This window comes from Corapipo altera, unplaced genomic scaffold (genome assembly GCF_003945725.1).
Source record: "Corapipo altera isolate COAL_440 unplaced genomic scaffold, ASM394572v1 RXGC01000072.1, whole genome shotgun sequence".
NCBI classification, from domain to species: Eukaryota; Metazoa; Chordata; class Aves; order Passeriformes; family Pipridae; genus Corapipo; species Corapipo altera.
Genome location: NW_020884943.1, coordinates 1,728,598 through 2,016,045, shown reverse-complemented (window position 1 = coordinate 2,016,045; position 287,448 = coordinate 1,728,598). Strand labels below are relative to the sequence as shown.

Genomic DNA, 287,448 nt, shown 5'->3' with positions numbered 1-287,448 from the left:
CTTTCCCTTTCCCTTTCCCTTTCCCTTTCCCTTTCCCTTTCCCTTTCTTTTTCTTTTTTTCCCCCCTTCTTTTTAAGGTATCTGTTCAGGGTTTGGTTTTTTTCTTATTCTTTTTGTTGCTTGGTCAGGGTTCTTTTGTTTGTTTTGGGTTTATTTGTTGTAGTGTGTGATTGTGTTGTGGTTTTGTGTTTGGGTTGTTCTGGTTTTTTGTTTGTTTGATGTTTTGGATGGAAAGTAACTGCTAAGAGCTTTTGGATTGCTCTGGCAACATGGATTTTGGGCTCCATTCTGTGTGTGCTCTTTGGAGCTCAAGAAACTGGCTCAGTGCATCAATCAGTGATTGTTTTCATTAAACATTATTAATAATATAATTGAAATGTTGTATTTTCTTTTAAAGATAGGGAAGCTGCTGATTGACCTGTCTTACTCTATGTAGGCTTCAAGTTCTCCAATTGTCTTTTGTTTCTAATGAAAAATGTGGCACTTTGATATTGGATCATTGTAAGACAAGTAAAAATAGGGCTATCCTACATAGCAGTTTGGTTTGTTTTTTGTTGTTTGGGTTTTTTTTATATTGCTTTTTAAATTGAAAAAAACTACTTAGAATATGTGCTTTCTCCCTGTGCATAATGAAATAAATTACTGGACCACTCATGATAAGAAAGTAAAAATACAAACCCCTTTGCCTGTTAAATGAATTACAATATCTGAACAAAGTAAGAGTGAGTGTGCTAGTAACCATATTTCAAGCTGAAAACTCTTACATGAAATTACTTTGGGATTGTAAGATCCATAAACATTAATATACCTTGCATGTTTGGAAAAATCTGCAATGCAAGCAGGTGAATTAGGAATTTTGGAGAAGTTTCAGTAAACTGACTTAACTTTTTAGGTGAACCATATTGGATTAGGATAACAAAGTTTATGATAAACTGACATTAGTGTCCTGTTGTCTTAAAATGTTATTGAAGAGCAGCTGATGGAGAGATCCTCATAGTCACCTAATCTTTATTCATGTTTCTTTTGAAACACACTCTGCTGAGCATAAATGTCAGATTTATCTACTTGGAAATGACTGAAATTCAATTAAATATGCTGTTACAGTCAGAAAAGAAACAAGATGTACTTTCATCTTTTGGAACCCTATCCTGTTTCTAAAAAAAGAGCGCAGTTGGGAGCAGATATAATTGAATGCTACTGTCTCCCGTCATTTTTAATTAAAATTCTTAACACAATGATTAAGAAGTTTTAACTTCTGAGACTTGCATAACAAATATAAATGGGCCCACAGCAATGGAGATAGCTGGACAAGTCCCCTTGTACTGTACAGCTGGGATGAGCTGTCTTGGCTTCTAACCAAACTTTTTCATCCCACAATTCTTTCTGCTGTTACTGTCAGAGAAAATAGTCGTAAGCAAACTGAAGCAGTTCAACAGAGACAGTGTCATGATGGCAAAAACCTCTGTGAAACAAATAGTTCAGAACAGGTTTATAATATTTTCTGTCTCAAAGGAGTGTTTTAGGGATAAAAGAGATGCTTTTCTGTGAGAAATTGTGAACACCTGGCATTTTTAAGAACCAAATAGGTATTTTCAAGATTAGATTTCTGTCTCAGCACTATCTAAATGGATTCATATTTCTGTAATTTTGCTGACATTTTAAATATTAATTAGGCACAAATGATTTGCTTAGAAACTCTTGGCACACTGAACCACAGAAAAGCGAAACATTTCGTGAATCGGAGCACTCAGATAAATAGAGACAAGTTAAGGTCTGTTTCTGGCAAAATGTTGCAAAAGTGTTTATGAATACTCAAAAATCACATAACTTTAGTAATACTGGTGACTTTTCCATATTCCATCTCAAATGTTCTTTTACCTCGTCACTCTCTGTGTTCTTATTTCAAGTTAAACTTATGATGATGAGATAAAATTGGTTATAGAAAAAGAGGCTGGAGCTGTTAATACTGGAAAGCTACAAGCTCGTGGAGAAAGAGTCCTTGTATTTCCAGATAGTACCTTCCCTGGAATGCAATAGCTTTGAAATTACCCCACAGTAAAGAATACCATCTAGAATCCCAAGCACAAGCACAATTTTTTCAGTCCAATATCTGGATTCAGGAAAAGAGGTGGAAGTAGCAACAGATGTGTAGTGACAATATCCTTCTATGTGCATAAAAATTACTATCTGGAACAAGGCAGAAACTCCAAGATGCTTTATGGTGTCTAGTCCAATTGTAAAGACAAAAACACAAAAAGCTTTTTATAACACAGAAATAAAGATGAATTTCAAGAGATTTTTACTGAGGAAGAGAAGTAATACATCATGTTTTCTTTTATTCCCTTGGTCATTAAGTGGGTTAATTTATTTTTTTACACGCAAATATGTGTTCCTTATAAATGAAGTAACGCTGCTTAAAATTAAAATATAAATTAAAAAGTGCTCAGTTTAACTAAGTATGGAGAAGAAATCTAACTTAGAGCATATGCAAAATATGCAGTGATCAGAGTTCTTTTTTACTCTGGCAACAAAAGAAAATGAACATAATTTGTGCCTGGATTAAAAAAAAGAAAAAAAACATTTGAGAACTGTGGACCAACTCAAGCAAAACGACATTTCTTCTTGTCTTGAGACTTTTTTTAATCTTCAAACACTTTGGCTCGAAATAAATTTTTCCCTTGTGAGGAGCAGGCACAGAGAACAGGAGCAACAGCTGGGCTGGCCTAATAAAAGCTGAAGTGCAGTTTCATTACCTGGAGAACAGCTGAGAAATTAATACAAAGATTGCAAAGGGCATTGCTAAACACAGCAGCGAGGCTCTCGAGGGAGCTGTAATCAGCTGCTCGGCGTTAACTCCTCTGCTGAAGGAGATGCCAAAGCGTTCTGCCTTTCAAGAGCTGATGTTTATCTGGGTGCTCTGGTTTGAAAGCTGAGAGGCGGGGAAAAACTGTGGATTTGGGATCACTGCCTTGTCCCCACTGCAGCAGTGAGGTGAAGTGCAGAATCTGAAGGAGAAAGGAAAGCCCACCCCAAAAGTTGCAAAGCAGCCTTTGGTGTCCCTGTAGCCCTTATCCGGGGGGAATGTGGGATGGAGGCGGGGTGCACTTGTACTGCACTGTGCCAGTTCTGGACCAAAGTCCATGAAGTCAGAGACCAAATTTTTCCAGTGATCCCTGTGCCAACCTTGGTACAATTGTATGTCTGTGGGCTGATACAATTCCATACCTGCAGTAGTTGGAGCAAATTGGAAATTTCACTTGAGACAGTCAGTGAACATTTCAAACTTGAATAAATATTGGATCCTTTATAGAAAATAATTCAGCTATGCAGATTTTGAAATGAAAGTGTTCTATAAGTTGGAAATAATGGGACAAGCAAGATGTATCAGAGTACTTGTAACACTTTCTCAAATTTGGCATTAGTATCTTGACAACAAGAATTTGGGACTACTGGTTATGAATAACCAGCATCTGAAACACTTGTCTGAATGGGTTGGCATCTTCAGAAAAACATTTATACTTCAGTAATCACTCAGACATGGAAGACATGAACACTTTAATTTTCTCTGTATCTCTTGCATTCATCTATCAGAAGAAAACCGCCTCCCATCCACTTCCAATGTCTGCTTTGGATTGTAAAAAACTCAGTCATGCACCTCAGACCTGGATCTGTGCTTTTCTGACAACTTTGCAAATAGTTTGTGTTCTCTGGGGGAGCTGGAAAATGACTGGAGCAGCATTTAGCTGGTGAGAAGAGCGAGGCAGGGACAGGTGAAGCATCCTACATGGGGTGATGCATGGGAGGTCTCTGGCAGAACCTGGAATAAAATGTGTCTGCCTTCACTGGCAGATCTCTGTGGTGTTTGAAACATTAAAGGTTAACGTGACTGACAGTTAAAATAATCACAACCTTTTAAATGTTTCTTCATATATGAATTCCATGGACAGTATTTCTGACTATACTTCCTGAAAAAGGACATGACATGTTTGATTAAAGTTTATGAGGGAATTACAAAATACCTGCAGTGATATATTTCTTCCCCCCCCAAAAAAAAAAAAAAAAAGGCAAATCAGAGTGCAGGAGACTGAGTGGGATAAATTATTGACTGCCTGAAATGGATTGAAGAAAAAAAAAAGTGGGAATGGGTGCTGAAGATGAGCAGTTTCTGGTTTGAGGAGTTTTTCTTTCTATTTCCTCAAGTTTTGGGACCCCTGAAGTGTCTTTCAGACTATACAGAGCATGACTGATGCACAGTTGCCCTGTTGAATGGACTTTTCTTTAGGTTTCTCTCACTGGTTCCCAGATAAAAATCCATTGAATTACAAAAGCCAGATGACATTGTGTTTTAACTGTGAGCTTCACCTGACCCCAGGAATCATTCTCCAGGCTTTTGGCATGATGGGTTAATGAATATGACAAGGACTGTGGCAGAAGCATTGGTAATTCTGATAATCATGTGTCATGATTTAGGAATGGTACTCCCCAGTTCAGTACCCCTAATCTGCTCCCTCTCCCCTCTCCAGTTGGAGGCACAAAAAAGGAATTATAGAGGTATGATTAAACCCCTTCGTCCCGCAGTTTTAATGATGGCAAAACAGAAAGATTCATATAAATGAATTATTTATGATGACAAATTAGCAAACAGGTGAACAGACGAAAGATCCTAATCAGAATTATTTACTACACAGTGTAAAAGCAAAAAAATCCACAACAGAGTATTACATAACAAAGTAGTATAGTGCACCGTAACAAAGCAATTATATTAAAGCAACTGTATCAAAGCTAGCAAAAGAAACAATCATTAAGTAGAGATTGATACAACTCACCATATGAGACAGTGGGCAGATCTCTCTCTTTCTCTTAACCACTGGGGAATATCCATGAAGAGATGTCCCTGCTTCACAGGAGAACCTCCACACTTCAAGGAAGCACATGGAAGAATCTGCCATATGGAGGTTTGGACTGGGCTTTTATAGTTATGAAGTGATGGACTGGCAGTCACAGATTTACAAGCTCACAGACTCACTCATCTGTGTTCAAAGTCTGGGGAACCAGGATGGTCTGAGCATAATTTAACACCAAGACAGCAACCTGGGCCAGCAGCTGAACTTACCTGATGGCTTGCATAGTGTGCACTATTGGATTTTAGGTCTGGTCAGGGTGGACTATCCTGCCACAGCACCCCTGTCACAAATGGGCCATCTGTTGAAGGTTCCCGGCTGGGGCTCTGTTGAGGTAACTCCCTAAAATGTGGATGTTGTGACCAGCAGTCCTCTCAGCAGCCTGCGATCTCTTAGCATGCAGTCACAGACTTGACTGGCCGAAGGAGAGTGATGTGGCTCCACCAGAAAATACAGTGCATGGGAAAGAAATCCATGCCTGATCCCTTCTGTAGATTATGCCTTTTATAAGGAAAAGGAATGGTCTATACTAGTCTGACACAACATGTGATGCTTCTGCTTTCATGGAAATAAAATACAAGTATAGACATCCTTTATCAGTGGAAAATGGAAAACAACCTCTTTCTAAAAGCAAAAATTTTGGAGTTAGAGTTTCCGATAAATTGTGAAAATCACATACTTCAAACAAACAAACAAAAACCCAAAACAATCCCCCCCAAAGTAAGAATTTACCACAGCAGGGAAGTTTTGATTTGTGGGGGGTTTATGTTGGTTTTTTGTTTGGGTCTTAGTTTGGTTTGTTTTTTTTTTCCATTCTGCAGGACAAAACTGCATTAATGTGCTTAACACAAAAAATAAAAAAATATCTGGCAGTTTTAATTACCCTCAGTAAAACTAAGGAGTAGATAAATGCTTTAAAATAGTAAATGAAACAATTTTCTTGTTTTAAGATGGATTAGATAGTTAAAGATATGTAAAGTCTTCTCTAGGAGTTCTGCATCTGCTTAACTTCAGAGAATTAAGGGAATTAACTTAAGTGGAATGAGTCCTTAATCAGCAATGCAAGGAGTCTAAGTTAATCATAAGGCAACTACTTCAGGTTTTAAATTCCTACTTGCTGATGCTTTGATCTGCAGTAAATGTTGATGCAGATGCTCGTTGTCCAATCTCAAGAAGAAGATTAAGTAGCTTAACTGTATGATAGCAAAGCTACAATAATGACTTCACTGATTTAAGGAAATAAAAAGATCAAAGTGATGTCTAGAAATAGGAAAAGTATAAATGGGCAGTGCACCCACCATAACAGAACCCTTTTCTCCTTTATATCACCCCGAAACACCCCTGTAATAGAAACTAACTTACTAATGGGACTGGCATTCCATAAGGTAACTTGAGAAATTTTGTCATACGAGGGGTGGCTGAGGGAGTTGGGGGTGTTTAGCCTGTAGAAAAGGAGGCTCAGGAGGAACCTTATCACTCCCTACCTCTCCCTGAAAGGAGGTTTTAGGCAGGTAGGGGTCAGTCGTTTCTACCAAGTAGCAAGTGATAAGGCAAGAGAAAGTTGCTCCAGGGGACGTCCAGGTATTCTTAAAAATTTGTTCACAGAAAAGGTGGTCAGGTGTTGGAACCGGGGAAGTGGTGGAATCACCATCTCTGCAACTGTTCAAAAAACTTGTAGATGTGCTGCTTATGGATCTAGTTTAGTGGTGTTGTTTGGAATGGGTGATCTTAGAGGTCTTTTCCAACCTTAATGATTCTATGATTCTATCATGTTTAGAAAGGGAGTTTATTGTATTTACCTGCCTCCTGTGTCTGGATAAGCAGATTTATTTACAGATAATTTCCAAGCTGTTTGTAAAGATCTAACTTGCTGTTGTAGATTGTATTCAATTCCTGCCACATGTCATGCTTTACTGGCGAGTCCAGGTTTCTTGTGTTTTGTGTCCTAGCAGCAATTACCCTCAAAGTGAAGGAGTCACTATTACAGAAGATGTTACAGCAGCACACCTGGCATCTCATTCCAAAGGCATATCTGGGTCAGCCAGTTCTTTATTTTGCCACTCAAGATGAAAAAATGTAAAAGGCTTGAAAAGGTCTCTGTGGCTGAGATAAAGTCTGTCAGGTAATGGAAATACTCTGCTTAAGAAATGGTGATGTAGTTCAGCAAAGGGCTTCTCTTATTCTCAGAAAAGATGCAATGTGACATTGCCACGAGGAGCAGATCAGATGGGATTCAAGCAGTGGAGGAAGTCAGTTTGGTATATGATGCTGTCCTGCATAGCACCTCTGACAGTTAAAATCCTTTTTTATTTAAGCATCTAAATCTGGATTATGCTTCTTATTTCTGGGAAGCATGTCTCAAGATCTTTGCTATCGTGACTAACTTAAAGGCATGTAAGCTGCTTTTTCTTTCATGCTGCCAACTCTGAAATTCTGCTTTTAAAATCTCTTCTTTTTTACCAAAGGGTAGCAACAGTAGTGGGGGAGAAACCTTTACAAAGCAAAGTTACTTTTTAAAATTATAGGAATTAAAAATGTACTAATTAATTGGCATAAGAGAAATGCTGACACAAAAAAAAAGACAAACTAAATGTGTGGCATAGAACTAATGGTCTTTGCATAAGAAATTTTAGACATTTTTATTCATTTCATAAGGATCAAGAGAATAGTGAAACTTCCACGTCTGTGAAGAATTTCCATAATAAATTGAAGAACATACTGCTGCTCAGAAGGACTCTCCCCTTTGCCCATTTGAGGAACTTGCCTCTTGCTTATTAAAATTCCTTTGAGTTTCAAAATCCCACCGAGTCTTGGAAAAAATATTTGTCCTTGTCACCACCTGCAGAGATAGTTCCCATGGTAAGAACATTGCTTTTTATTCAAGACATTAACTAGACTATTTAAAAAAATAATTTTTACTAATACAAGTGTCGATTACCTTGGTAAACAGGCTGGTAAAATGAAGCCTGTGAATTAGACAGGTTCTGTGACGTGTTTAGTCCCTTTACTCATGTGCCTCATTGAGACAGCAGACTTGAGTATTTGCCACTTTGGGTTGTTATTTGTGGGTTGACACAGAACCACCAGGAGTTTCCTTAAGGGAGAGACATTCGGGATTTTCAAAATTGAAAGAAAGTCCTGTGAAATGAAGCAACTCTGATTTGATCCATACCATTTCCTCCCCTGTCTTGGTGTTTGGGAAGGTCAACCAGAGAAAAAGGTAATAGCAAAACCACCGTAAAATTCCTCTGGAGATAAATCTCTCTGCATACATTCACAGGCACATAGTTTACAGTCGTCCTAAGACTCTGTATTCCCCTCTTTTTTCCAGATATGTGTGGATAATTGTCTTCCTATCTTTATTTTTGGCCTGCTGGGCAACTCTATGGAAACCACAACTGTGTTCATGCTCTTCCTCTGTACAATCTTACAGTGGTTTGGCTTGGAAGGGACCTTAAAGACATTTAATTCCAATCCCCCAGCCATGGACAGGGACACTTTCCTCCAGACCAGATTGCTCAATACCCCATCCAACCTGCCCTTGAACACTTCCAGGGACACCAAACCCAAAACTTCTCTGAGCAACCTGTGCCAGCGTCAGTGACAATCATGGGACTCTTTCTCTCTTTGCCTTGTACCCCGTGTGTGGTGATGTATCTGAGCATAAGTGGTGCAGGATTCCTGTGAATGACAAGATGCTTCAAGAAATGGTGCTGTGGCTGCAGTAAATGAAATGCAAAGCGTGGAGATGGTAGAGGAGGCTTTCTTGGGAGCCCTGAGGTTACCACTGAGACTTTGAAGTTGAGGTTAAACATCTACAGGGAAATCTGTAACATATTCACGAACTTTTCAGCCAGTGGATTGTATTGGAGAGAAGGTAGCAGGAATATGAAGAGAATTGGAGCTTTACAGATGTTAGGCCAGTGCTGTGTAAACTTGAGTGATGTATGGAAGAATCCTTCACTTTTCATAGTCTTAATACTTGTTAAAAAAAAAAAAAAAGCTTGCTTGTAAAGCTCTCTGCTTTGACTGTTTGAGCCTCAGCATATATCAGCAGAAACTTTCGAGGTAATTAAATTTCATGTTAAGGACATTTTATTTAGAAATAAAACCCATCTATTCCCTTACAAAAATATAAATGTATGCTGAAGAGTTCAATTTGCTTGTTTTTATATCAGATGGACACTGTTTCAAAAGAGGTGAAAAGTTTTCCATATTAGTACTGTATAAGTGGGAATTGTTGGAGAATACATGCCAGAGCTCACCCTCCACCTGCCCACACACGACAAGGTATTTTCAAGCTGTGTCTGAATCCCTTCCAGCTGACTTCAATGGCAAAACTTCTGTCGACTTGAGATGGGTGAAGGATGAGCCTCAGCAATACCCAGTGCAGCTGTGAATGATGAGCACAGAAATGCAGCCTTGCTACAGGGTATGAAATTATTTTTGTGGATTTTCAGAATCAGCAGGGATGAAAATGTGATAGATACTTTTGCAGGTCATATGTTTCTCCTTGCTTTGGTAAAGTTGCCTTTAGCAGAGGAACCACTTATCCCACAAAGTGCTGAGTAAGAAGGGAGAGTCCAGGTCGCAGACTCTCAGAAGGGTGTTAAGATGAACACATTTTTAATGAGCTATCAAGCAGCATAAAAGCTGTGGACGTCTGTAGCAGCAAATCAAACACACAGCTTGCTGTCACTATAGAGGACCTTACCTGTGACAGAAACCACTGGTTTGAGGGGATTTAAATTTGGGGAACTTGAGGTGTTTGGAAACTGCCTTAAGGTAGAGGGAGCTGTGATAATTATGCTCTTGCTTTTATCCTGGGAGACAGGGACTCAGTACTGCAAACTGCAAACTTCCAGCTCCTGGCTGAAACTTTTTTTCTGAAGCTGAAACTTTCTGAAAAGAAAAATTTAATTAGGGTTGAGTTACCTTCAGTGATTTTTTTTTTTTAATGTTAAAGCAATAATTTAAGATATATTTAATACTTTTATTAAGTATTTGAGACTTAAAATCTAGGGTTTTTTCATGTGGAATAAAGACATGTAAGAGATGCTGAAAGCCCATTGAAGTGTATTATTCTGATTCACGTGTATATCAAATATAGCCATATTTGTCACTATGTTTCACCTTGGGATTTAAAGGTCTTTCTAATATCCAGATTATCTGTATCATGTGGAAAACTCATTAAATCCTCATAAATTTCAGACTTATGGTAAGAATTTAAGTGATATTACTGTGTAATGTGGTTGACGAGAAGAGAAAATTACTATTTTTAGAGTTCTGTGATTACAGGTTTAGGAAAGGAGGATAAGCAGAAGAAAAAATAAGTCCAGTTAAAGAAGCATGCTTGACATTGACTGGATATTGTTTCCCTACGGAAAATTTAGTTCAGAAACATTATTTTGGAAGTTGAAATTAAATTTACTTATTTGTTCTGATTCCTGTTTTTATTAGATGAGACAGGTTTTTTTTTAGTTTTGAATATAATGAAACCTTCTTGGTGCCCAAAGCTATAGAAAAGGAATATTGGTAGAAAGGCCATTTCTGGTTGGTTAGAAGTTTTTATGGGTATATAGTCAGCTGTGAAAGCTTCTTTTAACCTTACACATCAAGTGTGATAAGTGTGTCTACTGCCATACTTACCAGAACACAGCAAAATGTCTAAACATAGAATGATAGAATGGCTTAGGTTGGAAAGGACCTTTAAAGGTCATTTAGTCCAACCCCCCCAGCCATGAGCAGGAAGATCTTCAACTAAATCAGGTTGCTCAGAAGTCCATCCAACCTGACCTTGAATGTATCCAGGGAAGGGGCATCTACCGCATCTCTGGACAACCTGCATCAGTATTTCACCTCCCTTACTGCAAAAATTTTCTTTCTTATATCCGGTCGGAAGCTATCCTCTTTTAGTTTAAACCATTGCCATTCTTCTTATCACTACAGGCCCTCCAAAAGCTGAGTGAAAACTGCTGCTGATGTCAGTGGGAGAGAAGCTGATACTCGACATGATGATTTCTGATACTGTTAAGAGCATGGGACCTGGTGCTTTGTTCTCCATTCATATGGGCAAATTTTCCTCTTAAAGTAATCCCATACAACAGGGAGACACCCAAGGCTAAAATCTGAGATAGAAGGTACATCTCATGACAGATGGATACAACCTTGTTAAGGGTGCTCAGGGACCAGTCAGTCCAGCCAGGTTTGTTGGCTTTCATTCGCAGCATCTGCCTTGGTGTAGGATGTGGTGAGGAAAGACAAGAGAATAATCAGGATTAAAAAGGAAAGATGGAACCATTTCTTTTTGTCCAATTACTTTGATTTCGTAACATTCCCTTAGAGGATGCTGTTTAGGCGTTTCATTGGTGTTGTAAATGTTCCAGAAAATACCATTTTGTGCAGACATTAATTATCAGGACTTGTCAGCTAGGAATTTGGAATGAATTGGAATGAATTAATTTCTTCCAGTTTTGCATGATTTCAAGATTTCTTTCTGAGATACACAAAGTTGATTTTGAAATTGAGATTCTGAATTTAGCTTTTACCTGCAAAGTTTATAATTATACAGGCCAATGACTTAATGATGCTGCATCAAATCCTTTGACAGAGTTAGGAAATGCAAGAGCCCATGGCACTGTCTGTCACCTGCAAAGTGGATTTGATTGCTTTTCTTCATTTTGCTGGATTAAGCAAGTATTGACAGGTATTGACCCAGGAAAATGTTTTTTAATAAAAGTATGATGTGAGTTTAATGTATATTTCTCTTCCTTTGTAATCTATTGGAAAAAAAAAGTAGAAAAGATTTTTTAAAATTATTATGGCAGATTTCAGATTTGATTTCATTACTTTGTCATAATGAAGGCAACAGAGACTGGAATGAAATTATAACAGAACCACAAGACGGATCTGCTACACTGTCTACAATTCCTGTATACTATACCTCAAAGCAGAACTTCCAAGATAAAACAGCCCGGAAATGCAAAGAAAATTCCAGGTTATATTTGTTCAGAAATCTTGGTGGTAGGAGGGAAAATTGAAGTTCATTTATTGATTTTTCAAGGCTTAAAGGGAGAGATGAATGAATGCCTACTTAGCCATTTAATATTTCTCTGCAGTAAGTGTGCTGATATTTCAACATCTTGAATCAAAAGATTGATTTTATTGCTTAAAATATTTTAATTAATAATTGATTTGATAATTAATTGATAATTAATTTAATTAATGAAATTTTATTTATTTATTTATTTTTAATTAGGAGCAGGCTTGAGTGACCCTGTGTAGTAACTATAATTAGCTGGGATTTACCACCAGATCTGGCCTTTCAGTCCCTTTTCAAAGACTAGCTCTGGACAACTGCTTCTCTTTCCTTTCCCTAAAGGGATTTTCCTAGGGATCGCTTTGAGGAGAAGTCAACAAAACTTACAGGGATGTTGGGTTGTTGCCTTCCAAAAAAAATCAGGATTCAATCAGCAGTATAGGGATCATTTTGATCGCAGTTTCAAGAAAAAAGAAATGGGGAAAAATGAGTTTTGCATTTACCACATGCAGCTATTCTGAAAGGTATTTGTCATTAAGATTTTAGAAAAAAAAAACCTACTAGTTCAAGGAAATATTTTGTTGAACTCCAAAATATTTTTTCATTCTATTTGTATATTACAAACAAAATTTGAGGTTTTTTTTCCGAAACTAAAACCAGACTTGAATTTTCATAACAAAAATGTAAAAGTGCTGAAAGTTCTGTGTCTTGTAGGGAATATAGTTTGTTCTTCAAAGATACACAGTCAGCTGAGTTAAATCCCACACAAAATCCAAAATGCTGCAGACCCAACCCTGAATACTTCAGTGACAAATTACATTCAGCTTTAATTTGCATCAAGTGCAGCAGTGAGTTATGCATATACTGTTATGCATAAATTTCAAGTATAAAGTAGTGTCCTGAATGGGATTTAGATTTCACTTGCATGTGAGTGAGGTTTCACTTGCCTCTATATGTAATCTCTCCAGTATTTAACATCCTGCTCGAAAGAGCCCTGGAAGCTGCAGGATACAACTGAAAAGTTGTTCTTTGTGTAGCTAACAGGGTTATATATCTCGGTGCATCAGGTCATTGAAATTTGTGGTGCATATGCCAAAAATACCTCTTTATGGAAGGGAAAACAGTCTTCCAAAACTTCCCAAACAGTCTGGACTTTTTTTATGGGACAGACACGTAGTGGTGACCAACACGCACAGAACAGATTTCACTGGAAAGAATCAACAGCAGATTGTTACTTGGGTTAGAAGTGGCAAGAGTGCAAGGCCATCACAATATTATGCTTATTGTTTTAAAGAAGTGTCCTAGACAGTGACTCCAAAGATGCATGGAGCTGGATTTCTGTGGGTCCCTGGAGGCACTGCTTCTGGGATGATGAACAGTGTACAAGGAGAACAAAGGAGTACACTTCTTTTTTCTTTAACTTGGAGCTCATTAACATTTTTACTGCTGGAGGTCAGTAAGCAAACTGCTTACTTATTTCTTCCTACTTAAACTGATGAAACAGTCCTGTTGACAGCAATGGATTAAGGAATAAACAGAATATAAGAAGGGAAAACAAGTTGTTCACAGTTATCTTTTGGAGAGCTGTGGAGGCAGCAGAAGAGATTGCTGGGAGCTAATCAGCACTGTGAGAGCTGTGCCAATCTGATCTGCTCGTGTCTCATCAGAAGGGGGAAGGAAAAGGGGATTATTGATATTGCTTTTTTGGGAGTTTGGGATTTGAATTCTGAGAAGTTTACAAAAAAGCAGAAGTGCAGCTCCTGGTGCTGTGGAGTCCTGTATCACCGGTTCCATCTTTCTCAAGGGACAGTCAGACAGATGGGGCACAGGCATGATGTCCTCCTCCTTCTCCGACAGTTAACAGGAAGTTTTCACCTCTAACATATGGTTTTCACCATTCTGGGGTTTTGTTTGTTTGGGTTTGTTTTTTTATTTTGTGTGTCAGTTATGTCCCACAGCACAAAACCAAGAGGGTGGGAGAGAATTTCCCTTAGTGCCAGGAGGAACAGAAGAACAGAGTGAGTGACAAGTAAGTCCCCAGCTCTGTTGCAAGCTTTGGTGCAGCAACCTTGTTGCCATATAAATCCAACTGCTGCAAAGCTGTGAAAGTTGTTGCTTTGTCCTTAAAAATACTGATTGAACCAAGACCTCTTTTCCATATGAGTCTGAATTTATTACCTTCATTATTCTCTTCATTATTATTGTTTGCACACAGAGTAGTGGAAAAGAAAGCATGCCCAATATTTATTTTTTCTCCTTAAAAGAAGTGAGATATAAAATGCTGTTGCCATTTCCTCAGACATTCAGCTACAAAACATTTACATAAAGCTGCTGTGCTTTATGCTGTTACATTAGCTCAGCTCTCCCCAGGATCAAGACCCTGTTTTAAAATCAAAATTTCAAATATAAAGTCATATTCTTTCTCATTAATTTTTGCATTTTTACATGTGTTTTTATTCTATGAGAGTCTTGCTTTTATTGTGTTTTATGCGAGTCTTAAGCTTTAGGGTCTTTAGGTGCTACAGCCTTTTCCCTCTGACTGCTGAGAGAGTGTTAAATTAAATTGAGGATTTTCTTTTGTAGGTGATTGTGACATTTATATTTTTGCATTTTACAGCCTATTAAGTGTGAGAATGAAAGCTACAGTTCACAAATATATTTCAACCGTATAAATGAGGATGTGCATTAAAGTGCAGGGCTTAGAAAACAAAAGTAATGAGCATCATTTATAGTTTGACAAAGCAAAAAGGCATGATTAAGCATAATTGGAGGTGACTGTCACCACCAGAGAAATGTTTGTGCAGTCAGAATTACAAAACAGCATTTAAACAGTTTTTCTAAAGAGAGCTGTAGGGAACTAATGGATGCCAGTACAAGCCTTGAAAAACAATTTGACTTAGGTTTTCAGCTTTTTTCCCCTTCTTTATGAATTTAGATAAATAGTGACTGTTGTTTGTAATGCAGACTCAGAAATCATCATTTTTACCTGAGTTATCACAAAGCTTCTTTTGTTTGAAAAGCAAAATTAGAAAAATATTTCCTCATGAGGTTCCTGATGCTGCCTTTTCTGATCAGGGCAGCAATCCATCTTACTGAAATACAAATGAGGTTTGTGGCTAATTTGGTTTCCATAACAGGGACATTTCTGCTCATATTGGTGCCAGACAGGAGCCTAACAATTAAATTCACCTTAATTTTTTTTCTTTTTTCCCTGAGAGAAATATTCTGCTTGTGTCTGTGTGTGTCCCACACTCCTCAACACCAAGGCAGCAGGTAATGAAGCAGGAATTCTTTACTCAGTCTGGATGCACAAGGGGATATTTCCTCTGAGATGCATAATGAGTATAGGAAAGCTGCTGTTTATATGCCATATATTACATACATATTCATTGGTTTCCCCAGAATAAACATACATATGATAATCGTGCCCCTGAAGTCGTTAACAGTGTTCCCTCCCCTTTGCACATGTGTTCTGCCCCAGAGATCCCTCCGGTGGTCTCTGCTGGTTATCACCCCTGAAGTCACACCTGACTGCACAGTGAACTCGATGTTACCTTCCCAAATATGGAGCTGAGTTGGCACAACTAATCCAGTTATTCTCCTGCTCCTCTCTTGGCTAATGTTTAGCATGATCCCCGTTATGCAGTCCCATAGGCCATGGGATTTTACAGAATAATATTTACAGAATAATCATTATCTTTTCCCTGCCAGCTGAATGAATGGTTCCTCATCTGGCAACATCTGTATGTTAAAAAGCAAAGTGTGCTAAGCAATAAGTATAATTTGGGGGGAAGCTTCTTAATGCTTTCACATTATGGGCATTGGTCATACCGCAGACTCATTCACAGGAGAGATAGGAAATGTCTGGGTAATACAGGAAGCAAAATCTTTGAGGCGTAACTCTGCATTTTTTAGGGTTGGAATAGGGCAGGAATTTTTTTGCAATTTTCTTCTCAAAGGAGTAAAATGGCAGTCTCAGGTTCTTGTGTTAGTTCCTCCAAGGAAACATATTGGAACCTGCCAAGTGCAGAATTCTCCCAGGAACGGGATGTCCAGTGGTGATTGAATTCATCCTCTCTAGGTCCAAGAAATGAATTATTTTCAACATCTTGTTTGGAACAGAACTAGATTATGCCTTCTGTTTTATTCATAAGAAAGGCCTAGAAAATGATGATGCATATTCTGAACTGTTTGTGTAGACCAGTACTTTCTGTAAAGAGATTGGATGGTTTGTGATCAAATTTCTCTGGAAGGCTTTGGTCCTAGATGCAAGCTCTGGAATGCCTCTTTTTGGTGTTCCTGGAGGATTCTCTGGAATTCTAAAAGCCTGAAGGAAAAACCTGAGGAAAAGAAAAACTACTTTTTAATCTTACTTTCCCCTAATGCCTTGTCAGTGATAATTAGTTTGTATTCAGGAGTATTTCTGCAGCTACTTATGGCCATAGAGTCCACTGAAACAGAGAAAAATGGATTTGTGAGTCATGAGAAGTGAGGATTCAGTCGGTGGCTCCAAACAGTCATTGTGTAGTATGATTTTTATTTTGAATTATGTATTTATTTGCATTTCTGGTTAGGAATTTCTCTAGATTTGTCAGCACTTAGATTTTCATGATGACTTACAGAAAATAAGATACCTTAACAGCACTTACAGTTGTGTCACTCTGCAGGCATATTGCAGGATTCTGACAGCAATCATCATTTTCAATATTTCAGCAGTAGAGAATAGCACAATCCTGCTACCTTTCTGTGTGAAAACTGCTCATGTCATACACAGTAGGTCCTGAAAAAAATACCCCAAACTACCAGAAAGGCCTATAGACAAGAAGTAAGACAAGGGAAAATAAAAATCTAAAGCTCTTTGCCATCTGTTCTTTCTGCTGCCTTCCACAGCCTGGCTTGGCATGATAAACTGTGCATTAAAGCCAGACAGGTGCATCCCAGATAACTTTGAAAAGCATTCCCTTCAGAGCAATTCTTTCAACATTCTTACTATGTTTTTCTCATTTCTGTATTTCTCATTTTTCACAGTTTTTTGAAGAATATTACAAGCATTCTGCTACCTGCTCTTTTTCACCTTGAACTTTTAATCCTGAACTTGCAATATCCTATTTAATTGCTGACTACCAATCACTGCAGAGTCACATTCAAAGCCATATTCTCAAAAGGCTATTTTCATATACAAATCATAGAATGATTTGGGTTGGAAGGATGAGTTGTACTAGAGACAGTTTTTCATTAGTTGGTGAGTGGAACTAGACTTTTATGTCAGGCCCTGACTTTTATGGTGAGATCACTAAACTGAGATCACTAAACTGAGATAAACTGAGATTTCCCATGTCAATATATGTCAGTATGTGAAAATAAGTATTCTTTTAAAATTAACAGTCTATTCCCAACCCATAAAAATATTACAGTACACAGCTGTGATAAGTGTTTTCTTGACCTCAGAGGGAAAAAAAAAAAAAAAAACAGGGGTCTTATTTTGCATTGGGAATAACCAAACATATAAAGCTAATGCATTAATGAGAAGGAAAAAAAAAAAGGTATTCATTCTGCATGTGCAGAGTATTTTTTAACAATTCAGAAAATATGAAATATCATCAGTCAGCTTGCTAAATAGAGCATTTCTTTGACATTTCCAGAGTGTTTCATCAACTTTCTAAAGAAGATAAATAAGCCAGTACATATTTATGACCTATACTTCATTCATGGATAAGACAAGATGTAAAGTAATTGATAAAGGATCAGTGTTAAAGTGAGATCACACTCAGCAGATGTAAAATCAGACATCATCAAAAGGACCAGGAGAAACAATTTGCATTAAAGAATACAGTAAAAAGAGAAACAGTGGGAAACAGATATTGAACTAAATCTCATTCTCCTATCAAAACAACAAAGTATACATCGAATTCAGAACTTTCAGCCTTTAATTCCTACTCTTGGACCATGGATACCATTCAGTGCTTTGTTTTTTGTCCTCAGTAACAAAGTCTACCAAATCTCATTCCCCCCCCCCCCACAAAACCCAGAACAAAAAAACACACCAAAGCTGATATGTATATATATATATATAGTGAGAGACTTTGTGTGTGTGTGTGTATATATATATATACACACACACACACACACACACAAAGTGTATATATATATATACACACACATACACACACACACAAAGTCTCTCACTTTGTTTCATAATGTATGTTTGAGTGTTTTTTCATAGCCAGAATGAGTTTGCAACTCTTATTCCAGGAATTTTTATTTAGAAAGTGATTTTATTTCAAATGGCTTTTTTTCATCATGTGAACGTACTGTGAGGTAAGAAGGAGACTGTTGCATGAAAAGAAGCTAAAATTATTTTAAATGTCAGAACTAAGGGTAAATTAATTACAGAAGACTTTCATTGCAGTATCAGAAAATAAAAAATTTACATTTTTTAGCATTACGGGCAAAATTAAATTTTGAAACCCACTCCCCTGCCATCTGTCTGGAAGTTACTTTAGGAAAAGAAAGACTTAAAGAAGAGAGTAGACCACAGCAAAGGAAGTAAACCAAGAGATTAGCTTCTATGTGAGCTTCTGAGTGCTCCAATGCTGATGTAAGTTTATTATGCCTATGTAGCTATTTCTGCTTAAAAAGAGATGAAATTTCCTGTGCACACTGCATAAAGATCTGAATAAGAGTCTGATGCTTGGTTAGTCAGAAGGGGAACAGCTTTTCAAAAAGAAAGCAAATGTGGCTGAGTCATCACCTCTGGGAGCAGAAGGATTTAGTGAAGCAGTAGCAAGGGATAAAGCATGGAGTAATGTGTAAGGTTAATGGAGACCATTGCTAAGTTTCACTTCCATGACTTCAGCAGAAGTTTAAAAAACTGCTAAGATAATTTTTAGTTGATTCAAACTTTTAAGAAGAAGGAGGAAATCCAAATCTGTAGTTATGCTAGCAAACTCCTTACCCGTGGGTTGGGATAAAGACAGACTAATAGGGAAAGCAAAAGCTGCACACACAGGCAAAGCAAAACAAGGTGATAACTCACTGCATCCCAGAGGCAGGCAGGTGTTCAGCCATCTCCAGGAGAGCAGGGCCCCATCAGGCACAAGGGTTACTTGGGAAGACAAACTCCATCACCCCAAACACCTCCTTCTTCCCCCTGCTGTATACTGAGCATGGCCTCATATGGTCTGGAACATCCCTTTGGGCACTTTTTATGTTGGAGACATTTTCAGGTTTTGAGCTCAGCTCCATGTTTTGGATGTAGAGTCCAGAATGTGGGAAGTATAGGATGCAGCAGCATCATTAAGGTCATAGAAAGGAAAAAAAAGAAGAAAAAGAAAATCAGAAATATAAGAGCAGTCTCTGCAAGAAGGCGTTGGTGTACCTTCAAAAAGAACCTGCTCTTTCTTATCAGACACCTTGTTAATGAACTGGAGGTGAAAGGAAAGCAAGACATTTTGCAATATGAGAGCTGCCTAAAGGTTTTTAATCTGTGTTTAGATACTGCGTGGGGTGAGGCAGGAATCCAACCTCCTGCTCCTAAACCCACACTGTATCCTGAGGCAGGAAATCTTTCCCCGCTCAGGTTATTCTGGGGGAGGAGAGGAACTGAGGAACAAATGGAAGCAAACTGGGAAAAATGCTGATTGCTCACCACATTCCAGATGCTCTCAGACACTAGTTCATCCAGTGGGTGCTGAGTAAGAAAACAGATATATACTGATTCATTGCTTTTCTGCAGTCTGTCCCTCTATGGACTTACCAGAGGCAGGTTTAAGTGTAGGATCAATCAGGACTTAAAACAGACACAACACAACACAAAAATACCCATTCTGTCGTGTGCAAAATGGATGAATTAACAGACAATCTGTCTGAAAGGAAAATTTACTTGATACTTGGGACCCAAAGTCAAGGAGACCTTTCTTAACTCCTAAATTTTTGGGGAACATTTATATTCTTTCTCTTTATGTGGTGGGTAGTAAAGGCTTTTGCTAGAAATTAAGTAAAATATTTCAGGAAATCTATAACTTTTTATAAAAGTCTGATTGTTTTCCTTTAGAGAGAAAAGAGGAAAAGGAATGGGTCTACTTTTATCATCTCCAAGTGGTCACACATCTGGATGCCCAATTTAAAAAAACGAAAAAAATCAGCAGGGGCATACAATGACAAATCAAGAATGACATAGTAGAAAGAGCTTTAAATTTTGTATTACTTTAGGCTATTTTGGTACCTCAGAAACTGATGTTCAGCTGGCACAACTCCCCTAATTACCTTCAGTGGGGCATACTTTGGATTATGAAACAGCTTGGAATCTCAAAAGCAGTTTTTACACCAGACAGAAATACTTCAGTGGGTCAAATTGAAATAGTTATTTTATTTGGGTTTTAATGTTTTTTACCACTGAAAAATCCCTTATTTCAACAAGGACATTGTACAGTGAGAGTCAGAATAGGAGTGGAAACAAATGGTGCTAAGTAAATCTGCAAAGGATGTCTTAGTGCCAGAAATGGTCTTTCAAATTAGTAACCTGTCAACTGTTTAGCCATAATTATCTTATCTATTTTGTTCTTACTTGGGAATTTGCTTCTTTTTTTTAATTTCTAATTTCCCAGGAGCTCTCATTAATGATTGATACCATTTGCTTGAGTTCCCTTTATTAAATATACCCAAAAGTCATCTGTCTTTACAATAAAATGCAATTTTTTAATTAGGAATACTTGCTTATTCTCTGTGCTTAGTTTCTGCTTTATTTTGATTTCAATATCTTCCCCGAAAGTAAAAATTTAGGAGGGATAAGTAAAGTTGAAAAGAAACAAAACTTGTTCCAGATTTGTCTCCCAATTGTTTTATTCTCTATTTTGTAGCTTGTATTTTCTTTTGAATTATTGCTAAAATTTGTCAGATAATGAAGTACAGATTTAAAGTGAGAACTTTCCATAAGTACCTCCTTTCTTCCACTAGTAAAGATAGAGCAGAGCAATAGTGAAACTGAGCTTGAGACATTTTTGACGTGTATCTTTATTCTTTCCATTAACACTTTGTATAGTTTGAATGTTCTATCTCCTCTGATATTATTACCACTTATTATTTATATTCTGGTGTCATCTGCAAACCCCAGCATAGCCTCTCTGTTCTCCTGTGCTAACACTGTGGATGGAAATAAGCAACATGTAGAAATTACAGTACTGAGAAGTGATGTCACTTACCAAGGGTTATAAATATAGGGCAAATATTAATCTTTTTAATTACACATTCATTATGCAATTCTTCAAAGTGCATTGCCTCCATTGCTAAACATGGTGTTCTTACTCTAAAGTTGTCTTTTTCCTCCCTAATAAAGTACTTGCCTTTAAATCCAAACTCAAGTTCTGTAGTTGCCTGTCACCAGAATGATTAATTTTAATGATTTTCATGTCCTACTTCCCGTTCCCTGTTGCTGCTTTGTGACTTTTCTTATGCAGATTTGTGTCCTTTCAGCACTTAAAAATATCTGCTGATTTATTCATTGATTGATTCAGTAATGCAAAGGGGGATTTGCAGTTATGGACACTTGTGATGTGAAAATGGGTGAGAACAGAGACCAGATATATTGAGGACAGATTCTTAGTTTCCTTTGTGTTCTTCTTTAGACTTTGGCACTTAGCATGCTTGGACAGTCATGAAGGCAAAGGGAGTGGAATGACCAAAAACACAAGAAAAAAAATCTCTAGTGTATCAACCTAGAGGTCAGTGTTTTGGGGTTTTTTCCTAACAAGCCATAACAGGTCAGTACGAGACCTGCATTCAGTATTATCTTCTGCTTTGTGAAATTTTCAGCACAAAATTCTTCATCACAGAAGACTTTCTTTGTGTTTGAAGTGCCAAATCCTTTTGTAGCATACAAACATTTCAGCTGCCACGTTTCCCGGGAACACGTTGTGTGGGATGTGCTGTATCTCTTTTTCTGCACCGTAATACCTTTATGGAAACTGTCTTAAGAAAAGCTTCAGGAACATTTTCTTGATGTTGCTCCATCAAGAAAACTGGATTAACTTTCTGTTTCTCTTTGGAGCTTCCCACTTGGCCTGTGGTTGTGAACAACAGCAATGGTGAGAACCAGGGAGGGAAAACTTTAGGGTGCAGGTTATTAAGAGAAAGAGCAGTTGGAGCCTTTTTTGCTGTCACTGCCTGAAGGTGCTGTCACAGCTGGAGCAGGGAGCTCTGATCGATCTACTGGAGGCAGTTTGAGGAAGTGCTTGTGAATTAATTACTCTCTCTCTGGTTTCCCTTGGGTCTTGCTCGCAGCGCTGAGTTTTTGCCAGTGACATGTGTGGGTAGTCCCAGAATGAATGGTATGTCAGGAGAAAAGATTGCTGACACTTTATGCAGTCAGTGGATAGAGATACTTCATGCAAACAGTGGATAGATTCCCGTAGACTTTCTCACCTGTTTTTTACATCAGGAAAAGTCTCTTTAAAGGCACGTATAAATAGTGAAGCTGCTTTATCCTTTCCTTTTAACACTCTCCATACCCACATGATACTCTTTGCATGTGAGACTTGGCGTAGCTTTCTTTTGCTGAAGCTATTTAAGCCCTGGATGTGAATGTTTTTCTCCTGTGTGAAACTACTCCCTGTGGGGTTCAGAGCACTCTGCAATCTATTACAAAGATTTTATTTTAGTTATTATACCAGTGATCTATGTAGGGTAACCGAAGCATAAAATTTAAATATACATACATGGAGGCCAAGAAGGGCTGTAAATTATTCAGATTGCTTGGGAAGGTACCTTGAGCTGCTGACAAACAGACTTAGGCGAGTAAGGATTGCCTGCTGTGATGGCTGCATTTTAGATGTTTGACTATAGAGTAGACTCTAGACCTATGACTGAGGGGCCTGAGTCCCTTTACAAAGCCAAAAAGCAAAAAAAAAAAGGCAATAAAAAAGAAGAAAGACTAGAGAATAATTTAAAAATACGGTGTTATGAGACTCCTGCTGTTGCCCAGATTTTCTTTTTCTGCGGAGTTTGGGATCTATACCTTTAGGTTCTCTACCTCTTTAAAGTTGGAGCCTGGAGTTTTTAAGGGAGGTTAGGTGTCCGTGGGGTTCCTTCTAAAGATGAGTAGAAGAAACTCTTGCCACCTACTCCACTTGCATGTTTTAAACCAAAAAGGACCATCCTCTGCCCTCCCCATCCCTAGCTTCCCCTTCCCAGGCGTTGCAGTGTAAGAAGTGGCTTTACACTAACAGAAGCTGACTGCAGGATTTGCAGGTCTCTACAGTTCAATTAAACTGCTTTCTGTAGTGTGGCCAGTATTCAGATTCAGCTGAAATCTTTCTATAAAGTGCCTTTTAGAGGTAGGTGCCTTGTGTTCCCTTTCTGCAGGGTAAATTAGGCAGCCTTGTCACTGCTTGGGACACCTCCCTGTGGCAGTTCTGAGTTTCAAAACACAACAGAGACTCTCACTGGCCATAAGTAGCACAGTTGTCTTCATTTGTTAAGCCCTCTGATGGTATCCTACATCCTGATTCCCAAAATGGAAGAATGCCTGTATCCTATTTCTTTGTGTGTTCCTTTTTTTTCCATTAAGTTTAATCGTGAATTTAGTTTTAACCGCTTCAGCTTTCCTGTTACAGAGTTATCTCACAAGTTTGTAGATCCCACATGAAGACCCTGCAAAGGCTAATTTTGGTCAAGAGACCTTGCAGTCATTCTTATGCTGCTTGCCTTAAGATTGCTGAGTGATGACTGTTAGTCAGTGGCTTTGGCTAAGTGCTAAAGTTAGGTGCTACTGCTTGGATATTTCTTTTCATCAGCACTTCCAGTAAAACCTATGCAATTAACCTCCTGTGTAGCTAAAAGTGGCATAGATATGTAGTAGAGAAAATATCTGTATGCCTGCAGTGACAGTCTATTTGCTGTATATACTAAGAGAATAATTAAGTGATAATCATAGAGTCATAGAATCAGATGGGTTGGAAAGGACCTCTGAGATCATCAAGTCCAACCCTTGATCCACTACCACCACAGTTGCTAGACCATGGCACTAATAATGAAGCATATCGCTCACTTGCAATGGTAGGAGAGAAATCAGTGTCATGAGAATCAGAAGCTTTTCCATATTACAACTGAAAAATGGGAAAAGTAACGAAAATGGAAATGTTTTAACAGAGTCTTTTGGCTTTGGATGTGAAAATCAGATTCTGATGTGCAGTAGACTTGTGTGAATCAGTGCAGAGATTATCAAAACCAGAAAGAAGTATGAGAAGGATTCTTTCTGATTCAGATGTGGTTACCAACAGCTTCCCACTCCCCTTATTAATGAGGAGAGTATATTTGGCTTTGTAAATTATGTGTTAGAGAATATACCTACATTCTGCCGCATTTTGAAAAATAATAAACGGGTGCTTGTATGAGTTTTTTAGAGAGTGTTATTAACAAACAGTAGTTGAACTGGGAAAGCTGGGCTGCCAAGGCTCCTCAGGCTCAGATTTAATTCTTACATGTATATCTCAGAGAAAGAGAGTTCACACATCTGGGAGTAAAGCTAAAATGAAAACACTGATGTACCTGTGGGTGAGAGAAGAACCTGTTAGAGCCATGTTCTGTTACTGACTGGCAACAAGCAGCACTGAATTGCATGAGCACTAAAATTCTACTTAAGCCAGGAAAATTTCAAGGGTTTTCCACTGCCTTTGAAAGGAACATCAAGAGTAGTTTATTTGTGATGGAGCACGGTGGATGCTTATATTGCAGACATTAAAATCTCTGGTATCTTCGTTTTTAGTGTATTCTCTTGTGATGCTTTGTATACATGTGCTTGTAACCATGTCCTTCAAATAGCCATATGTAGAACTAAAAGTAAATGTCTTTTCTTGTCAGGTGCATGATAAGATAGAGCCACTGAGAACTGGAAAAAAAACCCCTCTGTAACTTATGCTAAGAATTGTTTGGAAACGTTTTAAGGAATAGATATTTATAAGCACTCTTTGAAATGGAAGTGAATGGTAAAGTGCAAGCTAAAACTGAATATACGAAATATTAAGACATTGGACATTGATAAATTCAGGAGTAAAGCTAGCTGATAACTGAAAAACTGTTTACTGCTAGACATGTTCCAATACAATGACCATTACTCTTGAAAAGAGAAAACAATACAACGAGCTCCTTATTTTTTCTCATGAGGTTTAGCAAGTGCTGTATTTCTATTTTCTCAGGATATCCAGTGACTTAATTTGGGGGAATAAAAAAGATGAATGTGTTGTGTCTCTGTACTCTGCACAAAATCCTACAGCAACTGAATCTATTTAGATGAACTGCACAGTGTCCAGCTCAGTATGGAGTATGTATGCCATGAAAAGTAAATCCAAACTAACAAAAACCATCTGGAACTTTTGCTTAGTTCACTTCCATCATTTCAAGCAATGAGGAACGAGGGGATTTCGAGGGGACAGCTACAAAGTACACAGCAGCAATAGTGCTTTATAAAGGTAAGGCAGTGATACTAGTGGAGAAGTGCTTCAAGGAGCTCCTCCTCACAGATCTGGAGCTGCTATAGATGGTTGATACTGTCCCCAGTCAATGCATTAGTCTATCTAAAGCTTCCAGCAACAAATGCACATCTTTAGGTTCTTCCTCTAAGCATTAATACTAATTCTTGGGCTAGGTCACATGGTTTTCTTCTGCCAGTGGTACCTGCTTCATGTCCCCAGAGAAATAAAACGTCAAGGGATGAGTTACTGAGACCTTTTTGGTACTGGGCATTTGTGCAGATTTTCTACCTTAAATATGCCTTTAATACTCTTCATCTTCCATTGAGTGAGCAGTGCAGAAATTCCAAATACAAGCATATAGCATCCATTTATCCCAGTCATGTTTTAATGTTGTATATGTGTATCTCAGTGTAAAAGGGTTGGACAGTCCATGACTCCAGACCATTGCATCTGTCACAGTTCAGTTGTGGAATCTCTAAAATGACCTTTTGCAATTTCATATTGCTTGCTTCTAACTTCAATTAGTTCAATTACTATATCACATAGTAATTTATATTAGACTTTTACTTTCATCTCTTAACCTTAATGATGCATTTTGATCCATTCTGATTCTGAGCAAGCTAAAACTGTATGAAACATCACAGTGTTTGCTAAAACAAGTTTCGTGGATTATGCTCATTATTCATAATAATCTCTTTATAACAAGCCACCTGACTGACATGTTGTTTTTTTTATCCAGTTTGGAGACTAGAACTGCAAGATAATATGGATTGATAAGTATTAACCAGAGGAATTACAATTCCCCCAAAGAAAGTAAAATAAGGGCATGGAATCCATTTATCACATTAATGTTTGGGGATTATAATTACTCTTTCTCTTTTTGAATACAGCCTCATGCAAAAAACCAAGCAACCAACAACAAAACAAAAAAAAAATCCAAACCAACCAAACAAAAAATCACTATTAAAATAATAGAGGGAGTTAATTAGAATTCAAGCTTAATTTCCTGTATGCTTCTGTATGAACAAAATTTATCCAAGTGTTAATATAAAGCAGAGGGAAAAAGGATGTAACAGTGTGATAAATCTGATTTTCAAATTAATCTAAATGTTGAGAAAAATATTTCTGCATTAGAGACTCAACTGCTGTTAATAGCACAGAATAATGATGTTTCAGTCCATGAAGAAGAATTTTCTCTTATTTAAAAAACAGCAGGTCTTTTTGGAAAAAAACTCAAATAAGAAGTCAAACATGAAGAAATCTGCATAAACTAGGAAATATAAGTACAGATATGATCTTTTCCACCACAGAAGCATTTTCTGTTTAGGGGTTCTTTCACATTCGCTCCTGCAACTCTCCACATTTTTTGGTCTAATATTTCTTGTTTCATGGCACTGAAGAGACAAACCTGGAAGCAAAAGTATTAATGGAGAATTCACAGCAACAGCAATAACAGGTATTAATTCTGAAGTTATACTATTTGACTTCACAATGAACACTGGCCAGCATTATTACCTCTGTCATGATCGTGGTGACTGTCTCTTTTCTTTTTCTTTTTTTTTTTTTAATTTGAAGAACTCTTTTGGACAGTGGAAGAAAGTGGCTATTATTTCTCACACAGAAACAATTTGGACTTCAGCTGTGAAAAAATATTTCAGTAAAATAGCATCATAACAGAGGAAAGACATGAGGAAGAATGGAAATCTCAACAAAAAATAGAAAGCCAGCAGGCTGAGGAAAATGTGTGGTGGCAATTATACATAATGTTCAATGTGCTCTGTAACAATAAGCAAATAATTTGCAATGAATAATTCAGTTTACTAATGTGGCTGTTTATCACTCTGTGGAATATTTGCAAGCAGACAGCAACGTCCTCAAATTTTAACTGAATAGGATTAAAGTTTCAAAGGCAAAAAAGAAATCAAGTTCTGCATTCACTGATTAAACAATGAAAAGTATGTTTCTGTGGGCTTCCTCAGTGAGAGCAACACATACTCTTATTGAGCTTGTTTGAATTTATCTTTCAGTAAGGAGAGACTGAAGAAAATATGGGAAAATAACACCTGGAATTGGAGTTTTTATTAAAAAGAAACAAAACCCAGACATATTGAGAGGATCTTCCAGATTCTAGAGTTTTAACTTTGTATGTTAAAATAAAAAGGGAAAATAAATTGTGGGAGATGGAACAAAGAACTCCTTTAATTAGAACTCTGCTTTGTCCCATCTCTAGCTTTGCTAATTAGCAGAGATAATATATAAATAACCATGTCTTTATTTCAAAAGTAATCGTATGCTAAAAGATACTTTGTATATAAACAGGTAATTAATATATAAAATAAATTATTATATTACATTTAAAGGAGTAATTAAATCCGAAGTCTTAACTGTCTTATGAAAACTTCTTCAAGAAAAGATTCCATTTTTGGAGCCAACAGGCACAGTGAGTCTCATCATGCATCTGTTCAAGCTCATTTGTAACTGGTAGTTTTCATCTTTTGGCATGATGATCAGTCAATACTTTTAATATTTGCCCGTGTTTGCCAGGAATGTTTTATTTGAATGCTCATAATTCTGGTTGGGAAGTGTTTGGGGTTTTATTGCCATAATTTTCTGTCACCCTTGAAGGGATTGGTCTTTCCTTGCCTGTTACTATGGATCGATCTAAAACAAAAAGTCACTTTTAAAGGTCAGTGAGAATTCTATGTGAGGCTTTTGGTAGTGTAAGGCTTTACTTTATTAAGACAGAAAAGAGAGCTTTGATCTGTAAGATATTTAGGTACCCAATGTCAGTTAGATCAATCATAATTAGAAACACGAAGTTGACTTAGACTACTTGCAGTACTGAGGTGTTTGTGAGCTTTTGGTTTAATAATCTTTGGATATCCCTGGGCAATTTAGTTCAATAGATTTTATTTTTTTTCCCTGAATACCTTTGAGCCTCAGAAACATTATTCTCTCTTGAAATCATTCTCTGATAGAGAAATAAATGAAATGTACCTTCTTTTTCTCTCTTTAAATCTTTACTATAAGGATGAGTTATTACACAATTTAAAATGCTATTTTACTGTGTAAGTTATGGGATTGAATGGCATGTATTTGTAGAGTATTCTGTTCATTTTTTGGCAAATATCTACAGGAAAATAATGGGGAACTACAGGAAAGAAATAGTTTAAGCTGAGAGGCAAATAAAATGGAAAAGGCCTCATATGATCATATATTATCTTTTGAAAATAATTATGTTTTAGGTAAACAGGCCACATATTAAGTGGAGCTTTGGAAAAGTACAGTTTCTTCTTGATTAATACCTACCATGTATATCCTATTAAGCATTCATGAGACACAAGTCATCTAAGGCAGAAAATCCCTATTGAAGTTTTCCCTATGTCTCAAACTGACACAGTAATAGGTGTTCCTCTCTCATTTCTGTATTTTTGTCATAATAAGCTCTTCATATGACTGAATTAAAGTTAAGCCAAAGATCTGCATAACCTACTTATTCAACTTCTATCCGAAATAACTATGCTGCATTGGACTGGGTCCTCCAAGAGGAGTAACAACACTAAAAAGAAATTACTCCACTGTAAAGTTGTGACTCTTTCATTGTTCACATTTCCTACTGGAAATTATGCTGGATCCAGTCCCAGAGTCTCTATAAATTGGATGAAAAAATACTAAAACTTTTTTTGTATCATTGCTTTTGGAGGAGAAAAAAAAATTTTGACCAGCTAATTAAAGCTTCACCCTTTAATTCAGGACTCTATAAAAGTAGTGATGCCAACAGCATTGCTGCTGCTTAAACAAGATCCTAGCTCAAATATAGGACCCCTCAAACTGCAGCTAGAGCCTGGAAATCTTCAAAAGGCTTTGGTGGTGACAATATGGTTGTTACAAATGAGTGATGGTTCCTACAAGCACGTACTTTGGCTGCAGTGCTTGTGCAAAAAAAAACACCTAGAAGGTCAACTTAGTTTCATAAGATGTTATACACAACCTCAAAGTTTGCTCTCTCAGCTCCATGGCTTGTATATCATTTTAATAGACTCCAGCTTCTACAATAAATAAGATGAAAAGGCTTTGGGTGAATAAATGTGTTTGAGAGACTGAAAAATAGAGGTGAGGAAATGTGGTAAAACCTGTCCCAGGGGCAGGGGAAGTGACTAACTTGTTCTTTTTCTAAAAGCAAAAGGAAAATACCACCAACTGAGGGAGCTGGGAGGGATCTCCTTTTTATTTTAAGGTACATTTTGACATGAAAAAAAACTCTGGGCAGAGTCAGTAAATCTCAGTACAGATATTCCAAATAATCAATGCAGAATTGAACTGCAGGTGAACTTCTGTGGAACGAGAGCTTGCTAATCTCGTATTGCTGGGTTGTTCTTGGCACAGCCTTGTTTTCCAAGGATGCCAGTTTGATCTCTGACTGACCTCATTTTCTTGATCTGGCTTTGAAATAAAGATTTGAGTTTTTAGCAATGTGCCAAAATAGAGAATTCTATACTGCTGTGATTGAACTTAGAGTGGACTAAAAGTTTAACATATAACTTTACTTTGATCTGACCAGTGAAGTTCTGGGATGACCTTTAATAACACTTCTGCCAAGAAGCTCCCTGGGAAACTGAATTACCAACAGAACACCTCAGCACACTGTGACAAACTAAACACAATAAAAAATAATTGTCAGCTGTAACTGGGGAGCTGTCAGCTAAATTCAGTGCAATACTATCTACCTCTGCATTGCTCTATACTTGGGACAGCAACTTTAGCAAATGTTCTGGTGTTTTACTGCTAGAAGAACTTCTGTTGCCCTGTGGCAATCCAAGGAGATTCCAAGTGCTTAGATTTTAGGATTAACAGTGAAATGCATCATTTTTTTATCTACCCCACTTTCAGAAGAGTAGGAGAACAGCTCCATTCCACAGGTCTGAGTGCTATCATCAATTTATTTCCCTAATACTTTAAGGGAAGGTTTGATTTATGGAGTCTTGATTCCATGAAGGAATAAATATGTCTAATTTTATGCACTGGAGTAGTCCTACTAATTTCCTCAAAACTATTGCATGTGGCATAAAATAATAAAGTCATAATTTCTTAACACATTTATTTATGCATTACTTATTTACCACTGAAACAGGGTAAAACTCAAGCTTTAGTTTTTCTTAGTCTGACCCACAACACTCACTGATCTCAGTGTTGCACTGGTGACGCCCTGATATCCTGCTACAGTAACAGCATGTTGGACAAAATTGTTTTGTTTTCATCTTAAATGCTTCGTGTTCCAAGCTAGGTACAGAAAACACATGATTAGTCCATTCCTCCCACTGCCTTTTTCATGTTTTCTTCTGCTTTCCAAAGCTTTCTCTCAGTTTCAGGTTGTCACGCTGAAGCTCTCCCCTACCTTTCTTTCTTGGCTGAGTCATTTAGCTTTTCTCGAATTTATATATCCTCTTATATTTTCTTTATCTCTTTCTATATTTGTGTAATGCTCTTTTAAATCACAGAAACGCTGTTTACTTCCATGGGCTTTGGATGAAGTTTGGAGCACTGCTTCTCCCATTAAAATGGGTACTGTACTTTCTGGATTAAAGTATATCTGCACTGCTTCTGGCATCTCTCCATCAGAAGCAGTACAGGGGAAACCTGGGTGACTGGAACCTTCCTCAGGGCAGAGTTTGTCTACAAGGACTTAAATATAAATTATTGAGCCAGAGGTTTGGCATCAAATATTCATCATATCTATCCAGACTTCACACTGGATGAGTCTCTAGTTCTGGCAGGACAGCAGGTGATGCTCTGATATTACCAACATGCTTCTGCTCCCCTTCTGTCCCCATTTTAAAATGCTAGTAGGCTTTCCAGTCATCTTTTAAAAATAAACAAGATGAATTAGTTGCAAAACCAGGTGAGTTTTTTTAGTGAATTGCCTTTCTATGTTGTTGCAGAGTGAACTCCCAGGTAGTGTGGGACAGGTGTTTTCTAGTACCCCTGGCTCTTTGCTTTGCCTGCCATTAAGTTCAGGGTGGAGAGAGGTGGCAGGAGCTGTCATGGTTTAGGAATGATATTCCCCAATTTACTATTCCCACTGCAAACTGGGAGAGGGGAATTGGAGGCACAGGAGGTAAAAATGACGAGTTAAGAACAATTTACTAGAAACAGCAGTGAGATAAGAAATGAACAGTAGCAACAACAATATTATTAACAGGGTGTACAAGAGAGGTGAACAATTCCTGTGCCAGGGCTCATCCCCAGAACCGGTGCTACCCCACCAGGGGTAGATCAACCTCCAGGTCCTGGCCATGCCCCTCCTGGCTACTGCAAAAATTAACCCTGTCGTGGCCAGAACCAGAACAGGAGCCTAACTTTGTGCCCAGCAAAAGCAGCGTTGTTATCACAAGCTTCTATTCTTCGGACTAAAAAGTGTTTCCCTTAAATCCTTACTTTTTTGTAGCTGTGTAATCTCTAAAAGCAGCTGTGGATTCTTCCCTCAGCTCTAGCGAGCATGGAGCTTTAAACTCTTTCTTATCTTCATGTTTCATCTTATATATAGTTGTCCTGGAAGAGTGCCAGCCCAGTCAGAGATGCTTTCTTTTCTCTCCCACTTAAAGAATTTAAGGAAAAACTGGTAAACCCATGCAGAAACACTGGTGGATTAATCACAGTTTTCTTGCAGTAGTGGGGAAAATTTCTGCAGTTTTAAGGATATGTCACCTTTACTTATATAGTTCATGATTTTCTTGTACTTTATTCATTGTAGTACAGTGCTGGTAGCTCTTTTTAAATAGAAACAGTGACAGAAGATCTGAAAGGTAATTTGGATTGCTAAATGCACCCAAATTAGTCAGAATCTGTGTGCCTGGCAAACAGCTGCCCGAAACCTCAGAAAACAGGAGAAGAGATGGGGAAAAAAAACCCCAACCATCCACAGGATGAGATAAAGTAGTCATGTCTAAGGAGAGAACCTGGTGGAGGCTACCAAGGAGCCTAATAGAAGCCATTTATCTGCACAGTGGATTTATTAGCATTCAGCATGTACTACCTCCTGTAAAGTTCTGATGTTCCACTGGGGTTATCAGGGTAAATAGCTGAGAGTTTTAAACTGGATAGGTGATCGAGTGAATGAAGCTTTGGAATATTCTGACCCTACAGTGGGTTTGTTTCTGTTATTCATGGCAGTCTGCTTTCACTACACCTCCACTGCAGACATCTCTATTTTTTGTTCCTTTGGCTTTTCTACTACACTGCTCTTTGATAGTGACACTGTCCAGAGAGAGAGCACAGACTATGATTCAAAGTTTTGATATGTGTGGGACTGCCAAAAAAATCAACCGTATCTGGAATGATTTTCAGTCTTTATTTCTGAAGGATTATGTTGTTCTAAAATAATTTAGGAAACATTATCAGAATGTGACTTAAACTTTCACTTTTTGATGCTTTGTGCTGGGTGCAGTATGATATTACCACAACCATCACTTTTGCACCTTGAAGGCAATCTCTTTTTTCAACTGTGATGGAATACAGTGTTAACTGAATAGAAGTCACAATTATAATGTATCAGTAAGCTAATAAAATTAATAAACAAAGCAATAACCCTTTTGGCAATATAACTATTACCAAACACACTTCACTAAGTACTTTTTATTATTCTGATTAAAATTTGATAACAAATTTTTGTGCCTGTATACCCTTCAATATTTTGTTTCACTACTCTGTTACTTGAGAAAAGCCTAGAAAATTAAGATTGGACCTTATTTTAGTAGCTACTTAATACTGTGTTTTCTCTAAAGAAACTCTTGCCTAGTAGTTCATTATTTCTTCTAAATATGAATCAAGCTGTTAGACTAAAATTAAAAGAATACATTTATAAACTAGTATAATTTTTCAGAAACAAACGTAAGAGTGCCTGGCACAACTAATGAACAAAACCTGAAGCTTGCAAACTATTAGCCTAAAATCACAGAACCATAGAATCAGCCAGGTTGGAAGGGACCTCTGAGATCATCAAGTCCAACCCTTGATCCAATGCTGACGTGGTTCCCAGACCATGGCACTGATGCCACATCCAGTCTCATCTTAAAAACCTCCAGGGACAGAGAATCCACCCCTCCATGGGCAGCCCATTCCAATGCCTGATTACCCTCTCTGTAAAGAATTTCTTCCTAATATCTGACCTGAACCTGCCCTGCTAGAGTGGCAGAGCTTAAGACTGTTCCCTCTTGTCTTACTGATCGCTGCCTGGGAGAAGAGACAAACCCCCACCTGGCTACAACCTCCTGTCAGGGAGTTGTAGAGAACGATGAGGTCTCCCCTGAGCCTCCTCTTCTCCAGGCTGAACAACCCCAGCTCCCTCAGCCTCTCCTCACAGGACTTGTGTTCAAGTCCCTTCACCAGCCTCGTTGCTCTTCTCTGGACCTGCTCCAGCTCCTCAATGTCCTTCCTGAAATACCCAATAAAAACTGAGTTTCAGTATTTCATATATTTTGCATATCAAAATTATTAATGAGGTCAATACCAGGACAAAGCACTGCCAGTGCAGGGAGTTTTGGTTCCAAGGTCCACCTGGGTCTTTCAGGTGTGACAAGAGGCCATTCGTGCTGCCAATGGGCTTTTTGGGCTGAAAGAAGTCGCTGTAATTCTGGGTGATAAACTAGGTCTGATTGACACCAATAAGAACAGCTCCATAGCTGTTTAAAACTAAGGGAATTGCTTAGGACCTGGGTGGGAATTACCTAAATGTGGGCTTCAGTGTCTGATAAAAGGTGACTGTGCAAAGGACGGCGTGTGGGTTCGTGGGGCTGTTAAAGCTCTGGGACACCTGACCCAGCCACTTCCATTCCCTTGCTGAACACGTGACAAACTTGCAAAAGCCTAATCCTGCAAGGCTGTTACTGTGGACATCTGATGTAAATCCACTCAAGGGGATGAAAGGCTTTCGGTGTCGAGGTCTGAGAGGAAGGTTGAGCGCTGTGTGTCGCATTTCTGCTTCACAAAGCTTATTTCATTTGGTTGTCTGATCTCACTAAAGAGTTGAACCAGGCAGTAGGCAAGTTTATCATTGGGCAAGCCATATTGTTAAAGTGGAAAGATTTTATCTCCGATTCAGTGTACCCTGGTATTGCAGTTTCAGAGAAAAATAATAAGAAAAAAATCTACAATTCTGGAAAACTATTATTTCATGCTAAAAGACGTTTATCGGGTGCAGTAGATCTTAAGAACTTTTATAGCAGCTATAAATTAGGAATTTATCTTTTTCATGTACTCGCATAACATCTCTAAAACTGCAAAAGAGAAATGTAGTAAAGTTGAAAAAATACATGTGTTTGTAACTAACCTTTCCTTTCAGCTATCCATGCACTGATTTTCTTCCTGAGATTTGTGAAAACCTCCACTCAAGCATGTGTGTTTCACCGAGAGCTCATCTGGTTCTAAACAGGGGATTTTGATGTATTTTCTCTTTTTCTCCTTTTTCCTGCCTGTAATGCAATCAATTTGTCTACACAGGTTCTCTTTAAATTGCCTCTGAGATAATACAGAAGTTAAACCCAGGCTATAAGAATTCTGAAGCTTCCTGGTGCCAGCATTACACCAAACAGCTTGAGAGGCACTTTTGACCAATGTAGAAACAGAGACAGAAAGAGCTGAGGCTCATATGAGAGAGAGGAGAGTCAAAAGTAGTAACAGAAGTAAATTTCCACATCTTTCTATCTATGATAAGCAAGAAAATAAAGCAATCAAATATTTATGTTCTAAATTTATATGTATGTGTGTATGTGTTTGTGTGTGTGTATTTTAATGTTGGTTATTTTTCTCTTAGAATTATGTGGAGACATAATTCCGTATTTTTCCAGTGGATGGTTTGAGTTAGTTGCACATTTCTTTGTTCTTTAAAGCTGACACAGTCTCCTAATAGGATGCATACTAACAATGGAGATTTGAAGCATATTTCTTTTAAAGTTTCTGCGTATTAACTCGATATTGCTGCTAAGTACTGACAGCGAGGAAAAATAAATGCCTTTTATTATTAGGTTTTTCCTAGGTACAAATTTTAAAGGGGAAGCCAGCTGCATAAAAAATAAAAAATAAAAAAAATAAGCATGTTGATCAGCTCTTGGGGTCTGTATTGCACATGCAGATGTTAGTCTGAGACATTTCGTTCCAAAGCAAATCTCCACTCATTTGTATGGATGAGCTCTGAGAATTGACAAGGCACTTGCTTGGAGCTGGTAAGGTTATGAACACTTTCCTTTTACTGGAGAAAAGCTCCTTGCACAAGTAATTCCTCTAATCAGAACTACTTGGATATGGAAGTCATTCACAGTCGAATTATTAGTTGCACGGATGCAAGATGAATGTCTCTGCTGTTACTCTTGTAGAGTTCATCTTGAGAGCTCAAAACTCCATCAGATCAGCATGTTGTTGGTGCTCAGCTCAACTCTCTCTAAATGTATCTACTGACACTGGTTTTGACATTTTTAGAGGACCATCAGCTTTTGAGAAGGTGATTTTGTTCTGTTCAGTTGAGCCCCTGAACAGAAGGAAGCATTCCTGATTATAACAGTGGTCCCCTGTTTTGTAAATGGTTTTAATGTGGGGTTTTTTTCCCTGATGAGAATATAAATGTGCTGTGTTATTTGGCTGAAGGACAGATGATCTTGTAGCTTCTGAAAGAACTGACCCTAGGAAGTCTTTGTGTGGCTGTAATGAAACAATGGTGCCCACTTAAGAATTCTCTCTGAGAGGCTGCTGCTCAACCACCAGTGTTATACTGCTTTCCATTAAATAGTGTCTTTTACAAATTAAATAATGAGCATGAGATTATCAATTAAAAAAACTGTACTGCCAACTTAATTTAAAAACTGTACCTAACACGTGCTGTAGAATGCTGACAAAGTAATCCTCTTTCTTAAATCCTCTTTATTGATTTGTCAACAAGTTTCTTGTCATCAGTCTCATAGCCAAAGTGAACTCCTACTTCAAAGGTTATTTTTTCTTTTTTTTTTCTTTTTTTTAAACAACTTTTTTTCTTTATTTTTTACTTTTCCCCTCCTAGATTTGAGTAAAGTCAGTGAAGGCATGAATGTGGGACACAGGGAAAAACTTGACCTCATATTTCTTGTATTACTTGTTATATGTCATAGTAATGATGATTGAGTAGACAAAAATAAAATTGCAGACAAAAACTAAATTTCAATTTATTTTTCAAACCCTTCAAGTCTACCTTATTGCTTTAGAAAGGTTAATGCTACTTGAGAGAAGAAAAGAAAAATCTAGTATGAAATGAATATAATTTAAAAACTTTGAACCTTCCCCCCACCTTTTGTCCTTGTCTCCTACTCTAATTTCCTGAACTCTGAAAGCATTTATTTATCAAAATACTGACTTGTGCTCTAAATCTTTGTGTTGAATACAAGTGTTTTGGGGGTTTTTTTTTGCATACTTACAAATTAAACTTTGTCTTTTTTGCTTATGTACTTTATGATGCACACAGGCCTTGTGAGCTGTTTATTATATTCCATGTCTAAGGGTATTGGATTTCTTCCCATGAAAAATATGTAGTTTTGAATTTGAATGTGTGTTTAGATCAGAGTAATAAGTCATTCTTTGCTTAATTTTCTTTGGTTCCACTCTCCTGGTGTGGGGATCATTTAATTTAGAATATTTCTAGAGACAGAGGTTTCAGGAGATACCTCCTTTCAGGTGGTTGCAGGGAGTGATCATGACCCCTCCAAGCCTCCTTTTCTCCAGAAATATCTCCCCCAGCTGCCCTTCATCACACTTGTGTCTCAGTAGTAATGAGCAGTCTAAGTCAGCTTCTATAACAGATTTACAAAAAAGAAAAAGTTGTTTTCTTTTCAGGCCAAATAAACACTTTATCTGTAAAGAGATTTATCTCTAAAGTCTAGCATCAAAGATACACAAAGGAATTTAAAAGAATGAATCACAAAAGCACTAAGAGTATCAGAGCCAAGCTTTTCTGTGCTGACCTCTATTTCTATGCCTTTGAGAATTTGCTTTTTTAATGTATTCATTGAAAAACTTAGTTTCAGTCTGTAATAGTCTGTTTTCTGTCTGTAATACTGAAACTTTTGTTCTACATTCCTTTTTAGTTTCAGCTTCCTCTGTACCTAAATTAAAGAGGAAAATGTATGTCATGGCCATATTTGCAGCAAATAAGTGAAAGTTCCCTGTGGTGGTAGTCCAGTTGTGGATCTGATTGAATTAGAAAACAGATCTAGAAGCTTTTTATTCAGAGAAATGCAAATCTTGACTAATCAAAAGCGAGAAAAATTTGTGAAATCCGTATTTCTGTGAAAGTTCAGTGTTGGAAGTAATAGCCATGACAGAACTACACTAATGATGCTTTGGCAAATAGATGTTACCTTTTAAATTTTCAACTTTTAATTAAAATGTTTAAGAAGTGAGGAGTAAAAATTAAAAAGTTTGAAAGGTGGGGTTTTGTCCATCTTAAAAAATGATAATATAGGTCCCTGCAGGGAAATCTCTGGCATTGGGAGTGTGGCTGCCAGAGAACGTCGGGAATGGCCACACAGGGAAATTTCCTTAACATTAACAAATCAAGAGCTAGTAAAATAAATGTTTTTGTTTGTCTGATGTGCATTATTGTTTAACTGCACAGAATTTATCATTTCATTTCTTCAAAAGGAAGAACCTGTACTATTTAATGGAAGATCTGTATATACTGTTTAAAACTGTAGGCTGTTTTCATGCTCTAGCACTTGATGAAGTTAACAATTTGGTCTAGGAGAATCAGTCTTACACAGACCTATGGAGACAGGTTGTACTCCATGTTTTCTACTTTATAAAGAACATATGCAGGAGGTGAGGAAAGATTTGCCAAGGATTTGGTAACTGGAAGTGAATTGGTTTTATAGCACTGAAATATAATTTTTATTATATTATCACTAGAACAGGCATAGAAACTAAGCTTAATGCAATCTGAATGTATGAATTAATGTATGAATGTATGAATTAACTAAGCTTAATGCAATCTGAATGGTGCAAACAGTGACTAGTCTCACTTATTTCAATGAGAGTTGCTTCCACCTGCATCAGTAATAAAAATAATAAAGAGTTGGGTTTGTATTATTGACATTTACCTTCTTTGATGTCATTTCTCGTGGCAGAGAAACCCACAGCTGTAGGGGAGAGCACACTTCCTATTTCTAAACTTTTTCATTTTGCTAATGCTTGGGAAAAAAAGAGGCAATAAAAAAAGACTTTCTTTTTTTTTTCTAAGGTTTTGTTTATTTTTAGTTTATCTCACTTGGGCCTGATGTGTTGCTTAGGGCCACCTAGACTGCAGTTTTCCTTTGATCTGTGTTCTGGAGCAGAGGGGCACAGGCAAGCCTTATCTCTGTGGAACACTAATTTACAGACTTGAATAACTTAAAGGAAGATCACAGAGCAGAGAACATATGGGAAAGGAAAAGGACAGCTTGAATTCTGCCTAGAGAACAGTAGAATGTGTTTGAAGCAGCTTATTGCAAGTAGTAAATCCCTCACTGTCATCCATGGTGAATCAGCCCCTGATAAAGGGTTAAATTAATAAGCAGCAGAACTAGGACAATCATGAAATTTCAGAATTCTTACAGTTGCTGTCCTTGTTTTTAGAAAAAAAATTGAAGCATCTTTAACAGACCCATTTCCAATTATTATGGAATCACAGAATGGTTTGGGTTGGAAAGGGACTTCAAAAATCATCCAGTCCCACCCCCTGCCATGGGCAGGGACACCTTCCACAATCCAAGGTTGCTCCAAGCCCCATCCAACCTGGCCTTGGACACTTCCAGGGATGGGGCATCCACAGCTTCTCTGGGCAACCTGTTCCAGTGCCTCACCACCCTCACAGTAAAGAATTTGTTCCTAATATCCAACCTAAACCTGCTCTCTTTCAACATGAACCCATTCCCTCTTGTCTTTTCACTGCATGCTCTTGTAGATAGTCTCGCCCTGTCTTTCCTGTGAGTTCCCTCCAAGTACTGGAAGGCAGAAATTATTTTTTTTTCCTAAATTTTTAAATTTTAAATTTTACCCTTGGGACTGTGGTCAGTCAATCCTATGCCTAGCAAATTCATGCCTTAATGAAAAGAAAAAAAACCCACCAAAATAAACCAGGTCAGGTGTGATTATAAGCAGTAGTATGTTTAATAAATCAATACAAACAGTACCATGTTTAATAAATCAATCCAGTGGCACAACAATATAAAGATAAAAAGGTTTTTTCTTCTGTAAAGTATTCACTTCACAACACATGACTTCTTACACAAAAGCAGATCTGTGGACTGCCTCATTCAGACCTGTGCATGCTGGTTGGGGGAAGTGGTATTCAGATTTCTTCTGCCTTTAAATGCTGTTCCTATATAGAGCAATCCATTAGCACTATCACTTTGCATAACATTTTCTTGCATTTATAATTTTGGAGGTGGTTTCTCGAATTTGTACCCTGCTTTGAAATGTTGTTTCCCAAAATTTTTACCCTCCTGGATAAAAAGAAGGATGAAAACTTTTCTGTAAGTGACTGTAGAACACATTGCTCGAATGCTTCTATTTTTCCGTTCTTTCTTTCTATAAGAACTTTCTTATGTCTTTCTTTCTGATAGTTTCAGAGCAGGGTACAAAATTCACATAGATGAAATGAGAAGAATTTCACAAGAAACCTTCCTGTAAGGTTTAAACTTGTAAGCTGTTTAAACTTGGTGCAATGAACTGTTACATACAAGCAGTTTCAATAATTCTGGATGTGCATGGCTTTTGCAAGTGGGCATTGCTAAAAGCAGAGCAATTCCCAGCTGTAGGCTGAGGTATTAGAAAAATAACAATTTAGAGGCATCAGTTGTGCATAGGTGGAACAATCTGAGGAAGAGAAAGCTCTGAAACCCCCTTCTTCTTACACACAGTGTAACCAAAGACTGCATTCAAAGATGTAACATTTGAGGAGAAGGTATGATTTGACCGTAATACTTATCTATCTTTTCTTTACACTTTTGAAGAATTCCCATAAATGACTTCAAGCATTTCCTTTCCTTTTCCACCCTTTCCCCACATATTTGGGACTGGCTGCCTCTCTGGTTAAGATCAGTGTCATACACTTCCCATGAGTGGACTAAAAGAAACGCTCTTATAGGAACTGAAAGAATGTATAATATAATTGAAGACAGACCTAATACAATCCTCTACTGTCAAAAAATTGGTTTCTTCTTCTCTATCTTGAGTTATTTCTGGATGACTTGTTCCTACAGCTTATGGAAAAAGCTGATTTGCTAGGCAAGCCCAGGGGGAACGGGATCAGAAGGGAAAAGATGCAATTTGATATTGTTATTTCTGTAGATAGCATATGTGGTAAAACAGGATACTTTCACAGTTGTCATTGGAACCTGTGAAATTTCCCACTGGAAATGACTAGTCTCTACTTTAGTGAGAAGAGGTTTACATAAAAATCAACTGTGAAGATGACAAGATCTCATAACAGAATATACTGTTTCACAGTTACAACCTAATCTGTAAATCCATCATTTTGGACATGTTGCACTCAGACACACATTACATATGGCAGCTATGAGAATGAAGTCATTTGGGGTCATTTTTCTGATTCAGTCCTAATTCTTTTCTTTGTTTCAGGCCTTTCAAGACTGGGTACTTACATAAGAGCTCCTTCCTGTTGAGTAGTGCACGAAGGAAATCAATCCCCATTATTCCTAGATTCTTGCCAACATTAGCAATAATTAATCACATTAAAATACTGATACAAAAATAGATGTTGTGTGAAAAATAACTTCTTGACTTTCCTGCAGGCCCATCTCTACTTCTCATGGAATTTAACTTAATTTTCTATCAGAGGAAATTTCCTTTAATATCTGGTGTGGTCACTTCCCCCACAATAACATCGAAGAGACTTTGATGAATTTAATACCTTTTTCTGAGCATTCTTTCCTGTGAAGTACTTGCTATCTTTTATTTCTCCAGAGATGCACTCAGCCTCTTCTAAGACCCAATCCATTCCTCCTCGCTGATGCAAATTGCTCATTTCATAAGGATTTTAGAAATCATCTCACCCAGATCTTTAGATTATGTTCTTGACCACAGTGAAATTTCAAATGTTACTGCATTTGTTTCTCACTTTAACCTAGTATTAAAATAGGTGCCTTTTCATAATTCTCATTCAGAATCACAACATTTAATCATTTTTACAACTGGATATTTCAGCCTCTGGTCACCTGATTTGATCGTGTTTTTCCACAATTATTTTTATGCAATAAGCAAGTAATACTTATTAATTATTTTAAGTAATAAGACTGTATTATTTATGCTTCAGAAGTGTGAATTTTCTTCTCATTTCAATGACTGAAACACCATTTCAGTATTCCATAGCAGGTGATAAAAGCAACACACAGCTCTCTCTTTTTTCACAAGCTGTACATTATAGGATGATTCCAGGAAACCCATCATCTCTCTTTCTTAATTTTATCTCATTTGTATTTCCATCAAGTTGGTAGAGTAGTTTTTGGAGTAGTCACACATTATCAGGCATTACCAGCACTCTTCAGAAGACAAAGACTTCTACTAGATGTTGTTTATTTTGTTGGGTGCATAGGCATATTTATATATTTATATATGTATATATATATGTAGGCATATGTATATATTTATATGTATCAGTATCTACACACAGGGACGAACATTATTAACTTCATGTAACATTTAATTTCAGACTCATCATTTATAACAGTCTTTGAGTCTATAATTTAATTTAATTCTGGACAAAGGTGTTTTTTTTCTCCTCTCCAAATCCTCTGGGGTATTTTTTTCCTAAGGATTACGACTGCTTCTTAGGCTATAACTTATATGTTTTTGAAAATTTGTATGAATTTGGTATGTCCATGGGTTGATTATCACAGATGTGATAATCTTTGGAAGCCCAACTATGTAATAATCACATTAGATCTGTTAGGTTTTGTCCTAAATGTAAAACAAAGTCTGCAGTAGGTCTGGCCTTATTATATAGTGTAGCTTTTGGTCATGCTCTGATTCTGTATGTTGAATCACAATTTTTTCATTTTTGCATTGACAGGGGGTTTTTTTATTATTTTTTTGGCTTGTTTGTTTCGTTTTGCCTTATTTTTTTAATTGTAGAAAATATTTCAATAAAAAAGCTATCGTTTAACACTTTCTACTTTTTTGTCTATGCAAAATGGGGTTTATTCATTGGTATAATGGTGCCATAAACTAACTAGTGGAACAGCTAGGCTGAATCAAAGTTTAATAGTTTTTATTTACCTCATTTGTTTAAATGATCTCACCAATAGAAGGGGTTTTTTTGTTAACAGTAAACATGACATATATTGAAATACTATCATGGGAGACACTCACTTTATTTTCTACATAAAAGTGAAAACACCACTGGCTACAAAATGCCATGCTGAAACTGCAAATCAGTTCTATTCTTCCTCATAATAACACTAAGTTGAGGCTACACCAAGATTTTCTCTAAAGGCTTAAGTATGAAATTCCATTTCTCTTCCGTGTTTTCAGCTTTGTAAGGAGCAGACAGATTTCAATATTGAAACACTGGAGCATTTGAGTAACAACAGGAAAAAATTTCATGGGGGTTACTTCCAAGTGTCAAACCACTCTTTGCAGACAAGAAGTGCAGGTCTGATTTGAACCCACTCTTCAACTTCCTTTAGTGCACAGTGATCCCCCGCTGGTTTTCTTCTGTTTCTGCATTCTGTTAGAAGTCACTAAAAAGCTTCTGCCATGTAGTATATGAGAAGATAGAATATATATATATAATTCATCATATCATCCCTTCTGAAAATGAATAAAACATACGCACCCGAGTGTGCTTCAAAAAGCTTCCTACCTGTGTAAAGTCAACAATTACTGACTCTAAAGAGTTCTGTGTAGCACTGTTGGATGGTGAAATTCTTATTTTGTATGATTTTTTTTTTCAGCTAGAAATCAAAGAGCTCTCTCCTTCCACCTCTCCGTAGTGAGATGTTGAAGAATTCCATAAAAGGAATCCCTTCCTGTGAAGGTTCTCTTCACAGAACAGCCAAATAGAAAATACAGTGTCCTCTGCAGAAATGCATTACAAGGACATTTTGTAAGGTAAATGAACACTACTGATTTTCCTAGAGTGCCTCTAATAAAGATATTCCAGATAGAGGAGTCCATCAAATGCTGAATTGAATAGAAAAGTTTAAAGCTGTTATTTAAATTGGAGTGTTTAACAGGAAATGCACTGGGAAAGCAGGATTTACCATATCGCCTCATAGCTACAAAGATTGATACAGATGGCTTAGAAAAGACAAGAAATGTGAAGAATTTCTGTAGACAATCAAGAGAGCTGATTGATAAGTCAGCAAGTGAAGCAATGAAGTCCCCAGTGGCCTTAAAAAGCTCCAAGGACATTTTATTCAGGTTCAAGGTACAAGAGAAATACTGAGAGTAATATTTATTTCTTAAACTGAGAGAGTGTTTTCACGTGTTCCATTGTGAAGAGATGAGAAAGATGATTGTAGGAAACAGGAGCATAATTCAAGCAAAGATACGTATTTTCAGTCTATCCAAACTGTCACAGAGAGAAACAGCAAATACCACCAGACTTTGTGCACTATTGCTGCTGTAATTATTCTAAATTAATACTTGCTAAGATTTTGCAGGAAAATTTACAGGGCTGGGAAGTATTTATTAATTTCACAAAGTGGATTCTATAGTGGCTCTCTGAGTTGGTGTTAAGTAGTGCTTTATGCTGAGTTGCAATGGCTAAGCCATTTAAGAGATTCCTTTGCATTTTCACAAATGAATTAAATGCTACCAAGTCTGGGATTCATTTCATTTAGGATTTTGCTTAAGTGACTTTTAAGACACACAGGTTAGTATTCATCCTACCTAGTCTGACTAATGGAAAAGTACTAAAGATCTAGTCTAACTTTGTTTTTAGGCCAATTCTGTAATGAATAGAGAGAGACACACAGAGAGGAGCCTTTTTATCTCAATTGTTATATGATCCATCCATGCCTGAGATGTACTGAGATGTTTCTTTCTGCTCTAATAGGGTTATTATTTCTGTAATGTTTTATATTAGTTGTATAATAATGCTTTGTATGTCAGTTCAGCAGTATGCTTTGAGTGGTTTGCATTTTATGGGGTGATCAAGGCTCTGAAATCATGAAGATTTGCTAAGGATTGCAGCACTTGTGGACTCTGGTGAAAACTGCAGACATTTACAGTATTTTTTTATATTTAGAAAATGAGAGTGAAATGCATCCCTGCTTCTGCACTTACATTAACTTCAAGAAATGCATATGAACCACTAATTGATGGGGCTTAGCAAAGACCTTATCCTTGTGAGAGAAGTTTCCAATGTTCACAACTTCTTACCTTTTTGGCATATTCACCTAACATACTTGATTGAAGAAACCTCAGAAGAGGCTTTCATCTAGCCTGGTACATATGGCAATGCCCATACCTCCAAATTAGAATTTGTAGCTTACCACCAAGGTTTTCATGTACTTTACATAACCCTTACCTGTTAATCTCTTCTTAGGAGGGGATCCCATCAATATTTCTAACCTTCTCACAAATAATTACATTTTTCTTTCTTTCAGTATATAATGTTTCGCTAGTTTGAAAGTGTACTTCATTTGTTAAATGCTAGTGCTCCAACTCTGATTAAAGGTTTCAAGGAGGCATTTTGGAAATGTGAGCTTTCCTTCCATTTCCTTATAAAGTTACTTAAGTTACATGTATTGAGTAATGCTCTGGATTCAGTCAGATTATGCACCAGAAAGGGAGATGGTCTTGTTTCTTTAGAATTTCCATTTAGATTGCTTTCTGATTGTAAACAATTCCTGTAAGACTGTGTGCACCATACTATCACTTCTTCATACATCTTAAGAAAGGTCCATTTAAGTAACACTAAGATTTACACAGACAATACCGAGAGGTTACTGAGAACAAAACAGTTCTCCAAATCTCAGAACTGTGTTTCTCAAAGGAAGTGCTTTTCTACATTATTAGATGGTTTGTCAGCCTGGAAAATGTGAGAGGACAATTGCCTTTTCTCCTTAGAGTTGGTGAAAGGGATAAGTATATATGATTTGATTTGCTATTCCTATTCTATATTAAAAAAATTAATTTATAAAATCACCTATTTTTTACCTTAAGTGACTTGTAAGAATTTCTGTTTCAAACATTTTTTGGACAAAATTTGATGTTGTGTGCTCTGGTGTTTTACTTATGAATCTATAATATGAAGGCAAGGGGAATACTTATGTGGCAGCAAATATTACCCTCCATTATTCATATAGCCCACATTTTGCTAAGCAAAGCACATTCTTCACAATCTTCATGTGCCTGTTTTCCATTTGTTTTTTCTGGCACAATGCAATTATAAGAGGAGGAACGGAGTCTCAAGGGGACTACTTCCCAGGAGACTGTAGTGAAGTGGGTATCAGTCTTTTCTCCCCAGTAACAAGAAATAGGATGAGAGGAAATGGCCTCAAGTTGTGACAGGGGAGGTTTAGAATGGATTTTAGGAAAGGGTGGTCAGGCATTTTAACAGGCTGCCCAGGGAGGTGGTGGAATCACCATCCTGGAAGTGTTCAAAAAATGTCTAGATGCAGCACCTGGGGACATGGTTTAGTGATGCACTTGGCAGTGTTGGGTTAACTCGATGATCTCAGAGGTCTTTCCCAAGCCTAATGATTCTATGGTTTATAACAGTTGAGTATCTTGCCTTTTCCTTTCAGCCATCATTCACAGCAATCAATACTTACAGTAGGGCAATTCCAACAGGATCAGAGCTCCACTGAATCAACAGGACTGTGCCTTGATGCTGTACTTTCTTGGAAGAAGGGCATCAGTTGCTGTTACCAGTGAATAGTATGCTTGTTTTTTCAGGGAGCAGAAACGAGATGTTTTTTCTTGGATAAAAAGCACATCTATTTCTTCCTAGTGTCAGTTTGCAATTGTTCAGTCACCTTGATCATAGCTGTATTATGTAGTCTGCACTGGTAATTATCAGAAGATATTAAGAGTTCACAGATCATATAATGACATTTAGAGGAACGTGAGATTTTTGCCTATGCTGATATTGCTACTGTTTCTACCTAAGGCAAGATAGATGTAGGTAGTGCTACTCCAGTTTTGTTTCTACAAGTTCTCACTGAACCCCATTTTACATGATAGGAATTTAGCTGTACATTCTAGTTAGTTTTGTCAGCTACAGAGGGTGCCAGAGATATGCAGGATAACATGGCAAAACATCTGGGAACTGCTGTGTCTGCCCAAAGACCTCAACAGGGAAGGTTAGTCTGCATGTGCACTGTTTTCAAAGATGCTTTCTATCTCTAATTAAAGTGTGTTCTCCTATTTCTTTTACTTTTTTAATGTATTATGAACAGCAACCTCTCATAACTTCCCATCATACAAGAAGAGTTTGTACAGAGTTTGTGTATTTGTTTTTAAATATCAAGGAGTTTAGTTGTTTTGAAGGGCATTAGTCTTGTCCATTGGGAACAACAACACTGTTCTCCTACATTGTGTATCTTAGCCAGCAGAACTAATTCTAGGGGCAAGGTTTAGGTCCAGCCATTCAGATTTTGTACCTTTTTTTCCCTTGGCTTATGGATCCCTTAGGGATCAGTCCTGTAAAGACACGAAACCTTTGTGTTTCTACAATACAAACTTCATTTTTATTCCAGAGCAACACAGAAAATACTACAAAACCCATAACACATACTTGTAGTTTTGTACATAATGGCAAAAGCAAATATTCATTAATGGAACACAAAGAAAACTTCGTAAACAGAGCATTTTATGTAAATTATTGCTCTCAAGCACTTTGGTTATTCAAAAATGTATAGCATTTTCTTCTTTTAAATGCAGCCTATATAGTAAGACTAAGAATTAAATTAATCTATAACTATAGATTGTATAACATATTTTTCTTTTGCACTGACTTTTGGCTCATTATCTTCTTGACCTTTTAAATATTTATTTAAATGAAGAATATAGCTGTACAAGGCCAATGACATGACTTGACAGCTGCTTTTTCCAAAAGGTATGGAAGAAAGAAAATCATAGTAGTAATGTATGAACATTTAAAGTTTATTTAGTATTTAAAAATATTTAAGAATTTTGCCCCAGTATCCTACTTCTAGAGATGAATGACTGTTTTCTTATGAAACAAGTTAATAAACTGTCCACTTTTTGTGGATAGAAATTCATGGCATTTAAATTAGGGGCAGTTTGAACTGTCTAGGCAGTTTTAATTAGAATACACCAGATGGCATAGGAAAAGGAACTTCATTAACAGAACCTGGTGAATGGTGGTATTTTTGTCTTGTTGGCTTATGTGGTCAAAAACTCTTGTTCTGAGGCGGGGGGGAGGAAGTCTTCCTTGTGATGTTAAGAAGTTTAAAAATCAGTTAAGCCTTTTGCCAATCCTGGGTGTCTCTGAGAGGCAAATTGCTGGGTGGGGGAGGAGGGGAGGTGGAGGTGGTGGGGATGAAATAAGAAGTGTCCCCAAAAATTGTGTCTCTTGCTTTGTCCTCTGTCAAAATGTCTTGCAGTAATGATTTAAAGGAATTTTTTGCCACCAGTGTAATCCTGACCAAACACAGCACTTAGGTTTAAAGTACTGAGTACCTCTAGTGTGAAGGGGATGGTTAAGAGCACTGTTGAACTGTGCACCCAAATGATAAATTCTATGGAGCCAGCCTCTTCTCTTAGGTCTAAATCATAGATGTTCAGAAAAGGGCTTATGGCACGCTCTGCACTCTTGAGATGATTATATTAGCATCAAGACAGGTGTAGAGTATTAATATTGAACTGGCATCCTTCCAACGTGACTATGGAAAAGTCTTAACAAAATTGTCTCTAAAAACACACATGTTGATCTTCCATCACTGTATCCTATAAGTTCAGGAAGGAGTGCAAGTGAGTAAAATTCCTAGCCTTTTTTTTCCTTCACTTTTAATAACTCCTTTAACAAGTTGGTGGGATGGGGATTTTTTTGGTTGGAGCTAAGAAAGGCTTATGACATTGAATAGCAGTGAGCTAAGTAGGTACAGTAGCCTGAGGAAGATATTAATTTATAATATTAATTTTTAGTCCTGCCATAGCAGTCAAATTTAATTGCTTTCAAGTTCACACCTCATTTTTATTGAAGCAAAAGTCAGGTCAAGATTTAATTGGAACGCTTCAGGTTCATCTGTAATTAACCCAGAATACTATACTTATGACCACATCTTGGAGTCATTACTCAAAGCTTCATCTTTCTAATCCTAAAGTCAAGCTAAACCTCCTGTTGAGATTACATGAAATATTATCAAACGTCAATGGTTAGACAAAATTTCTTTGAATTCAACAGGGTAGTATTGGCTGTTCAGTCCATGTCTATGTAGAGGAGCACAATAGCAGGACATCTGCAGAGCAAAGCTGGTGCTGATGACTCAAAATCAACTAACTCCTTATTTTGGGACTTTTCTGTAGAGTAGCCCTAGCTTGGTTCAATGGGGCATCCTCTGCTTCAGTTCAATTTTCAGTGAATTTCAACACGTTCAGAATTGTTGATCCTAAAAAGTTGTTAACAATACCAAACAAAACCCCTACAACTCAAAGCAACCCCACCACCCCAAAGAAACAGTGCCTACACTTTGATTCTTGGTTCTCAGTTCTTATTCATGGTGGTTTGAATTTTCAGGTATCTTTCCCAAAAATTCATTAGAAAGTCAAAAGTTTCTCACCCATAAAATGCTTCAAAAAATTAAAAATTGGCATGTTCCATCATTAACAACCTTTATAGAATCAGAGAATCACAGAATCACAGAATGGATAAGGTTGGAAGGGACCACACTGGGCCATCTGGTCCAACCTCCCTGCTCAAGCAGGGCCATCCCAGAGCACATGGCACAGGATTGCATCCAGAGGGTTCTTGAATATCTCTGGTGAGGGAAACTCCACACCCTCTCTGGGCATCTGTTCCAATGCTCAGTCAGTGCACAGGAAATAAGTTTTTCCTCATGTTCAGGTGGAACTTCCTGGGCATCAGTTTCTGCCTGTTGCCTCTTGTTTTATTGCTTGGAGCCACCAGAGAGAGTCTGGCTCCATCCTCTTGACACTCTCCCTTCAGATACTTATACATGAGGTCCCCTCTCAGACATCTCTTCTCAAGGCTTAATAGCCCCAGCTCCCTCAGTATAGCTCCAGATGCTCCAGTCCCCTCATCATCTTCATAACCCTCTGCTGGACCCACTCCAGGAGCTCCATGTCTCTCTTGTCCTGAGCAGCCCAGAACTGGACACAGCACTCCAGATATGTCCTCACCAGGGCCGAGCAGAGGGGCAGGATCACCCCTATGACCTGCTGGCAAAGCTTTTCCCAATGCATCCCAGGACACCCTTGGCCTTCTTGGCCACTGCTGGCTCAGGGACAGGTCACTGTCCATGGGGACCCTCAGGTCCTTCTCCACAGGTCAGTCCTCAGCCTGTGCTGGTGCAGGAGGTGCATTTGCCTTTGTTGTACTTCAGGCAGTTCTCTGTCCATCTGTCCAACCCGCCAAGGTCCTTCTGAAGGGCTCACAGCACTCTGGGGGATCCACCACTCCTCCCAGATTTGTGTTGTCAGCAAAACTGCTGAGGGGGCTTCTTCCCCTTCATGCAAGTCATTGATGGATAAGTTAAACAATCCTGGGCTCAGTATTGAACCTTGGGGGACACCACCAGTGACAGGCTTTCAACCAGACTCTACGCCACTGATCACAGCCGTCTGGGATCACTAACACCACATTTCAACATCATTTATCTACAGATAAATAAGGAGAAATCCATCATGTTGAAAGCTGACATGACAAATAACTCTTTGCTTTTGGTTTCTAGCAAATAAAAACAATGAAAGAATAATGTATAATGTCTGAACTGTCTCCCTCCCAACAGGTTTTGAAGCATCAAACAGATTTCTTCAAAATCGTATGACTGGCTAATAGCCAGGTCCTACAAAGCAACTCTCTTTTCTGGGACAAACCTTTATTTATGTTACTTGCTCCAAAAAATACAATAAGAACTTCCTTTTTTTGACCTATGTCTACCTACTACCATTAGGAAAAATCGATTTTCTTCTACTGGGACTGGGTTTTTTTCTGAGGCAACAGAGTGATTCATGTTTGGGTTTGGCTCATAATTATGATAAGAATATTGCTGAAATTTTACTTAAAGTCATGGCATAAATAATTGGAATAGATTTTTTTCTTCCAGTTTTGCTAGAGAAAATGAATTCTGATACTGATTCTTTGGAAAAAGAAAAGTTACTAGCCTTAAGATGCCATTTAACAAAGATCATTGACCAAGTTCTGCTTTCCTTTTACCTTGCTATTTTTCTGTAATTCAGAATACTTCCTATCTTAATTTCAAAACTTGATTTTTAAAATGCAGTTATAAGAAAATAAGGCAAATTATTAAAAAAGTTAAAATCCTTCATTAAAAGAAGGTTGCAGTCATTTTTTTTAACTTAATTAGTTTAGTATTCACCTCAGATATTGTTTCATAGTGCATATCTTTGTTATTTTAAAGAAATATTTTCAGGAGTCTACTCCAAGTTGTGAACACCTGTGAAAAACTATGATTATCTCCTTTCTTACGTAAACATGTTTCTTCAGTCTTTCACTTCAAAGGATAATGTCCCAAATGGATTGTAATTTCTGTAGTTCTTTTCAACTCTTTCCATAAGATTATTGTTTATACTGAAAAAAGGTGAACCTCTCTATGAATACAATCACAACAGTTTTGCATTAGTATAGTATAGTATACTATATTAGTATAGTATGGTAAAGACAATTCAACAGAGTTAGGAAAGTAAATGTCTTTTTCCTTATATGCATTGATTTTTATTCTGTGAGTTCTTTAAAAAACTTGTAAGAATACTGTTCTAAAAAAAAAGTCACCTGTTATATTATTTCTTCTGTCATCAAACATTTGCTGACTGCCAGAGGACTTGAAAATCACATTTATAACTTTCTAATTCTTTGTATTTCTTTGTTTGCATCCTATCGTTTATGACCATTTATAGTTTTTAGCATGTACCCACTAAAGTGTTCTTCAAGAAGAACTACTCTGATAGTGCTGGTAAAATACACGTGTTTTTATCTATCTTCAGCCAAAATATGTCACAGTGTAGGGGCCAGCACAATGTCCTGGATGTTTTTCAGGAAATGAGTTCACGCTCCTCTTGAGAATCAGAACTCTTTAATTTCCTTCAGGCTTCTGCTACACTGCACCATGTCAGGGGTCACTGGTTTCTTGTCATCAGTAAAAGGACAACAATAAGCCGAGAGGAAAAGCTCATCATACCTCTGGAATATGTGGGAAGCCTAAATATGTCATCCTGTTCTCACATCTCCAGCAATGAATGTATGACTAGAGGTGCCCCTTTCAGACAAGGAGATCTCCATATTCCCAGAGGTGGTACAGTTTCACATTGTCTATCCTGCAAATCCTGCAGGCTTGGCACGAATTTATAATGTTATGCCAAGTGGTTTTGAGGAGCTTCTTTTGCTCCATTACATTTCCCTCCACTTACTTTCAAGTTAGGGAAATCAGCCTGGTGTGTTTTGACCCTTGGGAACAGCAATAAGGTTTCCCCACCTCTCACTTTAGGTCCTTAAATTCTTAAATTTAGGACTCTAAATTCTTCTTAAGTCCTTAAATTTTTAAAATACTAGCCTTAGGCTTTTAAGAAAGTCGTGGCACTGGGAGCTGACCTTATAATGTACTGATTCTGTCTGGTTTAGTTATTGCAGCAATAGTAGCAGCACTGGATTGGAAATCATGTTAGAGAAACTCTGCAGAGGTGGCATTTCAACTCAGGGTGGTATAATTGTACTTATGGTTGGGGAAAAAAGAAAGAAAAAACAGCATAGATTTAAGTTATTATATAATCAAATATTAATTTATTATATGATCAAGTATATCTAATTAAATTAACGCAACTGCATTTTTATTAGCAAATATATATCTGACTTCTGTAGGATCAAATCCAGGTGCTTCTGAAATCAAAGGTATTTTTTCTCTTGATTCAAGTAGGAAGTGCATTTACTCCAAAACATGTTTACTTCATCACATAACTAAAATCTTGAAATTGGTTTACTGTAACACATCTCCGTGTCCTACGGAAATGTTTTCTTCTGGCAAATTTTCACCCCTGTTCTTACACAGGTGCACAGGAGAAAAGTTTCTTCTGCAGCAACAGCGAATTTGGTCCCCAGAAAGTAAAGATTTTGACCTGAGAGTACATCCTCATTGAGAAAATGTTAATCTCTAAATATCTAAGACTTTCCTTGTTTTCTTTGAGGTCAAGATATAACTCAACTGGATGAAGTTGAGTTATAATATGTATATATAATATGAGTTATAATATGTAATATGTATGTAATATGTATAATATGTAATATGTAAAAGCCTACAGGCTTTTACCTACATATTATGGTTTGCTTTTAGACAGAATACAGTTCAGCAGTCATAGCCTGAATTAACCTATACCTGTGCATTGTGTGAACGTTACAGTAGGTCATCCTGTTTCTTAATTTGTAAACAAACCATGAGATTTGGCCGCCCTTGTGGGACTCAGTACTTTGTTACAGACAGCACACCAGCAGTGCAAACTGCAACTTCTCCCATGTACAGAGCTCTGAAAGCCTGTAAAAGGATGTGAAGTCTGTGAAAGGATGTGAAGCCTGATCCCACCGGGAGTGGAGGAGTTCAGCTCTGGGTGACGCACGATGAGTGTCGTCACCTTCTTTCACATCAGGAGGTCTGAATAAGCTGCTGTGAGTCTTCGTGTGTTTAAAGACAAATACGTGTTAAGTACTTTGTTGCATCAGGACTAAAGAGCTAATCGAGCCCCTAATCCTTCTGCAGATCCCAGCGCTGGAAACTCTGTGTGTTCGAAAGGGTTCATCCAGACCTGGAGGTTTAAGTGATACAGCAAAGTCAGTCGAGGGATCATCCCTCCTTGCATTCATGTAAATTTTGTTCCTGGTTTCAGTATAACAATAAATTGGAAAGAGGGATGTGCCTTCTAGAGCCTGACTTAATGAAGTGATGTACTTATTAAGGAAAGGCAGGCAAGGAAGGGGATGAGCATCCCCTGCATCTCCCGTGACCATTTCTGCTGCTGCTTTATTGATTCCGTTCGTCTCTGCTGCATCTGCTCCCCTGGAAGAGACGTTTTGTGTCTCTGGTGACGGGAAATGTCACCTCTGAGAGGCTGAGGCCAGAAAACCAGTGCTAAGTAGGTGGCAATGGTGTCACATATGAGTCAGGCTGATGGAAAAAAACAGCCCTTATTGTACTACTTGAATAAGGATATTGGGCAGTGGATGCGAACTGATACTGTCATGGCTGTATAAACTCTCAGGGTCTTTTAAAACATATTTTTATTTGCTAAAATATGACCCCAGCATGCTCCTGGGTGAGGCCTGCTGAGCTGCCAGTCAGGGTGCTGAGGGGACCATGGGCCATTTGGGTGTAGATAGGGAACAATTTGGTGGTAGATAGGGAACAGTACTGAACAGAATAAAATGCTTGTGACTAGGATAACACATACACACTTGTGCTGACTTTCTTTCTGCTTTCTTATTCACCATTCCATATTAAATGGGTGAAATTAGGCTGCTGTTTAAATATGAAAAGAGTTTCATACGTTTATAGCAAAAGCAATGAGTGCTTGAGCTATGTGGCGAAGCATAATTTACAAATAGCATATGCTTTCCCATCAGCAGCTGTCTTCAGTGTCAAAAACATCAGCAAGACCTGAACAATAACAGCAGGTCTTAAACTGTGGCAAAATAACTGGCATTTAAGTAACTTTTCAGATCTGAGCATCTTTAATACTGGATGGGAACTGAAGGGCTCACACAATATATTCATAGTGAACAGAAGCTGGATTCAGCCCTCTAAGCCCAGATATTCAGTCAAGTTTTATCTTTGGCAGGGAAAAGATTAGAAAATGTAGCTAACGCAGAGGTAAACCTGGAGGAAAATTGGCCAGCCTAGTCACTGTTGCCAGGGTACAAACACCAAGCTTCCAAAGTATTTGAAGCAGGCTAAGAGTAGACCACTCCCATAGCTCGCTGTCAGGAGAACAGAGTTAGCAAGCATAAAAATCTGGGTCAATTTGTAATGCACTGCTGTAATTCCATCTAGGATTAAGGAATCCCCTTTATTTATATCAGCTGCAAGAGTGAAGTTGAAGTTTTGCTGGAGTGCTTGCTGCAGTTTTCCTCCAGATTTTTCTTCTTGTGCTTTGCAGAATGTATCATCACAACATACTGCAGGCTAGCCTGACTTAAAAGAGAGTAAGTGAAGTAGATGGTTCAAGACTGAAAATCTCTTTTTTTACAGTTCTTTTGCCTCAGCCTGCTAAAAAGACATAGTTGTAGTGGAGAATATAGACCTGTATGCTCTATTGTCACAAATTATTGCAATTTCCTGTGTTTGTCCATTGTTTAATGTTGTTTTGACATTCTAATATCTAACAAAAAGAAAAAAACCCAACTATGCACATGAAAAGACCATAATTAACTTATACAAACATCGGAGTAAAATTTTACTTTTGAGCCAAAAAAATGTATTTTAAACTTCATTACACTTGTGCTTAAATAAATAAGCTTGTTTTTATAAACAGGTAATTGCAGAATTCTTCAAGAAAAGGATACTGTATTTTGCTAGTGCACTCCTGAAGTTATTGCTGTGGTCCTGTCTTTAACATCTGCAGCTCAAATTTTGAGAGCTATCTCTCCAGGATTCAACTGGGTCAATCACTCTCAGTTGTTCTCTCTGCAAGCAGAGTGTAGCACAGAATACCAAAGTTTGCTGCAGTAAAAGAAAAAGTAATATAAAAAAAATTGTATGTGATCTTTTCTCTAAGTGAGCTACACAAACAACATATGCTCTGTATGTTCCTTGCTGCAATTACTATGCATTTATTTGGTATTTGCACCTAAATTTCCAAGTTTTGAATAATAGAGAAGAAAAAGTCTTAGTGCAGTGTAACAGCTAAAGTAATAATACCAACAAAGAAATGGTTTTATCAACTACTCCTATACACAAAAAATAGACTTTGAAAGCAAACAAGTGTGTAAAGAAGTCCTTGTTGAGTAGGCTACTGCCTCTCTTACAGACACCCCACAGACAGATTTGCTTGTACACCATGCCCTAAGAAAAGCTTAATTACTTCAGTTAAGAGTTCTTATTTTAGATGGAAACTCTTGTTTTAGGTGGAAAACACCTGACATACCTACCTGACATACCCCACCTAGTGTGGATTGCTTATTAGCTTAATGGATGTTTGGGAAGGGAAGAAGTGGCTGTTTTGCCCCTTTCCTTCTGCTAAGCTACAGTCACTTGCTCTGATGTCTGTTATTTGCTTCTCTACTTTCAGTTTGCTTTTATAGACAGATTTTCTGTTAATAAAGAGTGACTGCAGGCTTCTTGTGTCTTTCTTTGTGTTTTAAATAAGATTTTTGCCCCTATCTTTTTAGATTTGTCAGCAGTACTGGAAGACTTGAGCAAAAAAAGAGCAGAAGCTGGGGCAGGAGGGAATGAAAGAATTGCTGCTTCAGTTATCTACAAAAGGGCAACAGAACAGCAGTTATTTTTGCCTCCTAAGGGGAAAGAAATGTGTTAAATATGCTTTTTTTGTTAAAGTTATGCCCTAAGATGGTTATTATCTGTAACTGTGGTAACCTAAAGCAGTGTGAGGAAGGCAGGATTCAATGGTTTGCATGAATATTTCAATCCTCAGTGTTTTGCTAGGGTTATTTTTTAAAGAGCATAAGTCGCAGAATGTGGTAAGCATGAAACAAAATATGCTCATGAAGACAGTCCTAAATGCTTAAATCTAATGCTTGTCCATAAGAGTGCCCTCTGGAAGGAGCTATGTGTGATAATGCCATGGTAGATGGCTGTCACTAATTAGTGAAGCCTTATGAGGAGCAGCTGAGGTCACTTGGTTTGTTCAGCCAGAAGAGGAGACTCAGGGGAGACCTCGTTGTGGTCTTCAGCATCCTCATGAGGGGAAGCAGAGGGGCAGGTACTGACCTCTTCACTCTTGTGATCAGCAACAGGACTTGAGGAAATGGCCTGAAGCTGAGTCAGGGGAGGTTTAGGTTGGATTTTAGGAAAAGGTTCTTCACCCAGAGGGTGGTTGAGCACTGGAACAGGCTCCCCAAGGAAGTGGTGGCAGAGCTGAAGAAGAGTTTGGACAATGCTCTCAGGTACATGGTGTGATTCTTGGGGTATCCTGTGCAGTGATCCTAATGGGTCCCTTCCAGCTCAGCACATTCTATAGTTCTCTGATTCTGCATCTATGAGGGAACATCAAAGTGTTTCTTGCAGCTTTCAAGGTCTTTATGGAGCAGACATGAATTTTCAGGCAGCCTGTTCAGTTTAATAATCCCAGCACATCTTTCACTTAATCATTCTGGCTCTTAGCTCTGCTCTGCTAATTTAAACTTCTACAGTTTAAGGGCACAGCCTTGTAGTCTCCATTAAATAAGAAGGCTGCTAGCTGAGGATCTGGAGCTAGCAGATACATTATCCTAATTAGAAAGTGAGAAAATTTACAAAATCTATTCAACTCTGCTATATCCACTATTGCAGAGGATCAACTCACTGAAAACAAATCAGGTTTTGGGAAATTGCTGTAGGCAGGAAAGGTATCAGTATGTTGGGGGGAGGGGGTGTGCATATTCATAATATTTTGGGGAGAGGGTTGTGAACTGTGTGCTGATTCCACTTACTCTGTGGGTAGCTAGTTGAAACTTGTATTTTACCTTGTAGGTAAATTAAAGCTTTAAAGTCGAGTCTTGGGCTTCAGAATAATTTCATTCCTTTATAAGGAAATTTGCACATGAAACACAGACATGCCTGTAAACTGCATCTTATACTGGAATCCAAATGGACTGCTTTACAGTCCCATTCTGCTGCTTCTTTCTGAATGTTCTATTTTTTACTAATCTTCTTGTGTGTATTTTTTTTGTTGGTTTTTTGCTCTATTTTGACAAATAAAAACCCTTCCTTAGAGTAGTTGAGTGTTAAGTCTTACAGTTAAGATTGTTCTTAAACTGTTCTGGATTTTTTAGGAACACTGCTGCGTGTGCACCATTAACAAGAAGGAAAAGCTTCAATATCTAATTAGGCATCACTAAAAATTTCCTGTTATTTATTCAAACCAAAATATATTAGAAGTCATCAACAGTGGCAAAAATTGTTCCAGTCAGCATAGGGAAGGAACTGGCAGAAGAAGTAGCAAAAGGACCTAATCCTTTAACAGAGAAGGAGACCATGCAGCCTTGTATATTTAACCAAGTGAATGTTGTGATGCAAATATTTTAAATCCTCAGTATTTCCCTTTGCTATTTTAAAATGTATATATTTCCCCCATCTGTCTCTGTAGTAAGTGAACCATGTTCATAAAATACTATTCTATTTTTACAGAAGTGGTCTGGGAAGATAGTGATATATTGAATGGTCTTCTATATAGACTGGTCTCACAGTGGGCTGTACATGCTGATATTGAGACCAAATTAGGGAGAAATTGGTGTTTCTCCAGTGTTTTTCAATTTTCTTAAATTACACTGCGTTGTGATTGCTTCAAACTATCTGTCATCAAAATCCACTAATCAAAGTGGCCAAAACTTTTTTTTTTTAAATGTCTTTACCAGTAGCACAATAGTCATCCTCTAGATCACTGGTTAGTGAGTCTCAAAGAGAAGCAGAGTGAGACTTCTCTGAAATACAAAATGCAATGTAAACTTTGAAATTTTCAGGATGAGCCTTACTTTGAGAGAATGTGGCAGAGTTATACTGTTGCTGTATAGTTGCAGCTGATTCTGATGCATTTTTTTCTGTCCAAGATGTCTGTGAAGCTTTCCCAATACATGGAATACCTTTTCCCCAGCCCACAAGAACAGTTGTCAGCAGAACATATGAAACAAATAAAAGGATATTTTTTTAAAGACATTTTTGGGGAAATAAATTATTTCATGTCTTCTGTGAAATTTAATTTTGTAGAACAATGAACAGGAGCAAGTGCGTTTTTCATGAAAGAATTAACTTCTGTGTTAGATAGAACATCATATATAGAATAGCATTACAATAGAATTTATTTGAACTCGCCCCACAGTGTGGAATTGGAGTTACTAATATCTTGGTCATGGTGCTCATTCAGTGACAAGGTCTGCAGGACACTGATATTTGCTTCCTGAATGTACAAGATTTTTTTTCAGCAAGCTAAAATACAAGAGGTTGAAAGTAAGTCTTGCACCACAAAAAAGAACACAATCAGATGATCTAATAACCAAGTGTACCTTAATGCAAAGGACAACGTGCTTCCTTTTTCCATGTTAAATATGTAGATCGAAAGACATTTTTCTGATGAAAGTATAATTTTAAAACTCCTAAATTATATGTTCCTAGTGAGGAAGTGTTGAAAATTCTCTTTTTAGAAACGGCTCTTTCACTTTAAAACTCTTTCTTTCTTTACTCCTTTCTTCTTCTCTCTTTTCTTCCTCTTGTGGGTAACTCAAAACCCTTGGAGGGTGTGAGAAATACCCAGAACTAAGACTCTGCAAAAGTTTCATGTGGGAACTATTGGGAGTCTAAATGAAAGTAAAACTCCTGGTAAATCTTGAGGCTTTGGGACTGGGGCATTCCATACATGTGTATTACTTCTGGCTGATACATATTTATATACAAGGATCTAAAAATCAGCCATTGAAGGGCATGTGGACACTGCCTTAGTTTTTAAATGCTCTGTTTCAATACCTGGGATAGTTTTTCCAAGCCAGGGTCACTGAGCAGTGGATCTGAAGGGTTAATAGAGTTTCCTACCTAAGAAAATTTTCCTCTTGCATATTTTTCCTATTGTTTTATGGCTTTCCTTCAGGGGATTGTTTTACATCCGTGTCAGTCGTTACTCTCTGCTCAGTGCTCAAAATTTAATTTTGGATCTGAGTCTGAAACAGGTCAAATGACGTGTCATGACTGTTTTAAATGAATAATGACTGCCACTTGTTGTTATTATTATTATTATGCTTGAGGTAAATCTCAGATTATCCATATTTTAACAGTAGCAAATAATTAAGCAAGCCAGAAACTCCATTGCTAAACCATGGGAAAAAAAATATTATGAGCTGTATGGTGAAATCCCATATCTGAATCAGTTTGTGCCAGCTAAAGGTCTTTATCATTAACGTATTGATTGTGGAAAGGTAGCTGTAAGATGTATTTCCTCTGTTTTATGCTTATGCCAATACATTTAGGAAAGAATGATGAATTTGTATAAATTGTTTGTATTAGTTGACCATCAACGCATAGTTCTCTGTGATCATTGCTTTCACTGGGCCTTGGCAAAACAATTGACAGCTCCACTATAGCAATCCTTTTTGTGTCACCCAGGCCAGTTTTATTGTGAATATGACAGTCTATGAGCCCTGCTTTTTTCCTCCTTTTAGAGCATGTCTAAAAAAGATCTAATGGCCAAGCTGAGAAATATAGCAAACCTCATTCTTTCAACATTATCTCCCAAGATCAAAAGGCAAACGATGTTCTGTTTGGGGATTAAAAGAGGACATGAGATATTAGAGCATGAAGTTTTAAAGATTAAACAAATCCTTCTAACAGAAGGACTTTATATACTACTTTTATGTATTTTACTAATTGTCGTCTAATTTTTCCTGGACACTCTTATGCAATGCATCTGTTAATGTTACTGGAGGTAGCAATGTTGCTTTGCAGCCACGTGTGGTGTGGTTTTAGGATTAGTTCCTGCTTCCTCAAATGTAGAAGGACTGGATGGTTGTGTGCACGGTGTGTCTTTATTGCTATGCTCAAACCTGAGTTATGTCCTAAATATATACTGGCATGGTAAAATGAGTTATAGTTCTGACATGATGTGTGTGCCCTGTGGTACTTGGTTTATTTGGATCTTCTGGGTAAAATCATGTGCTTCACTGAAACATATTAAAAAAGTTTTCTTTACTTCTCCAAGTGAAGGAAGTGACTGTTGACTCCCCTGTGAGGAAAAGCCAAGAGAGTTGGGACTGTTCAGCCTGGAAAAGACAAAGCTCCAGGGAGATCTTGTAGCAGCCTTCCAGTGCCTAAAGGGGCTGCAAGAGGGCTGGAGAGGGACCTTTTACAAGGCATATAGTGATAGATTAAGAGAGTTTAAACTGAATGAGGGCAGATTTAGACTATAAATAAAGAAAACAAAAATTTATTACTGTGAGGGTTGGCTCAGAGAAGCTGTGGCTGCCCCATCCCTGGAAGTGTTCGAGGTCAGGTTGGATGGGGCTTGGAGCAACCTGGGATAGTGGAAGGTGTCCCTGCCCGTATCCCTTTAAGGTCCCTTTAAGGTCCCTTCAAACACATACCATTATATAAAATATTGAGCTAAATACTTTCCCACTGCTTACTGACAAATGGACACTACTACTTATAACGCAGCATCTGTCTATCCCAGTTTGGGCTGGAATTTAGCAGTTATCCTTCTATTACTATCAATTCTGCTGTAAATCAAAGGTGCAGGGGTTTTTGTGGGGTTCGTTTTTTCTGCTGACTTCAGAAGGCAGATTCTTAAACATCAAAATACCAGCATACATCACCAAAATTGTCATGAAAAATCTTTGTACTTCCTATAATAAGGTTCTGCAATGAAAAAATTACTATTTGTGGAACGTACCTTATGTTTAAATATCAAAACAGACATTTTCTGAGCTTAAGTAAGAAAAAATATTTTTGAAGAATACCATATTCAGATCATGCTTCCTTGAAAACTCTTATGAGAAGAAAACACAAACAAAACCAAAAAGTCCCATCAGCATCTGATTTCTTGTTGGATGTAAATCCCTTAGATGGGTTTTTGGGGTCAGGAAGTTAGACTGTTTCATGCCACCTAAAATAGCAGCTAAAAATCCCATCAAAATAACATTTCATTTTGGCACCTAAATGAAATTTGCTGGTTATAGTGGACTTATCTTTATAAGCATATTCTATAATTTGCACTTTCTGCACGTATCTGCAGGTCTCATATCTGAAAGCTGTGTTTGCCTGTGGCACGTTTGGGCAAGCAGCAGTTTCAGTATGCCTCTGGAGCTGCAGCCAGGTGTGGAGTTCTCCCTCATTTCTTTTCCTGTAGGCATTTGACAGTACACAACAGCACTACTGGTGCCTGCTTGAAGAAAGCTCTGCTGGGGGTTGTGGATGTAAATTCCACAGTAACAGATATGAAGATATTTTTGTGGTATTTTAATATTGAATGTGCCTTGCAAGTTGTGAGAATTTATTTATTATTTATTGTTTATTATTATTAGCAGTTTGTTATGGTCAGTAAAATGAAGTGATATAATGAGAATGCTAACAGATATGATATAAGCCGTGAAGTAGAAATCTTTCCTTGTGTTTTCGACCTCTCAAATTTTAATGGTTTTTGGCAGTAAACAATTTTTCATTCCATGGAGATAGCGAAATTCTGCAGAAAAAAGAAAAAAATTAAAATAGAGTGATCAAAAATGAGCTATCCAACTTCAATTTTAAATGGTTTTTGTGCATCTCTTGCCTGGGAGGCAGCTTAGGTTACTACAGAGAGTAAAATCTTTAGTTGGGAAGGAATTCCACAGTAGGGAAAGGGCACATTGGTTGATAAGTTCATATCACCCACAAAGTTTATGATGTAATTATTCACATGACCACATACCCATATTAGATGGATGATGATGGCTGCTAGAACTGTTGATATCAAGGAATAACTGAGCACAAGTGGAGTGGCTCAGGAAGGAAAGTGGAGGCAATGAGAGGCAGAACTGGGGGGAAAACCTACTGCAGTTGGAGGATATACACTGAGAAACATCCCAGAAAGCTGGAAAGATTAGATAACTTTTCCTGTACACTGAATATGCATCACTTGAGCTATGAACCTATTGGTGTTTGTAAACAAAACACAGTTCTAAGTGATGTTTTTCTTTAGTAGGAGGTGGTGAAGGAATATATAACACTTGCTTAGCAGGAAATAGAAGCAGTATTTTTCTAAGTGGTGCTCCTTGACTTTGCTTTCTGTTATATAAAAGCCCCAAAAGGGTACTAGTGAGAACTCTGACATGGGAGAAAGCATCTGACTGTCCTTAATCAGAGACAAGATTTTTTTTTTTTCCACCTCTGCTTTACGTTGTCCAAACCAGGTACAAATATGTGACATGTAATTAAGATATAAGAAGGATGAGTTTTACAGGGGCAAAAATGGTTGTTTAGGTTTGAACAGCGGGGAGCTGAATCAGAATTGTAACATGCTAATTGGACAAGCTGGAAACCCCTGAGATTTGCAAGTAGATCATTTGAAAATGCATGGAGTGATAATTGAAGGCAAATTAGCAATTTGGGCACCAGGTGTTCTGGATTTGATCAACAAAGGAGAGCAGACAAATATCCTCCCGTTCAGAAGAAAAGTAATTGGAAGTGCCAGGTTACAGAAGTCTAACACAGATGAAATTTATTTGTGATCTCTCTTAAATTAATCAAGAAAACTTGTTCACTGGGTAGAATAGTACCTGATGTTTGTATTTTAACAACAGTTCTAAAAGATTCTGTTGTTAAACCTTTGTGATAGCTGCATCCATAAATACTGGGTTATTAACAATATAAACTGCTTTTGGTGTTGGACTATCTGCTGAAGAAATGCAATAAATGTGCTTTTTTTTCCCCCTCACTGTTCACATGGCTGAATACAAGGTTTGGTACAAAAGAACCTACTGAGTTGAAGCTTTTATTTTATTCACAAGGTTTCTTTCTTATTTCTAAAATCACAACAGAACTGTTCTTTGCAGAACAATGTAGCAAACAATACAATAATATAGTTTTAAGACCCTTGGGGTCTTAACTTCTGAAGGGTCTGTGGCTTTATTCTAGTGTCTTTTGTACGTATTTGTTCAGAATAGGTATAACGTTTGGCATTTTATTTTTGCAAAAAAAGTAATGTTTTAGTGAAGAACAAGGGAAAGAGAAGGAATAGATCATAGACCATGATTTACTTCTCTGTGGATTTTGATTGTATACAAGATGCTTCAATTTAGTTGTGCTTTAGATCTAGAAAATGTCAAGAAACGTCTCATTTTATAACAAAAATGTTCCATTTCTTTCTGATCAAGACCACAAATCCTAAAATTTAACGTTCTAAATATGTTTCCATCTGTATAATGTTGAGCACCATTTGGCATGCTTATGAGGAATACAATAGGAGTTTGAATAATACAAATATTTTGGTTTTATTTGTGCCTTTATTTCCCTTCTGTATAGATCAAAATTAGGTTAGTGATTTTCACAAGTAAGTCTGGTGAATCTGATTTGGGGACTTTTGCTTAAATGTTGATTGGAGAAACTAAGAGACATGCTGTTGGTTGTAAACTGTTTCATGATGAGCCAGATGATTCCTACAGCACTGCTTTACATTTAATTGTGAATTAGGGCAAAGCATAAATCTGCTAATGCGCCTTTAATCCCAAAACAATGTGTTCTATGTGTGGACTGTGTTCTATAATGTTGATGTTCTGGTGCTCACTGAATACAAATGAAATAGAAGAAGCTCCTCTGGTTCTGATTAATCTGAAACCTTAATTGTTGCATAGTGGCTGTTCATCCTCTGACTGGTTCAACGCTCAGAATTCTGTTCTTCTGCTGTTATATTTATTAATGGCATTCCATTATCAGGTTATTATTATACCTGACTATATAAATCATCCACAGTTTCTTTTATAATATCTCAACATTTTTCTCATAATCTCTTTTTAAGTGGGCAATGTCAAGGACTGCATGTTAAAATAGAACTGGCATTGCTGCTGAGTATTCTTTTGCAGAGCTGGGTCTGTTTCTGAGCCATCTGTGAAGCAATTTTATTCAGGTTCATTTTTAATTTTTATCTTTTTCAGACTTCAGTATTGCCTTTTTTTCCCCATTTTTCATCCTTTTTCCTCCTCTTGCTTTTAATATATCCTTGCTTTACTGCCAATACTCTTAGGAATGTGCTCTCTGCTTTCCTAAGCCTGGCAATACTCTTGCAGACTGGTGTGTTTCCACATATGTCTCCTTTACGCACCTTTATGCCCTGTGCATCCTATTCATTCCATGAATGTATATTTCTGAACCCCCTTTATCAGGATTTTTCAATTTCCAAAAAGTTTTATTAAAAGTTGTCTGTTTTTCCTTGGTTGTCTTCAAGTTATATTTCACATTAGATAAGAATTTTTCCTGTCTGGAACTTGTCAACTTAGACAAATCTTGCCAGATCTGGATAATTTTCAGGCTTATATTATCCATTATCTTGCTCAGTGAGCATAATAGCTGTGCCAATTTGTTTGGAGTAACATGGCAGTTCATAGTTTTGAATTGTCTATTCAGTAAGTTATTGGACATTTTTAATGATAATTTTCACTTGCAAAAAATGAAACTCCAAGAAATTAAACTCTCCTTCATTTTTAGAAAGGCTTACATTATGAACGAGATGCAGCTTATATTACCATGGATAATAAATAATAGCTGGAGGGAAAATAAAGTTGATATTTTAAAAGCAACATTTCAAAACTAAAGGTAAATTAGCTTTCTTTGGGTGAAAAGATTCACATGAATTCTTACTGATTTTTTTTTGGGGGGGGGAATATTTTTATATTTTGATTTTCTAGCTTATTACAATGAAGTCTTCTACCTGTTTTGCATTGGTTTTGCCCAAGATGATACAATTTTTCTACAATTCTGTCATGAGCTAATACAGAGATGCTGTGAGGTGCAGAGCTTGGAGGTAATTGTTTCTGAGGCTCAGCATGCACTGTGGTGCTCATTGGCTCTTGTGTTTTTAGCATGCTGAAAACTTACTATGCTGAAATAGGTATTCCTTCCAGTTTCTGCTTGATTTCCAGCAGGTATTTGGCTTGTAGAGATGCAAGGTGTACAAATAGGAGAGAGGAAAAAGGTGAGTGAAGAGATGGCATAGTATGAATCAGATTTTTCACCTGCTTTTTTGACAATGAGAGAGGAAGAAAAGACTGAGATGAGGCACTGACAGGACAAACTAACCCAGCTCTATAGACTGCCACCATTTATTTGTAAACTGAAATAAAGACACTCTGACCTGTTCTTCAAATGTTAATTTAGCCCATTGTTACTGAACTATCTGAGAGCTGGTTGATAGTCAAGGATCACCTCCTCCAGGCTGAAGGAGGTGTGACTGGGGAAAAGACCTGTATGGATGAACAAGGAACTCCTGTCATTATTCAAGCATAAGGAGGAAATACCTGGGAGACTGAAACAGAGTCAGGCCACTTTGAATGAACATAGAGAGGCTGTCACAGTAAGGAGAAATGAGACAAGGAAGGCCAAGGCCTGTCTGGAATTAAATCTGGCCATGGATGTCAAGGACAACAAAAAGGGCTTATCAAATGCATCAGTAACAAAAGGAAAACTAAGGATAATGTGGGCCCATTACTAAATGGAGGGAGGACCTTGGTAACAGGGAATCAGAGTTACTGAATGCCCTCTTTGCATTGGTCCTCAGGGACAAGGCTCAGGAATGACTGACCCAGCAGACCAGGGTAAAGAAATGTTGGAAGAGCCTTTTCCTTGGTCAAGGAGAATTGAGTTAGGGAACACTTAGACAAACTTGACATCCCCAAGTCTGTGGGCCGTGACGGAGTGCATTCATGAGTGCTGAGGGAGCTGGCAGACACCATATCTGGGCTGTTCACAACCATCTTTGAAAGGTCATGGCGATCAGGAGAGGTGCCTGAGGACTGGAAATGTCACCCCAGCCTTCAAAAAGGGTAGGAAAGAGGACCCAGGGACCTACTGAGCAGTCAGTCTTACCTCAATACCTGGAAAGGTGACAGAGTGCCTTGTCTGCAGGCCGTGTCTGTCTACACGGATGACAAGAAGGAGATCGGGAGCAAACAGCGTAGACTCGCTAAAGGCAAATCATGCTAGACCATCCTGATTGCTTCTGTGATGAAGCAACTGCCTGGATGGATGAGGGGGAAGCAGTGGATATTGTCTACCTTGACTTCAGCGAGGCTTTCAACACTGTCTCACAACATCCTCATAGGCAAATTCAGGAAGTGTGCACTGGATGAGTGGATAGTGAGGTGGATTGAGAACTGGCTGAGCAGCAGATCCCAGAGGGTCATAATCAGTGGCACAGGGAGGCCTGTCACTAGTGGTTCAATACTGAGCCCAGGAGTGTTTAACTTATCCATCAATGACTCGGATGAAGGGGCAGAAGCCTCCTCAGCAGGTTTGCTGACAACACAAATCCGGGAGGAGTGACCGATCCCCCAGAGTATTGTGAGCCCTTCAGAAGGACCTCAGCACAAACATTCAAGCTTAATAATTGTGTTCAGCAGTAAAAGACTGAGCTGGTTATAAATGCAGAACATAATTTTAATTTTAGAGGTCGTGATTCCAGCTTGTCCTTTAATGGCAAAACTGTTTTGAATTCCTGCTCTTCTAGTCTGTGTTTTGTCTTCTGTATAGATATCAGTCAAAATTATCTTGATTTCTCTGAAGTGGTTTAGCAGAACTGCCAGAACTACTTTCTTGAATTACTCTATAGCCATAACCTTCAGGGCAAGAAAAAGGATTTTTCTTAGCTCTGCTATCAAATAAATTGTTATGTATCTGCTGTAGTAGGTACCTCTTAGTAGTTTACAAACTATTGCTACATCATCATTAGACCTGGGAGTGAATCTATATCCATGCCCAGCTGCAAAACAAACTGGATAAATTTGACAGTTCTTATTGTCAAGAGATTTCATACCAACGGAGTGTCTTTTATTACTGTGCAAAGGGAAATGTTTTTGTACCTAGATGACAACCTGGTTAACAGATGCAATTTAAATGTCATTTGCAGCCACTAATAAGATCATCTAAATTGCACTCATGTATATAAATTGCTCCTGTGTCTATGGGGAAAGGGCAGAAATCACAAGCAAAGCTAACTAAAAGGCAATTTTTTTCCCCTTAAGAAACTTTAGTGTTTTAGTTAAGAAGCTACCACTTTATTCATAAAGGATGCAAAATCTAAAATAACACGGGGAAAAAAACACAAAGTACTATTTACAGGGGACGGTGGAAGAGTCGGAAGTGCCAAACCATTTTGAGAAACGCTGTAGCTGCCTTTCCTAAGAGACAAGGAACAGCTATGGAGTGAAGTCTGCCAGGGTGGAATGGAGGCACGAAATGCCAGAAATAGACTTTCCAACTCTTTCCCCTCCTCAAATGCAAAAGCTAATATAAAGCTTTTAATCTCTTTCGTTAGTGTTTTGGTTGTTTGAACTTTGGGGGGGGGGGGGGGGGGCGGTGGCGGGGGGCAGGGGTGATGGTGGTGTTTGTTTTCTTCTCTTTTTAAATCTGTTGTGAAAGCCACTAAAGATCGTTTCCACTGCACATACATTTGGATTGGAGACTGTATGAGCTATGTAAGAGATGTTAGACCAAGTTTGATGTCAAATATCAAAACAATGACCACTTTACCTTTTCACAGATTTAGTATGAAGGACATTTTTTTTTAGTGAATGGAAATGAATACCTGCAATCTCTCTTCTAAGAGCAGAAATGTGCATCAGATTTGCTGCTGCTATTGCTGAGTGTTCAGACAAGGGCCTAAAATGCTTTTTTTCTGCTGTACTCACCTTTCCAGACCTGTTCTGTGAAATGGTCCTCTCTGTCATGCAGAGAAGCAGAAGTGTTTCTATTCCTTTCCCCACTCTCCCTTCCTTTTATTGCTGGAGTGGAGGAATTATTCCACACTCAATAAGTTATTAGCTGATTCTCTGAAATCATACTTGAGTAACTGGGGGGTATCCCATTCTTCTAAACAGAATGATTATTCTTTATTACATAAAGAATTAAGTAGCATGAAAGCAACCAGCTCTTGTAAACTCACTAAAGAATTGTTGTTAGATTATAGGAAACTGTGTGAATGGCTGGTTAAATCAATATTTACACCAGGTTTTACTGCTGTTGAAGTCAGCGGCTGTTTGCCAAGTATAGTGGGCTTTCTTGTTTTCCAAAACAGAAAATTGAACTAACTGGAAGCTCCTGCCAGATGTCTTGGTTTACTCCATCTGTCTTCAGAGGAAAATATGAGGTGTGTGTAATCTCGCTCAACCTGTCTTTATTTTGAAGCTACACACCTGCAATATACTGTTTTAAAGTCAGTGCACAAGCAATTCTGTAGTACAGTAGTCTGCTTTTTGAGCATGCTTTACACTGACAGCAAATATCACCAGTTATGTTAAATGTAAAGTGTTTCTGGAGTGGCAGCCTAAATACCTTTACCTTATTTCAGGATTTGACTGCATTGTAAACCAGAGAGTGCTCAGGTTGGTTTATTTGCTGGATACTTTTTCAGTAATAAACAGTGGGGCAGTTTTGCAGAAATGTGGGAGGCTGAGGGGATTAGGAAGAGAAGTGAGAAAACAGGAGTATTTGAATTGTGGCACTTGGCATTTTCTTTTATTTGTCAGAACTGGTAGTTTAAGGTCAAAAATAAGTTGCAAAACACATCTTCCTCCTTTTCCCTTTTTCAGTGCTGGCTGAAGCTCCCCTTCTGACTCTCAACACATACAAATTTGATACCTGGATTATCTCACAGTTGTGGTAATAACACTTATGACCCTTCTCCTTTTTGGAATACTAGGGAATTTTATAGCTGCCATGACATTATTGCTAAATTAGAAACAAACACTTGAATTGAAAGTGGTGTGAGAAACTTTTTTCAGTTTAAAGACACGGGTGGTTGTGTTTTGGGTGTTTTGACCATGACGTAAATATTTTTTTGTTCTTCCCTTCTACTAATAACAGAGAGCAAAAAAGGTACAGTGCCTGTATCTCTGCTTTGCTTTTGCTTTAGAGGTCTTCTTACTTCATAGAAGAGTTTGTAGGGAAGGAAGGAAGGAAGGGGTAGCAGACAGGATTTCGCTGGTTTCTCTTTTTTCTTTTTTTTTTTTTTCTTCAGGTTCTGTTTTCAGTTAAAAAGTTAAATATACATTTTCCAGTGATGCAAAAAGAATTAGCTGTAGACAGCCCATTTCCACTGTTAAGCACTCTATAACACGATGATGATTTATGTCTTATATCTCAATTACTCAGGTAGAGCCAAATCTCGTGCTGCAGCTGCTGATGTGTGGCAGAGGTTGTGGAAGTAGAGCTGCAAGTTCTGAGTCCCTGATACTAGACATCTCTAGGAACTTTTTTCCCTAGGCTCCTGCACAACTTATGCATGTATTAGGGGCTAATGTGGAATGCTAAAAAGCAAGTAACAATTGAGAATTGGCAGAGAACTTTAACTCCCTGAAAAAAGGTTCCCATCTGTGGGTTTTTCAGCAGAGATTTAGGTTTCCTTTGTAGGCATCACACACATCTACAGTCAGGGATCCGTCAAGGGTGTTGCCCAAAAGGACTTGAAATACTATTAGTTCAGCTAAGTTAGAGTTTTACATCTGCTCTGTACTTTACAGATGACTGATCATCAATGACTCTCGCTTCTCAGAGGAATGGCAGAATGGAGAACAAATTTCCTTCACTGTCACAAATAAATAGAGCAAACTGTAATATTGACTTCTTCTGTAGTTTGATTACAGTTCGTCATTGTAACATAAACCTGTCTGTGCTAGAGCATCAGCTGAAAGTAAAGCCCCCCTTAAAAATACAAAAAGTGAAAATTCACTGTTGGTCAATGAAAGACACAAGGTGTCATATATATATATTAACTTCTAGAGTCTGTTTATGCTGACTTGTCAAGCTAATAGTAATCTGCTTGAGTACTCAGAAGACCTAGCCATGTTGTACCAAAATATATCATGTAAAATTTCAGCACAGCAAGATGTGTGTTGTCTGCAATGTCTTACCAAAAGTAGTTTGCAAGTAAATGTAGAAACCCTGCATTATATTATCAATTTTATAAATAGTTTTTCATTCTTTTTTATGTATTCAGTTGTAGCACTGTGCCATAAGTTGCTTTCACTGAATGTCAGATTTAGTCTTCCTATATGTAGAAGTATAAGTTAGTAGTTACACACCTGTTTAAGTCACCTAAGATACAGGATCCACCTATTAAGAACTTCGGAGTCTTTGTTAGAAGTAGGACTAAGGTAAAATAAAATGTCAAATTTAATTACCTGCCCAAGCTATTCATGCAGTGAGGAGACTCACATGAAGTTAATGAGCTTTTTTTATAGGTGTCCATTATTTTAGAGGGAGTATAAATATCTACCCTGACTAGTCTAGAGAATTTGTGGATTAGAATGCTGTCCAATAAAACTTCACCTATTTGCTGCATCTTTCCAGCATAATAAGTTTTTTTAACCCTATCATCTGTTTAGAAAAAAAAAAAAAGTACTTTTGTTACTTATTAGATGAGGTATTAGCAAAAGAAAGTAAGGCTCTTGTATGTATTTATTGAACCAGAGGTACAACAGTGACAAAGATGGATGGAAAAAAAGCAGTTCAGCAAAACCAAGCAATGGACAGAATTAGCCAATGTCTGGCCTCAGTTTCAAATAGAAAATTTAAAACAAGAAACCTGAGGTTACATGATTACTGCAGTATGCCATGGAAAAGTCAAAACAGAGTCTGGTCTATCAATATGCAGCAGACTTCAAGATGCTTTGTATAATTTTCTTTTTTTGGTCACCGGGAATTAAGATGAATAGTTCTAGGGACTGTTAGTGTGCCTGTAGTTTTAAAACATTTATTTATAATAGAAAAATCTACACGTCTGAAAGAGCACTTCTGCTATAAATGAGTTGGCAGAACATTATACCTCCTGTATAAACTGCAAAAATGCCTAATTCACCACCCTCTCCCCATCTTAAAGGTCTATAGTTAGAATTAATTTTGAGTGAGTGATTCTTGATTGCTTCACAGGTAGGGAAAAAATCCTGGTTTCCAGGCATCACATACCTTTATTTTTTATGACCTTGTGATACTGTAGAATGTAGTTAATCTAGTTACTACTTGTGATTGAGGTATTTGGCTAGAAGCAAAATATATACCTACTGAATAAAAAAATATTATCTCTATTTATTGTATGGCAACAGTAGAGAGCATGTTAATACTTAGATGAGTTTTAGAATGTAGCCTATTGCATAAAAATAAGTAAAGAGTTTCCATTTCTGTCCAAAAGAATTCACAAGGGGAAGGAGAGGAAAGAAAAGCCATCTAAGGCTAAGCAAATGAAAACAATTTGTTGAAGATCAAAGTCTGCAATCAGAGCAGGAATTGAACCTTAACCCAAGGTTATAATTTTATTGTCAGAGCATCTGCTTTCTTAGTTCCAGATAGCTATTATCTTAGATGTTTTTTTCTTGGATTATTTAGTGAATTTCCTTGAAAATCTTTACTATTTGTTACTTTGAAGAGACTTCAGGAAACTTTGTTGAAGGCAAACTTGAATTACTATTCAACTGAGTATAGCAATGACCAACTGAACAGGCTGTATCTAAATGTACACAGCAGGTACAGTCCCATTTTCAGTGATTTGTACAGGGGGAATGAGTTGGAATAGATGACATCTACTAATCTTTGCATTATTCTTTGAGACTCTTTTGGCTAATATTGAAAGTATTACTTGAAAAACTTGAGTAATCATGCCATAACTTTTTTGGGTTTTGTGGTTTTTATGTTTGGTTTGTTTTTTTTTTAATATATTGTTGATTAACAAATGCCTGTATCTGTCTTTGGGAGAAACTCTCAAACTGCACATGTATTGTACAATATGAAATTTGCATAATTGGTTGGCTAATTTATTCATTTTCTAATCTAATTTGGACTAGATTGCTTTATCGTCTATTAATCTTTTTAAATTTGCTTTGAAAGACCTGAAGGTCCAACCATACTGGGGTAGTTTCAGAAAACAATTGACATTTTTGGCAGGAAGTTACATAGTTTGGAGGAAAATTTGAAGACTAGGCGTAAGCATGCTACACTTCCCTGTTGGAATTACAGGCCACTGAGTTAAGAGTTGGACTCAATTATTCTTGTGGGTCCCTTCCAACTCAGAATATTCTGTGAATTATCTTGGTACCTAGCTCAGAAGAAAGAGTGAACCAGTTAGGACTGGTTCTCAGGAGAGTGAGAGAAGCAGAGCATCCTTAGGATTGAGGATTTGACAGATACAGGTTTTTAAATCTTAAAGATTCATTTAAAATACTTTGCCTTTTTTTTTATTGTAAGCCTTGTCTTCTAAGCCTTTGCAGTATATCTGACAAATGAATAATGAGTTCTCATTGCAACTAGTAGGTGGAAAATTTTGTATGCTTGCTCTGGAAATTCAGTTTGTGATGAAGACCAGTCTAAGGCAGTTTTAGGCCTGTGGCACTGAATGCTGTGTATCATGAAAGTTCTGCCTTTTGATGTCAGAATGTGACTTTAGCACCATTTGGAAGTCGCTTCCTGAGAACCTGACATGGGTAGAGGTTGTTATGTATTTCTTCAGCCTCTAGGAGTTTAGCTAACATGGAAGAACATGTGAATACATATTAAAATACTCTTACACTATCCTTGTTTAGTTTGCAAAATGCTTCATGATCTTCTGGTAACAAGTTCAGCTCTTGGCTGCCAGTTCAGTAGGAAATTGCTTTTGTGACTACGAAGGAATGCAGACAGTTGATGAGCTAATTAAGTTGGCTACTTCCATATTGACCCACCTTTCAAGTATAATGTAAAGAAAGAATGATGGCGCAAGATATAATCAAAAATCCATAAAATGGGTAGGAGTTGAAGTGATCAATCCTCTTCATCAAAAAAAGAAAAAAAGAAGGTGCCTGTTGTGATCCTGCTTATATACAGCACTTCATTTGCATCAGAAGAGTGTTTGGTTTGACTTTCCTCAGCACTCTCCACTTCTCCACCAGCAATTTGAGGAGCTGAACTTAAAATCTCTGTTGATAGAAGGAAAAGTGCCAGCAAAATATTAACTCTGGACATGAGGAGAGCAGATTTCAGGCTGCTTCAGGAATTAATTAGATTCCCCTGGGAAAATATTTTTGCAGGTGCTGGGGCCAATCAGTGCTGGTCACTTTGCAAACATCACCTCCTAAGGGCACAGAAGCAGCAATTGCCAAATGTTAGAAGTCAAGCAGGAGAGGCAGAAGTCCAGCTTGGCTGAGCAGGGATCTTCTCTTGGAAATAGGGCCAAAAAGGGTGGTGTATGCCCAGTCAGGAAGCAAGGTCAGGTGACATGGGAAGAATATAGAGATGCTGCTTGGTGCTGTAGGGTGAAAATTCGTGTGGCCAAAGCTCCACTGGAGTTCAAGCTGCCAGAAATGTGGGGGACAGTAAAAAGGTTTCTCAAATATATTAATGGCAATAGGCAGTGTAGGAATAACATTGACCTGTTACAGGATGAGGATGGTCACTCCCCAAACAGACAGAGACAAGGCAGAGGTGTTTAATGCTTTCTTTGCCTCTGTCTTCAACACAGATCAAGGGGGTCTCAGTGCCCTGAGCTGGAGGACCATGACTGTGAGAATGATCAACTCCCAGTCAACCCTGAAATTGTGCAGCATCTGCTGCTCCAGCTGGATCCCTGCAAATCTACAGGGCTTGATGGGATTCATCCAAAATCCTCAAAGAGCTGCTGATATGTCATCACAAAAACTCTCTCGATGACTTTTGAGTGCTCTTGGGAGTCCGGAGAGGTCCCAGCTGACTGGAAGCTGGCAAACATCTCTATTTTCAAGAAGGGCAAGGAACAGGACCCTGGAAACTACAGACCTGTCAGTCTCACTTTAGTGCCTGGTAAAGTTATGGAGAAGACTATTCTAGGAAGTGAGGAAAAACACCTGAAAGACAGCACAGTTATTGGTCCCAGCCAGCAGGGCTTCATCAGACAAAATCCTGCTTACCAAACCTGATTCCCTTTAATGACAAGGTAACCCACCTAGCTGATCAAGGGAAGCCAGCTTTTTGGATTTCAGTAAAGTTTTCTATACTGTCTCTCATGGTGGTCATTGCACCAATCCTGACAGAGTTGGAGAAGTGTTTGGACAATGTTTTCAGGCACATGGCATTGACTCTTGGGGATGTCCTGTGTGCAGGGCTAAGAGCTGGACACAATGATCCTTGTGAGTCCCTTGCAACTCAGCATGTTCTGTGGTCTTCATTCATGTACTTCTTCATAATTACAGTGTCTGAGAGAAGCCAGCTGCTTGCTTCTCATCCATTTTTCCATTTCTGTCACAAAGCTCTGGATGGCTTTGCCAGCCTAAAAAAAACTACCTCACACAGTGAAGGTGAAGTTGAGGGTCAGAGCTGAAATCCATCTCACTGTCTCTGAGTCTGTGGGATTTCGAGAGCATGCTACACTAAAGAAAAGATTCCTTTATTTAAAGGATTTCACTGCATACACCTTGCTGCCTTTATCATCCCAATTAATTCAAAATTCAAGCATTAGGACCTGTCCCATAAAGTTGTCATTTAGGTTTTTTAGGAATCTTCTGGCCTGGTTTGTACCAGCTGTGTGGTGTTCTCAGTTAATTTCTGGGAAGTTGAAGTCCCCCATAAGGACAAGGGAAGTTGACTTGGAAGTGTCCCTTAGTTTTCCAAAGATTAATTAATTGGCATATCATCATATTTGCAAAAAAAAATCACATAATACACATAAATAGTATATACTATCTGCAGGTATATATGGCATTACAGAAAGGAAGAAATACAAAATTCCCAGTTTAATATTTTTGCAGTCATTCAAACAGTCATCATCTCTGTAGTAACTGAAGATATGCTTTCTGGAATTCGTGATTCTTGTTAGGGCAGCTACATGAGAGACAAAGAAAAAGAAATGTAGTTTTATCTTTTGGGGGGAGTGGAGGAGTAGCTGCTTTATTTCAACTTAAAAGTAATCTTACTGCCATTATGGTAATACACAGCACAATGCTAAATTACAGCTTTATTAATTTTCTCTGAAATATTTTTGGTGTTACTGAAGTCCTTAATATATATAAACAAGGTCAGGGAAAGTACCCATCCTGCTTCTTAAAGTCTTAACACAGGTTATTGTGTTTAATTATGCTAGATGTAAAAATGGCCTATTCTGCTTATGCTAGTTATCTGAGACTGTATTCAATTCACCTGCTGCCTCTTGTAAGTACTGAACTTAAAGCAGAAGTGCAGCAGAGCAAAAGGTGGAAGTTCTGGTGGAAAGTTTCTGACATGTCTCGCTCAGTGGGTAGCTCTTATTCAGGTGGATTGTATAAAGGTGTATCCACATAAATTGTGTAATTTTATGTATTTGTCCTACCTGGTTGTGTGGTCGTTTGGGTCTTTTATCTTTTCTGTGAAAACACAAGTTTCTAAATAAGCATAAAACTGATGGTCTTGCCTATATGTGCAAGTGCTCATTTTTTGGCTAACCAGTTCTTTTCTCTTTATGACCACAACTATGAAAGCTTTGATGTCAGTCAGTGCTCACAAGTTGGATCCTCTCTATATGGGGTTTATGAACTTTTATTATCTTTTACTGTTGTTTTTAAAGAATGGGCAAGGTTGGTGGCAAAGTTTTCTTTTAGGAAAAGGGTGGTGGATGGGAAGACTGATCCTACCTATCCTCAGGGACCCTCAGTTCTGTTGGATTGCAGTTGAAAAAAAGGTTCTGTAACAATTTTTGGGCCTTTCTGTCTTCTAACAGCTGACACTGGAAAAATTCTGATGCTTAGAATCAGAATTCAGGGTATAGCTGATCTGTATGCAAGACAAGTCCTGAATATAACAGGGCCTAAAATTGAAAAATAAAAAAGCGAACAGCGGAACTAACACATGCAATCAGCACTGAGAGAAGTGTGTGTCAATAAAACAGGGCTATAAGAGCAGATTTATCTCTGAATTGTGTTGTGGAGGAGATCAAATAGGACATAAAGATACACTGGTATGGAAAGAAGGAATAACCGTAGAAGAAATTAATTTTGCAGCATCATGTTTTTTATGACAGAATTCAAATAACACAAGACAAATAACAATTCAAATAACACTTTTACCAGCGAATGAGAGAAGAGTTTTATATTGTAAAGGTTGCTGTAGATCTATACAGCTCAGGATCAGTCTGGCTGTGGTAGCTGTATATTATTATTTTGAATAATACCATTGACTCAGTATGTCATTGAATTTCAACTTACATATAAAACTGGAATGTTTCTTCCTTTTGACCACAGTTCAAGGCACTAAAATAGCCTGGAGTGTGCTGTGTTGGGATACAACAGAATTTTTGGATATAAAAGCACTGACCAGAAAAAAATTTCAATTATGATTAAAACATATTTTGCCCTTTCATCTTGATCAGTATATTGCCATGGTCTCAGGTTTCAGATTGAGCTGAGCAAGTAATAAGTTATAAATGTATGTGCATGTATCTAAAAAAACCCTAAAAAACCCAAATGGATAGCAAAAAAGAACAAGTAAAGAGGATTTAATATTGCAGACTCAGAAGACTCAAAGGGAGAGTAAAAATCACAAAGCAAAGGTGAAAGATGAAAGGAAGATTTCAGAAAGGGTTGTGGTAAAAAATAAGAAATTTATAAGCAATGAAGAGTCAGTGAAAGAGACAGCCAAGCACCTGTCCGACAGAAGCAGTAATTTACTGACAAAAGAAATTGGAGTGCTAAGAAACTAAATGAATTCTGTTTCAGTGCTTGCAAAGGACAGAGTGAGGTGCCAGAACCAGTCATAAATTCCCTCTGAGTGAAGAACAGTACTGAATAAAACACGGGCTGTGCTGAAAGAAGTGCCCTAGAAATCAGGAACTCTGAACCCGAGAGCAGGCTGGATTGAGGAGCTGCAGCTTGTGAGCCCACCTCAGAGCTGGGCCCATTTCTTGATAACTTTTCTTTTTCTCCCTCCTGGAGGCAATGTCACTGTGGTAATTTAGAGGAAGTTTTGAAGGGTCCCCTCTATCTCTTCGAGCACTTTTATCTTCACCTGGTTTTTTTGTATTTTATGTAAAGGTTGTTATGACTACTTTTTTTTCTAGTACAGTAGTTGTGACAAAAACGTTATTGCTGTAAATATGTCACACTTGTTGGGTGCTTTGGACTTTGTGATCTTGATGGCAAATGCCTCCAAGGAAGTAAAGGAAATGTGGTGTGCTCTGTCTGAGAGAGAAATAGGGCACTTGAAGACGAATAACCAAGTGGGCAGTGTGAGTGTGTGTTGAATACTTGAAAAAGGAAAGCTTGAATCAAAATGAAGTAGAAATTCAGACAGGTAGAAAATGCATTGACAAGTTAGGGAAAAGGTAAAAATGCTTGACAAGATAAGTGGCTTCCTTAAGAGGGAGGAAGTGGTAGGAACAGATGAAGCATGGAACACTTTGGGAACACATTGCAGGCTGCCTACTGGAGCTCAGAGTCAGGCTCTTTACTTCCAGTGGTTTTCACCCTTGTTCTTGAAGAACTAAATTAGAGCTGCTCTGGCGTGGGAGAGATCCTGAAGCTGGTCATCAGCAGCCTTCCATGTGTTTTGCTTTTCGTGACTGGTTGTGGAGAAGTGCAATAAAGCTTGCAGCATTAGCTTTAAAAGTGGTTCACTGCCAACTGTGGTGGAGAGGACTTACCAAAGGACTAGTTTTATGAATGAAGCCATCTAATTCATACTGTGTTCTTTTCTGTAAAGATTTTGTAAGTTGTCTGTAAAAGAAAATGTAAAATACGTTCATTTTAATTTGTTTCCCACGAGGGACAATATATAAATTTGCTAATAAAACTTGTGATCAAATATGATTAGCTTTGAAAAAATGTTCATAGTTTTGTCTCTGGAGAAGAGGCAGCTTCATCTAAGGAAGTTTATCCATACTTTGATGAGACATTTAGAGCCTGCACTCGGAAACTTCCAAAACTTTTCTTCTGAAATTTCAGTTTGCAGTCTGCTGTATATGGAATTAAAAATCTCCATACATCTTTCAGACAGTCTGGAATTACTGCATGGATCCTGATGTCTGATAACTCTATTCAGTTAGGGTACTCCAAAGGGAAACATATTTGTCTCTTTGGCTGTGTGAGTGTGTGGGTGGGAGGGGAAAGGAGGTGTCACCTTTGTGGTTTTTTGCAAGAGACCTCTGAATTCTTTGCAACATTGGCCAGACAAAACCTTTACCCACAGAATATTAATTAAAACATATTAAAATGTATGGACCTTCACTATAAGTTTTTTGATAGTGGATTGATTAAACACCCTGGGCAATGTTGGTTCTTATTACATATTATTTTGTTAGGTGATAAAAACACTGCTCTTTAGTGAATGAAAACTGACCTTGAGTTGGAAAACTGAACATGATGGGAACACAGTGTTCTGTTCTGCTAATGCTGAACTGCTTTTTAAAGAAAAAAAATCATTGAAGTTTAAACTTGTGACTCTTGGAATGTAGAGAACTCTGTGCCACTCAACTCAGAGTGGTGTTTATCCTTGATGAAGGGCTAGGGGCACTCTAGAAAATGAAACATCTTGTCCCGAGTCAGTCTAGTGTGTGTTAAATGAGTTATCCCCTGTTGATGCATATTTTCATTGCCTGTATTAATTACAATGAGGGTTTAGACTCTCCTTTAGGTGTTTATAATATAGGTGTCTCCACTGAGCTAAGATGAATCTCTCAATAATAGCTTTGAAATAAGAGAAACAGAGCAGACCTTGCCATTATAACTGAGGCTTTCCTAATGGCTACCTCACTTCATACTGGTAGTCTCTGGTGGTTGCTAAATAGATATGGAGGGCTCCACCAGATGAGGATTAGTTAACAGGTATTTTTTTCTTTATTAGCAGTTGCACTAAAAACTAATTTTTCCTCTAATTCTGAAAGAAAATTTTTTCTTCCTCCACTTTTGCCTTTTTTTTCTTTGAGTTTGTTTTTTTCTTTCCCCCCATTTCTGTTGATTTTCCTCCCTCATGGTTCTTTTCTGCCTCTGTCCTTCCTTTTGCTTCCTGGTTGGAACATGCAAATTGGTGTTTTAATCAGTGAAGAACTGCAAAGCAAAACACAGGCTTTCATCTGCAGAATTACAGATGCATGTGTGTGTCTGTGCCATGAAGGAGAATGCTAAGAGGACTGTGGATGCTGTTTCAGATGCTGTTCAAATAATGTGATTATGTGTGCAGCTAACAAATGCTTGGGTGTCCTTCTGGGCATCAAGAAGAGAAGGAGTTCATTGTGCAGGGTTTCTTTCCCCGAGAGGAGCTGGAAGATTTAATATTTCAATTTTCCCAGCACAGATGCATAAAAACTCTTATATTGGCGTTATGTTATTTTGGGCATTGTTTTCTATGTTAGAAAGATTTATTCCATCTCAGTTTAGTTCTGGCAACTGAGCTTATAACTTCAGTTTTCTTCACACAGCATTATCTGGGGAACTGCTGCCCCGACACACACTGATGTCTGTCAAACACTTGATTCATTCCGCAGTCTGAAAAACTTTGAGGTCCACAATCTGCCAGCATCACCAGAGTGCTGTGGACTCCTCTTCCAAGGAACTGTCACACTGTATATCACTCACAGCTCTCACACAACCCAGCCACTTCCCACTCGATCCTCTCCTTGGAGAGAGCTTCCAGTTGGCAGCACCTGGTCCTTAGCGCCGGAGAGTCCGGTGAAAGAAAGAGGGCGGTGAAACATTTGCCAAAAGCTTGAAATAAAGAAACCAGAGCTGAAGTGAACAGCAAAGATATGCTTGGGCAATGAATAAACTGCAACTGCTTCATTCAAATGTAAAATTTGTTGCCTCACTCTGTTATTGAAGTTGATCGGTGCTGCCTAACCCGTTTGAAATGAAGTGTGGTACATGTCAACAGAGACATAATTTTGCAGAGTTATATGTTATATTTGATATTCAACCAGAGTACTCACGTGAGGGGGCTGAGTAATGAAAAAGAAGAAATGTCTTCTGTGGCCAAAATCTGTGCTATTGTGATGTAAACATCTCGTCAGCAGAAAAAGCACTGGTTCACCCAGAGGTGCTAATGTTGGTATATTTTAAACTGTCCTAGTACAGGGTATTGTTCAGGTAGTGCATTGTTTCTGTCTTTCCAAGCTTTTTCAGAGTCCGTGACATTCACTGGTGAATAAATTGTTCACCTCTACCATTTTAATCTTAGAAGCATTTTTTGTGAGGCTTAATTATTTTAAGGCCTGATCGGTACAATAAATGGCATTTTGCTGATTTAGATTTTGAGCATATTAGTGGGTGACTTCCTTAGACTTTGTCAAGATTATCTCAACTTTCTTCTGAGTAAAGTCATTGCAGAAGTGTTAAAAATGCTGTGCATAATAATAAAAACATTGTGAAAAGTTAATCCTATATTTGAGGTCTTTTTCAGTAATGTTATTTTCTGCTTCTGTTATAAGGGTCTTTCAAGTCCATTTATCTCTACAACTTGCATTTTAATGACAGATGGGTAGGGAAGCAGTAGGTAAGGAAAAATCCCAGCTTGGGACAACATATCCAATGAAAGAGTTTTTTAAAACTGGTAATAGTTACTTTTTTTAATCAATGATGCCAACAAGACAGAAAACCCAAGAAAACAAGAAAATTAAAATACTGATTAACGATTTGGCAAGGTTCTGTTGAGTAATGCACTGTGCTGGAACTTGGTATGCATAACAGCTTCTTTTTGGACCTGGTTAAAGAACAAGCCCTGATTAATGAATTTTTTTTGTAATTATTTTATTAATTAATTATTGTTCTTCCCCTTTATAGTCTACCCTTAGTAGTCACTGGTCTTAGTTATCCCTTGGTATTTTGTGCTCTGATAGCACTGAGTGAGTACAGAAGAGAACTTGGCAGAAGCCATACATCAAAATTGTCAAGTGTTTCTAGATAATCCTTAGGGGGACTTTTTTTTCCCCAAATTATTTTCAGTAATGAAGAGGGGTATCTTTTCTTTCCCAGAATTGATTCTCCTACTATAATTACTTCAATAAGCTACACATTTCAAAATAAACAGGGCCAAGCTGTCTAGCATGAACTGGTTGTATATTTCTTTCAAAGGACTTGAAATGTGACATTTTTATTTGTTGATGCTTTTGATAAAATAACATTTATGCTGCCAGATTATGTCTGGAAGGACATTGCTTAGTTTAAATAAAGAAAAGAAAAAGTTTCCAGGGGTGTGATTGTGTTGTGATAAATTCACTGTGAGAAGAATTGAAGAAGAACTTAATAGATAAAAGGGAGACATTTCAATGTCGTTGTGACAGTGGGGATTTTGCCTCTGTATGAAGATTTAAAGGAATAATGTGTTCTGGGAGTCCATTTGTGCTTAGAGTATGCTCAGCTTCTGCATGTGGATGTCGCAAAAAGTACATATTTGGTGTTTATAGCATGTAAGATTCTAAACATAAATATAGTAAACATCAAATTCTGACTATTATTGAGTGAAGTGCCAGACTGGCTGAGATCAAGATTTGAGTGGTCTAATTTTAAACTAACCTTACTGTTCTCTTTCTAACTAATAAGGCCTACTGATTTTTGTAAATAGGTTTTGAACTACTCCAAGCAACTCTGAGAACATCAGTTAAATTAGAGAGCTTTCTTCAACTAATAATATTCAAAATGAAACTTTATCAATATGCATGTGGTTGAGTGGCTTGCTTAGTTGTGTGTCTCAAGCTCTTCCACTGTCAGTAAATTCTCTGAACTGTGCAATACAGAAAGATTGCACTGCTTTTCATCCTACACAGTAAAAAAACGGTATCTAAGAGTTGTCACAACATCTTTGTGTTTTATAGTATTTTCTCAGCAGGCTTATCCCAAGTGGGCTAGAACTAGGAATATACCAGTATGCTTAGGAGGTATTGTTTGATTAATGAACACCTATTCTGAGCTATGCATTAAGCTTCTTCCTGCCTTTGAGACTGTGTTAATTAGCTAAATGCAAGGGCTCTCCTATCAGTACACAGACAGATTGTGATGTTTTGAAAACAAAAATAGGATAAAAATAATGTTAAACATGTCCAAATAACTAGCGAAAGTACGGCAGATTGTTCAGGGCGTTATTCCTCGGGGACATTTTGTTCCAGATAGCTCTGCTGTTTTGCATAGCTTATGTATGAGAGGACTCAGATGCAGTAGAGTGTTTGATGTATTTGAAGCATGTCCTGGAAGGCTGGTGGGAAAAACTGGGGGTATTTGAAATTCATGGGAGTTTCCCAAAGGAAGAATCAAATCTTAATGTAAGGACAGACATGTGACTGTGGCAGCGAGTACTTATTTGCTAAAATTGGTGCAAGATATGAATATTCCTCTTTACTCACAGAAGTTTTCTGTTGTGAATGTAAGCATGCCAGAAACTTGAATAATGCTTCTGGTAAGCTTACAGTTCAACTGCAGTTGATCACTTTTCTGAAATGAAAGACTCTGAAATCATTTTCATCAGAGTTGAGGGTGAAGCACTTGCTGCTTTCCTCTTCACTAGAGTGAAGAAGCTGATCTCCTTTTAATGACTCATCTCCTTGGTTTGATCTCTGTTTGAAGCTGGGAGAAAGCTAAGCTGATTTTTGAGGTGTTAGGCACCATGCAACATTACTATGTTGCAAAAATAGTTTGGTTCTTGGCTGCACTAAATACGGCTAGAAGAAGAGTAGGAAACTTCCATTTCATCTTTTTTTTTATATTACTTGTATTGAAGTGCTAAACATATATATTCTAGAAATATTTTAACAGTCTCTAAAACAGCCAAGAAACATAGGGGTGAAGGACAAGCTGTGAGGCATTAAAAATCAGTGTTCGGCTCTCCATTATAAATAATAAAAAAGCCTATTGAAACCAGCCATAATCTGGACTGGTAAAATATTACAACTCACAGAAATGTGTTCCTAGTTGTAAGTATGCCCTGATAAGGTCTTGCATCTTCAGTATTGGTGGTTTTGGTTTTTTTTGTTGTTCCTGTTTGTTTGTTAGTTGGTTTTTTTTTTTTTACTCCGATGTATTCTTAATGAGAGTAACAACATTACTTATAATCTGAGAAGTTTCTGATTCAATATTTCCATTTTTATAGAGGAAGTATTGAGTTCTCACCCTGATGAATGTCTCTGCTCAGTTTGCCCAAACCTGCCTTCCTCAATTGCTTCTTACTCATGGATGTGTGTCTGCTTTTTCCATGACTTTTAGGTTAGGTGCTATCTCAGTGTACGCTCTGTGCTGAAGTGTAAACTCAAAAAGAATCAAGAAACTCATGTCAAACCTTCATAAAAATTTTCTCTGTCTTGTCCTGTACTGTACAGGAACACTCCAATACTACTCAGCATCCTATAAACCGGAGAGTGCCAGGTTGTGGAAAATAGGTTTCTGAGGCATGGAAGGACTTGGACAGTGCCACTGCCTGGTACTCTTTGCCATTCTATAAGAAAAGATTAACCCTGTTTGGGCTCATTTCCATAGCCAAGTTGTGAACTTTCTTAAATGGACAGTGGTGCATCTTTGCAGGCTGAAAAACTAGGAAACATTTTGTACCTTTCTGCTATTTAAGTTGTAAAGAATGCGATATTTTTCAGTTCGTGAGTCTCCTGGGCTATGACTTTGAGGAACATATGATTTTTTTCTTATTAGTTACTGCTTGTTCTTTTAGGTTTGGCTGCCTTTTTCAGGAGTATGGCAAATACATAAGAGTAGCTACAATGTGCAATAGGTATATTGTGCAATAGGTATGTGCAATAGGTATATTCCAGGGCCAATTATCGGAATTTGAAGTCTTGCCTATACTGGATTTTTGGGTTATCTAAATGAAAAAAATTCTTAACTGGCATCTCTTTACCTTGCTGTTCCATCAGTTCTTCAGTGTTCTGAAGAAACCCAACCCACCTCTAACCTCAGCACGCTTTTGCAGACATTTTGGTTAGCACTAATGATGTGGTGCTGACAGCTGCCCGTGGTGACCGCAGTGACTGCCAGGCAAAGTGGTTTCTATTTTCCAAGTAAAGTGGTTTCTGTTTTCCAAGTCTCTCCCTGCGTGAGGAAATATGACATGAATAATGAACTGAATTGCACCTTTCCTCCCCCCCCCCCTTTTTTTTTTTCTTTTTGTAGCATGGGTTTTGATCTGCTGTACTTAAGAATGTGAGGAGTCTGCGTGACATGTTAACATCTAAATCCAGGAACCCTTTAGGTGAACAACAGCACAGCTTTCTTTCTCTTTTAAAGGAGCAAACACATGCAAAAAAACCCTGTAAATTGTTTGTGTCGCTCTTATAACACGCGAGGGAAATAAATAATTTGGGTGTGATGCTGAATTTATTTCCCGTTAAAACTCTTGATTGCTAATAGTTTATACTGTTCTGGCTGTTAGAGAGGTGGAAGAAAACCTTCCATTTGTCAGATTCATGGTGTATTTACCATCTTGGTTAATAATTTCACACTGTTCCTAACTCGGGTAACCATGACAGTTGCTCACCAGTCTTCATACATTTTAGATTATAATGAGTCTGTTACCCTCAAGTATTAATTTGCATTCAGAAACCTGACTACATTTGATTTTCATTTTCCTTTGATGCAGTGCATTGCTAAATGAAAATCAGATCATTAGTTGGATTTATGGACCAACAGCTCTATCTCTTACGGGCAGAAAATAAATCTTTTCACTTACTCTTTTGAAACTGGTTCTCTTTGATGAATTTGAGTGTGCTCAACTGACACAAACCATGGAGATGAATGGTCATCAAGCTTCTGGCTTAATCTTGCAGTTTGTTACTGAAAGAGTTAAACCAGACTGATACCTGAGAAAGCATTTCATTGTTCAAAATTCTGAATGTTCTGAATTTTTTTAAATTACTGAGCGTTGAATTTCAACATTCTGAATTCTTAAATTCAAAAAAGAATTTCAGAATTGCAAGTATTTGCTAATACAGCAGATATTTAAGTAAAATTTCATGGTGGTAGCTTTCTAAAAATGAATGATTCCTGCACCTATATTCATTTTAAATGAGTTTAAGCTCTTGTCCAGAGCACCAAAAAAAAAAAAAAAAGATAAAGAAAAAGATGCTTATTTTCCCCATCTGTAGTCAGTTCTCAGCACAGCATGAGCAATAAACCAAGATTTGTTGCTGTACAGAATTGGTGCAAATGGGTGCAAAAACAGGAAATTCAACCTACTGGGTTATATTAAATACGTAGGATTGCTGTATAACACTTCCTTTTTTTTCTTTTTATGGAGGTAAAATGCTGTAAAATATTTTACACACTTAATTTTCTTTTTATGCTGAAACAGCATAAAATAAGGAACAAAGAATGGACAGTCCAAGCAGTTTTAATGACATTTTTGAGAACAATTGTTTTGTGGTGCATCCTAGACATGTCAATGCTATGAACCATGTCAATAATTGTTTGGGTTTTTTCCCCCTGTAGCTGCTACACTAGGAATCTGGTATAGTGTAGAAGCTGTAGATCATATTATATTTATGTGGTATGCATCGATTTGTTGTCATGTACTGTTCGTAATATTTGTTATCGACCACGAAATTGTTATCTGTTTAATATAGAGACAATTAAAATCCAAGTGTAGTAAAACCTGTCAAACTAAAAATTCCTTTTTCATGACTGAAATACTTTATCACATTATCTGTAAGGGGAATAAGTGTCATTTTGTTGTTGCTGCTCTGTGTGGTGTGGGAGGAATGACCGAAATTGGGAATGTCTAGGGGTGGTTTTACCAGCACAAAGGACTCATTTATCGTTAGGGTGGCTGCTGTATTCAGTGCCAGGTGCTTAAAAGAATCAGTAAATCTTGTGTTGAATAAGAAATGAAAGCAAAACCCAGCCCCCAGTTACTGGATTGCGCTGCTCAGGAGTAAAACTATCTTTGGACTTAAACCAATGTTTTTTCATTCAGAAAGTGTGATGAAGTTATTATTGGTGGCAATTTTGGAAGAATTAATACTTGTTATCTACTTTGTGGCGCACTAAGGTTATTTCTTTTTTTAAATGAGTAGTAAATAAACATTATATTTAACTATAACCTAATCATATATATTTAACTTGATTTACACTTTAAACACTTCTTAAAAACACGCCAGAAGTAGTTGTACTCTATTGTTACAAAAGTTTCTTTCATTTGTGTTTGGCTTTATCAAAGCAAAAGTCTCTATACGTTTCTTTGATTGACCCAATTTACCAAGTTCTGATCTTAATTTACACCATTTGTAAATCAGACATTTCTCTATAGTGAAAAACAATTTAGGTTTTCTAATGACAGAAAAAAAAACTTCCTCTGAATTGCAGAAAAAGCCATTAATGCATTAATGTATCTGTGCACTGTAGAATCATCTAAAAACACAAATTTGATCTATGTACTCTATGATCAAATAACACAGAGTACAGCAGATGAGTTGATTAATGTTACAGGGATTGATTGTTCTTTGTGGGATTGTTTTGGTTTGAACTTTTTCTTTTCATATGACTGAATATATGTTTCTCTTGTATTCTGTAGGGTTTTTAACTAAGTCTGATTTAATTAGCTTTGAATAAAAGATAAAAATGAAGTAGTCACCCTTTTTGAAGAATTGTCAATGGAAATTGTTTCTGGTTTAGTGGAAAATTTTTATCAAGGACTGAAATAGTGACTTAAAGACATTTAAAATCTTACTATCATATTAAGGATGGGAAATTTGTTTTCAAGCCATCCACACTGAAGTATGCTGTAATAATATTTCTCAGAAGTATGAATAAAAAAGGATGATTGAAGTGGCAAAGCTGTAGCAATTCTAACACATAGGTCTCAATGTCCTATGAAGAAATCTGCTTTGAAAGAAATTACATGGAAAGCAAAGCTTGCTCAAAGATGTACAGGAAGAAAATTGTCAGTCTCGAGAAATCATATTTATGCCATTGAATTAACTCTCTGAAGGATTTAATTCTGCACAGGCTGTAACTGCACCAAGGTACTGCCCAGTAATTTGAATTAAGTCTGATTGCTGTTCTGTGTAATTTAGCCACTTATGCACCTGATGACTCACCTACACTGTGTGGAGTGATGCCTCTGGTGACTCAGTCATGTCATTTGAGTGTCTCCAGAATTTATGTGAATGCTTCCAGCTGTAGGATTTTTGAGTTCCAAATTCCCTGAGCATCCTGATGATGATTCATGCAGATAATATTTTTACCCTCTTATAGAAATTAATTTCTAGTGTCTAGCTGACTAATATATTTATGACTTGGAATAGAGGCAGAGGAGGGGGGATAAATTTGCAACACCTTCTTTTATATCAAGTATCCAAACATCAAGAACTGTCCCTTTCCCAGAAAACATGACATATATGAAGGGAAAGTCAAGATGTTTTATATCAACCTCAGTTCAAGCTCATCTTGTTTATTTGTAGGTTAGTCAGTAGGGATTTTTAGTCAAGATGTGCTACCTAGCTATACGAAATAAAAAAAATATAAAGTGCCATACCTGAAGAAAAAATGTTCCACTTTTTCCTTCCTTCTCTGCAGAAATAGTAAAAGGATTAAGGGTATGAGGTAAAGAGAACACATTGGAACTAGATTAATTTATTTTTCCTTTTTTTTTTTCTGTGGAAAAGCTGACTGTTATACCTTTAAATTGCAGTTCACAGAGTTCCAAGTTGTAGAAAGATGAGATTTGGACAGGAATGCCCTTTCCATAGGCTCCAGAGATTTTTTTTATTAATGTTTATTTATTTTTAATTTGTTTTTTACCTGGTGACTGGGATTGTTCCCCAGAAGAGGGATACAGAGAGGGTGAAAGAGCTTAGTCAGAACAAAGAAATCTCTCTGGTGTTTTAGAATACATGATAATTGAACCAGCAATGTGTATTTATTTCCAGGATAGTAATTCAGGTGTAATTGTTCTTCCAAATATTCATCCTGAGTATTGGAGAACATTTACAAGCTGGTAGTTCTTTCTGGGAACTTAATCAGCTTCTGTGTTAGCTGTTTGCAGAAGACTGACAACTGCTGGGTCAGTAAAGAGCCTGAATTTGTCTAGACTGCACAACAGAAAAATTCATCACTGATTTAAACAAACTGGTTTTGGAAGAGAAGCTGCTTATCATGACTTGTTGTGCAACAGCACAGCAGCACTAAGAGTAATCAATAGTGAAATCCACTGTTAAATATAGCAAATTAGAACCCATTAAGACATCATTTTACAAGGAAAATCCTATCACTGTCTTTCTTAATTGGAGGTTTCTTTCTTAACTGGAGCGTTATTATTCAGAAAGAACAGAAATGCATGAACACAGAAATGCAGGCACATGGAAAACATTTGGAAGCACGGCTTGCTTGCACAGACTGCTCTGTGGGTGGATCTGACAGGACACTGAAAATTGAACCTGGATAAAGGTGAAGTCTTGGGGAGACTGTGGAACGTGTGAGTGGATACATTTGTGTGTGTTCTAGAAGTCAAACTTCCCACAAGCATTTGAAAAATCTGTTTTTGGGGTGCAGAGCCTCTGCTGTGGTCTGGACCTAAATGGTCTTGCCTGTCCATGCCTCAATAATATATCACTGGGATTATTTCAGTTGCAGACAGCATGTATTTAGTCTTCTATTCACTCTTCTTCATGGGGAGATAAGCAATGAGATCACATGGAATATTCTAATAATTGCAGAGAAGGACAGTGTTTTAGCCAATGAGTATTGCTTGAGGTGCATGCACTTTCCTCCTGTGGATATAATTTAGCTAGTGGTTTTGAGGTGCTGTGGCTTTGTTCTGTCCCACTGCTGAATAAATTGTACCTTTACAGTTGGAAAATAGCATACCCTTTCTTCCAAATATTAGTGATTCCATAGGACAGATATAAATACCCTATGTAAAGAACAAAAATCTTTAAATAAATGAATAAATTATTCAGCCTCATAATGAGAGGAAGTAATTACTTTGTGGCTTACTTTTCCTTTGTTTTTGTTTTTCTTGATTTGTGGTTGATTGGAAGTGTAATACTTTTACCTTTTCCTTCCTCAAATGGTGAAAGATGAGAAATGAGAATGTGCTTTTGCTCTTGTGTGTGGAGAACAAATAGAGGTGACACAAAATACAGTGCACTGTGTGACTACCACTCTGATATGACAAAGCAGTAATCCCTGAAATGAAACTTGGACCTATAACATATAAAATCTTGTAGACCAACACTAGAAACTATCAAAAACATAAGACATGATTGCTTATAATAATAGGACAACTGTTCTCTTTTTACAGTGAAAAGAAGCCTCATGCTAAGTTTTTTTGCCTTTGCCAAAACGATGTCTTGATTATTTTGTCAGTTTACTCTTAGCAAGAGTTTAATTCTAGCAAAAATTTAATTTTAGCTTAATTTTAGCCAGATAGCTGCCAATTCTCCTCCAGAACTTCCCGTCAGCTTCACCAGTAAGTAACTGTGCAAGTGCTTAGTCGACCTTGTGATGGCCTTTCTAGGCACAACAACTTTATTTATTCAGAGAAATCTGTTGAAAACAAAACTTTTTTTCCTTCTCCTCGAAGGAATGCCAGTTAGACTTAGTCACAGTGACAATATATGCAAGCACAACATTAAAAAAAAATAAAAAGGTCTGTTTTTTTAAAGGAAGAACTGACATGAGGAAAAAGTCGGCACATACAGTAAGTGAGAATGAGGAATGAAAGTAGAGGGAGGAGGGGATGGTGAGAGAGAATTGAAGATTTTTAAAAGTTGATATGCTTTTAAAAACAGAGCCAAGCCCCTTTTGTTAGAATGGAATCAAGTTATGTGTAACTTTGAATTTCTAACTCGGAGTAGAAATATTACGTTGGGGGTATTTGAAGGTGAGGGCTGAATTGTCTTGCAAAAATGACTCAAGGATAAAATACACTTTACATACATCTCTCCTTGTCAGACAATGAGAGTCCAGATGTACTTGATTACAGGCAGAGTATAAGGTCCTTCTTTTTCCTTTACAACCCACAAACCATGAGCAATAGCTTCTCTGTCTCATTTCTGTGCAGTCATTTCTATCTAGAGATAAAAATATAGAGACATTAAGTAAAAATTTGGAGATTTCACCTAACCTTTCAAAAAGAAATCCATTTTCTTAGGGTCAGCAGGCAGATACTGCAACACCTAAAAGTAAAATACAAGCTAGAAAATGGTTTCATATACCTATAACAAACAGATCAGTAAGATTTTGAATTAAAGTATACTTGCAGCAGAAAGTACTTTAATAATCAGAGCAACTGTTGTTATTGATCTATCTCATAACTTCAATTTCATAAGACTACTTGTTAAAGATTTTTTGAATCATTATAAATTCAAGAGACTAGATAGACTGTTGGTCTTGGTTAAATAAAGAGTTTGGAAATAATTAGCCTTTTTTTTACATAAGATGTTGGCAATCAATAAAGTACAAAGGAAAAAATATATCTGTAGGTGTCAAGGACTTGAAAATTAATGGAGATGAAACAAAAAATACAAACACGATAATGTACTGAAAATGAAGCACGACAGCAAACCCGTGAAGTTTACGGAGCCATGAAAGAAATACACTGTCAGAATCCCCATTTGTTTTGGAAAAGAAATGTGATATGAAATAGATAAATCACTAATAAGCTAGGAACTTTGCACTTCACACACCTACCTGTGTGAAGCACAGTTGATTTCCATATAGGAATTTAGAGGGAAAAATACATCAGAAAGCTAAGTTTTAGAGGTTCTTTGTTTAATGGACATTTGAAATTTCAGTTATTTCCGCTGTAGAATGGCTCTTTATTCTTTTTACCTCTGTGAGTAATACAGACTAAATCAATACTAATATTTACATTTGTTATGAATCTTGCTCACAGTAGCTTTTCTCCTTGGGGTGTCAGAGAAAGCCAACGCAATGCACCTACAGGGCCTGTCAATCCTGCAAGAAAATCCGAATCAAGGATGAAGTAAATTGGTGGAGTGGTATTGATGAACTTATTCTGATGTTCTCTATGCTCGACCTGATCAATAGGTTGCAGAAATTATTTTTTCAGAGCAAGGGCAAGTCCTTGAAAACTAGAGATCAATTTTCTGTGGACACTTTTTCACTCTCGCAAGTTCCCTTTGGCTTTTGAGCACAAAGTTTTCATAAATTTTCAGTAGGCTTAACTTCTTAATTAAGCTGCCTTCTCCCTTGGGTTCCATTTTAGTAGCTTCCTGGCTAAAAAATACAAGACTGTTTGTTTGTTGTTGTGAGTAACATAGCTCATATGAAGTGAGGCTGCCTGCCTAGGTTTCTAACCAGCACGTGAGAGTGATTTTTTTGTTTGTTTGTTTGTTTGGGTGGGGTTGTTTGTGGCTTTGGTTCTTGTTTTTTTATTTGTTTGTTTTGTTTTGTGGTTGTTTTTTCACCCCCCTCTCCTGCTTTCTGGCAAAATCATGGGAAAAATTCCCCAGAGCTCCTCTTTGCAATAGATATATGCAAGACCCATCAAATGGTCATGGAATTGTTCTCTGAATACATTGTCTGAATACACTGAATAACATTCTCTGCAGTTTGTCAGCCTGTGGTTGAAAAACATGTCTAATCATTAAATCTAATAAAATACGTAATGGTTATGTTTGTATTGTGTGACAAGGATCAAACTAGCCTATGAATGTGTGTGCTTGTCAGAAAGAATAAGGGACTACCTGAAATAATAACCAATTAAATTCTCTATAACATCTTGTAGATGAAGCATGTTGAACTAATAATACAATTGAGTTAATAAAAGAAGCCTGTCTAGTTAAAAGATGCTGGATATCTTTCTCTGCAAGCATAAGTCATATCAACCTTGCAGTTCACATGCTGTGAGTTCCTTGTATCTAAGAATGGGAACATTTTTTTTTTATTGGGTTTAAGAATTCCTAGGATAAACAAGAAAATAGCTTTTCCCATCTCTTGGTGACTTATGGTGGACTAAGAATCAAGGTTACGGAAATGTCAGGGGCAAACACATTCTGCTCTTCTTCCACTGAATAGCTTTGGCTCATGAATACAGACATGACCTGTGCTACTGGAATTTGCTGTCTTGTGAAGCTAAATATCCAGCCCTGCTGCTAGTCACCAGGAAATCCTGATGTGTGCTCCTACAAAGAAGAATCCCCTTAAGTTCCAAAGCTGTGTTTTGAATTAATTTGGGGGGGGATGAGAGGGAGGTGTTCTGTGCTGGAAAGTTAGGGATGTTTTGTTGCAGGAAAGAAATTCATGCTGGGATACAAGGGTGGGATTTTGTAGAGTAGTCAGGCTGGGGATTTTAAGTTATGTCACCTTTGGGGGCTCTCTTTTGGGTGACTGAAGGACCCAGATCCTTGAGGTTCCAATACAAAGGATGATCACTCCCATGAGGAGCACATAGCAGGCAGAGACAGATTTCTATCTGGGAAAGGAAAGGAAACTGGCTGTTGACTGAAATGAACCCGCTTAGTAATCCTGCATGATTCCTGATTGTTCTTCTGAAATTATGCAAACAAGCAACTATCCAAAGGTTATTCTATACAAGTCATGCCTAAATGATATTTTTATGTTTCTGTTTATTGTCTTTTAGGTTCTGGCTTTGGGAATATGTATGAAAGGCAGGGCTCTGGACGGAAAGGAATTGCCCTCAGCACTAGTTTGTATTTGAGGCCAAACGTTTCTAAACATATGCTGCAGTGAGATATATATGTTTTTAAGCTCTGTAATGATGGATTATGCTCTACCACAGCTTCAAGCTTGCAAAATACATATATGGAAATGTCACTAATGGTTACTTTCTATGTTGTCCTAAAATAATCAAGAAAATGTGTCCTTGGCAAAAATATTCCAGAAAATTACTTCTGTAATGGGAAAAGGGTGGGCAGTGGAACAGGACACGCATGGACAGAATGAATGGAAGAGGAGGAGGAGAGAATTGACAGGCAATTACATTGATGCTTGATGGAGATATATTTGTGTTAGTACAGACTAAAAGAGCTAAATGGGGGGGTGGGGGTGGAAGAAAACCTGCCTTCTACCCTGATAGCCTAGTTACACTAAAACATCTGTTGCTTACTCAGATGATATTTATGATGAGACTTCTGTGCAGATGACTAGGATAGAGCTATGCGTCTTCCAAGGAAGTAACACAGCAGTGTTATTCATCACCACCTGCTGCCTTGTGAGCAGCAACATACAGCTGGTACATGGCTGAGGAGAAAAAATGTCCAAAATAAAGAAAGGCTAAAGAAGGTGGGGGAGGGGAAAAGCATAAATCACATACACAGAATTACCTTCTGTCATCATTAACTTGTCAGTGGGATTTGAAAGGTATGCTAAGAGGCTTTAAGGAAAGTATAAGCATTATCACCTTGTTCAAAATCAAGTTATGTTAACTTCTGCAATCTGCATTTCTATAAAGAGCTTAATAAGTTCAGGCAAAAAGTACCAAGGTTTTAATACATAATTTAACAATGGTTACATATGGGGACCCCTGGGCTTCTGCATAGGTTGTTTGGTCTTTTTAGCTTTTTTTTTTTTTGTAAACCTTACTTCAAAATTTATCCCTTTCTTCAACTCTCGTTTTGTCCCTTTACCTGTTCCCCATAAACCCCCCCATCCTCCCTTACATAGCTTCTGATCTTCGCAAGAGTTGATGCACTCTTGTTGCAAGAGAGAGACTGTGAAAATTTTTCATGAGTCTGGTGTGTGACATAATCCCACTGATTGTTTTTTGGGGGATTGGGGCTGCTAGTTCAATGGACACTGTAGGGTACTGTGAAGAACATGTAGGGATGCAGCAACTCAAGCACGAGTGAGACTTTGGATATTGCTCAACCCTGCCTGCTTCCAGCAGGGGCTGCAGGGTGAAATGCAGTGCTGAAGTCCAACAAGGTACTGTTTTGTGCAGGAAGGAAAGCGAGGTTTAAAAAAACCCCTCAGTTTGTAGAAACCCGAGCAAAGTGGATAGATGATTTGACAAAGGACTTTCACACCTGATAAAAGCATGCAGGGACATTAAATCTAGATTACAAACATTGGTGCTATAAGCAATGCTCATCTCTGTGTTCTGTATATGACCTCATTTGAAAGAGGACTAGATAACATGTCACTGTAGATAGGCTTTGAAGTTACAAATAGTCAAATCCCTCAGGAGATCAAACAGCTATCCAATGGAGCTTAGTTTATTACATTCTTACATTAATAATACACAAAAGGACACTTTTTATTGCAGTGGAATTAAGCACTCTGCTGAAGTAGAATAGCATAGTAGCTGGGTTGGGCTGTTTTGTTTTTAAGACATTGTAATTACCCTGAGTGGGAGAATATTTAAATCAATAAAATGGAAAAATGGAGTGAGTACACTAGTTCTGTGTCCTGTTATATATAAAAGCCACCTGAGCTATCCAACGTTTATTTGCCTCAGAGCATTTCTACAATCAGGCTCAATGAAGCCTGTTGAAGTTACAGTTCTGAAGGTTTGCCCAAGGTTTCAGAGAAGTAGTGACATAGTATTGCATATGGAAGATAATGTGTAACTTGAAAAATATAAAGCATATATATTTTAATAAATATAATCATTTTAAATAAATATAATAATAAATGTAATATTTTAATAAATATAATTTATTTACATAATAATACTGTGTTCAGTATTATTAAATGATTCTCAAGAAGGTTCAAGTTCCTTGTGTTGGAGGTAGTTCCTTGTGTGGAGGGATATGCAAAATAGGGAGAAGTCCATGAGAGCTTTGAAGAGTTTAAAGGTCAGCACACTGATATTTGGTAAAGGAAGACAGTTTTCCCAGAGGACAGCAAACAACAGAACAAAAGCTGACTGCCCTAGATTCTATGTATTATGGTTCTCAATCATGTAGCTGTTATAAAATTAACTTTTTTGGGGGCTTCACCTTGTCACTTACAGTGCTATATACCAGATTGTGTAATTAGAAATTTCTGTGACAGGCAGTTGCAAGGCAGCTGGGGGTGGTAGGGAAAAGCATACAATTATAAACCTGACAGTGTGATGATCTAATTAATTATTTTTATAAAATAAATTATTTTTTTAAATTATCAGTTATTATTGGGGTTTTTTTCCTCTTTTCCTTACTTTTTAATTCAGATGCCTTCATATAGGGCAGCCTTGCACTGGTATCTTGGCTACAACAAAAATGAGCTGCATTTGAACTATGCCTCTTGTGTTTCCAGTCTTTCAACAGCTTATTTTAAAACATGAAACAATATGCCAGCTTAAATTCAGAGTAATCTACTCTCTGAGAAAGGTGCAGAATACAACTTCAGAAAGATGGAGCTAGAAATGTCAGAAAAGCTTGTTTCGTTTTGGTGTCTTTTTAGTGAAGGTGACGTTAGAAAGTGAATATAAGCACAAATTTAAACAAAAATACAGGAGCAGGTGGTTCCAAATACATGATTTCATAAGTCTATATTATGTATTAAAAACATACACTATGTATTTAACAGGTGCAGAAGTTGAAATCTGTCTTTAAGCATATTTTAGGAAGCTCAGTATCAGAGGGTTTAGCAAGTTAACACCTTTGAAGTTCTGCCTGAATGTGTTTGGTCCCTATTTTAAATAGAGGTGGATTAAAGCCTCAAGCGTCCTAAATGTATAGGATAGCACGATATAGAAGTATTCACTATTCAATGTAGGGCAGAATGAAGACTCAGTTTTTCTAGTGACTTACACTGTAAAGCCCTTTTTCTAGAGAGTTTTATTGGAATGTCAGTGCACTTTGGGCCAAATCATCCTGTCTCAAGCAGAGTTCAAATAAATTACCTTTCCACAGAACCCTATTGTGGTTAAAGAATGGGATTGGAAAGCTGCATAGTTATGTGTGTAGATGCCATGTCATGTGCTGTGCTTTGATGCTGAACTTCTTTGTATGAGTGTTTTTGTGACCCAGTTCATTACCATGACCAAAAAAAAAATCATAACCCTTCTCCAATCTTCTAGCCAGTGTATCTCCACAAGAATAGTTTTTAGATATTAGATTCCCTTATGTTGCTGCTTATTTCTGTAGTTCAGCTTTCCAGCCATTAGTACTGGTACATTGTCCTTTCACTTCTAGTAGAAAACTAGATCAGAGAGGAGAGACAGGAATGGACAAAAGATCTGTAGAAATCGGTGTTACTGTGTTACTGGTCAGTGATTCACATGCAACTCTTTTGGATAGATATTTCTCCTAAAATCTGAAAGGACAGCTCATGAATGAGTGGAAACATATATATATGAGTTAAAGTAATAAAAGCAAAATGTTTCTGCAGAAAGAAAATGTGTTTATCTAGAAGAAAAAAAAATAAATGTACATATCTAATTGGTTATCACAGGATTTAGGTTGCATTCATTTCAGCACAGGAATTCCAACTGGGCTTTGGAAATTATATTTCAACTCTACCTTTTTGATATCTTGCTAACTTTACTTCTGTAAGTTTTCAAAAAATAAGCATACATGGGTTAGTGCCTTTCACACTTGAGTGTCTTTCCCATCAGTCCTGAAGCAGCTTCCATGAGGCAAGAGAGGGCTCTTTGCTTATTTCCCTGAGTTGGAAAGGGACCCACAAGGATCATTGAGGTCCAGTTCCTGCCCCTGCACAGGACCATCCCCAAGAGTGACAGCATGTGCTTGAGATTATAATTCAAATGCTTTTGAGCTCTATCAGCCCTAGTACTGTGCTCACTGCCCTGGGGAGCCTGTTCAGTGCCCAACCACCCTCTGGATGAAGAACCTTTTTTTAGTATCCAACCTAAATGTTTCCTGACACAACTTCAGGCCATTCCCTGGGGTCCTGTCACTGGTCACCACAGAGATCAGTGCCTGCCCCTCCTCTTCTCCTCACAAGGAAGTTGTAACTGCAATGAGGTTTCCCCTCAGTCTTCTCTTCTCTAGCTGAACACACCAAATGCCCTCAGTGTCCTCACATGGCTTCAAATCAAGGCCTTTCACCATCTTTGTTGCCCTCCTCTGGACGCTCTCTAGTGGCTTAATATCTCTTTAATGTTGTGGTGCCCCAAACTGCCACAATATCCAAGGTGAGGCCACCCCAGTGCAGAGCAGAGTAGGACAATTCCCTCCCTCTCCCGCTGGCGATGCTTTGCCTGATGCCCCCCAGGACAGGGTTGGCCCTCCTGGCTGCCAGGGCACTGCTGGCTCAGATTCAACTTGCCATCAACCAGGACTCCCAGGTCCCTTTCCGTGGCACTGCTTTCCAGCATCTCATTCCCCAGTCTGTATGAACATCCAGAGTTGCCCTGTGCTCATCCACATTAGCCTTTGAGGTTCTTCAGCTATCTCAAAAGCAGCCTTGCAAAAATCTTCTTTTTAAATTATTTTTTTTTTTACATTTATAACATTTATATACATATATAACATTTATATACATATATAACATTTATAGCTTTTATATTTACATCAACATAGTTTACATTCTACTCTATCTAAAGAAAAGAAATTGTTTGGAATGGAAGATGGTTTGGAAGTACGTTCAAAACTTCCTCATGACTTGGTGGCAAGTAAACTGGAAAAACAGGGCTTAAGGATTGCAGTTTTAACCCGTGGGCTCTGCTGAAATCCCTTCATTAAGTGAAGTTCTATTTGATACTAGACCTCACAGGTGACATACAGCACACCCTACCCTTGACCAGATTCCTGATAGTGATGATAAAATGGTTCATTCCACGAAATCTTATATTATGTCACTGCCTGGACATTCTGGTTGATTTCTTTTGGTATAAGATGGAGAAGAAACTCTTGTAAGGTAAATAACAAATTTGGACTACTATAACTTTTTTCATTTTACTATTTTTGGTAGCTGCTGGAGTAAATGTGAAAGTCATATGGTTATTCAATGCCATTGTAAAACTAGGTTCGTTTCTCTTCCCACCCCTTGAAACAGTACTGAGAGATGAAAACAAGGAGTTTTCTGAAGTTTTCAGGTAAACACAACAAAAGTGTCCTGCTCATGGTTGTTTACTCTGCTTGACTGACACTTTAATTTGTTCCTTACCATGCATTTGTGTTTTAGACCATTAATGAGACATGCACAAAATCAATATGAAAAACAAATGTAGAGACATGGCAGTCTGACATGAGTGCTTCAGAGAGTTTTTAAACTTGTGTTTTTAAAAAACTGAAATTGTTCCATTATAACGCAGAGATTGGCAACATTTTTTTTAACTATGCAATTAAAACATTAGTGTGACAATCTCACTATTGATATAATGTAGCAATTTTCCCTGAGTTCCCATTTACTCTGTATTAATGATATTTTGATATGAGCTTGATAGTATAATCTTAATGCATGTCATATCTAACAAATTTTGATCTAGAGCTGCACTTCTAGCTTTTCAAAAATCAGGTTTTTACTAGGGTATAACAGAAAATTGGTCAAAATATTAGGAAATCCTTATTATTTCATCAAGGAAAGTCAATAATCACTAAAAGTTCAACTTTTTTAAGAGAAGTTATACAGGCTTCTTTATGCGGAGTGGAAGGCACATATCACTGGTGTGAGTAAGAGCACATGACATGTTCTATTTGTAGTTCTGCAAAAAAACTGTGGAACATTCTCTTTTTCTCACAGTCTCTCATGGTAATCTCTACTGGGCCATAAGAACAATATGACAACTTGTATATTATGAAGCAACACAGTAAAGCAAACAAGTAGAGAATGAAACAGAAAACATCATAAATAGCTGTAGCAGTTTTGGAATGACACAGTATAGGTGTGTTTATCTGTGTATCTTCTACACTCCTAGTCACTATACTGCATGTTCTCTGACTCTCCATTTATACTTTTGACAGACTACTTCTGATATTATTTAACGTGAATTCAGAAATACTTATTACAATGCAGGATTCCTTGTGATAAACTTATCGACTGTAGCTTCTCTGTGTGATTTCCACACACCCTCAGCTCCCTGAGTGTCTCAAATAGTTTCACACCACAGGTTCCCCACGAGTAAATGTTACTAAATTATATATGGATTTATAAAAAAATGTATAAGTACTTTGGGTATGAGAGTCTGAGTAGTACAGGTGGCAACTGTGATATTTGGATCGTTTGGATTGTGACATTTATAAAGTTCAAGGCTGAAGTATCCTGATGGCTTTGCTGCAATGATTCTCTTGGATCACACTCAATCTCATTAGAGGTGCAGAAGACCAAATGCTTCACAACTGGTTTAATTGGATTTAATTTCTTTCCACATATGGCTCTCCCTCTGTTGTTGGTGGTGTTGGTGATCGGTTGGTTGGTTTGGTTTGGTTTTAAAACTGGTGGTCAATTAGGATCCAAATACACTGCGAGGCATCATCTGCCCTACATCTCAGCATAGGAACCAGCCTAGCAATACTCTTTTGAATTAAGGAGAGGGGCAGGAAAGCAGAGAGCAGAGGTTTTAAATTACTATGAATTATTAAAAAAAAAAAAAAAGTTCAGATTTTAAAGTGTCTCCATTTCCAACTGAAAATTTTTTGATGTTTTATTGAATTGTTACTAAAAGAATTGTTGCTAAATAAGTATATTCTGACTAAGAGAGGACAATTCTTTAAAGTTTTTTTTCCACAAGAAAAAATTTTGCTATCAGGCAACTACCACTTTATTTGATATACCAAAAATACCATTAGAAAAGTCCTCTTGACCTCCAAACCGATTTTAATATTAAAAAAATAAAGAAAAAAAAAAAAGAAAAAGAAAAAGCAACAAGTCCTTAAAGCAATTGTAAGCATACTCTGAAGTCTGTTGAGCCCAGTACTCAGAATTAGTCCATCCACTGTGAAACCAATAAGAATGATTCTTGACCTCTCCAGGGCTACTCAGATATGATTGAAATTCTTTCCTTTTTTTATTAAAAAGTGTTCTTAATATATCGTTGCTCACCCTTTTCAGTTTTTAAACCAATTAGTCTCCGAGCAATTGAAACTGATTTGTCTGGGAGGATTGTCAAGTAGTTTTTGATTCCTAGAAGTCAAACTTCTCCAACTTAACACAATACTACATTAAACATGAAATTATTTCAGATTTATACAACAAATGATTCCTTAATGGACCTCTATGCAGGTGTAAATCACCTTGGAATATATGTGCATTTTTTCTACCTTCTGTTTGGAATGAGTGCTGACTTAACAGAGTTGAGCTTGGGTATGAGAAGGCAGATTTGCCCTGGTGGATATAAGCAAACCACAGCTCCGAAACGCCGAGAAAGGAGTTTCAATAACTTCAATGACTGCTGACTGAAACACTGTTTCCAGTGAGGTCTTAACTTACTGACCTTGGTGATTCTGGTGGTGTGTTTGATTTACCTTCCAGTTCCTGCAGCTGCAAAATGAAAGAGGCCTTCCCTGAAACCTTGGCCGTGAAGTGTTTGGCACAGCGGAATCCACACAAGCGCTGCTGTCACACTGAGGTGACACCATCCACCAGTTATGAGGGATGACTTGCTTTAGATGCGCAGAGAGAGGCATTTGTAACAGCTTCTGAAACAGAAGATTTCACACATAAAAAAGCTGTTTCAGGTTTCCTAATAACCAGTAACACCCAGCAGGTGATTTGCACACGTTGAGGGTTGATCCCAGTTCTGGCACTTGCACAGTTCATGCAGCAAGAAATAGAGAATTGGATTTCCCTTGTACCTCTTGTTCCTCTTCTCCTCTCTTTCCTTTACCACATACAAGCTTCAGTGTAAATCTATGGATGAAGAGATTCAGCACTGCTGACTCTGTAGCCAACACAGGGAAGTCCAGAAATTCTTGAGTGGGTTGGTTTTTGCCCTTCTGTTCCCTGAGATCCTAGAACTGCTTATCATGTACATAGTGATTGGATCAAATCTTGTTACCAGAATTACTGCAGCTGTAATATTCCATAAAATGTAGGCCTTCAGTGTGGAATGTTAAATATTAAGCACATAAACATGCTAGTTTGGACACTGGAAAGAGACGTGCTTTGTAGAATGAAATACAACTTTTTTTTTTCCTGTAGTCACATGTTCATTAAATTACTCTGTGCTTTAACAGTAAATCTATGTGGGCTGCATATATTTGCTAAGAGTTCAACAACAATTTGAATTGGAAGTCTAACCTGATAAAAGCAGGGTTAACAATGAGGTTAAATTTACTTAAATTTACTTCTTTATTATTTTAATGAACTTGATTCTGAATTGTCTGGTTCTCAGATTTAAAAGGGATTAATTTGAAAAATCTCTTCCGAAGTTTAAATGACCTTCAAAGGGATCTTTGTAGAAACTTAACTCTGGTTAAACTCTAATTCCAGCATTGTAGTAGCCAGGATTTTTTTTTTCTCCTTTTTTGATACTGAAGTTAGTTAGGTTATTAAGTTATCCTTCAGCAACCGCATAACTTCCTTTTTAGCCAAATACAAATGAAGATGATGTTTCAATTGTTATGAGCTAGTATTTCAACACTGTTTTGTTATGGGACATGGTATTTAAAATTACTGCTAGAAATTTTTTTTTTTAATATATAAAAACTTGAGACAGATTTCAATTAAGAGCAGTAGCAAGCCACACACATTGATTCCATGTCTGGGTTTGTGTTGGGTTTTTTGTGTGTATGTGAACATAAAATATTAGGTCTGGTGTACTGAAATTCTTCACCCCGAGGTTTATGCTTTGCCCTCCTATTTTGGCAAGAACATTTTGTCCTTTGGTAGCCTGACAGATTTGATCAGAACTGAGTTAAATCAAGGAGCTCTTCTTGAGGCAGAGAATCTTTCTGTTTGGGGGAAAGGAACAAGAAGATGGATTGGTAAACACCAGGGAAAAATTGGGAAAAGAGGTGCCAAATCTATTTTCAAAGTTACTGTGAAATCTTTGTTCGAAGGGAGAGAGAAACGTGCAAAAAGAGCTGGAGCAGTGTCTCTTACAAGCCACTTGTCCCTTCTGCTCCTACTCATCCAGTACTGTTGACTCAGAAGGCTGCTTGCATCACTAGTTGACAACAATTATCCTTAAGGAGAGTATTGATGTCTGTGGTTTTCTGCTTCTTCCACTATTTAAGATGCTATTTATCATACAGTTTTTCAGAGGTTGTATTATTACCTGGGAATTCAAGTGTGCCTGGCTGGTCTTTTTAAGGCATAGAAATGCAGTGTGTTGTGTAGAGTGTAAAATGTACAGAATTACTGTTATAGTTATCTAAAATGGTACTTCAGTACAGCAATATACATATATATATGTGCATTTGTATGTGTATGGATATGTGTATGCATGCACAGATATAAAAGTACATAAGAAAGTGGCACTCTCTGCACTGCAGTGCATTGTAATATACTCTGCTTCACAGAGCACTGGACATGAAACTGGAATAGTTGAGTCCTACCCGTAGCTTTGCCTTAGTTGTGGGGGGTTTTCCCAAATAAAAACTTAAAAATTGCATTTGTAAATTACTCTAAAATAAAATACATTCTATTTTATCCAGTGGTTGTGCCCTTATTCTTCTGAAAGGCATTTGTGCAAGGTCTTGGAATTTAGAATTTCAGTGTTCAACAGCAAGATATGCTAATGGTCCTCTCTGTTAAGTATATTTATAGAAATCTAACACATACATTCAAAGTAACTGAACATAGCATATGTCATCATTTCATGATTCCTTTTTTCATTACTATCATTTCCAAATAATGAAAATAAAATTAGGACCCCTGCTACAGTAGTTACTACAGAAATAGAGGCTTAAGTGGATATCTTTCTGCTCTGGCAAGCATAAGCTTGTGCTGTATTTTGCAAAGGGAGACAGTTGATTCATTTTCCTCGCTAAAGTGGGAAATAATATTCCTACACTATGAGTGTATTTAGCTAAACTTGCAAGAACCTGTGTGACGAGTGGTTGAAATGTCTTGCAATAATATTTCCGTTGTTTTCTTATTTGTATTTTCTGTGTAAGGTTTTTGTGAAATGGCATATATAACCAACTTTTTCTATCTAAGCTGGAAGTAATTATTTATTTAGTAAGACTTTCAATTAATTGGAGCCAAGAAATGGAAAGCCTTCAATTACAAGAGTGAAAATACGGTATTTCCAAAGAGTTCTGCATGTCTAATATATTTATATGGAATATTTCTATCCAGCATCTTTGAAGTTGTTCTACATTAATATTTGATCTCTCTTTAAGTGTACACAGCACTGAATAAATTGACTTCAGTCTATGTTTAAGAAAAATCTGCAAACAATTGTCTCCTGGTTTTTTGGTATAGATATATAATCGTTGGGATGCACATCACTCCTCTAAAAAACCAGCTGACCAACCAAAACCCAAAAAACCCTCAGACACTTCAAGATCAAGGTAATTTATTTGAATATGAGTGGGGAATGACCATGTGATGTCTGGGTGAGGTAGCACTACGGCAGCTGCAGGCTACCTGTACTGGAGTCACTCAACTGGGAGATGCTCTCCCATGCAAATATGGTAAAACCTCTTGAGATGAAACCAAGGCACAGCAGTAGGCCTTTGCATTCCACCCCCACCCCCCAAAAAAGAGGCAGGGCAGCAATAGAATTAAAAAATAATTCCTCAGATTGCAAAATTTCACAAGTTTTCTTAAGATCATTCAACATTGTCAGGCGTAATTAGCTGCCTCGATGCACCAGTATCTTCCCCTCCATCCCACCCTGTATGTGTGCACATAAAAGGAAGATGAAACAAGTATTAGCTGCTGATACAAGACTATGAGGTGCCTTGTAGCCTGGGAAGGTTGGCTTTTTCTGGAAGAGAAAATGACAAACTAACTGCTCTTTTTATGACCTTTTCACTATTCTATAATAAGTATCCATGGTAACATGACTGTTCTTTCATGCTGGTATGTAGCATCAAAATAACAATAAATACTGATTTAAAATAATCTGAATGAATATAACTTGCTGCCAGGTGTGCTGAAAAAAGATACTAGCGCTAGGACACAGGAAGAGGAGTCAGAAATTAATTATTTTATTCTTTTTTTGGCCATGTATCTTGCCTTTTCTTCTTTTCTTTTATCTCCCTTCCCCCTCAGTTTGTTATTGAAGCATATAACCAATAAGGTAATTTATTAATTCTATTTGTCTGCCCTGTGAATATCTTGTTAGAGGACAATGCTAATTTTAAAGTCTTCCATTCATTTCAAACAGTGAGTTTCTGGTTGCTTTGATGGAATCAAAAATTACTCCTCAATAAGTAGCTGAATGCAATGGCACACCAGGTTAAACTATGGAAATTTTTATTTTATGCTTGTGATGTATAGTATAGTTTCTGGATGCGTTTCATACAACCAGACAAGCACTTAGGTGACCAAAACTCTTTCTTGTAATGACCACACTTCATTCACTTGCAGACAAGTTTGTTTGATGGGGCTTTTTTGGGTATTGCATAGCCAGGTGATTCTTGTTTAATTATTTTACTTTCATGTGGTTTGCCATCAGATGAACTTCACTTGTGTCAGGGTAGGGAATACCTACGTCCTGAAAGCATCTTTAACCAATGCAGATTCACTTAACTAATGATTGAGATCAGGTGAATACAAACACAGGAAGCAGGAAAGGGGTATTTATTTCTCTGAAGGTCCAACTGGTTGTTTCAGGTGATGAAGGGCTTTTAGAGATGACATTAACGTTTCAAAGTCCTATTTTGGAAGCTATTTCCGTTGTTACCTTCGATTTGCTATGAAGGTGAATGAACACCTGATTGAAATAGTAGCTTGTGTGTTCCTGCTTTGCAGAAATGATACCTGGGCTGGGTGCAGTGACAGGCTGCTCAGGGGCTTGACACCTACTAGGAACAGCTCCCTTTCTCTGTATCACCTGTCTCGTTTATATTCACATCACACAAAGGCGCTAGCCGCAAAATACCGGCGGATTTTTCGTTGCAGGTTTCTCTTTATTTATTTTATTTATTTTTTTATTTTTATTTTTTTTTTTTTGACTTCCAGGAGGTATTTCTCGGCCGCGCCCCGCGGTGCCCTCGGAGCGGAGGCCCCGGGCATCCCCGTTCTAATCCCTGCCCGGCCGCCCCCAAGGGGCGCGTCCTGGCGCATCCCGGCGCATCCCGTGCTGGAGCCGCCGCCCGCCGGCAGCTCTGCTCCGCCTCGTGATCCCACTCCCGGCGCTCAAATCCCGCTCGGCGCTCCCGGCTGGCGCTGGGTTTGCGCTGGCGGAGGCAGGACCCTCCCGCAGCGGGAGGGGCGGCTCCCCCGGCGAGGCGAAGTGCGGGAGGAGGAGACGCGGACAGAGCCGGAGCGAGGACCAGTGCGAGGAAGGGAACAAACGGGGGAGCGCCAGTATGAAATTCATCTCTGCCTATTATTTGCTGCCTCTCTTTGCTGCGCTGGTCTTCGGCACTAGGTGAGTACCGAGGGATATTTTCCTTAAGGTGCTCCGCTTTGTTTGCCTTTTTTTTCAGATTTAGTGCTTCGAAGAGAAATAACACGGGTTTCTGCTTTTACTGGGATGTTAAGTTTAGAGCAGAGATCATCTGATTCTCATCTGTCCCATTCCCCCTCCCGATCCTCTGAAAGATAGTGAGTGTTCTCTTGGTGGTTTTAGGCTTTTTTTTTTTCTTAATGACAAGAAAGAGATGCTCCCGTGTAAGTTGACCCACAGCTTGTGGGATGTAACAAGACAGCGACAAACATAAGCTTTATATATAGAACAGTAAAACCAGATAGACTCTCTTTCGTTGGAAAGAAAGGCAGACAGCTGAAACTGAGAACATGCTAACGTTTTCCCTTACAGGGAGCAAAAAAATTAGAAACACTTGAACAATCTTGTCTCAGTTTAGGATTCTCTATCTGAACATAGACCTCGGGATTTTGTTTGGGATTTTTTTTACTGTGAAATGCAGGTGAGGTGTTGCAGTGTTATCTTAATGCCAGTAAACGTGTAAAAAGTTGCTGCAATCTAGAATTCCTTTCTGTACAAGTATAACAAATACATGAAAATGCGAACAAAATCTATTTCAGCTTAAAAATAACACCTGCTCTGGCCATGCAGTGTTCTGATAAGATAGTGTGTTCTGCTCAGCTGCTGAGAGATAATATATTGTCCATCTTGTAGGTACAATATGTTCAGCAAAGAAAAGATAAAGCTGAGACACTCTATCCCATTGTCTTGATGTACACAGATGGGAAGTTAATGTTGGGTGCAGAGCAGATCTATTATGACACTGCTCTCAGTTCAGACTTCTCAACTTCTAGCTCCTTATAAGTAAATCAAGCCCAAATTTTGACTGTGGTATTGTTCTGCAGTGTTAGAATAATAAGGCAGTAATTAAGTCCATAATAAATAGCAGTAAGTCCAATGAATATGTTCTCAGAGGATAGATGCATGTACATTTTTCAGGGAAATGCAGGGGTTTTTCCCTTATTCTTGGTCTCTTCATGTAAATTCAGCATCAAAGCAGCTTCATGTTTTAAGGCTTAATTGTTCACTGAGATGTAAAAGAAAAAAAGGGAAAAATGTGTGCCTGCTACATACTAGTAAGGGACAGCAGGAGCTCATCTCTCTATATACACAGCAAATAATAACTGAAAATCTCTGAGTGGGAAAAAGTCCAAATGCAGGGAGAAATCCTGAAATCACAGAGAGTTGGAAGGGACCCACAAGGATCATTGAAGTCCAGCTCCTGGCCCTGCACAGGACAGACCCAGGAATCCCACCATGTACCTGACAGCCTTGTCCAAACACTTTTTGAGCTCTGTCAGGTTTCATGCTGTGACCACTTCCCAGGGGAACCTGTTCCAGTGCCCAAACACCCTCTGGGTGAACAACCTTTTCCTAATATCCAACCTAAACCTCTCCTGGCTCAGCTTCAGGCCATTTCCTCAGGTCAGGAAATCATTTCAATTATTCAGTTACTTCCCTCCTTTAGAGTGGGTAGTTATTGGCACAGGAGAGGTACTTTTTTTGGTAAAAATCCCTTCTGATTAGGGATTCTACAGTGCTGGTCCATATGAACCACGCTGATGCGCTTTGGAGTATAAAACTCAGAGGGAAATTGTGATATATTGTGCTTCAGTTCTTCTGATTTAATGAGATGTCTGAAGGAACCTTCACTAGCAATCAAGTGTGAATTAATTCAGATTAATAATTTTATTATGCTCATTAAAGAGTGATGCATCCTTGGAAGAAAAGTGAAGATGGAGAGGAAGCTCCAAACCAGCTTTTGCAGATGTAGGTTTGTGTCTTGTATGAGCTAGTGGAGATTAACCTGCACTGAAACAAGCTATGGAAAACTTAAAAAAACTGCTTGAACATTCATGGTATCTATTGTAGAGCCCTAAGAGTGGATCCTTAACTTCATGAGCAAATATTAGTGGTCTGAAAAATGAAATGTAGCTCATTCTGTAAAAAAAAAAAATAAAAAAAATTCAAGTCCCTCCTCACCTTTTAAAAAATAGTTGGAAAGAATATCAAGAAGTTGAAGTTGGTATGTGAATACTATTTATGAAAATTATGATTCTGAGGAGTGGAAACACTTTGATAATAGTACAGTTTTGTGGCCCGTGATGATTTATGTTCTTATGTAATTGAGGGATGAAAATGATCAATGTGAGAGAAATTCCAGTTAGAATTCCACCCAAGTGGAATATGTGTTGCAAAGTGAAGTTTTGGTTTTGGTGCCAGATTGGTTATCCTGTTAAAAAGGAGACTGAAACTGTACTGTACAGTTGAAGACTTACAAAAGTCCAGGATTACTTTCTTCAGCAGTTGTTTGATTTGTAACTGGCTGTGTAGAACATAGAGTAATTTTTCACCAGCACATGCTTTAAGTTTAAAAAATGATACAGTGCTATCAATATGCCATCTACTGGATTATTATCTCCTTCAGCAGAAGACACTTCTGTCTGTGGTAGTTAGTACTTGTAAACACATGACTATTTCACTGGTTGGACCTAACAGAGTAGATTTGCAGGACTAGTTGTGTTTGCAAAAAGCAAAGTCCGACGTCCTGCTGTGTGAAATTGCTTAGCTAAGGCAAAGCGTCAGCCTTGCAAGATGGAAAGTTTTCCACAGTAAGTATTTATTTTTATAATAGTTTTTGCTCTGTTTCACACACTGGTGCTGAAATCAGTGAGCACAGGACTTGCTGCAGAGGTGGACAGCTGATGTTTTTTGTCCCTTGTCATGGGGTGATGCCATCTTCTTTGCATTATGTCATGGTGATGGTTTTGGAAGATCTCACGTGGTGGTGCACATCCTCAGGCCTAATTGCAAACAAATATGAACTGATGAGTTCAATTACGTTAACACAGCCTGTCACCTTTTCTTATTTGACAGTATTGTTAAAAAGAGGAAAATGCAGAGCTGTCACCATTAGTTCATAACTGTGTGTAACTTCTAAGCTTGGTATAAAATTATATGCATGAATCAATGCCTATAAAATTACAGAAAGTTCATGGTTTTGAAATAAACCATCTTTTCTGCATTACCTAAGCTGGACTTTGGTGTGGCTTTGAGACACAATGATAACTCTTACTCATATTTCCAGTTGGTTATAGTGCAAAAGAGGTACTAATACTGAGGTGTATTTGTCTGTCCAGTTAACTATGTATGTTTTGATGGAATAAGTAAAAATTACTGCCCTGAAATCAGTGTCTCAAAATGTAAAGGGGAATATTTTTGAAGGTGAATTTAGCTTCGTGAAACTATTCTGAAGTTTGTGGTTTCCTGTGCACTTTTATATTTCCTTTGACATTTCGGTGTTGGCAGATCTAATGTGATAGTTGTATATATGTTAATTTTTTTCAAACAATGCTGGAGACAGCATAGGTTTTTCATACAGCATCAGAAATTAGTCTCAGTGAATGAGTTTAGGGAGTGGACACAGGGTACAACAGGCTCAGGGCGTGATTCTGTGACCACTTGTGTGCTTTTGTGGCCCCTGACACCTGAACAATCTGTCTGGAAAGCTGTTTGTAGAGGGAATGCTTACATGAAGTCAGGCATTGGGATCAGAAACTAAAATTGGTGGTCCACATTATTTTGTCTAATGAGGCTTCCCTAGCTTTAGCTAAAATGATAGTTTTCTGAGTGTTACTTGAATGTTACTATTGAAAGGCTGTATACCAAAATTTTTTGTTTAAATGACAAAAACATGACTCCTTAGAAGAAGCTTGATGTGAACAAACTTTTCCTTTTTTTTTTTTTTTTTTTTTTTTTGTGACATTGCATTTCTTTCTAGCCACATGTGAAATAGGACAAAGATACAAGACACTGAATAATTTGATTGAAGTAAAATGCTTAATAGCAGAGAACAGGACCATAAACCCAACAGGATGCACTTTAATAACAATAATAATATTTCCATTACAGCAACTCATTAAATGGATGTACAAACAACAGGGCTGTAAAAGGCAGAACTTTTTTTAATGGTAGAGAAGTAGCTGCTGGTCTTTTTTCCACTGTCAGTCTTAGTACCCCTGATGTTACAAAGCAATCTCTAATTCCCAGGCTTCAGAAGAATGCTTCTTCCGTGGTTTGTATCCAGGACAAAACTACTGTGCTCATTTCAAGTTGCTTAATGAGGGTATGGGTGCTACCTTCAGCAGATATCTGGTGTATGTCTATTGTTGGAAGTGATGGAAGTATAATGAATCTGCTTATTAAGCTTGAGAACCTGACACAAATGATTGTTTTGTTTTGTTTTTTCCCCTCAGATATATTTTCAAGGTCGACTATTTCCTCTGCATTTGTTGCCTTAAGTAATTACTTTTTAAGGGAAGTGAAAATAGTATCTTTCCCTCCTTTCAGACAAAGGTGTGTAAAGAACTCAGTCTGAGACCTGAGGAAAGATAAAGAGGAACATATTTGACGTTACTGTACTGGGGTGGAGGGGGAGAGAAAGTCGAAAAACCTTGTTTCTAGTTTTCAAGATCATTTTGGGCTATAATCAGGTGTTGCAAGTGACTGTCTTTCATTTACACTGATACGAGAGCAGATGGAATTCTGCCCCTTCCTAGGCTTTGAAGTGGAAGCACGAGGTTCAGGCTGGGTGCTGATGCTCTGGGCTGTAACCACGCCATGGTTACAGTGTCCCTGGCAGGTAGCCAGGAGCTATTCTCGCTCCTGAGAGCTCAGGCCGAGGTCCAGCAGTGTCCCTCTTTTTCCCCAGGGTTGAGGATGAACTCTGCAGAGTGTTAGTAGGCTGCTTCTTTAGCAGAAAACAGATGCTTTTTTTTTTCTGCAGGTTCTTAATTTTATTCTTTCAGGAGGGTAATAACTCCACCATTTGTCTCCTACTTAGAATTCATGCTTTTTGCTGTCTGAGTTTTCTGGGCTGTGAAAACTTTCTGATTTCTGTCAATGTGCCTGATGATGTTTTGTTAATGGCTTGTAAGGACTTACATTTGAGGTACAGAAGTAGTATTTAGATACAGCTTGTGGTGTACTGTAGCTGAAGAACTATGTGCTTTTGTTGTGGACTGTGTTTAAGCATAATGGTTGCTTAAACCAGTGGTGAAACTCCATTTTTTTCAAGGAATGTGTTTGGCTTAACGGTTTTATGTTGATGACTTATAAGCAAGTACCTAATGCAGGGAACTAGAAGCTACTTGGTGAAAGAAGGGTTTTCTTCTGAGAGGAAAGGTTTGATATATTTAAAAAGAACAAAAACCTAGCAACCTCCCATAAACAAACAAACAAAACCCCCATCAGATAAGCCAGTCAACCAACCAACCAGCCCAAAAACCTCACACCACCAGATGTGTGGGCAGGAGGAGCTACTTCTGCTTCTCCTCCTGAATAAAGTAACCACAATTTTTTTTTTTTTTTTTTTTTTTACTCTATATGTCTTGGTGGGGGGAAGACTTTAATTTTTAATTTTTAAAAAGTTTCAAATTTTATGGAATTTTCTGCTATTTTAGGACTAACATTTGGTCATGAATGATGCCCTTGGAAGTGTGATACTTGCTATGTTATTTTATTAGTTGTACTAATACATTTAAAGGTGCTCCATATATCTAAAATCACCAACCTAAATTAAAAATCCAGAAAAAAAGTAATTTTTGCCAGAAAAACTAAATTTTTTTTTTTTTGTGATACTTTATCACTTATGTTTCTGACTTCTGGAAAGTGAAAGAAAGAAGGAGGAAAAAACCCAAAAAGGAAGTGAGGGAAAGAAAGGATACCGTAAAAACTTTTGTAACCTTCACTAAAGACTTATTTTAGATTTGATCTAATCTACAGGTAATATGTTCCTGAAGTTCCAGGTGATCTCAGATAAATCTTGAGGGTCTCTAGAATTCAGTCTAAATGTAATAGAACAGTTGGAATTCTGCTTGTTTTTCTATGTATAATGCATTTCTGCTCAGGAGACTTGCTATGGAGTTACTTTTGACATTTCAATGTATTCTTTGTGTTTAGAAAAATTAGAATGCTGACACTTTCCTGTTTCTTTCTCATTTATTAATTTATAGTTAGGACAGGATATAAGGATATCTTAAACAAAAATCGTAATCCCTTTTTCTGTGAGATTGTGTGTTCAGTATTATTTTCTATATTTAATAGAAAACTGTTCACAGATAGTAATCCTTATGATGTACCACTCTGCAGACAAAGAAATCTCATTTATGCCACTTGTCAAAAGCAGTGTTTCTTCCCATTGTCTAGTTTTTCACAACGGATGTGCCATCTGCCTTGTAAAGAGTCAGAACCGTAAATATTCTCTGCGTAGAAGTCAAGTAATATGTTTGTCAGAAAGCATAAAGACTTTTTTTATACCATCCTTTAGTCCTAATATTGTGCAAGGTGTATTATTTCAAACACTTTGGAGGGCAAGTCCTTTTAGAAATGCTGAATAATAAATATGACACTGCATGAAATAGTACTTTTTGTGTGCTATTATAGGGTTTTTTCTCCCTTTCCTTCTTCTGCTATTACTTGCTCATTTACCCCTTACCTCACATTATTCCTTTGTTTATCGATGTTTACTTTTACTGTGTTTTGTCTTTGCAGTTTTTTCAGTAGTGTTCCCTCTTAAGTTTCTGCTGCATTTGTTGATACAAACAATACTTCAGTCAACCATTAGAGAAATCAATATGTGAATCTTACATGCTGTGGGCAGAATTTCTCAATATCTTGCTTGTCAATATTGATTAATGGCTTCTATGGAAAGAAGTAGAGAAGTGTCACAAAATTCTGGTGTGTTTTGTCTCCACATGCTGTCTTAGGAATATAAGACTTGTTTGCTGCCAGCTGGTGTATGTTACCGAAAGTGTTATTTTCCCCATCCATTTACATATTCTTATTGCTGTTATGAATTATCCTATTTGATTGATTTATAGTCACAGTTTCCTCGTGGGAAATAGGTGGGTTTTCTTTCCGTTTGCCCATTATGAAAGTGGAAGCTGGTTGAAAAACTCATTTACCAACTGTCGGACAAATTGCAGCCCTTAGAAAATGGAGGGAGCATTTGCTGAGTCACATCTAATTGCAAACTAACACCTTTCCCTTTTAGTTGGAGGTGGGGCTGCAGCAGAACATCTTTCTAACATCTCCACATGAAAGACTTCCAGGCCACCACAGTTCTACCCAGAGAGATGTGTCATCACTGGCTTTGTTGCTCTGCCCTTGCTTAGAGAGCATCAAAACACCTTCTGTGCAAGAACAGGCCAACGGGGGTTGATAGTGGGGCCCAGTCTCTGTAATTTCACCGTAGTGAAATGACACTTTAACTTTTTTTCAGTAGTTTTTATGGGTGTTTATAAAACTTGTTCTGGTAGTGGGAGGGGAGACAAATTACTTGGTGCTGTAAGTGGTAAACAAAATAGCCTATTCATGCTTTATATTGTTGAATTCTCAGTAATTGATACAGTTTTTCAGGTGACTGTGTGATTTTGTTGATATGAATGACTAAACAGGAGTAGGAGCTTGAACTTTGTACCTCAGAATTGCTTTGTGAACCGAGAGTAACAATAAGCCCAGCAATACCCTGTGCCCACCTTATGAATGCCATCCTCTTCATGTCTGAATGATTTTGCAGCCATATGTTTGTTCCAGGCTTGCCTGTGGTGCTAAACAAGGGGGGAAAACAAGATTTTACTGAAATGTGGAAGAGAAAACAAAACAAAAAAGTGTGGGAAAACTGAGCTGAAAAGACTGAAAAGCAGCCGTGCTGTGCTCTGGGTGTCAATAGATTGTTGAGGAAGTTTCTTCCTCCTGAGGCAGAATAATGAAATGTGTTTAAAGAGAGACACTCCGTTGAAAACAGAGAAATAAAATCAATTTTATTACTGCTTCATTTAGCAGGTTTTTTGTTAAGAAATATTTTTTTTGGGGGGGGGGGGGCGTTGAAGCTCAGTGAGGGTGTAAATCAAACAACTGTGTTTAGTAGCTGGACCTTTGAGCTGCTTTGCTGAAACCGATCAGTTGATAATTAATTCTTGTTTTCTGTGCCAAAAAGCCCAGAATAGCCATTGTATTCTTACTACTTATCAGTGACTGGCACAGTCCATCAGCCCTGCTCTGCTTCAACCCCTCTATTCCAGGGAGAATACAGAGGCTCCTGGCTTGTGCACTTCTGCAAACAGGTACTATTGAGTTTTTTGTTGGTTTTGATTTGTTTTCTTCCTCCTTCCGGAAGGGGAACCATTTGCCAAGGGACCAGATATTTTAGAGAGGCTTAATACCTGTAATCTGCAGTGGATTTTCTTTTAAGCGAGCTGAACAAGTGAAATCTGACACTTTTTGAATTTCAGAAGGGAGCAGCCTGTTGACTGCACTAACCTTTTGAAACTCCAAATGGAAACGAGAGCTATAGCCTTTGAAATGCAGACTGTTATTTAGGTGCTGGTGGGTATGAGGGGGGTACAAAACAGTTGTGATGGTTGGGAAGACATCCTGATCTCTTTTACAAAGTCGAGGCTTGCAACTTTCTTTGTTTTCTTCTCGCTGAGGTATAAGGTTATTTGGCTTAATGCAGATGGTAAGGCTTGGGAAATTAATCTGTAACCATGGTGCCTCAATGACAGTGGGGTGAGGGGGGGGTCAGAACCCACCACAGCATTGCTGCTCCCCTTCTGTTTCCTTCATTAATCATCTTTAACGTTGCAATCAGTGCAGCCTGGCTGTTTAATTTGGTGAAAAATCAGTCTCAAATACTGTTTTCTGTGAAATCTCTACATTCATATATGAATGATGTATGAAAAAAATACTGTCCTGAAGTGCACAGATAGTGAATAGAGACTAATCTGCAGTTGCTTTTTTTATTTACTTGTAAAACAACTGTCTGCTCTTCAGTGTACACAGGTGTGCTGTATTTGGCTTAGGAAAGCTTATGAAAGCAGACATTTAATATATTTTATTTCTTTAACTCACACCTCTGTTCCTGTTTCAAATATCCTAGTTCTTTCCCTAATTTCTACTCAGCTGGAGCTCTCTTGGCTCAAGGGCAGATTGCTATCTGTTCCTAGGCACAGAAAGAATTAAAATGCCATGCAAACTAAATAGTAAGATCTGTTTTAAAGAAATAATAATCAGTTTCTTCAGATGGACTCGGGAAAAAAAACTTGCATTTCCATCTGCTTTAATGTCACAATGTGTGGTATTGCTAGTTTCATATGTACCTAAACTGACAAAATTTAAATAGCTTCTGAAATAACTAGGAAGAAATATAGGACGTGCATACCAGAACTAAAGGTTTAAGGAGAATGTTTCCTCTGTATAGACAAATCACCCATCAGTGGCTTATAAAATGTAGTTGCAAAGGCTGAAGCCATTCCCATCAAATAGGTGATGTACAGAAGTTGATATTGCAGTCAGGTTTATGTATTTTAGTGTTCACCCATATCATATGTTCCTTTGTTGCTTAATCTTGGTTATGTCACACGTTAAAATGGTACTTTTATATGTAATGGAAAACTGTTCCAAATAATGTTCAGCCATTACAGGAACACGGAATTTTTGTCTCCCTTGCTTACATCTGACAATACCTTGGAAGAATCAGTATGGAATAATTTAATCTGCCTTAAATCTTTCCATGTTCTAGAGAATAAAATGATCCTTAAGGTAGCTTGTGCCACTGCTGTAGATTCGATATCTGTAGCAGACTCATTCTTGTGAATATTTGCAAGGACCCATCTGGAGAAATAAGTAGATGTATTTTCAGAAATTCAGTTGCCGACTAGGCTGGAAACAAACATCCATATCCAAGCAATTCCCTCAACCACTCGATTTTCAAGGAAATGACTGGGAAGTTTCACTTCACAAAGTCAGAACTGAGAAGTTGCCAGAGCCATTCTCAGACCTGATAGGATGAGATAAGATATCAAAGGAGTGATGATGGGAAAACAGGCTAATTTCGGTATCTGTTGGAAGGAGGTAGATAAAAAGGGATGTTATGCGCTGAATGAATAAGTTGAAATATTGATATTATTCTAGAGATACTCTATTTATCTGTATCTTAGCAGGGGCTGACTGCATCTGGATGCTGTGCTTTCTAAACAAAGACAAAAAACAAAGATTCTGTATGTGTAGTGAGTGAGAAAATATTGGAGGGAAGGAGACTGGTTAGGCTCTCCTTGTTACTGCTCAGGACTTAAAAATTATAGCATTGGTGTAGCTTTAATTCTTTCAAACAAAGGCTTAAAGCTAACTTTATGGCTTCAAAGTCTCCTGATAAGAAAGTAGTAAAAAGCTAGCACTTTCACTTCAGATTTAGGGCCATAGAACAGATTCCTCTTGTGCTACAGATACTTTAAACCTCATAGGTTCTAGTGCTAACTTAAGGGTAAATCTTTCAGATAACACTGTTTTATAGTGTATCTCTGTGTGTGTCTAAATCTTAGTGCTCATTACTTACCAAACACTAATGAGGATGGAGAGGGCTCTTACCTGATTCTTGTTAATTTAATGAAGAGGAACGGCTGTGGGGAAGTCTCCTTATCTGGAGTAGATGCCAAAACATCATTGTGGATGCTCATAAAAAGAAATTAAAAACTGCAAGATGGTATCTAATTCCATTGGTGGTTTTGTTTTTGTTTTTGTTTTTTTGAATGTAAAAAGATCTCTTTTTGCTCAAGGGAAAATACATAACTATGGACAGTGTATGTGCCTATGTATGAAGGGTTTCTAGTTGTAGACACATAATTAAGTATGAAAATTTGATTTTTGGCTATCTTTTCTCAGTGGCTTGGATATATATGTGTATATATGTGTATACACATACATACTTCTGCTTCTACAGAATGAAATATTTCAAAACAGCTGAATTTTTTTTCAACAGCTAAGGCATCAAATTTGGTTACACTTTTTGCGGATAAAAATACCAAATTATTTCTGCAGATAACACTGGTGAGGTTTTTTTTAATATCCTGGTACTTCCTTCAAATGCAAGAAATCATACTGGAGACAAACATTGTTTCTGGAAAATACATTAACCTGGAATTATTCTGCCAACTTCCACTTTTGGTTGGACAGTCTTGCACTTCAGTGTATGAAAAGATATAAATTTTGTGTAGATTCCTTGTGTTTCAACAGAATATTATCTTTATGTTGGTGATGGCTGCCATTATGGCACTGGTGAGAGAGAAACCAGTGATTGATTACCCTAGTGTGTGTTTCTTGGTGGCCTGGCTGTCAGTGTAACCTCCTCTGACACACCCTGAGGTTGTTCCAAATAACTCCTCTGGGGATGGGAAACACTGGATGCTTTTGCAAAGTCCCTCTTCTTAACTGACTCTGAAGCTTTTTCAAAGTTTACATTGCAGGTAACCTTCCAAATCTGCTTTAGAGAAAGATCTCAGCCTTTTCAGACCTCAAAAGCTTTTATTTTTCACCTGAATATGAAGAAGAATTTCTTTACTGTGCAGGTGACTGCACACTGGAATAGATTGCTCAGAGAGGTTGCAGAGTCTCCCTCACCAGACATATTGAAGAAATCTCTGAATGTGGTCCTGTGCAATGTGCTCTAGGATGAACCTGCTTGAGCTGTGAGCTTGGACTGGATGACCCACTGTGCTCCTTTCCAGCATTACCCACTCAGTGATAATGTGAAAGAGGAGTGTTCGCTCTTTTACCACCATTTCGTTGCTTGCAGCACAGTTTTCAGTGGACATAATTTGGAATAGATGATGTGGTCTGCGTTGGACTTGAGATTATTTGTGTGGAGGAGAAGGGTGGGAAGATTTCTTTTCCTGTTTGCTTTCCTTTATTTTCTTCTTCCAAAAGCCTTTGTGGGAATTAATATCTAAAAGTTGATTAAAGGGGAAAAAGCGATGAAATCCTACCTTCATGAAAAGCGGTTATGGGTGGTTTTGGACATGGTAAGGGTCACCACTGCTTCATTTGATTTGGGTTTTCTGCTTGACACTAGTCCAGGGATCATTCTTAATATAAGAGTTTTTGTCACTTGTGTTATGGAAGTGATCTTTTGATGTGTTTGGTATCCTGAAGGATATTGTTCTTCAGCGATTTTATGGTTTTCGGTTTGGACAAAGAGTACAGGAGTTAACTGCTCCACCTTCCTGGCATCCAAACATGGAAGGGCACTCAGGTATGCAAAACTTTCTGACTTCTCTTCCTTTTATATTTCTTTGAGAGCAATCTTATTGTGGGAAATAAGACATTCTTCTCTCAAGTTTGCGGGTTTTCTTTTTATTTTCTGAATGACATTTATGAAAAGTTTACCCTTGATGGGTACAGACTGGGTGTTATAGTAGTTTTGTACTAGTGTCCCAGGTACACCCTTAACAACTCTATTGTTTATTACTTGAATATTTGAAGCCTTTGCTTTAAAAGTTGTTTTCCTTTGTTTTTTCTTAATGTTTTCTGCAGAGAGTGGTTCATAGGATGTTGCTATCCCTCTGCATAACATGAGCAGTGAAAACACAGCGCTCATCAGATTAGTACTGATCAGCTTGATAATGTGCTTTCTAATGTGCAAAAGTGAAGAATGCAGTCGTGGCAAGGGCCATTTCTCTTAGAATTCAATAGGCAAGTCAAAAAAAAAATCTGATGTATCTGTAAGTAATTGGGCAGTTGCATGTCAACAGGAAGAGCTGCACATCGTAGTTGAAGGATGCCTCTGTTGCAAATTGAATCTGGATATTTTAATGTTTAAATTCTGGCAGGATCTGTGCCCCTAAGAAAAGAAGAAAACAATGCTCCTGTTTAAGAGCCACTCTCTGAGGTCAGTGGCTGCATTGTAATGTCAGAGTCAGGGTAGTCCCTTCCAATTAATAAGCAAGAAATGCAGTGCTGTTTTTCGGAGAGGAGCTGGCTCTGATCATCAGCTGGCATCTGCAACTTTATTCCAGCTACAGATCTGGCCATCAACCAAATGGAGACATCTTTTAATTGTGAGCATTGTATCTTTGCCAGCTCAATTAGCGCTTTCAACGCTTTGATCCAAATTGGTATTTAAGACTTCATTCGAAGGCTGAGCTGCACAGGAACAGCCAGCGTTTAACATCAACCACCAAAAATAATCTCAGGTTACCTCTTGTTTTTCAAAACTGAACGAGCCCCTGTGAGATAGCAGCTGCATATAAAACTGGGCAGAAATATGTGCAGTTTTCCACCCTTCCCGAGTGTATTCATTTGGTGTGATATGGATCAGTTTATTGCCTATACCTGACACCTTTCTTACTCACCTGCGTAGCTAATTCAAAAAGATTGCCTATTTCTTCTGCAGCAGGCAGAAAGTATGAAAGTGGATCAGAGAAAATCAGATATTTATATGGAATGTAATGATATCTAATACCTCTCTTTCTAATCTCTTGCTGTCTTTCACTAGCAGAGAGTATCTGTGCTAAGAGTAGACTGTTCTACTTGTCTAAGTAAACTGTACTTGCTGAGTCTACTTTTGTGCATGGTGCTTTTTATGTTTATCTCAAGTATTTTCAAAATCTAGAAACATTATTAAGCTGTCAGTAATATTCCCTGGTGCTAAGTCGGTGGTAAAGATGGTGGAGGCAGTAGGAGCAAGTATTTATCCCGAAAACTTTAGGGTGATTCGTGTAGAAACACATTTCTGTTTGTTCTAGCAAATGGTATGAAGACTATTAGGTCAGAAATTTACTTGTCTTTGCTATAGAGCATTGTCTGGATGGAATTAAACCCAGGATCAGTCTCACACAAATACAGCTGACCCAGTGGAACTAGATCTTGTACCCACATTTTTGTTTTTCTGTGGTCCAGTTTGTCAGATGATCTTAAGTTTATCATTCTGCACTAGAATCCCTATTATTCTTACAGCATTTAATGTCATGCTATTTTTCTCTCCAAAGGAATTTATGGAAAGAGAATAAAGAAGAAAGGTTGTGGATGAGCAGAATGTGTGATGGAAATGATTGACTCCAGCATAAAAATGCTGAGAGGAACATGATGAGAAAGAATCCCTGTTTTCTTCTTGGACTATTCAACTGACCTTAAGAAATGACCTTTATAAATGTGGGTTTTTTGATAAATGCTACCAGAATCATCTAAGCAGTTTCATTAGGGCTGTGCTTTGAAGGGTAACAAGCTAAACTTTTAGAGAGCAAAACATCAAAAGTTCCGTTATTTAGAAGCAAATAAAAAGAAAATCATGTCCTTGTCTTCTGAAATCAAAATATGAGGTAGACACAATCTGCAGGAATAAACTGAGGAGCAGAAAGATGCTGCATTTTTAATGGATCTTGGATCAAAACTACCTACACAAAACCTCATTTTGGGGTAGCTGTTACTCCATGACATTTTCAACACTTGGCAGTGATGTCCAAGTATGCCTGCCTAGGTGAAACTAGGCAAAAATTATTTACTTTTTAAATGGTGGTCAGTTATGAAAGCTGATGAAAGTACAATCAGGTATCTTGTGCTTTTCGTGGGCCTTCCTCTTGAAGGGCTGAGTGCATTGAAGTTAATACTTCTGTCATAGAAACTAAAAACTTGCAAAATAAAACCAAACCATGGCCTTCGACCACTAAACCTTTACATACTGGGCAGTTAAAACTTACTCTACTGGGGGAAAAAATTAATATTACCAACTTAGAAACTTTTATTAAAATAAAGAGTCTTTTATTTTGCGAGTATAAAATGTAGTGTGAATATAGTATTTAGCTATTCCTTAAAAACGGCATTCCTGAAGGGATGCTTCCTTTGAGTTGGAAAGAATTATAGGAGAGAACTGAAATACAGTTTCAACTGCCTTTGTTTTTCCTGAAGACCATTAGTAGACTTCAGATTGACAGGATGAGCAACTTTCTGACATGTATACTGCTTACCTCATCCTTTCTTTTTTTAATGTCATTTTATATATGCACAAGATAGTGTAATATTTGTAGCTTTGGATCATAATATATGTTACAGGGTTATGTTTAACTTCCGGTAACCAGAGTTTTTTTTAACTGAAAAACCATTCTGTGGCTTTTCCAAGTTTTGGTAATTTGACTCCACTGGAGTAGGCGATCATGAAATAGCAGCTAATTTACATTCCAAAACAGAAAGCTTTTTTTTTTTTTGCCTGCAGGCCTAAGGATTTTTTTTTCTATTGAGATATTCTTTTAGGAGATTCAATGGGAAGCTGAGTCATAACGACATATACTGACTTGCAGCCTGGTGTAAAAACTAGAAAAGACTGGTGCCCAACTCTTGTAACCAATCCAAAATGTTTGACTGTTCGCTAGTTCATACTACAGCCTCCAGCTTAAATCAGTGGATTGAAATAGTTTAATAGTGTGTGCCTTTATAAAACGCTAATGTACAATTAAATGTAATTTCTGATGAAATTCAGCGGTAGCAGGTTGCTGTGGAATAGTTTAATGAAAAAACATGGTAAATGTTTCTTACAAAGGAAGCAATTTTGCATCAATTCGCATATGGTGACATCATCCAACTCATCAGATGGAATTTAGAGACATTTTAGATTAAGTATGTAATTTTCAGGACAAAAATGTGTTAAAAGGAGTCCTGTTGAGAATAAAAATTGCATCATTATTTTTACTTAGCTGGTGTATCTGTATAGAGGTTGATAATGTATTGCCTGCTGCTTCCCTTATTTTAAAATTATCCCCGGAGTTTTGTTATTCAAAAAAACCATACTTCTTTTAATCTATTATAAGCCTATTATAAAAGAAAAAAACCAAACCCCTTTTTGTTAAGCTACTCATTTGCTAGCAATTTAATATTTAATTAAATAAGAGGTGGTCTCAAATAACTATGTAATGGAAAACTGGAAATATAAAATAAATGTGGTTGAGAAAACCTAGGAGGAGACAGGACCTAATCCTGTATTGAACACAGGTTTGTTTGTCTTAGTTTGTACTTTTAAAGCGAAGTGTTGCAGTTGTAGTACATCTTTTAATTTTTTCTTGGTGAAAAATTTCTGTTGTTACGACAGAAATAGAAGGTCTTGAAGTGTTAAACCATCATACTGGTGCAACTTCGTTACTTGTTTCTTTTCTGTTGTGAAATTACTTAACTTGGTAATAAATAATGGGAACTGTTTCCTAAAAAAAAAAAAGAAAAAGAAAAACCCTAAACAACCCAAAAGCTTTGAAAGAGCAGAGACAACTAATGTTTTGAATCTGGAAGATTAATAGTTTTTAGAGAGACTCTTAAGTCTCTGCAATAGTCCCCCACATATGCATTAGTAACAAGAACAACAAAAATGAAACTGTGCTATTATAGTAATATTTGAGGTTTATATTTTGTGTACTGAATGTTGGTCTTCCTTGAAATCAGAAAGAAACAATATCATTTCCTTGAAATGAGAACTTGTTCCTGCTATCAAGAGGTGCCTGTAAATATTTATTGGATTAATCCCTCCTGACAACACTTGGGAGTATCAGCAAAATAGAAGCTTCTTTCTTGTTTTGTTGAAGGTGAAGCAAGATTTGAGTTTCTGTGATTGAGTTACATTTCAGACAATGAAACAGGAATTGTCTGTTAACTTTCCTGTTGTGAATTAACATCTAGATGTCCTGGGAAGTTGGTGTTGGACAAGAAACCCTATTCTTTGAAAGGCAAAAAAAATATTGTTAACATACTAACAAAGTCTGCAGAGGCAATTGTCAAACTTCTACATATAGTCTGTATAATTTGTCACTAACAGCACAGATTTAGACCTGTGAGATTGCTATAGAGGTAAAGTACAGGGGGAAAAAAAATAGCAAAGCAGTCCAACTAGTACTTGTGCTATGCATTTAACCTGCACAGGATTCATGGAGTGATGAAGACAGAGTAAGCCTCTTCAATGAGTTCATCATGCAAAAGTCTGCCTTTTAAAGTCGGGAACCCAACAATTTTTAAATCACCCACTCTCCTGGTTGTTTTTAATGTGGGCATATCCTGGCAAAAGAGCCAGCAGTCAGAAAGGATCTATTTTCAAGTTCCATTGCTATTAATATTGCATAGGCAACAGCGGGCATTAAATGACTTCTACAGCAAGTAAATGGGAAAAAGCAGCACCATGCAATGTCAATTTTCAGGCTGCTATCACACAGAAGAATAGGTCAGACCTACTTTTTCAGGTTTTCAGCATTAATTAGGATCCTTTGGGTTTTGGACTTGGCGTATGGTTAATGAACTTTGATGTTGGCAAATTACCCTTGGATTTAATATGTGCAGTGCACATAATTGGCTCTTTTTTTTTTCTCATGAGTGTAATAATTCCTTTTCTTACGAATTATGACATAGATGTCCTTCATATAGAAATAAAGGAATGACTAAATATGGGTAATTTTATTTATTATGTTCTAATGTCACATCAAAGCTATTTCTCATCTCTTTCTTTCCAAATGAAAGTCAGATCTGTAGTTAAATTTGTGTTGTAAAAAACATTAGGGAAAATGTATTTGTATATTCTCAAGTAACATGCCATTAGATCCATAAGTTGTATTCCTTCAGTAGAACTACACAGTTACTATTTAAAGGGCTGTGTGAACCAGACTTTGTTGCTGCTTTGCATTTCAGTGTGGATTTACATGATGTTGTACAATGCCACACGTGTCACAGGTTAAACATATTTGGTCACAAAGATGCCTGGCTGATGACTGGGGAGGGGTTTGGCTGTAAAACTGAAGTCAAATTAAGTAAGACTTCAGGTTCAAAATTCATGGCAAGGAAAATGATTTGATTGTTGTTTCAACTTTCTTTTTCAATAGAATATGCAGCATGGCAGAATATTATGTTATTTTTACTTGGTATCTTTAAAGTGTGTGCCTGAACCTATTGCAACCACCTATATTATTGACTAAAAAGAAACTGATTCATTTCCTTCAAAAATTGTGTTCCCATTTTAGAAAAAAAAAATTGTTTCTATCAATTGAAATGAACAATAATCCTTTTCCAAATAGTTTGTGTGGCTTTTCTGGGCTGATTGAAATATTAAATTACCTCTACCACAAGTAGAATAATGTGAATGCCTAGTGAATTAGGAAATATAAACCAATTAAAGCTAATTACGTTGTTTCTATATCTTTAAAATGCTCATATTTATTTTATTTATAATCTGTTGGATACAAGTATATTGGATAACTGTTCTAGAAGGATTGTTCTGTACTGATTGTCAGGAAAACTATCAAATAAACAGCAAACCTGATTTTATTGCTTTGCATCCTTCTATGAAACTTCTATTATTGTCTAGTTAACCACTAGTTAAGCATAATCTTAGTCAACTCCCCTGGAGGGCTCATAACATAAATAAGACAGAAGTACAGGCAGGAGCAGAGTTGTATGTAGACAAACACATAGAAAATGCTGATAAAGACAACTGGCAGATTGGATGGTTTTGAAAAGACAATTTATAGAATCGTTAAGCAAAATGATTCATTATAACACATCAGTTTTATGTTTCTTTTCCTGGGCTTAGCTGTGCATGGTCAATTTAGAATTTAACAGCGGGTAAGAGGATTGCCTCTGTAGAAACTATGGAATGAATTAACATCCTTCTGTTCTTTTAGTGTCAAGGATGTCTTGTAAACCATAATTCTAGAATCATAAGGTGTGCTATAAGCTATTTGTAGGGTGTTAGGTGACTTATAAATTTGATATGCTGTAGTTGAGATCAATTTAATTAGAACTTTGTTAGAGTTTTTTGAATCTTGGTGAAGGAAGGAAGGAGGGCGGTCAGCAAAACCTCTCCCTTGGACTTCCAGAGGGTGGATTTTGGCCTATTTAGGGCCCTGGTTTTGAGAGTCCCTTGGGAAGAAGCCCTTAATAACAAATGGTTCCAGGAAGGCTCAATATACTTTAGGAAAGAAATCCTAAAGTGGCAGGAGCAGGTCACCTGCTGAAAGATGTGCCAGTGGGCAAGAAGACTGGCCTGACTGAACAGGGAGCTTTTGCAAGAACTCAGGAGAGGAAAAAAAATTAGGCCTATGATATTTTTCATACAAATGTATTTAAAAGACCTTAATAAAAATAGTATGGTGAGTAGGTGGAATTATTGCTCAATATTGCTATGTTGAGTCCTAAAATTTAGAGCTTATTTTATCCTCAATGGACTGTTCAAAAATTCAGTTTTGTAAGACAAAGTGATCTTGGTTAAATATGAAAAGTGAAGTTTTAACCTTTTTTATAATGAATGTTAGTAGGGAGTCAAATTATTTATGCTTTCCTTAAGGAAGCACTGAAAACCATACAAGAGCTGGTTTACGTGGTATATGTATATTCTGTATATGTGTGTTCATGAAAACATCAAGCCTCCAGAAACTCATTTCATCTGCACAGTGCAATGCTTTTTACTTTAATAGAAATACTTGACAACCCCAAATTTAAAACCTGAAATGAAAGATCTTGAATGCTCTCTGTTTAAAAATTAAACTGATTGAGTGCACATTTGATTGTGGAAGCCAGTGAAGTGTGTTGAGTCCCAAAACCAAAAAGGTACCTCTTTATGCTTTACCACTGTTTTAGAATAAAACTTATTGTCAAACTTCCATCCAGGTGTCACCACATCAGTCACAGTTGGGGTGTGGTTGCAGGGGTTTATCTCAGCACTGTTCTCAACCAGTGAACATGGTCAAGAGATTGAGCCAGAACGAGGAGACATGAAGATGGTCAGCGCAGGCAGCAAAAGAGTGAAAACTAGGTCCTGAGTCTCAAGACAAAGTATGCATTACTTTGAGGAGTAAAAAGCTATTTCCTGCTGTTGACAGCAGGAAATCCTAATGAAACAAACCAGATTCCTTTCAAAATTCTTCTTGAATAGTGTAAATTCTGTATTACAGTGTCAAACAAGCATGTTGGAAAATATAAGAATAAGATTTATGTGTCAATATTTGGCAGTGGCTCCCTATGAAGTACAAAAATATGAAGTGTAAAGTTATGACATTGACAAGTTTCAGGGAGAAGAAAGTCATCAACTATCTAAAACCAATAACACAATGGATTTTTTTTTAATTTATTAATGAGCACATTAAGCCAGATGGCATGATTAATGATTACAGATGTAAATGTGTTGGTCAGAGAAATGTTAAATTAGAGACGTTCACCTTGGATGTTTTGTTTGATTATTATTGCAAAATAGAGAATCCAGTGGTGTTTAAAATTCAGTGTACACTTGAGATTCTCAACAAAAGAAATCAGCAAATGAAGCTAAAAGTACTTAGATTGAAAATGTTGAGAATGTGCACTGTAGAACATAGTAATTTGCTGAATGTTTATACACATGTTTTGAAAGCTCATTTTGACAGGTTAATCACTGTATATTGGTAAGGAACTAAAAAAAGTAATTTTGTTGGAAGAACAGAGATTTATTACTGATTTGATTCTACACGTAGAATTGAGTGTTTTTGCTCTGATCTAAGCACATATGGTCACTGGACTTGGAGCTTTTCGAAATGGACTTTGGCTCTTAAAAAAAAATTAAGCATTCTGTGTATTCTGGCAATGAACTTTCAAACTGATGGTTGGGCTTTAATCTGTAAATGGATTATGTTCTAAAAAATTTGCTGAGGGGTGGAAATCACTCAGTTTGAATGATATATCCCTCTGTGGTGACTTTTAGCATTGTAATACTGAACGTGTCTGGAAGTGTTCAAGGCCAAGTTGGATGGGGCTTTTGCTTCCTGTGTCAGGGTGAGTTAGTAAATAGTGAAAACTTCCAAGTAAACAATGTGCAAATGTTTGCCTGGGGAGCCACTCTGTCCTTGTTTTGAGGACCAAGACCTTCAGGTTGTGTGACTCTGCAGAGCTAAATACAGCCACACAAAATATGCAAGTAGGGCAGATCTTTTAGCAGAATTATTTTAGATCTCTGCAGTAGCTGCACGGGTTTTATCTTTGTCTACCGACTGAGCACAACTTGTCAGGAAAGAACTGGGTATCAGTGGCTTGCCATGTGGCTGAACAAGAAAAAACCCCTATTCTAGTTATTTCTGCAGGGAGGTTGAAGACTAGAAATGCCTTGTAACTTTGAATTACATGTGTAGTGAGATCATGTGCAGCTGTAAGCAGATGCATATCACAAACACAGGAAAGAAAACCCAGCGTGCTTGTCCACATCTCAAATATTTTTTTTCCCGGTCTTCATTCTGCCAGGGGCTCCCAGAGCTTACAGGGATGTGTTTTAATAAATAAAATTACAACCTGATGCTGACAGTGCTTTGCATTCAAATGACTCTCCAGCACACAAAACAGTGAGTATCTCTGAAATGGGCAAGGAAATGGAAGGAGAATCCACACAGTCTGCCTATTCAGTGCTGCTCTGGAGGAAAGAATGAATAATGCTAGTATTTGGCATAATCAAGTAGGTTCCTAAATGATGTGTTAATTAGTCAAGCGGACAAAACAAGAACCATAGAAGCAAAATATAAATTTAAACAACACCACCAGTTATGCTAGCTGATACTCATATGATTTTTTTTTAATTTTTTTATTTTATTTTAAAGAAGTCTGCACTGGGTTAGTAGGCCGTTTAGTTTTTCAAAACCTGTTGTTCCCTGGTAGGCATTCTCCAAGGAAAAGATAATCTACTGTATTTCATCAGTTATAGTGAGAAATCTGCATGGTGTGATTAACAAACCTGAATCTGCACTTAAGTAAAAGAGAAAATGCTTCTCATGGTAGAATAAAACAGGAAATAAAAAATAGTCTGACTTCTTTCTTTTGCTCATGTTTGCTCTTACTGACCTCAGTGGAATTGTCCTTATCTACAGGGGTCTACATCTCTTAAGCTGGTATCTCCATTATAGACAAGAAGTACTGTGTGAAGAAACATTAGAGTAGGAGTTCTAATACTTTTCATACAGGCTCAGTGAAGCACAGAGTGTGTTGTCCCAAAATAGGTTCTTTCACCCGGTGTGCAAGAGGCCAGTCCACACCCCGAGTCAAGATATTTGATTTATTTACACTTCTGCACAGAAAGGGGGGCTGGCTGCCAAATCCACAAAGCCAGCTACCAACTACAACTACCAAAACTTTTCAGTATTTATACATTTTAGCAAAGAAAGGCATTGGTGTTCCTTGGCTACAAGATAACTGGTTCTCTTATTAATTTATATTATATCTACTATTAGTTAATGACTCTCTTGTTTCTCATGCTAATTAGTCCACATACTCAGTCTTTCTTTTTGGGTCAGTGGGTTTCTTGGGTCTGTGGCTCTGAGTTGGTGGTCGTGATCTCCCCCTGCCAGAATTACCTTTCACCTGGTTGGTGCTGATTTCAGCACAGTTGCTGGGTTGGTTTTATTAGTTTTTCTTCCTTATTTTGGGGGTTCTGCCAAATGTCCTCCTGGCCTGTGAATTCTGCATTCTTTGTGCCCACTATCAGTGGTACATCTTTCTTCCCAAGCTTAGTTAACCTCCCCCTAGGTCTGAGGTTGTGGAAGCACGTGAAGCCCTAAACCTTCAAAAGGCAATTCTGCCAACAGGTAATTTGTCTTCAACACCTGGACATCACTTAGAGCTTGTTGGTCATTATCTATTTCATGATTAAATGTTCCTTCTGGTTGACTAGGCTTGGAAGTGTGCAAAGATCAAACCTCAAAGATCAACATCCTCTCTTAAGAAAATTTTACGTATTTCACATTTTGTAACATGAGGAATGCCTTTACAAGTCACAGTTAAGAGAATGTCACGTAAAAACCTGTTCATAAGATTTGCACATCCATTTTTCGTTTTATATTTTAATCTTTGTAGGGGAATAGATTCACAGAACTGTGCAGTAGGCAGTGCTATAAATCAAACAAGGGCTGGGAAAGAACATTCTCAGAAGTGCTCAAAATTTCAGAATCTGTTTTGAGATTACTCTAGGGCATTTATGCTTCTAGATTATATAGCTGCTATCACTAAAAACACAAACCATCTTCTGCACAAAAGGCATTTAGGTATCAGTGAAGTTGGGCCACACGATCTCTTTTTGGGTAGATATTGGGACTTGTAAAGGTACAGTTTACCCTGGTATAGAAATGTGTCCTCTTAAAATATGAAGTTGGACACGTAATACATAAATTAAACTTTTATGCTACTGTAGAGGATTTCTCCAAGTACTTTACAGTAGGAAAACTACCCTGAGCAAGCAGCTGTTCTGGCTCAGGCACAATACCTAATTTCACCTGAATATCTTCTAGCAGAAAAGCAATATAGGTAGTCTGTGCCTCCAGAAGGCTTGCCAGGATTGTCTTTATCTCCCTTCCACTTGTTTGTCTCAACCTTCCATCTCACACAAAACCTCAGTAGCTATTAATATGAATGTCAGCTTTCAGGTAGGTGCTACAACTGTACCACTGAGGTAATTCCTTCTTCTCTTTTGCTTGTGATCTCAGTGGAGTAGCCACATTCTTAGGTATTAGTACAGCATCTGGGGAAACCTTGATCCTTGGCATGCAGGATTTTCATAAATGGTAATAGTAATATATGAGGCTGAGAGTCAGAAAAGAACAGCTGCACACAAAACTTTATCATGCATAATTATAAACATCTCAGTTGCTTGACAATTCATAATTTCTTTTTGAGGGTTCTCAGTGGCTTCTCATGGCTGTGGTTTGCAAGGCTTGTTTTTTGTTGTTGGGTTTGGAGTGTTTTGTTTTCTTTTTTAAAGTAGCATCTAGTTAAAAATGAAGGCAGTTTAAAAAATTTTTAATTGCCATTATAATCAGGTAATAGCCTCTATCGAAAAGTATTAGAAAGGTTACTTTATTAAAGCAGTGTCCTCTATAACTGTAGCAAACAGGGAGATATAAAGCCTGAAAACTTAGGAATGCCATTTAGTAAGTACAATGCATGGAATTTGGTGGGCAAGATTCCAGTGGTCTTCCTCAAGGAAATTATTTTAGAAGTTGATGGACTGTCATATGTAAGGGAACTGCAGTTTTTGTACATGCTCTATGAAAGAGAAGACTTCTCATCTACTGGAGCTGTCATTGCACCATCAGCTTTCAAAAAGGCCGTGGAAAGAAGATTGTTGCTGCTCATAAACATGGTGTTGAAACATTTCTCCACTTATCAAAGATTTCATTGTAGAAAGGGCAGACCCTTTTTATCACGCTCAATCAGCTTATTTTAGTAAATATGGTCCAGTTGATATCAAGATAGCCAATTCCTGTTCTTAGCTCTACTACAGACCTGCTATATGACCTTGAGCAGTAATAATAATGGAATTTTGGATGGTATAACACAAAGAGTACCTGAGCTGTTAGTTTTTCGCAGCAAATTATAATGGAGACTTTTATCTTGCTTTTACTATGTGTATTAGGAAAAACTCTTTTTCACTTGTTTATCTGCAAACTTTGATTATAGGAAAAACAAAATCAGAAATGAATAGCTTTAATCCCTAAGGCTTGAAAATAACAACACATTTATCAATGAGACACCTTATTCTATGTGCTGCATTTCTCCAATTAGATTTTGCTTATCTTTGAAACAATATAAACTTTGCTTGTCTTAAATCACAGACTAGACAAGACATGTTTTCAGCATACACTGGATTTTTTTCATGTTATATATGTCTTCAGCATAGTATCCTGAAAAAACTGACTTCCAGCAGGTACTTGTTTTAAATATAACTGGTCAATCAGTTAGACTAATGCAATTATAGTAGTGGGAGTAGTTAACTGTGGTACTTCTTTAGTAACAAAGTTGAATGGGTTTTGCATTGCTTTTAAAATAACATGACTTCTTTATGGATTTGTCCTGATTGTTCCACCCCGATTTTTCCAGGATCTAAATGTCTGAGTGATACTACAGGTGTCTTGTAAAATAGTAAAATAACAGTCAGTAACAGTTGTAAAAAATAGATTTGTTTCTTCGGGTGTACAATAATGTAGAATTATGCTGTTAACTCTTCTTAACCTCAAGGTCTTTTCTATTTATTCTACTGCATGCTCTGTACTGCCTGCATGAAATTACACCAAAATTCCTTAGGAAAAGTCTTCAGTAACAGGAAATTCGTGTTTACCCTGAGATGCTCTCTGATGTGCATCACATTTCTCTGCTGGGTGTCATCATTAGACAACAGCTCGAGCACACCTAGACTGAGAAGTCTTTGGTCTCTTTGTTCTTGATGTTCTTGAGTGAGAGAAGTGGGAAATAACACACACAAACTAAACACAACGTGATGGTGAAGATTCTAAGTCCATGCTACCTCTCATTTAAGTGACAGAAAAGCTCAGGCTAATGTAGTGGAAGCACCAAACCTGTGCAGCACAAAGAGAAGGTTTTTGTCTTTCATGAGCAAGATGATCTCAATAGGTACCTTCAAAAAAACCCTGCAGAAGTAGCTCTTATTGCTGAGTGGATGCAGTGTCAGTGGGATTGTCCGAAACAGCAGTTGTTTGCTGCTGAAAATAAAAGTTTGCAACTGCATCCTGAGTCACAGGCCTGAAACACTTCAAATTTCAAGAAAATTTGGAAGTTAAGACCAATGCTCTCTGAGTAGCAAAGGTGAAGAAATAAAACAACAGACCAAGGTGAGAGCTCAGAATGTTCTCTTTCATAATCAGTAAGCAGTCAATGAATATAACGGACCAGTGCATCCAGAACCACATATCACCAAAAATAACAAATATGGTATTAGAGTTTCATGAAGCATGAAGCATGCTAAACTCTCAAGTTTAGCACAATAATGTATTTTGATTTTAATTGTGAATCATGTCTTGAAGAGGTCTCTGGCCCTTCTTAAAAATCTGTAGTGCATTCTTAGCCAAGCATTTTTTTTTTTGGCTTGTAGGTCAACATGCAGTCATTTTACCTTTCGCAGATGAGTGTTTTTGGAGTGTATTGGGAGCACCTCATGTAGAAGTTAGGAGGTACTTTACCCCAAAAAATACCTTTAACTATGGAACTTCAGTAATTGAGAAGCATGCAGACTTTCTTTATTTCCTACATGTGTTGCTGAATAAGCACCAGGTGGACAAAATTCAATAATTAAGTAGAATTCATTCAGATATAGATTCTGAACTAATTTTTAGTATTAATTATATGATGCTAATATCCATACCAATCTCCACTCTTAGCCTTTGCTTTCATTTTTCTTTCAAGTCATTTGGAAGGAGAGTGAGGAGAGCGAGAGATTTTTTTTTTTGGACAAAAATTAGAGGGTTTTTTTTTTTATGCTCCAAAATGACTGTTCTTGTTCTATCTGTTTGCTTTTTTTTTTTCCTTTGGTGAGAGAAGGGGTTGATTTCTCGAGTGAAAGGGCAGCTATTTTGACTGAAATGACTTAGGCAGGAGCAGTGCTACTGTTTTGAGTCAGCGATTTTGTGAGCAGCCAGCACTTAATCTGATAGGAAAAGGGTGTTATGCCTCTCTTGTTGGCAGACATGCCTTTCCTTCTCTGTGCATGAGCAGACTTGCTTACGAGGCATATCAAGGAAACAATCTTGCTGAAGCTTTATCCAAACCCTGATCTCTCTGTCTCTCTATATGACTGATTATGTGTTATCACTTGTGCTGGCATGAACAAGGAGAGGGGGCCAGGTGGTGACAGCCTGTCTTAAACCTACTACAGGGAGGGAAAAGAAAGGCAAAGATGCTCCTGGGTGCTGTCTTTAATTCGCTAAGACAATCAATTTGACATTAAGGCAAACCCATTCCAAATATATTTTCAGTGCCATATGCTGTGATGTGTTTTATATAGACTGAGAGGCAAAAAACTTTCAAGATGTGTTCAGCAGGTTGTAGCTGCTTTGAAAACAGAATGATATAGGCATTCAGCAGTGCCAAGAAACTTTGAAAACTAAAGGAACTTGCAACAGATTACATGAAACTTCTACACTTTATACTGACTGAATACCAACATTTGGATGATAATGCCTATATAATAAAGATAAGGTTTTATTTAGGTAATGTACAGGCAATTTCTTTAATTTTTTTAACACTGTACAATCAAAGTTTCTAGACTTGAAAAGATTTTTCTAAGGTTTCTTACTTTGTAACAGTCTGTCAACACAGAAATACGTGCAGATCTTTGGTAATGAGACTGTCACACAAGTAAAGTGTTAATGAGGGATTTTATTTTTCTAATTTCAAACTGAAACCCACATTATTAAAACCCCTTCTAATTGTTCAGAAATCTGTAAAGCTACAGTTAGCAGAGCTGTGTATCTATTACACATAGCACTGTAAAGATTAATTTTTCTCCTTCACTGTCTGCCAGTTCTATTAACAGGCTGTTAGTTTATCTATGATAAATGCACTATATGTAATGCAGTGGGACAGTCTCTTAATTTAAGCACCTAGCATGGTGTCAGTCTAAATCTCCTTCAGCTGATTTAATTAGCAAAGCTCCCTGTTAATCAATTTGCCAGTAAACTTTCAGACTTATGCGAGAAAAAAAAGAATCCCTTCACAAAAAAAAAAAATTAGAATTAGGCTGGTGATAAAAGTAATTTAGGCTTTTTTAGGAAATGCTTAAACAGGAAAATTTTTTTTTTTTAGGAATTTTTAGGAAACGTTTAAATGTTATTCAACACTTGTTGTCTGATTTTAGTAAGCTTTCCTAATTTGACTTCTCATATTAAATTGTGCTATTTCTTGCATATTTATTAATAGAAAAGGGTTCGTTTACACAATATGTTCATTAACATATTATCTCTTACAAGTAATAGCACTATTCTCCATATTCCATATATTTCCACATATTATTTCATGTATATATACATACACATATATTATTATTTCAGTGATGCAGGAAAAAAACCATACTTCTATGAGCTCAGATCATTTTAACTATGTTGCTTCTCTATAAATACCTTAAAGCTACTAGGGCTGTTTAAATTCTTGATCCCATTTGTATGGCATGAGATGTCATCTTCATTGAACACCTAACTTCAGGCTTTATTGTAGAAATCAGTTATTTCCTCTCTTTTTTTTTTCAAATGAAAAGATCCAAACATTTCTTATAATAGTTTCATCAATGGAGCTTCCTTCATTCTATTCCCAGTGTAGTGCCTGAAGTTCGAGTAGAATTTTGTTCATTAGAATTACAGCTGCTTCTGAAATGCTCCCAAACCAGTCCTTACTCTTGTCTGGGAAGAGATGTTATGTATTTACAGAATTATTCACATTCTGTTCTGCTATGTGAAATGTGCATCAGCAGTCTCAGTGCTACATTTGCAACACTCAAACTGTAATACTTTGTTAGTCTGTGCACTTAGGTTTCTAGGAATTGCATCTATCTGTCCATCTGAAAAGATCCTGGAAAATTAGGACTGACTTTCTCCTTTTTGTGTTGTCTACCTTTTGCTATTTGTGTGATTATTTATTTAAACTGCTTGGGTTTTGTTCCCAGGTTGCACAGCACCTTCAGAGTAAGGATTAGAATAATTGTGACTAACAAATGACACAAATTTTCTATGTAAATTTTGAAGTGTCTGGAATGTCAAAGTCCCATTTGTGCTAACTACTAGGTAAACATAAAACAGTAGCTTATTCATTTGTCTACTTCAAAGAAAAAGGAGATAAAAAAGAAGAGGTATAGCAGCTACCAAGATGGTGATATCATGCCAAAAATCAATTCTGCTTTCTTGGTGGAGGGGGGGGAAAATTTATGTAAGTAATATAAGAAGCCAAAGAGACAATGTACCACGGAAGGCAAGAAAGGCAGGAGCAATATTAGAAAACTATGGATGTTTTACCTGTGCTTTTATACAAATGATTCTGGATAACAGCAAAGCCCCCCTAGAACTGTTCATACAAAAGTCAGCACAGTTCTAATGATCAGAAAGTGTTAAAGGAATTTTAATAGGTCCAGGAGAACTGTGTTTAAAAAAAATAATTAAACCACGAAAAACATAACAAAAGACAGGAAATGGCAGAAAATAATTTCACTTGCCTTGCTTTTAGTTTTGTTTTCGGTATGCACGTTGAAGCCAGCTCAACATACATGAAGCCAGTTCTCTTTGAAAATCTTTGGTTAGTTGCTTGATTCTTATACTCTGTGTTGGGCTGAGTTTTATAAAACTCTGTTGTTCGCTCCCCCCTGCCCACATACTGGTGTGGCTAATTCAGGCTTTCACACCCTTTTAATGAATTTGGGAAAATACTTATACCACCAGTTATCCACTCAACTGTGACATAGTTAATTGGTCCACTCAACTGCTAATAACTGTTTATCTAAACCAAAAGCTGCCTTCTGATCCCCTTTGTGCTGGTGTAGTCAGGTCTCTTTCATGGAATCATAGAATCAACCAGGCTGGAAAAGACCTCCGAGATCATCAAGTCCAACCTTTGATCCAATCCCGCCATGGTTCCCAGGCCATGGCACTAAGTGCCACATCCAGTCTCACCTTAAACAACTCCAGGGATGGTGACTCCACCCCCTCCATGGGCAGCCCGTTTCAAAGGCTGATTACTCTCTCAGCAAAAAATTTCTTTCTAATATCCAACCTAATCCTCCCCTGGCAGAGCTTAAGATTGTGACCTCTTGTCCTACTGCTGGTTCCCTGGGAGAAGAGACCGACCCCCACCTGGCTACACCCTCCTGTCAGGGAGTTGTAGAGAGTGATGAGGTCTCCCCTGAGCCTCCTCTTCTCCAGGCTGAACAACCCCAGCTCCCTCAGCCTCTCCTCATAGGAGAATTTATTGGCTAGTTCATGCTGGGTCCTTAAAGATCATTTAGTTCCAACCCCCCCACTGTGATGGCCAGTAATGTTTCTGGTAGTAGAGGTGAGTTTGAGCTCTGCTGGTAAAATTGGATTTGAAATTTCCCTAAACGTTCTCATTCAAATGAATTGAGCTATGAAAAGCACAACTCTTTGCTACTCTACATTTTATCAATGTAACTGAAGACAAAGGTTTAATTTTCTCTTTGAAACCTATTTTCCTTTGTACTTTATGAACTTAATGTGTTTTAATTATTTGTTATTACCGTTTCAAATCAATTTAGAATTTTTAAGATAATTAAGATGTAATTATGTTCCTTTTCCCTCCCTTTGAAAAGGTTATTCTTATGTGATAGTACAAATGTTTTTCCAAAAAGGTTCAGGAAAAAGGAAATCCTTAAATACTGCAGTGAAATGTATGGTAGAGTGTAAAGGGAAGTGAAACACTGAAACAACATTAAGTTTTTTCCACTTGGGGTTAGTGGCCCTGGGAAAACAGGAGATGCTTAAAGTCATAGCATTCATGATGTAAAGTGTTTTAGGGACATCTTTGTGCAGAAACCAGACAGGGGAGACAGTAAGATGGAAAACAGCTCATGGGTTGGGATAAGGCAGAACCAATGCAGCTGTTGGTGGGCCATATACGATATCAGAATTAATCAGGGTTTTATGGTCTGAACTTTTTACTTGAACAGCTTGGAAATTTTAATGGAAAGACGTCATTTTGGGACAAATAATTTTTATGCTTTTCTTCTTTCACCGTCTCTGTAGTCTTCATACTGTTTCATTACCTCTCAGTCTTTTCTCCAGTAAAATTTGGTTTACTTCTCCAGGGACATGTAGGTCATGTCATCAACCTCTTGGCAGCAGGGCTATTCCTTTGGCATATCTGGGTACCACGTGTTTTTCACATTCACATGATGTTTGGGGGCTTGTGGGAGTGAATGAGATGTCTCATTTGATCTGTTGGTACTGATATTATATTTTTTTTAACTGTTGTTTTCTGGAGGAGACTGCAGTTATTGTTTTAGTTTTAACTGCATTGGAGAAAAAGGTCCATCATCTATAGCAAGTCTGATGCTGTACATTGCTCCAAGGCTTAGCTTGAATTAATTTATATGAAAAGGGTTTAAAAAAAAAAAAAGAGAACAGGAAAATCTACTACATAGGTGATATGTAAGGTTGATAGCTCATATCTTGGAAGAAAGGCAATGTTGCTATGCTTGAACAAATATATTTCTCTCTCTGATTCTAGTCTGAGATTAAACAGCAGATAAGAGTTTCTCAGATAAGAAATTTGAAGTGAAGATCTTATCCAGATGATGGATTATTGCAGTAAACTTCTTTTTACCACTTTTTTTGTGTGTGTGCTGTGTATTGGAAGGAATAATGATAAACGAACTTATTGTAGAAAAAGATCCAGCACTCAAGGAAAGAGACTTACTGATGTCATGAGGTGAGAACACCATGGAGAAAGAGTGTCTCTATCTTAAGTTACTTAGAAAACTGTCACCTTGGATTTTATGCTGAATGTGCCTTTTTTTTTTCTTTTTTGGTGTGAATTGGTTTCGTTGTAGTCCCTTCATTGAAATGAAGGAAGCATTCAGGACAAAGTGAACATATGAAAGAGGAAAAGACTTTCTTGTGTCTGTGACTAACAGGGCTTTATATATGGCAATATTAGGCACAGCTCTTGGGTTTTATGTCAGCACAAAGTAAGTATAAGTCCAAGCTGATTAAAAAGCATGGAAATTCTTCTTGTATAAGTGTATAACTTTGCACACAAAGTAGAGAACAGTGGAAGTTGTCTTCCTGCTCGTTTATTTCCTGGTGATTTACTGAGACCTTTTTAGTAAACTTTTTTATTCCCAACATAGCATCCCAGTTCTGCAGAAGAGAGTTCTGTCTGCAAAAGACACATAAGCAGGGTCAGACCCATACCCAAGGTACTTTTCCTGAGTCTCTTCAGAAGATAAAAGGCACAGTGCTCTGTATTCCTATCACTTAGCTTTGAGAAGTATGAACTGATGTGCCTTCTGTTGCAGTTCACTTTTCGGTCATATCTATTCAGAGTGGGAGAAAATTACTACAAACCAAAATACTTATCCTGAAACATGTAAAGAAACTTGAAATGTCTACCAATTTTCAGTGATATGTGAAAACAAAGTCTGTTTCCTTTCAGCGTTTTGCTTTTCTTTACTGTTCTGGGGGAGAAGTTTCTCAGCAGCAAGCTTGGAGATGCAAACTGGAATATTTTCCAATCTTTCAGCTTGAATCAGGAAATTTACTTTCTTAATTTATTCTAGCTTTCTGTCTTATGCATATTTTGGAATGACTGAACCTTGAAGACAGCTATTTTTGAGCTGAACTCTGTTTTGCAGCCACACAACCATCCCTTTTTAAAGTTCCATGATATTTAATGATTGAAATCTGTTAAACGGCTTTGCAGTTCTCCTCCTCTTTAGTTGATCTATTACTGTTTCTAATCTCTACTGCAAATTCTTGGAAATGCTGATCAACCAGACAAACGGTGGCAAGTGAAATACTTGTTTCATGAGGCATTACCTTCAAGTTTCTGCGCTTGGAGGAAAGATATGTGCTCAAACTCCCTCAAATTTTTCCTCTAGAATGGAGCACAGTATGGTTTTACTCTCCTCCAGTGCTCTCTGGCTCTCTGTACTGCTCAAACTGCATTACTGTATCTGTGTTAACTCACTGGCTGTCTTATAAATGGCAATCCTGATCAAAGATGAGGTTGAATTTTTGTATCTCCTCAAAGGTGAAGATGTCTGCTTTTTGGGGAGGTGATTTCTGTACTTGTTTATAGACTCATTGTTCTTTTTAATTTACCTTTTAACTATAGAATGGTCAAGTGTATCAGAGTCTAGCTTCTACTTGTTCCTGTGTCAAACATCTGCTACTTTACAACTCTGACCTACATTTTTGATACTGGGTCACGAATTGTTGCTGCAATTCTGTTCATGCATGTGTATGATCTTAAAATAGTTGCAAAGTATTGCCAGTTATGTAGTTTTCTTGCACTAGAAAGAATGGGATTTCCTATATGTTGTTGTTGTTCATTAACTAGGGTATAGATAACGAATGGCAAAGGTCTTTCTCCTTTTAAAAATAATATGAAAATATGCAGCCATCATTATTGCCTGAAGGGTGGTTGTGTATGTGCATCCTCATACTACATTATTTTAATTTAAAAAGCCTCAAGAAAGAGCTCTTCACATGGCAGAGTTCTCATTATTCCATCTCTCATATGTGCGTCACTGTGCAAATAATGTGCAGGCAAATTATTCTCTTGGCTAATAGTCTTACTTTTATTAAAAGTAACTTACAATTAGACATGGCAACAGAAGTAAAAACAGAGTGTCTTCTGTAAGATGATGCTTTGCCTTACTGTTATTGAAGTTCTGTCAAGACCTAGTCACAGCAGTAATTGATTACATTACTGCTTCTGAAATCATACCGTGTACAACCTGACAGAAATTTGGCACAACCAGATGCAGAGTTAGGCCTTAAGTTAGAAGAAATCAGAGATGTAGATATTAATCGAGGTATTTTGGTGATATGATCACTGAGCAGCTCACTATAGGGCTTTACTGAAGTGGCAAGAGTAATTCCAGACAGAGACCTCTTGCTTGTCCAGAGGTAGCTGTGAAACACACTCAGTTCACAGGATTTCACACTAATCAGAGCTTTACAGTTTAATTATTGCTTTTAAATGGATGCTAAGTTTGAAAACAAAATTTAGACCAACAAACTCACTACCTGTGATGTTTCCTTAAAAGCTGTGGTTTTGATGGAAAGCTGCAGCACTATACTATTGTGATAACATATTCCATTTACATGGTTAGAAGAGCTACAGGAAAAGGGATCTACTGCCTTAGGCTGCCAAGTGCAGTGGACTCATGGCAGGGAAACATTCTTTAATGTCCTTTACTTTTATTTCATTTAAGTGCTACATATAGAAGGGTTTTTTAGAGAAGTTTTTAAAAATACAATACTGAAAACCAGAATACTTCAGTAATTATTAAAGTAGCAAGCTTTTTTGAACATTTCCATTTTATCTGTTGTCAGTTATATTTAGTATTAAAATTATGTATGTAATTTGATTCCATTTTTCTATATTTTTATTAGAGTATTGGCAAATGTGGTCTAGTGGTGGTATTCCAGTTGTGTATATGAGATGGTTCATGTACTTTTTGGTACATGCAAGTCCACAGCAGCAAAATCTAGGTTTTGTTCTTATATAGCATTTATAATAAAATGTCATTAATGATGATAATAATTAGTGTCACTATTAAGAAAAGACTTCTTTAAGACATGTAAAATAGGAGTCACAAGTTATAATTGCCTAAAGTAGTAATTTTTGTAATTTTGTAATTTTGCTCTTACAAGAGGGAAACATTTTCTCACCTACTTTTTTAATGAAAAGAAAGGTTTTAATAATTCTTCAAAGGTCATTAATTGTCATGAATTTATGATGGGTGAATGCACCTAACCTAAAGACAACGTCACAGTTTGAAAATACCAACCAGGGTGGGAATATAATTACTTCGATTTATAAGAAATTTAAATAAATGTCTGGATTTTAATATGTGCTTCTCAAGCTTAGCAAGGTTAAGGACTGATTGAAACTCTTGCTAGTGTGTGTGACCCTAAGTATCTTAATAACTAACAAAGAATATAGCTTAAATTCTTCTTGAGTATTAATAGGAAAATTATGAAAACATCCTTACTTCAGGTGACTATTTTTCTTCTTGTTTTATCCAGCATGTGTTCAAAAATGCCTTGCTGAATTCAGAACAAGGGTGAAGAAAATGAGTGATGCCACCTAGTAAATGATGTGAATGGTTTTGTGTCGTGGCATTTCATTGCACACAAGTGGGATTGCAAACCAAAATTACTAACTCTCAAAGCAGACATGCCTTTACACTCACTGCATTTTGTAATATAAATAATGAAATGGATGAATTAGCTGCATTTTAAATAAAATTTTAAATGCAGAAGGAAATAAATCTGCTATTGGAATCCAAATTACTGGAAGAACACGGATTTTTGCTTCATGCACGGTACTTGGGGTTTTTAGTTGATGAAAAGCTGGATGCTATGATCTCTTAGTTTGTTTATCTGGGGAAAATATAAAATACTGAATTAAAAATGGATCAGTACTAATGGCTTAAGTGCATCTTAGCAGCCCTTGTAACTGTGAAAACTATAGGGACTTGAAAAACTCTGAAGTTTACAACATTTATAGGTATTAATGGTGAGGGTATTTGGAAATGTTTGTTTAAAACCAAGAAAAAAGCCTAAGTTCTTAATGGAAAACTGAAAGGAAAGGAAGTTGTTTAAAGTTGTAATCTACTGCTTAGCTGTTGCATTTCAGGATAATATTAAAAAATATGTTTAATTCTGCAGAGGACTTGGTTATGAAAGCAATGTCACCAAGTTGTTGAGAGCCATCTGCCATTTGACAAAAAGTAGAAGAAACTTCTTGAGGAATCATCTGCATCATATTTTTAGAGAGAGTCTGTTTTTCAGAATGAGTGAACAAGACTAGAAAACTAGAAGCAAGCTTCCAGGTTCTAGGACCTGTCTGTGGAAATGTGTGTGTTTAGGTATTTACAAGCTTTCAGAAAATCAGATTACTTTGGAGTGACATTTTCAATGCCTCACTTCACCTCCTAGATGTTTAGATTTATTCTTTTTTTAAATAATAAAAGAAAATAAATTTCTTAATTTGTAATAGGGTGTCAGGATGTTCTGATTGACTTTGGTTATTTCCTGGGTAAGAGGCAGCAACCAGTTCAAATATAGCCTTGGCAGAGAGTCTGATAGCGTGCTCCAGCTCAGTAATGTGCTTGATGAGCATTCTAGGAAAGGATCACAGTTTATATATAGTCCCAGCTATAAATAGCACATCTTTGCTTACCTGGGAGGAGGGAGTAGCAGCAGCATAAACTTATACTGCTGCAGACCAAAGACTTGGTCTGTTAAGGTTGTCACTGGCCAAAACATCGAAGAAAAAATATTGGAATAGTGCAAAAATTGCCCTGTTTGTCCTATCTTTTGTGACTTGTGTCAGGCAGCTGTATTGAAACATGTATGAGGATGTAGACTATTGTCTCTGGGGGAAAAAAGTATTTAGAGATATCTATGTACATTCTTTTCAAAAACACCACCACTACTTTTTGGAGACTCATGGTTTAGTGGCTGGTTTTGGTTTAGATCCTTTATTTTCTTTTCTTCCATTTGTATATATCTCTTTTGGACATTTTTACTTGAGTTTTCAGGATATACAACTCAGCTGAGCTGTAATAAAATTGTTATAGGTAATTCACAGGCTTTTCTCTTTGCTTGCCTTTAGTCAGTCCTTTAAAACTCAAAAAATATGAATTCCCATCTCTGATCAAATATGAAATGTCAGGTGTAGCTTCATGCTTTTCCATACTTTCATGCTTTTAAAAGACTAAAAGGGGAGAGAAACTTGAAATTAAAATCAATAATTGTAGCTATGTGTATCTGCTGTTTGTTTGTCCACACACATGTTAATTTGACTCTGCTCTGAGGTTATTAATCTGAAGTGCTGCTTATCAAATTTTGAAGATGCCATTTCTCCATTCAGAGTCACAAAGACCTGGATATTCAGCAGATTCTTTTACAGAACTGATGACATTTGCTTTGAGTTAGCCCTAACTGCCAGTTCTGCAAATCAACCCATTCAGAAAAACGATGTTAAGTGTTAAATTTATAAGCAAGTCTTAAAAGGAGTCAGGAATTGGGAAAGGAAGTTGAAGTTTTATTACATTATTTCCAATGTTAAGCATAATGGCCTGAATTTCTACATTGTTTTATTTTTCCTCATAATAAATCTGGTTGATTCTTGCGTTATAGGTATTCAGAAAATACTTTAAATGTTTTCTAAAATCTTTCTTCAAAATAATTAATTTTTATCAACTTCCCTGTTGTAATTTCCATACAGTTAGTTGCTGATCTGTATTCTTGCCAGTGACTAAAAAACGATTCTTGCAGAAGAACTTAAATAATACCAAGTCTCATTTCAGTCAGCATTAATAAACATGGGTTGTATGCTGCACCTGTCAGATCCACCTTTTAATACAGAATCTGATGACTGTCAATTATGTTTCCCCTCCTCAGGAGGGTCCTGGAAGGCTCTCAGCTGGCAGCTGTGAATCCTGAAGTACTTGCCTTCATATTTTTAGGCTTACACCCAGCATGTGTGTTCTGCCAGGTTTAGTGATAGTGTTTCCTACTTTCAGTAGAATGAACAATGATCCCACCCAAAGTTTTTTCTGGCACTTCTCATCTCTTTGTCCGAATACCAGCAGTATATTTAAAGATTATATCTTTTTTTACTGCTACCACTATTATAATTATTTTTGTTATGCATTTAAAGATGATATATTTTTAAACTACTACTACTATTATAATTGTTTTTGTTGTTATTATAATCATCAGCAGCAGGAGCTGGCTATTTTTGATTACACCTGGGTACTTTGTCAATAATTTATAGCACTTTCTTTAGGTAATGCACGTGTTAAGAAATGCACTTTAATTCTTAACTCAGTATAAGTAATACATTAAATCAGATGACAGTAAATCATAGAATCACTACAGTTGGAAAAGACCTCTAAGATCAAGTCCAGCCATTAATCCAGCCACCACTGTGTTCAGCACTAAACCACGTCCCCAAGTACCACAGCTGTTCTTTGAAAAAGTGCCAAGCATGTTTTCCAAGTTCTTGACATCTTCTGCACTTGCTGCAAGTATTTTTAAGTTATGACTGCAGTGACACTGATAGTTGTATGTGTATTGATAAATGCCTGTATTGACATATTAGGAAATGTTTATTGCTGATTTTTAGTTGTTGCTTCAACTTTTAATCAGTGGAAGAATTATGTCCTCAATCTAGAGCTGATCATCATTTAGGGAATATACCTATATGAAATACAACACAATTATGAATCTGACCATCTGCTCAGTTGTCACTTTAGAGTCTCTTCTAAATTCTGGCCAGAAGTCCCAGATACTTCTGTACTCCTATTAACATGAGAAGGTAGAAACTGCAACCCTGTAACAATGCAAATACACACCTGGTCCCATGTTCTCAGTGGCAGCTACTTCAGAGGAAGGATTATCTGTGTGGATATGTGGAATAAAATAGCTGTAATTGTCACTGTTGATTTGAATTCAGATGTCCCAACCCATTTATTTCTCTGCATTTTTTGCTATTCACTAAACTTTTAGGAACATAAGAAAATTTGAGAGAAAGAATATGATGAAAATAGAAGCTTCTAAAGTTCTGAGTAAAAGATCACATTTGAGTCTGTGAAACTTTGCCAACATTTTTACTTAAATCATGCTGAATCAGTCAAAAACAACATTGTCCTTTTGCTGTCTTTCATTTGGAATGAAAGTGAAATATGTAGAATAAGTGGATTGTGACTATTGTAAATGAATGAGTCAAAGATGATCTTGCTCATATACTTGTGGAATAAATGGGGCAAGAGGTGTATGTGTGTGGAAATCAAGAGGAATCTTAATTCCCTTTTAAATTTAGGAGGACTGTTGGCTTTCTAGGCACTTGCAGACCTGTTTTACTGGTGGACTTGGCTGTAGTAGCTTAATGGTTGGACTTGATGATCTTAAAGGTCTTTTCCAATCTAAACGTGTACATAATTCTATGTTGAGTTCAAAAGCAAATATTCTAGGCTTAACCATTACCTGATTAATTGCAGCTGGCATGTTGCCTTAACTTGTTTTGGAGGATGACTTTAGTTTGCAGCCACCATCTGTAACTCATGTTGAACCTCCATAAACCAATCTGCAGACCTGCAGCAAAGTGCAACGTGCAAAATGCACGTTGTCTTTTATATTGTAAAGTATGTTTAGTCTGCTTCAGAGAGCCTTTGTGCCTGCAGATGTTTAAACAAATTGCAAATAAATTTTTAGTGAATATTTTTTAAAGTTCCCAGCTTCTCTGGGCATACTGTGTAGGGTTTTAGAAAGTCTCTGCAGGAGACAGAAAGTCTCCCTGCACAAGAGGAGGCCACAAGCTCTTGTCTCCTGCTTTTGCTAGTTCCAGTAATCTCCAGCTGATGTAAATACCCCACTGCATGACAGCACTGCAGGCTGCCAGGGGAGTATGTGGTCCCTCCTCTTCTGACAAACTTAAGAAATAAGAGGTTTAAGAAAGAGGGGCAGGAAGATCATAGAATCAACCGGGTTGGAAAAGACCTCCATGATCATCAAGTCCAACCCTTGATCCAACCCCGCCGTGGTTCCCAGACCATGGCACTGATGCCACATCCAGTCTCATCTTAAAGACTTCCAGGGATGGTGACTCCACCACCTCCCTGGGCAACCCATTTCAATGGTTGATTACTCTCTGGAAAAAAATTTATTCCTAATATCCAACCTAAACCTCCCCTGGTACAGCTTTAAGACCGTGCCCTCTTGTCCTGTGCTGTTGAAGGTGTGAAGATGGCCTTAGAAGTTTACTGATGTAGACGAGGTGGTGTAAAGATGGCTGGGAATGTGGTCTTGGAAGGAGTTGTACAGTGCCCAAGTGGAGCACTTCAGAAGGAGCTACAGCTGTGGGTCACCTGTGCCAGGGCAGAGATACCCCTGAGGGAGGGCAGACTATGGGTCACATGTGAGAGTGGGACCACCCCTGAGTGACTGAAGTCCATGGAGGACTCATGTTGGAGCAGGGAAAAAGCACCAGGAAGCCAAGAGAAGCAGGGGAAAGCTACTGTGCACTGGCCCCTATCTCCTGTGATTCCTGGGCTGGCTCAAGAGTGACCTGCCATGCACATACAGAAAGCTGAGATGAGGTGTGGGGGAAGGAAGATGTTTGGCGTAGGATCAGGGTGGGGTAGAGGAAGGAAGAGCGTTTATAGTTGTTTGATTCTTTTTTTTTTTTTTAATGCTCCCCTCTTTTCCCAATACCCAGATCAGGCATCAGAAATGAGTGTTAAATAAGAATAAGTTAAATTCAGTAAAAATTTCCCAAGCTAAGACAGTTTTGTCAATGACAGCCTCTAGCAAAAGAAGCAGCAAAACTTTGATTCAATTACTGAGTTCCCAAAATCTCTGCTGAATGAACATGCAGATAATCCGTTGCAGATAATCAGATAATTTTTACCTGAACAAGAAAATTATTGATACTGTAGTACCTTTGAGAACTGTAGAAAGGAAATTCAACTCCAACGTCAAGCTTCCAGTTCAATTTCTGATTCAATCTATTTATTTAACCTGAAGAAAACTCATGAGATGTAACACATTTGATTTCCACTGTGGTTCTTCTAAGAGCTGATACATTTACAGTTGTACAAAATACATTCAATATAAAAGGAAAACTGACAAAAATTATTATATAATGAAATGAGCTTTAAAATTCTGATTTCAAATCCAAGATCGCAGTCCAGTTAAATGATAGATGGCAAATGCCCTTGAAATGGATGTGGTTTTGAGTCAGATCACCTTTCTGGATGTTCTTAATTTCAATGCAAAATAAAAAATGTGTGAAGTGATTCTTAAAAGTACAGAAAAAAATGTAGTGTAATTCCATTTTTTCCATTCACTACATGTAATGTTTTCAAACATGCAAGCATGTATTCTTGCATAAGCATCTTTTCAATAATGGTGTTTTAAAATCACTGGAATTTGTCTTTCCTTTCAGAACTGCAAGCAGAAAAGCTGAAAGAATTATTTTTAGCTAGTACCAAAGTCAACCAGATCTCTCAAGGTAATTTTTTTAGGAATTAAAACTGTATTGGCTGTATTTGGTGTAAAAGGTTGTTTGGTGTTTACTACATCTTTTAAGGCAAATGTTTGCAAACAGATTTCACTTAAATAGGTAACATCAGTTCAAAGTCAAATCCAGTGCTTGTTTCTGCCCTTCCTAAAAATTTCCTAAATGAGGCAATATTTTACAAACCGTGATTTCAAGGTAGGAGAGAGTCATCAGGGCTTGTGAGAGCATTTTCCTGTGCATAAAGAGGTTCATATATTTCTGAAAAGACAAATAGGAGCATAGAAATGACTGGTTAATGTGAGCAAATTCTGAATGGTTCCTTGTCTAAAACTGTCAAAATGGGAGCTTTTATATATATATATATGTGTGTGTTTGTGTTTGTATGTGTATGTATATATATTTAAACTGTGAACATAACTGAATTATATAAGTAATTCACTTTGTAGTGCCTGACTGAAGACAGGAAACTATTTTTTGTCTTATGTGCAGTCACACAGCTAAAATATTTCTACTTTGACTTGGTTCTATTTTAAAGGCTTTGATATGCTTCCTCAAATACTGCAGTGTTTTCTCTCCTTTTCTAAATGCAGGAGGAGTATTTAAAAGCCAACTCTTTTGTTCCTGTCAGCAAAACATGAATTGAGAATACCCACAAGGCGAGTAGCAGGGGTAGTAATTGAAACCATCAAAACTTTATAAAAACTGATTTAGTACAAAATCTAATGCAAAAAACTCCGAGGGATTCCATGATGTACATAAAAATCAATGCATAAACAAAAATATTTAAAACAGGTTGATGGCAAGTATATGATAGCAGTGTCGGCACTTCAGTAGTACTTTAAAAATCCTTTGACATAAATGTGTATGGACATGCAGCTATTGGTGTGGCTGTATCTGTATTCCTCTTTTTCCTCTTTTTCCTCTTGTTCCTATTTTCCTCTTTTTTCCTCTTTTTTTCCTCTTTTTTCTTCTTTTTTCCTCTTTTTTCCTCTTTTTTCCTCTTTTTTCCTCTTTTTTCCTCTTTTTTCCTCTTTTTTCCTCTTTTTTCCTCTTTTTTCCTCTTTTTTCCTCTTTTGTCCTCTTTTGTCCTCTTTTGTCCTCTTTTGTCCTCTCTAGTGCACAACCAGAATGTACTGAGGTCAAATATCTTGTTGATTTGACTAACAGAAAACTGCAAGTGTTTGATGTATATCCAAATGTTATATTTATAAGTCAGAATCAGCATAGGTCAACTAGAATACTTCTAAAGATGTTTTCATTATTGAATTTGAGAATGTCTCTGCTTCAGTGTGTTCTTGAACCATCCAAAGATACTTTAATTTTCAGGGGCCAAGTGCTGGGTGAAAATCAACTTTTTTTTTTTTTCCTAAGCCAGATTCTTTAATAACGTGTACAATAGGTTCAGGTCAAACTTACAACTTTGCAGCTATTTTCAGTAAAGGTATTGCTTTTGTACTTACTCCTAACCTCCTTTCTCTTGAAGAAATCTGGAAGGATGGTTGTATAGGAAAAAAATTTTTGTACATCTAATATTGAATTTCTTCATCTCCTTAGGTGTTTAAATAAATAAGGGTTTCCTCTGACTCTTGCTCACATACAAGGATGAACAGTACTATAAATAAGGGGGATATTTGCACCCTACTTTAAAAATATTTTTTAGTTGGGAGACTTTACAATAAATTGGGACATTTTTGGGGGAGAATTTAAACACTTTTCCTGTTAGCTGAGTGTTAAACTTATTATTCTGCTTCTACTTTCTTTTTGTTTGTTTTCTTTTATTTGGTAACGTGACATGCTTTCCCTCTTTTCTCTTTCCAGTTAGTGAGTGCTATGTGTATTAGGTATGGAACAGAAAAGAAAGATTAGATTGGAAGATGGATGGTACTTTTAATAAATGCTTCTAGGTCAACACTGGGATGAAGTTGGTTTTTTGTTACAGGTTACAGATCTATAACAAAATAATTGACAAATCTACTCTCACCTAAGTTCAGAGTTTAGGTATGCCTTATAAATCATCTGTATTTCAGAAAAATTTGTGTTTTCCTTGATCACTGTAAGTGCAGAATTTGACTGTCACTTTAGTGGTGCTTGCAAATTCCTTTGTTGGATCTTGCTTCATATTTTTTGGAAACAAACAATTTATTAAAAAAAAAAGAAAGAAAAAAAGACAGTTTGAGAATGATACAGATCTATATATTTATTACCTATTTCTGCACCATAATTGCTTGACCTTAAATCAAGCTTATAAATTCCTAATTCTCAGAGTATCATATGAATAGTCTCCTTCATGGTGTTTGACAGTCCTCTGAAGGTATCACTCATTACCATGGAAATGGTAACATAGTCTGTTTTCAAGCTAATTGCTGCATATGACATTAACTTCAGTTCCTTGAGGTTTAAATTGCTCATGCAATACATATTGAACATTAGTTCATGTTCAGTGTATCTGGAATACTCATTATAATAGTCATAAAAATGGTCTGTTTGTGCCTCTGGAGACAAGCAGCTCGACTACCAGGAACCTGCAGGCTACAACATCTGCAGTGGGTTTATGTCCAAAGTGTTTGACACCCAGGATCCGAATCATTAATTAGCAGATGACAGCAGAAAAGAAATTAGCCTTTGTTCCTTTTAGCATAAAATTACTTTAGCATAAAATTCCTAGCTCCTGGCTAGGAAAGTGTGGAAAACCTGCTTAACATAATGCTGGACTGTCTTTAAAAGTGTCTTTAGAATTGACAACAGCATTGCATTAGGGATTGCAAAAGTATAATGGACTATTTGCTAAAAAGAGCCAGACATTGTTTTGGTTTTTTAAATGAGGGTTCATTTTTCTGTTTCTTCCATGACGTTTACATCAGGGATTTGCCTGGGTACTTACAATTCTGCTCCACTGGTGTATAAAAGAGTAGCTGCAAAAAAAAAAAGGCCTCCAGGCTTGTGAGTACTTTAAATATGATGCTCTTCCAACCATTTGCCAGTTTTCAACTTTCAGAGAAAGCATGTGAAAAGTAGAGGCCAGGAAAGCACCATGGATGGACTTAATTTGCACAGGCTGCTGCTTCGCTGGCTTTGGGTTAATGTGGAGATCCCGTGAGTTAAATTTTGTGGGAAAGAATACAGTGATCTTAACAAGAGATTATAGGGCCACGAATAGGTTCTGGTTTGCATTGCATATCTACATATTACAGATCAAAGGAAGCTTCCTCCTTGAGTTGGTTTCATTAAACAAAGGTAATTTCTATTAAAGATATTCTAAGATTTCACCACTGAAGCCATCAGATCGAGAAGCTTCTTTATTTCGACTCAGTTTTTGTCTGTTAATGTAAATATTTTTCATGCTGTTCTAATTAAAAATCTTTGCTCCATAAGGTTCAGAGCTTTGCCCAGAGATGACTTAAGCACAAATTGTAATGGGGTTTTACAGGGCAAAGCTTAAACATGCAGAGGAGGATATTGCATTTATCAGGGAGAGTTTCAGTTAAGCAGACAACTAGATTGTTTTTTACTAGAAACAATTTAAAACATAGCTCAACGCCTCCTTCCACTAAAAAAACCAAAACAAAACAACTGTATCATATCAGCAGTGTGTTTCCTTTTCTTTTCTTTTATTCTTTTCCTCTGAAGCATGTCTGCTGAAGAGCCTTAGTTTCACAGGTCATTTCAGACTATGCAGGAGGAAATGAACCATGGCTGATGAGTTAGACATCAGGTTTTGAACACCCAGGGCTCACCGATGATCATGTTTTTAGTCTGGGTACATTACAAATAGGAGCATTAAAATACTGAAAGTAAACTGTATGAACTTGATACTGGACGTTAAAAAACAGACTCCTGTGTGACTGATAACAGATGGGAATTTAATATATCCTTGGAAACTGGGAGTAGGGAGCTATTCAGAGATCACTCATAGAAGCTGTTTGAATACAGCACTAAAGCAAATGTTATATGACTCGGGGAAAAAAACACACTTAAAACTACTATAGAAATTAACCCCTTCAGCTGCCCTCCTCATAAAAACAGAATTCTCCCTCACTCTCCTTCTCTAATCTTTGGATGTCTGACACTAGCCAGAGGGACCTCGAGAAAGTTTAGCTGTGAAAATTTGACAGTAGTGAATCCCTTTTGTAGAGTTTTCATTTTAAAATGCCAGTATATTGCTGGGAGCAGAGAGCTTATGGCAGTGACAGTCCTTCCTTCCCCAAAGAAATCTATGTGCTGTATAAATTATGTTGGAGGAGCTATCTAAGAAATTACATGTGGGGAACTCATTAGGTATCTTCTACAGAAGGTGAAGGTTATTATTTTGTGGACAGTTCTGAACTACACCAAAATCCACATGGTACATTTTATGACAGACTTTAACTTGAAATATTATCTCCTGTAGCTGTTAAACAGTGAAAAAGAGAAATTTGTTTTCTAAATTGTAGATCTGAATACAGATCAGAGCCTTTGGAGCTCTTCAGTGCCTTCAAAATTTGGGAGTAAAATAAAAGAGTTGAAGAGATGGACAAAAAATAATTTTTATCAAATTGAATTTCCTTTTAAATTACTTATCAATATTTGATTGTGTTGTGATAAATCAATATTTGATTGTGTTTAGTGATAAATCACTAAAAAGTGATTTATCTTCAGCACAGAACTTGGTGTCAAATGTGTTGCCCTCGATGGAACTGTGTTGTCTTATGCTACCATGGGTAGCCTTGTCTTAGGGCTGATGTAAAAAAGATGCCAAAGCTCCTCTTCCCCCAGCAGGGAGGGTCCTGAGGAGGAATTAGTATCATACCACACTCCTTTCTCAAGCACTTTTAGCAGGGCCCTGCATACCACTGCTGGTTTTTATCTTTTTTAACCAATATGTTTTAGGGAGCTGACTTCTTTTTTTTTTTTCCCCTCTCTCAGAAATATTGTGCAGGATCTACTGCCAGCTGGCTATTGATTTTAGAAACCTTTTTTCCAGGAAAGAGCCAAGTGATTGAGCCCAATTGTTTATCAGCCAAAGAGTGGCATTCATTTTTCTTACCCTAGAGGAATATTGGAGTCCTGGTGTTACTACATGCAATGAATCAAGTGTGTCAAAACAAAACAGTCTTGGGAGTCCTAAAGGAAACTCTGCCTCCTTTCCAGGGCTGGGGGTTTTAAAACGAATAAGCTGTATTGAACATCCCATATTTTTGAACATAAACTTTTGAATATAGGTTAAAAGCAGTGAGGTAGAATGATAATTATTTCTGACTCATTTACCGAACGTCTTTCCCCCTCTCCAGTGTTAAAAAGTCTTAGAAGTGTTCTCTGTGTTATGCAGGGTGTGGATTTGAACTATGTTTGAAGTTCAATACGTGAAATGTATACAAGAAGTTACTTCAAAAGGCGAGAAGATGAGGAATGATTCTCTTTTTTTTCCTTTTTCAAAGACTTATTCACATGAGGGATGAGATAGTTGTACTCCTACTGTGATGAATACTTAATTCTCTATAAAGTGTGAGTAACATCAGTAATAACTGCAGTTGCCTGAAAGTGCTTTAAAACTGGATTGCTTCACATTATTATCAGAGATAAGACCTAAAGCAGCTGCAAATCTTAACCCAGATCTCCTACATACTAATAACTGGACCATTGAGTATCGGGGGTGTAGCTCTTCCTCCTTTGGTTTTACAGATTCATTGAGACTTTTTCCTTTCAGCAAAAGCCATTTAATGAATCAGATCAAATTAAAATAGTTTTGAAATTACTCATACCCCATAATTTAGTGTTGTGCTCTCCCTACTCTCGTATTTTTCCAACTTGAAGCAAAAATCTGGGTACCTTCAGAAGATGATTTATTTAGTGGAGTGTGTAGTTCTACTTAGAAAATACCTAGTGATCCAACACAACACAGCACTATATTACTCCCTGCTTTGTGTGTGCAGACACAGCCCTAGTAACAGTGAGAATGGCTTTAGGAACAAGAATAGTTCAGCTATAGTTAGAAATTAATAGTTGTCCATTAAGAAAGGACATCTGTGCAGTGTATTCATTTAACAGGCTGTGTGAGGAAAGCAGGTGAAATGCTGGTGTGTTTTGCATTCATGAAGTCAAACGTGGAGTTCATAAAATTCATCACAGTAGAAGCATAAACGTAAGAATTCTGAACTTTTATTTATAACATAAACAGAAGATTGTAAGTTAAACAGCAGTCACAGAGTTCTGTAATGACTATTTAATATTTGGTTACTTTACCACTTTCACTGTAAACAGGGAATGTCACACTACAAAACGTTTGGATCTGTTTCACTCAAGCAGATTTCAAAAGGTTCTGTCCTTTCAAGTTTACAAGATGTGTACATAAAATTCAGTTTGTCAGGTTTTGTCAGTGGAAAGCGTGTTACTGAAAAAATACAGGATGTTTATGGAGCATAATTTCTGTCAAGTTCTATTAAAATATTAAAATCCTATTACTCTTAATGTGCTGGATTACCTGGGTTTTTTCTGGTGAGAATGGAACATCTTGACTCACATTGAAGAGTTTTCATTACCATTGCCACAAAATATGTATTAGGATGGGGGTGCTCAACGAATGTTGACTTTAAAACCTGACTTTTTTTATTAACCAATTTTATTGTTAAGTGAACACAAATGATTGATACCTCAGCATTCAACCAAACAGAAAGACCCACATCATTGTGTACACTGGCACTTCTGCACACACATGAGGGAAGTTGTGCTGGGTGTTGCTTGTGGCATAAAATGGATGTGTGATGCACGGGAGTTTGGAATATGATTATCCAAAGACTTTTACCACAAATACCACTTTTGTTTTCTGAGAGTGCATGATTTTGTGGGTGCAGACATTTTTTTTCCAAATTTTGACAGTCTGTACACACAACTGAGAGTGTGCAAATACGTCGTCAAGGATCTACATCACCTCTGCTCTTCTGAAGTTATTGAAATAAATACAAGATTCTTCCCATGATAATGAATAGTACATATAACTAGAAAAGCATGTTTTTGTAAGTTTGCAAATGTTTTCACTTTGATCCCCAGGAAAAAGAAATATAAAGGGAAATACCTTGTATTTTGGCTCAGTGCATTTTTAGAAATATGTCTGCTTTTACATTCAAAGGTTCTTTTCCCCTGATGTACAATTCCTTTCTTGGTTTCATGGAAGAAAGTGTGGAAAAATTGACCTGAAAATGCAGCTGTCACTTTCTGAGGCTTTTGGTTTTCTTCAGAATAGTAAACCACTCACAGTGGAAGGAGCGAGCAATGGCAGAATTATCAGGAAGTCAATACCCCAGAGTTTGTAGTCAGTACAAATCATAAAATGTATATGTTTAACATAATTTTCACCTTCTAAGCAGCTAATGCTTTCTCATATCTAATAATACCATAATTAGCTATAATTAAAATCCTTCATGTATATTTGCTGGCTATATGTCTGTGTATAAATGCTCCAAGGCAAAATACATCACTCTGAAAGAGAGTGGACTTGTCTTTGATAAGTGATCTCATATTGCAATTGCCCTTGAGAAAACCACTCTACAGTTCAGATACAAGCTAAACCAATAAATCCTTTAAATTGCCGTTGAGTTATATGGGTTACACTCATTTTCTAACCTTCTTGGAATGTGCAGTGGTAAATAGAAGTGTCTGTTTTATAGCCACCTGAAAGACTGGCTTCTGTTCCCTTTGATTGTGGGAATTTGTAGCTAACCTCTGCTAAAGCCAGAGTGGTTTCTCACAGTCCAACTGCTCTTCATTTGCACTTCCAAATGCAGTAGGGAAGGCAAGTACTTACACTGGGATACAGGATCTTTCCCAAGGCTCTTTCTGTATTATCCAAGTCCAGTACCAGCAAAAAAGCTCAATTGTCTAAAGTTATGGTTTAAATTACCATTTTTAGCTCTCTGAAGACTAAGCCATTTTCAGAGGGAAGTTGAATATACCTTGAAACTAACTATTTAAATAAATTACTTAACGTTAAATATATTTAAATGCAGTTTGGCCATCACCTTTTTTCCTAGGGTGGGAAAATCCCTGCACATTTAATGTGCACAGTTTTTAGAGAAATGAGAATTCATACAGCCTAGCTGCCCTAAATACTTCCACAATCTTTATTTTTCTTGGGTGAGGAATTAGGAGGATTTTTAAGCTGTGCCCAGAGTTGTTCAAACTTCAGTTCAATTCCTGAACATCTTTTGAATGGCATTCTTACTTTTAAAGTATATATTTATTTAATCTATGGAAATAAATAATAGTCAGAATAGAGTTATGAAATCTGATATTTGGGGCATTTAGTGCAGTAACATTTGCAGACTGGAAGTTAGACAGAATACATGTATTAGTATGCTGATAACATGGGAAATTTCTCCAGAGTGAATTTAGATGATGTCAGCATTGCTGCAGCAATGCTACAGAGCATTCTTTCTGATTTTGATATAGTTAATTTGGAAAACACAAAAGACAATGCAAAATGCAGAAAAATTGCAAGTATAGACAATTTCCTAAATTTATGTATGTCTCAATTCTGATCTAGTAAAAATGTGCTGAATACAGAGCGAAGGAAGCTCTTTTTCAGGGGAAATGGTACCCAATATGCTGAACCAACAATGGAAATGTCCTTTGAAGCAGATATGGAAGGAGAGGGGAAAAAAAATCCTAATGCTTGAACTCAGCAGTTCTGGGTCAGTGACATATTCTCTGAGCAGATTTAGTTCACATAGTTCTGGATGCAGCTGAAGAAGCACTTATGTCATTGGGAACTCGATAAAAATAAAAACTTAGGAGTGAAGTTCCACTTAGTTTCATCTAGAAGACGTACCAGATGCTGGCTGCTAATGGAGACATCTGCTAAGGGAGAAGGCAGTGTCTGAGAAAAGGGAAGTCTGTAGGAAGTGAGCTGGGCATTTGTTGTCAGCGTTTGCTTTTTATATCTGCTTGTTAATATAGCTGCATTTCAGCAGTCCAGAAGGGTTTTCTCAACAGGAAACACAAATTTTGACTGAAACTTGATAAGAACATTTTTCTTTAGCACTTGATTTGCATTTGCTATGTGGTAAATTTAACTGTTTTGTCCCTCCCCATGTAATTCTCATTATGGTGTAGTCAGAATATAATTATTTTTTAATGAATTAGAAAGACTGTAGGGGGAAGAGATAGAAACATTTATATTTGTATTTGGTAATGTTTTCTATTATAAATTACACTGGGATCTTTGAAAAATCTCTTGGCTACCTGTAGTTCCCACAGATTCTGTAAAAAGCAAAGAGTGAAGCGGTGAAGTTGGTGATGTTTCTTCATTGTTCCAAGTCATTTAAAGATGAAGCAGCCATGGAATCAGTGTCCAAATGCAAGTATGGCACACATCTGTAGTTTGTCTTTTAGTTTGCACTTCCTCCTTGTCACAGGAAGGTCTTGATCAAGAATTGAGTAACTGAGTGTAGTGAGCTCTGGCAAACAGGATGATGCAAACAGGAGCCAAATGTGATGAGCCTTGGTATGGTCTCTGGATCAACAAAAATTACAGGTGCTGAACTGAGATTCTGAAATGATAGATGAAAATCAAATAACATTGTCTTGATGCACCATTTTATACACTGAGTGAGTGAACACTGGTAGAAAGGATGGAGCAAATTGCCTGAATGTTTTGTTGTAGATCTTAAGTGTTTTCTGAAATAGAAATGTTACGTGAAAACCACCGAAGGTTTAATTAAGAATTGATTCAAATCTCACCAAAGTTCTACACACCGGTCAGATAATTTTCCAAATGGATGAACGACATGGTGATTAATAAGTATAATTCCTATTAACCTAAAATGTCTATTATGAACATAAAATTTTAAATCCAAAAGAAATCACGTAGTTAAACCCCTTGTAAAAAAATAAAGCTTGCCTGTTTGGCTGATCATCATGTTATCCCTCAGAGTCTATCCATTCACATATTATTCTGTTTCTTCAGATCTATTACTGAGGAATTGTCAAGCCATAGATATCACAGTCAGTTTTTATTAGACAGTTAAATTTTATTAAGCTTAATTGTATGAAGATTGGCTTCATAAAGACTTTGTAAAGAGAGGAATCAACATGGTCTAATGAGAAGAGCAACTGTTATTTATTATGTACTAATTTTTATAAAATGTTTGAGTACATTTTTGAGGGAAACAGAAGGAAGCATTTCATAGCATAAAGAATTGTTGAAATAATATATACAGCTCTGTATGTCATCTGTTGAAAGGAGAGACACAAACTATTGTGATATACTGCAAGGTTTTCTGCATACAGTTATTTCTGGGTAACTTCCTGTGATTGAATCTGAGAGGATTATATATCTCTTATCTAAGTTAGCAACATTTTTACTTTTACGTCTCTTTCCTTTATTTTACACTTCTTGTTCTTTAAAATCTGTAATTTTTTTTTTCAGCATTTCTCTTTAATGTTTCACAAGCTAGTGGATTTTTGAAACTGCAAGTTCTCTTGTTTCCCAGGTACTTCTGTCTGTTCCTCATAATTCGTATTCACCAGTTGTTTTACATTTTGTTACTCCAAATTTCCCTCACGTAAATTATGCTGAAAGCAATATTGATTAAATTTATATTGGATAAAGTTAATCGGTGAACTCTACTGAACTAAGTCGTTAAACAGTGAAATAGACTTTCAGAGGATACACATTGACAATTTTGTCAGGTAAAGTAGAAATATTTCAATTCTATATCAAATGAGACAACAGTTTGGACAGAATGAGATTTTTCTATAATTTTCTATAGATTTTGTGATGTTGTTAGGTTATTTTTTAATTAAACCACAAAATTAAAGGTAAAATTCCAAAGCAGCTATGGGATGAAATTATGCAACTAGCTGCAAAAGCAATGTTAACCTGACTGTATTGTAAGAGATTTTGGAAAAAAGGAATTTCTGGTTATCTGAGGAGACTAATGTAACAGTGCTGTAGTTAAGGGTAATAACACTGAGGTCTTAGTCAAAAGTTTGAGATATGCAATCGGAAATCAGACCGAAGGCAGTAAAATGGACATAAATGATGAAGAATATCACAACTGAAAAGGGTAAAGTTAGGAAAAGAGCAGTTTTCTGTACTAAATTAAAAAATCTAAATCCTGCAGAACTAATCTGAAAAATCAACTCTACATACAGAAGATAAGTCCATATTTGTGCAGTCTGTAGTTGTAAGGAATTTAGTCACTTCCTTTCCAGAAGAGGTCTGTTCCATATTACAGCAGGGTTCATTGCTGTGGGCATCGTGCCTACTGAATAACAAGTTAAAGAAGGAAAAAGGCTCAACACACCCATCTGTGTGGCTGGGCAGAGGAATTATTTTTATGGGAAGTTAATCACAGTGATTATGTGCAGTTAATCACAGTCCTTCCTCTCAAATCTTTGGGCTTTGTTGCCTGTGCACTTTTTTAGTGGTTGTTTGCAAGTGGCTTTTTTCTTCGGGTCATTTTTTTTCAGTATCACGTTGTTCATGATGATTAAACTTGCTGTTTCATTTCCTGGGGCCAGGCATCCATGCCAGCTGCAAGTTTTCAGAAATCTCCTTTTGCTCCTCTACTCATTGATGGGAACTGCAATCTGCATCTTTTCCCTGATGAGTCATTGATTCTACACTGCCAAGAGTCTGCCAAGAAGATACGAGGTTGTTTTGGTTTATTTATGATAAATGCATTAAAAAATTCAATGGAATGGAGAAATCCTTCTCTACAGGGCTGCTCTTGATCTGTTCATCCCCCAGCCTTTACTGACACCTGGGACTGCCCCAATTCAGGTGCAGCACCTTGCACCTGGTCTTATTAAACTTTGTGAGATTCACATGCACCCACTTTCTGGAGCTTGTCCAGGTCCCTCTGGATGTCATCCCGTCCTTCAGGTGTGTCACCTGCACCACTCAGCTTGGTGTCATCTGCAAACTTGCTGAGGGTGCACTCGATCCCTTCATCTGTGTCATTAATGAAGATATTATTTAGCACTGGTCCCAGTATGGACCCCTGAGGGCACCACTTGTCACTCATGTCCCATCAGGGCTCTGAGCTGTTGACCACGACCCTCTGGATGTGCCCAGCCAACCAATTCCTTATCCATCTAACAGTCCACCCATCAAATCCATCTCTCTCCAGTTTAGGATGTTGTGGGGGACCATGTCAAAGACTTTACAGAAATCCAGATAAATTACATCTGTAACCCTTCCCTTGTCCACTGACCCAGTCACTCCACCATAAAAGGCCCCTGGGTTGGTCAGGCAGGACTCACCCTTGGTGAAGCCGTGCTGACTGTCCCAAATCACCTCCCTGTCCTCCATGTGCCTCAGCACAGCTTCTGGGAGGATCTGTTCCATGGCCTTCCCAGCACAGAGGGGAGGCTCACAGGTTGGTAGTTTCCAGGGTCCTCCTTTCTACCCTTTTTTAAAGATTTTTTCCAGTCACCTGGGACTTCACCTGACTGCCATGACTTACAAATATCAAGGACAGTGGCTTAGTAATTACATCAACCAATTCCCTCAGGACTCTGGGATGCATCTCATTGGGCCACATAGACTTGTGTATGTTTAAGTTCCTCAGGTGATCACAAACCTGATCTATAATAATGAAATATTTTGCACAGCTAATGGTCAGGTAAAGAAAAATGTTCCTCATCTGCTCCTAAATCCCCAGGTTTTGTGTTCAGGTTTTTTCCTCCCTGCCCCAGTCTGAAACACAGTGTTTAAGATAATGCTGAGATACAAAACATATAATGTGAATTAACTGTGGAGAACAGTTGTATCTGTTAAAGGCTGGATTTTAGCAAGAGCATATCTGCTGATCAAGCTAATGATTATATGATTTTTTCCAAATGTGATAGTTAATGCAGAACTGAGTGAAATCATATACAACTAGTTGAAAATCTTGTTTCAAGAAAAAAATGTATATGAAACCAACAAGTAGTTGGATGCTATCATAATACATTTTATATATATATATATGCTATAATTATATATATATGCTATATGTACCATACTTTATCTAGATATTCATTTGTCCTGACATAGTACATGTGAGAAATAAATTCAATCCTTATTTTGAAGCTTAACTTCTAGCGTTTGAGGAAGTAACAGTCACAGGTGGAGTGGGATATAAGTCTTTCTAGTTACTGAATACTTGCCTCTGTTGTTATACCAAAAATTAACATTGATTGGGATGTTTATAAATATCTTAAATATTAAGTCATGTCAGCAGAAGAGTAAAAACAGCTGACTAAGATTGAAACTAGAAGTGAATATCATTCCCTTGAAAACAGATTATATTGAAATTTACCCTGGCACTACATTAATAAGCTGATGGTAAAAACGAAACAACTTAGAATCAGAGCACTACAAATGACTGTAACATGCAGAGTGTTGCTAAATTGTTCTCTTTCACAACGAACATTTATAAAAGCACCTTAATGTGCTGAAATGATAAATATTCGTATGTTGACAATGGCACTTAATTTTGCAGAAAGGTGTCAACTGGCGTAACTTAATATTCAGAGAACAAATCTGATATGTGTGTAATTTCATAGTGGAGTGAGGGATGGTGCCATCATCCTTAAAGACCCATGTGCTTCATTCTGGCAGGTACCTATACAGAGATGAGGTGTTCTTTCATTTTAAATCTTCTCTGACTTCAGCAGAAATTTTCTGATTAGGTCTTCTAACATCTGGTTCAACTGCTTTCCATCTTACATTTTTTTTCTTAATTAGACAAAAAATCTCATTCAGTAATCAGAGGAGTGTGCTTGTATTCATCAGGACAAAGTTTCTGTATTTGTATTTATATGTTTTGTAACTGATGTGTTGTCGAATAGGAACTAGAAGGTGAAAATATATTATTTTTTATTAATCTAACATTAGCTTTGGAAAATATGTTGTACTTTTCATACAATAACACAGCTGCAGAGTATGGGTGTGCTGATGTGGAAAAGTGACGTGGTTGAAACCTTCCAAAGAATGCTTATCAAATACATGTGAGACTAAAATTTGGTTATTTATAATTAAAGAAGGGAAGAATGAGAAAACTGATTGACCATAGATCTTTCCTTAAATCCATTTCTGAGAATCCTGTTAATATTAAGGAAGTGTAAAAGTGAAGATATGTTCAATTTTGTGGAGAATGTGAGAGCTGTTAAATAATCTAAGTGATTCATGGTTAGACCACTGTATTTGCAAATTTACTCCTTTTCACTTGAATTGCACTTTTTTGTGCAAAAAGTTCTCACTGTAGAAATTGAGGTGGCCAAAACAGAGGGTTTGTTTTTTATCACATGGTGCAGAGTTGAATTTCACTGTATAAATATATGGGCACTGTTCTTGGACACAATGCAGAGTCAGAGCTCGATATCAGAGATATATTAAAATTTAAAAACCCTTGGGGACCTAATAATTAATAGATCTGATAGCTGTGTCTTGTATCTCCATTCTTCAATCCTTTCTTTAAAAAAATACCTTCTAATCGTGTTATGACCACCCTACCCCCAAAGACAAAGGTAACTAAGGTTCTTGTAAATATATCCCTTGGGGTAAATTAGAGGGAATTAGGCACTGGATGACTGGTAGGGGTGTGTGTATATATATATATATATATATATATATATATATATATTTTAGAACAATTTGGTTGCAAGGAGGCACATAGCTGTTCTCGTTATTATTATCTATAGTAATACAACAATGTAAAAGTATAAAGCTGTCACTTAAGAAAATGTCTAAGGAAAAGAAAGAAAGGGCAAGTGGAGAGGAAAGATATCCCTATCCTTGGATCCAGCAACAAGACTTGACTGTTGCAGTTCCTGCTGTGTCTTTGGCAGTGTTTGAGATGGGCAGCTGTGCTCTTTAAGTCCTTAGAAATAGTTCTGAGGGCTTGGTTTGGTTTGTGACTCTCTGTGGTAAGTTGATTGTTGGCTTTTTGTCTCTACCTCTCTACATAGTGTGTCATAGAAGATAATAAGCATTCATAGTTTATATTAATTTTAATATAAGGAAAATGTCCTAGATAATGCAGATTGCTATTTATCAGGCAGTAGAGTGAAACCTATGCCAACTGAATTCCCATGGAACAGCACAGCTGGCAGCTTGGGACAGAGAGATGACCATTAAATGCTCGAGCTCAATTGGAATTTGGGGAGAGAGTACTTCGAAGTGATGGTTAAAACACAGTGTTACCAGCAGCACATAATTTTTTTTAAAATGCTGAGTTTGATTTTAAACAAAAGCCTGACGTAACAGTAGCAAAAAGAGACCATCAAGACTAATGCACATTTTGTGTTGCTTGAAAAGTAATGAAAGTGATGACCTTATTGAAACTACTTGATCACTTCAGCAGGAGGAAATTCCTCCTTGGCGTCTGTTCATTGGCAAATGAAACTGGGGGTATTCTCTGAAGCTTGTCAGGCTGACTGCACATAATGTTACTGCTCAGGTGAGCCAGCTCTATTACAGTGATGTATTCCTTCTTTAAAATCACAAGCAGCTGAAGTGGTAGCCAAAAAAACCCTGTAGGTGTTTCTGTATAAAACATAAGCGGGATATTTTATTTATATTGCAGGTAAGGACCAGAATGCTTATATTTATCATGTATTCTAGCACTTGCTAGATTTGATTTATATAGTTTCTATCATATAATTTGATAGGAAGATTTACCCTCCATGTGGATAATGCTAAATTCTGCAAGGTTCACAATCTTGGCATATAGATTTTCCTGTAAACCCATATGTGTTTGGCTACGTGACCACTATTAGAGAGAACTTATTTTTCATCATAGAATGGTTTGGGTTAGAAGGGACCTTAAAGATCATCTAGTTCCAACCCCTCTGCCATGGCAAGGTAAACCTTCCAGTAGTGCAGGTTACTCAAAGCCCCATTCAGCTGGCCTTGAACTCCTGTTTTGATAACATTAGGTATCCATATCGAGGATAACTCCACTACCTAGGAGTGGTGTTTAGTGACCAGCAGGTAGGCATAGCTCAGTCCTGGAGTTATCTCCTTCCACTGACTTCACTCCTTGTCTTATTCAGAGGTGCTTCTTGTTACCCCACTAGACCTGCAATTTTTCCTTTCCTCTGGTGGGTGAATGTAATAAAAATGATCTAAACATAATCAAAATGGTCCGAAACCGCCGTTTCTTGAAGTAGCATTCATCCACACACTGAAAGAAAAAGCAAAACTTCTTAAGGGAACTATTTTACTGCTGAGCTTTTTAATCTCCCAGCTGTGGAATGTATCAGAGAGATCGTAGTTTTTATTTTGCCATCCTGGTAAAGCTTAATTTTTTCGTGTGTGTATAATCTCTCACTTCTCTTTCATTTCAACTTCCCTCCAAAAGAGAAATTCTACTGTAAAATTCAACAGCTGACCTAACAGTTGTGCTGAAGACTTTAACTGAAAGCGTTGAGTGCTTTGTTGCAAAACACAACACCTCGGTTCTTTTTGTGCAGCAGAAATGGTTTCATTAGAAGTGCAGTCTGAAAGAACTGTATGCTTTCTAATTTGCAACATTCTGTCAGAGCTGAATGTAATTATTACTGAAACTTCAATATAATACTAAGATTCTTTACTGAATGTCTTGTGTTGATGAAAGAGATGTTTTAGTCGCTGTGATCTCTTCTAGTTGTTTATAGTATCATTTAATATAGAATAATTTTCTTTTTTTTCATAAATATCATAGATTTTTTTGAACTGTCTATTTTTAAAGTAGACAGTACTGATATTAGATAGTGAATTTAATTTGCTTTTATGAGTTTCTTTGCTGAAATGTGCATTCAAAATCCATTACTGTTAAGATTCCTGCTTAATTTCAAGGTCTTGAATCTCATGATAAAATACTAGTGATGTGTTGCAAATCTCAGATTCTTTTCCCCCACTTTTTAGAAGCAGAGGTACTGCAAGAAGGGGAAAAAAAACTAAAATCAAGTTGTAATAGGAATAGGTGTTTCAATTCACTGATTGATCTTCCTCAAAACAGCAATTTTAATGAAAAAATATGTTGCTTTAGCATTAACTGTAATGTTTGCCTTTTTTTTCTGAAACAGAATGTGAGAGTTGGGTTTGTATTTCGTTCAGCGTAAAGCAATATGAATTGGATTTATTTCACTGTGGATCTTATAAAAGCTTTAAAATATACAATTACATTCCAAGTAAAAATTACTACTTTGGAAAGGATACAATATTTTGACTTATTCTTTAATTAATAAGTAGTTTTGATTCCCCTGAGCATATTTGTCAATTCTAGTTTATACTCTAAGGAGGTTTAAGCAAGAAGAAATTATGGAATGGATTAAACTTTACAAAGTTAAAATAGATTTGAACTGTTCTTCAGATTGCTGGAGGTCTCAAAACTTCACACTTGCAAAGTCTTGCTTTGTTTCTTGCATGGAATATATCTTTTAGAGTAGGAAAAGTCTCACACTGTGTGCCATCACTCGTGCTAAATACATCCTTTCTGCCTTCTGCTCATCCCAGACATCATTTGCAGTGTTTGGGTTTGATGATTTGCACATTCAGAGGCAGCACATCATTTTGACATCTAAAACACCAATTTATCTATGTTAGGAGAAATCAAGTTATACAGGTGAACAGTGGGACACAGTCTAATTTGAAATCTGTAAAGGGCGTTGGAATTAATTAAATTTAGGTGAACTGAGACTGTTTTCGGATGCATTGACTGATGCTTTGAGATGATGTCATGCTTTTATTTTCTGTGTTAGACAGGGCTATGAAGAACTGGAAAGACAGCTGAAAGAAGTCTTTAAGGAAAGGAGCAACATACTTCACCAACTGCTAAAGACTTCTAAAGAACTTCAGGGAATTAAAGTAAACCTTCAGGTTAGGTTCTGTCTCAGTTTTTATAGAATTACTTACCTTTATTACTTACCTATATTACTTACCTATATTTTCTTACTGGTATCTGTTGATTACAAAAAAAGTATGTTTCTGATTTGTTTGGTTTTAAATATTAAATATGTGAATATTATTTTATTTATTTTGTCAATTTTGTACTTAATATAAACACAGTGTTTTCATGGAAAATTTTTACCCTAATGAGTTGGGCTCTCCCTTTGTCTACTCAATAGCAATAAAGTAACAAGTAGGTTGAAAATGCTGCTCTGGATTTGAGGTCCCAAAATCACCAGATATTCAGCTAAGAGTGCACTTGTCTTTTCCCAGCAGAGTCTGATGGTGTGGTGAAAACTCATTATCAGCTGAGATTTGTCTCTGTATTTCATGCCTTTTTAAGGGACACTGTTTTTCTGACAATACATTTTTGTCTCCATGTTGATGGAAGCTAGATGGGAAAAATAAAAGGAGGAAAAGCACTATGCTTGTTCACAGGAGAATACTGTGCTGTATGATATTATTATGTTATATTGTCTTATATTCCAGACTTCTCTGGTTTTAATTAATGTGTTTTTTTAGTGCTTTATCACTCTTTATTGTTGTAGGGTTTTTCTTCTTACCTTTTAGGGAAATGTGCTTCTCCTTGGAGCAAAGTTATTTTAGAATGCAGCACAGCTGAAGATAGTATTCAGCAAAATTACACTGTGAGATGTTTTAGACTCAGCACTGCAGACATCCAGATATGAGCAAAGAGCTGTAATATTATCTTCTCTATGTACACACTGACCTTTTTCAGAAAATTCTAATGTTTTTAGTGATTTGGCTGTTTCTAAATGTACTTATTTGATGAGCTCTCCTTAATTATTTGAAAAACAGCTGTGTACATTTAGCTGTGCTTGAGTCACAGTAAAAAAAGTCAGTCTATCCCTCCATTTTTCATAAGTGGCAATTTATTAACAGGGGGCAAATTAATAATTTCACGGATGAATAATTAAAAATCTCTTTGCTAATAGAGTTTTTTCATTGCTATCAGTCTTTGAAAAATGATGAAGCATCGACCAAAAGTGACGTACAGAAACTTCTAGAACTGGGAATAAAGCAAAGGTAAGACCCTCACCTCCCTCCTTCTCTTGCCATTTCCTGACTGAAAACTGTCAGACTGGCAAATTTCACCTTTCTTTCGCTTTATAAACACTACTGTATTCCAGAGTCTGCTGATTGTAACAGTGAAAGAAAGGCAGGGAATGCTCTTTTTGAAACAAATAATGGATTTGCTGATGTTGGACATATGGTTGGAAAAGATACTAAAATGCTATAGAGAGATATCTGGTAAAGGAAGGCATTTTGAATTTCTCAGGAAGATTTAGTCATGACATTTTCCTTAAGAAAGAAAATCAGACTCTTTAGAAATTTAAATTGTTAAAATGTCTCAATATCTGAATTTAGAGATGATGACATAATACATTTATATATATATTTACTCAAGCCTCTTAATTAAATGTTCATGCACACAGACACTCCAAATCACTAGTCATGGTGCAAGGAGTACTTGCACTGGATGATCTATGAGGAAGGGAGTTAGGAGGAGAGAGAAATATTCACTTCAAATTATTCATTGAGCACTTAAAAAATAGTGAGTTTCCATGGCTGGGAATGCAGGTTGCCAGCCTAGTCCTTAGTCTCAGATTTCCTCATGCTTCATTGCAAGTAAGTCTCATCATTCTGTGTCTCTTAATTCCTGGAATTCTGACCAGCAAATAGAAACATCAATACAATTTTAATAAAAAGAAAACATAACTATAGTGACTGCTCTTGCTGAAAAGATATTATATAATATATGCATCTATACTTCATATTTTTCCTTAGTAAAAACATATAGTAAGAAACTTTATTAATTTCATACTTCTTTCATTGTTAGAAATGCAATAATTAATTTCCATGGCCATCTCATTGTTGATATTGTATTTATTAGAACTACATAAGAAATTGCATTTTTATGGAGAAGTCATGTGAGAAAATGACCTTTGAGTCTTCAATACACAACATTTAAGATCCACAATACAACACCAACAGAAGTCCTTATTTTTGCTGTGATAGAGAAGGGTTAAATACATAAGGATCTTTCAGGTACTCCAGACTAATTTATTAAATGATAAAGGCAAGACTTCAGCTAACGTCCTATTTAAACCCTTGGGTGGCTTGAATGCAGCTTAAGGTGGACATCTCAGCAGTTCTTGGCACAGACTCCATCCTTCATCATAAATGGAGGTGGTTTTGTGGTGGTTTGATTGTTGAGCAACTTTCTTTTATGAAATGGGATGTTTAGTAAATAGATCTTCGTTGCAGATGGGAAAATTGAGTCTGCTAAGAGAAAATTCTACTACATACTACAAGTATGCTTCCTAATCTCTGCCTTAAATCACCACTTACAGTCTCTCAAGGTCCACTCAAAAATACCTGTTGACTTTTACTTCTTGGAAATCCAGCCACTGAGTATCCTGCACAAAAGCAGCTCCCAGAGACAGAGACTAGATCAGTGCAACTTGCTGCCGAGCAGCCCACCCCCTCCTTCAGAAAATAAAAGACAGTAATAATAAAATAAACAGGATAGTACAAGGAAGTGCCTTGGAGCTACTGCTGTGGCCAGGTATTTACAGACTCACTGGGTTTCATTTCCAGGGAAGTGTAGAAGTTCAGTGTACAAAAGAGGTGTTAAAAATTGTACCAAGGAATCCTCCTCGTAGAATTTCACTAAGGAAAGGTCACAGTTTATTTTCCAGGAGCCTCAGACTGTATTTCATCTGCAGTAAATCAAGAATGGTGAGCATAGTGTTATGCTCTAGATCTATTTATTATTGAAACCAAAATTCAAAATACAGCCCAATGTTAATCTTATGATCTTTCTTTGGACAAACATGAGCTGCATTTGGTGTAAACACGACTTTGATTGTGCTCTACAATGATGATACAGTAAAGTCTAGAGTGCTAGAATCCTCAGCTTGTGTAAGTGAATTCTGTTCTGCTGACTTCAAATTAGATTTTTTTAAAAAATTCCTTCTGTGTAAATTCCTTAATGCTTCCCAAGTTGCAAGTAAAACTTGGTCACTTATACTATAATGCCCCAAGTTTTATTCTTTCTGTGCATCATCAGCACTTGGAAATCATGGCATCTGTTTGTGCTAATGGAGTATTGGTTTCATGCTGCTCAATCACTTTTTCAATTAAATCTGCTCTGTACCAGCATTGCCGAAATGGCTGAAAGTAGTAGGGCTGTCAGCTAGCAAGAAGGATGATCCAGCAGCTAACAAGTTTTGTTCTTGTATGAACTAAGTGGTTTCCATTCCAGTTCAGTTTTCACTGGGCTAAATCATTATCTGTGTGTAAACCCAGTTTTGTGTTGATCTTTGCTGGAAATTCATCCGTGCAACCAACAGCCCTGAAAAAGCTCTGCAGCTGTTTTGAAATATGTTACTCCACTACTTTGCCCAAGCTCCAAAATGTGTCATGTGCTGTGGGTAAAAAATTCTTGCAATGTGGAGAAATTCTCTGCATCGGTAACGTAAAGGGTTTTTTTGGTTTCAAAAAAACCCCAATCCAAGTAATTATCCTGGGTTTGTTTTGTTTTTTCTTGGATACCAGAACCTTCTACTGAATGTTGTATCTCTAAAAAGTGCAAAGTGAAGGCTGAATTTTATCAGAGCATGATTCATTTATTTATTTTAAAGCAGGTATAAACTAGTTCTTATTGACAATAGTATGGCTCCATCTCAAAGCATTTTGAGTAGCCCAGTTTCCTCACTTTTTTGGTACCAGTCCTTTTGGCTAGAAATTATACACTGACAGATGTTTTGCACAGCAGGCTATTCAGCAGATATAAACAGTGGCTAATTTTCATCATAGATAATTTTTGTCTTCTATTCACACTGTAGTTCCTGGGGTTGTTATGACTTTATTTAGAAGGCTCACAGACAAAGTACATCTGTCTGCTACTCTGAATAATTAAAAGTGCCCTTTCTTCAATCTGAAGAATTATTTCCTGATGGACACTTGTGTTGAAGTTTGTGTTTTTTTGTGTTTTCAACAAACCAGGGAAGAAATGAAATCTCTCCAGGAAGCCTTTCAAAAACAGCTTAAAGAGGCAACAGAGAAAGCAGAGAAGCAGCAGGCTACTGTGAGTGATTCTCTGTCCTTCCCTCATTATTTTTGGTTTTCTTCCTTTTTTTTCCTTAATCTCGCCTTGAGAATGTGTTATTAGCTCAAATAACTTTTTATGTAAAAAAGATAAATGGATTTCACGTATGTGTTAGCACTCTGCACGCTTCAGAAGAAAGGAGCTGAAAAAAAATGTTTATATGTTCAAAAGCTCTAAGATTCCCTTCTTGCCTAATTTCTGTGGGATTTAGGGATGTGTATAAGCTTTGGGAGTCTGGTGGTCTGGAGACTTGGGCCTAAATGCTCTCCCCTGGTTAGATTACCTTTATGGACCCTCATATCTCATCCCAACTGATGCATACTGTCATATATACACAGACTTTTTTGAATCACTACAGATTTTCAGCAACAAAATGGATAGTAGAGTGTCTGGTTTTGACCATAGTAAAATTAATTATCAGTGTAGGAAGGTATTATTAAGAGCCATTAAGATTTCATGCTTTATTGAAATTCTGTTTCTAGATAAATTGTACAATTTTTTGTGTAGCAATGTCGTGTTTTGGAGCATAAATTGCCACATTTTGCTATTGCAGGAAAAAAAAAAGTAGACTCACATTTACTAAGGTGTAAAAAGGAAATTTTTCCTATGTTGGTTAGTAATTTTCCTATAACATGGACACCACTGAGCATAAGTTGACTAGACAATCCCCAGAGGTTCCTTCAAACCTTAAGTGTTCTGTGATTTGAACTCTGTACCTGAAAACAAGCTGCTAGAGGGGTTTATAAATCTATTTTTTGTTTTGTATTGGATAACTACTGATTTATTTACTAAGATCCCACTGTCTTCCAGGTTCACAAAACAAGAGTTTCTCCAAGACAGTAGTTTAAAAGTAATCATTAAATTTAGCAAATACTTAGAATGATGTGATTTGTATGTGGCTTTATGCCCTTGGTGAACAAGATGTAAGAGTGCATGCTTTACATGCTTCCTTCTAATTAGAAATAGTGTGGATTTTGGACCAAACTATTCCTTTTGCAAGTTTCTGTCAATTAATATGATTTTTGAAAACACATTTTTTACCTTTGTTGCTCAAAAGTCTGAAGTGTAAAGATACTTTTTTATGTGATCTTGTGTCCCACACATGTAATTAGTGGATATTTGGCACATGTAATTTTGTCTAGAAAAAAAAAAAGAAATTTCTTTCTTCTTGAGAGGTGGAGAGAAGTAATCAAAGCTCTTTTGAGCTTGGAAAGGGTAACATATTTTGTGGGGGTTTTTTCTCAAAAGCCAGGGCAGCATATATCCAGAAAAATAAATCTACACTTCAGTTTTAAGATGGTTTTGTACTGAGGCAATCTGTATAAAATCATGGAATCATAGAATGTTAAGAGGTTGGAGTGTTGTCTTTTTTCAGGTGCACGAGTGTATTCCCACTGACTTTGAAAGCCCAATGAATTCTAGTCCTACAAATGAAAGGTGGAATACATAGTTCATTATTTAATCTCCGTATTACATCTTGATATTCAAGACTAATTCAGATGTGGGTTACATAAATCTCAGATGTAGTGTGTGGATTACTTGCCTTGTTTGTTTTAGTGATACAGCACTTCCTTTAATTTGAGCAATACTGCCTTGTGTAAATTCAGTCCCTCCCCTAGCTTTGGGAAGAGCACAAGATTTGTTGTACAGAAAATCTACTGTTAACTTTGAGCAAAATACCACCTAGTGCAGAAACCAGAAAAAAACTCCTCTGAGTTTATAGCAGAACTTGGCTTGGAGTGTGGGCAGATGGTTAGAGGAGCTGAATTCTCAATACTTGCCACTAATAGCATATTAAACTTGCTGCTAATTCTAAGGAAAGCAGAACTGTGTCCTTGATTTGTGATATTTACTTCTTTATGCCTCAGGGTACAATGTACATAATGAGGCTCGACAATACAGCGAGACTGAATGAATATTTAAAAAGCACGTCAGGATCCTCACCTGAAAACCGCAGTAGAAATGGAAATAGATATTATTGCTGACACACAACATTACTTTATACCTGTTTTTTCCATGTGTTTCACATTTTTCTGGAAGCAATGTGAAACCTATGGAAGAAGGTCTAGGTATTCTGAGGCAAGACTAGCTAGAGGATAGGAGCTTGAATCTAATTCTAATTTAATGAATTGTGAGACTAGCTTCTAGCCTAATTAAAGCACATCTTATTCTATAGGATTTGATAAAGTGAACCCTGATTTTCATCACAGTCAGTAAGAGTAGAATTACATTTCTCAAAGACTAATAAAACACTGGTGGGAGAGGGAAGGCTGGAAATATATATTTCTTTTCTGCACTTACCATGAAGGCATAGTACAGTGCTTACTGTGGGTATGTTAATTGGCTGTTTATATTCAACAGGCAACACCTACCTGAAGGTGTTGTTTATTAGGTAAATGTAGAAGTGTAAGTAAGAATTTACAGGAATCAAGTCAAATTACATGCAAAGTGACCTGGAGTCACTTCAAGGACTCTCAGCAAACCAAAAGAACAAAGGACATAGCACAGCAAAACTTTAGACTTTGCATCCATGTCTTCTTGTGCAATACATGGCAAGGCTCTTCACCATCCTTGCACAAATGATTCATCAGAAAGAGAGTTATCAGTGTTCTTATGCTTGCTTATCCATTATTTGACCCTTTAAGGCTAGAGAAACCAACAAATAGCCAAGAGCTAAAGAAGTTGCTGTTCTGAGCAGCTGCTGACCTGTTGGTGGGTGCCAACTCCAGTTGGTAGGTGCTGCCTCAAAGGGCAGCCAGTGGAGCTGCTGCTGGGTAGTAACAACTTTCTGAGGGTAGAAGCAGCAACTCGGGCTTAAGGAAAGGAAAAGGATGTGTAAAGACACTCCTGCTCTTTAGTAATCACACTGAGGGCTGACCTGGGGGGCCTTAACACTCCTTTCTGGCTCCTTCTGGATTGTCTTCTGCATCTGGAGCGCTAACACATGAAGAACAGCAGCACTCTGTCTTGAGATGGGTCTTTTCCAGGAAATTTAGGGCAGACCTCAGACACGTTTAAGCCTATTGTGTCAGCTGCTCTGCCTGGGATAATAAAATATGCAGAGAAACACTAGTTATGATAAGGATGCTTTAAATTGACTATGCTGCCTAGTTCAACATGTCTCTGAAACAGTCTTCCAGAAAGCCTTTGGTGTGAAGGAGCTTCTCTACAGACCATCCCACACTACAACTGTGTATTATTTTTATAGCAAAAAGCATTTCAGAAGGGCCATACTGGGTTTAGTCATGTAACGTGCCCATAAAACTTGTAAGACGTTGTTCCAAATAACCTGGTGTCCTCTTTAACAATCAGTGAAGGTTAACAGAGCTTTTTATGGTGCACTTAACATCAAATACCTAAGCCATTTTTAATAAGTTTTTGTACAGTGAAAAAAGATATTAATAATGTCAAGCTATTATCTCTAAATGTGAAGTGGAACCAATTCTTCCAGAAACAACATTAGAGGCCACGGACTAATTTTCACCTTTGTTAACAAAAAAACGCAGAGCAAGTGGCACATGTAAACTGGAAAGTGGTTTATTTTGTTTGGATTTTTTTGAGTGGATTTGTAGAATAAGCAGTAATTCTGCATTTCTTCATCAGGTTAAAAGGCTCTCAGAGCTTCTTGGAGAAGGGCTCTTCTCTTTGCTGTGCTTCATGCTAACTGCTTGCATGTGAAGAAATAGCTATATTTTTAGCAAGTTTGCAAAGTTATTTCCCATTAACTGCAGTTAAAGTTTATAAAAAGAGCTGGATAGCTCTGGATGTGGAAGAAAATAAAGAATGAAACATGGAAACACTCAAAAATAATTTGTCTAAAGTAAGCTTAGTCTACCTTTTATATGTCGTTCCTGTTAGTATTTTATATCATGCAGCAATTTTTAAGAAGATACGTTGATGGAATTGTTTGACAATACAATTACAGTGCTGTCTGTCAAAATAAAGGCCTGTGTAATTTCCTTTTTCCCAGTTGCTCAGTGTTCACTATACAAAATGAGAATTAAGTAACACATTATGAATGACTTATAAAAGGAAACCATACACAATGTGGTTATTTTGAAATCAGGAGGATATTTTCAGTAATAAAAGGCTAATATATGGGGAATATATTAATAACCCTAATAAATTAGGCCTAATAAATTAGCCCTAATAAAGGCTAATATATGGGGAATTTAATTCAGTGTTATCCTCACGCTTGTGAGATTTTTAATAAAAAGATCAGATGTTCTTTTCACTTCAAAAATATTTATTTTGTTTAGTAAAAATTTTTATGACTTCATGCTCCCAAAGTCCTAGATGTTTCTTTGACAAAAGTCTCTTCTACTAATCAAACTGTAACTTGCAGCTTAAAAGTTATATTCATGTAAGAAATAGGTAAAAAAATTATTTAGCTCTGCTTTTAACAGTATTGAACACTTCCTGTCTCCGGGATATGGAAGCAGTGTCCTTGCTTAATATTGAAGAGTTTAGCCTTAGAACAACATATTTTCATTAGGGATTTTCATAATTACAGCACTTAAAGGGAGACAACATGTGAAAAGTGCTGAATGTCAAACAAGAACAAAGCGTGGGTAGAAAGGAGGAAGAAATGCGGGAAGTTTTTTTGTTCAATTATTTATATTTTGTCCCTCTTAATTTAGAGCTGGTTGTAAATGCCTGTTCTTGTTTATTATGCTATGAGGATTTAGTGACCTAAAGCAGAATTTTTACATCTCTTCTGGAAAATGGTGTTATGCCTTGTCCTTGAGACTGACTAAAAGCATCGTGCAAATAGTCTGATACAGACTGATCTGCCTTAAAGCATGAAATTATCCACATAGGTACACTTCAGTGGCTAGATTAGGTTATCTCTCTATGGGCTCCAGTAGACAAGCCATATAAACCCATCCTGTGCAACCCTCGTGACTAAGTGGTTCTTCAGCTGTTAGGGATTTAAAGGACCTTTAAAAATGCTGTTATAATATGAATGCAAAAATGAATGAATTCTTAATTAATACTGAAATTATTCTTTTTAATGTTGTAAAACTATCTTCTAATTATTCAGATAAGCTTGAACAGTATGTTTACACTCTGTAGGATGTCCTTATCGGTGGTGTAAGATGCATGTGTATGTGCATAGTAATCAACAAAATTACTGATTTAACCAACATATATTGCTGTTAAATTAATAGCACTGGATTGTCCTAATTATCTCTTCCCTAGAAGATCCAAGCTATGTAGAGATAGTAATTTTGGTGTCAAATCTCATTAATTATTTCATATATATTCATAGTTAGAAGTGAAGTGCTTTGAAGGCATATTAATATTCTCCTGAGCGTTAGGTCTAAGAAAGGGAACACTCTTTAATGGAGGTCAGTATATTATTTTTGTCAGTATTTAGTGGTAGCTGGCAATACTTTTGAACAGCTGAAAAAACAAAATAACCATGCAAATAGCTATTTTATATTTCTCCCCATTCATCAAGATCTCATATTTCGGTTGTGACCTTTATTTTTTGTTGTGCAAAATCTTCATGTTTATTATCTAGTATATATGAACTAAATTTCAATAATATTGTCCTTGCCAGGCAAATGCTGAAAATGTTTCTCCTCTGATAAAGCATCATCCTCAGTGGTAGCTGGATGTGGAGTTAGTATTTCCACAGCCAAAGCACTTGGTATTTCTTTCTCAAACTGTTCCAAACTTTGGCTATTTTTGCATGTCAGGTGGCTCTAGGCTTGTACCCTCCCTACCTACATTTCTGTCTTAAATGATAATAGAATTCTGTGACTTCCCTTTTGATACAAGTGAGGGTGATATCAAATTCAGTGACATTTTTCAAATTACTGACGTGTCTGCTCGAGTTTGGACATGATTCTAAGAACAGCTGTCGTGTCATGTAGATTCGGCATAATTTTTTACCTGCATGACATCCAAACCACGAATCTTTGGGTCAGTGTCTCTCCAGTCTAAATGTTTTTTTCTTTACAGGGGTTTTATTTTTCTTTACAAGTCTCTCTCAATGTCAGAATAACTGTAGCTTCCCTTGAACTTAGATAGAGTTTTGCATCAATGGGGAGAGAACACAGCATAGGGCATTGGGTAAACAGGGATGAGTATTTTGCTAATTGAGGTATCCAGGAGCATCTTCCTTCAAAATGACAGGAATGTGTTCTTTTAATCCTAGTTGTTATCATTACATTGTCCTTTTTCCCACTGTATTCCATAAGCTGTGAGGAAAGCTCGGTCCTGAAAGAGTTAGACTGATTTGTAAAAACAGTGTTTTAAACTGTGTTTGATTAAATTCAGTCTTAAACCTAAGATTGGAATTCTACTTTCCAAGGCAAGTCATTGACTTAATTAGGAACTAGAGACCATATGTGAATGCTTTTACATGTAATGCTCTTGATTCCACAGGAAAGTCTGATCAGAATCGAGGTATTTATCTCATTAGGACCAGCCCTGTAGGATTCAAATTAAATAACTGTGTTAGAAACCTGCTATGATAGATACATTCTTAGAGGGTAAAAAAAATTGTATGTCATAGAATCAGTTAATACTGTTGTAAAACTCCTTAGTTCTCTGAGGATCACATTGAACTTCCTTGTGAAAGATAAGCACCATGTCTACTGGTGCAAAGCAAAACTAAGTCTATTTACGTACAACAATTTTCTTCTTTGGATTGTAAGTTTTCTAGTAAATATGCTAAATGTTTGTAGATTTAGCAAATATTTAACTGTGGCCTATACCGATTTGTCATATAAGCGAAATTTTTTGTTTGGTGGTTGCTCTTTTTTTACCAAGCTGTGAGAAGCATAAAAAATACTTTGTGGTCACAACTGACATTCAGGTACATCTCAACAACTCACACTCAACACGTCTTTAAACTTGCAGATTAACTTTTTGAAGACTGAAATGGAAAGGAAGAGCAAAATGATCCGAGACCTCCAAAACGAGGTAAGAGGAACATTTGATTGTCATCTCCATTCAGGCCTCTTATTGAAAGCGACTGTGGTTTGGTTTCATATATAAAGCACATTTTGTTGTAGTGGGCAGACAAAGCACCGGTGAGTTTCTCTAAACAGAAAAGCAAAACTGACCGTGTGCATTTAGAAATAGTATTTTATTGAATGGAACTGTTGACTCCTTGCTACAGGTGCTTGGTTTGGTAGTACACCTCTGGAACTCTTGCTGTTTTTTTCAGAAGGGAAACTTAGTTCTGTAGATTATTGATACAGAGTGAAACTTTGTTCACTTTGTTATTACCTGCTTTAAAATGAAACAGCAAGAGGAGGAGAAAGGAAATACAAGCTCAGAATGGAGATTCGTAATAAAATTTTAAAATCCATCGCATTCTTAAAATGTTTTCTTAAGCTTTGTGCGCCATGAATACTAATCCCAGATTGATTCCAAAACTCCAGATAAAATATAAAACCTGTTTTATTTGATTTTTGTTGGTATTAAACTGACTTTATTTTGAAATTTGGTCTTGGAATAGAAACATTTGTGCAACATCATATTATTTTTCCTCCTTATTTTTTCTCCTCAAACAACTTGCCTAAATCAGGGTGTAGTTACCCTTTCCATTGCTTCATTTTGTGAAGCTCTTTGCACTTGAAAATATTATTTTTAATTTTATTCTTGTTCTCTTGCCAGCCAGGTTTCTTGCCTTTGTCTGTTTTGTTCAGTTCTCATGCTTTTCTTCTGAGTTTTGTGTGAATGAAAACTTGATATCCCTAAAGCTGTTATTTCAACTGTGATCGCTGATGTCTTTGGTCTATGAGAGTGTATATATATGGTCAATCTCAAAAATGTGAACATTCCTTTTTAAGTCACAACAGTGTCCTAGTTTCAGCCAGGAAACTTGCTCTCTCTTCCCACCTGTGTACACTGGATGCTTTGCAACTGAGCCTGTTAATTATAATAAATCATATCAATCTCATCCTATTGACCAGCCCTAAAACAATCTTGTCTCTTATTGTACATAAGTACATAAATAAATTCAAGCTGTCTGACTGATAATGATTTGCTTAGGTAGGTCAGGAGACTTCAGTAGTATTTACTGTGTTTATAGGACATTTTAGAAAATCTACTTTGAAAGGAATCTTTCCTTTTGGCACCAAAAAGTATTTGTTTCTCAGTTTAAAGGCGGAGTGTTTCACCAGCGTTTTATTTCCTGATATCCTCCTGTCTGAAGTTGCAGGAGCTGAGTAAACTGGATGGACTGATGTTGCAAGCATTCCAGACCTATCATGGGGCCTTTGAGATTAACATTCAACTTGCATACCTACAATTTTGTGTTTCCAGCTGTGGGGCAGTCTGCAGAGTGACTAAACACCTCTATCACTGCCTAAAAAAAAAAAGGAAAATTAAAATGCTCAACAGTCCTTGCATTCAAAACATAAATATGTTGTCTTGGGTACCCACAGATGTGCCAGTTTTATGAACGTGCTGTCCATTAATTTCTCTAAATCTGTCTTGGGTATTGGATACCTCCACAGCTTTTTACACTATCAAATTCCCTCTCACTTCAGAGTTTAAAGATTTTTTTATGTCGTTTTCTGTTCTTCTCCCTTCAGCAAGTTTTTCTAAACTCTGAGTTATTCCCTTCTTAGTTTTGTAGAGTCGACCAAGGTTTTATGAGCTTCTAATAAAGCATTTTTTTGATGGCTTCTAGGCACTTTATTTTTTTTTGGTCATTTGACTGTTTTTTACTGTTCGCCTTATTCATACATCTCTCTATTTCTACATCATCTCTTATTTATTTATCTCCCTTTCAGGAGATTGAATGTCTGTGTGATGGGTTTCTGTGTGGTTTACTCTTCTGCCACAGTGGTACCTGTTATTGCACTTCATCAGCAGTTGCAAACATTACTTCCTCTTGAACTCAGCCTGAGGAAACCCTTGAGGAAAAAAAAACCTTTAGAAAAAAAGCAGAATAATGTTTTGTCTTGGGGGCTGCAGGGCTGGCTGCAGCCATTTCACTGTGTAGCTTCTTCCAGTCACGTTGCAAATGTCTGGTGCTAAATGCCTCAGTCTGGTTGGGATCTCTGGGCTGTATGAAGAATGAAAGAGATTATTACTTCCCTTTAATATTTTGAAAAGTCCTTAAAGAATAGATAAACAAAGGGAAAATGTGTAAAACTACATAAAAATAAAGTATAAACCTTTTCATATAAGAACTGTAACAGGATAAAATTTTACTTTTAAGTAAAAGTGTAAACTGAATGGTGACATCTCTCAGATCATAAATATTTAAAGTGTGCTTTTGATATGTATCTCCTGGTACACCCGGTTGGGATTTCTCTCTGAGTTTTTAGGGAAGTGCTTTGACTACAATACAGCAGAGAAGATGGACAGTAATTTTGTGAGTCACTGAAGGAATAGTTTCTGGACTCCTGCATAAATATTATTTGGGGCATCTGTGATTAAAGTTTCTCAAAATTTAAAAAAAAAAAAAAAGAAATAGCACACTGAAAAATTGTAATTAGTCTTAGAGGTAGAGCAATGATTAAAATTTAGATACTTGTTTAGATGGGAAGTAGAACACATCAAGGAAATAAAACAAATTTCCAGTGTACCAAGGCCTTCAGTGATTTGTGTTCTAGTCTAGCTCACCTGATTCTCCTTTTTCCTCCATATATCCAAATTACCTGGGATTTAAATATTGATGAAGTGTTCCTGGAATTACAAAAAAAAAAAAAATCCAAGCCACAAAGAAATCCATCTGATTTGTATCACTCATCTTTTTTAGTTATTAAAATTATAAAAAATAAAGTGTGGGGATGTTTTACTTGGGAGAAGAAAAAAGCCACACTCATCCCTAGAGAAACGGTGAATTAATGTCCAGATCCTTTAAATGGAACTCTGGAGCTTTCTAGTACATTCTACAAATGTTTCAAATTTTATGTGGGAATAAAAGGATTAAATCTATCAGGAGGAGTATAATAACAAAGACATAACCAAGGGAAAGAGACCTCATATTATGTGCAGCAAAGAGGAAATGAGGTGTAGTAAAAAAAAAAAACCTACAATAAAGATTTGGGCTTCCAGGTTCTCAAAATTGCATGAGAGGCAATAAAGACTTTTCCTCCACACCAGCCCCTGCACCCACCAAAATGCCCCCCAAGACACAGGGGTTTTGCAGACCTCTGTGTTTAACAACTGCAATTATATGTAGTTAAAAAATAATAAACAATAGGGAAAAGTTTGATGCAAGTACTTGATGGTGCTTGCATTCAGATGATTCTTTTATTACTACCCTGTCCAAACACATTCATGTAGATAAGTACTGGGAAAGTCTACTTTTGGTTTTATTTGGGTTTTTTTCTAATTTAATCAAATTATTTGAAATATTTTTTTTTAACTATGTCATTTTGCAAGATGTTCTGAGAGCTGTAGGGAAAGATTCTGGGTGCTGTTTATTCTGCACTTATTTTAGGAGGGGAAAATGAGTAGTATTTGTGATTAAAGCATTTTGTTCTAGGCTCAGTCAACTAAACTTGTCTTGAGAGAAATTTGATTTTAGAGCATTGCTTAACCGTGTGCATCAGCTACAGTGTGGAAAAGGAACCAAAAGCTATACCTAACTAATGGCTTTCTGTCAAACTCCTATACCATGTTTGCCAGTTCCCTAAAAGTAAGCACTAATATCAGTTTTTCTGAAATTAGACTGAAATAACAATTTTGAGGAAATATGTTATCTAAGTCCTGCCTCCAATCACATTGCTTTTAAAGTCTCATTTGTTAGATTGGACATGCTATATATTTAATTAATTGATAGCATTTTATGTGTAATTTTTGGAAGTGCTGTCTGCATACAGATATATAGAGACAGAAAATGAAAACAGAAGAGCTACTCTTGTTCTTTCAAATATTGCATTCACCCTCAGTTTTTTATAGCCAAATCGTGAATTTTGCAATCTCAGGCTCTCTCTTCCTGTAAAAATCATTCCCTGTTTAGTCCTGTTCTTTCAGCACATGCCCTACTGCCATTCAGCTTTGCCATTTGGAGGTATGAATAGATGACATTCCAGCTGAATGCAGCAGCTGTGATGTGTGAGGAGAGGACATTGCACAGAAAGGCAATTTTCAGGCTATTCAAGGCTTTGGGGGGAAAAGAAAGTCGACAACAAAAATAGTCTGTGGTAAAAAAGTGCCAGATAGAGAGAATGCTGATTATGTGTCTAAAAATCCTCCCTTTTTTAGAGGTCTCTGAGTACTTCCTGCAAATACTAGAAAATATCTGTCAGACTTGCAGCTGTAATATTGTGTGGATTGTGTTAATGCAGTCTAATAAAGGGTTGGCATGTAAATAGGTAATGCTGTTATTTTGAGAGGCTTCTATTATTGCCAAAGAAACCCAGAAGTTTGAAATGCAGAAGCACAGGTGGAGCTGAGAAGCTTGGCAAAAATGTAGAGTAAATTAGAATACGTATAAAAAAGCCACTTTGACAATTTTAACCGCTGGAGATGGGCTGACACAGAACGAGAAACTCACTTCTATGCAGGAAATTATGCCAAAAGTGCTCTAAAAATAAAGCTGAAGCAGGATGCTCTGTTAACCCTTGTTTATGTCAGAAAAATCCTAAGTCTTCACAGGTGCCATTTGGCATTCAGAACTGATTGTTTTGGTGCAGCTCTGAATATGCATGTACATATGGATTAATTTCTTAAATGAATTGTTTTTCTACACTGAAGTGTGTAGTGCATTTTCTTAGTTTGTTATTAATTTCCTGCTGGTACACCTATAAAAGCCACCTCTTCTCTACTGAGCAGTAGAGAATTGTTATTCAGGTTTTAACATGAACATTGTAGCAGTCTTACATTAGACTTAGAAATGTGTATAAAATTGCTCTTATTTAAGCCATTTAATTAGGTTTTATTAGATAAGGACTGGCTTGTCATATTTGGGCAAAGCATTTTATAATCTTTCTGTGAATACCTATATTAAGGTATGTTAATAGCTTTATGGATTTACAACAATCCCATGTATTTATAAAGTTGATGCAGTGTTTTATACAAGGCAGTATATTCTTTTGCTGTTTAGACTGTGACAGAACTTTGAAAAACATGAATTATACAGAAGATGAATAGTAGTACAGGCAATACAAAGTAAACCAGGAATGGAAAATTAGTTACTAACTGCTGTAGCTCTCAGTAATATGTGGGGGGTTTTTTTCTAAGAAGCACAGTTTTAAATCACAACCTTGTAAACAATACTTCTACTCTATTCTTATATAAATTGTGGTTATGGCTTTAGTGTTGAGTAAATCATCCTACAGCAGAATTTTCTCCAATCTCTCTGTGCTTAGCTGCACTAGCAAAGGATAAAGTCACAGCAGCACAAAGTCTCACCTGATGTATTGGGAATTTCATACCCTGCAGGATGAATTCAATTGAATTGCATTGAATTATGGTGGGGACAGAAAACAAGAAAAGTCCCTTAGTGAAGCAGAAATTAAATTTTAAGGCTCTGAGACTGTATCCTGGTTCTATTCTATAAAGGAGGACATTGTAGTTCTTTGGTTTTCGTACTCTGCAGATAAAACTATCTTTTTTTCTCCTGAGTGTAAAATCCTACCTCCTTGAGAAGAAAACTGGGTAAAATCTTGTGCCTTCCTTGGGTGCTGCATTGGTTCTACAATTCCAGAAACTTCCACAAGTGTCAGAGACAGGGGCACTGCCCAGGGAAGGGAGAAGGAGCAGGAAGGGTGCAGGAGCAGCTGCAGATATGTTCTGCTGAAGGGCTTTGAGTTCAATATTGTTTATTGATTGATTACATCTTCTTTTGAAGTAAAATAAAGTACTATTTTAAAAAATGATTTGCTTAATATTCTTCTATGACTTTTTTTTTTTTTTTTTTTCACTGAATACGATCAGGAAAGAGTAGAAATGCAATTCAGCAAGCTGGAAATGGCTCTTAGGGGACAGTGTCTGAGATCATTCAGAAAATAAATCCTACTGCATCACGACTGTCAGTGAGATATATTTGTAGTGATACTGTAGCAACTGCACTGAATAGAATAAGTTCTATTTTTATAAGCTTTGTTTTCCTGACCTTGTAGACACGAGAGCATAGGACACGTTTTCTCACTTGGCTGTTGAGTGAGAATCAGAATCAGAGCATAAGTTATGGGAATGTAATGGACCTGCTATGTCTGGACCCCACTCTCCTAGAGACTACTGTATTTTTTGATTCTTCATTCATTTTTTACATTTAGGAGCAGGGTTCAAAGATTCACACTCATGGACTACCAAAAAGTGAAGGAGATATTCCAATAAGAACGTTTAGATAAAATGTATCCTTAAGAAATGAGAAGATTAAAAGTTAAATCTACACTTACTAGGGCTCTCTTTTTATCTGGTACTTAACCACAATGTTTAGAAAACTTGACTGCTTGGATTTTTCCCAATAATATATATGTCTGTTGTCTGCAATGCTGAAAATCATAGCAGTGTTCATTAGTGATCAGCCATTCTGATGTCTTTCCTCATGCTGCCCAGAAAACTTATAAATTCTTATTTATGACATCCTTCTTCATTAAGTCTGAAATTCCAAATGGGATTTTTTTTTTCCCTCTTATTCATCTAGTCTCAAATCTGCATAATAGACTTTTTTGTCCCCAAAGCTTAGTCTTCTTCAGTTGTTATTTGTTATTCAGTTGTCATTTTATTTCCTGTGCACCGAGCTCTGACCAACTGAGCTAAAAGTTTAACCAGCATGGTTGAAATGAAGGGTTAAGAATAGAAAGTCCTCGTAGCAAAAAGCAAAAGCAGCAAAACGTGAAGTATAAGAGATTACCTTGAGTAGTAAAGTTTAAAAAGAGCTGTATTTTCTCCTTTACACACCCAGCTCTCAAGGACATCTATTGCAGCGTCACCAGGCAACAGGGGCAGCCTGAAACCTAATTAAAATCTTAGATCTTTGAACTTGCACAGAGAGTTTTGTGAATGTTAAGTGTTATCCAAATCAGTGTTTTCCAGCATTTCAGGTCTCAGGGGTGAGGTGGCTCAAAGCCAAGCCCCAGGGAACTTGAGGCGTAGATGAAATTTTATAATTAATGAAAAACTTCTCCTGGAGCTAGGGTAAATTTTTGCCGAACTGGAAAAGAAAAATGCTGATCTGATTTATTCATGTTCTTCAGACAAGTGGAAAAGTTTGCTTTTAAATGTTAAAATTGCCTAGTGGGAAACCCACTCTAAAGGAAGTAACAGTGGTATATGTGGTTAAAAAAAAGAGGAAATCGATACTTGAAAATAAGCATTGCTGATGTTTATGCTAAGATGAAATAATAAAAGGGCATTTAATAAGCAAATTTCTGTGGCTCAGAAAGAAAGAGAAGATGAGCTGTTGATTTCATCTTTACAAATAATGCTGTAAATTAGTGATGTTTGCCACTTAGTATCAAAAAAGAGAGATCGCCTTTGAGGAGCTCAAGTAATCCAAATTCACTGCTAGAATATTCTTTGTCTCTGATAACAGCACACAGTACTTAATAGCATAAGAATTTATAAGGGTCTATGTGACATAAAAATACACATGGCTTATTTATTTTAAAAAAGCTGCTTGATAAAGTCATGTTGGACCTGGAATGCTCCTGTCCTGGGCTCAGAGCTCGCCAGAGACTACTAGATTAGTTGGCAAGGACATGGCTCTCATGGTTATAACTAGATTTCCATGGAAGTCATAAGAATTTAGAGCAAAAAGAAAAATGCAAAACTGATCATATCATGCTACCCCATACAAAACACCCATTGATTACAAGGGTAAAGTCTTGGAGTGGTTTGCCTTTTCTTTATGATCACGCTGTTGGATGCAGATGTTAATTTACTAAATTCAAGAGGAGCGGAAAGAACTTTTCAGAATTATTTTTTTTACCCTTCAGAGGTTTTATATTCAACTAGACTGCTGTTATTTTGTACTTACTAATTTTAATCAAGAAACCATGTAGCTGGAAAATGTCAACTTTTTATGGCATTTTCCAACTGAGGATTGCTAGTCTGTGACTTTATAAAGATTATACTCCTCTCCTGAGACTAATTATCCTCCAGTTGTAATTTGATCAAAATGGATACCATATTTGGAAAGATAATTCCAAAAAGAATAAGCTGTGTAAGCTGTTCAGCTGTAATTTGACTTCAGCTTGTTGTTCAAAAAGAAGTAGAAACTGTTTTTTTGTGACAGCAAAAAGAATTGATTCTCACTTACTTTGCAACTATTTCATCCTGAAACCCTGGGATATTTTCAAATATAGACATTTTTGTCCTTGCAGAAAAATTCAGAGCGCTTGCTTAACAAGAATGTTCAAATTTGTTCAGCCTAAATACTTATATATTTCTAATTAATATCATGTCCTTGCTTAGGCAGTTGTTTGCCATAAAAATGTGAAAACGTTGATTATACAGTACAGTAGGAAAAAAACACTTTGAAATGTACTGGCCTCTTCCTAAGAAATCACTGCAGCAATTCGCTATATATCACTCAAGTGTTAGGAAGTAGTTCACCCTCAGTGTCTAGTTAACATCATGCTGAGTCTTAAATGTAGAAATTGTGTTATTCTGGGCCCAAATCACCAATTTTCTGTTACCCTGAAATATTTTAAATTACTTAGTTCTGGAGATTTCTTTCCCACACACCCTTTCAAAGACTGTTCATCTGTGTTTAGCTGCAGACGTTATTGGAGGAGGAAAGATTAAGTAGATCAATCAACTTGTCACTAGTTTTAGGCATAATAACTCCAGTGAGTTGAATTGATTTTGTTTAGTTGTTATTTAAGTGCTCTATTCATCTTAACAAAGCCGGTTTTATAGCTATGCTATAATTTAAAAATGCAGTTTCCATTACACTGCCTTGAAAAGTGGCTTTGCCATACCTGTCTCAGTAATTTTGCCCATTTGTCACGTTTACCTGTTTAAACCCTTCTGTAGAATGAATCTTTCTTCTTCAGAAGTTGATTTCACAGTTTTTACAACTGAAAAACTTTGAAACAGCGACGACAGTAGTGCTCAAATTGTTCGCTTTTTTTTAAATGATTTGTCTTGTAAACAATTTAAAACATGCTGAGTTTAATGGATGTTTCCTAAGTGAAGTTTTAAGAGTCTAATCAAGCAGGTGCTGCTTAAAGTATTCTGGAGGGTGTTGTCTAATTTCAATTTTCTTAGTGATTAAGAATCTGAGTAGTATTTTATCCCATAGTTCCACAGACTCAAGAAAGGTCTGCAGAGATAAAAAAGAAAATTGTAAATAATGTCAGATTTGTATGGTTCATCCACGAGCTGTGCTGTCTTTTATGTATTGTGATTACTTTCTTTCAAATGTAGAATAGTCATTCTACTTCAGGGTATAAATTTAATCCTGTAGGTACGAGGTATTTGTGCATATTTGTGCATGTATTTGTATATATGTATTTGTGTGTATGTTTAAATCAGAACCACTCCTTACATACAGATTCAGATGCATATTTATGTGTGTACAAGGACATAATGTGGTGTTAAGAAATAGCTTAAAAGTACCAAACTATCAGCAGATGACTCATGGAAAGCTGTAAGGGCTCAGTTTCTCTGGATGTGTCCAGAAAACTTTTCTCTCTGTGGTATTGACTTGCTGAGCTGGTTTATCTTGGGTTTTGTATCAGAACTTCAACTTTTCCCATGCCATTCCTAAATTATTCTTGTTGTGGGAGATTTTTTTAGTGCTTATGTGAGCTTATTTCTCAGTTTATTTCAGTGGAGTTTTGTTCATTTACTGAAGGAGATAATTTGATCCTAAAGTTCTTCAGGCTACCACTGAGCTAGAAAATGCACATTTTCTAAATTAGACTCAGCAGTCATCTCAAGTACAGTTTATGTACTGAATTTATGACAATATACTCATTTAGTCTTTCTTAAATAGTATCAACCTGACATCCTTAATTTTGAAAGTATTTTTTCAATAGCTGGCGTTCTGCAAGGACAAATACCTTTAAACATGAAGGATTTTAGGCCAGGGAGAGGCAGGTCACCAGGACAGCTCTACTTCCACATTAAAATAATATTTCAGTGGAAGAGCTTGGGGTGTGCTGTGCAGTGGTGGGCCTGGTCCACTCCCTGGGTGTGGCTTTGGGTGCTGTGCATGAAAAGGTATTTGTGCAGTTTTTGGTACTTAGAAAAATCCTTGGACACCATAAAAAGCCCAGAATGGAAGCATCTTCATAAAGAAATAGATTACCCATTAACAACTTCCTGCTGTCTTCTTTTTTGGTTGTTCACTCGTGTTTAGAGGTCAAAGCAAGAGGGTAGAAAAAACTGTGATGAAAACAAGGATGGTTTGCTGTGGGGGTGGACGTGGGTGGGAGGACTGTCTTTTACAGCATCCAGTTCTTGGGTTGCTGATAAGGAACTGCCTTCCATTTTAAATGATATATGTGGACAGAAAAAAAATATTGAGGAGTAGAGACAGTGATAAGAGTAGTATAAAACAAAATTTGCAAGAGAAGGGAGATGATGCCTTGTTTGATGGCTCACTGAGGCTCCAGACTGGCCCAAAGGAATGAGTAGGAGTAGATGCCAGATGAACCCCATTAAGTTCCTGAGGTAGTTCCCATGTATTGGCTGTATTAAATCAAATGCTTTACTGTGTTCTAAATTTCTTTTTTTTTCTTCTCCTGTTGCATGGAGTCTGTAGGTAGATTAGATTTAATGGACTATTTTCTTTCCCTGAATTCTCAATAGCATAGTTTGTGCTTTAAAAACAAACAAACAAAAAACCCCCAAAAAATCTCTCTTGCTGTGCAGCTGCATGTTACAGCCACGAGCTTTTACGTTTGGTTTGAATGATGCTAAGCACTGAGCATTTAAACTGTAGAATTTATGCTGATGAACTTGAGTCTCAGGAGAAAAGATCTGGAACCTGAGAGTTAGGATATCCTCCTTCATCTGCCAAAAATGAGCTTAACTACATCAAGGAAATATTAGCATCCAGGCATAAAATTCATCCTGGAGCTGATTAGTTTTGGGTAAAAGGTATTTACCAGTGCCTCTTTCCTATGTTTGTCTTGTTGAATCACCATGGGGATTCACTGCAATACTTGATGGGGGTATCAGTTAATATTTTTTTATTAAATTCTATTTTTTTTTGTTCTTTTTTACAATGCTGTCACCTTATCTTAATTTTGCAAGAAGATAAAACGTGGCACGGAAATTGATTGTGAAAAGCACATTGTTTTTAGCCAAAGTATAAATACAATATCCCAAAGAACCGGTCAAAGCCAGAACTGCTCAGACAGATAGTCTGTTTAAAAATAACTGGTCCTAGTTGTTGTTCTTTGGAATAATTGATTAAGATACAAGGATGCAGTGTTTCAGTGCTCTCCATTGGTTACTTCTGCAAAGTCCTCCTACCTATGTAATATGCCTCCTTGGTATACTCTTCAGAAACTGAATTATTTTTTTTTTAAGCTTCATGCAGCTCCTTTAAGCATCATTTCAACAACACACAAGAACTGGCTCACTGAACTGGATCGTATGATTGTAAAAACTTCATCCTTTTCTGGATGAGAGACAACCTTTTTTTCCTGTGGCTGCAAAAGGAGAAAAAACAATAACACTTCTTGAGCTTTCCATTGTTGCAACAAGCAAAAGCAGATCCAGTTTTCTTACTGAAATGGGCACAGCTAAGCTGGAAGCAGTGTTACAGCACTGCATGTCTCCAAAGTGCTTGCTCAGGTGGAAAACACACTGCTAATATTTTTCTCTTCATTGATGCAGATTGTCAGTGGTTGTTGCCAACTCTTTGTTTTTGTAATTTGGGAAAAGGTCCAACTTATATTTGAAAGAAGTGTGTGTGCACAATCTGTAGGAGTCTTATTTGCACTGCATTGCTTGCTGCCACTTGCATCCTCTGCACAGAGCAAGTACAGGGCAGGAAACAATCAGTTTGCATGGTTGCTGTGCGATCTTTAAAATTGTAAAGTATTGCACAGTTTTTATGATGGTTTATTCTCGATAAATAATGTAGAAGTTGGTAATTTTAACTGAATTATTTCTAAACATTAAACAGGCAATGTTCTTTTCTTTGGGAAAAGATTTTCCTTTAGAGGTAGACCTTTAGGTGTCAAAAGAAATTAAAATATATGTTTGCCCTGATCTTTGGGGGGTTTCTTCTGTTATTGTTAGGGATGCTTTAGTATGTATATTTTTGGATTTAATTCATATTTCTTCTGAAGTTTGATTACATATACTTTTTATACAGCTCAAGGGATATTATTTTACTCCTTTCAATTAAGGTTGACTTGAAGTTAGTGGTCTGTGTTTTTCTTGCCATAACTCTTTTACTTGTAGGACACTCAACACTGCAATCTGAAGTTCTCTTAGTCTTTGCAAGTTTATAAGCAGAACTATCTTTTTTTTTTGGAAATAATTGCACACCATTTGCTTAAAAAAAGGAGACTATTGCTGTTTGGTCGGTGGCTCAGAGGGAGAAATGTGTGGGTTTTTTATAGGGGTAGCAACTTTTTTTTTGGAGAAAACTTTAGAAAATGTTGAGGTTTTTTTCCTAAGCCTGTGAAAATAAATATTTTGTCATTCCTAAAGTAATTATTTCACTTCTACTCCCATTGTTTATTTGTGTTCGGTTGGGGTTTATTGTTGGGGGTTTTTTTAATAATCTCTGGAGTGAGGCTTTGTACTTTACAAATAACAGTGAAAAACAGTTAAACTGATCACTTTGATCTGTTGAGCTTTTTATTAAAGACCCCTTAACCACCCAAATGTTTGCTAATTCTCTGATCTGGTTAAGCTGTGGTACCAGCATCACCTCTGAGATAGATGCCTTTGCTGAACTGTGGGTGATTTTAGCTTGGTTGGCTGTTTTCCTTCACTAGCCCCTAATCAAGATGCCAATTGACCTGTGCCTCGTTTTCCCTTTTCCTTACTTGCCAAATACCTTATTTCTCTGGTTGATTAATTAATTATTCCAAAGAACAACAGCTAGGACCAGTTATTTTTAAACAAACTAAAATGAGATACTGTCAGTTGTGTTAAATATAATAATTGGGAATAGAACCACGTATCTGCCTGGGTTGGCAGATTTAATCTACATTCATGATTCTGTCATGCCTTAGCTGTTAGTATTTCAAAGCATAGTTACTCATATTTGCCAGAAATATGAATCTGTGAATGTATCTATTTAAATCCTGAACTGGTGGAAATTTGGAATGACAGAGGTTTATCATCAGTAGATTTCAAGAAATAATTATGGGTAATAAGACATGCAGCTGTTGAGCAGTAAGTTCATTAGAAGATTGCTTCTTTGAAAATCCAGCTGCCTTCAGAAATACTGAAATACATTTTGCAGATAAAAACATGCCACTTTTAAACAGCATACATAGTCAGCTGTGGCTTTAAGAAACATTCATGAGCAGTGCACCTGCTATGACCTAGGGCCAGATCTCTATGATAGTTCTGAAAAGCATATGAGCATAAAAGTTATTAAATTTGCTGGGTAGATGCATTACTTAGATTGCCTGTCTGTGATTGACAGACCAATATTCTATTTGATATCATTGGATTGGATAAATTACATTTTTACATCCCTTCCTTTCCAATACAGGTATTAATGTGAAATCTGCAGACAGTCAAATTTGCTTTCTTGTCCAAACCTATTAATGCTTAGTTTCAAGTAAAAATCTAATAGGTATTGAAATAGAAAATTCAGTTGAATAGTTAAAAAAAAAAAAAAAATAGAAAAAAAAGCTAAAAAATTAACTCTGCAAGGATTTTTGTGTGTAATCTCCTAGGCTAAGTGTCTTGAATGTTTGTTGGTTTGGGGTTTTTTTTGTTTTGAGCAATGTGGAAAGACTTTTGTAGAGGGGTTAAAAATTTCTAATACTTTCCTTTTCATGACAATAAAATACAAAAAATGTCAAGACTATAGCACCCCTTTGAGAGGGTGACTGTGAGGGTATTGGATCTGCACTCATAAAGAAAATCTTGATGAGGTGCAAGACAACGGCTCTCATTCTGTGAGCCTGTGAGGTAAAGGTGAGCTGCTGAATGCTGGGGAGGCTGGACTTGCCCAGAGGCACCATGTTAGTCATATGAGGTTTTAATACTGTAGACTGAAGGACTGGAGAACAAAGAAAGAGAGAGAAGATGAACAAGTGTTTATGTATTTAAAGTACCTGTGAGTATGGTTACAACCTTTTGTGTGTGACTTGTTTGGATTTTATGTAATGTTGAAAAACACAAACCCAATAAGACCTATTGTCTGACACTTGCTTAGCCTTAAATCTCTGAAATTCAGTTAGATAATTTCAGTGTTCAGATCAATATTGAAGAAAAGATGAATTTTTTTGTACTGTTTTTGCACTTATTGTTTTTTCTCAATCTTTACTAGCTAATTTTTGCTGTTTCCATGTCACCCCAGAACCTGCACTTCAAGAGCACACAGTTGACATGCTTGGCCTTTTCCTTTCTTTGTAAGCTTTCTCCTGGGCTGTTCTACATCATTTCTCTCTGCCTACCTTTGTCGAGGAGGTTTCACTCATATCCTTTGCTTGCCATGGTTTTTTTTAGTGTGTTCATCATCAGCTTGCACCTGGATTGTCTGAGTCATCAGCATTCCAGTCTTTCACGCTTGTGGATACATTCTTCTCCTTATCTCACCCTTATCTCAAGTTCCCTGTCACAGTCCAAATTAGTAGGCATATTTGGGGAAAAGAGAGAATTGTGGATACCAGAATTTAATGCTAAGAAAATATTTATTTTGCAATGTGAAATTGTAACCATTTTAGGACACGACTCCACGCCTCACTGAAACCCTTCCTTGACTTTGAGATACCCACTCAAGTCCATATTCATTAATGAAAAGGTGATGTTTCTGTCAGAACTAGGAACTGATTAGAAGGTGATCAGGCAGATCACCTATCTCAGATGTTCTTAGGGGAAGAATGTCCTATGTCCTCTTGACAGATTGGGCTGATTTATAAGTACCAAAAAATGTCTTCAACTTTTTTTTGTGATGGTCTTTAACTTCCTCAGTTTTCTGCTAAAATATTACTTATTGGGCTTTGGGTTTTTTGTTTTTTTTTCTGAAAATGTTTGTTTTGCAAATATGTATTATTTACTCTCAGAAACCAAAGAAGTTTAAACTGTACTCAGAGCTTTTTTTTTATTATTACTTTTTCTTAACACTTAGGAGCCTGATATGAAGCATCCTGTCTGATGTTGCTGTACTGAGCTTAAATGGGGGCAAACACTTTTCAGAAGCATTGAAAAATGGCTCAGTTTACTCCTTTCCTCCCCCTTTCCCAAGAGAAGGGAGCCTGGCATAAAATGTTAGTTCACAGTCATGATTCATGAAGAAATAGTGTTAGTGGCTCAAAAAAAGTCACTTCAATCCTCAGAATTAGATCCTACTCCTGACTTCATTTTGCTGAATGACTTTTAGGAAATCATTAAAGGCTAGAAGTATTATCTAGTCCATATTATGTGGGTTCTTACTGCTCTGGGTATTGAACGAACATGGCATGGTGGAAATACATCTAGTATGTGAATCAATCCAGTAAAACTGTCTTAGGGATATCTAAGGCCTTAGGGATATCTGATTTTCATATTGAAAGATATTGTAGCAGTTTCTTCAATACAACTGATATGTATTTTAGATGTCTGTAGATCATGCTTGTGAAAATTCTTTTAAAAATTAAAATTGTTGCCCAAAAAGTTCTGTAACAACAAATATTCTGCTACTGAGAGAATTCAGGTGACAGAGCCTATTAATATTAAAGCAAAGCCAAATGATACCACTCCACAGAGACCCACATAAATGTATGCCTTACTCATCTCCTGCCCTTCTCCTTCCATAACTGTGTCATTTCTGTTTGAAGACAGATGTTGGCAATTCTGGATCTGAAACATGCTTAATGCAGCATTTCATGTCCTGCTGCTATTACACTGGAAAAAAGTGAAGTTGTAGAAAAGCACGTCAACAGTCTGACCCTTCCCTCCTCCAGTGATAGAGGAGCTCATTTTTTTCAAGGTCAGAAATGGGGTTTATATCGAGATGTTTGGTCACAGCACACTCTATTCATTCCTGTCACCTTGCTTTAATGAGAGCTTTCACTGTCTTTTTTGTTGTTTTTTTTTTAAGCCCAGCCTTCAGCTTGCAGCAGCACCAAGTTGTGCTTGTCATTCTGTTCACAAATGTCAAGTGAACAGAAGGACCTTTGGGCTAACATCTACTTAACTAGGTGTTCTGCTTTGTTGATCCTGCAAACCATCCCCAGAGCATTCAGCCACCCCTACCAAAGGGAAAAATCAAAGAATTGCTAGCTTTTTTCTCTAAATAACCCTGCACTGCATAGGCAATTACCCTTCATTTCAGATACAAATTCTCTGCAATGGGTTCTGCATTCAATATGCTGCTGTTTTTAATTAGAATATCTGACATGGAAAGAATTAGAAATGGCATTTGCTTTTGCATTGCAAAGTCCTATTGAAATGACTGGAGCACCAAGACAAACACAATCAACACAGAACTCCTGCTAAAAGCTCGAATAGGAGATTTTTGTGTGTTGCTTATCAACTTGTTCAGCTCAGCTGGACTACATGAAATTCAGGAAGAAATATAACAGCCTCTAGTATTAGCAGAGACAGACAGGCAGAAGAAAAGAAATGTATTCTCTCTGTTTGGGAAAGCTTGTCCTTAAGTGCCTTTATCTGTAACACGGGTGTAAGGCAGGGGGACAGGTTACAGAAGGAAAGCTCAAAATGAACAAAACAGTCCAAATGTGTCTAAGCTTACAACAGTGGTAATGTGCCATGTTTGCAGGGGTTACCCAGCTTGGCTGTCAGCCTTCAGATGTTGCATGTGCCTCCTAAATAACAGCACAGGCTGAGGTGTCAGAGCAACGAGAGGCTGAAGCCTGACTGTAGTGGAAGTGGGCTTTTCCCAGGAATTCAGAGCTGGAAGGACAACGGTGCTTTCTGAGTTTGGATCCAGCCAGATTTGAAAAGTGTGCAGCCCCAATATGCATCATCACATTGGTGGGACCGTGTCCTTCAGCTGTCTGGCACACTTGGCCACCGAAAAACTGCAGGGAAAAGAGGCTCAAACATCCTCGAGAATATCAAGGCCAAAAAGTCACATTGTCTTCACTGGCCATAACGACAGGTAGAAATGCACTTCTTAAGGTCTTATTTGGAAAACCTCACAGAGTGTAGGGAGCCCAGTTTATCTGCCTCAGAAAGATGAAGGGCTGAGCCAACCCTGCTGGGATTAAAGCACTAGCCCTGTTTCGTGCGATATAAACCGTTTTTCATCATGGTGAAATACAAAGCTAATATCCAGAGCAAACTGGATTCCAACACGCTGTGATAACAAATAAATCCAGATGTTTGATTTTGGCCTGTTGCTGTCTTCTGATTTCTCTCCTTAGGGCACAGTGGAGCACTTTGGTTTCACGGGAGATGGAAGGCAGTTTGTCATGGCAGTTGTTCCCGACACTCTGGCTGAGCAGAGTCCGGGGTTTTTCTGCTGTTCTTGGGTTTGGTTGTTTTTTCAAATGTAATGCCTGTTAGAGGGAAATGTTCCAGTGATGAGCAGGGGCTCAGCATGGTTTGCTTTGCACTATTCATCAAGGAGAAGCACAGCCAAATCTATCTTCTATACAACAACAACAAAAAAATAAGTCAGAGCTCAGATAAAATGTCTGAATTGCAGTTGATTGCTGAGAATACAATTTTCTGAGAGAGAAAGTGATTTTCTTTCCCTGAACATACTTCGTATCCTCTGCTTTCAAAGGCCAGCAGACAAACTAAATTGCTTTGTACTGATGATGTCTAGGTTATATATTTGTTCATTCTGGGTTTAGATCCTGATGTTGATTCAAGTAGATAACACCGGTGTTTCAAATTATGAAACACAAACATAAGAGTATTAAAGCACTCATTGTGTGACATGGGGTCAAGATAAACTAACTTCAAAAAATGACATCTGAAAATTTGTGGCTTTGACATTGGTGGTGTAAGTTTAACCTTCTGTTAGTAGAACATAGGATTCATCAGATAAATGTTAATCCCCCTAACTTCAGATTTATGATGATAATAAACCCCTTTAAATTTGTCACAGTTGCCAGTGCCTACAAACTGTGACTCTTGTCTTATGAGATATTTACTGTATATGCTAAATCAGATGGAGAAATTATAAAAAAATGCGATATATAATTAATGATTTTTATAAAATGACTTTGCAGAAGAGGAAGTAACTAAACCTGTAACTGTAAAAGTGCTTCTATTGAACTTTCAAGTGTACAGTTTCTGCTTTTCTTTGCAAGCCTTTGTCTGAGTTTTCTAATTGGCATCATGGTTATTGTTTTTCTAAGAATGCTAAGGCCTCCTCTCTCTATTTTTCTTCTGTTTAGACACTCATTTACATTAAAACACCTATTTAGTTTGAATATAATGGTATTCTTTCTCTGCATCTAGAAGGCCATTTCTAACTAAAATCATTACTCCACATAATTTTAAAATTCGTATCAATGAGATATTTACAGATACTTAATTCCTTATTTTTTAAGCTTGAAATGCCCAAGACCTTTTCTGCTTAGTAACAAATGTAGTATTGAAATTAAAACTGTGTAAAATTCTTGTTTAACTTATTTGTTGTTCTTCTTTGAAGGATTCTTAATAGGAAAATAAGCATAATCTTGAATCCATGTAAGTCTTGGAAGTCAGAACTTCTATACTGAATCAATAGGCATTTGTAAACTTGAAATTTCATTGATTAATTAATCTGATTTTGAATAGCCCCTTTCTAGCAAAAGGGACATATTCTTCTAGGATATGTAGCTGATTAGAATTCTCATTTTACTACATTTAATTCAGAATCCAGAAAACACTGGGCTCTGTTATATGTTCACTGGGCTCTGTTCATATGTTTTACTGGTATACTTCGCATTCTGCTATAAAAATTAGGATACAAAGCTGTTTTTGACAGTGACTTGATTTGTGAAGTAATATAAAATCACTCAAATTGTATGCAAGAAGTTGTCACCTACCTCTGTCAAAGTCCTACTTATTAAGCTCTCGATAATAGTAACTTTTAATGCTTAGTCTCATTTCTAAAAGTGTTGTTAAGTTCAGATTAAATCATGACTGTTTTGCCTGCATTCTGATAACCCTGCTGGGTTTTTTTGTCGCTAATAGACTGGCTAATGAGACAGGATTGGTAAATCATGTTTAACCTAGCTAAGCCTCCAAAATGGATTTCATCTCCTAACTTTAAATATTTTCATCAAGTTTTGGTGTGGGACAAGTTCTTTTAACTATATTCTTTTGCCAGGCTTATTTGGCCTGATGTGGAAATTTTGACAACCATCTAATCCATAGTCTGTCCTGCTGACACACATTCTGGGTCACTGCAGGATCTCCTCAAAACAGCACATGTAGAAGTTACTTATGAAATAGTAATGTATTATTAGAAGTTATTACTTATAATATATATACATATATATATATAATCTATATATGTATAGAGATGCATGTATATATATATATATTGGGTGAAAGGAAGATAAATGAGTAAAAATGTAAGGGTTACAACTCATTCTTACTTTGGTTCTGAAATACAAAGTCTGTCACATCTCCTCGTTTTGGAATTAAGCAAATGAGGTTTCACATGGAATTTGAGTGTCTTTGCATTTGCTTCAATGAGATAGGTTTTTCAAGGAAAACTCAAAGCTTCTAATTCTGGAATTAAAGCTTCCAGTGTTTCGGTGGGATGTGGACCTAAATTTGAACTGGATGGAATTACAGTTTTGGCTCTAATGACAGCTTGTTCTTGTGCACAATCTTCAGGAAAGCTATTGTTACTCAGTAATAAATATATATTCCTGAAATGTCAGGAGTTCAGTTTCTGTTTGTGTATTTACAGCTCATTAGCACAAGAGCAGTTAGTTTCAGTTAGTTTTGGTGTTCTTTTAATTTCCCTTTAGTGTCAAACATTTTATGTTCAGCACCTGAAGATCTGCTTATTGAATACTTCTGCTTCTAACCAGTTTTGAAAGATGTTCTCACTGCAGAGAAATCTTCACTCTCGACTGTCAATTATGGGATAATATGAGTGAGGAGTGCAAAAAAAATGACTATGGAAAATGCATTTTATCAAGGTTTATTATTTTCCCTGAAAATGAGAAGAAATACATTTAAAACTCCTACATGAAAAAACGTATTGAGTTGGTGAAATGTTTTATCAGGTAGCTAACCTTCTACAGATTTTGATTGCTTGTGGTTTTAAATTATGAAATTTAGCAAAAAGGCTCCATGAATTTGATCATCAAGGTCAAGTGATGAGATCTTGGCCCTATTACTCAGTTGTTAAAATGATTTACTGAAAAGGATACTGAGCTACACAGTTGACACCAGGTAAGGATCAGATGGGTTTTTTCTGCCCTTTTGTACCTCTGAGTATTAAATCTAAATTACTTTCAGTTGTCAGAGTGTGTTGGAAGGTTTCTGTAAGCAGTCCTGTTCCTCTTAAAGCAAATTTTATAGCCTTTTAGAATTCTGTAAGGGAGTATTGTGCCTTGATGAATCTCTTTTGTCTTACCTGTGTCTTTGTTGGTGACTTGAAGGTATTATCCATGTAGAAAATAAAACCAATGTGGTCGAATAGTTAATATTTCAGTAACCCTCACCAATAAACACTTTGGTTTTTTCTTGTCTCCCCCTCAGAACAAAAGCCTCAAAACCAAGCTCTTGTCAGGAAACAAGCTTTGTGGCATTCATGCAGAGGAGGTAAGGAAGGTTCCTCTCTATTCTAAATCTAACATAACCCTAAGAAGTTTGCATCAAAGCCTTTTTTACTGAGGTTCAGGTATTTTTATATATATATATATATATATATATATATATATATATATATATATACCAGAATATAGAATCCATATTATGTTTATGTTCCTAAAGTGTTCTCATTCCAGCTCATTTCTGTGACTTCACTAGAAGCAGCTCAAATGTTTTAGAAAGTGAGCTGCAAACTCAAGTTTTAGACAAGTGAAATCATTTGGGCACACTTATGATATAGCTCTGCAAATTTATTATGCATCTATAACATATATAAAACCGATTTACTTTCCTTGATCTCCATGCCTAGACTAAGATGGGAATTGCCAAATGCCTGTTTTGAAATTAAGTTAGAGACAGGCAAAATTTATTGTTATTGATTCCTGGAATGTTTCATTACTTCAAGGATAAAAGGGTCACTTTATGAAATTGCAGGAACGAAATCTCTCCTCTGCTGAAGAGTGAGATGGAAAAGATAGTGATACAAAAACCCTATTTGTTGGCAAATAGATCAGTGTGGAAGTACCTGCATTCATTCAAGCAACCCCTTTAATTATTTAACTTTTCATGAAAAAAAAGATATGACAACATGTGAATCCGATTTACTCATTTATATTACTTTAGTCTGGGTTTTTTGCATATATAATTTCTGTGAAAGTCATTACACCTTGCCTGAATGAAACAGAGGCAGAACATGTTTCCTAAATATTCCATAATTATCATTGAGTGTGTTTTCTTCATCAGAGTCTCTACCTTTTAACTTAGAGGTCAATATTTAGGAGGCCAAGTTTCTGAGACATACTCAATGGTAGGAAAAAATAGGACTTATCACCCCATGGAGAACCCCTGCTGGAGCAACCTGTTCCTGAAGGACTGCATCCCATGGGAAGGCATCATTCTGGAGAGTTAATAAAGTTAATAAAGCCCATTGGGAAGGACTCACACTGGAGGATTTTGAGAAGACTCTTTCTCACAGAAACATGTTCCCCCTTGCTGGAGCAGGGGAACTGCACTCCCTGAGGGGAAACAGCAACAGAAACATGGGATTATCTGACAGTAATGCCAATTCCTTGTCTCCCTGTGCTGCTAAAGAGGGAGGTGGAACCTGAGAGGAGGAAGGAGTGGGGGGAAGGTGTTTTGTTTTACTTCTCATTGTCCTGCTCTGATTTTGATTGGTAATAATTTCAATTAATTTCCCACAGTCAAGTCTGTTTTGCCCATGACAGTAATCGGTGACTGAGCTCTCTCTGTCCTTATCTCAACTCATGAACCTTTTGTTCTATTTTCTATCCCCTGTCCAGCTGAGGAGGGAAGTGGTGGTGGCTTTGGTGGGCACCTGCCATCCAGCCAGGGTCAAACCACCACACCTAACTGCATAATATTTTGAATCTTTGGTAGTTAACTTGATGGTCTTTTCCCTGATTATGTCCCTTTTAATATTTACAACATAAATGTCTGGAAAGATGAAGCCTAAGAATAATTTAACTGCACTGTAGTGTGACAAGCCTTGACTCAGAAAATTTCAGGGATCTAAACCTACATTAAGTAGCAGTCAAGACAGCAGATTGTGAGTGTATTTTAAAGTGTGAGAATCTCTGGCTTTATGAATCATCCTGGCAAATTTGTGGCTATTAAGGGTATTAGTACCATTAGAACAGGCAAAGATGGTGCAGGAACATCATTTTTTTGTGGTCATTTCGCCAGTTAGGTTGTACCAACCAGAGAAACAAGGTATTTTCTGCTTTCAATTAATTAATTAATAACTCAGTATCCTTTTAGCTATTAGATCCAAGCCCTTTGTGAGTAGAGTAGCCCACCAGGAAGCTCCTGCTTCATTCTGCTCCCCCAGGCTGAGTGCAAACAGAATGATTCCCTGCTGTCCCGTAGCATCCATGGGAACATGCTTGGGATCCTGCACACTTTGCATGGCTGGATTTTCTTCTCTGAGAAGTTAGAGCCCTGGAGAGAGGAAGGCAGGGTGGTGAAAATTTTGGTGTTCCCAGGACATGGAAATGGGCATGTGCCAGGGCAATATTCCCAGGTGCTGTGGTTTAGAGATCTGTGTTTAATGATGATTTGTCTGTCTGACTGCACTAAGAGGTGTCAGTTTTGTCAGCCCTCTCCCTCAAAAGCAGAGAAAACCCTCAAAACAACCAAATTTTATCACAAAGACTTGCAGGTCATATGTGTGCTTTTTGAGTCCCTTATGTGAGCACTGAATGCATTTAGCTTTTTGACTCTTAATTTTATCACAGCTTTGATATTTAGCAAATGAGTGATACCTTAACTCTAACTCTCAGATTCCTCTACAGCCTTTTTGTATACCTTGTATATCACAGAGACTGTTTATTTTCTTAAGCATGACTCCTAGAACAATATAAAGTTGGTTAATATTTTTTAATTTAGGTGATGTGGAATATATTCCATAGCTCTACCAATTGCATTGCCCAGATTAGAGGACAGTGCTATTGGATGAACAGCAGATAAAGTCACAGAAGAATGAATTGAACTTACTGATCTTGGCTATTTGGTTCAGATTTTATGGAATACCGTAACCATTTTGGTCTCACTGTTTAAAGATTTAAAGCAGGCTCTAAAATTTCATCTTTAGATTCATTCAACCTTCCCAAAAGTCTGTCACTGAATTGGACTGGACCAATTGGAAGGACATCAAATCTTTCCAGAAATTTCAGTTTGTGAAATTCAGTTTATGAAATTTATTACTACCTTTGTAATATGTTACATTTATGGATACACTGTTTCAGTACATGTGAAGTAGTCTTCTAATACATTTAAAGGAATCCAAAACATTTGGCATTAACTAATACAAGAAAACTAATTAACTAATTAATTAATACAAGAAAACATATTGAATATCGGTCAGAACTGTGGATTTTATTTTAAAAAGTTATTATTTTGACAGGATTCTTAGATAAAGGGTGAGATGTTGCTTGGATAGTTGGGTTTAATATAAAGAATCCCTTTCTACTATATTTTGTTTAAATAAATAAAATAATACATAGACCATTACTCAGAATGATTTTAAGGGTCAATGTAAAAAGATTTAAAATAAATGTCATCTTGAGCTGATATAAATAAGCATAATTCTGCCTGTTTTCAAGGGCATGGTTACAAACTGAGAACCTAGATCATTTGAATCCCTCCTGGAGTGCCCTATTGTTTTTACAAGGAGTAACCTGTGCAATCCTCTGGAGCCTTTTTACCCCTAAAAATAGGATTGCTCACTTCAGGTACCCTTCATGGAAAATATTAGTAACAACTCAAATATAAAATGTGTGAACCCAAGAGCTGTTCATATCCCTCACTTATGTGCTTTAGGTAAGTGGCAGTTTATATTTTCCTTGATACTTTTGGCTGTTTTTCACATGTCAACCAGGAAAAACAATTGTCAATGATTTGGGGAATGAGGGGTTTCTACATTTTAGAGCTGATCTAGATTCTGCTGTTGTCAGAACTCATTAACTTTTTTTTTTTCTGGTCTAAAAGTAAATATTTAAAATAAAAACACCCTCAAACTTGATTTTGTTATCCTCACTTTCAGTCAAAAAAGATCCAAGCCCAGCTGAAAGAGCTTCGTTATGGGAAAAAGGATTTGATTTTTAAGGTAAGTTTTATTTCACTATAGTTAGCTAAAATATTAGAGTTAATATAGTATTGTGACAATCTAGGAATATGAAAGCTGGCTTTATTACTGCGGTTCTAAGGAATAATTTCATTCTGAAAACAGCTTAAAGCATCAAGACAGACTTAATACCATAATGCATTTTCAGAAATATTGCCTTTTTCTTTTTTTCCATGCAAAACAATGAAACAGGGACAGTGTTTTTATTAAATTGATTGCAGGGCCAAAGAAGAGAAGATTCTGAGCCTAAAAAGTTTCCTGGTGTCTTTGCTTTTAAATAGACAAAAGCAGTGGCAAGTATCTGGTTTATGAGTACCTGTATTTACGTGCTCACATTCTAGTTTACTGCTGATGAACAAAACCTGTTACCCTATTCCACACATCCTGTAACAGGTTTTCCATCTTTCTAACTGAATGATAGAAACAGATGGTTCTTGTTTTTCCTTTAATTAGCAGTCCTCTGTGGCAAAGTCAGTTATTGTCAACACTGAAAGTAAATCTTTGTGTTTATGATAAGCTCGAGCAAGGTAATATTCCTTAGATGTGAAGCTTCTAGGAAAAGAAACTACTGTGGCTTCAACAAGCCAAATGAATTGTCTGTCTAGCTAGCACATTTATAAAATATAAATATAAATATAAAAAGAAAGGGGAGGAGGACAAAAAATAAAAACTTTGCTCCTTGTTAACACAGGGAGAAATTAATCCCTGTTAAAGGAGGAGGAGAGAGATGCAAATCACCTGACTAGAGGCTGCTAACTGAGTAGCCCTTTTATTCCCAGCATGAAGGATGAAGATTAAGTAGTCATCTTCAGAATGACTATACCTAGAATTACTTAAAAAGTCATTCATGTCAATATGAGGTCCAAATTGCCTTCTGGAACTGTTTAACTCTCTCTATTGTGTATACAGTACTGTAAAGATGGAATAATGTAGGCCATTTATAATACACAGTGTGATTTCTGTGATTTTTTTTTTTTTAATGCATAGGTTGATTCCAAGTTTTTTCAGGAACTTTTATTTCTGTTCATCATAAGACCAAAACCAGGGAAATAGGTTTAGAGACAAAAAAAATAGGCATGTTACGCATCTAGGCATTTAAATTTTAATACCAGCCAACATTACCAAAAATAACACATCTTTCTTCAAATTCAATATAATTGAGAGCTTGAGCAGAGGGAAAGATTATGAATTCTAATCTTGCCTTGTTGTGAAAGCTTCTTTTCTTTGGCTGAAGCAGTGGGATTGTTCAGCATTATTTTTACTTGCTGTTTTCATGATGCTGATACACAGTGATCCCAAAGCCAGACCTGACTTATCCCAGGGTGCATAGTAATGCTTAGCAAGGGAACTCCTGCTAGGTACTACTCACCCAAAAAAAACTTAGAGATGAGAAGGAAAATGGGAACATGAAGGAATGAATACATGGGAAAGGCTGTCTGGCAAGTCACTGGTATATGGACAATGAAATCCTGATCCTAGTTCAGTAAACTCTGACAACGTGGTGGTTCAGGTACAGATGGAAAGAACAGGGGGTTGGGGTGGAAGGGAGGGACAGAGTTACATGTTATAAGAGGAAGTGTGTCTAGTGTGAGAGGGAATAGATGTGGGTCTCCTCTGACTGGATATGGATGTCTGCATCATAGTCTTCACTCCAAATCCTTGGAGAGTTGTCTTCTCCTAGAGACTACATTTGACCACATGAATTAGGCCTTAAAGTCCTTGACTTGTATTGAATGAACACAGTTCTTGATTATGAGTGAATACTAGAGCCACCAGCTTGGATGTAGGTCCCAAGGTAGGTAGCTTGGGTTCTCCTCTGGGAACTGGATGTGCAAACACTTGGAACATCTCCTGACCACGTGCAGTTGGGTATGAGGTTGACTGCCTGCTTTGCTAATTGGGTACATCCTTTATGTGTAGCCAGAAGTATTTGTGCAGGTTTATCCATCAGTCTTTTTCCTGACTAAGGAAATTTGATTTATGAAGCAAAGAGAGCAGAAACCTTATGTTGCCCTCCTAAATGATCGTGTGAGATGTGGGGGAGGGTAGATTCAGTGTGCTGGTTTGTGTGTGCGTCAGGTTTGCAGACAGACAGGCTGAGCAGAGCAGAAGCCATTTGGTACAGGCTGGAAAGCCTTTTAAGTGTCTGCTTGATCAGAGAGAGGCTGATAGGTTTGGGCAAGAACAGGTGGTATTTCATTTCTGGTTGCTTTGATACTGGAAATGTAACAGGTTTAATGTTATCATTGGTGTTGAGTCTGTTTTGTGAAGCTCTTATTCAGAACTCTGAAATGGAGGGATAGTCTTCTGCAAGGACAGAGCATGAATGTTTGGGATAAAATCCTGGCTGCTAGCTACTGTCTTGTTACTGGGCTTCTACATTTTTCCCCTCCCACCACCTTCCCACCCCACTGAACTCGGTTTCTGTTTGCCTTACTGAGGAAGTTTAGGGAATTCTGCTCTCCACATAGCTCTGAGCTTCTTGGAGCAGTTCACCAGAAGGATGTGAGCTGCAGGCTATCTATCAGGTTTCTAAAGGGCATGAGAGAATGCTGCAGTCCTTGCCCATTAAACTAATGCTTTCTGTGAAGGAATTAATTGTGCAGATAGATGTGATACAGGAAGGGGTTGTTTTGATTTTTGTTTTGCATAATCAGCATCAAGAGACTATTACTTAAATTCTGGTAACTGTTATTGTCAGTGGCTCTGTACCAAATTAGACCTCTGGGGATTAAGCGGGAGAGGAAGAGGAAAGGGGGGAAAAGGCAGCTTTCTCCTTTAATATTCCAGTGAATTGGTAAATCATATCTACTTTTAATATTGTGTGACAGCAAGCTAACAGGTGGTAGTAAATACAAGTTCATCACTTTAGAAATGTATTTACTCTCCTTATGTTTTCAAAGTGTTTTGTGGTCTATCTGATTAGCTATGGAGCATATATGTATGTACGTTTATGTTTTTTGAACTCTCCCTATGGGATATAAAGCCAGCTGGAAGACAAGCAATGAGCATCACAAAAATTAAGTGATGTGCTGGAGGCCATAGAGGTTGTCAATATCTTTACTGAGAATAGAATTTGAGCTACTGTCTCTTTGTCAGACTTCGGTCTTAAAGCATTCAGCAGTGTCCTTAAAGAGCTGAAAAAAAAGTGTAAATTTGCTTTGTATTATTATGAGAAAAATAAGAAATTATTAATAAAAATTGCCACTCAGTCTTCCTAATTTTGTCATTACCTTTGTAAGTAGGTACTTACTGGTTCTGAATGAGACCACCCTTAACTGCAATAATTTAATTATGGTCATAAACCCTTGATTCAGTGAAGTACTTCTAAGTGTAAGTGTTTTGCTAGATGAAGGTCTGCATTCATTTCAGGCATTAATGACCACTTCTTATTTAAATAACTCCTTCTTTGCTAACTCTCTTCCCAATCATTTGGCTATATTATCCTGGAAGAAGTCACAGGCTTTACTAAATTATAAAAGAATTAGACATATTTTGATTTTTTTCTGCAAACATTTATATCTGATAGTAGCAGGAGATGCAGAAAAAAACCCTAGCAATAACTTTTCACTGCCAGATTATACAAGTATCTTGTATAATCATTTGCTGTGATAAATATAGTCAAAGATAAACAAAACTATGTGAAATTATTATCATACTGACTGAACGTGGTATATATTTATGCCATTCCTCCCTCTAAAGTAAAACTGATGCCACCATATGTGTTTTCCTCCCTGTTAGCAGAAGTTAATTACGTTTTCCCAGAGTTTTAAAGTATTTATTTCTGTCATGAAAACAGTGAGATTCTGCATTCCATACAGAGAAAGAGATGAAATAATTAAAGAAAAACTAAGTGGAAAAAAAAAACCACACAGAAAAAGACTAAAGACCTAACCTGACAGAGAACTTGTGTAAACAAGTTAAACAAGTTAAAATTGTTGTCTGGGCTTGAACTAATTGATTACATATTTTAAATTTGTGATAACCTTTTACAATTTTTGTGCTTGCACGTGCGTGAGGATGCAAGTTTCAAGTTTTCCAATACAATTCTTTTTCTCTGCTGCTGGTGGTCAGGCTCAACCCAAATCCACCCATTTCTCACATGTATATCCACTTCCCCCACGGTTTGCACCTGTATGTATTAAAATTACCAACAGCAGAATTCCGATGACTTTGCATGTTTGAAAGATTAGTCCATTTAATAGATTTTAAAGCATTGTTCATTATGTTCCAAGTACCATAAAACTCCTATTTTCATTGCAGGAAAACTTTTTAAAAAAAAAAGGCAACATTGTTTTACTTAAGCTTTATTTATACATTCATTTATTTAGCACAAAAAAGAATGCTCTTATCTTTCTTTCTGCTTTTACACTGCCCTGTAAGGGTAAATAAAACTTCTGCAGCTCAGTGTTGAAAGGAGATGATAACAGAAAATTGAGGACAGTTTCCTTACAGGCCTGTCATATCAACTTCCCTGAGAGAACATGCAATTCCTCTGGCTTTCAGACAGGATCTTCACCCTGTGGTGTGTTTATTCACCCAATGTATTTCCTCAACATTTGGATCTTCTGCCACCTCCCTTGAGAAATTCACCAAAGCTACTTGGGAAAGACACCAAAACCAGAAAAAACTATTAAGAAATATCAGTTCTAAACATAAGTCTAATGCAAAAATGTTAGAGATAGTAATTTTTTTTTTCAAGAGATGTTACAACAAATAGGGATAACAAATTCTATAAGCTACAAGCTGACTTCAGCACACAGCATAACAACTGAAGAGAGTCTGGAAGAGGCGACTTTCCTGTTATTATACATTTAATGTGTAACATTTTTGAACTTATTGTTTCGATAGAATAACTATCAAAGGCTTCAGATAAGAAAATGCTCTCAAAAAATTTCCCTTGACTTTGTCAGAAATGATGACTGAGTAGAAAGTAGCAAGCTGAACCTCTGTTTAGCTATATCTTCATTTATTTTATGATGTTTTCTATTTGATAAATTTAACATAATTGGCCTCCCGTGGCTTATATATTGTTAGTTGATTATACCACCAAAAAGAGGTTGTTTGTCTTTGGGTTGTGTTTTCCTGCAAAGGATGAAGATTAAATGAAAAGTGCCCACAACAAAAGCAGACTCTGATAGATGATGAAATGAGAAGTCTGAAAATATTCTCAACAGAATTTTCCTTTTGAACACATAAATAAGACAAATTGCTTTGTATTTACTGAGATCAGAAGTTCTATATGTATGTGGCAGTCCCATCTGCACTGGTTCACTTGTGGCAAAAGACCTTTTTCTTTGGAGGCTACAGAAAATAGAAAGGATGTCCCATATTCTCTGACTCCTGACAGGGTTCTGTTATATCCATGTTATTCTTTCACAAGGCTTATCTAATGGGGCTTTTTTTATAGAAACCTGCAGCAGCCCGAATTCTACGTATTTCTGCTGCTTTGGTCTCTTCTAGTCTGTCAGCCTCAGTAGCAGAAAATATTTTCTTATATGTCTTGAAAAATACTGCAATGGAAGCTGGGTAGTTATCATGCTGTCTCTCACAGACCTGGAGAGTAGGGTTTTTTTTAAAATTAAAGCAATATTTCACCTATTTTGCTGTAGTTATCCTGTGTCTTATCATAGTTTTTTTTTTTAAATTAACTTATATAGATTTTTTTTTCCCAGTCTTCCTTCTCAGCACATTCAACCATCATTTAATGCTTCACGTTAATCACATCTGAACCTGTTTTCTTTGGTCTCTTTGCAGTGTCCTAAAATGGACACTGAATTCGAGCTGGACATTTCACTCATGCTGAGCAGAGTAAAAAGGATTTTTGTGATCTGTACCCACAGTGTTTTTTGCCTTTTCTACAGAAATATGACATATCCAGTGGTAATACCATCTTGGGTCATTCATCCCTATTGTTCTATATTCTATATTAGTTTTACTGATCATTATTGTTTGTATTTAGCATCTTATACTTGCTTTTAGTGACTGGCATCCTGTTTTTCCCAGCTTGTCAGGGTAAATTTAGATAAACCCCATTTTCTAGGGCACACAGAGTTCTGGTTTAATGTCACCAGAATATTTTATCAGTATATGTTGAGTTCCCTATTCAGTTCTCCATGCATGGATGGCTGAGGAAACAGAAGTAGAGTGTAGATTTTATTCATGTTTGAGGTTGTTTTATGAAGATTATTCTATTTACTTGTGGATTTTAAGAATTTGATAATTTTACAGAATTCAGTTTTTAGTCTGTAGAGAAAATAGGATTGGATATGAACTTTGGGCCAGGTTGGGTCTTTTACCTGATCATGGCCTTGGGTGTGCAGAGTTTTGTGACTTAATGTGTCATGAGAGAGAACAGATTTTTTTTCTGACCTCCAAGGATAGAGATTTTCTATTCTCTGAGGATACAAATTGTTGGATCTTTAAGGTATTTCTACTTTGTAGTACAATGAGCTCTTCTTCAATGTTGCAGTTCAGTCTTAGAAACTGCTCCTTTTTTTTTTTTCCATTCCAAGGGAGAAGGCTTATGATGCTTTTTATTAAATAATTCTTTGGTTGATTATTCACTTTGGGACTTTTTTCCCTTGATCAAGTCAGTATGTTTGTGCAATTTTATCACTGCCTGTATGATTTTGGTTTTCAGTTTATCAATTATTTGTGATTAGATCAGGCTGCTTATTGGATGTAGAAAAATGCTCTAAGACAGGATATTATTGAATTGTTTTTCTCAGTAGAAGATGAAGCCCCTGGGAGAGACAGGAAATTGAAATTTTCTTCGTTGATTTTTATAAAACATATTAGGGCTGTTGCATAAACTTTTGTAGTTGGTGTTTGATTGGTAAGATATGGCATGATTACTTTTCAGATAGCTATCTTGAGACAACACAGTTAGGATAACCAACATTTCATGATCTTTTGTTACATGGTCTTTTATCACTGTATACTGAGTACTACTTATTTTCACGAAGCACAAGGCTTATTTTTTTTCATTTGGTTTCTTCTATAGCAGACAATTATTTTTTTCCCTCATTAGTGGTGTAGTATATTTTCACAACCTTGACTAAAATGTAGATAGAAAGTTTTATCTAGGTTATATGTGCTTTGCTCAGGAAGTTGTTGCTTAAGCGCAGCTGCCCACTTGTAGGTGGAGGTAAAAGCAGTTTAATAAATGAAACAAAAGTAAAATATAATAATAATAATGATGGTAACAAAAGGGAAAAAAAAACAAACAAGGCAAAAAAACAAGCAAGGAAAAACAACAGATGCACAACACCACCCACTCAACAATCCTAGACCCTCCTTCCAGGTAACTCCCTTAGTTTATATACCAGGCATGATATTCTCTGGAATATCCCTTTGGCCACTTCAGGTCACCTGTCCTGGCTGTGCCCCCTCCCAGCTGTCTTGTGCACCTCCTCACTGGCAGACCACGGCAACCAAAAAAAGTCCTTGACTCAGGAAAAACACTACTTAGCGTTGTTATCATATATATTTCTCATTAAGGACACTGAATTATGTATCCTTCCTGAAACAAGTCTCTTTTTTAAATGGTTTCTTGCAGTTCTGGAAATCACTTATATGTAAAATAAGAACACCATCTCAGTACTTAGTAATTCAGGTCTATTAGTTTATTGCCAGATCTTTTTTTTTACAGCTCAGCTTTGAACATGAAAAATTGTGACTTTTTTAATGAACTGAAAAATACCATTTAAAAATTTATATGTGACTCTGAAGATGTGGCCTTAAGGATATGGTTATTAAATAGCTAGTCTGGGTTTCTGAGCTGAGACAAGGCTAATTAAAAGGCACCATGAGACAAGGTTATTTAAGTGTAGCAGCAGCAGCTCCACGTTTAACTGGCAGCACACAGTTATTCAATCAATTTACAGACCTGGTCCAGCTCCCCCTAAAATGAGAAGATTTACTATTGATATCAAATTGAAATTGATTGGGACTTTGACTGGCATTTTCCAAATTATTTCATTATAATAATGCTTTTGAGTGTACCCAATAGCATTGAAAAAAACTTCGTCATGTGCAGTATTGAAAAATTCCAAACTGCCCAAAGATGGGAGAAAAAAGAATAGGACTGTTTCCTCTCTAAGACCTCATTCTACAGGAATACCTACCTTTTAGTTTTTCCAGGCTGGTCTTTTTAAAGGCTCTTTACAGCTTCTCAGAACTGGGCTTGTGTAGTCCTACTGGTATTTTGTCTTTATTCAGTATCCAAGGCATGTTAGTTGAATTAGGCTCCCTAAAAAACTTGTAAATTACAGCTGCAGTGAAACTATTGCAGTATGAATTTAGCCTTGATAGACAAAAGTTTTCAGAAAAAAAAGTCTGATTTTTCTGTAGTCTTGGAACCAAGGTGTAAATAAATATTACTGCTTTCAAGTCCATCAAAATGCATTCTTAATGCCAGAATTTTATTCTCACTTAATGTCATTTGGATTGATGTCAGTGACCTCTTTGCTCAGTATTCTGTGAAATAAAATAAATATACATGAAAGTTAACAGCAAATGTTAGTCCATCAAAATATGACAGGATTATGAAAAATAAGGATAAGTCTTGATAAATGATGCATTCAGGAAGACTTCAGTAATACATATGAAACCATCCTTTGGAAGAATAACTTTTCACCATAAACCAGAAATGGTTTATTTTGTGATGTGAGCAGTGTTATTGCAATGTAGTAATCCTTTATCAGGGAAACCATCAATTAAAGAAATTAAGTACTTTTCCTCCGACTTGCTTTTTGACATGGAAGCAGTTTCACGTCTAGTTCTAGTATCTAATAAGAAGTGTCTCTGCATCACATAGACCCAAGCTTAAGTTCAGGCTTTCAAAGGTTGTCTATGACCATGTTAAAAACTTTTCTAGGGATTTATATATCATTTATGTTGTGTGGCTACACGTTGAGCTCTGCTATAGTCACCTGTACATTAAGCTACACTGCAGTCAGCAGAGGGCATGAGATCTTGAAAAGTCTGTCAAGGAAACAGTATCTGACTGGGGATGAACTCCAGAAATCTGGTGAGTGTGGGGTGGTGCTGAGGGGAAAGTGTGCTTGCAAATATTGGGGCAAAAAAGAGAATATGTTGCTCTTTATCTGAGAAATGAGAACTTTACCCAGTTACTCTGCATGTACAAAATGTTCATTTACTTAGAATTTCAAAGACAAAAATGTAACTGGTTAGTCCAGTGTCCTTCTCTGTGGTTCCCTTTTTGAACAGGGAAAACAATGTTATTTGCAAATACAACAGCAAAAGAAACCTCTACCTTGTTCCTTTTGGATGCATAATAATGCTATTAATGACAGGGCTGAAAACTGCAGGAATCTGGGAGCTTCCCTTAAGTGGAAAGTTCTTGCAGAGAGTGTATTTCCCTACAAGCATGAATGTTGGGGTGTTTTCTAGTTTGTCTCTTTATGCCAAGTTAGTTTAATGTTAGTATCTCGATGCTTAAAACCACGAAATAGTGTTGCAAATTGTTCTCAGAAGTCAGGTAAATGAACAAAATTATAAAAAGCTGTTTCAATACCTTGAATTTTCCAGGAGGATATTATAGCATAACACTAAAATTTTTTGTAGTATGGAATTAATTTTGCTGTTGACATTGAAATTATTATAAACTTGCATTCACATTTGAGCACAGTTCCCACGTACTTTTCTTTTTCAGGGAAAAAAAATATCCCTTAAGGCCTGGTCCTTTTGCAAGGAGTTCTGACCCAATTAATATATATTACTAGAAAAATTTATATCCTTTCCTCTCTCACGTGACAAATTACAGGGAAAAATACACTGAAGATTACATCATCTTTTTTTTTTTTCCTTTATTCCCACAGGCACAGCAGCTAACAGATCTGGAGCAAAAACTAGCAGTTGCAAAAGATGAATTGGAAAAAGCAGCCCTTGACAAAGTAAGGAGTGTAATGGAATGTAAGCATGTTTATCAGCTGTGAATGTTTTGGTGTAATTTGACAAAAACAAATGAAAGCCTTGCAGTGATTTAGATGAATATTTAAATACAGGTCCTTGGGAGTGATGCTGGTGAAGTCAGTTAAACGTGAAGTTGAGTACAACTGCAAAGGTTGTCAAATTAGGAGGGCGGTCAAATTAGAAAGAAACAGCCCAAAAATATCTTTTTGCACTCATTTTTAATGGATTTAAATATGTATTGAGTTTAATTTTGTTCTAACAGTGGACTTAGTGTCTCTCACAAGTTTATTTACACTCCAGCACAACACATTCCATCTCCTATTTCTTTGATTTTCCATATTGTGCCATGCATTAATTGTCTTTTTATGGTTGTCTTTGATCCTACTGTACTGGCTGGCATTGTTTATTTTTTTTAGAAACACTCTTTTATTATTTTTCCCAGTTATGGGATATAATTGATTCCAGTTCAGGGGAACTTTGTCTGACATATAGCAGGGAATATTTGTCATGGTCTCAAAAATATTTGCGTAGCAAATAAACTAAAGCAACATTGTGTATACCATTGCTTAGGATAAATGTGAAATACTTTTGTATTCTATATGTAATATTTCTCTTACTTAATATGCAGTAATTAATATGTGTAATGTTACTTACACATGTATTTTCTAGCAGCTTCTGCCATGGCATACCTTGATTTATGTATCTTTCAAAAAATCTTTGATGATTGAAATGTGCTGATGTTGTCTGTATAGGTGCATTCTTAATAAAAAGAATAAAAGCTAGGGTGGTTTTTCTTAGGCCAGATGTTGCTAACTCCCCTTGAAATGAATGTCAGGAAATTACCTCAATAGCTAACATTTGACATGTGTCTTGCTCTCATGGAGCAAAGATTTAAAAATAAGATTTCCTCAGTGCTGTCGTTATCTCACTGTTCTTACTGTCTCAGCTTATTTAATTACAGACTTCTGTTTTCATTAATACATCTTTCTGTATTTCTGTGACTAAAATAGTAACGTTCTGACATGAATTGCAAACTCTTCACCACTTAGAAGGTTTAGTTTGGCTTGATGGACAGTGGTGGATCTGGACAAACATACTCTTAACTGTCCAAAAGACCTGTGGTTTCCTTACTATACACTGCAAAAGTATGATATGCTCATGAGGGAAGTCATCTCTGCTGGAAATCATCTTTGTTGGATTAAAATTCATCTTTATAATCCTTGGAAAAATACAATTATTTGGAATGCTGTGAATCAAAACTCCATGCAAAGTCTGTGTCTTTGCAATACTTCTCTGTGGCTATTATACATAAAAGTGTGTATATATATATGTATATATATATATATACACATATATATATGTATATATATACATGTATGTATATATATATATACATAAATGTATGATATTTTGTAGATTTTCTTTTCAGAAAAAATATACTTAATTATTATTTGCAATCATCAACGTGAATAAAACTACTGGAGGGAAGGGAAGAGGGTGCAGTTTGGTGTGTAACACACAGGAACTTGATTGTATAAAAATACCTTAAACAGCCTTAATTCCATCCATTAGTAAGAAAAAAAAGAGCAGCTGCTCGTGTTTGGTTTAATGCAGAGAGAGAAAGTAAGAAATTCTGTTCCTCAGAACACATCTTTAGAGAAGTGGTGATTTCTTATTTTCCACAGGAGTCACAGCTGAAAGCTCTGAAGGACACTGTGCAGCTCTGCCTGTCTTCTGTTCTGCACAATCAGCCTCTCCCTATAAATCTAATCCCTTCACAACCAGCTGAGAAGCAGAATTCCCCAGTTACAAAGGGCTCCAGAGCTCCATTTCAAGTGACAAACACCAAGGTACAGTTTCTCTCTCGGATGTGGTTGGGTTTTTTTTTAAACATCTTTTAAAGTTTGTCCTGTAAGAGCATCAAACTGGAACTAAGGAGGATTTTAAATTAATTGAAAGATTAGGATGAATTTTGAGGATGATTCTAAGCCCGTCCCTGATGTCAATAAACTTTTTTTTAATGTTGAGAAGCAACTGCTTTCTTGCTGAGGAACAAAATTCCTTCTGTCATTTGGTGAATGGATCATGTCTGCAGAGCAAATACGCAGGGAAGATGGGTTTGCATTTAAAATAAGTGAGGATGCTAATTCATAGGATCATTTACCTGTCAGGCACTGAGAGTGAATTTGTGGTAATACAGCTCTAAAGAGTATGGTGTTTTTTGCTTATCATACCTTTTTTCAGTGGAAAAATTTGATATAAGAAGCATAAAATAATCTGAGACACCAAATCAAATTTGCCAGAAGGTATCTATGAACTTGTTAACAGGGTGTAGGGAATATTCTTATATTCCAAGATGAGAAGGGCAGTTTAGGAGAAAGTATGAGGGATAAAAAAGTGTTTTGATTCAACAAATTCAAACATTTTAATACAGTTAAGTTTTACAGTGATTAACAACTATCCTAATAATTTCATCTCCAGGGTTGAATTTTGCTCCTGTATTCAACTGATTCAATAGAGGAATTCTAGATATAAGAAGAAATCTGTGATTTCAATTAAAAGGAAGTTTTACAGAAGAATGACTGAAGGATGCTTCCATGTCCTCTTTAAATTCCAAAAATGAAATATAAATACGAATTGCTAACTCACAGCCAATTAGTAATTTGTATATGTCAGCTGTTGGTTTTCACCATTAGCACAGAGCCAGAAGCCAAAAATTAATAATCTTTGTAATTAAAATTGAAACACAACTTCAGAAAGCAGAATGTAATTATAGAACTGGATCCCACGTTGCTACTCTCACAATAGCAATTGTCGGTTCCTTAATAACTGTTTTATAGGAAGAAAGCTTCATTCCCCAAAATTATTACCACTGGAAACAAAGCACTGTATTAACCAGGAGCAACACATGGATATGTTGGTGTTCATTCAGATTAAGATCACTGGGTGTATGTTCTGCAGGGAGCAGACTCTTCTTTTGTAGATCAGACAGACTGACCAGAACTCTCAGATCTCTAGAAGAATATTTTTCCTGAATAATGTGGCTCTTCTTCAGGTTGGAAGTGTTTGTGCCCCTGTCATGAGAGTAGAGAAGGACTGAAGGATAAGGGCAAGACATAAGACACAAGCAAGCCCTTATGTCTGTGTTTAGGATAGATTTAGGGTCAGAGCCTTTGGGGAATTTGAGGTCTCCTTGGCTTTACAGGTAGCACTGTCACTGAATGAAGGACATGGGAACACAGCACAGAGATTACAATTAAATTTTTCATATTTGACTGCAATACAGAGTAGTTTTCCTTTTTTTTTTTAAATGATTGTATAGATTTTGTGTTTATTGTACTTGGTAAAAGGTATCAGTGTTTCTGTGCTGCAGCCTTTCAAGAGTCCAGCATTTAGTCCTCTGCACCCAGAAGGCTTGAATAAGTTATATTGCTTCTTTAATAGGCATTTCTCATATTTCTCTGTACTTGGCATATGACATGGAAATGGCTAAGAAAATAATGGTCTGCAATCCTCTTCTTCCACACATTGGCATCTCAATATTGTAAATCTGTGATTATAAAACTACTGAAATCAGCTGCTGTGAAACAAGTTGTGAAAGAATCATAGTCAGTCCACTGTACTTCAGCAGTATAATAGAAGGTGTTTTTTTATTATGATACCCATTCCTATATATCTTCTCCTTGGCTTTTTCTTCCTTTGACGAACCAATTAACTCTAACTACAGATGTATGGCTCTCTTTTTATTATTATTATTAGATTTGCATAAATATTTTTATATAGCAGGCTAGTATTTTCAGGGCAGCATAAATGTGTGTGGTTAGTCAAACATGTTATCGTATGTAAAAATGGGAGCAGCACTTACACATTTTGTCATGCCTGATAAGCAGCAGTTTCAGCTTCAGAGGACAAATAATAATTTGTCTGGTAAGTATCTTATTTCTAAGATATTCTCATCCAGCCTAAAAGTTGCTGTCTAGAGTGTCAGACTTGTTTTAAATCTGTTGAAGGCTAAATCATACAGCATGGCAGCTGTATCACTTGGGGACAATCATCCCTGGGTGTTTCCTGATTAAAAAAAAAAGTCCAAATGAGTAGGTTGTATATTTTTATTCATAATTGGTCACCATAATACCTGAATGCTTCTTAGAGATATTTAGCACAAGAACGTGGTATAGAAAGGATAACTAGGAAAGCAGATTGCCAGATTTCTTGAAAATACCCATTTTGTTTTTTCTAGAGAAAATAGGGATATGAAAAAAGCATAAATTAGGTCTAAAAAACCAGTTCATAGAAGTGCCTGGATCAGTGAAAAAAAAAAAGGTGTTTGTTCTGGATAGCTCACTAATTTGGAAAACTGTGTAGCAATGGGAAATTCTTATATTTAAATCTTAGAAAAAGTTCCCTCAAAGTGATCAAAAGCAGTAGAAGGCTGAGGTGTGTTTTTTGATGTGTCTTAAATAAGTTAATATTTGCAATGTACAGGAACATATAATACAGAATTTACCACCAGTGTTTCAGTTCAAAGCCATTTTAGCTGTCATGTACCTGACATGTATAACACAGTACTGGTGCCAAAAGTATTGACAAAGGGATTTAGGGCTCTGTGAATACAAGTTCAATGACACTAAAAAGTAAAACCAAGAATAACCAGGAGGCCGATCATTAATCCTGAACTATGAGGGTTTTAACTTTCTGGATTATTGACAATTCTTTTTGTTATATAGTTTCTTTTGCACTGCAATGTCACACCAATAACCATTTTATGTTCAGCTATTGGAAAATTTTTTCAAACTAGTTGAGAATTGGATCTGTCTCTTGTCAGTTTTTTTGTCCCATTCCCATTACAGAGGTGATGATGAAAGAGAAAAATGAAAACAGAGGAGGAATGAAACTCTGCTTTCCTTTTTATTCTCCAGATGAGTGCCTAAGGACCTGGATACTTAAAGAGTGTTGTTCATGGATGGAAATCATAACACTGACTAGGCTACCCAAAGCAATTGCAAATTCTTGCTCAAGAATCGATGAAAACCCACAAATATAATTAGGGTTATTATTTGGAAATAACTGTATGCTCACAGTTGGGGGAAAATATATCGTGTAACCTCATAAATTTATCGGAGGAAGCAGAGGGTGAACCTAAAGGGCAAAAAATATTTTATATATATATATAAACTACAAAGAGTCATATAATATATATGTATATATACACGTGTATATATACATATATATTATATGTGTGTATATTTACATATAATATATATGTATATATATAAAAATAAAGTGTTATATATCTATTTATAATATATATATAAAGTAATATATATATTTTTATATATAATATAAAAATCATGTAGGTGTGGTGCTTGGGGACACAGAGGTCTTTTCTAATCTTAATTATCCTATGATTTTATCCATGGTCAGCTGTAAGTCATCAGCAGGAGCACTGAGGGCAGTGGACAGATTTGTGCTCCATTAAAGCCTTAGGACTCAGCCTCTGGTGCCTCAACACTTTTTGACTTTTGTTTCCTCCAACTCTGCTTCTGCCAGAGTTAATGAGGCATCACCAGGACCTGCAGTTTCAGTAACCTGTTGATCATGGTGTTCAACGAGGGGATTGGAAAACTGTAATTTAAAGAAAGGAAAAAAGCAATTACTAAACGTAGAGTCAGACACAGTTTGTACTATGCAGTAATGACATGCAATCATATAACCCTTCCTTAGTGCATAAAAACATTAGGAGAATAAAATGGTGTTGAAAAATGACACTATCCATTGTTTTAGGATTTAATTTCAAAGAGTAAGGAATGTGTGTCTCCTAAGGTAGAAATCTCATAGAAATCTGAGGTACTGTGAGTATCTGTAAGGCTAATGTAGTAAGAAATTTGTTTTTAAATAGATAAAAAGTAATTTAACTGCAGAAGCCTGACTAGCATGACTTATTTATTCATGTAAGTCTCTCTTGTTCTACTTTTCATAGCTACCTTTGGGCTAATGGACTTTTATTCTCATTGTGATCAATTAGATGGCAGCCATAATCCTGTATTGATGCCAGTGGTGATTCACAAGGTTGTGGCTACTCTTTCTCATACCTTTTATTTCCAGAATTTGCATTAAATTGAGTGGTTTTTTGCTGTTGCCTCATAAAGATTCCACAGAACTTTTCCTACAACTCTTTTTCTTCAGGCCTTTTTCCTTCGGTGACTAATTTTTAATAAAATTTGATTGCGTGACGGAAAAATATTTAACACCAGAGATTGTTAAATTGAAAGCTGAAGCTCTTAGGTTTTATTGCTCCCTTTAAAGAAGTCTTCATTATTAGCACATTATCTTGATAGTAAATTAGTTTTAGAGGGTTTTTTTACCCAAATACGATCAAGGGAAATTGGAAAAAAGCACCTGACATCTCTTATTTTGCCCCCTAGAACAATATCACTCTCCTTCAAGTTTTAGTGACACAATCTTTATGATTACTTTCATTTCATTAACTATTTGACCTCGCTCCTATTTGTTCAGAGTGGACTGGCCCGTTACCCTCAACTCTGAATTTAGGAAAGGCTAATTAGGCTGTTGGGCTGATGAGGTAACTGTTCATTGCTGCACTTTTTGTGGATGTTAACTGCAGATCAGTTTGCCTGTGTATGAAAATTACTCCAAATACTCACTCCAAATATCCTCTTTTAAAATTAATGTCTCTCCCTATCATGTGTTTCTGTAAAGTTTCCTCTAATCTAGCACATAATATGTCTTAAAAATACTGTGGGTTACTGGCAGACAGTGGTTGAAAAAGTAAATGTGTATACAAAATATAAATGTCTTAAGGGATGTTTTAAATAGCGCCAGAATCCAGATTTTAGGTATGGTGAAAGGTTTCACATGGAACTTGGGATTAGCATGGACAGCATCCATTCAAATTCCCTAATTCTGCCTCAATCTAAGGCCAGGACCCCAAACCAGAGGAGCCTCAGGCTTGCCTTGATGCTCAGCAGCTTTCTGGACAAGCTGACTTGTCTTTATCAAAAACAGAGAAAGAGAAGATCCCCTTACATACTTTTCAGATATTATTATTTTAGAGATCTCTTTCCTCACCTATCAAGTGGGGTTTTTTCCAATATTTCTCTCTCTTTATCACCCTGGAGACAGTGGAGATGATTGCAGAAGTGTACATTATTTCTAACTGTTGCATTTAGCACAAAAACAGTAATACATTGTTTGTCTTTTTTCTCTCCCAGCTGATGTGTTTGTTACACGTCCTGTTAAAAAATATGTGCCTGTGAGCAATGACAGCAAAACTGAATTGATGTGCCTTTGCAGTTGCACATTAGTAACCCCATTCTAAAATTTGTTGATACTAGCACTTTTTTCTATTGATGTTATATGTAAAAGAAGATGCAAAATGTGCAAAGGAGCTACTGAGTTATTTTAAGTGGTTTACAAAATAGAAGGTAATTGTAAAAGTACTCCCAAGGGACTTTTGCTATCTAGGAATATATTAAAAATTTATTAAAAAATTATTAATGCGTTTTTCCTGTATAAAATATCTGTTACTAATCTATTGTTGCCAAGTTTCCCTTGATACATGTGTAGGGAACCAAGTGGGAAATATTAGAGACAGTTAAGATCCTTCTATGTTAAGACAATTAAGATCCTTTTCTTTGATTTGAGCAAAGATGTGATTTGGAAAACATTCACAAAGAAAATACTCATTTTTGTCATTATTAGGAATTTTCTAGCAACTTGATTAAAAGCATTTCATTGAATCATAAAGCCTAAGAAATGCAGAATGAACTCAAATGCAGATTAAACCCAAGGCATTTAAGTTCAATTTAGCCTTGAGCAATTTAGGAAACCACTTACTGGCTTACACCTGAAGTCTCATCATCTTCCAAAATGGCTAATCTCTACCTTTTTCTGTATTCATTATTTTATGTTAAAATAATAATAAATAAAATGCAAAATAAAAATTAGTAAATAAAATATTCTTTTATTGTCAAATTGAAAGTCATATAACCTGAAGGAATGTGATCTCACGTAATGGAAAAGCAGACATTCAATTATAAGAAAAACCCTTTTAGTATCAAGCCTGTATTGGTTCAAATCCTTAAAAGTTAATTGGATGGTGCTCAAACTGAATGTTTGAGGCAGTGAAAATGGAGTCATATAATAAATGACTACTAAATCTTTTTTATTATTAAATATTTTGAGGTGTTTTGTGGATTATTTATTAAAACCTTTTTTCTCATATCTTTTGAAAGATGATGGTCCTCATCTCTGTTAATGGAACTGTGGTCATGATGATGAACAGGTTGTCAGGTAATTTTTTATAAGAGCAGCTCTGTAAGAAGGGACTTAAATAAACAGGCAACTGGAAGCAAATAGAGTTCATTTTTTTTTAAAGCTTCCTCTGCCATTCCTAAATCATTAAGAAATCCTCGTTTAAGGCAGGACTGGGGGAAAAAGTCAAAGTCTCGAAAGGCAAAACATTTCTCCAAGTGACCCCATCATTCAGAAGGGTTCCAGCTCCAGCAAGTTGGTCCTTCTGGGGTCTGTAACTCCTCCAGGGTTGAGCATCCCTGGCTTTGCCTTCCTGAAAATACAGATGTTCTTGTGTGCGTGGCTGTAACTTCAGGAGCTGTTTTGTTCCTTGGGGAAGACTCTAATTGCCTATAAAGCACATTCTGACAGTGCATGTTATTGCTGCTGGAAGCGTCAGTAATGTTAGACAGTGTTCATTATCCCACAGATAATTGCTTTTTCCTTCGTGAAGCCTGTAGAGAATCAAGGCTATTGTTGAAGGAATCTGTTTATTTGGTGGTTTCAGTTTCTCAAATATTATAGTATCAACACCCCCATACACAGCTGAACATGCTAAGTATCTTTATAGAAAAGGAAGTTCTTTTCCCTACAGTGGAGGATGAAGGATAGCCTGTTTTAAAACTTCAGAAGTGGTGGAAAAATGAAGTAGAAGGTGTATTTATACATGAAGTGTATATATATATAATATTTAAAAATGTAGTGTATATATACACATATATATGTAGTGTGTATATATATAAATATATAAAAATACAGTGTATATATATACATATATATATGTAGTATATATATGTAGTATATATATATACATGTAGTGTATAACTATATACATGTAGTGTATATATATAATGTGGTGTGTATATATATATATACATGTAGTGTATATATGTACACACACACACACATATGTATATATATGCTCAAGAGCTTACACCCATCTGTCTACCCATCCTTGAGCTCTGCATTTACAAAATATTAGGTATTTGAATGGGCTCACTCTATAAGTGACTCACTCTATAAGACTTGATGATCTTGGAGGTCTTTTCCAACCCAATCTATACTATGATACTATGATACTACTATAAGAAAAAAATAATGTTAAAATTGAGCTAATGTTAAAGAAGCATGAAATTCTAGGTTTAGATATAATTTAATATAGATAATTGACTCTGAAAAATTATCAGCAAGATTTTTCTCTAATAACACTTATTATGTGCATGATTATTTGTTTTCAGACCTAATTAATTCTATCTACTTTTCTTGCTGTTTTAGCTACAGATACCTTTACAATAGATACGTAGTTACTGCTAAGCAAATGGTTATTCGAAGAAATCTGAAGTGAAATGATCTATATCAAGTGAGCTAACTGTGTTCTATCATTGAGAATAAGTGTTTATGAGCAACTAAGCCACTCAAAAAATCAAATTTTGCTGTCTAGCCCCAGTCTCTGATACCATGTTAGGATAATACTTTGGCATCGCTGCAAGTTGTTTTATGCTGTGAATTTATTATATCATCATACACACTGAGGACTGCCAAGAACAGTTAAACTTGGTCAAGATGACTCTTCGTCTTCAAGCAATAATATTGTGCCTCCATATTTGCAGTGTATTTAGTGTACTATAAAACATGCTCATCTGAGATCTCCAAGCACAGCAAGCAAGCAAGGCTAAATCTCTGGCAGGAGGAGAAAAAACCCAGCCTGTCTCCAGATACATCATGTAGAGATTAAAATGTATACATCATCTATTGAAGAAGTTTTGGTGGGTTTTTTGTTTCCTCAGTAGCTTTTTTCCCAAAGTTTTAGGAGCTCTAGAGAATGTGGGATACTGTTGTGATAGATAGCACACAATACAAACAGAAATCCAGGCCCACCCTGCTGCTCAATATTTTACAAATGATGTAACTTTTCGTTACAACCTATTTCTGAAATTTTGCTATTCCTAATATAGACTGTAAACGAATGTAAACTGCAGCTTACTCACCATCCAGATCTATAATTGTTCCTGTCTTTATATTTTAAATGTGTGAAGTCTCAGGAAGCCAAAAATTAATTCATTCTCTTCTCATGCTTTAGGGCCTGAAAGAATGCTTGAATTTGCTTGGAGATGGAATTATTTCTGTGTTTTCTCATAATTTTCTTAATTTTGACAGACTGTTGTTTCACTTACTGTCCCTGAATAGAGCAAGCCCTGTAAAATGCAGCGTGGGCAACTGAATGAAACAAAGCTCTAGTCCCATTTTTTCCACTGGTGTTTGCAGGTGGCAGTAAAAGTAGGGAGAAAGTATAATATCCAGAACTGAGTGAGAGTTCTGGAGGTACTAAGTGTAGCTGTAGGGGAATCTGCAATCTTACTACATACTCAGGACTTATAGTCTTCAAGGTGCTTCGGGGAAAAAGATTTTAAAATCTGTTGTTTACACTTAGAAAGATCTCCTGATTAAAAAAAAAATAAAAAAAATCATGCAATACATTGCCAGACAGTCGTAGAAGACCCTGAAAATTGTGGTGAAGTTTAGTCTTTCTTGGATTTCAAAAGTGGATTCAGAAATAAAATTTGAAGGACACTTCTGTTACTGTAAGGCAGCCAAACATAGTAGAGTTAATCCTGCCTTTAAAAAAAAAGTTATAAAAAATTGATATCTAAATGCTTTGTATCAGGTCTGTAGCATAAATAATATTCCACAGAACTTATCCTTTAAATAATTAGGGGATGTCAAAATTGGGTATAGCTTTTACTACATGCGAAGCCAGCGATTTCTCAAGTTGCCCTAATTCTTTTGTTTGACTAAGAGAAGCAAAAAATTAAAACTTTATAATTGAAATACGAATGATTAATGATTTGCATGCCAGAAGTTTATTATGAAGTCCTTTAACAGCACAATAATTCAAGAAGGTCTTGATGTGCTATGTGGCAAATGCAGTCATATTTCTAGGTCAACTACACAGAGCCCTCAGTAATAAATGCAATTCTTTCCTTGATTGTTCTAGAGGTTATTCTACCTTTCCTTTTACCTGGGTGATATAGGTTCAGGTGTATTAGGTGCAATAAGGTGTCTTGAAAGCAATTTATGCTCTTTAATATATTCCAAAATACATATGGCTACACAGTATAAATAAAGGGTTTGGGATCCACTTCTCTTGGCATATTTATGCAGAGGGTTGTCCATGGACCTTAGAAATGCGCTGTCAGATGAATTATGAAAATGCCTGCAGCACAACTTGATGCCAACCCAGTGACCCAACTGTAGTGCCACGAGGTCTGAACTCAGCACTCAAATCCTGGAATGTTACAGAAATGTTTTCTTTAAAGCCTGCGACAAGAGGGGGGACTAATCTCAGGGAAATCCTGGAACAGAAAGATGCTGTGTTTGGGGATTAAATAAACAGAGGCAAGGGATGTCTTGTAGGAATCCCTCCCCTTTTTTGTAAGCACTGAGCCTTCTCAGCTTCCACTTGAAGTTGCTGTGGTAGCCCCGGCAGTTTTCAGGACCAAACCCCACATGTGTTATCCACAGCTTTCCCACAGCAGTCAGCTCTGCTCCAGATCCATGATATGCATGCAGCTCACACGTTGCTACATCATTAGAAGCAGCACCAGCCTTCAGCAAATATTTGTATCATTAGATGAGCTGACTTCAAAGAAAGCAAATTGTGTAGCAACACAATTTACCTCACCCTTAAAAATCAGAAGCCTACTGATGTAACATAGTGGTGTCTACCTGCAGATAGAGTAGAAGAGATCTAAAAGAACTTGATAAGTTTTCTGACCAGATTATATGAAATTTAATTTAGTTGTTGTTTTTTTAAGGCACAAGCTTTTGTATATTGGCACACACTCAAAAAATAGGAGATGCTTTTCTCCTCTTTACATCTCAGCCAAAGGGTGAAAGTGAGACAGAAGCTGGAGGCAGCTGTGGGAACACCTACCTGGTTACAAACACAACCCCAGCAGCTGATCACAGAGAGCAAATATTTTCACCAGCTTCCATTGCTGCTCTTATAGAATGCAGTGTGGCTGATGAGAAGTCTTTTTACCAGTTTTTTACCAATCAATTTCCATTTCCACTGACTCATTTTAAAGATTCTTACATATGTACAAATTTTAGTCTGGTGCCTATGTTAGCATATTTTGATTGAGTTTGCTATATGAAGAACAATTTTGGCTATTTTTAGCAGAGGAAGACCTCTTTGGTTTATGGCGGAATGTGTACTTTAAATTACTGTAGATGATGAATGAGAAATTAGGAAGGTGCATGATGCATCTTTGTTACATCTGTGTTACATTTTTCATTGTATTACCATAAAATTACGGGGCTCGGGTGCTCTTGTAATTGGGACTCATTTGGAAAACGTTAGTGTTCAGTGACCCATAAAGTTGAATAGCTGGATTTTGTGCTGGGGTTTTGCTGCAGTGTCATTTCAAGTAATGTTGGAATGCCATCTGTTCTCAAATTTCAGTAGTTTTTCTTATATGGCAGAGTACTTCTACTTGTGTGCAGCTGCAGATTTCAGTTCTATTATCTGCAGAAAGTTACAAATGTCTTTTTTATTAAGAATCTTCCTTGTAGCTGATCAGAAGTGTGCAGCAGTGGAATTGCCCTGTACACAGCACACACCTGAATATCCTCCATGGCAAACTTTTAATAAATTTCAGACTTCCACAGCTAAGTTCTCTTGTCACTGCATTTTATCAATTTGCACTTTATTTATTTTCTTTGCTTAGTTTCTTTTTAAGTCACAGGGAGGCACACTTCTGGGTCTGTGTGCACTAAGCACTACTTAGAAATACTCGGATTCTTTTATGTTGGTCATTATTGATTAAAATATAATTCAGTCTGTAAATGTTTAACTTCACTAAGTCACAAAATTGTGTGACATAGGAGGTTCTCTTTAGTGTTCAGTTTTTCTGAGCAGCCAATCTAAACAGCTGACTCCAATAATTACAGTTTTTCATTGTCTCATATATTTCATACCAACATTTGCTATGAGACAAGAAGATGGTGATGTTTTGTCCTCAGTTTAATGTAGATTATTATTTATGAGTTTCCTGGGTTTAGTACAAGGAAAAGTATTTCTAGTTTTGTTTTCAGTTATTTAGGTTATTTTACCTCTTTCTGCTGTATAAACTTACCAGAATTTTGGTTTGTTTATTTTTGTTTATTCTTCTTAAAGCATGTGACTTAGATATCCTCTATCTTGTTTGCAGTTAAATATAATTAAATACATCATTCTGACTCTGATGAAAACTGAGGTACAATGAAACATCACAGAGCTGCTCTTACTGATCCAGAAAAAAATGATTGTATACCTTTTCATAAGGGCTTTCACCCCCTCAGCTGCATGGAAATATAAATAAGAAACTGCAGTTGTTCCAAGGAAGTGAGGCAACTGAAAATGTTGGTTTAAGGTTCTATTAGAAAACATGTACTGAAATTATCTCAAATAAGCTGTATTAGAAAAAAAACAGCAGAATTCAGTGCACAACATGCACAGAAAAAGGACTCCAGAACCCTTAACAAAATAAAAATTTAAACCAATAATGTATATGATGTCCAACATGACATACTGCTGGGAGGCAGCTGCATGTATGAGGGGAAATTCTGCACTCACAGTAATGCTATGACAAGGATGATCCAGGAATTTGACAGCTAAATATGTCATCTATCATCCCCAATGGTCTATTAAGAAAAGTCCTTTCACTCTGATGGATGTTCAGCCAGTTGAGATTATTGTGAGTGTTCATCTCGGGGAAACTCCACTACGACCAACAAAAAATGCCTGTGGAATGTGAGGTGGATAAAATGTGATCTGTTGGTATCCATGTTAAAGATATCCTAACGATTTCCACTTCTGATGAAAGTGAGGTTGTTCTGGATTACTTGCAAAACTTCTTAGAGTTGTGCTGAATGCTCAGTGTTGGCATAGAAATAAGAAGCTATTTTCCACCTTAAAGCTATTTGAATATAGTGCAAACTGAAAGAAAAAATAAAGGAAATAATCACAGGTACATGTGTTTACTTACAACAGTATTTAGAAATTTAAAGATCTGCTACGTCATAGGATTTGCAGTTCTTTAAATTGCCCTATATAAATGTATCTCTAGATGTGCATTAGAGATAAAAACTAAACTATGTCTTTCACACTTATTGTTGAATAATATTGACTGTGCAGCAGAGAAAAGCTAGTTATGTCTACTTCAAAACACACCAAATATATGTATATAGATATACAGTGACCATTAGTCCTATAGAAATATGTAGGTTTATTATTGTTGTTAGTATTGACTTCTCAATTGTTTTTGCGTGTGTGTTACTATGGAAGATTTTTAAATCAGGATATAAAGAAATGCAATGCAATGATTTTTTTTTTTTTTTTTTACTAAACATATAAATACATACTTATCTGTGATTTCTGTTGGGGAAAGATATAATAGACACCCAATTATTTTAAAATGTCTCAAATTTGGAAGATGTTCTTGAAGGTCCCTTCCAACCCAAGCCAGTCTATGATTCTATGAAATTTGTGGGGCTGGTGGAAGTGCAAACTGAAAGTCTGCCTTACACTCCAGAATGATCCTGTGGGCCTTTGTAATTGCAAGTGGTGCTGCTCAAAAAAGAAGGGGAAAAGAAAAAGTGATAGGATTAGCACCTTTATCATGACCAGAATGAATATGTGAGGCGTTACATGGCAGCTGACCTCTGTGTGTGTGTGTGTGTGTGTGATGTACAAAGTCCCTGGTTTCCAGGAGCACTCAGACTGAACAGGCTCTGGAAAAGTGATATTTCTGGCTCTTGATCCATGCACCTTGCCCAGAAAAGCTGTGACAGCTTTGTCTACCTGCTACATACAAAACTGCTCTAGTTTTTTTACAGTGCTACAAATCCTCGAGCAATTTGAGGTTTCCCAGACATGACATCAAACCATTTCCATCTCAAAAGAATAAGACAGGTCCCAGAGGAATACAAAACTGAGAAGTGGGGATGACTCCTGTCTTGTTCCCTGTTTGTAGCCCCTTCACAGACCACCTGGTTAGTAACCTTGGTGGAGGGTGGGTAGAGCAGCACCCCCAGCCCAGGGGGATCTCTGAGATTGGCCTCACTCAGCGTGCCAGACCTATGTCAAGAGGGGCAGACAAGTGCAGCCAGCACTCTAAAGACTGGCTGCCAGGTAAAGACTTTGCTGTAGGTATTTTTTAAATGTTTGTAGATTGGGCCAGTGGAACTTTCAGTGAAAAAAAAAAAAAAATGTGCTTCTGAACAAACACCATTGATTTCTGTATTTGGAGTTTTATTAAAATGGGCTATGAATGGGCATATTGGGTGATTGCCCATCATTAGAGGAAAACTACCATGGCTGTCATAGAACTGGGTTTCTTTGGACCTTGGATTTCATAAACTTGCACACAACCAGAAACTGGTTAGTTTGTTTGCTTACACTGAAAATACTGTGCCATCTTCCTGTTAAATAAGGATGAGTACCCATACTTTTTTTCTTTTTTTTTTTTCTTTTAATGTGGAAATTGATTGTCCCTAGAAACCCTTACTTGTAGAAAAGAGTAATCTGTGACAGTCTAACAGAAAATGATTTCCTTGATGTGACCCATATTGGTGTTGGCAGGTCATCTGGCAAGCAGTCCTGCCCACAGGCATCTCGCAGGAACAACTGCTGACTAGAGATTAGGGGTGGTGCAGTCATGCCAAAAAGTCATGACAAGTCTATTACTAATATAGTAAAGAACTGAGCTACATATTAGACTCAAAAAACCTTCTGAAAGATGGAATTCAGCTGACCTAATTTTGCAGTTTTATTTAGCAGTGAAGATGACAGTGGTGTAATAATAGTGGGTGCTTTGAGAAGAGAAGCTGTTTGATAATAGAACTGAAAAATATATATATATAAAGCATAATTGAAGGAATTTTCAAAGGCATGTAGCAGAACTGGGCTCTTATTTTTTCCAGTGCAGACTTTGAAAGATAACTCACAGAAATACAGAGTTTGACTTGCTTCTCTGCAAGTTTTTCTGCAAGCAAAGTACTCATGGACAGAGTCTAGTTTCCTCTGCATATACCTTCAATGCATTGTAAACAATTATTTAAGTATGTGAAATGCAAAGCTTGATTTTCAGTCAAGCTTGTGAGGTTTCACCAGGAGGATGCTGTAACTCCTAAAAGAAAAAAAAAGATAAAAGGCTTCATGATCCTTGAAAGAAAAAAATGTTTGCATTTGAAATCCTGTATTGAAAAGCTTTGAGGAGAGTTCAGAAGTCTTTAAGTAAAGTGGGAAGGAGTTCATAATCTGTATCCAAACCATTTCACTCTGGAATACTTGATGGTATTTTTATTAGGTAAGCTATCACTCTAGTAAATAGGCCTCAGTCAGACAAATAATAGAATATTCAATTTTTTATGAGGGATTATTTTTAATAACAAGGACCCTGTTTGCAAGTCTTCCTCTAAGACTCTCACATCATCAGCAAGCACATAAGCCTTCAAAAAACTTTCTTTTTCAGGTAAGAAGTCAGTCTTAGTCCTAAAATGTTATAGTTTAAAAACCACCTAAATAAGATGCAATAAGCCCTCTGGTGTTCTGGCCAAAAGGACATAACTCAAATTTAAATGACCCATTTACTGCTCCCAGGTTTGGCTGATGTCTGAGCAGTGCAGCTGTGGCAAGTGATTTTTAAAGTTTTTTACAGAATCCGATCCTACTGGACAAGGCAATCATACAAAAATTGAAACACCTCAAAAAAAAACTTGTGTTTTGTTTTGGGAGAAAGAAAAGAAGGGGACTTCTAGCATATGATAATGCACTTCAGTCTGTGGAAAATTAAAGGGGATGAAAATTGGAAATTTTCCTGTTTTCCGCTGTCCTACAGATGGGAAATCCTGTAAACATCTGAAAACCTGACTCTAGGAAAATGCTTTCTTGACAACAGCCTCACCTAAAAATCTCAAACTTCCCCTTGTTCTGTAGAAATGAGTGCACCGTGCTGAGAAATTCTGTATCATTTGCTAAGGTACAATCTTAAGCAGGAATCAAATTCTGAAACAAGAAGCACTGCTGTGCACAGGCATTTATTCCCTTTAATTAATAAGGCTTCCAGCTGCCTGATTTCTCTGGCATCCCATGCAGATTTACTGGCTCAAGCAGTCAAGAAATCAGGAGAACACACGTACTGTCATTTACTGTACCTTCTTTTATTCAATGGGAAGAAAGTTAGGTCTGCAGAACTGACATTTCTTTCAGTCCAAACAGAAAAATCACTCAATACGTGTATTAGAAGGCATTTATTATTTAACAAAACAGTTATTTCTATGGATCTTTTTTATCTGTTCACCTCCTCATTTCTTCCCTGGTAGTCAGTATAAAACTAACAAATCCTCACTGGAGAGCTGTTAACCAGAGACTGTTTGAACTATTTTATTTCGACTGTGAGTTGAACTATTTTTCATGATTCAAGTTAAATTGTAAATAGTGACCTGCCAGGTTTGGTTTCTCCTGTCCTCCATCATTTTTGAAAACTCTGTGACTTAGTCATTCAGTGCAGTAAAAGGGACACAAGAAAGGACACTTCAAGGTTTCAAAACTGGTGTCTGAATTTTAACTTATCTGTACAGAGAAATTATTTTGCTTTTTCTCCCTCCTGAAGAGTTTCAGTATGTCTTGCAGATGGTCTGATGAAAGCCAAATCCCTAAGGATAGCATCAGTGCCTTTTTTTTATTTTTTGGTCCCTTTTAATGTTAAGGGTTGCGGGAAATGCAGAAAACCACAATAAAACAACCAGTATTTCAGTGGAAGGAAATTCACTGCTTATATAAAATGATAGCCTGGACTGCAGAGTGCCTGACTCAGCCAACAGCCCATTTTGAGTGTGAGGAGAGGAGAGAAAGGCATGAAAAGGAACATGTTCTACCAGCTTCCAGAGACGGGAGGTCCCAGCAGAGAGAGACTGTGGAAGTCTGAATTAAGCTAAATCAGCTCATGGATGTGTCAACTCAGGTCTCAGTCTTTCCCAGAATCCACAGAAGTCACGGGAATATGAGTTCTGAATTTTTTTTTTTCTGCTATGGCATTTAGATAGAATATCTTGATTATATATTTGAAAGTAAAGCTTTACAAGGGAGTGCTTTAATGAGAATGTATATTAAGGTATGCCCTTTATAAAATTACCTGAAAATGCAGTGTATAAAATAATTAACAGTTTGCAGTATCTGACCTTTCTGTTTTTCATCATTACCCTGATTTGTTGAGTGTGATTTAATCAATATTTTTGTCTCAATTATATTAGCTTTTTAAAATTATTATTATTTTAATTATTATTATTTTAAGTATTATTTCGATCATTATTTCATTTTTTATTTCCCAGGTTCATCGAAATGTCTCAGCAGAGAAAGAGAATTTTCCCGTGGCCTTGAAAAAGAAAGAAAATCAGAGCACCCAGGAATGTGATTCTCAAAATGTAAGATTAACTCACCTGGAAACCAGGGTCTAAACTAGGCTGTGTGAAAACATCAATGCCTCAGGCAGCTGTCAATGGGGCTTTTCCATTCTAAAATGGTACACATATTTTAAATAAATAAAACAGGAAAAAAAATCAGAAAAAATGAGGGAGGCAAAATTTGCTGAGAGAGCTGGTTGTCTGCTCAACAGGCCAAAAAGCATAGTGCTACCTTGATTAATTTGCAGGTGAAATATATATATATTGAATATATTGTTATATCTCCAGATATAACAAACTCCTGTGGAGGTAACTGAGTAATTAGTGATCACAGCACTGTGAACAAAACACTGGAAAACAAATCTTAGTTAATTCAACAAATGGTAAAACCCCTGCATATAGTATCCATTTATCACAAATATGTTCAAGTTTATTCAGTTATAAGTTACTTTCCCTCTGCCACATCCTTTAGAGGAGGGCAGGGACAAGGGGAAATTGTATATCCAGAAGAGTGCATAATTTGCTGTTGCATGTTGTTTAATGTCTAAAGGTAAAGGAAACTTAATTTCGTTAATAAAAATTGAAGGAGGAGAAGAAAATCACATTAAATTAGGAGGTTGGAGTGAACTCCATTTAGATTATGACTACAGGTTAGTTATCACTTAGGAAACTTAGAGGAGGTTTGATGAAATGTAGGTTACTTTAGACAGAGACTGAATTTGTTTAGGCTGAAAATTTGTGTGAAGAGGCTCAGAGAGCTCTTTTTTTATAGGAGTGAATAAATTAAAGGAGAAAGGAAAATAAAAAAACTGGTAACAAATTTCAAAAATCAAAAGAGGATTTAATTTTTCTACCAAGTAATGCAGCGAAAGGCACCTAAAAGGTGCACTTTTCCATAAAATCAAGGATTTGGTCTTTTTGTTTAGGGGGTGGTTGCTTTTTGCACTTCCAACAACTAGTGTTTTTAGCCATGTAGTCAGCCTGGAATGCTGCTTGGTATAAGAAATTTTTCAGGGAAAGCAGATGACTCCAACTGGAGTTAGAAGTGTTGATGAGTTGAACTGTTTTTCAAGATTCAATTTAAATTAAAATCTAATGCTATTCTCTGCATTTGTCTAAGTAACATTATAATTCAAGTAAAAAGAAATTAGGCTATCTATCTGAATTTGAGTAATAGGATTAAATTTTATATCATTTAATCTCTCAATTAGCATATTTTAAGACCAATTCTATATTCTATGGGACTCACATTTCCTCTACGTTTTAAATCTTTAAGATTTGTTAAGTCTGTGTTTGACAAAACCTCCTGCATGGAGGAAAAAGTAGTAAAATGAAAGAAAAGCATACCTTAGGGGTATTCAAATTAACTGTGCCTTGCTAGATAATGCTCCTTATTGTAAAATTAAGCAGGCAGTGGTTTTCTCAGTCTTATCTTGCTTCTAAACATGTTCCTGCTAATAAATTCGCTTTTCTGCTGAAAATTGAGCATTATGTAATATTCATAGTACCATTGTGTTCACATTTAAAAAAAAAAATCAATCTAGGATTCACACTCATACACAACATGCTGTGCTTGCAGTGTCTGCTGAAGGAATGGCTGTGACAGCAAATTTCCAAAAAGTATTGTGAGGACAACCACATTTCTAGGCAAGAAACTCATAAATACTGTGGTATTTACCTCAGTCAGAAACAGAATCTCCAGTGTAATTAAAAAACTCAAAATACAGGAAGACGTGTTCTCATTACTTGTGAGACTTTTATGATGGATCTTTTTTATACATGGATGTAAAAATCTGAGGCCATCACGGGAGAATAAAACATTCCAGTTTGTCAGCATCCCCTCCACTTTAAATACCACAGAAGATTCACTTTAAATACCACAGAAGATTCAATAATGAAAATGGGAAAATGTTCTTGTAAATTGAAGGATTGACTAAAGGAAAGCAGGAAAACTTTCAAAGAGAGCTAGAGCACTAACTATGTTTTTCATAACTGTTATAACTACTTTACACAGTCTGAGTTCCATTCTTGACCCCTTTTCATCCCGTGGTTTGCTCACACTGATGACTACAGTAATTTTCCTGGTTGTTTGTTTAAATTGAAACTTTTTTCTTTATCCTGTACACACTGTCCACCTGAAGATGAGCTAACGTGGGCATAAAAACAGTGCAGCTGATGATGTTGGCTTAGCAACCTCTTCCCACCTTTTTTTATTATTGTTATTATTTCTCTCTCACATTAACACATATATATATATTTAGAGAAAAGAAAGAATTCAAATTAGTCAGTTTTGAGAATTGAACTAAAAATGTCTCTCTCTACAATTACCCTTTGTATGATGACTTTAGAGATGCCACGTAGAGTTCTGAAAGAACTAAAAGGAATTTATTTTCCCAAAGCATCCTATTACTTCAGTAACACAAAGCTGTAATTTGTACCTGTGGGCACTATCACTTTAAGAAAATTCCACACTTGGGAAGAGTTTTTGTTGGATTTTTATCATTACTTGGTTGTGGGTTTGTGTTTGTTTCTGAAGATTTTACAGCTCCTTAACTCCCAATGAAGGAAGAATAAGACTGGAAGGTCAAGAACATATGACAGGTTCTAATTTACCATTTGTCTAAGAAAAATAAATGAAGATGTGCTTAAAACTCTGTTGCTTAGAAACCCAATATTTCAGCAATACTTTCTCAGAACTTTGCAAAGATCCTTTGATTGTGTCTCTGATAAACAAAATGTGATTTATATTTTGGAGGAATTACTGTACTAAAGACTAACTACAGAGGAACAAGGAATATTACTGATATTAAGGCAGAAAATAAAGCAAAATGGTTAGTTGCTGGTTTCAACTGGTATTTTTTAGCCTGTAGTCCTACTGCAGTTTTGTCTGTATGGTTTTATGCCTGTTTACAGTAATTAATGTAGTTTACATTAGAATGAATACAAATTAAGATTTACTGGCAAATGGAATTGTAGACAGGTGAAATTACATCAGCAAATTTGGAAATTAGGCACTGTTGATATTTACCTGTCATGAAATTTGGCGTGACCAGTAGTAACCAGAAGCAGGTAGGACATCCTTTTATATATAATCTGAAATTTGTCAAAGACCAAAAAAAATTAACTTCAGTTTCCTTTTAAAAGTTCTCATTATTTAGATTAATTTTATTTTATTAGGGGAATCTTGTAAATCTTGTAAATCTGTAAACTTCTTCTTAGCCTTATCCAGAGATATTTGCCCTATAACTGGCTCCTGAAACTCCCTGCAGAACCAGTGTTTTTTGCAGAACCAGAGTTCTGCAGAGCTCTTTGCCCTGTATCATTTCCCTTTTCTGTCTTCCCAAAAACTTTTGGGAGTTTATTTTGGCTTTTATGCCACCAGGATGTACTTCGTTTCTTTTTCATATCAAATAATTCTTAAGAGTGTAACATATAATTTAAAACTACCTATTTGGTATTGCTAAATCATTGAACGATTTATAAAATGATTCTTTGTTCTCTATTCTCATCTTAGGTTTCTTGCTCTTTGTCCTTGTAGAGTCTTTTCTGATAAATAAAAGTGATAGTGCTTTTATTTACTGCATTAATTTCCTGCAGTAAACAAACACTACATGTTCATTAATCATTCAGTGACAAATGACACTGAGTATTGGAGCCAAACTTGCACATGTTCCTAAGCAACCACAGCATTTTGCTTCATTTTTCTCTCTCAGTTCCAATTGCAGAGCTTTGATCACATTTTACTCTCCCATTGTTTCCACGAGGGAGTAATAATAGAAAAAAAAGAAACCATCGTAATAACAAAACTTCAAACTAATAAAATTCTTAAAGTAAATTCCGTTCCCTAAATGAGGACTGTGGAGGTCATAAGAAGTTACATCATCTGAGTTTAACCATACCCTCAGTACACTGTGGTCCGAAATAGGAGGAAGATGGGAAAAACTGCCGAGCTGTCTTATGAAAAGGCATTTGCACACTTCATATACTTCTTGCTCTGTGTCTTTCTTTTAAACAGTGAGGGTTAAAGGAGCTTGAAACACAGAGCTGCAACAAATCCATGAGCAGATCTGATAAAACACGTCCTCGAATAAACTGTGAACCTACCTTGGCTAGTGACAACTGACATAACTAGTTGGTTATAACCACGCTGTCCTTTTCTCCTCTCTCTGATTTGCTGTCCTCAGAACCAGCTCCCTGTCACACCCTACAAACACCCTGCACGTCTGCTTTGGGTGCCCCCTGAAGCCAAAAGGAGGGCAGTGGTGATGCCAAGGAACACTGAAAGTAAATCTGGTCAAGTAAATCTGTATGACGCCCTTTAGCAGCAGATAAATTAATTTTTAACTGCAAAAGCTGTTCTAATATCACATATTTAAACTTGATTTCCTGCCCATTGCGATTTGAGTATTTGACCTTAAATTATTACATTTATTTGACCATAAAGCCCATTCTTGTACTGGTGCAGTGGAAAACCCTTCTAGTTACATTGTTCAACTGCCTGCAACTCCAAGTTGCACAGTTCAATAGCCAAGGGACGTGCTGAGTTCTAAGTGGCTTGTCGAAAATTCTTTTTAAAAGAAGACGCACACTTGTTTTATCCACATTTGGAGTTTATGCATCCAGCTGTGAAGCTCTCCAGCTCTGATGTATAATTTACCTGGGTGAACTGAATTGCTGGAACCTCTGAAATGTTGTGTATGTTACTGATCAAGCTGCATGCTTCACAACCAGAATTTCACACAGAGATCAGACCTCGTGCTGAGCTGACAAAAACAACGCAGCATTTCAAGCCTGTCATTGAGGCACCTCAATTCTTCTGTCATATTAAATTTCTCACTTACCACTCTCGATTTTATTTCATGTCATAGAGGCAAAACCTACTGCTTAAGGCAAAATGCACTCGTTGGAAAACTCGATTTTATTAATACAAATAGATCATTAACGTGTTTCCTAAAGTTTATGCAGAGCAAGCAGCAAGTGTACAACAGCACTAAATGTGGTCGGTCTGTCTACCATGTAGAAGAAAATCATTGTAAGAATTTTGTTGTGCTTAGTCATAAAAATTGTGAATGTTGGCCAAGCTAAATTTTAAGGAGATGTTTGAGAAGAGTTAGTAACAGTGAAAACAGTGAAATAGCCTGGGCAGCCATCAAACACACTTGAATAACAGGGGTTTTTTCCTGAATCCTTCTCTTTGGTAAAGGTTTCATTTTCACCATTTGGATTCTCAGTGCTGTGTTTTAGAGCTTTTCCTATGGCATCATTACTCCTATTCCTGAAGGGACTCTGGTTTAATTCTGGTTGAAATTTCAACACTGGGCAAATCTCTACTTTCATAACAGGATATCTCTTTGGTTCAAAACTCTACTGAGTAATTAATTTTATTTATGCTGTGCAACTCTGTTTTCCCAGATATTAAAAAGCATATTGGCAAAGAATATGACACTATTCCTGGAATAAAAAGACAACAACTAACGTCACAAGCTTTACCATACCTTGAAAGTCATCTGACTTTCCCATTCAGTGAATACACATCCCAGTCAGGGATTATTATACCCAAGAGATCTGGCAGTTTAGACAAGAGTGTAGTAATAGAGAACTTCTAACTGTAATGCTGGTTTTCACCTGTTTGTTGCTATTTCCGCACCCATAAAAGACAATTATAATTACTTTTCTGTTCCCTAGGACCACTCATAGGAGTAAAACTTCACTATTTGTGATGAGATTTCAACATGAGAAAGAACTGCTGGATAAGCATTAAGTTGCTAAATGTTCTGCCACATTAGACTGTTAAAGAGATGATGGGAGTCTGGGATTTAAGTCTCATTTCATCAACTAGGCTTAAAAGAAGACCCAGTGATTTTTTCTATTTTCCTTCTTTTTTTCTTCTTCTTCTTTTTTTTTTTTTTTTTTGGTTTTTGTTGGTGTGGGTTTTTTTTTGCTTTTAAAGAAAACGATAAATATTTTAGGAAAAAATACGAAGTAGTTATTTCTGGCATTGTATTGACAGGTTGCCAAGACGTGTTTGGGGAATCGCAGTAACTCGACATCTCATTTGAAGGCAGCAGAAACAGAGACAAGCCTTCAGGTATTCCTCTTTCTGAGTAACTGCTTGGGTTTAATTAAAAGGTCTTGTGAAGCATATTTGCACATTCTACACTGAATTTTGTCTCAGAAGACTACTTTCTTAGTTCAGATTTTATTTTGTTGTACATCAGAGCTGTTCATTTGACGGACCAAGAGGAGGTCAAAATCGTCGTGATTATAAAGCAGCATTTACACTTCTATGCTTTTGCACTGTAAAGATTGTTAAATATGATTCCTTTATTACAGATTAGAATCCTTTTCTAGGTGCAGCTGGCAAATATCATATTCTGCTGTTGTAGTTTAAGGCAGTTTAACAGAAATACAGTTCCGTGTGCACTAATGCCACGGATTTTTAACACACTTTTTTATTTGTTTATGTGTTTATATATACACAGAGAGAGAGTACACAGTGTTTACACTGATGCTGTTTTCACCTCCACAGAAGTTGCACAGCCTTCCACGGACTAAATCCGAAGACAAAAAATCACCTGAAAGAAATGAGAAAAAATCTGAAGAGTCTGTTAGTACAAAAGAAAAAAAACTCTGAACACTTCTAACCTACATTAAAAACACTGTTCACTTGCTTCCACCTTCCTGTTCTTTTTAGTGCAAAGTCATGAAATGTTCCAGGTTTCTAAAGCATGCATTTCTCACTATTTCATGAATGTTTGTAAATTAGTCTAGAATAGACCAATTAGTACCTTCCAGCCATAATCCAAAACAGATGTTTGAAGAAATGCTTGATAATACAGTCCCATTTTTGAACTCTACACCATCAGTAATTGCATAGTTTCTTTGTAAACAACAGCCAATCTCAAGTATTTTCTCAGTCTGTTCTATTTCATGTACCTTTATGGCAGATTAGGTTTTTAAATTAAGATTAAGGGGCAGCTGGGAGGGGGGGGAGGGGAGAAATATCTGTGTAGCCATAGCTGAAGTACAACCCATAAGTGCAACTGTAAAAAGGGAACTCTGAATGGGGGTCCATGTACTACCTTTCAGTAATACCATTTCAAATCTACTAATTTAAACAATAAAAGATGTTTATTTGGTTCTTTTTTTTGTGGGTTTTTTTTTTTTTTCCTAACTGCTATCACAACTAGTCCATTTTCTGAGCACTGAAGCATTGACAGAATTGGATTCTGAGGGATGGAGATAAAGAGGGTCATCACTTTTGGGATTCAATTAATTGGAAATAGTTTCTAGCAGTGTCGAACGTAACATTTCTTTGCACATGACACACCTTGACTTAAAAGGTCACTGAAACTGTTTCAGTCATCTGTCAAGAAGGGACATGGATCTCCAGTGCGTGTCCCAGAGGAATGAGGTAAGCTGTCCTACCTGGCATTTGTTTCACCCTTCTGAAGCATTCAGCATTCCTGACAGCATATCTGCTGTTGCTGTAGCTGTTTATTGCTGCTGTGCCAAGGGATAGCTTGGGGTTGATGTTCACAACATGAAAAAACTCTACCTTATAAATCAGCAACAAACCAGCTTGCTTTTTCATTTTTGTTATTATTGTATTTTACTTATTCAACATACCTGAAGCCAGTGAATGGTTGAGTAGCCCTCTGCTCCCTGGGAATATGCATCATTTATTTGGTATATCACCAGCAGATAATTAATGTAAGAAATCTATTTACTGCTAGAAAAGCAACAAAAAAATACTGAGGGGAGGAGAGGTGTTGTGATTTTATTTTTTGTTTTGTGTTGTCTCCAAAAGATTTATTGTTAGAAGCTTTCCTCTAGCCATGGGATCATAATCTGAGGTATGCATGTATGCATGTATGGTTTCAGTTTTTGTATGTCCCTTTTCCTGGGTTACAGTGAAGATCAGGTGAGACAGAACCGAACAAAGCCATGTTGGTGGGGAGAATTTGATTAAATATGTAGGTACTGATTATGTTTAGTCTGAGGATTTCTTGGACACCTTGGATTGGACATTGATTGCCACTTATTTTCAGTGTGATTAACCTTGAAGGATGGTGACTGGGGAAATCCCTGCATATCTTCATACCTGCTATTTTTAGGATAATCTATGTAGGGATACAGAATCAAGAAAAATTGTGATGGATATATGATTGATTGTTTTCTGTATGTGGTGTAGGTGTATCTGCTGTATGTGTAGATATGGCTGAAAAAGTATTGCTACTCTGAAGAGTCTGAATTTTATTGAGAGGTAGGTACACATCCAAAGAGAAATCTGTCCTTGGTGGTTGTGTCTCAGACAACTACAGCTCAACAACTCATATCTCTTCAGTTTGATAGGAAACCTCAATTTGTATGTGGGGGAAAAAAATAGTACTTTAGAGAGGAAATTGGAATGTATAAGAATTCGTGTGGTAAAAGTCAAGGATTTTGAAAAGAAGAAAAAAAAAAAACCTTACAGTGATGCTTCCAAGCATTAACATTGCTTTTCACTAGCAAAGGTGTGCATATTTTCCCTTTTTCTCTCGATGGATAAATAGCCATTCTTCATTCCAGGTGTGACAGTGAGTAGTTCAACACCCCACGCTGGGATGACGACAAACAGAACTTGCTGCTTCCTTTGATTTGTGGTTACTCAGCCTTACAAAGAGCTGGTCATGAGGGAACTTCAGTTTATACAATTTAAGTCCCACTCACACTTTCTTGGTCTCCCTAGAACACTCCAAACCCCTTTTGTGTTGGGAGAGAGCCATGTCACTTGGTCTCTTTTGCAGTGTGGACTCGTGGTACCACAGGGCAGAACACATTAAGATGTTTTGTAATTGCTGCAGTTGCCTGGCAACCAGGTCATGGCCCACATCCTTCTCTCTGCAAAAAACCATAAGGAGGCAGAATGCTTTTTTGTCAGATATTCCAAAGGTTAGCTGTTAAAAGCAATTTAGCTTCCACTTCAAGTGCAGCCCAAACATATGCTCTTTTTTGAGAGTATGAGATGGCTTTTAGACTGTTCCAAACTAAACTTCTATTTCATTTTTGCTTTTACAATACAGAGTTCTCTGAATTAATGTCTCATCCTATGCATTTGTATCTCTGTGCATGAGTATTTGCAAGCATATATACACATAAAGCTACATGTAAGTGTGCATATACATATTTGAGCGTGCATGTGAACCAAAAATTCTGGAGTGGAATTTCATCCATAGTCAGGTATTACTCTGCCAAAACTTCCTGTGCCAAGCCAGTCCAGATGCAGGTGTTACAAAGGGGTCAGAGGGACTGACTTTCCTATTTAAACAAGAATTTCTGTCAGTACGAATGGGAGGAGGCTCTCACTGACTCCTAGAACATTAAAGATAAGATACACTAAGTTCTGTGTCTCTGTCTGACCTTGTGGAAAGCTGCCTCACTTCTTCAAGTACTTCAGTACAAATGATGTAATACACTACTTTATATGATGTGAAAATATCAATGTGGGGTAAGATAGTTTACTTTCATTTTTTAAGACTGATGTTCCGATTAAAAGATGTTGTGGAAGGATATGAAATATTAGCACTATTTCTTGTTGAAAAAAAAAAACAAACCTCAAATTTAATTTCTTTAAGGGAAGCTCCAGAAATGGGTGAATTTCTGGGAAAATCTCAAAACAGTTAATAATCCTAGAAATACCTATCTTATTTGTGTGTCTGCTATTTTATGTGTTTTAAGAATTCTTTTTTCTATATATAAGTGTCTGTGTATAAGGTGTCTATAAGAAAGGGGCTTGCTTACGTCTTTCCACTCTTCTCATCTCCTGATGGACCTGGACACTAAAAAAAGAGGCTGAAGCTGAATTTATTTAATGCATAATATGTCAGATCTATTTTCTTATTATTCCTGAATCAGGACAAAACATATTTGTCTGAGATAATGCAGTCAGTGTTTTTAAAAACTGTTCAGTGATTTATCTATCTGTCTCCTTATTTTCCTCATTTCCTTCTCTCTCTTTCAAATGCCATTTGAATTAGGGAAAAGGTGTGCATGAAGAAAGAAATGTGATTCCTCTGGGAAATATACTTATTTGAATTATTATGTAGAGATAAATAATTCACTAACTCAGAAAAGCCTACATAAGCAAAACAAACAAAAAAAAATGTGGAGAAAATCTTTTTATTTCCCTGGGTTTGTAAACCCATGGATTCAAATTTTAGTAGCTGAATGAAGAACAGTGAAGGAGAGAAGATGTAGACAAGGACTCTGTCATCCTCTTTTTTTTTTTTTTTAATGTCTGAAAGGAAAAATAATGAGTTTGGATTCATTTTATGGAGTTGTATTGCCTTTTATTTACACCACTGGAAGCAAGGAAAAAAATTTGGGCAACGACTTTTGAGAAAAAGTATTTCTTTTGTCAATTGATACAGATCTAGTCCTTCTAGCATGCAGCCAGGTAAAGAAAATGCTAGTTAAAAGAAAAGTGTGTGTTGTGTCTCATAGCAGTTGGTAATGGTGTCATTGGCAGTTCAAGTTCCTTTGCAAAATGTGCAGTTCTTAACAGGAACATTTTCTTACAAGTTTGTAAAGTGCTTTATTCACATGGGAGCCAGATAGGACATAATTTTTTTTATAGCAAGCAAAAAAAGCATTAAAGATTCAACTAATCCTAAAATTAGATGCCTGTAAGGACAGTTTAACTCATGATGCCAAGGAGAGGTGGCTTGAATATTAAATCTTTTAGTGTTAATCTATTTACCATATTCCACGAAGCTAGAAGGATTATAGAAAACAACTTTGAAACATAAGTGTAGATACATACAAGTACTTTCTGGTGCAAGGCAGAAACTGGTTTTGATGGTTCTGCCTTTGTTTAGGTGACAATTAGCAGAATTTTATATAAATTGCAGGGAAGGTACAAAGTTCTGTTGAGCTCAAAGATTGAATATGATTATACACAGCAACTTCTAAACCGATTTCAGACTGCAAAGTTAATATGAAGAGTGTTTGTCAGAATGTGAAAAAATCAATGAAATGAACCAACAAGTTTTTTTATTGTTTTAATTTAGAATTGTATCTCACTGAACAGTCTTAAAAACAAATTGGAAACCCTGTGGAGTGCTTTCAAAGTGTGTATGTGGACAGCACTGAGATGATGTGAAGACAGTGATAGAAAAGTGTCCTCACGGAACATATGCAGCCATGAGGCTTCTCTGAACTTAGATCTGCACACATGGTTTCTTTCCAAAATAGTTGCATAGCTCATCTTAAAATCCGGTTTAAAACTGCTTAATTAAATCTTTATTAATTTTTTGGAAACTTAGGTTTTATTTTCTTTGCTTCTGATAAACCGGAAGCTCTCCTTTTAATCATGTTGTGCCATGTGATGAACATGGCACATGTACAAGGGTGTCACAAATGTGGCAAGAAACAAGTTCCTATGTAAGATGTAAGTTTCTTGACCAGAAATTTTTATGCATCTACTTCAAGGAGAGGAAAGTCATGGATTTTAGGAAGTTTTATTTGTGAATAAGACAGTTTCCTTCATTATTTATATACTGTATTACAGTTCTACTTGGCTATTTAAATGTGCAAACAAATAATATCATGCCAGGCATGTTTATATATTTATTTTCTCTATCTGCCTTGGGCTGGGGCACATCAGGTTACTGTAGTGATATTTTGAAGGTACCAGCAATCAGAGTGCTCCATGGGCCAGCCTCCAACCTTAACACAAAAAGGTAAATATCACTAAAACTGTGTGTGCTTTTTCCATAACATAAGAATGAAAAATATCCCTTTGCTTATTACCTGCAATGCCCCCCCTACCAAATCTTCACTGAAAGAACTGAACTTTTTAAGTTACATTAACAGTCTAAACCTAACAGAGCAATACTCCTCTTGATGAGTGGAAGTGTTGTCTCTCCTCATGAGGATTTTGCCTGGGAAGCTGCTACTGTACTGAAAAAAAAAAAGGGAGGAGAGAGGAGGGATCGGGGAAAAAAAAAGATCAAGGAGCAGGAAGGAGCTTGAGAAGAGTCAGAAAATGGATATAGAGGGCATTGGGGGAAAATTATGCATTTGGAAGAGGTACAAAAGAGGACCAAGGCAAAAGGATATTCACAATATGCATAGGAAAGCCATGAGAAGATTTCTTATCCCCAGTGAATGTCTAACAACTTTCACTGACTGCCACGTGCTGTTCCCTCTGCCACGGGATGAAAACTCACATTTAAATTTAGTGTAACTGTAAACTCTTTATCATATGGGCACCTTTTGGCTTTTCCCATGAAAGCACAACACTTTAAATGACATTTCACCCGTCACTGCCCAGAGATGTGTGACAAAGCAATGCAGCAGCTTCACCTCCACCTCCTTGTTCTGTCTCATTAGGTAAGTGCATACTGAAAGTAGGAAGGAAAGGAGAGATGCCTTTCTTTTTCAAGGAATGTATCATGAATGGTCAGAAGACTCAGATGTGACCAGAACAAGGTAGTATAGATAAGCCTGGAAAGCAGATTTATGCAGATCCAGGTAGACCCTTGTATTTCAAGGAAGGAGATGGAAAAAAAACCCACCCCACTTCTATTAGGTTTGGTGCCTTATCTTAGGCCTTATCTTAGAGCATAAGCTTTCATCAGGTCTCATAGAGCAGAAAATACTTAAAAGCAGAAAATACATAGAACTGTCCTTTGCAGCAGGGGGTTGGTAGTGAACTGTCCTGTCACAGGCTGGAGGCTCTCCAGGCAAAGTTTTTCTGAAACACATGCTGACTGCAGAAGATGTGACACTTCACTCTATGTATTGAACTCTGCTTTGCAGCACTGACCAGTGCATTTTGCTCATAAACTGTTCCTCTGGAGAACAGCTCCAGAGGAATAGAATTATTAATGAATTTATTCTGTCAAATAGGTTCAGCCTCCCCCTCCTAGAGTCTGGTTTACAGTCTTTAAAAAGCATTGGTTGGGAGTTGAAGAACTGTTTAATTCAAACTTTATTTGAAGGAAATTGTAAAACTGGCCCCCAAAAAAGAAGATAGATTATGAAAAAAAAAGCTATATTGCAAAGCTAGCCTGGTAGATCCGTTCTCGAGCAGCCCACTCTTGGCAAAAATCTCCTGGTTTCTAACTGCTGCTAAACCAAACACTCAGAGATACATCAGGAGTCGATGGCCACAGATTTCTGCACCAATCAGTTGTTAAATTGATCTGGTTTAAACTACAGGAACTTATCAGATTTTACCTGTGACATAAATCCACACACTAGTCTCCCCTGTTTGTGTTACAAGATGCAAAAATTTGCTTTGCATACTTGTGTAAGAAATCATTCACAAGTACCACCAGACATGCTAAGGTGAACAAGAACATTCTTGAATTACTGTTTCTTTTTGCTGCCAATATGGAAAGAATTCAGAGCTTGAAGGAAGGAAAAAATGAATTGTCATCAGTTTAAAACCGAAACTCATCTCACATCCTAGCTGAGGATCCAAACATGAGCCTGGTTGGACCTTCCAACCTTACCCATTCTATGATTCTGTGATCAGAGGAACAGCACCCAAATTCAGCAAAACATTGTCCAGATTTTTTTTAGTAGAAAATGTTTTCTATATTTGATAACACAATTCTCTGGTAAAGGTGGGATGATCCCTGTGGGTCCCTTCCAGGTCAGAATATTCTGTTATTCTGTGACAAATGTGCAGTAAAAAGGAAGATTGAGTTACCCTCTCTCAAAATCTGATGGTTGTAATTTTTGTAGAGTACAACCCTCAGTTTATGAATGAAAGGCAATTGGTTTCTGATATTTGCCCACAGTGGGAGGTAAAATCTGCAACATTGCATGTCTGACACTGGAGGAAAATTTTAAATCAAATGTTTCATGTATTTGCCTGCTTTTGTTGAGCAGTAAATTGGTTTTGTGTTTACCATGGTTTAACCCCAGCAACCAAGTGCCTTGCAGCCACTCACTCACTCCCTCACCAGCAGGAACAGGGAGAGAATTAGAAGGGTAAAAGTGAAAAAACTCATGGGTTGGGATAAAGACATTTTAATAGGGAAAGTAAAAGCTGCACAAACAAGCAAAGAAAAACAAGTAATTATCTCACTGCATCCCAGCTCTTACCTACCCAACACTTGCCCACTGAAAGGCAGGTTTCCAAATGTCTTTGGGAAAGTCCTGGAGCCAAATGATGCTTCAGCAATAACACAGCTGATGGGGGGAAAAAAAACACCTCATGTTTGCTATATTTTGCTATCTCCCCCATGCAAAAATATGTTCATTCATTTTAGTATGTCTTCTTCTGAATAACAACCAGAAAATCACTTTCATCACTGATAATGCCTATTGTACCTGTCCTGAATGACTGTAATGTCAGTTATCCCACAGATGAAATTATGGAAAACTGGGTCTGCAGTTGATTCAATTTGCAGTGTGTTCTGTCACTCCTTTCAAGAGCTGTCTTTAAAGTGAAAATTGTGGTGTTTGCCCTCCCCAGAAAACTGGAGCACCTGTGTGTTGTTACACTCTAATCTCACCATGTGGAGATTCAGCCATTAAACTCCTATCAAGGTTAATCAAAGTTTTGAAGGGAAAGGTTTGAAATACAGACAATGCTAGAGAGAAACACATTTCCTCAAAGTCTTAAATACAAGTCAGTGGCTGGAGCTTTTCTCAACTCCCTGTCTTTGTTCGGGTGATTTTTAACTCAGTTGAAGGGCTCGGGACACACACCTGATGAGCTAGGACACCACCTCCAGCTGAAGACCCATAAATTAACCAGAAGTTGTGAGCCAGCAGAATGTGATCAAGCAAAACCATAGCAATAAACCGTTTAACAATTCTAAGATATACAGCAGTGAGAAGGGAACGAAAGTCAGATAAAAATATACATCCAAGAACATTTGCATAATCTTTTGAAAACGAACTAGGCATTTTTCCATCTCAGCTGTTTGTCCAAGTAGGGTGAATAGTCATAAAAAATGAATTTTTAACAGATCTATTGCATTTCTAAAATGAAACAGCAGATTCAGCATTTGAAACAGCACAGAAGAAGGCTGTTAGCTAACTGCACGCCAGCCATGTCATACAGTTGTCTGCTTATCATGCAAATAGTTTATTTAGATGCAAAGACACATTAGACTCCACTGATGGAAAAGTGAGAGATGGTGCTTGCTCCATGTTGTTCCTGTGTATGTGATCAGAATTTCAGTGTGTCTCCCTCAGTACGTCACATAGCAACACTGGAATAAGCAACAAAAATGTGGGATCACACAAGCTGTGTATACAAAGGAGGCTGTATTTCTGATACAGTGGGTATTAGTGGTGGATGATGGACTGCAGAACAGATGCCTTTCACTCAGCAGACCGTTATGCAAACAGCTGTTAACAAGACAAAGCATTTCATTTCACCCACTGTACTTTTAATTGTACTCTGACCATGCTGAGCACGTGCAGATTTCAGTGTGACATTCAAAAGGAGGTCTCAGCTGCTTTATATGGTACTTCATAATCCTCGATTTTCGAAAGGTCAACTGAATTATATTACTTTTGAATTGCAGAAAATAATACAGATTACAGTTTTCTGTGGAACACGAATGGGTTTTCATTAAATCTTACACCTAAACTGCTTCTTGACCTTTCCTCAGTATCACACCTATTATTTTTCTCTCTAAATGATGCTCAAACTTAAATGTTGATACACCACTTTTATCTATTACTATTCCTCAAGATGACTTAATCATCCTAAAATCTAGTGTAAAGGTCCTGCTTTTGTGTACAGATGTTGAGAGAATGCATAATGTAGGTCCTCAATGTAAGGGTAGGTCTGAGTGTCTTATCAGCATGTATCCCACAGAGCACTGCTCTCTACGTGCTAAACAGACCACAAAATAGTTCAGCTCCTGGAAAACACATATTATAATATTATTCACACTAGAGCAAGTTATTTCTGAAGGAAGCAGATGAAGGCTGGAGGGGCATGCCTATCACAAAGCCCTGGAGATGGTGAAGATGGTGAACATGGCACTGATTTTCCTGAAATTGTCTTGAAAGGAAATACATGATGTTCAACAAACTTGAGTAATTGCTTGCCCTGGGAGGCTGCTGACAATGTGGGCAGTGTTGGCAGGATCACGAAAGGTGTCACCATTCAGATACACTGAAAAGGGACATCAGGGAATGCTCTCCCATGAGCAATGAGCATGGACTTTGAAGGTACACGGGAATAGGGGCCACATCCATGTGCTCTGCACTATTATCCATCTCCTTTGCTGGGGACAAAGTACAAGCCTGGATGGACTTGGGGAGCATTTCTTAAGTTCTTGTATTTTTCCATTTTCATCCTCCTAATCAGCACAGACACAGGGTAAGCACGTCTTGACTGTCACCGGGAGCTGTGCCCTCCAGGTGAGTGGGATGGGGCTGGTCTCTGCTGCCGCCACCCTGATTTAAAGTGCCACCACCTGTATTGCCTCCTGCCTGTGGAAGCTGAAGAACAGGAGGTAGCTGAGCCTCCAGTCTGTATTTCTGTCCCTGCTTTTGTAAGTGCCTCTCTGAATTTGGTGTTTTCAGCCTTCCCTTGTACAGGACTGATGGAGAGCATGCTGCTGCAGAGGCTCTCCTGTTCCCTGGGGGATTTTGCTGCTTTCTGTTAGCTCAGTTGTGACCAGCTCCCCTCTGCACATTGCACAGGGCCTGTCTTGCTTTCTCCTCCTTAATGTCACTGGTGCTTTGTTTTATGTGTCCTCTTGCTACTTTTCTCTGCTCAGGTCGCCTCGCTATTGATATGTGAGTTAATTTGTTTCAGGAAAATCTTGTAGTGAGTAAATTGCTTTTCTTAGAAGTGGACGAAGGGAGGGAGGGAGGGACTTCTCTTTTTGTCCTCCTCATTCTTAGTATAAGGGGAAGTCACGTCGCTAGAGGTCGGTGTCCACAAAGACAGGGGAGTCCTTGCTTTATTCGAATAAAGGGAGAAAGTTTTCTGAGGCAATAACCCAGCGGTGTCTTTGTCAACTTGCTGGGGGTTCGCGGTCCTTTTTATATTAATTTCCCTGGCCGTATACCCCCCTCTCCCTTTCCCCACTGGCTAAGGTACTTGGGAGGTACAGACTTCCTGAACTGCCCACTACATGTCTCCCCCTAAACACGTACAAACATGTGCCCCCCCCCATAGGCTGTATGACCATTAAAATGAGCTCCAAGCGCACCCTGTGTGCGGAAGTTAATATATTTGAGAAGTTCAATATGACTTAGGTCAAGCAGCAGCTCTTTCAATGTTTCTCTTAGCTGGTTTGTCCTTAAGCCGTTTCCCTTATCTCCAAGCAGACAGATAGCGTTTGTAAAGAGGCATTCATCTTGTTCTTGTAGTTAGTGAAAAAAAGCCTTCAAGTTAGTATGTAGGAAGGTATTAAAAAATCTCGGGGGGGGGGGAAGGGTTACAATACAATCGGGGGGGTTCTGTGTCTGTATTAATTGTTTCAGAGCTTGTTCCCAGATGCAGGTGTGAAAATGTTATTAAAATGACCACAATCTCTGTGGTGTCTCTGGTGAGGGGGTCCGATATACAAGTGCAGGCTGTGCTGCAACACCTTTCCGAAACACAGACGTTGTTAAACTGGTGGTTGTGATTGTAAAGACAGTGAAATCTGAATAACATGAAAGGTAGAGCATGCTCTAGCATTGCAGGTGTCTAATTATGCTTAACAAAATTATGTTTAAGCAAGGTACTCTATAGATGTCATGCAGAAATATTTATTTGCCTTATTCTCCAGGTTTGTGTGTGAATAACCTTTTACATTTGTTATCTTTCAAGACTAGAAAGCAGTGGTTTTCATTTGTGTTAGCTGAATGAATGTTTTCTGTTTGATTTCTTCTTTAAAATAATTCTGCCTCATTCTATGTTATCTTGAAAAACTGTGTGGATTTTCAGTAATGATTGTGGCATAAAAGTCACTGTTGTTCTCTGCTAATGCCTGGCAACCGAGATATTACATATAAAAATACCTCAACTACTATCTTGTGATGGGCAGCTGTGCTTTATATGCAGCAACAGGGTCTAGAAGAGTGTATTTAACATTTTTTAAGTGTTGCAAGTGTACTTCCAGATAAATAGCATGAAATGCTTTTGGCGTAGGAAATGCTGTTTATAGTGAATTAGAACTGAATATCATCTCAGGCAGGTGGCCTGGGATGTTTAATTGCAGGACTGGTTGAAACAGCAGGTGGAAAAGAGTGATATTCATCTAAACAAGTGTGTGTTTTCAGGCTACAAGCACACTCTCCTAGTCCAGCATGAATTCTTAGCAGTTGTGAGTCCTATGTAGCAAGCAACAGAATAATTTCTTCATTCTATTAAAAACAGATAAACAACAACAACGAAAAAGGGCAAAACAAACAAACAAAAAACCCAAATCCAAAACAACCTATCCACTTTTCACCTCGTTTCTTTAAATAATTGCAGTCACATTTGTTTCACTTTTATTGATAATATATTACTAAATATGTAGAACAACTGCTGAGTTTTATTCATGTCATACTGACAATATGTAAAACTGATTGGTGCTTAGAATTTTCTGATCTGTATTAAAATTTTATGTTTATAAACATAATTTATTCCTTTTTCATAAAATTAATATTATGCGTTTAGGGCTGCACATGGCAGGGACAGGAAATAATTCAGATTGCCATCCCAATAAAAAATAGGAATTAGCAGATGTCTTGTGAGATAGCATTTTTATCTTTTTTTTTTTTCAATCTCTGTTTTTATAAGAAAGATGGACAAATTAAATGCTTACCTAGACACCTTCATTTGGGGAGTGGGTGAGAATTAATTCATCAACTTTGCATGCCAGTCACACTGAAAGTAGCAATACCATCTAAGCTAAAGCTGAGGTCTCAGGTGACCTTCCACCCACAAATTCATTTCAAAAGTATAAGTGTCCCTCCATCATTTTGATTTGAGAGCCAAACACTGCTTTATTTAATGAGCATAAGACATCAAGTCAGTGCAATGTTCAGGGGTACATCATTATGGTGGAGCTAGAGAAGGAATGTGCACAGCAGGACTCTGAGCAAGATTTCTCCTGGCACGTTTTTCTGTGCCAGCTGGAGCTGGAAACTTTTGGGTTTACAGGCACACTACAAGAGAGACAGAATACTGTCAAGTGTTTGTGCCTAACTTAATATTGTTAATTAATATTGTTATGTTTAACAATATTAATATTGTTAAACATATTTGCTTGCTTGAGAAACTTGCCTGAGAATCCTATGAACCTCAGATAAGAGATATAGTTTTTAACCTTATCAGGAGTAATCAGCATCCACATTCAAGGCTGTGAAAGAAGTCGTTTGGAGCCGGACGATAGAGCAGTAATTTATAGACTGGGAACACCAGAGTGTTTAAAAAGCCACCAAAAGGACTGTAATCGTAAAAAAAGGACGCTAGACGGCAGTAAAGACCGCGCGACAGTCGCAGTTGTTCTCCGGGCACATTTCTCTGCGCAAACTAGAGCTGGAAACTTTTGGGTGTACAATCACCCTCCGCAGGAGACAGAACGGGATAGTCCGAAGAGCTGGGAAGGAAAGCGCGAGGCAGCTTTCCCAGGATCAGTTTGCTGCCCTGCCTCTGTCCTCACAGCCTGTAAACCCCAGTCCCTCTTCAAAAAGCACAGTTCAAGAGCTCCTCGGAATTTTGTTTTCCAAGGTGAAAGCAATAAAAAGAAAGAGGGATCATAGTATTAACTATCACACACAGATATGTTGTTAGTTTTTGCAGTAAGTAGAAAACTGTAAATTACTTTAGGAGCTGCTGAATGCACTGATCTTCATGGCAGATTTGAATGAGGTGTGTTGCTAAGCCTGTGTTTTGGTTTTGCTGCAGCACTCCTGGAAAGGATGGTTTAGGCTTAGGAGAAAAAGGGGTTCTCCAAACCTAGGAAACAAATGTATCTTGTAGCTTGGCTCTGTGTCAGAGCTGGATATACACACATGTATAGAGGTGTGTTTAGTGAAAATACACAGCCCAACAGCTTTCCAGCTCTCCAAGGGGCGGTGCTTCCGAGGTGCTTGATTTCAGGGAAGTCAATCCAGAGGAAGGGAAAACTGAGGGGGGTGCTTCTAGGGCTCTTGGACCCCCTCAGTCCCTGAATTGCTTCAAGTTGCCTTTGCTGGAATAATTGCATGGTTTATTTTCCCAGCTCCCCTTAAGACCCCATACTTGCATCCTTGGAAATTGCACTGAGTGTTTGCGGGTCATGCCAAGGTTATTTAAATCTTGCAAGGTCACCTGGACTCTAAATCATGGTAGCCTTGCACGGCACAGTGTGGTCCCTTCTGTTCCCTGATACGTCCTGGGTGATTAGTGGAAGAAACTGTCCCTTCAAGACCAACAAAAATATCTTCACTTTACAAATAACATTAGGGAGATTTGAAGGGGAAGGGCAGCGTTGTGATTAGCAAGTGCATTATGTGTTCAAATGCTTCTTTTAGGCAATTTCTCTTACTCCTGCTGTTGCTCAGAGGATTTTCTGTTCTGTCTGACATTGGAGCAGGGAAAGGCTTGTCTCTGTTCCTTTGCTGATGGCTATTCCTGCTAGGAATGCTTTTCCCTGCAGACAGCCTGGGCTGCTGCAGCGAGAATTCTTTGGTGACTAGATTGTTAAACTCAGGATAGGAAGCAATTAGTCACAGGGGTTTCCAGGCCATTGCTGGGCTAAACTCACACCCCCTTTGTTGTAAGGATGACAGGTTCTGCTCCTTCAGTCTGTGCAGACAGATCTTCCTTGTTCCATCTCTGTGCCACACAGATGTACTGGACGTATAGAGGGGAAAGGAAGCCCTAATTTCATTCAGATTTGGGGTTTGTGTAAAGAAATTTTTTTTGGAGAAGCATGAAAACAATTTTTCTCTCTTCTGGAAGCTTCATTCTAACATGAGCAATGTGTAAGTGCTCCAGGCAGTGTCCAGCTGATGTCACTCTTTAAAGCTGGAATCTGAATGACCACCTGCTTGCTTCCCTTCCTGCCTGGGTCCACTTTGTTGTTTGTATGGCAGGGCTGTAAAATTTGTTCCTTCCAGAATACAAAAAAAAAAAAAAAAATTAAATAAAACAATATATATTTTTGGAAGGATTTTTTGGGTGTGTGCATTGGATGAACTTTTATCCTGATATTTCATGTTATTGACCCCATGCTGCCAATATCACTGATCAAGTTTGAAGTTCTCCTCTCAAATCCCTGTGCTATGCTGGGAGTTACAAATATAGGAGTGCCAATGTTTTAAAATTGTACTTATTTAACTTGGATTATATAAAATAGATACATGATGGGAAAATACAGCAAAAGCTGCTGGTAATTACTTGGAGCAGCGACAAATTAGTTTGGTTGGATTATTGTAGGAAGAAAAGTGACAAATGCCCAGGTTGCCATAGATCTACCTAAGGAAAAAATACATCCTAGTGTTCTAGTGTATAACCATTCTGGATTGTCAGTATTCCATTTACAGATGGAAGGGAGTGGGGAGAGGGGAACTGGGAATAGCCCTAGAGAGGGAGGATGCCTTCACACATGAAAAACCTCTGACACTAGGTGGCATTTCTGGGATCAGGGCTCTACCTCTCAGCATAAGGACGGTTAATAATTTCTAACTCATGATGCAAAGCTATAGTTGAGTTGATCCAGCCTGCAGGAATGCTGACACAATTCAGGGGTGGTCTACAGCACACATAACCCATTTAGGAAATAATAAAACTGTAATAATTTATTTTTTTTCTTCTCCATTTGATACAAGAAACAATGTCTGTGTCAAATCAAAAGGGGGGAAAAAAAGAGGTTTATTTATGTTTAGATGACAGATTAAGACATACTTTATGGCACTGGACAGGTAAGGAAACTTTCTTTTTTAATTATGCTATTCAAACATTTTTTTGTATATTTAATATATTTTCCCTTAATTACGTAACAAATTTCCAGTTCAAGGTAATGTAAAATACATGTTTCATCATCTTAACATAGTATAAATCAAAACCAAAAAAATCTAATAAGTATGTGTTGCATCACATCTCTATACTGATTCTGAAGAGGAATAAACCACAGGAAAGGTCTTTTGAGTAGAGGAAGTGGAAAAAGGAAAGAGATACGTTCAGAAGGAAAAAATATAAAAGGGAAAAGTCACCCATGCTTTTGCAAAAAGAAAAATGACAAATGCAGCTACTGGAAGTCAAGAATCTTATTTTATATTTGTAAATCTTTATCTGGACAATCCAGAAAAATACAGTTTGGAGTCAGGCAATTCTGATGAAGGGTCTGGCAAGGATGAAGGCTCTGGCCAGAAGTAACAGCAGTATGGAGATATTCCTTATCCTGGTCCTGCAGCTGGATTAGGAGAGCAGCCTGGACATGGAAACAGCAGTCTTCACCTCTGAAGGATCTTGTCCAGTGAGTAGCACGCTCAGGATCTTTTTATATGGCAGCATCCTGGGATCAATGGATTGGGCATCAGCAGCTCCAGAACACTTTCAGCCGTGCCAGTTGCTCCTGGGAATACCTCACTGGAGTTGCATGGGCTCCCTCATTTACTTCCAAGCTTTTCCTGTCAATTTGCATCATCAGGTACTAGGAGGGGCTGCTGATACTTGCACCTATGAGGGAGCATCAAGATCTGGTTACAGGGTTCCTCTGTCTGGATTCTGGCAATTCTCAGGGAGGCTCTGGCAAGGATGAAGGCTCGTGCCAGAAGGATTGGAGGTGTGAGATACTCATTATCCTGCTCCTCCACAGTTGGCAGGAGAGAGCACCCTGGAGATGGGAACACCTGACTTTGTCACCACAAGATCTCTTCCAGCAACATACGGATGGTCTTCTCATACGGAACTGCCGCAGCTTCCTTGAAGTCTTGGATTGGCACCGGAGTCTTGACCTCAGTTGCTGCTGGGCCACCTGCTCCTGAGAATGCCTTACTGCAATGGCCTGGGCTACCACTCTTACTTCCAGGCTTTTCCTGGCCATGTGCATCCTCAGGGATAAGCAGAGTCCAGAGGGGTCACAGACGCTCAGGGCAGGATGATGGCTCTGGTCAGAAGTAACACAGGTGTGCAGGAGATATTCTCTTTATTGCTCCTTCACACATAGATAAACAGAGCACCCTGGAGATGGGAACAACTGCCTTTGCTGCTGGAGGACCTTATCCAGCACTGCACAGAGGCTCTTCCCATGTGGCAGCATCCTGAGAGCCATGGATTGGGCACCAGTGGCTCTCAGGCATCTTTCAGCTGTGCAACTGGTTTGTGGGAATGCTTTTCTGGGAGCCTGCAATAGGCTCATTCATTCAAGGCTTTTCCTTGCCAAGTCCATCCTCAGAGATGAGCCTCCCTGTGGCTCCAAGGGAGAAGGGAGACCTGTCCACAGGGATTCCTCTGTCTGGAGTCTGGCAGCTCTCACAGAGGTTCTTGGGAGGGATGGAGTCTCTTGCCAGAAGTAACCCAGGTGTGCAGATATTCCTTCATCTGCTCCTGCAGGACTGGGAACAGCTGCCTTTGCCGCTGAGAGATCTTGTTCCACATCACCCGTAGCCTCTTCCTACATGGAAGCATCCTGGGAAGCATGGATTGGACAGTGGCAGCTCCAGGACACTTGTTGCTGTGCCACCAGCTGCTCCTGGGAATGCCTTACTGCAATGGCCTGGGCTCCCGTTCTTAATTCCAGGCTTTTCCTGGCCATGTGCATCCTCAGAGAGGAGTGGGCTCTGCTGTTCCCCACCCCTCCCAGGCAGCAGGGAGACCTGTCCAGAGGGTCTCCTGCGTCTGACTGACTCCAGCAGGTCTCCCAGAGGTTCTGGGAGGGATGGAGTCTCTTGTCAGAAGTAACTGTGGTGCCAAGATATTCCTTCTCCTGCTCCTGCCATCCTGGATCGGGAGAGAGCCCTGGAGTTGGGAACACCTGCTGCAGGATTTTGTGCAGCAACGTGTGGAGGGTCATATCCTATGGCACTGCTGCAGATTCCTGGGAGTCATGGATTGGGCCCTGGGGTTTGTCTTGAAACTAAGAATTTATTTCTTCCATTTCTACAAACATGATTTTACACAAACTGTACAGAATGAGGTTTTCGTACCACTCTGCAGAATTTGACACAGCCTTACCCATGGCTGCAGCTCCTGCTCTGTCATGGGATTTTCCATGACCCCATGCACAGGCACTGATGCTTCAAGGTGTACCTGCTGCACCATGGACTTATCCACAATCACAGATCCTTCAGGCTTGTCCTTGGGCTTATCCACGGCCACTGATGTGGGTGTCCTGCTCTTGTGTGCACTCATCCACAGGTCACAGTTCCTTCAGCTGGAGTTCCAGACTGTCCAGCACAGCAGCACAGAAACAGCAGCAATGCCTGGCCACCTGCCAGCCCAGGTGTGTCACCACTGCTGCCACCAGAGTGTCCCCAGGCACAGCATAGTAAGATGAGAAGCACCAAAACCCAAATTAAGCCACTAACGAGCACTAATAACTAACAACCAGTGAGCCCTTGGCCAGCACAGGAGCCTGTCAGTGAACAGCTAAACAGCACTAACAGCTACAAATCCAGTTTAGCACATTCCAATCCAACCTGTTGTTCTCTCAAACCCTTCCAGCCCCACGTTGGGCACCAAAAAGGACAGTCAGGCTGGCAACTCAGCCCCACACAGCCACCCTCTCGCTGCCCTGCAGTGGGATGGGGGAGGGAATCAGAGAAGTGAGAAAACTCAGGTTGAGATAAACACAGTTTAATAGGTAAAGGAAAAGCTGTGCACACAAACAAACAAAATAAGGAATCCATTCCCCACTTCCCATCTGTAGGCAGGTGTTCAGCCACCTCCAAGAAAACAGGGCTCCATCACATGTAACAGTGACTGAGGAAGACAAACAGCACCACTCTGAACAATCCCCCCTTCTTTCTTGCCTGAGCATGATGCCACAGAGCTGTCCCACCTGTGTCCCCTCCCAACTGCTTGTACACCTCCAGCCCACTCCCTGGTGGGTGAGATGCAGAAGAGGCCCTGACACTGTAAATACTGCTCAGCAATGAGGAGAACATCTGCATTATCAACAGTCTCAGCACAAAGCCAAAACCAGCCCTATACCAGCTACTATGAGAAATTTAACTCTACCCCAGCCCAAACCAGCAGAGCTCAGTATCTGCACAAAGCAAGATTTGGTTTCAGCATCAAATTAATACTCAGTTGATCACATACCATATTTTCAGGGGCTGAGAATGTCACTTTTGAGCTAGACTAATTTATACCAGCTTTCACAAACATTTCCTTTAGATTCTAACCATGATTTCACATCACTGTCTCCAGTTCGGTATTTCTCCAAAAAGCAACAAACAATAAATCCTCCTCTGGGCTTGTTACTGACTGTAGGTTCTGACTGTCACAAGCAACTGCAGCAGACAGCTTCTTTCATAAAGACATCACAGAACTACTTTCCTCCTCTCCTAAATCACTGGAAACTGGTTCCAGAACTCTGCTACTGGGAAAGGTAAGGCCATCTCCCAGCGCTGGGGGATTTCAGGACTCTCAGTACATGTAACTTTTCATCTCCAAGGTAATCTGGGAACTGGGGAGGTACAGGAGGGAATTCCAGGTAGAAGAGTTTTCTAAAAAACGAGGCATTTCAGTGCCTCATTTCATTTACTTTAAGCACAGCGTTGCCTGCAAGTTCCTTCAGTACAGCAAGGATTATTGTCCAGCTGCCTTTTCTCCTTCAGAACAGCACAGAATGTCCTTCACACAACCTTGGTGTTAGTTTACCTGTGTGAATAAACTTCATTCACCTCAAAAAAAACCAAAACAAAACAAAACAAAAAAACCCCCAACCCTTTTCTTCTTTCTTTTCCCTGGATTCTGTGTCAGCCTTAAAATACCCCAGGGATGAGCCGGTAGGGCACCGCAGAGGTGTAGCGCGTCCAGTCCTTCCCATATTTGCTGGAACAACGGTGCTCGTCCCTGACACAGCGGTGGGTGAGCAGAATGGTCATATAAATGATGTAGAAGTATGGCAAGATGTGTGCAAACCCACAGGCCAGGCAATAGGCCAGCGAGCCCAGCAGGTCTCCTGTGTAGTTGAAGTGACGAGCCCACCCCCAAAATCCCGAGGTCATCAGCTTGCTGTAGTACTTTGTGCCATCCACGGACATGTAGGAGCACTCGATGTACTCGGGTTTCTTCCCCCAGATCCTGCAGTTGCCCTCTGTACGACGGAAAAGGTCCTTCTGGTGGTTGGTAGCTCGGAAGATGTAGTAGCCAATCAAGCCCAACATCAACACCCCCACGGCATTGGCTGTGCCCAGCTGGACGGGGTGGTAAACCAAATACAAACCCTGGGGAGCACAGAGACAAGAGTTGCAAACAGAATACAAATATGCAAAAAACGAAATACAAACAAAACTTGCAACATGTGCTCAGGATGCCAGACCAGTTACTTGACTACAGTGACCCACAACAGACGAGAAGAAAGGATGGAAAAACCCACTCCCAACACTACAACTGTGGAAAACTTGCACAAAACTCTGCATCCTACATTTGCCTTCTTTCTCTCTCCAAAATTGCGTTTTTTCGTGAAACAAGTAGAGAGAAGTTGCCAGGATGCAAACAAAGCAGGAGAGAAGGGAAAAAATCAAACAACAAAAGCCAAACCAACCACCACCAACCACAAGACCCTCAACATGCAGCAGCACAAAAAGAAACAAAGGATTTAGAAAAATACACAGACAAAATAGACAGTGACAGAAAAGGCCCAAAAGAAGGAAAATATGTCAATTCCATGCATGGACAGTAAACCTTCCTACAAGTGAATTGTTACAAGGAATGTTGTCATTGATTCTCAACACTCAAACTGTCTAGTAATTATTTAAGGTACAAATTATGCTGTTGGGCAGAATGTTTTTGGAAAGGTTCTTTCCTTTTAGCCTAAGTATGGATTGTACACATTTTTACCTGCAGAGTATAGAGGTAAGGCAGCCAGACACAGTCTCCCCAGCCTAAATACCATCCAAAATGATCATGGCAGATATCAATGGTTTTCAAATACCAGGCTTCGTTCCAAAAGAAGTCCACAACATAAATACCCTGCAACAGGACAATTTCCCATTAATAACAGAGCACAGTCACCACTTACCCTGTTCAAGAGCATCAGCCTAATCTCTGTGCTGTCTTGGGATATGATCTCAAAATTCACTTGTGAATTCCTTGCTAACATTTGAAAAACAGGGTGGTAAGAGGAACATATCACACCAGTACAATCCATCTGGATACACAACATCTATCAAGACAAAAATATGATGACTAAGGCAAGTGTCCTACATAAGGAGACACTTCAGAAGTGAACTCACAACTGACCACCCTGATCACTTTTCAGCTTAGAGCCATGTGGTTACACAGAGGGGGGACAGAGCTTCCATTGGACAGGCTTTCATTTACACAGATCAACGAGCAAATCCAAACTATGCCCTGGATTTATTACCTTGGGGTCTCTTCAGTAGAAAGCACAGCACCACATGGACTGTTTTGAGGTGTGCAGGCATTTGAAGTTCTGCCTGTCTCTCTCTCACACACACACACAAAGTCAGGTGTAGCACTGCCCTCAGAAAAAACCCACCCAATCTTGCCCCATCTAAAGACATAGATGTTTAATTTGGATTCAAGATCAGGCTATGCCTGCATCCAGAACAGAGGCTCAGAAAAGTTTCCACTGAAGTTTCCACTAAAATCTGGTGCAGACATGACCAAGGCACTGGTGGCACTCTGAAGGAACACAAGTGTCCAAAGAAGTCCCACTACTTCATCACTGAATGAGCTTGTTTAGGCCAATTTAATTTCCTGTCTAAGTTTAATTCCCGTGGAAGGAGGCTTTTCCCTACTTTAATATGAGTTCATTTCCAAACAGGTTTCTTAATTTCCTCCTTTGTATTTACCTGAAGGACATTGACAAGGATCATGGAGTTTGTCACTTGGCCATACAGCTCCTGTTGTTTGGCAGCATAGGAAAGGTTAATTAGAGTCCAGGCTACAATCCCAGGGCGCCCATTGAAGAAGAGCTTGAAATCAAACCACCTTCCTATTCGAGGGTTAAATTCAATGCCCATCATGTAGTCGTAAAAGAAGTTGCCAGTGAATTTGCTGGAAAGCACGAAAAAATAGAAAAGTGCACAGTTATACACAAATACAGTCAATTACTATTGTGACTACACTTTCAGATTCATGTGATGTAGTGATGATAAAAATCATAAACCCATGTAAGATTGTGGAAGACAACACAAACTGACCCAACCAAAGTATTACATTAATAGAGGTAAATTTTAGAATTTCAGAAGTGTCCTGCTTTACTCTTTGTAATGCTTTTGAACAGTCTAACTATAACTTTATTTATAGGGTGGAGGTATCTGTGACACTGACACTGCCATTACATGTGTGAAACATGGAGGATGGTGCCAATGAAGCAAAGAACCATAGTCAAATATTAGCTTATATATTATTTGTGCCAGTCATTCAATTTATATGTCCAATTTTCATTTAACTGTTTAATAACTAGTATTCTCTCACTACTCAGTCACATACCAGTCTTTGGCATTGGTAGGGAAGAAGTAGCCTTTAATCATGGCAAACGTGGAAACTGCATATCCCAGGATATTGGCACACCACAGCAGAGGAATCCAGTTGTCAAAAATGATGGTAGGGGAGAAGAGGTGGAAGTAATAGGCATTTGCAAACCAAAGCACATGGGTAATGATCCAGGCCTGAAGTCCATTGATTTCATATTTATTCACTACACCTAAAATATGAAGAAAAAATGGACTCTTTAGCAACATTACATTAATACAGCTTTTTATTATGTATAGAAGCTCAAGCAAGTGCTCATGACACGACATGACACTTTTCTGAAGGTTACCTTAGGCTCTGCTGTAACCATTAGGCTTTGTTAGGCTGAGTTTTCTCCTCACAAAACTGAATTTAGAATCTCCCCCAAAACTGATGAAACTAAGTGACCCTTTCTAACACTTGCTTCACATCACCCATTTGGTTCCAGTCTCTTGGGCTAACGTAGCTCCAGCAGGTACAACTGCTTCATCACATACCAGCAACAGTCCACTGATGATTCTAAGTGCCAAAATTATCAACTTTTCCATTGCTGGTGTGCTGCCTGCTGTATCAATAGTTTTACTGGCAGCAAGAGAGAGAAATTCTATAATTTATTCTACAAGAAGACACAGGCTGCTACCTATTTGGCTTTCAACTAACACATGAGGGAGGTGAGGGCACTGACATCCACATTTCCTCCAGCCACAAATGGACTATCAAAGACTGTAAGTACAGAAATACTCTGATTTTAAGAGACTGGATGGTGTGAGTGTATTCTAAGGAAGGCCTTACCAGCAGGGGTGACAGCACCTTCCTGCACACCTCCCACATATCCAGGAAGAAATTTATGGCAGAAATCAGGAATGAACACATACAAAACCACCTAGAAGAGAGAAATTGTATTAACAGACAAGACAATACCCCTCATAGTACTATTATATATACACCAAATATACTCTGCAGTTTCTAATAAATATTGGATAAGCAAATATGGCAATATTTAGCAGTTGTGATTTTAGACTAGTAATACATCCAAGCTAATGCACAACTCTAAAGATGTATTTTCTGACAGGTTGTTAATCCTTTTTTGGTGGGGAGGCAGGACAACTGCTAACTAGATTCAGGTCCTCATCCTTTTATTTTGAAATTAATCTGAGTTATAAGTGTTTCCCAATTAGGAAAAAAAACAGATTTGCTAAGTTCAAAGATATTTCACACACATAAGTTAAATTTCATTTGACAGCCTTCTTTTACTGCCTTCCTATAGAAACTATCAGCCCTTCTGCAGTGCTTTATTGGGTATGAATTTAAAACAAATGGGTATTGTTTTCCTATAGCACCTTCATCAAGGATTATGTCTCACAAAGAATATTTGTGTATATTCCCCATACACTTATTTTTCCAGTCCATAAGCGTCACTTGGATTCCAAATTCCATGGAAAGTGAGAAACACCAAAGAGTAAACCCCAGGGCTACATTCCACTATCCTTCATGTAAAAGGATTCATCCAAGAACTGTTTGAAAAACCAGACCCTTCATCAGTTCATAACTCAATGATGTACCTGGAAAGCCACCCAAAGGGAATAGATGCCAGCAGCCCTGTAGGTCAGTGTGGGAGTCCTGTTCCAGATGTCAGACAGATGTTTGTTCCCTGTGAGCAAGTCCCTGAGGGGATCAGTCAGAGAGCACTGGTACTGGTCACAGGACATGATGAAGTAATACACAATCAGTGGGGCAAACAGGAGCAGGAAAAGGATGCTTGCCAAGGAAAACCAATCCACCTCCCTGCAATCCAAAACACAGCAGTTTTTCCCCTGGTTTTCAGGTAGAGAAGTGGTTTAATTATATCAGACAATTTTTTTTCAGTGGCCCTTCCAGACTAACCAGATGAAAACTGGAAATGCTTTCAGGGCACACACATTTCTGTGGGTCAAATAGCCATAAAAAATTTAGCACTGAACATAGAACACACTTTACCTCAAACTGTTATTAAACTACTCTACTCGATCACAGCAACACATTAGACATTATCTCCCCTTGGGAAAGCAGATTATTATTACAGACTTCATGGCTTTGATGGCAATTGTGCCTAGAGCTAGTAGAGTATTCAGCTGGAAGTGATAACAGAATCCCAAGAATATTACAAAAAGCTTGGGAAGACAGAAAAGACAGACCTTGGATGGCCAGGAGTTAAACTCCCTGTCCCACACGCTGTCTGGAAAGCCACAGGCAGCCGTGGCTGTTTCCAGCTGCAATACAACACCCCACCAACACCTGCCCAGCTCTGGGAGAACAGGGTTATCAGCCATAAATCCTGCTACAGCAGGAGTTGTCAGCTGGGAATACACGGATGCCAGGATGCCTGCTTTCCAAAGCTCAGGAAATATTTTGGTCCTTGAAGGAACTACAAATTTTACCAATTTTTACGATTCACTTTCCTTTTTTGCAAGGAGGACTGTGTTTTAGCCCAAGCCATCTGGCAAGCTCTCTGCCTCAAAAATCTTGAAGGACTCTCGTTTGGCATCTGTTGCTACAGGAAATTATCCATGAGCCTTCAAGGGCAGGGCACTACAACAGTCTGTTATTAACAGGAATGGAGCAACTTTAGGAGTTAAGTATGAAGCACTTGGAAATACAAGGACTAATTAGGGTAATCAGCTTCTCTCACCATGCTCTTCCCCACTGCACTTGAGAGGTTTGAGTATCATTTTGGGTGGGTTTGTGTTTTCTTTCTTGAGCAAGTTTCTTCTCCTGATGGGCTGCCATGATATCTTCTAGGAAAGAAAACAATTCATTGCGTTACACCAGCTTGTTCTCAGTAATGCCTATGGCTCCACAAGAGAAACACAAATAACAGTTATTAAAAACTCTTCTATAGCCTTCTGATTACAAGAAATTTGGGGGTGTAGGGAAGGAAGGAAAAAATCCTTAGCAATTCCTTACAAATTTATATTCAGCAAAACGTAATCAAAACACCGATGTGGAACTAACCCGTTAAACTTCTTGCTACCTGGAAACTTCTTTTAAGATATATTATATAATATTATATATGGCACATTATTTACATGTGAAATGCAAAAGGAAAGAAAAATGTTTCCTCACATTCTTTAAACCTCTGAAAATAAATTTCTGTATCTAATTGCCTTCCTTAATTAGAGGAATGGCTAACATTATCTGTAACATTGTAACATTAAATGTAACATTATCTGTACTGGACCCTGGTAAAGATGTACTTTTGTCAAGATCCCTTGCTCCAGTTGTGCCAGCTACATCAAAGAAAACAGGAGATAATCTCACCAAAGTCAAAAATCAGCTGTTATGGCAGTTGACACTCTATGGGGTTTAGCACTGGAGCTGAATCTCTGTGGATCTCTGGTACAGAACAGTGTATTTAATGAATGGTGCTGTTGCTGAACTTCCCTGAGCAAGTTGCAATTGGCTACTGAGGCCGAAAGATTCAGTATAAGGATTTTTATCTTTTGAAACTACAGGCTGAATTTTAGGGATAAATTGCAGTATGGAAAGTGGATAAAACAGAAAATAGTGTTTCTTCCTAAAATAGATTCGAAACAGTCCACTTAGGGAAAACTTACAGACTTGTAAAACTCACAAAGCTCGAAGCCTGCTCAGCGTATCTGATTCCTCATCTCCACTGATCAGCAGGAACTGGACTCTCTCCTATTTCAGCGTCTCATCTGTGTACACTGTATTAAGGCCTCACAACTTCTTAAGAAAAGTAGCATTATAATCTCACATTTCTGGAAAGGTTTCCTTAGCAGATGGGTTTAAAAGCAAAACTTTGTTGCCATGACCAATTAATGCACAGCGGGGCTATAGAGCCAAAGGTTATTTCTGTTGCTAGTTTTGCTACACCCTCTGATAACTTATGTCCAGATCAGTGCTGGCAACAAGAATTCCCACTGTACACTTGTTTCATTTTTCAGGCTTTGCATTTCAAGAACGGTGAGTTTTTATTGGAAACTCTGAAATGGTTGTAACTCACAGCTCCCGCCGCGGCCCCGCTCGGCTCTGGATGGGGAAGGAACGCGCCCATCCCCGGCCCGACACCCCCTGGGGGCCGCGCACCGGGGGTCCCTCACCAGGGGTCACTTACCAGGGGTCCTCACCAGGGGTCACTCACCGGGGGTCGCTCACCCGGGGGGACCCTCACCGGGGGGGGTCACCTACCGGGGGTCGCTGTCTGGGGGTCACTCACCAGCGGCCACTGACCGGGGGCGGCGCACCGGGGATCCCTCACTCGGGATCACGCACCAGGGGCCGCTCGCCGGGAGTCCCTCACCCGGGACCGCGAACCGAGGGCTGCCGGCCGGGGTTCGCTCAGCGGCAGCGCTCCCGTCCCCGCGCAGCGCCGCCCGCTCCAACCTGTAACTGACCCGCGCACCCTGGGCCGGTGCCGGCCTCGCCTCTCGGCCCCGCCCCCGCCCCACCGCCCCGACCAATCCCCGCATCGCCCCGCCCACCCCGCGCCCTCCCATTGGCTGCGCGCGCTCAACCCATGGCGCGAGGAGCGCGCGGGGAGGGTTCGGCGGCTCGAGCCCCGCGCTGGGGGCGTTGGGTGGAACCTGGGAAGGGACTCCCGGGAAGCCTTGAGGGGGCGGCGGGGACCTCGCGGGGAACAGGCAGTTACTCTGTGGCTGCGCCCGCGACAGCACCCGGAGCAGCCTGTTCCGTCTGGGGGAAGAACCTTTTTCTAATATCCAGCCTAAACCTCCCCTGACACAACTTCGGGCCGTTCCCGGGGGTCCTGTCACTGGTCACCACAGGGAGGAGATCAGTGCCTGTCCCTCTTGTTCCCTGCACCGGGAAGCCGTAGGCTCCAGTGAGGTCTCCCATCAGTCTCCTGTCCAAGGAGGCACTTTAGACCTGCCCTGGGTCACAACAAAGCCCTGCAGCGCTGCAGGCCTGTCACTTTAGGTGGCCACAGAGCTCCAGCTTGTTACTTTTAGGCATCCACAGAGTCCCTAAACTGGATTGGACCACCTTTGCTTGTCAGCAAGTTCTCAATGTTCCACTGATCATTATAAAAAGTACCATTATCTATCACTTCAGTATAATTTGCACTAGCCTGGTGGGAAAGGGCCTGGGGGAGCTGGTCAAGAGCAGCTGAACACCAGCCCAGGTGGGCCCAGGTGGTCAAGAAACCCAATGATGTCCTGGCCTGTCATCCACAGTGTGACAGAAGGGCCAGGGCAGTGACCATTCCCCCAGCCGGGCACTGTTGAGGCTCCTCCTTGAACCCTGGGGTCGTTTTTGGGCCCCTTGTGACGAGAAAGACATTGAGAGGCTGGAGCGTGTCCAGAGAAGGGAATGGAGCTGGGGAAGGGTCTGGAGCACGAGTGTGATGAGGGGTGGCTGAGGGAGCCGGGGAGGCTCAGCCTGGAGAAAAGGAGGCTCAGGGTGGACCTTCTCACTCTCTACAGCTCCCTGACAGGACAGGAGAGCCAGGTGGGGGAGTAGTCTCTTCTCCCAAGTGATAAGCCGCAGGACAAGAAGAAATGGCCTCAAGGTGCTTTAGCTAGGCGTGCTTTAGCTAGGATGTTAGGAAAAATTTCCTCATGGAAAGAGTTTCCATGCATTGGAACAGACTGCCCAGGGCAGTGATGGAGTCACCATTCCTGGTGGTATTTAAAAGCCATGTAGATGTGGCACTTGGGGACATGGTTTAGTGGTGGGCTTGGCAGTGCTGGGGGAACGGTCGGACTTAGTCTTTAGGTCTTAGACTTCAGGTCTTAGAATCATACAATCATACAATCATAGAATCAGCTGGGTTGGAAGGGACCTCCGAGACCATCAAGTCCAACCCTTGATCCACTACTGCTGCAGTTACTAGGCCATGGCACTAAATGCCACATCCAGTCTCTTTTTAAAAATCTCCAGGGACGGAGAATCCACCACTTCCTTGGGCAGCCCATTCCGATGTCTGATCACCCTTTCTGTATAGAAATTCGTTCTAATATCTAACCTAAACCTCCCCTGGCACGACTTGAGACCATGCCCTCTTGTCTTGCTGATTGTTGCCTGGGAAAAGAGACCAAGACTTTAGGTCTTTGCCAACCTAAAGGATTCTACGATTCTAGTACAGAATAAAGTTAGAATCCAGTATGTAAGGAGGCTCAGGGCAGCCAAATATGGGATGAGGGGCACGAGAGAAGAGACTGGACCCTGAAGAGCCCCGTCCCTTTGGGATGAGCACCCTGAGAGCTGCCGGGATGTCACCGAAATGCAAACAGCACACAAAAAAAAAAAACATCTCACCCTGCTCCACCGAACCGCTCACACTCCGAACTCGGTTTGAGCGACACCTCTTAAAAGCTGCAGGGTTAAAAAAAAAAAAAAAACAACAAAAAAAAAACCGGCTAAGACCGTATCCCCATTATCCCGGGCTGTGGGGATGTAAAACAGCGGAGAGCGGGGGAGGGCATGCAGCAGCGCAGGGCAGCAGGGCCGTGTCAGATCTGTTCCCACGCTGCAGGTGCTCCGGGCGGGGCCGAAGGAGGGACCGGGAGGAGAGATCGGGAGGAGGGACCGGGAGGAGGGACCGGGAGGAGGGACCGGGAGCGCCGGCACCGCCCCGGAAGCGGCCGGGAAGGAAGGCGGCGGGTCTGCCATGGGCCGGGCAGTGACAGTGGCCACCTGCGCCCTCAACCAGTGGGCTCTGGACTTTGAGGGCAACCTGGAGAGGATTGTCAGAAGTGAGTGAGGTGGTGGTGGCGGCGGCAGCATCTGCCGAGCTCCCTGGCTGCCCTCAGGAACCTTCCCTCTCTCCCTGCTTCCCTCCCTCCCTTCCTTCCTTCGCCCCTTCCTTCCCTCCATTCCTTTCCTTCCCTCCCCGCCTCCCCCGAGTTTCCCGTGCCTGTCCTGGAGCCCCGGGCAGGGCCGGGCTTTACCCCCCCCGCTCTTCCAGGTATCGCCGTCGCCAGGAGCAAAGGAGCGCGGTACCGGCTCGGCCCAGAGCTCGAGATCTGGTAAGAGCGCTTTGTGGGCTCGTTTGTGAAAAAACAGAGTAGGAAAACCAGCCCCGCAGCCCCGCAGTGCCCAAAGCTTAGTAAATACTTCAAGCGTGCGGCTGTCGGCGCTGAGAAAAGCGCTGTAGTTGCGAGCGCAGGATTGGTTTGGCTTGGAAACCTGACCGGTACCGGTGACTTTTTTAACCTGTTTCGGCGAGTTTCCCTTCAGAGAAAATGTGGCGCTTTGAATTCTGCCTGAATGCTGCCCTTGTAAGGAATGTCGTGGGGCGATACAAAACGCCAGGGAGTTTTAAATGCTGTCAGTAGGGATGATGCTGGCAGCACTCCTTCCTCATTTTCTGTATAAATTACCTGTGTGGGTGAAATGTTCACAGTCTGAAGTAGTTCTGGTTCTTCACCTCCGGTGCTGATTTGGCTGAATTTTTGATTTCTTAATGTTTTTGTATGCAGTGGTTACGGCTGCTCGGATCACTATTATGAGTCTGACACACTCCTGCATTCCTTTCAAGTTCTGCAAAAGCTTTTGGAGTCTCCAGCTACTCAAGATATTATCTGTGATGTGGGAATGTAAGTTTTGGGGTTTTTTTGTGTACATGTGATAAAGGGGTAGGTCTTCAGGGAATGCTGCCTCTGCCGTGTTTCTGGATAGCGAGGGCTCTGCACCAAACTTTCAAATGCATCTTAGGAACTGCACTACTTTCCCTCTTAATTACCATGACTAGGACTGCAACATGTGAAACAGTTTCTGAAAGATAATCCTTTTAAAGATTTCGGGTGGTTGAGCCCTTCAGGAGACAAATAGGATATTTGTTATTTATTTGGAACCTTAACAGCTGGGCCCTATTGCCACAGCTCAGATTTTGTGTTGGATGTAACACCAAGGGCTTTATAAATTGACTGTCTTTTAGGAATGTTGGGGCTAAGGTGACTTGCTTTGACTGACAGACATCTTTAAGCAACCTAAGTGTGTGTCAAAATCACCGAAACCATTGTAAGTCATGTGCTGACAGTAACCAGTGATAAATTATAACTGTAAAATTAACGTGTACACCGAGGTGTTAGTATTGATTTAAATGTGTAACTGGTTTTGAACTGGGCTGATGGTATCATGGGAAGTCAGGTTTGACTAAATAAGTTGGCCCAGCCAAGGGGGTTCTTCTGGTCTGCTCGTGTTCCTAAGGCATGCCACTGCCTTAGGTAGTAGTTGTCATATCTGAGACTGACAGGATAGTCAGTAACTCTGATTTTTTTTTCAAACAATTACTTGAATTAAAAAATTAGAAGCTAAAACTTGATATATTGTTTTGCTTAATTCCTTTTAGTGAGGTCCTAAAAATAGGTTTTGTGCAGTGAAGTAGATTCTGTAGCTTTTATAATTTCATTTAATGAGCTTAAACTGCTTCTTCTTTTCACAGGCCTGTTCTGCACAGAAATGTTCGCTACAACTGTCGGGTGATCTTTCTAAACAAGTAAGTTTTTTACATGTTTTGTGAGATAACACATTAATGTATCCTTTCAGACAGCTATTTGGCCTTCAAGAAGGATTCTTCAGTGCTATGTAGACTGATGGACTGTATCTACTAAATTTTGAGAGAGAATTAATGGTTTTCACTGTCTCTTTTTTTTTTTTCTGGATTTGTAGAAACTAAATTCTCACTGGTTCTTGAAAGACTTAAAAAAAACCCCTTGAGTCTGCAAACAGAAACTTGAAAAGTGTTTGCATGTAGTAATTGTTCGGTGTACATCATAATAGGAAAAAAAAAAAAGAGTTGATCTCAACCAGTGTTCATATATAGCCTCGTTTGGCTGTACATCAGGTCTTAACTTGCCCTTCCTGTTTTGTTTTGTGATTTAAGGAAAATTCTTCTGATCAGACCAAAAATAGCATTGGCAAATGCAGGAAACTACAGAGAACTCAGGTGGTTCACCCCGTGGAGCAAAGCAAGGTATGCTGGTGACTGTTAAAACTGTGTTTAAAAACACAGCTGTTTGAAGCTGCAGCAGCAGCATTGAAATCTCTGCAGCAAATAATGATCTGTTTTTTATAGGTCTAGTTTCTAGCTAGGATGGAGCATTGTTTACCATGCATTTCTGAAGCAAAGAGCTATAAGTTGCAAGCTTATAATCTTAACATTTCTGATTTATTTAATTGCATTAAATATTTTTTATTTTTAATTTTTTTTTATTTTTTATTTAAGAATCTTTTTATTATTTAAATATCTTTTTTTATTTTTAAACACATGGAGCCCTGTACAACTTCAGTACAGTTTCTTTAGTCAGTGTTAAAAAGTACCAGAATGTGGAGATGAGAGTAAGTTTTTATGCTGTGATTTACATAGTGCATTCACAATCTATAAACTTGCTTTAGGCACGTGGAGGAATATTTTCTACCCAGGATAATTCAGGAAGTGACTGGACAGGTAAGCTGCTTTCTTTTAACTTTAGTGTCTCCCACATTCAGCAATTAAAAACTGCAGCACATCAAATTCTGCTGCCAGTCGTGTTGCAGATTCATAGGTTTCAGTGGTAGTTCTCAGTTACATTTAATGAGAGCATAATTTAACCTTTTGTACGTTAGTAGATGGCAGCAAAGCAAGCAAATTTAAAATCTGCCTCAGTTATTTGTGTGTACAGGACCTTGATTCTCTTATTTTGCACAATTCTGGTACTGCATTTATCTGTGCTTGAGACTGGAATTGGGTATGTGTTTTTAAGTAAAAGAAATAAAACTAAAAATATCATTTGGCCTTCTTGATTCAGAAGGATCTAAAACTTATGGTATTTTCCACTTAAGCAGGAGTGTGATTCACAGTGTGAAACAGTCTCTGTTTTGTAGATAGAAGCAAAGCACTGGATCTGGATACTACTGAAATTTCAACATAAAATTCCAGTCAATCCAGAAATTTGCAATTTAGAGCTTTTTTTTTTTTTAAACTTGGTACAAAAAGAAGGAAGGTGTAATGTGATTGATATTGTGTCACTCATTTCGCATGAGTGAGTATTCCATTTTTATATTTTTTTAAGAGTTGTAGTTAACTTTTTGAATTGAATAGATTCTTCTATTACATATGTATAAGGATGTTCTTGTTTCTTCCCAGGAAACTGTTCCTTTTGGGGATGCAGTGCTAGCAACCAAAGATACCTGCCTAGGGGCAGAAATGTGTGAAGAACTCTGGACACCAAATAGGTAAAGGGGGAAAAGGAAATGAAAAATAAACTGAAACATACCCTAGGCCTACCTGAAATAAATGTTTGAAAAGACCTGCTTATTATTCTTCTATGTAATTTATGTTTCAGAAAGTGACAGTAAGCTAAAATATAATTAGGAGCAATAAATACATATTGGACAAGATCTCACTAGGCTCAATGCAGGATGGCCAAGAAATGTGGGTGGTTAAGGTAAATTAATTAGAAACAGAAGGTAGGAGAGAGATACAAGAAGAACCAGAATGAAAGAAGTGACCTGAGGAAACAAATGACAGATAAACTACAGTGCTGACAATCCAGACACTGTTCAGCTTTTAGCTCAGCCTGAGGCTGAAATGTCCTCTCTGGATCCGTCTCTGTAACTTGATCGAGGCTCAAAGGTATTTTGTATCAATTTTTAGTATGGATTTTGTCCAGCAATCATAACTTTGTATTATTCCTACTCACTGTACATAGTCTCAGAATTTTGAGATTATTATTAAGTCTTTTAATTACTTTATTCCTGTTAGCTTTGGGTTTGACCAACTTCTCTAAGCCACTCCTCTTAACAAGACAAATTGAGCTCTCTTCTATTTGACAAGGCAGAGCACAGGCTTCTAGGCAACATCACTTTGAGATGTCTCACTTTCCTTAAAAATTTAGCTGTTAGCTTAGTCCTGGCTGCTTTCTTTTTTAACCAGCATCACACAGTGCAAAAAGAAGCAACAAAAAGTCACTAAGGAAAAGCAAAGCCTATTAACCTAAATAATATTTCCTGTTATTATTTTAGTTCCTGTTACAATTTAAAGTTCTTCCTAATGACAAAGAAGATCCCTTTCACAAAGAGGTGGAGTAGAGATGTGGCACCATGAAAGCTGTTTACAAAATAAACAAAATGTTCCTGATGTATTTCCAAATCTCACATTAATTTCCTTGTAACTGCAGAAAGTGTGGTTTGTCAAAAATGTGATTTTTTTTTTTTTTAAGTATTCCTTCTTAGGACATTGTCAAAAAAAAAAAAAGCAGCAAAAAAATCTCCTTTTTGTGGTTCTGTTTTTGGATTTACTGAGAGACAAGGAAAATGGTCCCACAACTGACCTTGCCCTGTATATCCACGTTGCTTTGACAGCCCTCATATTGACATGGGACTCGATGGTGTGGAAATCTTCACCAACTCTTCTGGGAGTCACCACGTGCTGCGAAAGGCTCACACCCGAGTGGATTTAGTGAATTCTGCCACAGCAAAGGTATGAATTTTAATATCCAAAAAAGGTTATGCACCTCTTTTTTTCTTTTTTTTTTTTTTTTTTTTAGAACAGTCTCCTCTCCTATGGCAGGACACAGAAAGAGTGTGGGGGCCCTGAGAGTCAACATATATAAATCATCCAAAATTCTCTTTCATTTCCTGAAAATGACGGTTTTCCCAATTTTCATTCACATAGCAACGTTGTGTTGGGGAAATATCATTAACTGTATCAGGAAGGGGAAATAAAAATCAGTGTTTAAACTCAGCCTTAATTTTTCCTCTGTTATTAAAAAAATATTTTTCTACTTCAGAGGTTTTGTTTGTTTTAAAGAAAAGAAGACATTAAGTAATTGGACTCTAATCCTATCTGATAGTGATGGGGACAAAAATAAAGCAATGATTGTACATTACACTGTGAAAAATGTGCAGCTGCTTGGTCATTGTAATTTAACAGGCTTTGGTTGTATTTAACAGTATCTGCTCTGTCCTCAGATATCCAAACACAGCCTCTGTCATCATCTTCCTGCTTTTCTTAATCTCAGTTTGAACTTAGAATTTCAGTTTGGAAGTTCTGCCCTCTCTATTCGGGCTATTCTTGCCACTAATAAAAGACTTTCAACTCTGTGAGAGGGACAGAACTCACTCACTGCATTTACTCCATGTCATTACTTGTTTCTGTCATGTATGTCACATGCAAAGTACCTTTGCAAAAGACAAGGGAGAGCCCCAGCCTTAAATCATTTATAGGGTACAAAGAAGATTGTAAGAAGGGCAGGAACAGAGATAACATTTTGTCTTTTAACATCCTGTCAGGTGCTGTGTTCTGAACAGCATTCTTCCTTTTTTCCTGTGTGTTTGTGTCCTTCCCAGAATGGTGGAATATACATTTTCGCAAACCAGAAGGGCTGTGATGGTGACCGTCTGTATTACGATGGCTGTGCCATGATTTCCATGAATGGAGAAACAGTTGCACAAGGATCCCAGTTCTCACTGGATGATGTGGTAATATATTCACTCCAGAGCTGCTAGTTACAGCTGAAATCAGTAAGGCTACATTGATGCTCAACACATGGTGAACACTCAGTGTTCCAGACATTCCAGGCACTAGGTCCTGGTCCCTAGACTGAAAAATGATGTATTTTAACTATGCTATTCAACTGGATTCAAGCTTTTTTCTTAGTCAGATTGCCCAGATCTGATCTGCAGTAGCTCTCCTGCTTTTGTGAGGGAGGAAGAGCTGTCACAGTGGAAGAACTTCATGAAAATGTTTTTGTGTGCAATCACCAGGTGGGGGAGAGACCCTGTTAACTTACAGTCCCTTCTCTAAAGAAAAAAAGGGCAAGGGTTGCAATGTTCTAATTATAACCCAGTTTTGAGACAAAAGGTTTCATAGGTTGAGCTTTACTTCAGAAAACACCTTCTCAGTAGATTTGTCACCAAAATTACAGGTTTCCTCACATTATGTGTCAAATCCATCTCTTTCCCCAGTGTACTTCTTGCCTTGTCTTTTGCCACAGCTTTCTGCTGAACCTTTTGTTCAGCCATGTGACAAGAGCCATAAATTTGTTATGGTTTGTGGGTGGGTTGGTCCTGCTCCCTCTTTAATCCAAGGAATTCTGCTGAGCCAGAGATGACCCGTGGAGTGAGCATAAAAATCCGTACGGAAAATTTCCCCGACTTTTTTTTGTTATAGTCCTGGCCTGCCAAGCATTGTTTATGTGTTTGTGTGGAAGGATCTGACATTGAAAGCCTTTCCACAGGAGGTGCTGGTTGCCACTCTGGACTTGGAGGATGTCCGAAGTTACAGAGCAGAGATTTCATCCCGTAACCTGGCGGTAAGAATCCTTTAGGGAGGTTGTGTTGGTAAACTCTGCCAAGTTTGAATAGTTACTGAATTTAAAAAGTATTTGCATGTCCTGATTTTTCACAATGTTCTATGGATCTGATGTTTTATGGGTATATGTTGCTTTAAAATTGATATCTTACGGATTCTTCTGTACTGTTGCTTAGGCAAGTAAAGCAAATCCTTATCCCAGGGTGAAAGTGAATTTTGCTCTGTCATGTCCTGATGATGTAGCTGTGCCTACCTGTATGCCAATCCAGTGGAGATATCATAGTCCTGAGGAGGAGATCAGGTAAACATACACTGAATCTGTTGCATGAAAATTATTTTGATTAAAAACAAAACAGAACAGAAAAACCAACCGAAAGTCAAACAAACCAAAGAAAGATATAATCATAAGATGTTACTTAGATTTAAGTAAAGAAAGTGTCTCATTGGAAGACCACAGGAAATATGTTGACTTGCTTAGGTGTTATTGCACAACCCTCTTGGAATAATCATGTTCTGTAATTTCAGCCTTGGACCTGCATGTTGGCTTTGGGACTATTTAAGGCGCAGCAAACAGGTAAAATAATTGGGTTTGTTCTTTGCCTTGGTTACACATCATCTTCTGTGCCACAGGGACAGGGCACATTGCAATCCTGTGCAGCTGGGAATGCAAGGGGATGTTAGTCCAAGGTTCAAGGTTAGAGTTTTTCACTGGTAGCTCATTCAGACTTAAAAACTGTATTCCAAATGTGACTTCGGTGTGCTCTTTGCACCTTTCCCTTAGAAATCGTGCTTTTCTTTGCAAGTCAAGCTTACCTAACAAAGGGGATTTCTTCTTACTGTTTTTCAGTAAGGAAAATATTGGAATGGTATAATGGAGATGTGTAAAATAAGCAGAGTGATGTCAACTCATAATTCAGTTTAATAGTAAAGTATATATGAAAAAGTAATCATTTTTATTAGCTCTTCTTTCTTACTAGAGGGTAAAGACTTACTGGAAGTTTTTCTGGCCAAAGGATTTACACTGACTACTTGTTTGATTGTCCAGTTGAGGAGAGCTTATTTTGCTTTTCCCCAGTAGAATATAAGCAACTTGAACAATGCACCTGTCATTCTTTTACTACGAGATGTGTTTCTAAATGGTACAATATTTTTTTTTTCTGATTTTGCTACATGGAACATCTTCCTTGCTCTATTTTCAAGGCAGGATTTCTCCTACCTCTTAGTGGTGGAATTGACAGCTCTGCTACAGCCTGCATAGTATATTCCATGTGTCACCAGGTTTGCCTGGCAGTCAAGAATGGAAGTAAGTAGGTCTGTGTGTCTGGCCAGCCATGCTTAATAATGGTTACAGACAAGTTAATATTATCTGGGTGTAGTAGATGCAAGAGGTCATTGTTGGCAGACTCCTTCGCAGTTTTTCCAGTGGAGTCCTTTGCATCTCCTCTGAAATTCCAAGCAATTCAGATTTTTTGAATTAGCTTAGTAGTTTTCATTTTGGGTTTTAAGAATTGGATGTGGAACTCAGACTTGTTTCTGTCTGGAGTATTGTTCGTTGCTGATGTAGTTTTGAGATTTCAGTTTATCCTGAAAGTTTTCTCCTTCTGTTAAAATCAGCACTACAAAACATGGTTAGGCATGGTTCAAGCTCTAAAACTGGCTTTAAATAGACTTTTTGCATTTAACTAAGCCTTTGTACATATTGGGTTATGTTTTCTATGAAGATTCTTTAACAGATCAAAAGGATTTAATATTTCCATGTCCAAAATCAGAAGCAAACCCTGTAATTCTTTTATTTGATACCTGAAATTTTGTGGGGGGAGTTAGACGATGGAATCATCTTATTTGGTGTGAAGCTTAACTGGAATACAAGGAGTGTACAAGGTATTTGCACATCCTGGGTAGCAGGAGTGCAACAATTTGCCCTCTGGTTGTGTTGCTTTGCCCTGCCCTCAGATGCAGATGTGCTGGCTGATGCCCGAAGGATTGTCCACGACGAGACCTACATCCCTGAGGATCCTCGGGAATTCTGCAAGCGTGTCTTTACCACGTGCTACATGGCCAGTGAGAATTCCTCCCAGGACACCTGCAACAGGGCAAAACTTCTGGCTGAGCAAATAGGCAGGTACAAGCTGGGGGGAAAAAAAAAAAACCCAACACGTGTTCTGGCAAAGACTTTCATCTCAAACTTGCAAATTCTAAGATGGGAAAAAATAAGAGGAATAGGAGGTGTGTTAAGTAGGATTACTACAGATATTATTTAAGTGTTGACGTGAGGCAAACTTAGAAGTGTTTGGCAAAGCACAGCCTCTGGAAAGTGTTATTCTTTCCTAAATTTCTTCCTACCAGATCTGGCAGCCTTAAAACATCACATGATGGGTGGGTTTTTTTGCTTTTTAATGCTATTTTATGTAGCCAGCCTGTGCTGGTTGAGTCACTTCTGCTTGAATTCTTCTCAGCTATCACATCAACCTGAACATAGATGTGGCTGTGAAAGCTGTTGTGGGAATTTTCAGCATGGTGACAGGTCGAACTCCCCGATTTTCTGTCTACGGAGGGAGCAGCAGAGAAAGCTTAGCACTGCAGAATGTGCAGGTGTGTGGAGGCTGAATCAGGTCAGACCCTCTTGGTTGTGGTTTTTTTATTTTTAGAGTACAAAATGGTAAAATACCAACCTGAACTTGTGTTGTGTCCCTGAAGATTCATGGGCTTCCCAGTAAATAAATGCTTGTCTGCAGCAGAAATCTACAGTCTCACATAATTCAGGAGACCAGTTGTTTATGACTTCTGCAGGAGGGTCAGGAAGGAAGAGTACCTGCCTGTATCCCATCAACAGCACTGGTCTAGGTGCCTTTTAGAAAAGCATCCCAACAGACAGTTGCCAGGTCAGGAAAACAAGCAGCAAAGTATCTCAACAGGCAAGTCTGAGTCCAGCAGGATTGTGGTCAAGACTTAAAAATAGTGCTGCTGTACACTTTCCCCTGGTGAATGTTGGCAGCCTCTGAAAGCCTCTGAGGGAGATATCAAGCTTACCCATTTCAATTCCTAGATGTCCTCGGTTTTAGAAAGTAGAAGAGAATATTTTAATTTTTTTTTTCCTTTTTTTTAACATGAGGAGGTACTTCATCTTCATTAAGCTTATTTTGGCCTGTTCTAAGAAGCTTCCAATCCAACCAGCAACTCTGCTTTAATTCTGGCTCAGTGTTGGTCATCCTGTTTGGTAGTTTTCTGTCAGTTTGAGGACTTGATCTTTCTCCCCTCTATTACTGGAGAAATCCAGCTGTCTCCTCTGGAAGCAAACATTGGATCTTTTATCAGCTCTTTGGATAGGCTTTAGTCACAGTGTCATGAATTGCCTAACACCACAGCTGTGGCTGGAGCTGGAGGCTGAATCCCAGGTTGGTTTGGTATTATTACCATCCTTGGAAAAAGCTGAATTTCAGAATGGGGACAAAAAAGCAAAGTGAATTTGTCACAAATGTCACATATTTGAATAAAGGGATTTATTTACTCGGTAAAAGGGGGTGGTAGACAGATGGTTTATCTGCACACTTCATCCCTTGTGGATCCTTGTAGGAGGTGGAAAATGGCAACTGCTCCCCATTCTGCAGTTCAGAGCAGAACAAACTTGCTCAGTCATGGAAGTCTGTGGCAGTAGCAGATACTGAACCTGGCTTTACTAAGTGTGTTCAGCATCTTCTCCACAAGACCGCTGTTCATGCAGTAACACCCCTCACATTTTGTTCTTTATGGGGGTTTTTTTAGGGAATTGATTAATAAAAGTAACTGGGTAGAATTTACTCTGCTTTGTAAACTTGATTTCTCTTTCATTTTGCTTTGCAGGCTAGAATAAGAATGGTCCTTGCCTACCTGTTTGCTCAGCTGACACTGTGGGCTCGTGGGATGCCAGGGGGACTGCTCGTGCTGGGATCTGCCAATGTGGATGAAAGGTGGGTGAAAATTAGAAATCTAAACCCAGGTCACTGCATTTCCTGGCAACTCTACCAAATCCCAGTGTAGGTTATTACTCAGAAGAGGCAAAAAACCTAAAAATATACTGATGACAGTGAAATAGTAGAATCAGCCTGAATGGAAAATTGTTTGTTTTTCAGAAGTTTAGCCAAAGTATTGCTATAGCTTTCCAATAATATGCTGTTTTCAGTGGAGGTTACCCTGTGCATTCACTAGGTTAACTTCCCAATTTGTGGCATTTTCAATTACTGGATTAGGAATTTAGGTGTGAACTTTGAGTTGAAAAAGAGATTTCAAAATCTGGAGTTATTATTTGAAGATTAAAGCAATCCCTGTAGGACTGTGGGATTGTTAACCTCTAAAGCTGTGAGAGTACTGTGTGCTGGTTCTGTGGGTGTTTTGGGATTTATTTTGTTGATTGGTCAGCGTGGTATTTCAGTTGTTTTGCCTCAGATATATTGCCTTAGCGTGGGCAGTTTGGTAATGCTTCATAACTGTTTAAAATATCTTCTGCAGGCAGTTCCATGGCTTTAGGATAGCCCTGTTGCAGCTGAACATGTTTGCCCTTTAGGTATAAATACGTTAACAATGTGCAGTCTGTTCCTCCCTTTCTTTCTTCAACATATAAATTCCTATTTATATGGTATAAATTATTACATGTTATACTACAGCTACATTATTATTTTCAATGCCAATATAAAATTCCCTCTCTGGCCCAGTCTCCGGGGTTACCTGACCAAGTACGATTGCTCCAGCGCTGACATCAATCCCATTGGTGGCATCAGCAAGACTGATTTGAAGAACTTCATCCAGTATTGCATTGAAAACTTCCAGCTCACAGCCCTCAGAAGGTGAGCAGTGGTTCCCTGGCTGTGTTTGTCTGCAGCTTATTTTGGGCTTTATGCTTTGGGTTTCTCTGCCACCAGAGCTAAGCTGCAGTAATACTTCCAGGGCTAACCAAGTATTCTGCACATCTCTCTGTTCTGAAATGTGTGGGCTTGCACAACCCTGTGCGAGTATTTGTGGTGTTAATGCCACTGAAGGACCTGTTTGAACCAGATGCTTTGTTTATTAGACCTGGACTAGCTTGCAGGTACCACTTCTTTAGTTATTTAGTCCTTTAGCAGCTTATGCCCTGAAAAAGTTCTGAATAAAGCATTTGATTTTTTTTTTTTTTAACAAACCAGACTGTTTTGTTAACTGACACTCATAGGACTGGATAGAATTCATGTTTTTCCTTTTACCTTTTCCTTACAGTATCATGTCAGCTCCACCCACTGCAGAGTTAGAGCCCCTGGTGGATGGACAAGTGGCTCAAACTGATGAGGTAATTAATTGCTCCATAAAACTATTAATTATCGTTTCCATAGTTAAGATTTTCAGTGACTTTCTGTGTTTGTGTTTTCAGGCAGATATGGGGATGACATATGCAGAGCTCTCCATCTATGGCAAATTAAGAAAAATTGCAAAGGCTGGACCATACAGTATGTTCTGCAAGCTGATTAATATGTGGAAGGAAATTTGTACTCCAAGAGAGGTAATATACCAAAAGTAACAACAACAAAAAAATAAAAATAATGTGTTTTTGCTGAAATAGAGTATGTTTGGAGAAAGGTCAAGTTCTTTTTAACTGAAAGGGATATTTTCATTATTTTGTGTAGTAGAATATGCTGGAAGAGCTGGTCTGCATCTCTTAAATGGAGCTTGTTGTCTGTTGCAAATTGTTAAAACAGTAATTGGGTAATTTGAAAATAATTGCTTCAGAACTACACCTTCAAGGGAGAATTGTTCTCTGAAATATAGATGGCCAACTAGTCTTGAAGCCTTTGGTTATGTGTTCTGAGACCCAAAAATGGCTCTTGCTCTGGAAGAATATCTACACTGTGTAATGGTAGAACACACTCATACTCTTCTCCTCTAAATCTTTTAAATACTGAGAAACTTCATCTGATTAAGGGCTATATTCTTTGTACACCAGGTGGCATCCAAGGTCAAGCATTTCTTCAGGATGTATTCAGTTAACAGGCATAAAATGACCACCCTCACTCCTTCCTACCACGCTGAAAACTACAGCCCTGACGACAACAGGTTTGACCTGAGGCCTTTCCTTTACAACACCACGTGGTCCTGGCAGTTCAGGTGTATAGACAAACAGGTAAATGCCCTCTTATTCTTGCATGGTTTTGTATCTGAAGTCCTCACAGTGGGTTGAGCCTGGTTCCAGTGAATCTCCAGCACAAGACCACTAGCATTTAGGGCAATTTAGTTACCACAGAAATAACTGTGATTGTTGTTTTCACGTAACTGCGAGGCCAAGAGTCCTCTGGTTTCAGTGTAGGCTGTTTGGTTTGTTCTTTTTTTTTTTTTTAATTGCCATAATGCTATGAAAACAAGAAAAAACAAGAATATATGTACTGAGGCCAGGAACTAATAAGTGTACCCAAACTCATGGAGTCTTGTGCTAATCAGGACAACAAGCTTATGTGTTTCACTTTGAGTTCAGGACCTGTCTGAAGGGATCTGTCTAATTGCAGAATTAAGACTTGACCTACATCTGCGTGGGGAAAGCCAGTAAGAGGCAGCAATTCACTGTGAACGCTTTTCCCACCTGCTTCTGCAACAGTTGCTTTTTTAAACCTCACTTCAGTTGACTCACAAATGCATATTTGCTCAAACACAGCAGCAGTAATGGTACCATTCTTTGAGCACTGTGAGGTGTGGAAGGGCTCAGGCAATTACAAGAACCAAACTTTTTGTAGTTTTTAGCCACCCCTTCAAACTTTTTTTTAATGCCTCTTTTATGGCAAAAGTGCTGGGGTGAAGGATTTTAGCACCTTGAAGGTTTTTCTGCCAGAGATTTTACACCCCAGTTGCTTTTAAGAATATGTTTATGTATGTAATAAAATATTAATTCCTTCGTCTGTGAAATGCCAGACATGTTGTAATAGTGTTTTATTACCTTGAAACCTGGGATAAAAGCTACCATGGGCAGTACTTTATTGTAGGTCTGTATGGTGGGGTTTTTTTTTTCATCATTTTGGACTTTTTCCCACTGAAGTCCAGGACAAAAGTTCTTTTGGCCTCAGTGGGAGTCGGGTAAAATATTTTTGTAGGGTCTGGACCAAAATGTAATTATTTTATGCTTACAGTAAATGTGATTAAGATCTTTTAATGATGCAGGATCTTGTTACACTCTTTAACTAGATTTGTATGTAATAGCACTTGTGCTGGGCAAGGGTACTGGCCATTGCAGCTTATTCCTGAAAACTGGGAGTTGAGCCTGGGGAAGATTTTATTATACAGGCAACAGTAGCCTGGACTGATAAGAGTTCAGCAGTAACCTGAGCTGATAACTCACATAGCTTTTTGCAAGACTGGAAAATAATAACTTGTCCTATTCAAGAAAGGGAATGTGGTTTTCTCTTGTTGTGTGTGTTCAGCACAAATGTATTTCTGGACAGTCACTCTCTAGGACAATGTCTCACTGGGAGTTCTGCTCCTGGGACTTAATCTGCACTTAAGGTTTTTCTGGTGTAGTAACAAGCCTGTGAAAATAAGTCATAAACTTGACATAAACCCCACCTTTATTTAGGTAATGCCAGGTTTTCCTGTAGGAGAGTCACGTTACAGGTCGAGCTCATTTGTGAATGGAAACAGCTTGGAGTGCTAATGATGGAGAAATCCTTGGGATTTGTGGAAAGAGTTTTTCTGCTTTGGATGTTTGTAGTGTGGTCAAACCAGTTTAGTTATCTGCTCTTTTTAAGTGCAAAATTCCCTTTGTATTTGCTGCAGAAGGAACATGGGTAAGAGGAAGTTTAGATCAGAGTGTTTGCTGGGAATTGCTAGATATGCCCTTGGAGTCTTAATGTCATTCAGCTCTACCTGACTGAGGGTTCCACCCAGGGGGTGAACTTTCTGGTGGTTTAGAGCACCAGTAGCAGTGTCTGTAGCTTCTGCCTTGGAGTTGTGCCTGAAATAAAGGATTTGTGGTTAGAGCATGCACTTTTTGCAACTTCTAGATGCCAAAATGTTCATTGGGATTTCGATAGCTGGCTTAATTTGGAGGAACAGAAGACAAGGTTGCACATCCACCCCCAACGATCGGGTATCTGCAGGCTGCCTTCTGCTTTTTCCAGTGTTTACTGGTCATTCCACAATGACCAAAAGTTTTATCAACCTTCTAAAAACCTGATGTTTGTGTGTCTTTCACAACCAGTGGCAGATACTGATGGAGGAACATAAGAACAGGGAATTTATTATATGTCTCTCCCTCTATTTGGGGATTTGGGGAATGTGGAATAGAATTTTCTAGAGTTAGGGATAACATGGAGAACATTGTGTTTAGTTTGTGCTCTTGGTCTGTTCTCCCTGAGTTTGTAGAATCCTTTCTGAAACTATTTATATTGTTAGCCTTAACAACAGCTTAGCTTAATAAAGGTAATTCCTTAAGATTTAAGGACAGTGAAGGTCAGTTTTACAGAACTGTGTATGTGAGTATGAAAACCATTTCCTGTGGTCATGTTAATTATTCCGGGCTCTCTCTTAGGGGCAGGATTCCAGGTTTACAACCTGATCTGCTCTGACAGCTGTCACTGAAAGGGGCAGTCTTGCCTGCCTCCCTGTTTTCTCCCAGCTTCTGAGATGGCTTTGGTGCCTGTCCCACTCCTTGGGCAGCCAAATGAAGTCACCAAAGTGACAAAAAACTGGGAAGTGATGGGAGCAGGCAGCCAAAGGGAGGGGTGGGTGGGAAGAAAGCTTGACCTTTTAACTGCAACTAACACCCTGTTCAGCTCAGCTGTGCCCTAGAGGGTGTCCCACTGTTGGTTCCTGGTAAATCTGGGCTCCACACTGTTTTGTGATGGAAGTCTGAAAAGACAGGAGACATTAAATGCAAGCTCATTTTTACTGTTGAATTGGTTTCCTTTTTTACTTGCAGGTATCCAAACTAGAAAAAAAGGACGGAATTTCTCCAGGTGAAGATATGGACTGATTTCATGTCTTGTTTAACTGTGGTAATTAATTTGCCAAGCAGAATGTTCCAAACTGGATTATACTGTGATAATGAGCAGCGATGACCCAAAAAATTGTTGAGTCTTTTTTTTTTTTTTTAATTGACTCCCTGGTTTATTCCCAATATACTTAAACTATAAATTGGCTAAGGAATCATTTATTAAGGATTTCCTTCAAATACTTAGTTTAAAATATTGGGATAAGCCCATCATAAATAAATAATAAATAAATGCAGGGTAGTCTTTTGTGAAAGTAAATGCACATACACACATGAAGTTTGGTTCTCATAACTTGGATATGATTTTTGAGTAACATTTAGCTGAAAGTAAAATTCTAACAGTTCTGGCATGTGCTGTTGAGGGCAAAAACTCATCTTACTTTGCAATAAACTTGTAATTTTGTCATGCTAATTGACTCGGTTCTTATTTTTCATGGTTTTTATTTATCTAACATTTGCTTTATAGACTGGTCCAGTGTTTTGAAAGATCACATAAAGTCTAATTCAGCAAGGTATTGGAAGCATGTCTACCTTGAAGCAGATGGGTCATCTCCTTGTTAGTGGGATCAAAATTAAGAGTTCAGCTTCTTGTTTTGTTTCACTATTGCAGAATGGAGTATAAACCCAGCTTCCTTTGAGCTCAATTCGTGTGTTACCCACCTTACACCTCCTGCTTGCCAAAGCTTAAATTTTAACTTCACTGATCTTTTAAATGTGTCCAGTGCCTGAGTCCCTTTTCTACCTTTTCATTTAATGTTTAGCTGTTTCTGTTTCTTTTTTAAAACTTGTTTTGAAAGGGGCAATTTTAAGAGGGGAAACTAGAAACGCATTTCTTAATGTTTGGCTGAACAACGCTCAAACAGCAGAAGAGCTTAGACCAAGTAAGACTTCTGTTAAAATGGTCCTGCATTGTGCTGGTGAGAAATGTCTGCTAAAGAGCACGTTCTCCACATTTGTTTTTCATGATCCAGACAGAGTTGATTCACTTGGAGTTAAAGATGCTGCACTGTTTGTTGTGGGTTTATTGTATTGTATTAATTTAAACAAATAACTAACTTACCTTAGTGGATGCTGCTGGTGTGAAGAATGTTTGTTTGTCTGTTGGAAAACCCCAGGTGAGATGTGCCTTCTCTCACAGTTAGTTGGGCACTTCCACTTCCCATTGCAGACAGAGGGAGGGGATGAATTTGGGACAGAAGCTCAAGAATTCATTGTATATTTGAAGGCTTCATATTTCTTTTTTCCCTCCTGAAGCTACTGGTTTGTCTCTCCTGACAATCAATGAAGAGGACAGGAGAAAACACCTGCTTTCATTCAAATAAAAAATAGTAGCAAGGATAATACAATGTTTACATGCACTCCTGGTTAGTGTGGTTACCCTGAATATTTCAGACACTTGGTGAAAGAACACTTGTGTGTTTTAGCAATGGCATTTACACATGTACAAATTGCATTTTATTTCTTCCCTGCTCGTGCTGAATACAGATTGTACCAGGCCACCCCATCTTCCTTTTACTATCCAGAAATTTTCACTGTGTCTGTTCCACCTGATGCCTCTAGTTCAACTGTTACCAAAATAGCTCCAATTTTAGCAGTGCTTCATTGCCTACTGAGAATGGGAAATAACCCCAGGTTATTATGGGGTCACTTTTTACAAGTGATATCTTGTATTGGGTTTTGTGACCATGTTTTGGGAGTTGGGGGTGGGAGGCTCCAGCAGTGGCTTCTTTGAGAAGCTGCCAGAAGCTTCCACTGTGTCCAATGGAGTCAATGCCAGGTGGCTCCAGGACGGACCCGCCACTGGCCAAGACAAGCAATGGTGGTAATGCCTCTGATAACATATTTAAGAAAGAAAAAAACACTGCACAGATGTAACTGTGGCCTGAGACAAGAGGAGTGGGAATATGCGATAGGAACAGCTCTGCAGGCACCATACTCAGTGGAGAAGGAGGGGCAGGAGGTGCTCCAGGCACCAGAGCTGAGATTCCCCTGCAGCCCGTGGTGAGGCAGCCGTGCCCTGCAGCCCATGGGGGTCCATGGGGGAGCAGAGATCCTCCTGCAGCCCCTGGAGGAGCCCCACACCGGAGCAGGTGTATGCCCAGCGGAGACTGTGACCTTGTGGGTCACAGCTGGAGCAGGATCCTGGCAGGATCTATGGACCCATGGAGCAAGTAGCCCACGCTGGAGCAGGTTTCCTGGTTAGACTTGTGCCCCTGCAGGGGACCCACGCTGAGGCAGCCAGTTCTCTGCAGCCTGTGCTGGAGCAGTTCCTGAAGAAGGGCAGCCCATGGGAAGGGCTCGAGTTGGAGAAGCTCGCAGAGGACTGATTCCCATGACAGGAACCCCACACTGGAGCAGGTGAAGGACTCTCCTCTCCCCAAGCAGCAGCACAACCAGCCTGTGGCAGACTGACCATAACCCCCATCCCCCATCTCCCTGCACAGGAGGTAGAGAGAATCGGGAACTACGCCTGGGAAGGAGAGAGGAGTGGTGGGGGTGGGAAATGGCACCCTGGGTACGACAGGAAGCTGAACATGAGCCAGCAGTGTGCCCAGGTGGCCAAGAAGGCCAATGGATCCTGGCCTGGATCAGGAACAGTGTGGCCAACAGGTCCAGGGAAGTGATTCTTCCCCTGGACTCAGGGCCGGTGAGGCCACCCCTGGAGTGCTGTGTCCAGTTCTGGGCCCCTCAGTTCAGGAAGGACATTGAGGGGCTGGAGCAGGTCCAGAGAAGAGCAACAAGGCTGGGGAAGGGACTCGAGCACAAGTCCTGTGAGGAGAGGCTCAGGGAGGTGGGGTTGTTCAGCCTGGAGAAGAGGATGCTGAGGGGAGACCTCATTACTCTTTACAACCACCTGAAAGGAGGGTGTAGCCAGGTGGGGGTTGGTCTCTTCTTCCAGGAACCAGCAGTAGGACAAGAGGGCACGGTCCTAAGCTCTGCCAGGGGAGGTTTAGGTTAGATATTAGGAAGAAATTCTTTACAGAGAGAGTAATCAGGCATTGGAATGGGCTGCCCAGGGAAGTGGTGGATTCTCCGTCCCTGGAGGTTTTTAAGATGACACTGGATGTGGCACTTAGTGCCGTGATCTAGTAACCTTGATCCTGCCGTGGATCAAGGCTTGGACTCGATGATCTCGGAGGTCCTTTCTAACCCGTCTGATTCCATGATTCTATGAATGGTCGCGGGCAGCGCTGAATCCCGGCAGCGGGAGGAGCCGGGAAGATGCCGGTCCCCGCCCTCCCCCGCAGCCGGTCACATGCAGCGGGCGGAGCCGCCCGGGGCGGGTTGATCCCCGCTCCGTCCCGCCCCCTCTTCCCGGCTCTCCCGTCCCGTCCCATCCCGTCCCTTCCCGTGCCGTGCCGGCGGCGCGGTGGGAGCGCGGCCGGGGGAGCTGCCGGGGGTGCCGATGGATCCCGGCGCTGAGGCGGAGCCGCTGCTGCCCCCGCGGCGCTGGCGGGCGGCCCGCGGGCTGTGGCGCTCGGCCGAGCGCGGTGAGTGAGCGCCCGGGGCGCTGGGGCGGGCGGCGCTTCCCCGCGGGGCTGGAGCGCTCCCGGGAGCGGGGCGGGCGCGGGATTAGGGCACGGCGCTAGGACACGGCACTAGGACACGGCACTGGAGCCCCGGGCTCCGCAGCCCTGCCCCGGCTGCTCCGGACGCTGAGCGAGCCGCTGTCGCGGAGCTCAGTCCCGCTGCAGCCCCGGGCTTCGGGGGTTCCTTATGTAATTTTATTCTTTTTTTCTTGCTGAAGCGCTGGCGAGTTTTCTCTCGAAGCCGGTGACTGTCGGCGGTCTGGTGCCTCAATTCCCCCCACCCCTTCCCTCCTCGGGATAGAATCATTCGGAGACCGCAGGTTCCTTGTTTTTAGGGTATCGCATCACCTAAGCGAACCTTCGCTTCTTTTTTTTGTTGCGTGTTCGTGCGGTGCCAGAAGCGCAGCGGGGTCTCGGACGGGTCCTGTGTGCCCGAACCGAGCAAGGGCTTTAATCATCGTTTGTGACTAAGTGTCACTTGCCGTGACTAAGAGTTGCAGAGTAAGTTGGATATCCATGGCAGAATGCATGGAGAAATTGCTAAACTAAACATTTTTTGCTGATTTCCCTGTTTTATTTTTATACTATGAACAGTTGCTTAGATTCCACCATTCCAAAATCTCTACCATCAACACTAGGCTTGCTGCGTGCTCCAAGAACCTAAAGCTTTTGCTGCCCTTGCCATCCTTTTAAAAATACTATTCCTTTAAACAACTTTATCTCTAGTGTGAGATGGCACGAAAAAGATAAAGTCTTTACTTCGTGAGCCTGGCTTGTCTCTGTGATCAGTCTTTCTTGCGCCGTGGTTCATATCGGGATCAGCACAAAACTGTGCTGTGGCCGATGCTCAGATAAAGGGTGACATTTAAAAATTGCTTGCAGTCTTTGTAGAAAATTGATACCATTGAATCACGGGGAACATAAAATTGTCTGGGACTCAGATCAGTGGCATTGCGTGGTGTCTGGAGAGCATCGTGGTAGTAGTGGGACGGGTTCTTTCCTGTTGTATCCGTGTTGTGATTGCTGTCTCCTCGGAGGAGACGGTATGAAGTGCTCCTTGGGACTCTTTCCCTCTGTGGGAAGGTTATGCTAGCACATATTTTTTGTTAATTTAGCCCCTCTCAGCTTTTTATTTTTATATTTTTTTTTCCTTCCTCATTTTGATTGTAATTGCCTTTGTTTCTCCCGTTGGCTTAATTGCCAGGTTAGTTCCTCAAAGGTCCCTGGTTCAAGTGAACACAAGTGGCTGCCTTTTATTTTTTTGTATAAATATCTTCATGTAGATTTCTTAGTAATGGGTTTTGAAAAGTATAAGTAAGTGGCATAAGTAACTAATTTAGTGATGTTTTATTTCATTTTGTGTACTTTCACCCCTTACTCTGTCTTGAACTCTGATCTGTTTGGTGTGGTAATAAACACTCTCGGGACAAATTAAAAATGCATTTTATTTAGTTCTCATCTGACTGGAGATTCCTGGTGGTTTTGGAGAGAACAAAACCAATCTAAACTACAGTACCTTTATTCAACAAAAGTAAAATGACTAGGATACTGGTGCCTGATTTTTCCAGCTTCACTTGACTGTACACTTTGTCAAGCAATAATTTGATTGAATGCCAAATATGTTGCGTGTTAGGACTTGTCTCTGTGTAGCCTTATGGTAGCAATTTAACTACTAATGTAATCTACCTACTTAAGCCATTGTTGTGGAGCTTCTAGTAACTAATAAGGAAGCTGTAGGCTTTATCCAAAACAAGTGATTCTTATTTCTTTTTACCTTCATAGGTGCTGGAGCTGATAATGACCTTTACATAAACCAAGCTGTAGTATTTATTGAAGATGCAATACAGGTAAATGTAACTTCTTTGAGAGATATTACGCTTCCCGTGCTGGATGTTTGTCACACATTCTGCCACTTTTAAAGTTTTTCTGTGTTCGGGAAGCCTTTATGTCACGTCATCTCGATTCACAAAGCAAAATCAGAATTCCGAATTCCTGTGGTACACAAGTATCTGTAAACTTCTGCCCAGGAGAAACATTTTTCCACGCAATGAAATAATCTTCTCTTTAAGGTTTTCAAAAGAGATGATGTTTTGTGGAGTGGCTTTCATGGTGGTTTTCTTGTTTGTTTGTTTGGGTTGGTTTGTTTGTGGGTTTTTTTGAGAGTGACTAACCTACTTCTAAGAGAAATTGAGCAAACCCTGTGTAATTTGCCTCTCAATCTGACTACTTGCGCGCTTTAAGAGCTGGTAAAAGCTGAAGAGTTTAAGGCTGACTTCAAGTGAGAAGCCTTTTTTGCTTCAGCTGAACTTGATACCGTTGGAAGTCTTCATTCTCTCTTTGTCCCTCCTTTACTGGCCTTTACTGCAGGTTCTGAGATCTGTTATCTCCCAGTGAGTGGTTGCAGGCAGTGGGAATGCTGGAGGGCAGGTTTTGAGCTCTCTTGCTGCACTGAGATAGCTTTTGGTTGTGAGGTTTCCAGGGATCAGATGTATTTAAGCTGTGCCCACCTTTCTAGAATTAGATATTTCTCAGGGTAACAGCAGCCCAGGAGCCATTGCAGAGAAGGGACTGAGCAGATTTTGGCAAAAGCCAAAATTCTTTCTGAAGGATCATGGGGACTTCCTTGACCTTAATGCATGTTTTATTCAAAGACACATGTTGAGGTTTCTTATATTCAGGATTAATTTGTTTGCATCTTGTGGAAAAGAAAGACAAAAGAAGGTCCAGGAGTGGAATGAATGCTAGAAAGGTGAATTAAGTGGGTGGATCATTTTGGCAAGTACATGGAGTAATCACTGATTTGTTACAGGTGCTGTTATTTGTAATGATGGCAGTGCTTTCTTCAGGTGTCTCCCACACAGTTTGATTACCTGAGCAGCTCTGTGGTCTTTAGATAGGAGAATTTCTTTAAAATCTTTCCCTTTTCACACACATAGGCTACATCTATGGTCATGGGTGACTTATACTTTAATAATGAATAACATGTACTTAATTTTGTTTACTTTGGTAACTTGATCTTTGTCTTTGAGGCAGACTGAATGTAATGTTTGAATTATCCTTTTTTGCTTCCTGCCTTCAGTATCGATCCATAAATCACCGCGTGGACTCCAAATCCCTGTGGCTTTATCGATGGTACTATTCAAGGACTTGCCAGTGGTAAGAACTTGGTTATTCCTTTTGCTTTTTCGTTTAGGAGTAAGTCTTTCTGAAAAATTACTCTTCCATCTTTCTTTTTTGTTAAACAATTAGATGACTCTGCATTTATCCTAATGAGAACTTACTGTAGGAAGCAAGGGGATGTGAACATGACAGAAGTGCAGAGCAGCCAGTTATATGAAAGTGTGATCACGTAGGTGGCTCTTTGGAACAGCTGTAGGACTGCTGCATGAATGGACTGTGAGCACGATTTACAGCACTGTGTGTTAAGAGTTTTCAAAGTGTCTATTTCTAAACATTCTAAACAACAGTAAGATTTTTTTTTTTGCAGCTGTTAGTCCCAAAAGAACACCACCTGAGGTTGTTTGGTGGTCAGCAGTTGCATCACTAACACAGGCAACAACATGCTGGTGTTGCCTGCAGGAGCTGAGGGAAAAAAAACCTCCAGAGCAGTTTAATTGGAGATAAGAAAAGGGTTTAATTTGTGCCTAGACATAAGATTACAAGATGCACCGGCCGTGTACAGGTGTTACAATTTATAATATTGCTTGTCCAATCCCAAGTGTGTCCACCCCGTAGCTTTTGCCCTGGTCCACCCCTGTCCCACCCCCTTGGAATTGGTGCTGGGGACTTTTCTTCATCATCTTCATCTTCTTCAGAGCACAAAGGGTACACAGTCACACAGTTCTTGACTGTACTTTTGCGGTTCAGGCCAGGGCAAAAGTGTCCTTAAACAAAAGGGCCTGCTCTTAAAGAGAGACTAAACATTTTCTACTGGAATTCAGGGGAATATGGGAGCATGGAATGGGGTATGTAGGGGTTGAGGAATGTGTAAACTACTGTGCTAAAGGGTAAAGGAATAAGGGCTGCTGCTTCTAAAATCTACTTCTACTTATATAACTACTTATAAAGCTTATAAAAATTAGAAAAACCAAAAAACTAGAAGAATCTTAAGGCATCACTAGTAAAGTGCTGCCTTCTAGTCTAACCCATTTGTGTTAAATATGTTATTATACAGCTTGGTTTACTTCTAAGGAAAGTGCTTTTACTCTTAAGTATTTTGTCATTCATTTGACACATTTTGTGGGTGTTTTTTGGGGGGTTTATTTGTTGTTTTGTTGTTTGTTTGTTTGTTTTTTAAATTTCATCTCTCTCCAAACAGGATTTTGAGTTTGACCATCACTATAATCCTGGCTTTGGCCTTCGTTGAAGAGCCTTCTTCGCTCACCATCACGTCGGATGTGCGGTACCGCCTTCCCGCTTGGAATCCGCCCTGTGGCCTGACCGAGAGCCTGGAGCTGCTCTGCTTCCTGGTGTTTGGGGTTGATGTGGCCGTGAAGGTGAGCGTTGGATGAAACAGTTGGTGTGTTGTGTAGCCCGGTGTCCGTTTTCCCCATCCACCTCTCACTTAAATCTACCTTTATTTAGTTCTTGTAGGAAAGAAAAAAAATCTCTGAACAATGTATTTATGTTTGGATTTTGGAGCGCTCTTAAACAGCACTGGTTTAAAACTACAAATACTTGGGAAAAAATTGGTGTATACTAAGATAGATATACTATATATATTGGAATATATATATATACACACACTATGTATATTGGAATATATATATATACACACTATGTATATTGGAATATATATATACACACACTATGTATATT

At 37.8% G+C, this 287,448-nt stretch overlaps 4 protein-coding genes across 14 annotated transcripts in view; 3 read left to right on the top strand and 1 right to left on the bottom strand.

Annotated features, from left to right (window-relative positions):
• Positions 1-105,460: 105,460 nt before the first annotated feature.
• On the top strand, positions 105,461-235,425 carry LUZP2 (leucine zipper protein 2). Of its 2 annotated transcripts, none has more exons than XM_027662219.1 (12): positions 105,461-105,706; positions 163,820-163,937; positions 164,983-165,053; positions 168,039-168,120; positions 175,015-175,077; positions 195,832-195,894; positions 199,505-199,567; positions 209,431-209,505; positions 211,210-211,374; positions 228,212-228,304; positions 234,294-234,371; positions 234,813-235,425. In XM_027662219.1, exons 1-12 carry the CDS (start codon positions 105,645-105,647, stop codon positions 234,915-234,917), a joined length of 1,038 nt encoding a protein of 345 aa, XP_027518020.1. In that variant the 5' UTR covers positions 105,461-105,644; the 3' UTR covers positions 234,918-235,425. The 2 variants fall into 2 exon arrangements, with proteins under 2 accessions (XP_027518020.1, XP_027518021.1); XM_027662220.1 differs by lacking the exon at positions 105,461-105,706 and adding an exon at positions 126,861-126,918.
• A 17,572-nt stretch (positions 235,426-252,997) lies between these two features.
• Positions 252,998-261,241, bottom strand: DHCR7 (7-dehydrocholesterol reductase). 4 transcript variants are annotated; one of them, XM_027662222.1, is made up of 8 exons: positions 261,085-261,241; positions 259,537-259,642; positions 258,431-258,653; positions 257,661-257,751; positions 256,848-257,061; positions 256,205-256,409; positions 255,228-255,359; positions 252,998-254,611 (listed from the first exon to the last, which is right to left on the bottom strand). In XM_027662222.1, exons 2-8 carry the CDS (start codon positions 259,632-259,634, stop codon positions 254,147-254,149), a joined length of 1,428 nt encoding a protein of 475 aa, XP_027518023.1. In that variant the 5' UTR covers positions 259,635-259,642; positions 261,085-261,241; the 3' UTR covers positions 252,998-254,146. The 4 variants fall into 4 exon arrangements, with proteins under 4 accessions (XP_027518023.1, XP_027518025.1, XP_027518024.1 ...); XM_027662224.1 differs by having other exon boundaries at positions 259,537-259,639; XM_027662223.1 differs by lacking the exon at positions 261,085-261,241 and adding an exon at positions 260,983-261,078.
• Positions 261,242-263,447: 2,206 nt separating this feature from the next.
• Positions 263,448-279,512, top strand: NADSYN1 (NAD synthetase 1). Of its 2 annotated transcripts, XM_027662225.1 has the most exons (21): positions 263,448-263,581; positions 263,794-263,854; positions 264,308-264,424; positions 265,273-265,326; positions 265,714-265,803; positions 266,226-266,277; positions 266,956-267,044; positions 268,173-268,290; positions 269,160-269,291; positions 270,050-270,124; positions 270,300-270,424; positions 270,649-270,697; positions 271,324-271,426; positions 272,077-272,245; positions 272,580-272,715; positions 273,964-274,070; positions 274,812-274,943; positions 275,350-275,419; positions 275,501-275,629; positions 276,071-276,247; positions 279,029-279,512. In XM_027662225.1, exons 1-21 carry the CDS (start codon positions 263,497-263,499, stop codon positions 279,080-279,082), a joined length of 2,124 nt encoding a protein of 707 aa, XP_027518026.1. In that variant the 5' UTR covers positions 263,448-263,496; the 3' UTR covers positions 279,083-279,512. The 2 variants fall into 2 exon arrangements, with proteins under 2 accessions (XP_027518026.1, XP_027518027.1); XM_027662226.1 differs by lacking the exon at positions 264,308-264,424.
• A 2,966-nt stretch (positions 279,513-282,478) lies between these two features.
• Positions 282,479-287,448, top strand: part of TPCN2 (two pore segment channel 2) — a 65,886-nt gene continuing 60,916 nt past the window's right edge. For all 6 annotated transcript variants that reach the window (XR_003530726.1, XR_003530725.1, XR_003530727.1 and 3 more), the window contains exons 1-4: positions 282,479-282,591; positions 284,413-284,477; positions 285,710-285,786; positions 286,949-287,126. Coding sequence is in view for 2 of the 6 variants with exons in the window: in XM_027662193.1 (XP_027517994.1) it covers positions 282,507-282,591; positions 284,413-284,477; positions 285,710-285,786; positions 286,949-287,126 (405 nt within the window). In the remaining 4 variants the exon portion in view is untranslated. The remainder of the gene's footprint in view (positions 282,592-284,412; positions 284,478-285,709; positions 285,787-286,948; positions 287,127-287,448) is intronic.

What these genes read in the sequence shown, in the direction of transcription:
- LUZP2 (XM_027662219.1), top strand. Translation starts at nt 105,645, where the DNA reads ATGAAATTCATCTCTGCCTATTATTTGCTGCCTCTCTTTGCTGCGCTG. An exon ending in TTCAAGTGACAAACACCAAG is followed by an intron (nt 211,375 to 228,211) that starts GTACAGTTTCTC and finishes TTTATTTCCCAG; the next exon opens with GTTCATCGAAATGTCTCAGC. An exon ending in AGGAATGTGATTCTCAAAAT is followed by an intron (nt 228,305 to 234,293) that starts GTAAGATTAACT and finishes TTGTATTGACAG; the next exon opens with GTTGCCAAGACGTGTTTGGG.
- DHCR7 (XM_027662222.1), bottom strand. Translation starts at nt 259,634, where the DNA reads ATGGCAGCCCATCAGGAGAAGAAACTTGCTCAAGAAAGAAAACACAAA. An exon ending in CCTACCAATGCCAAAGACTG is followed by an intron (nt 256,410 to 256,847) that starts GTATGTGACTGA and finishes CGTGCTTTCCAG; the next exon opens with CAAATTCACTGGCAACTTCT. An exon ending in CTTACCTCTATACTCTGCAG is followed by an intron (nt 254,612 to 255,227) that starts GTAAAAATGTGT and finishes TGTGCTCCCCAG; the next exon opens with GGTTTGTATTTGGTTTACCA.
- NADSYN1 (XM_027662225.1), top strand. Translation starts at nt 263,497, where the DNA reads ATGGGCCGGGCAGTGACAGTGGCCACCTGCGCCCTCAACCAGTGGGCT. An exon ending in ATTATCTGTGATGTGGGAAT is followed by an intron (nt 264,425 to 265,272) that starts GTAAGTTTTGGG and finishes TTCTTTTCACAG; the next exon opens with GCCTGTTCTGCACAGAAATG. An exon ending in TGAATTCTGCCACAGCAAAG is followed by an intron (nt 268,291 to 269,159) that starts GTATGAATTTTA and finishes TGTCCTTCCCAG; the next exon opens with AATGGTGGAATATACATTTT.